We start from the raw sequence: 246,158 nt of genomic DNA, 5'->3' as shown, positions 1-246,158 counted from the left end.
ACATGGCTTTTTTTATTGTGAAAATACCGTACAGAGGGGTTACAATTACATGGGCAAGGTAATGAGTACATTTCTTATCAAGCATTGTTGCCTCCTCCTTTGTTTCCCCTTCCCATCCTTTTTACTAAAGCTTCCATGGCTAGATTTTTGCAATCAGCAACCTGCTGCAATGACAATGTATAAATATGCTGAATTAAATGCTGTGTTTCCAATTACCTAAGTCAGTAAATTTCCAGTATCATTTAAACCACTTTGAACTGAATTTCTATTACTTCCAACCAAGAGCACCCTAAGCTTACAGAGCCTCTTTTTCAATTAATGTCAGTCATGGGGCTTGAACTCTAGGCCTGAGATCCTAAGATGTCAGCCTCCTAATTAGCTAGGATTACAGGCATGAGACACCGGTGCTCGGCTTTAATACCAAAAATTTATTGGTCATAATCATTGTATATGTAAGGAATTTTAAAATTTTTTAAAGCAGTATTTCTACTTGATTTTCTAAAATTCGGATTAAATACCTTAAATGTTAGTTCTGAAATGCAAATTAGAGAAGAGAAATAATGCCATTGTTTTACTCATGTTTTAAAGCAAATTATAATCAATAATAAAATTAGACTTAGGAAGGATGTAAATTCTGCTCTGACCAAAAACAAATAAAGGAAGAAAACAACACTATCTTAAATACAAATTGTATTTCAGTACTACAAATTATAGTAACTTGTGATTTTGTACTTTCCCTAATTAAATAATACTATACTAAAGGATATGACTTTGCTATTGTTATGATAAAGTTTTTAACTTCCTCTAACTAAAAAAGTGAAAACTGTATATTTCGAAGAAGAGAATGGAGCCATCTTGTTACTTACTCTATGTACTTTATATACTTTATTACTTCAACATTTTTGGAAATTATTTTTTATCATTGCTCTGCTACTTATGCAGTAAATTAAGATTAGAAGCAGAAAAATATTAAAAATCCATAGTCTCATACTGTCCTCCATTTTCTCTACCTTAAGGGAGTATGGAATCATATCAGACTTTATATAATACAAGGATAAAAATTAAATGCCCATTTTATAACTACATAACCAGTGTCAAAGAAAACATTCCAGACTCTTAAAAGAAACTACAATGGTTCTGTGAGTCTTTACTTTTAGTTTGCTGTTATCAATAGGGTAAAACTTTGCCTTGACTATCAGAAGCTATGGATGTACTGCAAATCCAAGATATGTTCTCATCTTTCTGTTGTTTCTTTTTTTTTTGTATTACCAAACCTAACCAGGCATACTGTAGCTGTCCAATTCACAAAGTACTCATACTATATAATCTGAGACTTCTGCAACCATTTATTTTAAAGGACTCATTGAGCCCTGAAAGGCAAATGCTATCATTCAAGTTCTAATTACATGCTACCTGGGTTTTACACAACAGAAACAAAAATGAATACTGTACTTCCTAAATTCATTTTTTGACCACAAGCAACCTCCAAAATAAATGCTCAAAATATCTTCTGAATATGACTGTGTAATAGCACTATGTATTAAGATTATCCTATTCAAATTATGTTGTACTTTTTCCTTATACTACTTCTGTTTGATAAATGGGCCAATAAATGCCAAGTCAAATAGTCAAGTTAATATATTTTCATGGTTATTGACAGATATAATTAACTCTAAGAATAAAAGAAACAAAAAATCAATTTTTGATTACTTCTTTAGTTCTTCCCATTAGTCATTTACATTGTAATTGTAGTTCCACTTTTTAAAATCTTTATACACACACCATCTTGACTGTAATTATAAATCAAATAATTTCAATTACAAATTAGTGTTATATGAACTGTGCCCATTAATGTTAATTTTATTAGTATGATACAATTGCATTATTACCCATGTATATGAGCTGATTAAAAAGCAATGCACATTTATAAGCCTATATTAATTAGTAATTTCAACAAATGTTTCCAAGCAATGCTAGAGATGTGCTCTGTTTTCTCTTTAATGCAAACAATTGAGTCAACATTTTCTTTATGTGTGTGATAAATCAACAAATTAAATTTCCATTTTCAGGAAAAATAGGCTGCTATCAAAGAAAATATTACAAAGCAAACACTTTTTACAAAGAAATATTACAAAGAGTGCAAACCTTTATTTAAAAAAAAAAGTTACTGTCAGGTCAATGTCTTCACCAACCCAGAAAAAAATGCATCTTATTCAAAAACTTACATAAGTGACCTTTAAAAAATATTGCTCTAAATGCAAGCTTTGGATATATTATTATATGTCACAAAGAAAAATGTTTAAAATGAGCTCAAGAAATCAGTTTTAAAAAATATTATTTTCATTATAATAGTTTAATTGGTTTAAAACTATATATCATAGACAAGTCATTTAACCTCTCTTTTCCTCACCTATAAAAAGAGCTGATTATGGTAGGATCCTGTTAGAATTAAAGTTTATATAGGAGAAGCATCTGGAATGGTACTCAGCATGTAAGCATTCACTAAATATTCACTGAGTGTAGCCTACTTTTATATTTACATGCATATTGCTTATTGCTTCCATTAGCTTCCAATTACCAGTCATGACAGTATCATAATTATTTCTCAAGGAAAAGTTACATCATGACATTCTTTGTGCTTTGCCCAGGTCACCAGCATTTAGCTGGTGTATGAGATAGTTTCTCGGCTATTCATAGGCAAAATAGGAAGTAAGGTCATATGGAGTAATAGTTCCAGATTCTATTTTCGAAGACAGCACTCCGTCTCAGTAGGGAGAGAGGAATTGATAAATACTGACCAATGCTTATTTAGTTGAAGTTAGACAAAAAGAAAAAATCTGGTGTTCTACTGCACAAGATGATTATAAATAACAATCATGTACTATATATCTCCAAAGAGCTATAAGAAGAGGTTTATCATTTATCAAATGATAAATGATTGAAGAAATATGCTTATCATAAACCATAACTTCTAGAGAAACATAACACCCATCTATGTACAATTTTATGTATGTCAGTTACATTAAGAAAGACAGAAATTTCCTGAATATCTATCATACTATCTTAATTAATCAAATGCACTAATGTATATTACACTCTAAGCAATAACTATAACAAGAATAAGAGAAATAAATAAGGAAAAAATCATAAATACGCAACAGAAAATAATGGAGGCCACAAACACATGTAACATATTTTTGTTTAATAATTAACATCTAAAGAGGGTTTTATGCGTGATGTTTGACCAAGACATGGAAAGAAGAGCTGAAGCTAACCAGGTGAAGTCTTTACAATTATTCACAAAAAAAACTGAATTTCCTAACGATAAGTTGAAATAGAAGTATTTGATAAAAATAAAATTGTTTAAACAGGCTAACCACTCAATGCTGCTTGTTTAGTTAATTATTAGGTACTATATAAATATTTTAAAATAACTTTTCCCATCCATAGTGAATTCTTCACTGTGATCTACTACTTGTTCCCATACTCCAATTCAGAGTCAGAGAGATCTTCCTAAAACATTTATCACATGATCAAAAACCATTAATAATTTCACCTAATCCTAGACATCAACCCTCTGCTTTTGACTACATTTCACTTCAATGTGTCTGGACCACAAATGTTTTCTATTATTTCTCTGTTTATCCAACATTTTTCCCACTCTTCAAAATCTTCTCAGAGCCATCAGACTATCTTGTTCGTATTTTAGCTAACAGAACTTTGCAAATGCTACAAAAAAGAAAAAAATGAAAAATATTTAAAAGTATATTTTGGATAAAAGACATGTGCAAACGGTTAGCAAGCTGGAAAACTAAAAGCAGAAACTCATTTGAGAGTTACATTGAATCCATTACATCCACACAGCACACTTAAATTATTTATTATTCAAAATTTATATACCTCACTAACTACTTATTGAACAATTATTCTTTCAATGACATTATGCTCTTATAAAAACTTAACCATCCCACAAAATGGACAATGAATTCTCCATTACTTAAACTCGTTATTTAGGGTGAGTTCATGTTAGAACTGAAGGTATCTCTGACTGAACTTTAAATATCCCTGGACAGCATGCAACACCACCAAAGTCCTGTGCTTTCCAGTTGAAGAACAAGGAGTTAAATAGTGAAATATCCCCTCACACAGCCAAGGTAAAGCAGAGTTTTTCAAACAAATAATTTGCACGCTTTATGCAGCCATACCTTAGATTCCAATTTGATTTTTTCTTCACTCAGCTTCTCTGTTGCCTTCTTAACGTTTTCACGACATCTTGTTATTTCTGACCTTACTGTAATACAAATTAAATCTGTAATCACACTCATCTTTCTCAAGTCCCCACATAGGTAGCATTTGGTATGACATTTCTCCAATGTCTTTCCTTTAGCGTGTAAAGCAAACTTTCCTCAGTGGCTTCTGACCATTCCTTCTGGGCTTCTTCCCTTCTGCTCCAAGCACCCACCAAACGCCCCCAGGTGAAAGGCAGAAAGAAGCACCTGACCTTCTCGCATCACCCGGCGACTCTCCTCGGCCTTATGCTCGGTGAAGATAATGTGCTGGAACAAGGACTCTAAACTCATCTTGGGCCCGGGCTCCTGCGGATCCTTTATTTACCCTTAAATATTTTATAACCAAGTCTGAGGATCCTGGAAAGCACAATAAAGGAATGTTCTAGAGCAATGCCCGGCTGCCTCCAATTCCTGCCCCCACCCACCCAGCACAGGGAGCTGAGCGGGGCGCTGGGCCCTGGGGGTCCACACCCTGACTGGGACCCGGGCTTCGCGGCCAGGCCCTCCGACCTTTATCCCCGGCCTTTATCCCGGCCCAGGCCTCAGCCTCCCTCCGTGTTTGTGTGTTTTTGCTCTGGTGTCAAGTAAGAACAGAGGCCTTTGGCAGCCCTTTCTATGACCAACCTTGTACCCCCAGCCCTCGTCTTCTTAAAAATGAAACCTTCCAAGTTATTTTGTCTCAGCAAAACCGAGCCTGGTAGCCGTCAACGGGGGCCAAAGCGTCTCACGCCATCGCCTGGCCTCGATTGGCGGGAAGTCTCGCACGGTCTCGTGAGACCTTAAAACTACGGAGGCGCTTTGGGCCCACTCTGCGGCCAGGGTGATTTCATCTAGGCAAATCCTCAATGACTTTTGGTGTGCCTAGAGTTGGGGCTCTAAATCTCCAAGGCACAAACACTTCAAATCTTAAAATACCAAGTACCCATGATTCTAAATATAAACTTTTTCCTTTCAAAGTCTTATCCTTTGAGGATGGCAAAGACTACTATAAATGTGCAATGCCTGACATTCCGCCTTAATCATTCCTTTGTAATCAGGGCATATCTTTTTTGTCTCCTGTAAAATTAATCATTGCCTTTTGTAATCAAGCAGCAGTAATATTAACACTCAAATATCTGCACAATTGCGTCAGAGACCAAAGTGGTTGATAATTAAACCTTACACAGGAAAGGCACCTTTGGGGCCTTTGCAGGTTTTTTATTTTTAATTAAAAAAACATATTTTTACTTTTAGTAGGTCAAAATATTGACATTATAATAAACATTTGACTTTATGTCTAATGTGAAATTACATTGGATACTTTAAAATGTAATTTCAAAATTAGAATTTACTTAGAATTAAGGTGAATTAAATTATTGCCACATCACAATAAGCTTACTTAATAGTTCATTAATTCTATAGTATAATTGCTGAGAAATTTCAACATATTCTAAATTCCAATCTTAATTTCCATCAATTTGTATCTAAGATTTAATTTTTAGCTTTATTATAAAATAATACATGTTGAAAATTTTAATAAAATGGAAAAGAATTGCTCATAAGTATATTCAGAAGTAAATGTGAATTAAAGTTTGACTTGTTTTTCACTTGAAATTATTATGAATAAACAACAATGAAAAGTCATTATTTGCTTTTATATACTAATAATGATTAAGAAATAGTGTAATGGCTTGCATATTTGCTAATATTTTGAGCAGTTTACATACTTTTGAGATGAGTTTTATTATTTCTTAGGTAAACAGAGGCGCAAAACAATTTAATGAACAAATTGAATTTAATAAACAATTCTTCAATCACCATCTGAGAACTTGATGTATGTTCTTTTACTCAACCCAACAATTCTATGAGGTCAATGATTTTGTTACTTGGGGGACTGAGGTAGAAAAAACTAAATAGTCTGTCCAAAATCACTTTCAATACTTAGGAAGAACTATTGAATCAGGATTTGAACGCTGTAGCTGATCAAGGTTGTATACCTAATACATGGCAGAGAAGTGAAATCAAGAAATCTCAGATTAGCCAGGCATGGTGATTCACACCTGTAATCCTAGCTACTCAAGAGGCTGAGATTTGAGAATCATGGTTCTAAACCAGCCCAGCCATGAAAATCTATGAGACTTGTCTCCAAATAAGCACCAAAAAAGATGGAAATGAAATTGTAGCTCAAGTGGTAAAGCACTAACTTTGAGCAAAAGTGTTCAGGGACAGTACCTAAAGCACTAAATTCAAACCCCAGGACCAGCACACGCACTATAAAGAAATCTCAGATCACAAATCATGAATTTAGTTTTGGATTCTACTCTTTGCCCTTTCTTACTACATCACAAGCATTTTACCAATTCATTCAAAAATCCTTCAATAATATATTTTTGTAATATGTAATCCTATATACATGTATCTAATCTGGCTATATAGGAAAAAAATTCATCAACTATACCTATTCAAGGATGGAAAACAATGCTAAGATTTTCTTTCAGAACTCATTTTGAGGCTTCTAAGCTATACCACAGTGACCATCAAAAAAAGGGGGAGAGGCTTCCAGAAGATAAATTATATTACTAATTAATATGGCTCTCTTCAGAATTATTTCCCGTGGACTTGCATAGGAAGCATCCTCACAAGGAGGCTGATTTTCAAAAGCATGATGCTATTTAAAATTCCAGTTTTATTAGTTACACTCAAACTCCATTTATTATTTAACATGCTCTTTCAGTACTGAAACTTGGCAGCATGAAATCTGGGCAGCCTTTGGAAACTCAGTCCCCTCACTCACACAGGAGAATGGAAAAGAGAGCTGCTGAAAATTCAAGCAAGGAATAATGAGAGAAATGGCATCCTCATGTTCTCCAGTTATCCTCTACCCATCACAGAACATTCTGGTGCTTTTAAATCTTGTCAGAATCTTCTTAGAGGAACTTTAACTATAGCATACACATTAGCAGGGGTTTAAATTTTTATTTTGTTTATTGAAGCAAGCATAATTATGTAAACCCACAATCCAAGTTTTACATGTTTCATAAATGAATAGCTAACATATTAAGAAATTAAAGCATTGCTATCATATATTTATTTAGCTTAGAGTGGTAATATTTCCCCATATGTACCCATACGTATATATTTATATGCTGATTACAACCTATAATGAACATAGTATGAGTAGCATGACTTAAATTTATGCCAAATAAAAATGGTATATGACATGATAAAATTTTGTGGGCATACTATTTTCTGAAAATGTATCTTATACATCTAAAAAGAAGGAATGATTCATTCAACAACTGTTTAATGAGTTTCTGCTTTTTATTCAACACTCATTCAATGAAGACTATTGAACATTTCCTATGTGCCATGTTAGAGAAACTACAAGATTTAATAAAAACAAAACTACATAAAAATACTTTTCTTTCCCTGGATAATTCTAACCTCACTGGAGAATTATTATATTTTCCAGCATTTTGGCAGTCATATAAACAACTTCTTTCAGATGTTTCAACAGATGTTCTTCAAAAAGAAAACCAATTATTTGCATTATGATACCCACATATGATTCTTGGATCTATAAACTTTCCATCTGTGCATATTTCACTGAATTGCATACCTATACAATATGAAACTTAAGATCACCATTGTCTCTCAACCTCATACTTTTGTTCATAATAACAGAAGCACCTGGGTTATGGAGCCATCAATAATTGCTTTGCTAGGAGGCCTTATATAAGGCTATATTGTTCTTGTGATTTAAAATTCATTTCCTCTCTTTTCTTAGATTGATGACTTCCCTAAGTTCTAAACCAGGCTTGCAAATACTCACTAGCCCAGGGCATATATATTGCAATGGAAAGAAGAAAAGTAATTCATTTATTTTATGTTTTTCTTAGGGCATCTAAACACACAAAAAATATGTGGGTTCAACCAAGTTTGACAACCATTTATTGAGTGTCTACTAAGTGTAGAACTCTCTTCTGGGTACTGTGTGTGATACATAGTTCAAAAGACAAAGCCACGCTGTATGTATTAAATAGGGGCAGAGTACATACAATAACTCCTGGGCAGGCTGTGTGTAGGACTTCCACCTTTGTACTATAGAAATATGGTAGAAAAGGTGAGAATAAGTCTAATAGAGATGATCTAGGAAGACTTATCAATAAAGAAATAAAAGGGGGCTAAAATTCAAAAGATAGAAGGTAAATGAGAGAAAAAGCAGGAAGTTTTGGTAGGATCAATATTTGGAAGACATTTATCATTTTTATATATAGTAGGACTGTCCATTTTTTTTGATTCAAGGTAAAGGTGCCTGCAAATTCAGGTCTGGTGAGAGACCCTTTCTTGGTTCCTAGAATGTATATGTTCATTTCATCCTCACCAAGTGGGAGAGGCTAGCTAGTACTATGCAGTCTCTTGTATAGGGACACCATGTCAACTGTGGGGACCCTGTCCTTATCAATTATCTCTCAAACACCCTACTTCTGATAGCAACATTCTAGAGTTAAGGAGTTCAACATAGGAATAAAGTGGTAGGGAGATTCAAACATTCAGAAAATAGTTCTTACTGTGTGCCAATCACCATCTGAGAACTTAGCAGAAATGAGTTCTTTTAATCAGTCCAACAACAACCTATGAGAACAATGATTTTGGGAATTTGGGAGACTGAAGCAGAGAGCGCTCAGTAACTTGTTCATGATACACACAGTAGCTATTGTACTTTAACCACTTCACACTGCTTCAAAAATATAAACATATAAACATTGAAGGAAAGGAAACTATTTCTATGCCTGTCTCATTTCAAGATAGATATATGTTAAATATTCATTAAAAAGTAATCTTTTTTCTGAAAACCTTTTCAGGCTTCTAGAAAATAGACTAGTGATGCTTTCCATCTGCAATGTATTAAAATAAAATGTTACCTAGAGAAAAATAGTGGAAAATGGATCACGCATAGTAGTAAACACCTATTTATCTCATTATTACCAAATTACCAAGTACTTGTTATAATCCTTAATATACATTTTGCTTACCTAATAACTAAAAGATGACTTCTCCACTAAACCATCAGCTCTTAACAAACATTTAAACAAACATTTAACATATTCTACTCTACCCGATTTCTTATTAAAACTTCAAAGATTGAAGATTCCTGGACTAAAGCAGAGCCACCCAGTAGTGTATCTGCTTAGTATGCATGAGCCCTTGAGTTCAAGCCCCTGAACCACTAATAAGAAGGGAGAAGTGGGAATATTTCTATTAATTTGAGGGAATTAGTTATGGTGACTATTTGGAATATTAGATTACATTGTAATATTTCTATTCCTTCCATGAGTTATTCAGTTACTCTATAAGATTAAACATATTAAGTGTATATATTTACCTATATGTGTGTAAGCAGACCAAGTATAAATCCTTTTCCTTCTTAAAACACTTTGTTAAAATGCTCATTTATCAGCATAAAATTATATTATGCTTTCAATGTTTAAAATGACTTTAGTGGCCTTCGTCAAATGGTATTACCTTATAAAAACTAGACGCTACCATTATTTTCCCTCCACAATGCCATAGACAGCTCAGAATATTTTATCACAGTGTACATGGCTCATAAACCTTATCTTTTATTTGACATTGCTGGTGTTGATAATAGAATATAGACAACCCTGTAAGATGATGAAAGGAAATAATTAGTTAGTATTTGAATAAAAGAGCCCACTAAGAATCCATTATTAAATCCAAAATACTCTGAATAGCTCGTAGGGAATAATAAGTAGTTCTGAAATATTATGGAATAGATGGCTTAAAAAGAGCACAAAGAATTTAAATATTTAAAAGCCTATAAGGAAATATCACAAAATATTAGAATTTCTGAAGAAGTTGTATACCTGTCATCACTTAACACTCTTCCTGTTATGTACTTTCTTATCTCTTCATCCTACTTATAAAATACATACATATATAGATTTCTTGAACCATTCTCTAATCTACCCCTTACCATCTCTCTTTTCAAAACATTAACCTAGAGAAAACCAGGGAACAACTGAGATCCCATGTGGTATTATGGTTCAGCATCCAGTGAATAAATGCAAGGATTATGCACACATGATTCAAACACTCATAAAAAAGATTCACGGTGATATTCTTGGCAGAAATTAATAAAACCTAAGAGAACTTGTCAGAAAAATGTCCTACAGATGATTTTATTTCGGTAATTGTTGTATTTTAAATGCTTTCATTTTCTTTTGTGGTATCTTTTATCTTACTTACAGATGCTATTACTCATAAAATATGATAGTTCAGTCCAAAAGGCTGTAACTGTAAATGAAACATAATATTCTCATCTACGAGTAGATAAGGAGATTCAAATCTCCTATTTCACAGTATAAGCTGATTACCACAGAGGTCAGAAAGCTACTTTCTACTTCCTTTAAGTATAGCTGTGATATTTTTTGTAACTGACCAAACATTTTCTTTTACTCAATTGAACATTTAGTTAACAGTCCATCTGAGTGGTTTACAAGATGGACTAGTCATTCTATGCCTTGAGAGAGGTGTTTTGTGATGTTAGGGTGAGCCCATAAAAATTGACCATGGCCATCACTCAGTGTTTATTGAAAGCCTACTGTGTGCCAGACTCTGTGACTCGACAGGGGCAACAAGAAACAAAGAACACATATTCATTCATTCCATACAAACCCAGTAACTGTAGGGGTCAAACAGGAACCTCTGGGGGAGGGATCTGCTACAACATAGACGATCATTTGTTTTTCGAATATTCCCTTGACTAGACAGAACTTGACATCTGTAGAATAGAGAAAAAGCCAATATCATTGCTATACCAATGAGTTGTCTAAAGTGTCAGGGCTCTAAAGACAATTTAAAGAGTTTGGATTTTATTCAAAATACATTGGAAGACCCTAAAGAGTTGTGTGGAGGACTGATGGAATTTTGAGGATAAGATGACAATGAAATTCCTTTCCCTAGGGTGGAGTGATAACACAATTATGGACAAGATGAATTGTGTTGACACAGAGTTCAACTTGGCTGAATACTGGTTGTGTGGTCCTTAAAACGTCATTGACTCTTTTGTTTCCTAGCTTCACTTATTTTTCAAATGGTGACAGGAAAAAAAGTGGTTTTTGTTTTGTCAGTCATGGGGCTTGAACTCTGGGCTTGGGCACTGTCCCTGAGCTCTTCAGCTTAAGACTAGCACTTTACCACTTGAACCACAGCGCCACTTCCAGTTTTCAGGTGGTTTATTGGAGATAAGAGTCTCACAGGTTTTATTGCCCAGCTGGCTTTGAACTGTGATCCTTAGATCTCAGCCTTCTAAGTAGCTAGGGTTACAGGTGTGAGCCACCGGTGCCCAGCTAAGAAGCAGAACTTTTAAAAGGGGATGAAATAGGAGAAAGGAAAGGAAGTAAAGACTCCATCTTTGTAGATGGAAATTTCAATTTGTAAGACAGAAAAATCATTGCCTTGGCAACTTTGATTACAAGAACGTCCAGAGGAAAACAAAAGAAAGCAACAGGAGTCAGGACAGACTTTCCATCATACGCTTTAAGATTGTTGAATACATGGTGACTATATTGAAATAATACCACACTGGTTGTAAATAATCACTGCCCTTGCCTTTCAGAGCTGAGTCCCCACCAGAGACCCATTTCCACAACCATGCACACACACACACACACACACACACACACACACACACACATCAACAACCTGTCTTACCGACAGACCTATAGCCATCTAATCTTCGATAAAGGAGCTAAAAAAATAGAATGGAAGAAAGACAGCCTCTTCAGTTAATGGTGCTGGCAAAATTGGTTAACTACTTGTAGAAAATTAAAGCTAGATCTTTATGTATCACCTTACACCAGAATCAACTCCAAATGGATCAAAGACCTCGGAGTCAAAGCAGACACTCTGAAAACATTACAGGATGGAATAGGAGAAACCCTAGGTCTCCTTGGCACAGGCCGAAATTTTCTTAATAGAGACCCAGAAACACAACAAATCAAAGAAAGGTTGGACAAATGGGATTGCATGAAATTGCAGAGCTTCTACATGGCAAAGGACATAGCTAGCAAGATCAATAGAAAGCCCATGGATTGGGAGAAGATCTTGACTAGCCATACAACAGACAAGGGTCTCATATTTAAAATATACCTGGAACTCAAAAAATTAAATCCCCCTAAAACAAATCTTCAAAGAAACAACTGCCCAATAAATAAGTGGGCTAAAGACTTAAAGAGAAACTTCTCTGAAGAGGAAAGAAGGATGGCCAATAGACAAATGAAGAAATGCTCAACCTCCCTCGCCATAAAAGAAATTCAAATCAAAACAACATTAAGATACCACCTCACCCCAGTTAGAATGGCTATAATCAAGAACTCTAATAACAACAGATGCTGGAGGGAATGTGGACAAAAGGGAACCTTACTGCATTGTTGATGGGAGTGTAAACTTGTTCAACCACTTTAGAAAGTAGTATGGAGGTTCCTCAAAAGACTCCATATAGAGCTCCTCTAGGACCCAGCAATCCCACTTTTGGGCATTTACCCAAATGTTCACAAACAAAACCACACTAAAGCTACCAGCACGACTATGTTTATTGCAGCACTATTTACCATAGCTAAGATATGGAACCAACCCAGATGCCCCTCAGCAGATGAATGGATCAAGAAAATGTGGTATATATACACAATGGAATTCTATGCCTCCATCAGAAAGAATGACATTGCCCCATTTGTTAGGAAATGGAAAGACTTGAAAAAAATTATATTAAGTGAAGTAAGCCAGGCCCAAAGAAACATAGGTCCTATGGTTTCCCTTATTTTCAATAACTAGTATATGTCTGAGTCAAGCAGAAAAGGTCAGATAAGTTGGTGTTAGGGAAATGAACCCTAAAATATGTATTAAAATGTTTTTTTCTTTCATGCAATTGTTTCTAACACATTTATAAGATTATTTCTTTGTTGCTTTGTATGTCCCTCCCCCACAGTATAACCCCTGCTTTCACTGTATTTGATGTTGTTATAATTTGTGGAGGGAAAGGGAAAAAACAAATCATTTAAATAGGGATACAGGGACCCATTGCAACAATGAGACGTACAAGTCGTATGTCGAAAATGAACTTTACAACTTTGGTAGAGGGGGGAGGAGGGTTGGGTAGGGGGGCGAGGGGAGGATGGGGTGGGAAGGGGAAACAAAGGAGGAGCCTACAATGCTTGATAAGAAATGTAGTCATCATCTTGCCCATGTAATTGTAACCCCTCTGTAAAGTATTTTCACAATAAAAAAAAGCAAAAAAAGAAATCCGCAGACCAAAATGTGTCATAGCAAAAAGATAAATTATACAAACATCTGAGCCATATAGAAAAATATTAAAAGGCTCATGTTGTAAGAATGTTCTGTAACATAGTGGACTTTCAGTTTTCTCCTCTGAGATGCTAATTATCAGTATCAAATGGGTTGAATAGTCTAAAGAAAAGAATTGAGGCAAGGAGTGTAAAAAAAAATGTGAATTTCCTGGTAAGTCCAGATCTCATGTTTGAAAGACTAAGACAGGTGAGAGACCTTGAGACGGCTAGATCCTAGTAAAGACAAGAAGAAACACCAACGGCAAGGATGAACCAATAACCCCCACCCTTCCATAGCCAATTATCTCCTTTCCTGACCTGTGATGCAGAGGGAAAGTATCATGAAGAAATAGTCCACAGACGATATTGTACTCTGCAAAATGATGCCCATGGGATTGGCTGGTAAGGCTTGGAGAATTTTGAGGTAGATAAGAGATAGCATTTCTAGCTAGTTTATCTTCTCTCTGTATGCAGAAGCATATCTAATGGATCTTTGTATTTGAAACAATGGCTTGTATGGGAGTAAATTTCATGAAATAAAAATTCAAGAGCCACAAATGCATGGGTGGGGATGCTGTGTCTCTTTGGAAACATCAGATTCCCAGCTTCTGAAAGGGTCAGTCAAATACCAAATACCCAATAACTTTGTGTTGAATTAATAAATAAAAATAACTCTATAAAAAGGTTTACTATAAATAGCATTTTTGGTGTGAGCAATGACCATTTAAGTGTTTCTTTTGATAGCCAGAGAAAGCTAATAACCAACACTCTCTTCAGCATATTGGTATTTTGATATGTCATATCAAAGCCTAAGTGGTCAAATGCATTTAAAGACCTATATTCCTGTCCCTCCCCCACAGTATAACCCCTGCTTTCACTATATTTGATGTCGGTATAATTTGTGGAGGAGATGGGGAAAAACAAGTCGTTTAAGGATACAGGTGGACCCGTTGCAACAATGAGAAGTACAAGTTGTCATGTCGAAAATGAACTTTACAACTTTGGTGGGGGGGGTTGGAGAATTGGGTGGGGGGGGCTGGGAAGGGATGTGAAGGGTAAACAAAGGAGGAGGCTGCAATGTTGCCCATGTAATTGTAACCCCTCTCTACAGTATGTTCACACACACACAAAAGACCTATAATCCTGTTTATAAGTAGGCTGGCTATTTTTTGGCAAATAATAGTGCAGAATGTTCAGTTAATGTTGGATATCAGTTTAATAATAAATAATTTATATAATTATGTCCCAAATATTTCATTGAAATGTATTTTTGAAGTCATCTTGCATCATGTTTTAGGTAAACTGTATTTTCATAATGATATTATGTTTTTAATAATGGTAATTAGGAGGAAAAAGGAGATACTTTCGTTAAATAAGTATGCTCAAAATGAGAGTAGAGGATAGTGGAGACATGCTGTGTTATATCATGCTGTTTCTCTGTGTGTCCGGGCCCATGGAGGAAGACTGAAATTCTGCTCCTTATAAATTCTGTAGAGATACCGGGAACAGTAATCAGCAAGGATAAAATCTGAAGGGAAGGTCGGTGAGGCAGGTAAGCGTTACTGCATTTGTATTACCTTAGATACATACAATCCCACAAAGCAGGACTAGGTAAGCAAGCCGGGGGAAGGAAAGAACCACACTATGAGAGCACTGTTAAATTGCTATTTTATTTATGTTCATGTTACACTCAGTCCATTAAATGGAGTTGAGCATGTTCTGTGTACTCTATCTGTCTTCATAATGCCTTGTTGTCTATGAAGAAATACACTCATTTTGTTTTGTTTTGTTTTGTTTTTTGAAAGGGCATGGTGTTTCTGTGTTCACTTGTGCCTGATCCAAAGAATCTCTATTGATGCCTCCTTTTTAAAGAAAAAAATCAGGCATTTACATGCTACCTGGCTCTTAGGCCTGAAAATACCAGATGGAGCTTGGGAGCAGATACTGTTGTCATAGAAACGAGATGCTATCCTCACTCTATGCAGCTGCCATTTTTTTCCTTTCAATTTTTACTATGAAGAAGTGATGATAGAAACAAGTCCTGATAAAATATGGAGATCCATCTCCCAACACACACACACACACACACACACACACACACACACACTCACAAGTCTCTAACACACAACTCTTATCTATCTTGGAATAGACTCACTGCCAATAAATACATCCCTTAGCTTTCTGAGAACCTTTGGGGAAAAAGACTTGATTTCCAGATCTTCTAATAGGAGTATGACGGGTAACCATATGCTTTGATATCATCTTCCCTTAAACTATGATGATGCATTTGTCCCCAAATGAGAAAGTACTTTTTGTGGCCAAAGAAGCATTAACATTCTTGGAAATGTTAAGTGTTTGTAATGGCTATGCAATATCTCTACTCAGCAGGAGAGTGGGGAGTGACCTCTCCTGATTCTCTGAACTCCCCTCAGTAGCTACCAGAATGCTGAGCACACAGAAGGAGAAGGAATTCTTGGTTTGAGGTCCAACCTTGAGGGATATGATTGCTGGCCATGAGCCCACACTGCTGTCTTGCCTCTTCCCTCAAGGGAATAGGACTATGGGGGAGGTGTTCAATACAGACTGGAAGAGGAGGCAGAAACATTTTCTAGAAACTAGGTTGCTTTCCTGTCTGTCTAGAATTGGGATCAGGCTAAATGCAAAGACTTTGAAACTGGCTTAAACCCTTCTGTTTTATTAATAAAGGGCTAGTAAAATTGAAGTGGGTTGAGACAATGGTGCATGTAATAATTGTTTTTACAAGTCTGTGACATGCTAGATAGCTTAAAACAATGCACAATTATTCTGTATAGTTTGAAAGGTCAGAAGTCCAAAACCAGTTCACTGGGCTAAAGTCAAAATATCAGCTGGGCTGCTTCCTTCTGGAAGCTCTGGGGGACAATCTTTGTCCTTACCTTTTCATACTTCCATAGCCCACCAGCATTCATTGACGTTATTTTTAGAGTCAGCAGTCTAACATTTTGCTTCCAATATTAACTTTATGTTGTCTTGCATGGAAAGCCTGTCTGATTCATTTTGTTACAGGGACACTTTGGTTACATTTAGATCCTGCTCAGCTAATCCAAAATAATTTTCCTATCCCAACTCCTAATTCAATCATATCTGCATGCTGGATTATACCATAAAATATAGTTTGCTAATTATAGGTTCTGGGAATTAGAACATGATATTTTGGAAAACAATTATTCAAGTAACAAAACTTCTCAAATCAGGAGAAAAGTACTTATAAATCCTCTCAAGAAAATGAAGTTTACTGGGTCCTTCAGTGGATTTTCCTATTAGAATTTCTTAGTAGCTTTTAAGACAGATACCAATAGCTCATGACTATAATCCTAGCTTCTCAGGAGGCTGAGATATGAGGATTGTGGTTTAAAGCCAGCCCAGGGAAGAAAAATCTGTGAGACTCTTATCCCTGATTAATCACTATCCTTGAGCCAAAAAAAAAACCACTCAAAGACACACTGAGTTCAAGCCCCAAGACCCTTCTCTCTCTCTCTCTCTCTCTCTCTGTCTCTGTCTCTGTCTCTGTTTCTCTGTCTCTCTCTCTCTTTCTCCATCCCTCTCTTTTTGTGTCTTTCCTGAAAACATAGCAGTGAAGACTTAGTAGCTGTGATTGGATTCTCCCAATCATGTTTAAGGACCTCTAAGGACAGGGGATGTTTTCAAAGTGTCTCTGTTGAAAAATTTGAAATGGTATAGCCTTCTCTGAAGGTCACTATACTTCCACAGAAGAGCTTTGGGAAACCAATAGTCAGGTCTATCAACTCCTCAGTTCAATGGTAAGGATATAGAATTGTTTGATTCTACTTTCCAGATTTTTCCACTGGCTGCCTCGGAATATCACTTTCCTTCAGCTATGCTGTCTACATTGCCTCAGAGCTCTGAAATTTGCCTATTTTGTCTACTTCAAGAAAAATGGCCGTCAAAGAAGAAAAAACCCATGCAGTATCTTTAGAAAAATTGTAAATATTTTATTGTTTTTTTTACTAAACATACATTATTAACTCTGTAATGTAAATATTTTATGGCCTGCGACTAGCAATTTTGGAATATATTGGTATGTTTGGAGAACTGTGGTTCAGTTAAAAACTGTACACTGTGCACCCAGCTCATATTTAAGTTACACAACTCTTTAAAAAGCATTTAACTCTAAGTATTAAGGGAATAAAAGAATCTATTTTTTCAAAGGAGCCTTGAGAATCAAACTCAAAACCTGAGACAGCATATTTGTGGGGAAATAGAAACTTTTGTTGTAACAGCTCTGAATTTCCTCTTCTGAAGGGTGGCAGAATGATATGATATAATTTCTTGTGCCTGAGTAGATCTAATTTTATCTGGGGGGGGGTGCTCAGAGAATGGATAGACCCACAACCACCTGTTTAGAATGTCCAGAATCTGGTAGGGAGTAGAATCTAAGAAGAGCTTTATCACATATTAAAAAGGCCCAAAATCTTCCCCCGAAAGGTAAGTATTTGAATTGTGCACAGGACAAGAAAATCTTTTCACTAAAAACGTAGCTACATATCAGAACATTAAGAACACGTTTTCAAATAAAGACTCAATGTGTTTGGAGAATTTTTTTCTATTTTAATTCCAGGGACTTTCCAATACAGAGGTCATAGAAGCTGCCATCATTCTAAATTACAGCCCATTTCAGAAGTTGGCTCTAATCCAGGAGGTTGCATTACTCCAAATTGCCTGTCAAAAACTGTCAAAACACTGCCATTATCAAAAAGTAGTCCTTTTAAATAATTTTCTCACTCTTTCTCCTAAAACTTTACTGGCATTGAGCTTTAATACTGTATCTTATAGGCATAGTAAGTGAGAGGCTTTCAAATGAGAAGTGGCAAAAAATAAAATAAAACCCAGGCATACAGCAATATACCAATGTGTAGGTAGGAAATTGAGTCCAATTTGCTGATTCTGTCTCCTGCAAAGCAATAGCCACTGCTAATCTATGTACAGAATGGTAATGAAGGAATTCAGAATGGGTGAGAGAAAACAGTATGACTTTTCCACATCTAAAAGTGTGAGAATTCTATAGTTAGGGGTTAGTCTCCATGTTTTACTTTTCTTTTCTTCCCTTTTGTTTCATACCAAGTTGCTAATGAACAAGGTCACAGGTTACAGATTCTCTTCATCTCATAAATATGGAAATTGATACTTGGAGATCCTCTTTATTTCTCCGGTCTTCATGACAAATCTGAACCTGAATCCTGTATTCCCCATTCTCACTCAGCTTTACTAAAGATTATTCGACAATTATAAAATCATCTATAAGGGTACCAACTTGATGATTCTATATAATTATGTATGGTATGCTTATCATAATCAAGCTAATATATTGGCCACTTCATACAATACTTAGTTTTTCCTTTGTGGTAAGAATACCCTCTGAGCAAATCTCAAGCACAAAATACAGTATTAAGATATGGTTATAGTACTGTACATTGCATTTCCAAAACTTTTCTGAAACTTTGTGCCCTTTGACTAATATCTCCTTTTCCCACTCGAGTCCCTTGAAACCAACTTTTACTCTGTCTTAAAATAGTTTAACTATTTTAAATTCTACATTTAAATTCATGTACTATTTGTCTTATTTGTTGGACTCATTTCATTTAACATTTCATTCGAGTTCAAGTATGTTGGTATAAAAATGGTAAGATTTCTTTTCTTGGTGGTGATGGTAGTAGTTATGAGGTTTGAACTCATGGCCTAGGTGCTATTCTTGAGCTCTTTTTCCTCAAAGCTAACACTCTACCACTTTGAGCAACAGTTTCACCTTCGGTTTTTCTGATGGTTAATTGGAGATAAAAGTCTCATGGATTTCCTACCCTAGCTGGCTTTAAACCATGATCCTCAGGACTCAAACTCTTGAATAGCTAGGGTTACAGGTATGAGCTCCTGGAACCTGTCAGATTTCTTCCTTTTAAGCTAAAAAATATGCTACTGTATAAATATACTATATATTCTTTATTCATCCATCTGTGCAAGGAATCAGTTTTTTTCTATGTCTTGATCATTGTGAATAATGCTGTAATGAAAATGTTGTCAATGGATACAGCCATTACAAAAACAGGATGGAGGTTCTTCAAAAAATTAAAAATAGAACTACTTTAAAAGTCACACTAATCCTAGTTTTGGACACATATCCAAACAAAATGAAATCAGTATTTTGAAGAGATAACTATACTTCATGTATTCTTTCTTAATACACATCCCAGTTCTTTTGTTAACTTGGAAATTCACTTTCATTATCTCTTTTACTTTGGATTTAACTCCAGAATTCTACTATTTGAATTAGGGAAAAAAATTCCTCCAAAATAGTAATCTTGGCCACTAACATTCTCTTATAAACAGAACTTGATGTTCAAACTTCAGTTCTAGCAAAGGATTTCAGCAACTACCCTACTTAAGACCAATCATCTTTCAAGCAGTGTAAGACGACAAAATATTTTAAAGAATCTGCACTTATTCTGAAGCTTTGCAATTCAAGGAACGAATTAGGAAATCAACAAGGTAATTCAGTCTTACAATCATGGTGACAGTCTTATTTGTCAACAACTAGTTTTCAGAAAAAAGAAATGCAGCTCAAAGACAATGCATAGCTTCCAAATTCAGACAACGAGATACACAGAAATATTTCTTTATGCTATTAGTAGTATATTACAGAGAAAATTTAATGTGCAGGTGAATTCTTTCAAAAGGAAGACAACACTTTGAACAAATGTAGCATAAAGAGATTGCAAAAGTGAATCTTCAGCTTAAGAGGATGTCAGTAATATATGTAATGGTGACTTGATCTCATTAGCAAGCAACTCAAATTCTTCAGTTACCAGAAAATAAGAACCATAATCAGCATATTCTCAGGAGCAGTATATCTGCCTGACCCAACTTCTGCTCCGCAGTTAACAATTATGTTTTATGATATATAAAAAAACTCCCTTCATCTCAAAATTTGTGCAGAAAGAGCACACTTCTGCCTCGTTTCCATGTTGCATGTTATTCTATGTCCTTCAGCAATCTCTATAGGCTTAGGAAGTGTTGTTTTTTGAAGTCACTGACAAACCATAATTAACTTATTACCAAAAAGACATCCCTGGGGGCTGGGAAGGTGGCTCAGTGGTAGAGTGCTTGCCTTGCATGCCTGAAGCCCTGAGTTCAATTCCTCAGCACCACATAAGCAAAAAAAAAAAAAAGACATCCCTAAGACCTTCCAGTGGAGGAAGCCAAATTCCATGAAACCTCCCCCAAAGAGTATTTATTGAGTACTTTTGGGTTTTTTTGTCACCCTATTATTTAAAAATGTACCAGCTTAAAATATTCAAACTTGAGAAAAATATATTAAAAATTATTTTCAATCTGTACTTAAAGGATCCCTAATTTTCCTCAAGATTTTCATATCTTACTTAAAAAACGAAGTCCATAATTCTATATGAAAAGAAGGTAGAAAATTGCATTGTATTGATACTTTAGAGACGCAGAATGTACATTATGAAAAGTTCTGAGACATCTCACAAAAAGGAAACCTGATACATGTGGTTGAATATGCTCACGGTTTATTATTTTTTCCCCACAAAGCCCTTTATAAAGTGTATTCAGTTATGGTAGGGTCAATGATCTCCTGCAAAAATACAATTTGTAGTTCAAATTCTGGTATAAATTTTTGTTCAGGCAGCTATGGAAGCCTTGGCCACAGGCCATTCAACACCTCTCTAAACCAGCAGCTCCAAACGTTGTAATTCTCATCTAGGTTAGTAAACTGCTACCAGTGGGGCTAGAATATGTGTGTAGGACATTATTTTACTGAGGCTCTAGTTTGCAAAGTGACAGAATTGATTCTAGTCTCAAAATCTCCTACTTTTGATTGTCATTTTTCCAAGCTGAGAATACTTAAAGCATACCACATCTTCATTTAAAAAACTTCCTTCAATGTCACTTTTTAGAAGGAAGAAAAATACTCAGGGTAGACATAGCCAAAGACCATTAGAATGTCATGGATAAATCTAATCTAGGATATCAGTATTTAGTTATGAAATAGGAATCATTATTTTTACCCATTTTGCGAAGCCTCTGTTTCTCTGATTCTGCAAAACCTAACATATCTATTATAATTTTCTGATTAAATATTATTTCTTATGTGTGACTTAATCCTGTTATTCCAACCTCATGTTGCTCTTTCTCAAAATGGGCTATCCTTTTTGTACTAAATCATTATTCCAAAAGAGAGATGACCATAGGGCCTATATTTTGTAACTGTTCAGCTTCTTCAATAAATCATAGTCAACATATATATTTGTATGCATATCTTTCTATAAGTGAGCTTAAATATTCAGTCTCTGAACAAAATCATGGAGAATTCTGCCTGTGTACAGCCCACAGCACTTCCTTCCAAGTGCTTATTTTCATTTTATATACCTGTTAACCTATGTCATCCTACATTATTCTTTGTGTATGAAGTTAACAAATGTACTAACAGTTCAAAATAGTTAATTATAAAAATGGGTCACAAAAAGTCTATGTACTAAGTAAATGTCCAGAAATCCTGTCATAATTTGTTTCCACATAATTCTTCCATTGAAGAATGATTTGCGCCTTTGTAAGAAATCAGTTCCAAAGTCAAGAACCCAATAGGCAGATATATTTTGAAGGCATGCAGCACTAAATTATGTGTACTTCTTAAGTGTAATATAAAGGGAACATTATGCTCACTTCTGGAGCAATTGCGAATCCACTGATACCACTCTATGCTTTAGTAAGAAACTTCTCTTATAAAGAGAATGTGTAGCTCAAGGCAAATGTCGAGCATTAGCAAATTCGAAGATTTAATGCCTACAAAGTGGTGTGTTGTATCTGAAGTATATTTTCAGATAACAGAAGAAAGTCTGCCCTAGGGTAGAGGAATGGCTTATGTCATAGCCTTTGGGGCTCAATGGTAACATCATAGTAGGACTTCCTCTATTTTTCTTTACAATCAAACTCTTGTGATGCCAAATGGCCAGGGTTTCCAGAGAGTGGAATTCCATTTCCTTCTTTTTCCTTTCCACCAAAAAAATGGTCAAAATCACTAAAGGTCATCCCTTGACCATCTGGTGGCATCTAGCATGGATCAATGTCATAATAACAATCCCTAAATTATGTTAATGTCAACCCTTTGATGAAAGAACAAACAGATGAGGTAGATGGTATTGGTTTACAATCCTGATATAATGTCTGCATTGTGCTTAGTACCAACACTGGAACAATTTGTTCTACTTCCTTTCCTCTGCTGATTTCTAAATAATACCATGTGCTCATCACTGTGTTGACCTTTTTGTATGGAATATTCTTCTTAATCCTTAAAACTATTCTATGCCGTAGAGACTGTCACTATCACAATCTAGAAACTGAGGCTTAAAGGCATGAAGAAAGGCATGATTTTGTTTAAAATCAAATAGTGTACCATGTTGTTAAAATTCAAATGGAAGATTATCCAGTTTTTGTCATTTGTAGTGCATTTTGTGGACTTTAAGTCAGAGTTTATTTTCCTGTATGCATACCTACCCCTCTTGTTTTCACATAAATTCATAATCCCTCTTGTTGTAAGGCAAAAAATTTAATGCTATTTAATCTTCAAAGGAAGTATTGAATGTCAACAAACTACTGAGACATTTGGGGAGACAGGATAATGGAAAAGAGGGCATAGGAATCAATTTCTGGAGGTGCATTTGATTTTTATTTTGATATTGGTAAGTTCTTGAAAAAGTATCTGAATTAATTCCCATCATTTTACCACATGAATTTATTAAGCTCTCAGAAGGCAACAAAGGCATCTGTACTTATATGATTTTTTTCTGAATGGATTTTCTAAAGTAAAACATTTCCCTCCCTGCCTCAAAAAAAAAAATGATAATCAAAGGAAAGAGTGGACTGAATGCAAGAGAGGAAAAAGGAGAAAGCCTTCTGTTTCCTTTCTTATAAAAGATAGTTTTGTTTAGTTGAATTCAGGTGCTGTGGTTTTGCTCTGCTCTGCCTAAATAATAATGTTTCCATCACTTAACATTGTGTGGTCTCTGGAATTAAGACTCTTTCTCTTACAAAAGTGCAGCAGTGGCCAGATTTCCATAGCCAGGAGAAAAGGAAAGATTGAGACAATTTTCTCAATAATTGCTTCAATCCTCCCTCTCATGTGGGCCTTGGAAACTTGGCCAGTTACTTCTATTAAGGAGCAATGCATTGATTTCTCCTTTCCCTCCTATTACTGCTTACTCTGCCTGAAATGCTAGTCTCCCTCTAAGTTATACTCTTTCTCAGCTTTAGGTCAGATGTTGTTACCCACCCCCCATAAAAACCTATACTGACTTCCCCTCTATGCTTCTTTCCTATCACTGCTCATTCTATTTATAGCAATTAATCCTCCCTCCTCTTTGTCCTTTTAACACTGTCATATCATTGTTGATACTTACCACAAGGTACTACACATAGTTGGCTATTTGTTTTCTTTGGATCCCCTAAGAATTGTGAACATGCTAAAGGCAAAATATTAATTAATTAATTAAATTCTATATGACCCTATAATGCCTGACCCTCAAAAGACGCTCAGTTCAGATTTTTATTTGACCAGGTTTGTACCAGAAAGGGCACCTTCATCTCCTTAGCCAAACTGAGAGACAAAAGTACATTTGCTCTCCTCATTTCTTGAAATAATTGCCAGTTCACTGCTCCACAGCTCAGTGGCTCAGGGGTCCTTCCTGTGTGGAAACCTAGACAGGCTGGAGCAACACATTTGGGATGAGAAGGGAACCCATGGCACCGCAGCAGTCAGAAACAAGCCTTCCTTTTCTGCTAGAGCCTAGGGAGGGGATCCAGATTTGACTTGTTTCAATTGGCTTTCTGGCTCTCAGCTAAATCAGAAAGCTGGATTCCAAGGGAAAAAAATGGCATGGAACAGCCAACCCTGACTCTGCTCAGAACTTTCAGTAGTTGAGTACAATCTGTTTCTTGTTTGCATGTGGTAAAACAATGCTTTCCGGGGACTGCTTTCCAAACCCCATTGTTCATGTAATTGATGAAGCTGTCCATCAAGAGATGCTCCAAATCCCATGGGAGTCGGCTATGTCCTTGGCGCATCAGTACTTTCCATCTACTGAGCATTGTTAGTGGTCAGGGTGGGGAGTTACCCAAATAGAATCAGAAGGTATACAGCTTTGAAATTTGGTATGGATTAAGAGTCACATGGGAAGAAAGAGAATGAGAGAAACATAGGCTGCTGCTTTTTGAAATTCTAAATGTACAATCATGGAGCACTATAACCTGAGCCATTGAGGTTTGGGGGCACATATCAGTTTATTGTAACAAAAGAGGTGCCAAGCAATATCCTGGGCCCTAGTGCACAGTTCAATACAATGATAACTGTAAGGATGTTTTCACCAGCTAACTTTGGTTGTGAATGCTTGGCTAAGTTTCCTCCAAGCCTGCCCCAGTTCCCAGCAGTCCAGGGCCGTTCCATGTTGGTAACAGCCAGTTTGGGAATGAATCCATCATTAAGGAAATACAGCTGGGAGACAAAGAAACAGATACATTCCTGATGACATCATCTAAACTCCTGGATCCAGCCTGACTTGAACTTTCTAATAACAGACAACAATAAATTACCTTTTTGGCTTAAGCTGGTTTGAATTTGGGTTCTATCACTTGCAACTGAAAGAATTCCAACTCATAGATTTTGCTAATCCATAAATCTGCTTCCCATTTTCAGGCTAGGGAAAGAGCATTTCAAGTGCAATGGTGCAGGACCATTGACTTAATTTTGATGCTATACTTGACCATTACTTTGGGGAAAATATTACCTAACGATGATTTTAAAGGACTTGGCAGGTTGAGAGAGCTCAGATTCACACTTTCATGTCTCACCCATAAATCAGAAGTTACTCCCCGACATACATAAATACATTCTGAGTCCCTTAAGAGTGATTGCTTTGTCCTGCTAGGATTTCCATTAAAGGATGTCACTGTGTATGGATTCTACCCAAATGTGCACTTTTGCTAACATTAAAGTGAGTTTATATTCTGAGTAAACATCTTGCTACTTTTCAAGCTACAATAAAGGTGCTAGGTAAGAAAAGTATGAAGTTAATGAGATTTCATTTATTTTGCATTGGTGTTTTTTATATAACCTTAAGAGAAAGAACTCAAAGCTTAATAATTTAAAATGATGATTGGCCAGTCAAATCATCCCTACATTTTCAATTTTCCTGTAATTTATCACATCTCCATTGAAGTGGACTATTATAGCTGCCTGAAAAAGTATTGTTTGATGTCTGTAAGCACAGTCAGCAATCAATATCTTGAAATTTGTACCATTTGTACCTTTAAGTCCTGGCACATCATTTTTTATTTCATTCAATCTGCTTACTGTTGAAGAAAAAGGATCTTGAACCACTGCCACAAAGCACATTTATGTGTGAAACAGGGTTCGTTTATATGGTGGGAAGTATATCATTTTGACGTTTATTTGCAATATTAATTGTATTTATTGATTCAATTTTTTTCAGAAATTGTAAATTTATTATAAATACTCCTAATGATGACCTTACTTTTTGTGAGACCATTCTGCTGAACTCAAAAAGGTTTTGGAGTTGTCATGAATTTTTAAATTCAGAAAGGCAACATATGCTGTAATATTAAATTAAAATTCCATGATCAGTTTGTTAGTCCAAGGACAAATGAGCAGAAATCTGTCTTTCAAAAAATGTTGCCTCTTTACTGTGAGATTAAGAATGAGTGATCCCTGCTGACCCTGCTCTTTATTTGTCTTTATAACTCGTTCTGATGTTTGGTCTTAGCCCAGACCCAAATACAGCATGGAAACTTAGCCCAACCATTAGTGAGTCTTACTAGTATTTTAAGTTTTTCATCTTAAGAGCAGCCTGTAGTTACTTGCAAAGCATTTCTCTGCCTTGTCTAAATGTACTAGCTCATGCATAAGCACTAGAAATAGTATTTGTAACATCTTTTTCCCCTACAAGTTTGAAATAGCTGTTTACTATAAAGAGCCTTTATAAAGAAAGTCTGAATTCAGCATACCCAAAGGAATAAAAAAGATCAAAGAGTTACTTCCTAAGAGTTCTGGAAGCTTCTTTGAAAGAGGAAGCATAGAGAATGAGGAATTTTGCGATTATTGAAAGGAAGAAAAGGTTTAGGGTGTTTGGGCAAGCTTATCCCTACAAGACTGCTGCCTGCAAGAAGCACCCTTCAGAGTGATTCATCACAGTCCACGAGAGAGAATGGTACTCTAGACCTTGTTCTTTTATTTGCTTAAATGGACAAGTCTGTTATTTTGTAGGGTGTGGCAGTTTAACAAGTTGCCATCAAACCATTTTGTGTCTGTCCTTTTATCAAGCTCACATATGATGATGTGCTAGAACTGCGGGGGACAGAGGGTTGGAAAGATGAAAGATGTGGCCCTTGAAGCTCTGAGCTTCTACCATGGAAGGATTATAAAGCAAGTGTATGCCTCATCAAGATAATGTGGAAGGAACAGAGTTCTGAAGAGATGTGTAAAGTGCAATACATTTTTATAAGACAGAAAGTTGGTATCTGCCCAGGAAATTCTAGACTTCATAAAGAAATGGAGATTTGGGTTGGATCTTGAAATATGGGCAAAGATAAAACATTAAAGGAAAGAGAAGATGCCAAAAGTAAGAATAGATAGAATAGGTATGTGTATATATATATATATATATATATATATATATATATATATACATTCATGAAGAAGTAGAAGATATGACTGGAAAATGCAAGTTGGAGCCAAACAGGACTTGGCCTTTCCTCTGCAGACCCTGGGAAACCACTGAATGTTCTTGGGAGGAGAGAAAGGATCCTGGGTAGAATTCAGTAAGTTTATCACAGCAGTGAGGTCTCTGGCAGACTGAAGGAGGACAGAGAAAGAAGGCAGTGGGAGGGAGGGTGGTAGGGATAGGGCAGTGAGAACAGAAGGAAAGAAAGAAATCAGGCAGACCTGGAAGAGAAATTTGTTAAATCCCAACAATTATCTCACTAGGAATACAAGAGACAGGGATAGAGGCTAAGCCTGGGTGATGAAGGATAGTGGGAAGTGACCTGTTGACTCACAACTTCCGGTGTAAGATTTAGGAGAGTCCAGCTGACAGCTGGAAATGTGTGTCTGGACCTTGGGAGAGAGGACGGAGCTAAGACAGAGACTTGGGAGTCAGCCACAGAGAGGGGAGTCAGTCACAGAGAGGGAAAGCAGAAGTCATGAGAACAGATGAGATCACCAAGGAAATGCCATATGGAGAGGAAGACAAGTACAGACGAGCTGGGGTGGGGTGGAGAGAAAAAGAGAGAGGTAAGAGGGAGACAGAGACAGAGACTTTGGAAGACTAAGCAAGTGGACTCAGAGAATAGGAGATGGTTATTTGGAGCTAAAAGAGACCTCAGAGATCAGCAGGTCCAATCTGTTCATTTGACAGGAAGCAGAGACAAAAAATGACAGCTGGCAAACAGCTCTATTCTGGCTGTAGCTTAGTAAAAATTGAGAAGTAGGTGAAGCCATTCCTAGCTGCCTACCATCCTTTCCCAGACCTGTCTTCTGTCTTTTTTTTATTTATAATAACACCAATAGGGTCTGGGAAGGTGGCTCAGGGGTATAATGCTTGCCTTACATACATGAGGCCCTGAGTTCAATTCCTCAGCACCATATAAACAGAAAAGAAGCTGAGTAATTAACCACAGTTACGCTGGGCAATCACTTCACATGAACAATGGCTTGATTTATGGATTAGAAGTATCTTCTAATTCTATACAATGTGATGTTCTGTAGAGTATCATTACCTCCCATCCCACGCATTCCTAGTGAACCAAGTGCTGAGACCAGATGCTGGCCATGGTGTGGAGTTTCTCCAGAGCGCAGTGTTCTGATGATGAAGATGGTTCCTCAAGTCGTGTCCTTACAAAAACTAGGTATCATAGTGAGGAGATTGCTGCCTATGAGCATTCTGCTTTGTTGACTATTTCCAAACTTAAAAAATAAGGCAGTAGGAGCCAATCATCTATCAGGACTGTATATGAGATGACATCACATGGTGGCCAGAAGTTGTAATTCCGGCTTTGTTCCTGGTTCCATAAGACACAGTTCAGAACAAGCTGAAATGAATGTTATACACTGGATTTGGATTTGTTGACATATACTGTGAACCCCTGTCAGGTTTCCCAAGCCATCCTTAGGACAAGATGGGACTTAAAAATTTGTAAGCATACTCTCCAGAAACAACATGCTTTAAGTTATAGTATGTCAGCCAAGAGGATTTTACAGTGTTTTTTTTTATTTTTGTTTTTGCAGAGTAACAGAAGGACTTGAAAATTTCTCCCCCCTGCCTTCTCAAGGTGTTTTTCTTGACTTCTTTTTTTTGGGGGGGGGTCTGGTCGTGGGGCCTGAACTCTGGGCCTGGGTGCTGTCCCTCAGCTCTTCAGCTCAAGGCTAGCGCTCTACCACTTGAGCCACAGCTCCACTTCTAGCCTTTTTCTTTTTGCTTATGTGGTGCTGAGGAATCGAACCTAGGGCCTCATGCATGCAAGGCAAGTGCTCTACCACTGAGCCACCTTCCCAGCCCCTCTTGACTTCTTATATTCTTCCTTTATCTTGTTAATACAACAACCCATAAATTACAAAAAATTTGACCTGGATGGAAGTTTCTCAAAATGTGTTAGAGTTAAATCTGGGTCAAAAAACAGAATCACTGGACAGTAGGGAAAAGAGGCCTGGGATATCAGCTGCTAACAATCTGTAAAAATAAACAGCTTCAAACATTTTCTTGAACTCCTTATTAAGACCAGTGGAGCAGTGACATGTCATGGGACATGATTTTTGCTCTCAGAAATAGTAGATTGCAGATAAGCACGTATGTGTGAACTTCAATATAAACAGCTTTGGAATTTTTCTCCCTAAAATAATCACCTATAAAAATAAAAATTATTTTTTAGAGCTGCATCTGGTGGTATGTGCTTGCAACTCTACCACTGAGGAGGCAAGCATCATTATCTTCTTCTGGAATAGCCTTTAAATATACATATACATACATATATAGTGTGTACATATATTTCAGATACATATATATATATAGTGTGAACATATATTTCTGATATATATAAACATATAGTGTATATATGTATGTATAAATGTATAGTATTTGTACATGTATAAATATGTAGTATACATATATATTTAAAGGCTATTCCAGAAGATTTTTCAAAGACATTAAAATAATTTTTAAACCATGATCTCTACTGATTACTGTTTAATTCACCCTCTCTCTGGAATAGACAAAAATAGATCTCTAAAACTTGAGCTATACTCCCCTTTCTATTTTCCTCTTCACCCTTATTTTCTATGCTTTTCCTTACCTTATTTAAAGACCTGGTAAGCTATCAATCTGATTTATTGGAACACAGAGATGACAAAATACGTATGTTTGCTCTCAGCTGTGCTGCTTCTCTTTTTTCTACTTTTGATGATCCTGCAATTTGAACTCAGGGTGGTGTGCTTGCTTGCCTTGCTTCAACTGTCTGTCATCTTTGTGAGCTCAGCCTCCTAAGTCGTTAGGACTACAGACATGAGCCCCTGGCTCCAACAACCCTCTTATTCCAAGCAGTGCAAGGCACTCAACAAGTCTTAGCCTGGCCTGATACATGTGTGGGTTGCGTTTCTGGACAGAAAAAACCCCATGTCTAAGAAAGGCTCTTTCTGAAGGTCTATTTTGTAATATTTTGTTTTCATATTAAAAATCATTCTCTTTGTTGCCTTTTCTAGCACAAAAATGTGCCCACTTTAAATAAATGTTAATTCACTTTTGTGTCTTTCCAAATTACTCTTTTAGAAATAATATTTATTTCCTAGCATTGTGTTTTCATGAGGTTTCTAGTTTATTGTGTCAGTGTCCAGAACAAAATGTGATTAGTTATTTAGTAATCATCAAAGATGGCTCAAGTATGATTCCTACCTTCAAGAAACTTGCAATCTGGCAGGGTGAAATACTAACATAATACAAAATAGACTGGTAAGTATTGTTGAAGTTCAGTCATGTCAGTATTCAGAAAAGTGTTCTTTTCCATTTCATTCAGCTACTTGGGACTTGAAACTTTGATTTCTGACTCACAACATTTCAAATTATAAACCAACACACATGTTATCTATAATCAGGACTGTGTGCGCACATATGCCCACATGTATTCGTGTGTGTATGTGTGTGTGTGTGCATGCGTGCACACACGAACACCTGTACTGGAGCTTGAACTCTGGATCTAGTCTCTTAGCTTTTTTTCCCCTTAGATTTTTGGTTCAAGGTTATCACTTTATTATTTGAGCCACAGTTTCATTTCTGGCATTCTGCTGGTTAACTGGAGATAAAAGTCTCATGAGCTTTTCTTCTTGGATTGACTTCAAACTATACTCCTCAAATCTCAGCCTCCTGAGTAGCTATGATTAAAGGCATGAGCCACCAGTGCCTGACTAAATCAGGCCTTGTAAAAATGATTTAGTCATGAAAGACTTCCTGTATTTTGCCTCTCAGAGAACACAGCTTTCTCTTCGATGTATTACTGTAGCCTTTATAGCAATGGGGAAGTCTGGTAAATGGGGGAATCATTTGTTAATATAGAAACTAAGAAATCAATGCCAATATATCATGAGTAGAAAAAGGACTGATTAATATAGAATAAAGAATTCCTCAAAAACTTAGAAATCATCATTGGTAACAATTCCCTCATTTAAAGACAAGAAAAAATTAATGCCATCAGCTCAGGTGCTTCAGATAGGTTTGTTGAGTGTTCCTTGGTTCTTTAGCATTTTCAGCATCAGCATAGAGGGAAAATGTTAATTATAACTGGCCAATGTGGATTTTGTGAAGTATTTAAATTTATCTAGTGTAACAATTTCTATCATTTTCTCCTACCTGGAACAATACCTGACTCATTGTAAGTAAATGGATAAATGGACCTATGCTGCTTCTTGTACCTAGCAAGGCACCTAGAAGGCACTCAATGCCAGAGGAATGATCAGAGAATAACTCTGTTTTTTTTAATTATGAAAATACTGTACAGAGGGGTTACAATTACATGGGAAAGATAACGAGTACATTTCTTATCAAGCGTTGTAGCCTCCTCCTTTGTTTCCCCTTCCCATCCCTTCCCATCCTCCCCCCCCTTCCACACCCAATCCTCCCCCCCCCCGCACCAAAGTTGTAAAGTTTGTTTTTGACATAATGACTTGTACATCTCATTGTTGCAATGGGTCCACCTGTATCCCTATTTAAACAATTTGTTTTTCCCCTTCCCCTCCATAAATTATACCAACATCAAATACAGTGAAAGCAGGGGTTACACTGTGGGGGATAACTCTGGTTCTATGCACTCAACTAAGCAATAATACTCATTTATAAATCCTAGCATTGATGACTGTCCACAATCTCAGTGGACAATTCCACAATCTCAGTATTTCAGGTCAAAGTCCAAGTCTACTTTGCTAGTCTGCAGTGGTCACTGGTATAAATGCCCTTCATCTGGTCAACTCCTACCCAGTCTTAAAAACACAGATTGAATGTCAATTTTACCGAGATCCTTGACCGGTAAGGCTACCATTTACGAAAATATATCACCCATGGCCCACACAGTCACTTGGATAATTGTTAAAAATTTAGATTCCTACTTGAACTGATATTGTTACATTTTTATTCATAGCAGCATTGTTCACAGTAGGCAAAGGTGGAAGCAACCCAAATGTCTATCAACAGACAAATAAATAAAGATGGTACACACACACACACACACACACACACACACACAATGGAATACCATTCAGGCTTCAAAAACAAAGAAAATTCAGATACTTTGCTACAATTTGGGTGAACTTTGAAGATTCAATGCTTCTGGGAGAGGAGATTGGGAAGTCAACTGAACAAGTCGGAAGATGACACAGTTCCTGGAGCTGGATGGTGTGGAAGGCCACACCACAATGTGAAAATGTCTAATAATGCTGAACCCTACATTAAAAGGGCAAAAGTGGTCCACTTTTTACCTACCACTGTTGTTTAATTTTTTTTAAGTGTGTAAGTCTGGTTCCCACCTAGACTTACGAAATCACACCATAGAGAGGGGAAGGGTAACGGACCAGGTAGGAGCAGAGGGAGAAACTACATGTTCTCCAGAATTACTACAAATTCTCCAGAATTTGAACACATTTTGATACAGCTTGCATTAAATTCCTGCCACTTGACAACTCCACAGTAATGAATGCTTTCACTTTGTAACTACTGAAATTTGACTGAAGCCCCATATTTTTTCCAGCACTGCATTTCCAGTATTTAGTAAAATACCTGCCTCAGAGTGGTGTTCATCAATATATATACTGAGTTACTAAATCTGAATATAAACCTCATCTTCCTTATTTGAAATAAGTATAATAATGGTTCTGACTATTTGGGATGAAGATTTGAGATAAAGTATATAAAGCCCTTGGTCCATGCCTGACTCATATTATGTACTCAATCCCAAGATGTTATTTTTATTATACTATTATGCCAAGGAGGAGGGGAGGGAAAGAGATAAGAGGTGGAGAAGGAGCCAGAGGAAGAAGAAGAAGAAAAGGAGGAGTAGAAGGAGGAAAAGTAGGAGGAGGAAGAGTATAATTACTCAGGGTTTAGATTGGGAATTGTAAACTCAGATCCTATAAACTCTAATCAGGTAATACGATTATATTCAGAGTGCTAGGATGCATCATACAATATGAAGTGATGAAAGACCATAGTGGGCGAAATTGCAAACATCTCATGGATGAACTGACTATGACCTAGCGCTTGCCTATTAGTGCTGTAAAAGCACTTAAACCCAGACCTTGGGAATTTTCAGATGCAATATAGATTTTCATCTGGAATCTTCTAGTTTATATAAGTTGCACAACGAGCTGAATGGTTTTCAACCTCTGCACAAACCAAGTAAAACACATTTGTCTGTATCCTCTAACTCATCCTCATATTCTGGATATTGCAGGTCCCTGAGATAGATCTAGTTACTGAAAACTGAACTAGAATCCTTTACCCTAAATGAACTCACTGAATTTGAGAGACAGTCTAATTCAGATCAATCAAAACAGCAGAGGAAGGAGAAATAATGTTAGCCTAATAATTAACCTATCAAGGAGTTCAAGGTGGGAAGGTCCAGATAGCTGTCCATAAATGCTCACTGCTGTGTTGACTGTACTACCAACCCAAATGGTAGGACAATAGGGAAGAAGGATCATACTGTTTGCTTTCATGTTTTCTAGTAGGTTTTCATGGTGAGCTATTTACCCACCACAATTATTTCCCACAGCTAGGGGGCTCTAGCAGTCCATCTTTCAGACACAAATGGATATGTGTCATTTGCAAATATAAAAATGAATGACTTCTTGTAATCTCTAAATATTAATAGATTAACCTACTCTAAACATTTTTTAAATCCACATGCAAATTTACTAATATGGTCAAAATGGTTTTACCCTTTTTCATTATTTTTTTCTACTTATATGCCTCTGGGTATTATGTTCAAAGTATTCTTCTATTAAATGTTTAAACTAGAAAGTAAATACCTACTGATGTTGGCTATTACTGTCAGATGTTAAATGCCCAGTTTCCCTTTCGTTCAGATTTGTGTGTTTTAACCCAATTCTTATATAGCATATCTATAGGAAAACTCTGCATTTATAGTGATAGATAGCCAGATAAATAAATTCTCACTCCACAAAAACTTAAACTCCACTTAAAAACCCAAACAACTTTTCAACTCTTAGGGCTGCTCAATAAAAGATTTAAGTTCAGCATCTGAAGTTCTATCTGCCTGCTAGTCCTACTATTTTTCTGACATTTCCACCAGCAAGGCAGTAAAGTGTATTAATTTACCCCTAATTCCCTGTTTCTCCTTCTTGTGCCCTCCATTCTGCTCTAGGACATGTTTTAAAGGCACTTAGAGTCACTTAATGGACAGATTTAGCAAAATCTTCATCCTGTTTTCACAGCCCAGTCGCATACAAAAGACTGAATAAACTCTTTCCTCCTCGTGCCTTCATCACCTAAAAAATATTGATTGTGGTCAAAGAGGGAAGCAGAGGGCGATTTCTCTTGTGTGCAGAAAAAAAATGATTTTTTTTGAATTGGTTCTTTTCAGATGCTAAATGCCCACTTCCTCTTTCTTATCAGCCACTTTAATGTAGTACTGGAAATAACAGTACTTAAACAAGTATCCACACATATATTCAGTTTCCTGAGTATCTCAAACATCACTGTTCCCCAAATACACTCACTTCAACAAAATAGAAAATGCATTTTACCCCAGAACCTTCTTTCTAATTTGCAAACCCAAGAGAATTTAAGGGAAATGCAATCCACGTGTTTCTGGGCATTTCCACTCAAATGCATTTTTTTCTTTTCCTTTATGAAGGTAATTTGACATCTGTGAAGCTTTTAAAATAAATCTTGCTGTTTCTTTTTTTTTCCTAAGGAAAAGGAGGTTTCTTTGGACAAGATTAAATTAATATAAACCTTTTAATATTTGTCTTTGGCTTTAAACTTAAGAATCACTTTGGTAAGGAGGGGTCTTGAATTAGTAACTATCACATTACATTGCTCCTCATCTTGTTTTACAAATTTCTGCACATGTTGTTTCAAGTCCTTTTATACAGTACATTATTATTCATTCATTCAACTTAATGTTACAGTACCTACTTGTATTTTTGGTTTGTTTACAGGTATAACATCTTGCTATATAGCTCAAACTGGCTTCAGATGTGTGATTCTCCTGTCTCAGCCTCTAAAATGTGTGCTGCTGGTTTAATAATGTCACTTCCCTGGGGAGAATTCCTTGAGAAGCCCAAGATCAACCTCTGGTCATCTGGGAACAAGATTCCTGGACATCAGACTGGGAGCTGACTTAGGACTCTGAGTTCTGCTAAGGGATGAGAAGGAGACAATACTTACACAAATGAGTACACAGTTCATTCTAAGTTGTGAGTAAATTAACAACCCCTTAGCATTATTGGAACATTCTTCTCCATAAAGTGAACCTAAAACAGGGAGAAGTTCTGCCCTATGCAATTGCCCTAAGCATTTGGTGTTACCAGATATTTCACCCAAAGTGTCACCTTGACCCAAGATCCAATGTGCAAAACAATACAAAGTTAAAGCAGCATTACGAATTTCAAAGAGCCAACAGAAAAGCATTAAACTAAGTTCAGGACATTTTTAGACAGAGGAGCCTCATGCGGCTGCACAGATCTCATGGTCATAAAGTTAGTCTTGCTTTGGCTGATTCAACATAGTCCTGTACAATGTTACACGACTACCTATCTTTTTCAAGATCTACAGCTAAAGTATTTTTGTGTGGAGGGGTCTCCAAGACCACATCTATATTTAATTGACTTTCTAAGAGGGTTTACAAGATTCAGCATATAGTTGCATTTGTGGCTGTGATTTATCAAAGGGAAAGAAGGTACGGTAAGCTCGATGAAGTAAAAGGTACATGGAGCAAGGTGCAACCAGCGGCACACTTCCCTGGGTCTTTCTACAGGAACCACACAGAATCACCTAAGGAAGCTCATTAAGATTTCAGCACCCAAAGTTTCTATTAGGAGCTGGTACACAATCACGTTCTGCCTAACATGCATCAAAATTTTAGTTTTGCTAAGAAGTGTTTATGCTCCAGGAAATAGTGAGTTCCGGCAGAAATGGGCTCCGCGGGTACTTTCTCCTACTTGGGCTGAGGGGATTCAGTTGTCAATGAATTTAGATCCCTTCTGTTCAACAGAGTCTAGAAAGCTTATAAAATATAAACACAAGTGAGTGGTCCAAGATGAACCTCTGATAAATCTTTTCTGCTTCAAGAGATGTCTCTGGCCCAGACTTACCTCAGCATTTTGTCCTCATTGCATTCACTCTCCATTTTTAATCTTTACAGTAATTATAGTGTGAATAACTCGGGTTAAGACAAATACTCCCTTGCCAAATATTTTGGCAAGACAGATAGGGAAAGGGTCTTGGGTAAGTCTCCAAAGAATTAAGATTTGTATTTATCCAGATTTACTTTTGTTACTACATTATTTCATGAATGGATTGATTAGATGATTCACCGATAATTTCTAATGTTAACTTATTATTTACCACTTGCCAATCCAGTGTGCTAAGGAAAATCAGGAATCTTGGATAAGCAATGAAATACATGGGAAAGGACACTGAACTTGGAATTTGGCTCTTTGACTCAGAAACCACCTGGCTTTGGACAACTCCATAGACTACTCTGAGCTTCACTTCCTCATTTGTTTTTAAAGGAGACAGGAACTTCTGTCCTTATCACACAGTAAGTCTAAAGGTCAAATCACGTGAAAATGTTTGGCAAGCCATACATTGTATATACGTGTGCACATACACGTGATTGAAATACACAGGGAGATGATGGCATTTAAGAAAACCAGCATGTTTAATAGATGAAGGCAATAAGCCACCCCATTATGAGGAGCAGTTACTGTCATCCCCTGCATCACTGATGGCACAATTAACTTAATTAACACATACCTCTGTGTCTGGTGAGTCTGCTGAAATAACACTTTTCCTTTTAAGATACCCATGCTTTGCCAGCCAGGCATCTCTAAGTCATGTATCTTCTATGTAGGGAGGCTCAAGTGTTAAATGGCTTCTAGTTGGTATGCAGAATGCAGTAGTCCACAATATACATCTCATTAGCAGCAGTCCAAAAATCACCTCGAAAAATACTAGAAGCCTCATTGAAACATGCAGCAAAGAGCAATGGTCAAAGCATTCTAAAGCAGAGATGTGTCAGTGTGGGATGGGTAGGAGCCCATCAGAAGCTGTTGTCATCTAAGCCACAAGGACAGCAACCAAAGAATTATAAGCATAGGCTTCTACATCCAGCTCAGAGTACTATAGTGACTATGAATTCCTTGTTTCCAAGGATTGTGGGTCATGGGGCTTGAACTCTGGGTTTGGGCGCTGTCCCTCAGCTCTTCAGTTCAAGGCTAGCGCTCTATCACTTGAGCCACAGCACCACTTCCCATTTTCTGAATGGTTTACTGGAGATACAGTCTCACAGTCTTTCTTGCCCAGTCCAGCTTTGAACTGCGATCATCAGATCTCAGCCTCCTGAGTGGCTAGGATTACAGGAGTGAGCCACTGGCACCCAGCCAATACTAGGGATTTTCAACCTAGGGCCTGCACCAAATCCTTTGTTGTTTATGTGTTGGATGTGTTCAGATAGATTATCACTAACTTTGCCTTGAACTAAGTCTGACTCATTTTCAAATCACTGTTCACAATAAGATATACTTTTTGCATGGCAACCCAATACATAGGAATGAAAACAAAAGTTTTGTGAGACAATACTTACCCTTGTTTTGTGTAGCATATCTCCACATCTTAAAAAAGCAAGTGTTGTTTGTGACTGGTGAATGAGACATAGTCTGCAATTTGAAAGCTCTGCTATAGGAGAACAAGAAAAGAATCCCCCAGAGTATCTCCAGGGAACCCCACCAAGGGGGAAGGAAGCTCTCAGCCTGAGCTTAGGTGAGATAATTGACCTGCCTTGCAGCGAGCATCATAAGAGAGATACAGGAAAATAAATAAATCAACCAAGCAATCAATGAAATAGTATACTATACATGTCTCTGCTGACGGACAAAATATTGAAGTCCAGAGGGTTCTTTCCTAAGAGATCCTATGGGGATAGGAAGAGAAATTCTCTTTGTCTCTTAATATATGTAGCAAGTAGAAAAGATTTTTTAAAAAATCCACCTATCTTATTGATGCTTCTGTATTTTAAGATTGCCAGATAATTCAGATCAAACCCAAATAGATCTAATTTCAAATCTCTGTCATTTATGAACCATGTCAGGAACAACATCCTATCCTCACTGAGATAGTGAATCTCTGAGGCTTACCGAATTCACTTTTGTGTTAGAGTCATCTATAGAGCAGATTTGTCATTTCTTCTGTAGACTTCAAATTTGCGGCAAACCTCATATTGTGTGATTTTTTTTTCTTTGACAGTTTCAACTGACTTTTGTCAGATTTTTGACAGCAAAATATAAAACCAGCAACTCTAAGAACATTGCCTGTGTTTGTTTACAGAGCAACAGTTTTGGAAGACTTTAAAATGATTTATAAACGATGTCACAATAGACATTTTAGAATAAGACCCTAACTTTTTGTGCTACTAGCATGCTTGGCTTAATTAGCTCTGGTGGAAAAGGCCTGGTCATTAACTGCAAGATAATTGTGTTAGTAAGTTCCTACTACTATGGTTCTAGAGGTTTTGTTTGTAGTAAACAGTGCATTCCCCTGGCACTTATTGAAAGATGCCTGGATAAAAAGTACCATGAGAGTAGTACCGGGCTACAGAGCTTTTACTGTTGTACATGGCTTGCAACCAGGATGCTCACCTCCCAGTGCTGAGTCACACTGTTGCTGCTATATCCCCGTTGGGAGAGGCCCCCTCTCATCACTTCAGATCTGATGAACATCAATGGAAATGAGAACTTTTAACTGCTTTAAAGGCTGCTAAAAGGCTTCTGAAGAAGTGAGTCAATGTTTTTAGTCTTGTTTTCATTCCATGTCCCAGAGCTCATCTGTGTTTGCTGCCTGGGGGCAGGGGGAGAGACAGAAAGAGAGACAGAGAGAGACAGACACAGACACAGAGACACAGAGACTAATTACTGGACAAAGCAGACAAAGCTGGAGACTGAGCTTCCCTTTTGCTCTCCCAAAGCAACAGTCTACTGGATCAGGATTTAGGGCTTATTGGGAGAGTGAAGTGTTTCTTCTATGCTGGCATCCCCATTCTACCTGGATGTGAAATGCACTGAGCTTTTAATCCAACACCTTGGTGACGATGAGAAAACCCTTGCAAGTCTCCCCCAAAGATGGGTATCTTTCGCCATATATTCAAGCAATAAGACATGACAGGTACTTTATTTCATCAGGGCCAGACACCTTATGCATTTTGTGGCAGAAGGCCAAAGTACAAATGACTTCAATTCTCACCAATATTCTTCCACAAATGCATTAAAATCCTCACACTGAGTTATTAGCACTACGAAATGAAAATTACCTGAAAACTAAGGAGGAAGAAGATTTTTTTTAAGATAGATTCCTAAGGGTCAGGAGTCCAGAGAGCCAATAAGAAACTTCCATTTGTAAATAATGTCTAAAATCCATTTCTTAATATAGGCAGCCTAGAAAAGGATTCTGAAACCTGAGAACTGGCTCATTCTGTATGACCAAAGTGTTAAGTGTCAAAGTTTAGCATTAGAAGGGGGGATCTATGTCAGCATATAGGTCCTTATGCCAGCTTTTGGGTTTGGATGATTATTTTCTCTATGATGACTGCAAGAGGACTTTTGTATTTGTAGGAGAATTTTTAACAATTTTGGCCAATTTGGCTTTTAAAAATTCACCTTTGAAGATGAAGGTTCCAGGGTAGTTACAGTCTGGCCCTTCTCCCAGAGAGAGGTACATTTCTAGATGATTAGAGAAACTTCAGGTGGGAACAGTACTCTGCTGCTGGCTTTATGCCTTAAAATATGACCTAAGGCAAGCTATCATTTCCCAGAAATGAAATATGTCATATGTTACTATTAAAGTGAACCAGAAAAGGAGCATTCTATTACAATAATGGATTTTGTTTTTTTTTAAAACATAAATGTCAAATCCCCAAAGGAATAATACATACTTGATACTATTATTGGAACCGAAATACCAGTAATTGTATGAAGTACTTATATTTAGTATTGTTCATAAAGTAAAGGGATTTCATGTAAAATTTTCAGTAAAATTATGGTGTCAGAGAAAATGTAAAAGAGCACCACTCATTATCCACATAATCAATACGTACTTACGGTGGGTAAGTGTGCGTCTGCCACAAGTCTAAATGCAGCAGCAGCAACAATAACAAAATGACTACAATGTCTTCCTGGCTTCAAGGAGCTCTTATTCCAACTGAAGAGACAAACGGAGCAACTAACTACAAAACAATGTCACCACAGATATGACTCAGGTTCCAGTGGGGCCTGAGCTACACTGCAGGCAACTATTGGTTCTCACACAAGAGGTCTTTGTTATATTACTGCCCTATTCAACCAAGCTGGACCTAATGTACCAGGCTGAAGCTCATAGTAGGCAGATGGAATGAATGGGCAAGAGCGAAGCGGCAAAAACTGAAACAAATAAAAGCATGGTGCATTTGATGAGGGCTTTTGTGTAGTTACAGCGATAAGCTTGTTAATCGTCTAATGCCAAATGATGAACTCTGATGAGCTAGCTTCTGTTACAGAAACTTGAATGATATTGTGCAGTATAATTTTAACAGCATGATTATTTTTTTACATCATATTCTATAGTGCCAAGACAACAACAATAAGTGATCAAATGATTCATGGCATGGCACTGCCATCCTCATGAACTCATCCGTTAACTTCTGAAAACATATTTACATTAAAAAAAATGTAAGAAGACTACTCACTTCACATGGCTTCCGGATAGATGGAGCCTAATTTTCTAGCATTAAAATCAACTCTTTTTTTTTTTTTGCTGAGGAAACATGTCACCAAGGATTACATGAACTTTTGTAATGATTAATATTTGATATTTTGATATCACCTTTCATCCTAAGATCGGTCCTGTACTGTACCTGTGGGAATAGCTGACTGTGAGGAAATCTAGACAGTGTTAATATAATAGGTTACAGGGCTTTTCTACCTCCCACATTCCCAGGGTTTTCTGACCATGTGTTTCTTGTAAAGCACTGGTATTTTTATTGACTAGAACAAGTCAATAAAAGTACAGTATGGGACACATATTATTTGCAGTTCTCCTTGGGAGAGGATCTTTTGACAGATTCATTCCTCTACTTCTTGGTTCTTTTGCTTCCTGATCTCATCCTATGTGGTGAACATGACATGAGTGAGCTTTGTCCTCACAGATTTTTTCCCACTTCCTCAAAAGTATTATTATCTTCTACTTCTTTACCACTTCCATAAATTTTTTACACTTCCTCAAAAGTACTACTATCTTCTACTTCTTTACTTCCTCCCCCCCTCTTCCTCCTACTTCATAACAATAACTCCCATTGCTGGGAAAGTACTCTCTATGCCTTTGCTAATCTAATGTTCTGAAAATTAATTAACTCTAAATATTAACAAATTTCACACCAACATTAGAATAGTGCTATCCACTAGAACTTTCTATGATGGTGGAAATATTCTACATCTATGCTATGCAATATGGTAACCACTAGTCACAGGTGGTTATTGACTAGTGCTACTGATAAGCTACATTTTTTTCTTGTATTGAACTTTAACTAAAATCATTGAAATTGTTCCATGGCTTAGTGTCTCTTGTATTGGACAACACACAGCTAGTGGCTTACCCATTATTTTTAAATAGCAGTAAACATCAGTAAGAATGAGTAGAGTGAGCAATGGGTCTGAAATATTCTTGAAACTATAAGTAGTTTTTAAGAGAAGCCTTGTTTGTATTCTACAATTGGAGAAAACATAATCCACCTTCCTTCCACCCTATTAAAATTTAATTGAAAAGATTTATGTGGAGCATATAGTAGAACATAGAGTCTTTTCCAAACAAAGAATACTTACAAAAGATGTCGACGATATCTTAAATGAAACTCATTGCCATCCAACCATCCTTAAAGGCCAGCAATAATATACACTGGTCCATCTATTTAAAAGGAAGGGGAAGGGAACACAGAATGATGAGACAAAGGACAAGGGGGAGCCAATGCAACAGTGATATTCACAATTGTCTATGTTGGAAATGATCTGTACAACTTGGGGATAGGGGACTGGGGGGAGGAAAAGTAGGAGAAAAATGAGGGAAGAGGTAACAAGTTTGACAAGAAGTGTGCTTAATACCTCACTTATGTAACTGTAACCCTTCTGTACATCACCTTGACAATAAAAAAATGTGGAAAAAAAGAAAATTCGAATTCTGATTATTGCCTTTCCAAAGAAATTTGCTTCCACTCATGAAATGGAACAACAAAAGAGAGATTTACATTTGAGTGCTACAGATAAACTCTTTATTTCCCTTTCAGCCTATCACCAAACCCGTCTCCCCAGGATTTTTGTGGTTTGTGTGTCTAAAGATGAGAATAAACGTAGTTAAGACACAGAAACTGATTGGAAGATTTAATTACATGTCTGCTTAGTCCCGCCTGTAACAGAGAAAGAGGGAACTTAAGTAGCCCTTGGTTTTGAACCATCTGTCGCCAGAACGTGGCATATGTTTGCTTTGTTTACTCAACCACCAAGTAAACTGATACCCAGCACTAGAAATCTGTGTACAGTGTCTGCTGGGGAGGGGTTCCCAGAGAGACCACTCTCTCCCTACCTCTCCCGGAGGACACATGCACAGCAAAGAAGGAACCTGGATTGGTGGGATGTCCCCAGGGTTTGGGGACGCGCTGGGAGGCGACCTGCTCCTGGCACTGGGAACAATGCACAGCGCACAGGCTGGCAGCCAGCAGACCAAGGGCGCGTCTGGCTGATGTGTGGTTGAATGGGGAGCTACCCATCCCTCTCCCTCTTCTCCCCGCCCTCACACCCGGGCCCCCAACTTCTACCAAAGCCCGGTGCCCTTTTGCATTAACCCCCTCTTGTCTAAAGAAACAGCGTCTCTTCTCGGTCCGTGGCGGGCCAGCCGCTCATTGTCTGGCGTGATGGGTTTGCGGAGTTGACAGCTGGGGCTCGCGGAGCCTTGATTCAAATGCGGTTTCCCAGAGAAATGAACTTGGTCGTCCACAAAGATCTCCCGCACAAGTCTTGAGCGGCCGCACGGCCACCCACCCGAGGCGGACTGTCCTCCAGACGGGAGGTTAGACTTCGGGGCGTCCCCCCCCGGCTTGCTTGCGGGAAGGGGAACGCGTCCTCACACGGGGAACAGGAGCAAAGCCGCACGGCGGGCAAGGCCGACTCTGGAGGATCCGAAGGGCTTTGTATGCGTTCGCCCCCTTTTTTATTCTGTTTGTAAATTTACTTTTGAAACAGCCACGATGAAGGTCACCTTATATTTTTTTCCCCAAAGCTAGATCTGACTGGACTTAAATGCGGGGGGCGGGGAGGGGCTGGAGGCTACGCTTTTGTGTCATTGTCCAAGTTGGAGGAAGGACAGAGGCAGAGATGAGGTGTGCGCGCGTGTCCGTGCGAATGTGTGAGCGCTGGGGGAGACGAACGCGTGCGGCGGCGTGCCATCCCACGACGATCGCCGCGTCAGGGGCTCGGGTCTGAGTGTGTCTCTAACGGGCCAAGTCTTGAGTCGCCCTCGCAAGAGACTGGGGGAGGGGGCGGGGAGAAACTTTGTGTTCAGAAGAAGGGTTTGGTTGGATTGCAGTGAGAAGAACCCTTGTGCATTGTGCCTTGTGTGTGCGTGCGTGCGTGTGTGTGTGCGAGAGAGAGAGAGAGAGAGAGAGAGAGAGAGAGAGAGAGAGAGAGAGAGAGAGAGAGACTGTCTGGCAGCGCCCACAGCTGGCTGCATAGCGCTGCGTGTCCTGTGCGCGCTCCTGTGTGCGAATCAGCCCGGGTCCCTGCGCGACCAGCGAGTGTGATCTGCGGCTGCCGGGTGTGTGCTCAGGAGCTGGCGGGCAGTGCCCTGCGGGGCAAGATCAGGCCGAGGGTCCTCTGGCCAGGCTGTCCTCTGCCGCTTGCAATAACCACTCAACTCTGCTCTCTAAAGATTACCGCATCCTTTTTCTCCCCCCCCCACCGCCCCCTAGCTCAGAGCAAGTGAGCCCGTTAAGGAAAGAGGGGGCGGAGACAACGTCCCCAAAGAATGAATAAATAAACAAATAAATAGTCTCCTCACCGCAGCTGGACGTGGTGGTCAGTTGAGACCAGGTTGGTAGCAATGTGAGTTTTGCGTTTTGTTTTTGAATTTCTTTTCCTGTTTCTATTCGGGAACCCATCGATCATCGCTCTCCCCCCTCAAACGCTCCACCCCCCCTTTCCATCTTGCCGACGCCAGCCAACTTTGGGGTCGTGGAGGGGCGGCACTGTGGCGCGGAGGTGGCCCCTGGCCGGGCAGCGCGGGCGTTGCTGCGCAGCACGCTGGCTCCCGGGGCCGGCGGCGGTGTGGCCGCGCCCGGGTCCGGGGCGCTCGCCCGGCGAGTGGCAGCGGCGCTGACGCCCTGGAGGGGATCGAAGCGCGCGCGGCGGGTAGGGCTGGGGTGGAGGGCAGAATCTGGGATTCTGCTTCAGCCCGGGGGATGTTGGCTTCCTCTTGCCCGGCTGCCTGGGGCAAGCCCGGGAGTGGGGAGGGGGGGAGAGGTAGGAAAGGGTGCGGCGGCGAGGGCTAGCGATTGGTGCTTTGGATGCAGAGGGCTGGCGGCCGAGCGCGCGTGCGAGCGGCGGGGCGCGAGGAGGGGGCGGCCAACTTCCCGGGAGAAAGGGGCGGGGGGGGGTGGGCGACGGTCTTTCCGCGCAGGGGCTGGCTCCGGGGCTGGTGCAGCCGCCACCGAGGGCTCGGACCCTGGGCATCCGCCGGCTCTGCGCCCCGCGCTCGCAAAGTAACGTTTATTCATTTATTTGCTTGCGTTCAGCCTCTTGGATTGCACCGATGGACGCCCCTTTGGACTTTTTTTTTGGGGGGGGTGTTCCGCGTCCGACCTCTCCAGCCTCAAACCTCCAGTTCCCCGCGCCTCCCTAGCCCTGGGAATCTAAGCACACGCACCGCCCCCCCACACGAGGCCCGACCCGAGGGGGGTGGGACCCGGGTGTGGGGGGGTGGGTCCCTGGGTCCCTCCCCGGCTCTCCCAAGTCCCCCCCCCTGCCGGGGGCGGGGGAGGGGAGAAGGCCGGGAGGGGCGGCTTCAGCACTCGGGGCTCTCATTTCAAAGTGCGCTCTGCCTTCCAGGTTGGGTCGGACCTGAACCCCTCAAAGCGGGACCGCCCCCCCCTCCGCACCCCCCTCCCGCACCCCGCACGCCCGCCGGGAGCTGAGTCGCCGGCGGTGGCGGCGGCGCCTGACAGATCGGAGTTTCCTCTCGCGCTGGATGGAGCTGAACTTTGGGCGACCAGAGGAGCGCAGCCGTCCGGGGACCGCTGCATGCTGAGCCCCCCCTCGGCGAGACCCGGGATTTTATTTTTTTGGGGGGAGGCGCGGGACCAGCTGCGCGCCGGCACCATGTTTCTGGCGACCCTGTACTTCGCGCTCCCGCTCTTGGGTAAGTCGAGGCCGCTGGGAGCGTTCCTAGCCAAGAAGGCTTTCTTTCTGTGGGCCACTTGGGGCCCTCTCCCTCCCCCCACCCCGAAATCGCTGCGGTGGAGGTGGAGGAAGTTTCGGGGTGGTGTTTTTTGGGGGAAAGGGGATCAGGAATCTGTGGATTTCAGAAGTGGTGGCCCCGCAGAGCGGGCAAGCCTTTTCGACCAGCTTTTCATTTGGCTGTGGTTTTCAACCAGCCCAGCCCGGCTAGGCGGGAAGTGGGGGGCGCGGGGCGCGGACCGAGCCCTGAGCCAGTCCCAAGGCGTTCGTGGAAAGCGCCCCGGGGCCAGGGATCGTGTGCGCGAACGCCGGGCAAGGGAGATCCAACTTGGAACCCCAAACTTTTCCTCCCAGTATGATCTTGGAGCTTCCCGCCGGGCACCCCTCGCCCGCCTCTCGCCCACCGGTCCAGTGGTCGCCCAGGGGCTTCGCCGTCCAGAGCCCCGCCGCCGCCAGGCCCGGCCAGGCCGGGCAAGTGGATGGTTGCCGTTGGGGGGGGGGGAATGGGCGTCCGGGGAGGCGGGGCAGCCGCCTGAGAACCGAGGCTGGGGGCGATGCACGGAGCCGCGGAGGCTCCTGGGCAAATCCCTCGCCACCTTCCTTCGCGGGACAGGGAGGCGGGGCGGGAGGGGGGAGCGCTAGGGCGGGAAAATGGATTTCCCTAGCTTGCAACCTGCCCAGGGCACCCCAGAAGGCAACTCCAATCACCATTCCCGGGGCACCCGCCCGGCGCCCCGCTCCGCTCCGCAGAACCCGGAGTCCGGTACCGGTAGGATCTAGGACCGTACTCAGGTTGGCTCTTTCCCACCCGGCAGATCTGCTCCTGTCGGCCGAGGTGAGCGGCGGGGACCGCCTGGACTGCGTGAAAGCCAGCGATCAGTGCCTGAAGGAGCAGAGCTGCAGCACCAAGTACCGCACGCTGAGGCAGTGCGTGGCGGGCAAGGAGACCAACTTCAGCCTGGCGTCCGGCCTCGAAGCCAAGGATGAGTGCCGCAGCGCCATGGAGGCCCTGAAGCAGAAGTCGCTCTACAACTGTCGGTGCAAGCGAGGCATGAAGAAGGAGAAGAACTGTCTGCGCATCTACTGGAGCATGTACCAGAGCCTGCAGGGTACGCCTCCCACTCGTACCCCCCCAGCCGGACGCTGGCGGGGCCCCTCGGGGCCCTGGCAGGCGGGGTTGAGCTCATCTTCCACTCCCTTCTCCCCCAGCTGCAGGAGGGCCTTTCATTGGCCCCTGGGGACAGCAGCAGCTGGCGTTGGCTGCTGCAGCTGAGCCGCATCGGTGGGGCTGGTTGTTGGAAAACCCATGAGGGGGTGTACGCAGCCCCTCTCCTGCCCCCAGGACCCCGCTGGACCCTTCTGAAACACAGTCAGAACATCAGAGTGAGAATCCACTAAGAGCCACCCAAGGAACCCTCCGCCTTTCCCCAAGGAGATCCAGCCAGAGATTTCCCTTGTCTAGCATCTTCCCTAGAGTTTTTCCTCTTCTCCTCCCTGGTCATCTATCTGACCTGAGATTAAGAAGTATAAAAGGTCTAGTAAAATCCATTTTCTTTTTTACACCCTCTCAAACTTGATCAGAGGCACATGCGTGACAAACTATTTGTCATCTGAGATTAGCTGTGTCTTGAATCAGCTGTTGTGGTTCAACCTTGGTTAACACAGAAGTAGCTCAGGGAAAGAAAGATCCACTTGTCACAACCCTCTAGTCCAATGGGAGATGCATACCTATTTGTGTGTGTATGTGTGTAGATATATGGATGTGAACTTACCTGTCAGACGTGGCAGGAGTTTGTAAACCTTGCACAAACATCCCATGCTACTCATTTTCCACTGAGGCTCACGCTGAAACTTCGCAATATGCAGCTTTGACATGTCAGCTGCCACCTCCTCCAGAAATCTATAAATGAAAACCTGTTTCTGAGATGGACTCTTGAATAGCCAGAGTACCTCATTTGTGACCACATGCCATGGTTTGGGAGCAAACAGTCAAGGGTGCCTCCTCCGGGTCACCTTTCTTCCATTGGCTCCTGGAGGCCAGCAAGGTTTTTGACGTCACTGGCTCATTCTTCTCAGATTTCATTCCTTTGCAGAGTGGGGGAGTTTTCTGGCCAAGACCAGGCTGGATTGTGCTCCAATATTTTCATGGCACTCTGGGGAGAACGGGACAACAAAGGCAGAGGAATAAAAAGAAATAACCATAGCCAAACACATGCATTGGAAATCTTTGAAAGTTTTAGCATCTTTTTGTTACACAATCATAACATACTTAGAATTCAGACTGAGCAGTGAAACACTGCTGGAAATATATGTTTTTCAGGTCTGAGCCCCATCTTTCTGTTTCTAGGAAATGATTTGCTTGAAGATTCCCCATATGAGCCAGTTAACAGCAGATTGTCCGATATATTCCGGGTGGTCCCATTCATATCAGGTAAGCAGATTTATACTTCCATTCTGATGCCTTTGTCGGCTTGAAATCTGTTGGCTTGCATTCTCTTTCAAATAGTGTATAATAAGTAGATACCTGAATGGCACATTGTTTCCAGGAAAATCGAAATAGGATGAGGATAATGAAGAAGAAGAATGCCTAGCAATGATTGTCTGACTTAAAGTAATGCTAAATGAAGTAATGTGGTGTGATGGCTTGAAAGAGGTTGGAGGGAGATGGCTTGGCTGCGTTCTTTTTCCACATTAAAATATGATTGGTCGACTTCTGGCAAAGGGAATGCCACTTCTGTCTGTAGGTGGCAATGCTATTCTTGTTGCTGCATACCTTACACAGTGGCTCACCACTGAATGGCATTTGTTCCATTGATGCCACTTTCTTTAGAAGATGCTGAACAGAAGCCTAAGTTGCTGAAGAATTTTGGATAGACGCATCTGTCTGCCTTTGATTTTTTAAACAACTTAAGCTGTACCATTTGTTAGTCAGTCTCCTGTTTCTAATTGTTCCTGAGCAACTGTGCATTTCAGAGAGGATATGATACTGCCCCACTGACCCCTTTAAAATGCCGCCTTGCTTCCTATGTCTGAGGTTGTCTTTCTGTGCAATTCTCCATTTGGTTTGGCAGTTTAGAATTAAGTTTTTCATAATATCTGCATTCACTCAGCCTGTAAATAATGAGAAAAGTAGTAATTCCTCTTAATGACATACAGATTCCAGACTGATGTCTTTGCTTATTTACAGTTAAGATGCTTTCTCAAGTGTATATAGTCTCTACGAATGACATGTTTCTTAGTGGTAAAACAGGGCGGTTAGCATTGAATTGGAATCTCTGAGATTATGGTCTGTTACCAATGAGAAAGTCCTAGTATTCCAACAGCTTTTCCTGGTGAAAATCATAAAACCTAGTATGCAAATATTGATGTTAGGTGTGAATGTATTACACATACATCTATTCATTGGCCAAATACATAGTAGGCCAAGTGCTTACTGTGGTTCAGCTATTGCAGTTTTGGCAGTAAGCCAGGTATCATCTCTGCCCTTGTGAGTGAGAGGTTGCCAGCCACTGACATTTATTAAGCCTTCATTATATTCTAGGCCTTGTACTAAGAGCTTCACATTATTAACTTGTGTAATTCATCATCAAGTACTTCTTAGGTGTTATCATTTCCATTTTAGAGATGAGGAGACTGAGGCATAGTGAAGATGGGAAACTAGCCCAAAGCTCCTAAGTAGTACAACCAGTCTTGAATCCAAGATTTGTTAGATTCCAAGATTTTCCTTTTAACATCTACCCCTCGCTACCTGAAAGAATATATTCCTCAAACTGACAGCACTAACAGTTCAGACCACTTGAGACCCTCTATTCTACATGATTTTGATCTTTGGTTTAGAGGAAAATGTGTGTGTGTGTGTGTGTGTGTTTGTGTTGGGGATAAGACATAAGGCTACATGTTTAGTGTTATTTTATACTGAATAAGTTCTACTTCATTGCCCTACTGATACTTCCTGTCTTGTCTTGATGGTTCAGCTAGGACAGTGGCTCAAGCAGTGGAAATGATGCACAGACAAGTGTATGTACCATCTGAGCTCTTGTATGAATAGATATGGTAGAAGTAGGGTGGTGTGTGGATGGTGTAGCACCAGGATGAACCTGGCTGTCCTATGCTTTTGAGAGACAGAGCCTCTTGCCTACTGCCCCTCTTAGGAATGCTGCTTCTAGCCAGTATTGACGACTGGACAGGTAGGAACCTGTCCAGAAAAGAAAGAAGGTCATTTGGGTTTTAATTTCAGATCTGGGGCCTTTTACAGACTCATTTTTTCCCTCTGTGAATCTCTCATTTCTCCTTGGTATAATGAGGCAATTGGAGTAAATATTCACCAGTCCTAACAGACCATGCTTCTGACAGAAGGATTGAGGTCACCTCTAAACTCTCTCTTTTTGCTCTTGAGTCACTTTTCCAATCCTTGCATTCATTTCTACACTTGAAGTGGCAGGGTCAGTGGGTATCATTTGCTTACCTGAATATTTTTATAAGTGTTGGAAAAATTTTTCTGTTGTACCAAGTTTCACTCATTCATTTATTGGATCTCTCTTTTAGCCAGGTATCTTTTTACAGCAAATATGAGCGTGAGTTTGTAAGATCTGTCTTATTGAGAACCCGAAAATTCATCATGAATTAAGCAGAGCCAGGAAGGCTTTGTCTGGAGCTTTATTTTATATCTCAAGGGTATTGACTTTAGGTTTCAGCACTAATAAGCTTTGACCTCTGACAGCGACTGTTCCTTAAGTGGGTATAGGGAAGCCAAATGGAGTCTTGAGAGATTTTTAAGTCATTGAATAATGTGTATTAGTCAGTTTGGTCTTTGTAGAATTGAGAAACAGGATGATAAATCTTTTTCTAGAACATCTCTTCTGTCTTGGAAATCTGAGGAAACCAGGACAACAGGGACTTTGCCTTTTACAGATGTGGTAGTTCTCAGAGTTTCCATATTAGGATGTCTCTGCCTAATGTGAAGAGTGTGTTTATCCATATGCATTATAGTATGAGCAGAATCACCCCACTGAAGGAGACATGTTTGACTTTCTTGTATTTCCTCTTTCTTTGTATTCATCAAACCCACAGTCATGTTAGACATTATTTACTTGCTAACCTGATTAAAGACATGTGAAGTATTATCAGTGACCTGGTGGAAACAAAGAAAGGAATAAAAATAGCAAAAAGTCATGTAGAATCTAAAAACTCCTCTGAAGCAAGAGAACAAAACTCCTGCAGGCTTGTCAGGTAAGACTTTTAGGTGGTTGTTGGGGCCTATTTCTGGTGGAAACTTAGTAAGCAAATCCTTCACCACTAAAGGCATGCTAAAGGACTTGTATGTTTACTGCAAGTGGTTGCCAGTTTGGTTATCTGGGCTCTGGAACATGAAATTCACAAAGGAAAAGGAGAGCCAGGAGGAGAGGATGTTGGGGTGGAGGGAGAAATGCTTCAAAGTCCCTTGGGAGCCAACAGGGCAGAACTTGTGTGGGTGCTGGAGGCGACCTTCAGTTTAACATCTGCCTCTCTCCTGGCCACAACCCTCTGCCCTTTAACCTCTGCCTTGCCTCCCTTTTTCTTCTTCACAAAAGTTCAAACAACAGCAGGAAGTAAATAGTGATTTGAAAGGGTGATGAGCCTGTGGGCAATTTTGTTTTGATTCTCCAGAAGGGGAAAAGAACAAAGCAGCAAGAAAGTTTGAAAGTCCAATGGACACCAAGAAAAATCCGAGGGTGGAGGATCTGAGGGAGGAGATAAGCTCTTCTTGAGCAGCAAGAGAAAAAGAACTTCCAAGGTTTCAAAACATTGACTGGGATATTGTATTTTATAAAGAGTCAAGGGATGCCAATTGTATCACATACAGGAGTCAAGTATAGAGAAAGAAGGGAAAGAACCTTAGGATTGGAATAGTCTGGGCTGGATGGGAAGGACAGATGTCGTGGCTGCTTCGGCAGAAGTGTGAGGTCTTACCTAAAAGACAAACTCATGAAGCAAAAGCACTAGTGGTTGAGGCTTAAGTGGCAAGCACTTGCCTAGTAAGTACACAATGCTGAGTTCAATCCCCAGTTCCCTTACCCAAAAGAAGGAATTGAAATACCTTCAGTGTGATTTGGTGAAAGGCAACCTCTCACCTTTTTGAATGTATCATCATACCCCTACCAAGTCCTAAAAAGGTCTGAGACTGACTCCTGTCTCCAGAGCTGTAGGATCTTGAAATTGATGTTGTAGTGATTGGAAGTGATTTACTCTGAGAATAAGATGTACCGAAACTCCTTTGTGTCTGAATAAGGCTGTGCATCATCAGCCATGCTTAGCATTTTTATGTCACTATTTAAAAACAAAACAAAAAAATGAGGTCCTCAAAATCAGAAAGAAAAAGTAGGACAAAACACCCGATGGACATGTGAAAGGCCTTCCCTTCTCACCTAGCTCTTGAAAACAGCTTTCTAAATGTGTTTGCTCTATGTTCAAGAACCATACTAACATCCTGTTTATCAGCTTTAGCCTAGGCCACTCCTTAGCAGGCTGAGAAAGGCTTGGCTAGCTTCATTCTTCTAGCCTTCTTTTAAGCTTTCCTGGAGCTCTGGGGTCAATACCATTTCCCAGGTATTCAAAGTGAAATCACTTTCTCAGACCTTTGTGCTTGGCCTTGTCTTTGCTTGGAAAGTTTCTCTTCTTCAAGACCAAGATAAGATTTCATCTCTGAGGGGCTTGCTGGAATTCCCCCAGCCCACCACTTCCTCTCAGAACTCCCTCCTGCTGCCTTGTACTCTTTGCTTTTATGGTAGCTATTAATCACTCCACACAGGGAATGCTTATTTATGGGTCTGTCTTTCCTATTGGAAAGTCAGGGACTGGCTTGTCATGCTGCATACTGCTCAGTCACAAGCATTCTTCCTGGTTATCCAGAGCTGATAACCCATCAGCCAAGGGTGACTGAATGTTAGAGAGCTGGTCCATCTCTCTGTGTTTCCAGATTCTAAAATCAGAGAGGGAAGTGGTTTGGCTAGTGTCACATTCCTTGAGGGTAGCCACAGGGCCACTTCCACACTGGAGGCCATTGGGGTCTTACTGAGACTTATTGTCTGGACACACCTCTCCCATTCCTGAAACCTTCCAGAAGTGGTAGATTCTACCACTTCCCAGAGTCTCCCTTCCTACTCTAGCCCTCTACTTAGGTACAACCACCCCAGCAAGTCTAAAACAGATCTCACCCTCTCACCACTTTTTCTCCTTACAGTTTCTCTTCCTGTTTTTCTTGGCTTATATAATAGCTTTATCAGCTGTATGATTACCTGTGCAATCAACTCTGGAGTTATCTCCTGTCTGGCTGCCTCACTCCCTGAACAGGCTCATCCCCAAGTCTTGTAGAGATTGCCTGCACTCTGAAATTGTACTTCTCTCTATTACCTGAATGTACCCACCTTGTCTCTTACTTCAATTTTGTCTTGGCCTTTGCTCCCTTGTGTCTGGTTTTTCCCAGAGCAACCAACCTCCTCAATTGTGAGATCTTACCTGGGTACCTCCACGATGCTCCAGTCCTCCACACAGACACAGTGACTTCTATCTTGCTACTATTCATGCTGTGTTGTCTGCAACAGGTCAGATTAGCTAGACGGTGCTGTGGGAAGCTTTGCACTACCACCCTGTGCACATTCTTTGGAGGAAGAACATACGCTCTGCCTTTCACCCAACCCAACCTCTCCCAGCTAGGTCACCCTCTTTTCTTAGCAAGTCATTTGAGCCCAGGGTGCCTCAGCTTCCTCGTATGTAAAATGGGGTGATGAGAATGCTCACTTAATAGGTCTTTGTAGACTACTGATGCTTTATGAAAAATTCATACCAAGTGCCTGACATGTGCTTGGTCCTCAGAACACCTTGGTCACTTGAGTACTGAGGGCCTATTAGTGGCCGGCTCACTTCTGACTTCATTAGGCCTTGCAGCAGAACACAGCCCTCAATCACGGATTGAAGAAGGTTGCAGTCTTAAACCTTTAGGAGCCCTGCTTGTAAAAAAAAAAGAAAAGCTAAGAAGAATCTGTCCAGTATTTATAAGGCCCTGGAGGAAGTTCTACCTCTAAATAACCCGGCTTGAGGCTTACCTACCCTTTGGAGAAAGGGCTCCCTTTCCAGCTGCTCCTTTGGACGCCTCTGTCCTCATGCTCTTTGGGCTGAGGTAAGCTGTTGCAGCAGATGCCCACGTGGGGCAGGAGCTCTTCCTGAGTTTGAGGATTCTTCTGATAAGCCTTCCCTTCTCAGCTTCACTGATTCCTATTCCCCAACCTCACACCATAAATCTTCCCAGCACCCCTCACGGCAGCAGAATTACTGCTCCCTGAGAAGGGCAGGCCTTAAACCTGGGAGAGGCTTCCGTTTCTGAAGCTCTGCTAAGTACGCTCACATTTCACTTTCACAGGCGGCTACTTTCGGGGCTTGATTCTCTCCCTCTCCTGCTCTCGGCGGCCCATTTCATTGCACAACAATAGGAAATGACAAACAAGCCAAAAAGGAAAAGGAGCACAACCACATTGATGGAAGGCTGGTCGGGGTTTTTCCCTGTATACGTGAATATGTATATCTGTGAGCACACATAGATAGGTACACACAGGCACACACGTACATCTTCTTTGACAAAAACAGGCTCTTGCTCTGCGCATACTCTGGCATTCCCTGCGTGATGACATGAGGACACTTAGTCTTTCTATGTTACTCCCAGCTTCCTGAAGGCAACCTTTGCTATCTCAGTAAATGTCAACTGAAAAATTTCCTGTCTAAAGCAATAGGAACAGTTCGAGTATCTAACTACTTGAAGGCTGTGAAGGTGCAGACAAATATTTTGTACAGAGTTACTGTGCATCCTGTTATAGAGAAAGGGAGATAAAACATTATTGAGTGACAGGTAATTGCCTGAACTGAAGATTGTTACAAGGTGCAAAATTATTTATAGCCAATATGCTTGTCCCTATTCCATCTCCGTAGTCCTCTGAAGTATCTCTCTGCCATCTCTTAATTTTTCTGTTGTTGAAGTTTATTGTTTCTTTTTATTTCTGGGACTGAAATTCTCAAGAGAAGAGAGCAAATCAAATCGAAGAGTACTGGTTAGTGTAGGCATTCAGAGTCCTGTGTTCTGTTTCTAGCTTAGTCCCTAACTGGAAGGGTGACCTTGGGCTGGTGTTGGTCCTTCCTACAAATTATGTGCTAGTTTTACAATGTGGGAACAGTGGGCAAAGATAATCTCTTAGCCAATGTCTCCTCTTTTTGTTGGAGGGGGTCTGTATATTCACTTTTGCTATTCTGGGTCATCCTGCTTTTAATTTTTTTAAAAATCTTTTTCTTCAGACCAGGGATACCTTGGCATATATATATTTCTTATTAATAACATTTATGATTTGTCTAGTGTATGGCTTACTTTGAGTGTAAGTGTATTCAAGACATGTTATTTGAGTACATGGTAGAAGATAAAATAACAATAATCAGTAAATGGAGAAAAGAAGGAAAGAGGAATGAGTAAGAAAGAGAAGGAATCAGGAGTCAGTTTGATACACAAAAATGCATGCCAAAAGATTATACTTGAGTGAATTAAATTATTAGAAGTGCTGTTTGTTTAATAGAGATAAATAAAATCACCAGATTATATGTGCAGTAGGACTTTTAGAGGTCATTCTGGTCCAGTCCTCATATTGTCCTGATAAGAAAATGGAGAGTTCCATAAATTTGTAGTACAGGGGAACATAAATTGTCTAGGACGGTGATGACAAGTAAAATTAGGTGTGTGTTTGTTTTTAAATTGCTACGTGGAACTCTCCATATCTGGGCATTTCCCTCACCTCCTTTCAGTTGCCCTTGATCTGCTCAGATCTGTGCCCCCTTCCAGACAAGACAGCATCTGTCTTGCACTGAGTGAAGGGAGAGCCACCGCACTGAGAGTTCAGGTAAAGGTGTGACTGCTCACTGTATCTGATCAAGGGTTAATTAGGAATACTTCTCAGCAGGAACTAATGGCTGAATGATACTTTTCCTATTTTTTGTCCCCTTCAGAGTTGTCTGCAAGAAAAAAAAGAGAAATTATTTGTTGCTCTAAGTTCTCCCAGCCCCCAGACTTAAAAAAAAAAAAAACCATAAAAAAACTTTCATCTGGATTTTTGTTGTTGTTGTTAAAGAAGCTAACCACTTCCGTAATTTAGAGACTCAACTCAGTGATGAAAACGAATGGGTAATTTGCATAAAGGGCTAATTTATTATGTCCTGTGGGTATTTCTTTCATCTCTCCTTCCATTCTAATTAAGGTTCTAAGAGGGTCTATCACCATAACAGAAATTAGGGGTGAAAGCAGCCATTGTTAACCTTTAGTATGATGATTCCTTATCTCGGGGATCTTTTAACCATTTCCCTCATTCCCAGGCTTTGCACAGTAGGGCTATAGAGCCTGGGGAGAAATTTTAGGGGTATGCTTCTTTATGATCTTTCTTCAAACTGTAAAAATCAGAGCGATTAGGATCACTTTCCAGCCACCGGGGATTTGTAAAACACACAGAAGGATCTAGCCCTCCTGGCAGAATTGTTTCTAAATGTGAGCCTTTTAAAACATCTATAGAAACGTGTGTGTGTGTGTGTGTGCGTGTGTGTGCGCGCGCGTGCGCACACACACACATCCTTCCTTGTGGGAGGGAGTGTATTTATACTGCTTTAGCTGTCAGTGTTATCAAGCATTTTGCCTTGCAAAGATCTTCGTTGACATGTGTTCAGTTGGTCTGGCTGTGACAAAGGCAGCTGTACGAGAGAGTGACACAGCTGAGGAAAGAGAAGTAGCAATTTCTTCCAAAATCAATTGCAATTTACTCCTACTAAATTGGCCAAAGGTCCACTGTGTCCATGCATTAGCATAGGCCAGTCTTTTAATCACTTACTCAAATGGCCGATTTTTTGGTCAGACCACAGTTCCCTCTGGAATTCTGCCCATCCTCAATTGGTGGTCCCCCAACCTACAGACTCTTTAAAGGCCTCATGAGTGATATGTGAGGGGTCTCTTTGGTAACTACACAGAAGTCCTGCTGTGTGTCTGCCCCTCAGCTGCCCATGCACAGGAATGACTTCTTTTTGGTGACCCTTGTCTCCTGCTGGAAGGTCAGTATTATGTCTTCTGAATTTTGAAGAGGAAACTCGAGCTCAGAGAGGTTGAACAACTTCTTTAGGGTCAATCAACCAATGATATCTAGAAGAGCTCAGATCCACATTTCCACTCCAAACACAGTGCTCTTTCTACTGTTCAGTATGGCATTTTGCACATATGCAGGATCGTGTGTGTGTGTGTGTGTGTGTGTGTGTGTGTGTGTGTGTGTGGTCTCTAACTCTGAGGCTCAATTTCTCTTCTTTGGTCTTCCATTAAAAAAAAAATCACTACTTGACAAATGGCCTCTAAAGTGGAAATGAAGTCAGTATCTATTATTTTAATACTAAGCCCTTCATTCTGATAGGTCCTTAATTGACAACCAAAATCCAGAACAAGCACACCATCAAAACTATACAGAAATGCACATTTTAGCCAAAGAAGCAATTTGTAAGTTCTATCTTTTTTCATTTCAGTGTGAGACAGAAAACTTCTAAAGTGGAGCGGAATGCCTAGGGCCATTTTTTTTGGTCATGTTGTCATATAAATAGCATTACACAGTGGTAAAGAAAGAAATACATAGTTGAGTCCCACTTTAAGGTGACCTAATATGCTATTCATTTGTCTTCCGCCATCACAGCTACTACTTTTCCTTCACATCTCTGTGACTGGCCTAAGAAATACCAGGCCAGCTGTTAATTTCTGTTGCCCCTTGCACATTATCATTTTGTGTATACTTAATAATGTATGAAAATAGGGATCTATTGCATGCTTTGTAGGACTAGGCCAGCAGGTTTCCTAAAGCTGATGTTTATGAAATATTTCATTGATCCACATTTCTCTGAGCTTCAGAGAAACTCTTGATCATCTCTGAATTCTGAGGAGTCCTCAATAGAGCCATTGTTTTTTGTTTTCATGAGCTTAAGCAGGGCAAGTGACATTTGAATGGGAGAAAGGAGTGACCTGATTGGAAATGAAAGGCACGTCATCAGGTGTTTTACATGTATAGCATAATGTGTTTAGACGTGTTTAATCCTTGCTCAGTAGCACATACTCTAAGTGCCACTTGGTGGATAAGGAACCAGCGGCTCAAGTAAGAAACTGATCTAAAGACACAAGCCCAGGGAATGGCAGAGCCAACATTCTTATCTAGAAAGTCTGACTCTAGAATTCATGTGGTATCATCAATTAGCATATGCATATGTATCCATCTATTTGCATATGCATGGAAGGGTGAATAGATGGGGAAGGTTAAGTGCAAGAATTGTGAAGGATTATCAGATTTTTTTTTACTGAACAATATATATTTAAATAACATCAATTATATATGTAACCTATGGTATGTCATATTTATATATGTTACTTATGTCCCATATATAAATATATGTGATAATGTATATGTTAGATATATATATATAATCTATCTATCTATCTATCTATAAAATGCATATTTATTTTGAAGAGAGACATTGGTCAATTTCTGGCCTCTCAACTTTCAGATTTTTAGTGTGATAGAATTCTACTCCTGCCGATTCATTCATAAGATGCTATAAGAACTCACTATGGGCACAGTGGGAGGCCTCAGTGTCTGGGAGGTAAATAGGATCCCTGGATGCCTTCTAAGGATCCCCTAAGGACAGAAATGAACAAAGTTATCATGAATGAGTAGAACTCTGCTCATAGTATATGGCCCTAAAGAAGGAGTAACAGACTGAGAGTGCAGCCCATAGGCTGGTTTCTAGGGAGCTCTGAAACTCTCTCAGTCCTTCCTGGGGCTTAGGGTGTGTTGATGACATTGCTTCAGTGACTGCCTGGAGAGTTGGGGGTGGGTGCTCTCTAGGAGAAAGACACCCAGAGCTGGGTAGAGACTCCTCACATGGGCACATGGGCATGACACTTACTACCTGTAGTCCTCCTAGAGACTGGCATGAAAGGAGACAGGAAGGGGCAGGAGAAGATATCCTGATGGTCCCAGGAAACCATTTAATACACAACTGCCTAGTGATAAAGAACAGAAGCCTTGGAGTAAAGCACGGTAGGGTTTGAATTCCTCATTCCAGCACTCACTAGCTGTGGGAACATGGGTAAATAGTTACTTACAACCTTCTTGGTCTGCTATCTGTAAATGGGATAATAATACGATACAGTTCCAGGGTTGTTGGAGGTAACACTTAGAGCCTATTTAGTGTGCTTGGCACCGCTTAACTGCTCAGGAAGCCGGAAGCCACTCCTTGCCAGTATGTTTTTTTCACATGCCTTCTAACTTCTGTCCTCCTCCCTCAACCCACTTGCATGAAACAGGAATAGTAGATTGAGTGGACTTAGATGCCTTCTGCTCTGAAAAATTATTAAAAAAGAGGAAGAAGAAACATTAGTATCTATCATATCTGAAACGACAATCATCAATTCAGTTCCCTCCCAAATATAGACATCTGCTGGGAAAGTAGCAGCAGCTCTTTCTTCGAGAACTCACTGTGTGCCAGGCACTGTGCTTGTTGCTGGGAATGTGATGGTGAGCCAGAAAATGCAAGCAGGGTGAAGTGTCATACAGGTGGGAGGATGTGTGTAAGAAAGTTCTAGAAGACTTGGGAACAGGATTTGGGGTGAGCTCAGGCATGGTACTGGGAGAAGAGAGAGTATTCACCCAGCACAGAAGACTAACATTGGAAGACATGAGCCCTGTGTGTGGTGGTTTTTTTCCCCCCCTGATTATCCTCAAGAATGTTTTTTTAAAAAAATGTAATGTTTGCAAACAAAGTAGAAACAGTCGAAGCATTGTTTTCTATTAGTGGTATAAGGTTCACTGGCTCTGGGTATTTTTTCATTCTTGTCTTCCAAATTGTAATTTTAAAAGATGAGGCATTTCATATTCAAGAGTTTCCTTTGTCTGAAATAAATTATTCATTTCTCCCCTGTTTCAGAAACAATGAACATAATCCTTAATGCATCACAATTAAGCTGGTGTAGCTTCATAGAAAATTATGTTCTGTGCATTTTGGTGGCAAATAGAGCAGTGCACCCTATATCTTGCTGACATTTGTTCCTTAGCAGCGAAAGCATGAAGTGTCAGAGATCCAGAATGTGTTTTCTTCCTCCCATGGTGGGGGAGGGGGGACATTAGCCCCTGGCAGTCTTGTTTTTTGACATTCCCCAGCTGTTGAAGGCTCTGCCCCTATGCAGAGAAAGTGAGTTTTCTGGGACTATATTGTGCACGGGGTCAGGTAGGGGTCAGAATTCTTGAGCATCACCCATTTATCTTAGTTCTCTTTGTCTGGGCCTGAGATCCCTCTAAATTCCTTTCTTAGAAGGCCATTGCCTGGATGCAGCTTTTTTAAGGATTTGGTGGCCACTAGTTCCTGCACGGTGGCCTGTTGGTCAAATGGAGATGACCAACGTCATCAGGTCTCTGGCATCTGTCTCCAGTGAGTGACCTGGTTTCTTGCTGTGCAATGCCCAGCAAGGATCTAGATTTCCATAGAAATCTTCTCTACACTGGAAAGAAAATCCATGGTGGTTCTCCAGAACATTTTTGGGATGCCTCCCACTCAAATCCCAGCCCTGAGGTCAAAGTCAAAACCAGCTGTGGTTGCCAAAGAGCAACCGCAAAGATGACTTAATTGTGAAATGTCTGCTGGGTGCCCATAAATAGGATAAGAGATGCTTTCATAGGTGGTTTCCTTGAATTCTCACAGAAGCTCTGAGTGCTGGGCTAGAGAGGGGCTTTCACTATACTTTGCATTACAGGAAACCCAAACTCAGAAAAGCTGAGCGACCTGCGTAATACCACACAGCTTGTTGCAGGGCAGATCTTGAAATCCAGCCAATTTTGCCCAGCCCTAGAGGCTTAACTCCTGGCATGCCATCCTGCTTACCATCGTTTTCTGATTGGTCAAAAACAATCAAAAGCAGCTGAAGGCAAGATGAACCCATCAGCTACCTCTCAAAGTACCATTTAGTATTTGAGTGCAAATAGTTGTCTCTTATTGCAGGATATAGGTTAGGAAGGAGGCTCTGGATATAGCTAGCAGTTGCCCTGAAAACTTCCTTGTCCTTGACTTTGATTCAGTGTCTCATACCAGCACTGGCTAAACTGCAGGACCCTCTGTGGGTGTCTGAGCTCTTGAAATGTTTGCTTGCTGCTGGATGCCTGTGACTTATACCTCTGGTGACTATTAGAGTCTCCCACTTCGAATTGTGGAGTTTATAGAACTCCTAGGAACCAGTGGCTGCTCAGATTTGAGCTCCCAAATTTAAGAAGTCTTTCTTTGTAAATATCCATCTGCCTGCTGGCTACTTCCACTGAGGTATCCTGGCCAAAGCTCAAAACAAGTTCCATCTTGAACTTTGTCTTCTCTCTTAAGCCTAGGGCACAAGGAAGAGACAGACTGTTACTGAGAGGTTTTTAATTTGGTGAGGAGTAGGGCTGTGGTGGAAAGAATGTGGACTTGGAGCCATACTTTGTTTGAATCCTGGTATCGCATATTGTAGACAAGTTGCTTAATTGCTGTTAACCTCACTTTCAGGATTTGTGGGATGTGGATAACACACAAGTACTGGGAAGTCATTGTGAAGGCTGGATCTGTGTTGTAAGATCACATGCTGGTGTGTATCACTGCATGGAGGGGACTCACAACAACCTAAGTTCGTACTAAAAAGCAAGACTTAGGTAGACACAGCGGTACATGCTTATAATCCTAGCTAAGAGGGAGGCAGAGCTCATGATTCAAAGCCAGGCCTTGGCTAAAAGTTTGTGATACTCCATCTCAAACAGCGAAAAAACTAGATGTGCAGTGATATATGCCTGTCATACCAACTACATGGAAGACATAAGTGGAAAGATTGTGGGTCAGGCAGGCCTAGATAAAACACAGAGCCTTCTTTTGAGAAATAGAGCCACACCCCAGGGTTAGGGATATGGCTCAAATGGTAGAGTGTTTGCCTAGCAAGAACAAGGTGCTAAGCTCAAACCCTAATAACCAGCAAAACAAACAGAAACAAAACATAGTCTGTCATCAGCCTCAAGACACCCTGCCCTAGGGCCTGCTTTCAGGGTGGATCTCAGACTTCCTGACTGTTTTCTGGATGCTTCTTTGCTCTTGGACTTGCCATCCTGAGGAAACACCACTGCTGATCACCAGGATTACCTCTAACACAAAGTGACCCCACTCTCAACCTCACTTGTTTTTATCTGCACCCTGGTCCTTGCCCTGTGCCTCCACACCCTTACCTTTCATTATGAGACGTGAATTGAGGCAGATAGAAATAGTCTGTCAGAAATGGCTCAGACATACCCTTGGCCTTGCCACTCAAATTTCAGGCGAGGCTCGGAGAATGAAGGAAGACAAGGACTTCTGGGTTCACAGGCAGGTGAGTAGCTGTGTTGCGTGTGTAGAAATTTCCTATTAAGAGCAGAGCCAAACAGCTTTCTTAGATAAATACTTGATTTGGGCCTCAAATGCCTGGCAAATATTTACCCTCCATGGAAAATATTCACCAAGTTAAATGTTTAGAACACACTAAAATAGAAAAATTTACACTCAGCATTTTATATTTCATAACTGTGGGAAGCAAAAGCGCAACAAAGCAAAAGGCCAGCATTCTCCATGTTCTGTGAGCGCCTCTTACAATACAGCCATGAGGTTATTGTGTCTTCCACACCTGCTTGTCCCCTTAACCTTGTTTTTCTTTTTGAACTAATGCATGTTAATTGTACAAAGTCAGGGGTTTCATTGGGATAGCTGTGTAGGTGCAGGTTTGCAAATTTTTAATTTTATGACATTTTCATACATACATAAATTACTTCATCGATTTTGACACTCGATTACCATTGTCCCCCCAAAAAAACACCTTCTCCTGGTTCTCCTTTTATATAGTCCCCCTTCTACATTTGTGTCTTTTTTTTATCTAAAATTTGCATATGTGAAAAAATGTGATTTTTGTATTGAGTCTGTCTTAGATTTTTCCATTTATTTTTCTGCAAATGATAGAAGTTGGTTCTTCTTTATGACTATAACCTCCATTGTATGTATTTTTCATAGTTTATCCATTCATTTGTTGATTGGAACCTATGTAATTGGTCTCATTTTTGATTCCACACCTGCTTCTCAGACTTGAATGAAGTCGCTTTGGTATTTTTGCTCTGTAACTCTTTGACAGTCTGTTAGGTGCAGCTCTTCAGGAGTCTCGTGTGTAGAGGTTGAGATCTGGTCTTTGGAGATTGGGCTTTCCCAGAAGCTTCCAGGAGTAAATGAGCTCTAGTGACTGAAGGGTTGAAATTTCTGGGTGACAGCTAGATGATTTCCTCAGGAACTTTCTGGTTAAGACACACCATGTGTTTTCTGCTTTGTTGAGGGTCTTTGAGTGATTTCTTCCTTCCATTAGCCAACAGATACTCTCAAAGTTAATTTCCTGTTGTCTAGACATTGTGGTCCTGGGGCCATAATGAACTCATGGCACTTACATTCTGTTAGGGGTAACTACAGCATGGTTCAAGGAAGTTCTTTTCTACGGTTCTCTGTACCTGGGAGACCAGCACGATAGGGAATAGAAAAGAGAGGGAACCTTGCTACCTGAGAAAGTCACAAAAGGAGGAAGTGACTTTGAAGTGAGACCTAATTGACAAAGAACTGGCTGGCTATTGTGAGTGCCAAGCAAAGTGTGTTGTTGGCAGAGCTCCAAGACTCAAGGTAAATCAGACCGTGTGGTTGATGTGTGCCAGCAATGATGTCCTTCTGCCATCATGGGCAGAGGGCCAGGTCACCACTGAGCATCAAGAGAATGCTAAGACACAGGGGTCACGGTGGTACTAGGCCACTTCAGGGTCATGATGCTTGGTTTGAGGGGAGAGGGTTCATATCCCTTAGCAGAGAATCCATCTTTGGTTGTGCAGATTTCTTTACCCTAACTTCTGAGATAGGAGCAAATCTGCTGTCCAAATTGGAAACTTGGAATATGACTCAGCGTGAACCAAGTTGCTCTGTTGCACTTCAAGTTTATGCGCTAGCTCACTACTAGTGGCTCACGCCTGTAATCCTAGCTACTCAGGAGGCTGAGATATGGTAATTGAGGGTCAAAGCTAGCCCAAGCAGGAAAACTATGAGATTCGTACCTCCAATTAACAGCTTAAACAAAAAGCCAGAAGTGGAGCTGTGGCTCAAGTAGTAGTATGGTAGCCTTGAGCTTTTTTTTTTTTTTTTTAAAAAACCCATGCTTTCTAGCCATCTCTTATTCCTATTCTTTTCCAGCCTCTCAAATATATCAGACATGTTCTGCCATGTCTCATTTGCTCTTGTTTTTCCCAATTATCTAGAATATTCTCTGTCATTTTCATTTGAATGATTGCTTATCATTTTTGACTCCAGGTTCTCCATAACTGCCAGTTAAATGCATTTCCTCCTCTTTCATTGTTTACTACATTTCCCTATTGGTGACCACCATACAACCAACTCCATTCATATTCTACCCCTGCCCCCCCAGCCCTGCCAGGGGATATGTTGGCACTTCACTTCTCAGGCTTACTTTGAATTCAAGGGCTCAAGTGTTCCCTCTTCATCCCAGCCTTCCAAGTAGCTGGGACTATAGGCACATGTCACCATATCTGGCTGATAACTTGTTTGGATTTTAGAATTTATAAGAAGTCTAGAGGTAGGGGAGCTTTCTGGCCAATGCTGTCACCAAAAGCATGACTTTTGGACCTCTAGCTCTTGGATAATTTATTTGCTTGTTTGTTTTTGCTTGTCCTGAAGTTTGAACTCTGGGCCTGGGCACTGTCCTTGAGTGTCTCTCTTGCTTAAGGCTAGTGCCACTTCTGGTGTTTTCTCAGTAGTTTATTGGAGATAAGAGTCTTATGGACTTTTTTGCCTGGGCTGGCTTCAAACTTCAATCCTCAGGTCTCAGCCTCCTGAGTAGCTGGGATTAAAGGCATGAGTCAGTGCCTGGTTCTACCTTTTATGTTGGAGATGTTTCTTCCAAAGTCAAAAAAGTCCTGGCTGTTCCACAAACTCCCTTGTTGGTCACAAATGAGCCTAACAACCACTGTGGGACCCATAGCTTCACAGATGGACTCTGTGATAGAATAGGGACCAAAGGCAGACATAGACCCCTGCTTATGGAGCTCATAGTTCAGCAGGGACAGGGACATCATGCAGAAGACTCCCAAGTGCTAAGAATGCTCGTGGGGAGAGGCAGGTGGTATGAAGAGAGCCTGCAACAGGGATCAGACTTGTCCAGAAGGGCAAAGAATGAATCCTACGAAGGAGCAAGTGAGAGAGGCCAGCAAGATGAGCCTGGAGAAGTCATCTCGGGCTGGTGGCAGCTGGCAGGAAAGAGTAAGGGCCCGTGGCAGCCAGGAACAGGCCTACAGATGCAGCCGAAGCCTGGGAATGCATGCTGGCAGGATTTGTCCAGCCTGCATGGGTTCCTCAGCCTGCTGTCGTCATTGTCACATTTGTGAGGACCAACCACACCCATCTAAGCAGAGCACAAGGGCTGGGGTAATAAGGATTTAACTCATTTACTTTGCAAACCCCTTAACCCTTCAGCCTCAGTCCCCTTAGCTGACATTATTTTCCTATCTGGGCAGACATGTGGACAGTTTGTTGCAGACAAATCAGGACAAAGCGCTTGGCACATGCCAATGTCCTAAAGCAAGTCACTTCCAGTTTTGGCTTTCCCTCAGCTGTGGGTGGAGCGCGCATCCACTAGAAATAGTGAGTTCAGGGGCTTTTGAACTAGAAGGAGCCTGAGGGAATTTTGGTTCAACTCAGGAAGGTGAGACACGAAGTGTTGCTGTCTACCTGATGGAGGTCATCCCAAGGTCAGCCCCCTCCTCCCTGGAGCCTCCCCTTTGTGTCTCCAGAGGGAAAGGGATAGCTGTTCCTCTTCTAGCTTGATGGGGTGCATCTGCGTGTTTCATGGAGAACTCAGGTATAGGACTTAGGGGACTTGCCCAGCCTCATAGCAAGTGGAAGGCAAAGCTGAGGAGACTTCTTGTCTCTAGCTACATTGCTGCCTCTTTGTCTCCCATTCCCTCTGCCCCACTAGCCTACCTTCTAGAAGATAAGCAGGGCCACTGATCTGCCAGGAACTAGGATCTTACGTCAACCATAAAAATAGTTGAGAGGATTCCAGCAAATGCTTGAGTACCCACCATCCAAAATGAGGTAATGCGACCATTGCCTTACATCTTCCTTCCTTCCTCCCTCCCTCCCTCCCTCTCTTCCCTTCCCTTCCCCCCCATCTTTCTTTTTGTGCTGTTTCTAGGGCTTGAACTCAGGGTCTGGGTTTATTTCAGAGCTCTTTTTTTTTTTTTTTTGGCACAAGGCTAGCACTCTATCACTTGAGCCAGAGCTCTACTTCCTGTTTTTAGTGGTTCCTTGGTGATAAGAATCTCACAGACTTTCCTGCTCAAGTTGAATTTGAACAAGGATCCTCAGATCTCAGCCTCATGAATAGCTAGGATTACAAGCAAGAGCCCACAGTGCTCTTTTTAAAAGAATGACTATAGTAGTTGATAGTTGAGGTCGTCTTCCCAAAATGTCTCTGGATAATTAATCCTGTAAGTATCTTCTGAGTGGTGCCGCTGGGCCAGGTATGTTGGGGATATCGAGCTGGGAAATGTCCTTGCCATCACCATCCAGTCTAGAATAATACATGAATATATCATGAAGATAGAGTGGAGGGTGGGCCCTAGAGAGTAATGGGATGGATCAGTTTTAGGTGAGACATTAATGAGTGTTACGTGCCTTGTGAGGTCTGACAAGTCTCTAAGACTGAGGAACCAGCCAGAGCTCAGAAGCGAAAAGGGCTTGGTGCCCAAGGAATGAGATAACCAGGGCAAATGAACTGACAGAGAGGACAGGGAGAGCAAGCCAGAAAAATGATCACATGGCTGCGGGACTCTGGAAACCACCATAAGGTCTTCAAGTTTTGGCTGCAGTATGATGAAAAGCTCTAGTTAAAAAGCAGGATTTTGAAGAGGAGAATATGGTGATTTGAATTTATGACTTGGAATAATCACGTATCTGTAGATGAGGAAGAAGAGAAAGACAGCAGTTATAGCCTCAGCTCCAGTGGTGATGGGGTTCGCCCTTGGGATAGTGAGGAGAAGAGGTTAGATTCAAGGAATCGGCAGGACACACTGACGGACTGGCCAGGGAGGAGAGGCAAGGAAGCCAGGATGACTTCCAGGCGTTTTGCAGTCCTTTCACCGGAATGAATGATGGTGCCAGTGCTTAGGTGGAGAAGAGAAGAGGGGCAGGACTTGAGTGGTATGTTTCCTGTGGGAGGTGCATACTTAGTATATGCATGTTATCTCTAATATACCTTTGCCCACCTGACCAGCTGTGCCTCTCCATAATTCTGTGTTCACAGAGCTGAAGTTCATCCTGTTTCCCACTATCTGGTTTGCCAAATATATTTCCCATAAATAATATCCTCCTCTCTGTGAGCATTTATGTTATTTCCTTGTTTTTGAAATTGCAAATAGTGCTGCAATGATGTTATTTTCTGGGCCCTTTGTGAATATAGGGAGACATATTTTAAAAATGAAATTACTGGGTTATGAAGCATGCGTAGTTTTTGGTAAACAACCACATTGACATATGATTCATATACCTACAAAGGGATATACATTTTCACTTTTAAAAAATAGCCTTCAAAATTAGTTTTTTGTTTGCAAGAAGACACCATATCTTTTACTGTCCTACCATATTGACTGGTTTCTTTGCTTACCACTCAGGCCAAGAATTTTTCTGTTGATGGAATAGTTATTTTATCCCATCCATGTGATTATGACTTTTCCTTTTTTTTTTTCTAATGACTAAACTCCATAGTTTTTAGAAAAGCTTTAAATCTACAGAGAAATTGACTGGACAGGACTGAGATCAAACAACCATTAGAGAATTGGCTTTAGTGTGATACATTTTTCACAAATAATGAGTTCATATTAATACATTGTTACTAAATAGAGTCTACAATTGTCGTCTGTTTCCTGCTTATGTTATACACTTCCATGGGCTCCCACAAATGTATAATGGTATAATATCTATCATGATCATACAGAATAATATTATGGTCCTAAAAATCCTTCCTCTTTCCCTGAGTTTCTGGCAACCACAGACCCTTTTAAAATCATCATGGTTTTGCGATTTTGTGGTAGAGATGGAATCACATATTCTTGCAGACTGGGTTTTACTTAGCAACATGCCTTAAGGTCCCTCTGTGTCTTTTCGTTGCTTGATAATGCACTTCTTTCCACAACAGTAATTGTGTTGCTCTTTTTGAATGCTTTCAGTGCTAGAGGATTTTGAAAAAAGTTTTGTTGGACAGACTTATATTTGTAATTCAGTTGGGCCAAAGATCTAGGTGTATGATTGCTGGATTGAATAAGTATATGTTTAGCATATTAAAAAATCTGTTAATGCCAGGTGCTGGTGACTCATGCCTATAATCCTAGTCAGGTAGGAGGCTGAGATCTGACCATTGCAGTTCAAAGCTAGCCTGGGCAGGAAAGTCTGTGAGACTCTTCTCTCCAATTAACCACTAGAAAACTGGAAATGGTGCGGTGGCTCAAGTAGTAGAGTGCTAGCCTTGAGCTGAAATGCTCAGGGACAGTGCCCAGGCCCAGAGTTCAAGACCTACAGTTCTCTATCCCCTTCCCCCCCCAAAAAAATCTGTCAATTTCTTTCAAATTGGCTGTAGCATCTTGCATTCTCACCAACCATGAAAGAGGATCCCTGGCCCTAATCACCTCATCGCCTGCTGGTATTGTCAAGTTTGTGTATTTCAGCCATGTTCACAGAAAGATCGGTCATGTTGGTTTCATTCTACCTTGCAATTCTCTAGTGGAATATGATATTAAACATCCGGGGATGGGAAGGTGGCTCAGTGGTAGAGCACTAGCCTTGAGTTGAAGAGTTGAGGGACAGCACCCAGGCCCAGAGTTCAGGCCCCACGACTGGACCCCCCCCCAAAAAAGAAAGATATTAAACATCCTTGCATATGTTTGTTTACCATCTTTGGCTCTTCTTTGGGGAGATACCATTTCATACCTTCACCCATTTTGAAAACTGAATTGTGTGTTCTTATTGTTAAGTTTTAAGGGTCCTTTTCGTATTTTGAATATGAATTCTATTCCAGATGGGTGTTTCACTGTCTTCCCTTGGGCTTGAAATGTCTTTATTGACTCTATATTTTGAATAATAGTTTGGCACTTATTTGTTTTCAGCATTTTATTATTCTCCTGGAATCTGTTGCAGGTGTAAAGTCTGTTGCAAGACTAACAGTTATTTCTTTGAACTATCCTCTTATTTTCCTTTTTACTGATCCTTGGCCTATTGTTTTTGTTTACTGGTTTTAGCAATGTTAAGGCATAGTCTTTTGTTAATTTCTTCTATTTGGTATTAGGTATTAATTGTTTCTTTGAATATTTCTTTGTTTACTTCTAAAAAAATTCTGTCATTTCTCCTCTAATACCTCTCCATTTGTTCAGTTTTCTTCCTTTCAAACTTTCATTAGACAGAGCTCATTATTATTTCTGTACTTCTCATGGATTTAGATTCACATTTTTGTTAACTTAATTCTTGGTGTACATTTTGGGTCAGGTGCTCATGTCTGTCTTCCTGCCCATTAAATCTCTTCTTCTGTGCCCCATTAAATCCCTGTGTTGAGTTTTAATTTTAATGCCTATGAGTTTTAGTTTTAAGATTTCTCTGTCTTTACTTTTAAAAAAATCTTGTTGTTTTTGGTGAGATGTGCTTTAATCCTTTTCTCCCAGATCATAGTTATTATGAAATCTCTTTTCAGATTGACCTGTTGCTAGCTTCAATCTTCAGCACTACCATAAAACAAAACAAAACACATAAAAACATTCATAGTTTTTTTTAAGGCCAGTGAGCAGAGATACGGGCCTATTTTCAAGAGTGGTGGGTGGCTTTCATGCAGGGAGATTGGGCCTAGATGAGGGTCTGGCACTATGTGCTACCTTTCCATTTATGTCTCTGTCACAGTTATTATCAAGATGGGATGGTTAAGTATCCTGCAGCTTCCAGTATCCAGACCCCTGAATTTTCCCACAGAAATGAAAAAAAAATGTACAGATGACTAAACCTGTGATCCAGCTTGAAAATTGTGGCCTTATAAGCACATGTTCAATTCCCAAGACTTTTTTCTCTGGCTTTCAAAAACATTTTTGTTGTTTTTGGTTATTTAGTATTTTTTCAGTTTGTTTTCTAATATTATTTTTTGAGTGGGAGGGGGGAGAAGTATCTGTATACTCACATCATTCAGTGCTGTATTTTAACCAGCATGTGTGTAGATAAAAGGATTTAGACAGAAGGTTCCAAAAGCCTCCCTGGGTTATTGAATTCTTCATGCGATTTTTAATTTCTCCACAAAAGATAACTCTTTTTCTTCCCGTGCCCTCCCCCCACTCCATTCTTTCAGCATGGGTGCTTATCAAATATCTTTAATTAAAATGAATTTATAGTTTGGGGCTGGATTTGAGTTAATGGCATTCTATACTTCCTTGTGATACAAATATTGAATCTATTCTGTTGCTGGAGACTATATTTCAAAATAAGTGAAATTTGAGGGGCATACATGTAGTGAGATTTTTAAATGTCACAAAAGAAAATGATGAAAATAAATGTTTTAAGGGTGACAGGTGGATTATTCAAAAATCAAGGTAAAAAAGTATTATTTAGAAGGGAGGTAGTTTTTCTAGTTGATTTATAAGAACATTAAATGAGTATGACAGTTTCCCTAAGTTAGTGTGTATCCATACATCATATTGTACATCTTAAATATATGCATTAAGAAGGAAAATATATTTATTGTAGATGTGGTTTCTGAAGCAAATAAGGGCAGTCTTTTAAGGGAATTCGTTGCTATTAAAAAACCCCGTGTTTTCATGGCTCTTTCTCCCACAGTGATAGGGCAGTTTTAAGGAAATGCTTTATATGGTTTAGCTTTTTGGAGAAAAATGGAAATAACCTGCCTAAGTGACTTTTTATAGGGGATTGAGTTTTAAAGGAATTATCTCTGTTTATAGTCACATTTTCAAAATAGGCTTCCAAAACTTTAGAGCCAGCTCTGGTCTATGTTAGATTGCATCTGCATATAATTGCAAACCACAGACACTGGCGTCCCTAAATATAAGCATCTGTAAATAATTGTACTTTCAATTGCCAATGCTCAGGATGGTTTTGACGGGGTGCCCAAACAAGAAGAGTGGGGAGCTGAAGCAATTATCTGGATAATTCAGGTCACCAAAAAAGAAGAGCCCCCCTACTGTATCTTTAATTTTCTGGATGTTTCAGTTTCAGGGGTGTTTTGATTAAGGTCATCTGGGAAATTGCCTGAGCTTTCCACTTTGCTTTGTATGTGTAAACACAGCTGTTCTATGATTGACAACTTAAAAAAATCCCCTTTTTGGAAATAGCCATTATTTTCTCAAGATCACAACTCATGCTCAGAGATTGTGTACTTCAGCAAACTCTTTGGACCCTTAGCTGTTAGGTACTCTTCCCAGTGGGAATGGCTGGGTCCAGTTGTTTCTTGTATTTTTAGCATGAAAGAAACTTCTTAGTGACCTAGTGGTGTTTCTAGCTTGTCTGTAGACAAGTAGAGCACTAGTCCAGCCAGTGCTTCCCAATCCTGCACAAAACAGCAATGACAGTCTCCACCTGTGCCCCAAATCACAAGTAGCATAGCAAACACTTCCAAGTCAAGAACACCATCCAATTTGACCATCCCATCAGTTCCAGATGGTACCTGTATCTGTTGAACTTCTGTTGAGTTGCCAGAGTGGAACCTCGGCCAACGTTTGCTAATTCCAATCCCAAACTCATCTGCATCATCTAGCAATAAGGCCTGATACCCATGGAGCTGCTGCTTGGATCAGCTGGGGATACTAATAAGGTTTCAGAGGGGAAGACTGTACCGAGACACTTAGCTGGAGGCCTGAGGGACCCCATGTTTTGCCAGAATGTGAAATTATGTGGCTGAGATATGTCTTGACAGATTTGTTTCTCCAAGGCCCCTCTGTTTTCTCAGTCTCTTCCAGGCAATTTGATATGCTTTGCAAGACAGTTAGAGGAAAGCATGGGGACCATGAACGTCTTAGTGACAGGTTTTTGGAAAGGTTTGGCTTTGTTTTCCTCCCTCTGGTTGTTGATCATAAAGGTTCTTTGGTTTCTTCTGGCAAAAAGCACCGTCACTTTCACTATCTGATTGTATTGTTTTGCAAAAACCACATGTGTTAGAAATCCTATGTGTTATGAAATTCCAGATTATACACTGTGTGGAAAGTAGGTGCATCTTAAGGAAGAGCTTGTTTGTGAGTACTGGGAGCCATTTTGTCAATCTCTTAAGCTCTTTAGCACATGGCTGGAAGTGTAAGTCTGGAACAGATGGTTTGGCTTCAGATCCCACCTCCACAGTGGTAGATGGATCACCTTAACCCCTTGAAGCCTCCATTTATTATCTGTCAAGTGGGAAGGACATGATTAGGCCTATCCCATAGGACTGTATTGAAAGACTAAAATGCTTAGCATCACGCCTGACTCAGTCATCACTCTGGAGGCTAGCTAGTATTCAACTGTATGTTCCCTTCAGTCTGCAGACATTAGGAGAGTGCTTACTGGATATCAGGTACCATGGAGGTTGCCCGTTACAGAGATACCCAAGGCTTAGCCTCCTTCCTTCAATATTCCTTCTTCCTCCCCACTGAGGACTAAAGGCTCACAAAGCAGGTGAACATTCACTGTGATGCTTTGTGGGCAGAGAGAGTAGAGAGTGCAGGCTGTTGTGGAAGTAACCCCTTTCCTGTTTCCCAGGTAATTAATAGAGGGCTTTTCTCCAGCTCTGCCCATGAGTTTTATTCAGATGGCACGTAGGGACAAAAGCTCTGACTCATTTACTCTTTGGGTTTTGAGAAATGGTGGGATTGAGTTCTTGAAGCTATTCCATCTCTAGAAAAAAAACAACAACCTCTGTAAATTTTATGTGGTGCATGAAAAAAAAATTACTGGGTATCAAGAATTCCGTCTTGGTTTTTACTACACTGTAGGAGGAACTCTAAAGATATTCAGCTACCCATGGGTGAAATGACCAACTAAACGTGGTGTTGGAGGGCTTCTCCCCAGACAAGAACAGGAACAGCAGATACTTCAATCACCATGAGGAAATCAGAGGCGGGTGCATTAGGTCAGCTAGGGGGGAAACACTGGGGGCTTTGTTCTGAAGACTTGAAGATTCTACCAGCTGCTTCCTAAAATTCAAGAGTCACTAGGATTTTCTTGGTGGCCTGATAAACCAGATACAGAAATTTAAGATGCAGAGGATTCCTGAGTTTTGTATTACACCACAGGGAAATAGAATGAACACCTGCTTGTTGACATTGTTTTTTCCCCTCTGTGAAGTTCTGTGATGTCTTGGATCTAGTTAAGCTCTGAGAGTCATATTGGGACCTCTTAATCCAATGACCCTTCAGTTCTGTAATGAGGAGCCATTTAACAGGGCTCTATTGTGCAACACGTTCAAAATTGCTTTGATGATTTCACTCAAATTTAACTCTTCAAAAATTTTACTAAATTCTCAGAGACTTGGCTCTCAGCTAAAGAGCCAGAGGCTTTTGTTGATATATATATATATATATATATAAATTGAAATATAAATTATCTTTTAATCAAGAACAGCAACCTCCTTTTGTTGAAGATGATAACTTGTCTATCACCAGATAAGTAATGACTTCAATTATTATGGTGGTGAGGGAAACTACTTTTTAGAAAGAATTTCATTCTAAATGTGTGACAAGCTAAATTAGTATTTAAGAAGTACTGAAAGGAATTCATTGTTAAGTTATGTTTTTTATCTTCCACCCTATCAGTTTTTCTTTCTTTAATTGAATGTTATTATTTTGGACCTCGTAATATTTGCTGTGGGTAAAGTAACAATAACTCATTAGATTCACTGCCTCTGCATGAGATCAATAACAAAATTTCCATTATTTATTTTCCCCAAAGACCTTTAGACTCCACACTACCGGCATGGTATGAAGGAAAGGGATTTTATAATGATTTATTTTAAAAAGATTTTCACTTCTGATATATATCTGGCAAAACCCCACTAGAATTTCACTGTGATAATAATAATTATAAAACAAAAATGTCAAGCAATTGTTGCATCGTGATCTGCATTTTGACTATGTCTGAAGCTTCAGAAATACAAGGTTTGTGATACCTCACCACGTTTAGATACAAGTTTACTTCAGCAAAATTTATCTACAGGATGTGATAGAAAGGAAGAACCACATATATAAATATTTGAATGGAAACCCACAAATGATGATGAACATGTGTGGTTATCGATTGGCTGGCTGATGCCTGTCCCTTTGCCCCCAATCTTGATAAAAATCCCTTTTTCTAGTTGTTTCTAATATCGGGAGACATGAATCTAATATCTAATTTTCTAATATAGGTATACTTACTTTGAGATTTCTGTATATTTCAGTGCAAACTGAAAAGACAAACACAGAAGCTTTGGAAGTTTCTCCCTTTAGGGCAATTGTAAATACTAATTTGCATTCAGCATGAGCCAAAAAAAATCGAGATTCGTTTTGTATCATAGCCTTTAAAAAGAATAGTCATTTGTTTTGTATGTCAATAGTTGAAACTTAAATGTGGCAGAAGGGATTTAACTACTCTGTCTCAGGAAAATCTGTAATGTCTCATAGATTTTTAGATTAAATGGACCAGATTAGAATAATTGCCGAAGACATTATTTCTTCATTGAGCAGATTACAACCAATTAAATTGTAATTCTCAGCCCTTGTTAAATAAATATCTCTTGTTATCAATCATGATGGCAAAGTGTCAGAGGGATGACAGGTGTGTGTTTTCTGATCAGCCACTAGCTCTCCAGAATTTCCACGTGTGTACCTAACATGCACAGGCAATGGGTACAACGCATTGCCTGCGTGATGCGTGTCCATATACATGGCATGCTCCAAAGTAGTTGAAGTCTGGCACTTGGGAAGACAGGCGTTTTGTGTCTTTTGAGGGTTGTGAAGGCTAAAAGCAGATGGACAAAGTCATTGTGTCCTAACACAAGCCAGATGAAGTAAACTTTTCTGATACCTTGCAAGGTCACTGGGAGGTTACCTCGCAGGCGCCTTCCCCAGGCTCCGCACGCTCGCTGAAAGCTGTAGCTTTCCTGTTGTCAAGCGCCATCTCGTTCCAGCAGCTGCTCAGGAAGAGCCTTGCAAAGACGTCAGCTGGGTTGGTGTGCACTTCATGTTGTATATAATTCCGGTGTGAAATTTATTGGAAGGCTGAGCCTAATGTAAAACACAGTGTAAAAATGAAGCTTCGTGTGTCAGCTTTCTGGCACATTTGGAAGGAGTTGAAGGCTTTCAGGATGTCGGCCTCATGGAGGAAAACCGATGCTGCGAGCCCTGGAGTGGGGAGTGGAGCTTGGCTTCCTCACCTGCACTGGTGCTCAGATGTGGCCCTGTGGTGCCTGGGGAGGGAGCATAAGCAACCATTACCAGCAGGAGCCTCTTCTACCCATTTGGGACCTGGCTTTGCAGGGCTTTGGGGGAAGGGAGTTGATGCTTCCATCCATCCTAGGATGTTCTTCAGGACTTGCTTAGGATTAGCTAAGTGTACAAGGTTCCAGCAGATCTTTCTGGGATGTTGACTGGCTGGAACTACTTGTGTGTGTGTGTGTGTGTGTACTGAATCTTGTGTGTACTGAATCTTGACTTTAAGCCTGGGCACTATCTCTTGGCTTTTGGGCTCTCTACCACTGGGACCACACACAGTGGACTTTCTTGCCTTGGTCCTAAGATCTCAGCCTCCTGAGTAGCTAGGATTACAAGCAGGAGCCTCACCAGCGCTTGGCTGAAGTGTCTTTGCTCTACACGTCGATAGGACACACAGGATAGGTATGGGTAGGTGCAGTTTTCTAGATAGGAATGATGAAAAACAACAGAGAAAGAAAGAGCAGAGGAAGCAGCATGCTTGTTTTATCTTTATTTTGCCATTCAGTTTGCTCATTCATTACTCTATTCAAGTATTTATTGAGTGTCTAACAGGTGTTGTGCCAAGCAGTCAGTGTAGCAAGTTTGCTAGACTGGAAGCTAACCAACTTCAATTCTGCCACGTTTTAGCTGTGTGACAATGGACAGGTCATGGAACATCTCTGAGCTCTATGTTTCTTATCCATAAAACAAAGTAACAGGGAAATCCATATGTCCATCCACAGACATATAGTTAAATATGATTAAACCATGGGGTAGAATACTATATAGCTGTAAAAAAAAAAAAAGCCCAGGAGATAGCTGTGTATGTAAAAATCTCCATGTTGAATAAGTACTTCAGAGGACCCAGGGCAGTTGTGTCGAGGCTTAACTGCACATAAACTACAGATATATAATGTTAATATTAATGATAGAGGTGAAGAAGGGTGTGTGGGAACTTGGCTTGTGGAAGATAGAAATGTACAGGAGACTTTTTACTGGGTCTTTGTAATGCTTTTGAACCATATGTTACCTCTTATATAATAGCAATAACAGCTTTATAAGTTTTCTGTGGGGATTCAATAAGCTTAGGCTCTTGAAGCTGTTATCCCAAGGCCTGGCTCAAACCCAGCACTCAGGTATAACTTCACTTGCATTATTGTTGTGGTGATGTTGAAACATAGTTACATAGAAGAAGTGAACAGATCCTGTTAAGCAGTGAAGATGGAAACTATCAGGATAAAACCTTTGCATGAGGGGAAGGAGAGAGCAAATTCCCTAGGAACAAGATGGTGTTGTGCTTCAGTTACTTCTTTTTTTTTGGCGGTGAGGAGGGAGGTAGACCACCATCTTCTGCTGGTGGTGACCAGATTTTCTCCTCTGACTTCCATCTTTCTACTTCAGCTTCTTTCTTGATGAAATAAATGCATTCTTTCATTCAAACAGTTGCTCTGTTAATTCTAACTTGTCCTTCTCCTCATATAGATAGGAGTCATATAGAATAGCTCAATTTGTATATGCAATAGAGTCCATAAGTTTTTATCAATTGCCTGCTTTTTTTTCTTTCTGGGTCTGTGTTGGTTTCCCCCCTCCCCCTTCTCTCAAATTACTTGCCTCCTAGAAGGCCAGGATGATACTAATTCTGTTTTCCTTCACAGCGATTTGTTCTGACTTGGTGATTTTTATAATTATGAGATAGGAGATACTTCTCTATCTGAAAAAGTGCTGGTAATTTTTTTTTGGGGGTCATATAGGGGAAATTTCCACCCCAGGGACCTTCCTGTACTGAAAGAGACTTCTTGTTTCTCCTTCTTTGATTCCTGGCAAAGGTTTTGACCTCAGGGCCTTTCGGAAATGGGGAAGTGATTTGGGCAGAGCAGAGTTGGCCAAATCAGTGATGCAGGCAGGTCCCCCTGGGCAACACAGGTTGAGGTTGTTATCCCCAGCAAGCACTAGGGGGCGCCCATACTCACAACCAGCTGATTGAGGTCGTAAAGCAAACATTAAATGCAGAGAAAAAATTATATTAAGCAAAGTAAGCCAGACCCAAAGACACATAGGCTGCATGTTTTCCTTCATTTGTAATTACTAGAATGTGTCTGTGAATCTACAAAGTAAAGCCTATGAATAGTAAAAGACAAATAATTACACTTGGACATGCTTAATTAAACAGTACTCTAAAACGTTCACACAGTGAGAACAAAGGAGGATGTTATTAGGAGAGGATCACAAGGGCTCAATAGTTATGTGCATATGATTATATAAAATGTTGCTTATCAGAATGAACTCCAGGAAATGGAAACAAATGGCTCCTTATTGTACTGTTTGCACTTACTTCTTTTTTCCATCAGCTAATTCCCTTTTGTCACTGTTTTTTATTTCTGTACTTTTTGTCTTGTATATAAGTTTATCTGATTTGGTGAGGGGAAGGGGAAGCATAGGGGCAAAGGGTGAACAAATTCAGTAATGATACTCACTAGACAACTGTGTTAGAAATGAACTATACAACTGGGTGGGGGCGGGGGAAGTTGGGTGGAGAAAAACAGAGGGAAGATGAGGGAGAGAGTGACACTTCAAAAATGAATATACTCCTGACTTGTGTAACTGTATCCCCTCTGTGTATCACCTTTATGATGAAATTTAAATAAAGAAGAAAAGAAGCAACAAAAAAGTAAATTAGGGCTGGGAATGTGGCTCAGTGGTAGAGTGCTTGGCCAGCATGCCTGAAGCCCTGGGTTCGATTCCTCAGTACCACATAAACAGAAAAAGCCAAAAGTGGTGCTGTGGCTCAAGTGGTAGAGTGCTGGCCTTGAGCAAAAGAAGCTCAGGGACAGAGCCCAGGCCTTGAGTTCAAGCCCCAGGGCTGGCAAAAAAAAAAAAAAAAGTAAATTAAAAAAAAATCAAAGAGAGATTCTGGTCACTTCCTGCTACCATGGTTCCTGGCCTTTTGAGCACAGACAAAGCACACTGAAATTGACTGTGTCTAACCCCAGTGAGGTATCATAGATAGGTTGGTGACTTAAATAACGGGACTTTATTTCGCTCAGTTCTGGAGGCTGGGAAGCTGCTAAGAAGGCTGTCAGTTTAAGCCTCTTCCCTTGACTTGTAGATGGCCACCTTTATGGGGTGTTCACATGACCTCATCTTTGTGCATCTGTGAGGCTGAGAGAAAAGAGAAGTTCTCTGCCATCTCCTCCCATGAAGATACAAATCCCACCAGAAACCTGAATAAACACCCAACACACTAGAGGTTAGGACTTCAATGGATGACTTTGGTAGTAAGATGCTTATATCCCATCCAGGAGAGGAGGATTTGGGGAGCACACCATGTGGAACACACAGCTGGGGACTTCCAGGAGAGGAGGAGGATGGTGATGGTGTGTCTCAATATGCAGAGGAACAATGGCTTTAGGGGCAAGACTTCCACAAGGCGTCTGGATAGCCAATCAGATGCTGCCAATACCATTTTACTCACTGAAGAGTGAATATGCCATCTAAGACTTACTTCTTATGAAAAGAAACTTTCAGATATATAAAAAAGAAACTTGAACAGAAAGAGTCCTGTAACTAAGTTTTCAGGCAAGATGTAGTGGCCTTTAGTGTCTCTTATCATCCCTTTGACTGACCATGGCAAACCAGCTCCAGGGCTTTGGTGCCTGCTTGTTGTAAGGGACTGGTGACCCTGACCCAGTGGTGCTCCAACGTTGACTTCCTAGTTCTGCCCAGGTTGGAACTGTAGACCTTTGTTATTTCCACTCCATGCACTGTCTAGGTAGGGCTTAGGTTTGTGTATGTGTAGAGCCTCTACTACATAAAACACCACTTCATTCTGTAGACCAGAATCTATCTCTGCTTTTTAAACACAGCGGTTACAGTTTAGAAACCTAGTCCCTACTTCCTCACACTTGCAGGAGCCATTTCTTCTCATCTCTCCCTTCACTTCTTAAGGTCTCTGAGATGCCATCCAGTTCAGGTAAGGTTTGATTCAGAGTAGCTGGGAATTGAAGGGTTTCCCATAGCCAGAAGCTCTTCCAGAGACCTGAAATGTTTCACTGGAGGGAACTAAAAGACCAGCTGGTTGTGGACATTTTCCTTGAAAGCAATGAGTGAAACAATTCCGCCAGCTGAACTCCGGTTTAAAAGGAAAATCTGCATTCATTGGGGCTGTAACTAAAGATAAATTCCACCTTCTCTCAAAGAGCAGGGAGATTTAAATGCTCATTCAAGCCAAGGGCTGAGGAAAGGGAAAAGGAGTCCTATCCAAACATGAATCAATTTGAAACTCCCCGTTTCCAACAACTATGGTAAGGAATATCGATTATAGTAAACAGCAGATTCTTCCCTAGAGCCATATTCAGTGGAATTTAGGGAACATGATTCTATTTTTACCCCCTTTTTTTTCTGTGCGTTAGTGTTTATACATAATTTGTGTTGGGGAGAAATGGAAAACCCAGTGTGTTTGTGGAAAGAAACTGAGGAATGTACTTAGAGTATTCTGCTTTGAGAGAGTTAGGCTGTTAGTTCAGAACCCACTGGAAGAGGAAGAGACTGATAGACCAGACACAACAACTGATAGGTGACCGCTCTTGGTGAGGTGGTGAATGTAGGCAGGGGACATGGAAAGCAGGTAGGCTCTGTGTATCTGGAGTGACTGGTCTTAAAGGGGGAGAAGGCCCAGAAGAGGGTATTGAGCTGTAGGTACTTATAGCACACATGGGGTAGGAACTCAGCATCTGCAATGGTCTAGGCCAGGCTGAAGCAGTATCTGCCTAGATGTCTGTGTGGGGGAAACATTAGCTTGATAGCCCCCAACCCATGCTGGGAATCCATCCTAGGATTTCTCTCTCATGTAGGGGATTCTTATATGTTCATGTATTAATATGTTAACATACTCTCAAGCATATATAGGTAGAAAGCTGATTAGCTTAAAAAATTATACTTTTTAAATAACAAGAAAGACTTACAGATGGCTTGTTAGAATCCTGATGTAGGCCTAAATTTAAAATAACCTTTCTTTTGGCCTGAATTAGCAGACCTCATTTAATTAAAGGTCAGAGATATGGCCAGCTCCCACAAAGAGTTCCCCAAGCTGAAAAGCATCTGAAAGGGGCTCTCCAGCAGGTGTCTCTGAAGGGATTCACACAGGGGGACCTGGTTACACACTTAGGTGGAAACCCTGGGAAGATCTGAAGCTTTGGAGCCCTGTGATTGGAGGCCGTCCCATAGCCCTCGCGATTACTTCTTAACACCTTTGAGGAATTTAATGATTAAAACGTGTTCCACTTCAGGAAACTTCAGAGCAAGCTGTAAAAAAAAGTAATTTGCAGTTCTCCTTTTCTCTATATCTATGTTGAGTGTGGTGTTTAATTACTCTATAATAGCTTTTTGTTCTGGTGATTCATTACACAAACAGATGAGTCCTTTATCATCATGAAACACCAGGATTAGTAATATATATGTTTAAAAATTAGGAATACTTAAATACTGTAAAAGGTTTGAAGAAAGATGCTAGAGAAGTTTTGCGTGCTTTTTTTTTCAGATGGGAAATGCTCAGCACAATGCTTTGATATTTACAATAAATGGATTCATTCCCATGGTGTATGTTTAAAGAAGAAGGCTAGGCACTAAAATACTCTCCTTTTTAAATCACCCAACTGTTATTTTAGACAAGACTCTGGAGAGCTGCCAGATTTTACTCTGCAATGTATATTCCCTGGGTGAATGAATTTTGCTCACCTAATTCTGGAAAGTATAGAACATGCTTAATGTTTAATCTGTTTCTTTCGGCCCATGAGAGTCCATTTACCCTGACTTTGATGGTTTAACCTGAAGGGGCATGCCCTCTTGCCTGACCCACTCACAGGATGGCTCGGTCAGCTCTTCCTCCTAGGAGGATGGAGTGAAGAAGTTGAAGATCCTTTCTCTTTCTCCTCCCACCCTGGGTTCCCAAGTCAATCCCAGTAATAATGCGTACTTATCGAGAAGGCCAAATGATAAGAAAATTTTTCTAGAAGATTCCTCTTTTCAAAGAAGGAAGTGCTCTTGATTCACAACGTGGTTGAATTCATTTAAGTAAGCTTGTGTGCAGAGGTCTTGATTTAGGTATTGGGGAAATGTGAAGTAATGCCTGTCACAGGACATTAGCTTTTATATGGTAGTTAGAATTTAAATTTATGGGTGTATTACAACAGATTATTTTTCTTCACTAAGCAGGTGAGGTAGGAAAAGGTTGGCAGCTGTTTTTACTTAAGAAAAAAGAAAAAGGTCTAGAATTTGGGAAAGGGAAAAGGGGAATACAGACAAGGGAAGCTTTACTTAATCAGTGCACTAGTTGGAACAAGAAGCTTTATCTTGGATTTACTTAACACACTTCAAATAGTTTTGTATCACTTATATAATCAAAATCCACAATGAGTTCCAAGTCATCTGAGAAGGATTTATCTCCATGCCTTTAAGTGATACAAGGGCACAGCTTCCATGTATAAAGGTCTGTTCATTGTTGGGCACATTTTGTTTTTCTGCTAGAAGTCATCATGATCATTCATTAAGTAAATTTAAAATATGCATAAAATACTTTAAAAACAGAAAATAAATCCCAAACTCTCCTGAATGTTATCCTCAAAATCTTAGCCCGTTTGTTATCTAGCCTTTTCCTTCACAGCCTCCTCTATCTTTTTCTTTTTCCTAAAGAACAAAGATGCTCTCCTCACCCAGAGGTGTTCAATAAGTGTCTATCCTGATTCTACGGAGAGTTGCTCCACTCTAAGTCTGCATTAATTGCTGTGGCTTCTGCTTATTTTGATAACACTTTACTACCTGAAGCTTTGATAAAGCATTTATCCTCTTTCATAGGTTAGACTATGTGTGTGTACATGTGGGTTGTGTGTGTAAGGATGCATCTATGTGACGTGTGTGTGTGTGTGTGTGTGTGTGTGTATCCAAGCTACTGAATAGAGTCTTGGTCTGTTTATGTTCATGGTCTCTGTCTAAGGATTCTTCAGTAAACATTGCTAAGGTCTAAATAGTCTTGTTTTATCTCAAGAACTTTTCCCTTCCTTAGCTAGAGAAGGTAGACTGTAACTGAGAGGTGACGCAGGGCAGACTTTATATATGTGTGTCTTGACTGTAACCCTTTCAGGAACTTCTGGGCGATGGGAGTCTCCATGTAAGAAGGATACTCAGCAGATGCAGATGAGCTTGTATTTTGGCCTGATCTAGACTTGATTTTGAATTGAGCTCTTTGAACAGTTCGCCCAGCTCTAAAATGAATTCCTGATAGTCATCCTTCAGAAATGCCTTGAGATTGACATCAGAAAGCTTTGACAGGTGCTTTGAGGAGAGTGGTTGCTCACCTAGGACATAGTGGTTGCAAGAGTTGCTGCAAGGTGTCAGGGATCCCCTGGGTAGGAATTACACCCTAGGAAGGTTTGCTAGTCCTCAACTATACCTTATAATTCAGTGATGTGTATGAGTTGATGAGATGACACTCAGACACACTGAAATGTTCAGAAAGTTATCAAATCAGTGGGTGATTATTCTCTTGGCCAAACCAAGCTCCTTGAGAATGCAGAGTTAAAGATGCACCTAGGGACTGGCTCAGGGAATAACCCAGGGAAACCTAAAGAAACTGGTAGTCTTCTAGAAGGTGCTGGCACGGATTTATGACTGGTGGGACAGTCTCCAGGCCAAAACAGTTCTTTGTATCAGAGAAGATGTACTATATTGTCTTATCTAAGCAAGGGATCTAAGTATGTCCACCTATTCTTCCAAATGCCCAGCCCACTTGAGTCTCAGCACTGTAATTTTTGTTTGAGGCATGTGCTAGTCAGACCTTAATTGCTGTGACATAGCTGAGAGGACAATTTAAGGGAGAGCAGGCTTACTACTTTGGCTCTGGTTCAGAGGTTTCAGTTCATGGTTGGCCGACTCTATTGCTTTGGGCCTGAGGTGAGGCAGAACATCATGGTGGCAGGGGTATGTGGCAGAGGAAGCAGCTTACCTCATGGAGGCCACGAAGCAGAGAGAAGAGATGAGGACTCTGTAGTAGAGTGCATCCTCCTTCTTCCCTGTTTGTTCTATCTGGGTTCCTCACCTGTTAGATTATGGATGACATCAGTCAGGGCAAGTCTTACCCCTTAGCCCTGCCTGGAAATGCTCTCACAAATAGGCAGAGGTTGGCGACAAAGAGTAATCAACCGAGTGTAGGTATCGGAGAAGAGATGGCCCCTGGAAGTACAGATCTATATTTCAACTAGGAGGAAAGCTACTTCCAAATCTTCATGTGTCACTCAAAGTAGTTTGTTTCCATTCATGATTTTTATTGAACTTTATCATCTCACTATTTCACTGTGTATGATAAGTATGTTTTCGATTGCCTCTGTAGCAAATGATGCCAAATTTAGTGCCTTAACTAATATAAATATATTAGCTGCCAGGTGTGTAGATTAGAGGTCCAGTCTGGAGCTTACCATGCTGAAGTTGAGGTAATCAACAGCCCTGTGTCCTACTGGAGACCAGAAGGCAGAATTCCTGCAGTTTTTGGCTTGTGGCCTCCTTTCCTCTCTTCAAAGTCAGAAGCAGCATCTCTCTGGCCCTTTTCCTGTCATCACAACTCTCTAGAGGAAGATTCTTTGCATTCTGATATTGATGGTTAGGGGGAACAACGGGGATAATCCAGAATAATCCTTCATCTCATTATCCTTAATTGAGTCACACCTGCAATGAGACTATATAGTCCCATTTGCTATATAAGACCTACTGTTTTCCATATCTATCTATCTATCTGTCTATCTATCTATCTATCTATCTATCTATCTATAGTAAAAATATTGTACAGACAGGTTACAGTTACATGAGTAAAGAAATGAGTACATTTCCTATCCAGCATTGTTATCCCCTCCTTTGTTTTTCCCCTACCATCCCTTCCACCCCCACCTATTCAACTACTCCCTCCCCCCTCCAAAGTTGTACAGTTCCTTTTCAACATAGTGTCTTGTACATCTCATTGTTACAATGGATCAACCTGGATCCTTATTTCAGCTTTTTATTATTTCCTTTCCCCTCCTCAAATTAGAAAAATGTATATACAAGATGCAGGGCACCAGAATCAAATATAGTGAAAACAGGGGTTATACCGTGGGGGAAGAACATACAAGAGAAGCAAAAAAAAATCATGTAGTACATTATAAGTACATTAAAAACAACAACAACAAAGATAAAACTTCTTGTGTACCTGTCTTGGGGTTCATTTCACTTAGCATTATCTTATATGGTCATATGTATATAGCTTTTGACCTTTTCTGCTTGTCCTAGGCATATACTAGTTATATTCCTTTATTTTGTATATTCAGAAGTTCCAGGGATTACACGTTTGTGTAGCTGGGGTTGAACCTAGAACCTTAACTATGTGATACAAGCACTATCATTGTGCTCATTGATCCACATCCTCAGCCCAATATGTACTCCTCTCTCTCTCTCTCTCCTCCCATCTCTCTCTCTCCCTTCCTTTTTTCCTTCCTCCCATCTCTCTCTCTCTCTCTCTCTCTCTCTCTCTCTCTCTCTTCTCAGCACTGGGGACCCAGTACTTGCCCATGGTAGTTACCACATGAGCCATACATCTCACCCTTTTTGCATTAGTCATCCTTCAGATATCAACTGCTTTTTCCTGAGACTGGCTTCAGACAGTGATCCTCCCATCTATGCCTTCCAGTAGCTGAGATTACAGGCACATGCCCACCTGTCCACCTAAGCTAGTCTCATACCCCAGTTCTCCCAACCTTCGCCTCCCAATTAGTGGTGATTACAGGTATGAATTATGAACTATCATACCTGGTTCCCTAACATGGGCTTTTTCCTTTTTGTTTTTTGAGGTTATGGGATTTGAACTCAGGGAGTTGCACTTACTAGGTAAGTACAGTACAACTGAGTCATCTCTACAGCCTCCCCCCACATTTTTTTTTACCCTGGTTATTTTTGAAATAGGGTTTTGCTTCCTGCCTGGGTATGTATCTGAGCTGCAATGAGCTCCCTTCATTTCCCACACCCAGAGTTTTTCATTGAGATGGACTTTTGTGGACTTTGCTGCCTGGTCTGGCTTAGAACCAGGATTTTCCCAGTCTCTCCTTCCGTATAGCTAGGATTATAGCTGAATCCTTGGTGCCCAACTAACATGAGTATTTTTGATTAGTGATTGATTTGCTCATGATAGCCAGAGACAGAGAAGGGGCTGTAGCCCCTGTGAATCGTTTGTAGCCATTCTGGCTATCAACTTAGCTGGAGTGCCTAGTGGGGACATGATGAGACCTCTTTAAACTTCTTTCATCAAAAAGCCTCTAGACATCTGGTTCTATCATCCCAAACCATACCACCCAGGATGTTCTAAACCAGCCTAGTGCTTACTATCAAGCCTGGGAGAAAATGGGAGTGGTAGGAGGAGGAGATTGGAAAAATGAGACCTTTGATTATCCAAGCCTGAAAAGGCCCATCTAGAAATAGCCACTTTACAGCCAGTTTTTTTTTGCAACTCTAAGTCAGGTACATTTTGTAACAACTGCTATAATTTGAAGACCTCTCAAACCACAAACTGACTTCAGAAATGAGCTTGTTCTTTATAGCACCACATAACACAGGCCCCTTAAAATAACTTGATGGGCTCTAACTAAGGAACAGTCTAGAGGGCAGAGATGGTGGTGCATTTTGCCTTTGTTCAGCTGTGAGCATGGCGTGTGGCCTGCCCTGGGTGCTACAACAGGTGTAGTGCTTGGTGTACTCTTTGTTTCTGAGCACGTAGAGGAAGTGGTTCTAATGGAACAGGAGATGGGATTAAGTACTGTATTTCCCACCTGGACCCATAGCGTGCTCAGAAGACATTAAGGACCTGGGATCTTTGGTCTCTGCTTTCATAATGCACAGAAGTGGAGACAATTAAGCCAATGAAACCGTCTGGAGATTCAGACCACACAGAGTGTCAACATGATTCTGGTTCATATCTTCACCAAAAAATAGAAGATAAAAAGATCACAGTAACTCAATGTACACTGCAGTGAGTTGCATCATGCAGCATGAGAGGGGAAAACAGAGTAGGTCTGTGCTTGTGAAGGGCATTAACTTTGGAACTGGCCGCATTTAAGGTGGAATAGTAAGTCTATCATCTACTTTAACTGTCATTCTTGCCACACTGGGGCACATCCATATCTTAACTCCTAACTCAGGGTACTTGATGAACTACTTTGGCTGAATAAGAAAGCACCAGACAGCCTTGTAGATCTCCCAGCTCTACTGCTCCATGCTAATGTCTGCACCATGAGGATCTACCACTTCTGAGATCCATTTCTCTTTACTCTCAGGAATATAGATATACTTCTGGATTTTTTTTTGATAAGTATTCCAAGAGTTAGAGTTCATAGCCTGCCTCACAGCTTGACCATGTTCTCATTGTCCTGGATATGTGTATCAAAGAGGATCCTGAGGAAAGAGAATCAAAAAGCCTCCTAAATGTGGCCTAAATGTGGCCTAAGGCAAATGATTCCAGATTGATGTGCAAAAGGCTCTTTACTTGGAGAAGAATTATCCTTTCTGTGAGTAATAGTCTATTATCTTGTCTTTGATCATTAAGCATTTTCAAAAACAACCCTTTGATCGTGAGTGTTGAAGAGTCCAGGCAAAGTTTTCCGAGCCTGCCTTATTTGGGAAACATTTGTGCTTCATACAGATTTGGACATGCCGATATTTGAAAGGCCATGCCAAGCTCCTTCCACCCCTGTCCAGGGAACCAGTTGGCAGAGGGCAGCAAACAAGGAACCATTTGTGCCTCTGTAATTGCAGAGCAGCAGGCATTTTATAACTGCTGAGTGGACTTCAAAGTTAATTACCATTTAGAAGTCTGAATAAAATAATCTTCCAAAACACCAGGGATAAGGACAATTCCAATGTTTTATGTATTTTTAGAGATCAGTATTAGATCTTAAAAGTACATGAGAGATCAATAGTAGGGGGGATAGGACATTCTAGGCCACATATGTAATTTAAAATCTCCTAGTAACACATTAAGAAACTTTAAAAAGCACAGGTGAAATTAACTTTAATAACCTTTAATTCACCCAAAATATTTCTGCAAATAATTCAATATTTCACTATTTTTTGGGGGTGGGAGAGGTCTGACCAGTGTTTGAAATCTGGTGTCTCTTTGTACTGAAAGCATGTTATAATTTGGTTCCTCTCATTTCACATGGCTGGGTCTACCTTATTGGATAACCTAAGAGGAGATGGAGGTAGCAAGCTGTAACCCCTGGAGGAGAGGTGATGTGGAATTTCGTCTGGATGTAACCTTGTCTGCACAGAGTATGGCATCTCACATGGTGTGTAGCATCTGCATGTGATTCTTCCAATGTGTGGATTATAGGATGGAGAGCTAGGATGCAGTTGTAGGAGATTGATGTGCCCAGCTGTGGCTCAGAGAGACAAAGTCTATCACCACTAGACATTAATAATGCATCCAGTTTTTGAAACTGTCCCATAGAGATATAATTCACATACATTATAAGTCACATTTTAAGCACACAGTTCAGTGCTCAGTAGATTCATAAGTTGTATACACATCCTATAACCAATTTTAGAATGTTTTCATTATCCCCCCAAAGAAGCTCATCACCCCTAACTTGTACCCTTCCTCCCTCATAACCTCACGTCCTCCATCCCTAGAACCAACTGGCCTGTCTTCTATTTGCCTCTATTCTAGTCTATTTGCCTGTTTCTGTTGCTTGATATAAACAGGATCATTTAATATGTGCTCCTGTGTGACTGACATATTTTACTTAGCCTAACATTCCCAAGGTTTATCCCTGTTGTGGAGGAACTTCATGTATTTTTCATGTACTCATACTTGCTAAAACTTTGTGTATTTTATAGTTAATAATATTTATAAATGAAATGGACTTTTGTCTGTCTATCAGTTGATGAACATTTAGATTATTTACACTTTCTGGCTACCATAAATACTGTTGCTGTAAATATTTGTGCACAAGATTTGGTGTGGCCTATATCCAGGAGTGCAGTTGTTGGATGATATGGTGAATTCCACTGTTTTCCAAAGTGTCACAAACATTTTGCATTCTCATCAGCGGGATATGAAGGATCAAATTTCTCCATATAGTTACTAACACTTGTTATTACCTTAACTCTTTAATTATATTGATTACTATTAATCTGTGCTATCTGAGTAGTTCAGAAGGACAAAAACTTTATTTTCTCATACGAGAACTTCAAGGTCGGAGCACCAGCAGACTTGATTTTCTAATCTTACTGCTTCTTGCTCTGAAGAGCAGACCTGTGTGTCAACCATGGTGTTGAACTCTATGTATAAATGAAGCAAGATTTAAAATTTTGTTAGGTTCAATAATATTCTGGAATTTCTTTTTTTCTGGAAGCTCCTAGCAAGCCAGCAGCATAAATACATCATGAAAGTGACATGTGTGTTTCATGATTTGTGTAGAGCCAGTGAGTAATACATGTATCACACAAGTTTAGAATAATCTTAAACTGTCAAGTGCACTGTCTCTATTTTTTTTTAAAGAGGACACTTAAATGGAATGTGGTCTGTAGTAAATACATGACTTGCTGACTTTTACAGAGACGGAGAGATTACAGATTAGGGTCTGCTCACAGCTGCAGAGGTGGTTGGTGAGGTGTCTTCTTTGGTTACTTTCCTCTCTAAATGCCTTGCTACAGAGGAGCCCAGCCATGTACAGCCATGATGAGAAATGATAGAGTTGGGTGGCTGAGAAGGAAGATTCCTGAATACCGATAGTTTATATTGATAACTTACTTCCAACCACTTCTGAGAAATACTAAGGCTTGGGTTAGTTTGGATTGTGAGGTAAGGCTTCTAGGTTTCAGGGCTTGTTTATATGGTAAATGTGATCATACTTTTCAAGGAGCCCCTATGACTAGAAAAAGGTGGATGGTCTGTAGCTAGTGATGATTTGTCATCGGTTCCCTGGGCCGCATCAGCCCATGCTGGAGGTGGGTGAGAATTTTGCTGGATGCCTTGGATATTTGAGTCTTGAGAGCCACACAAGTGCACTTTATCCATCGTAATGAGCACAGTTTACAGGGTGCCAACTGATGTTATTGATCTTAGTGTGCTATCCTAAAACTTAATTTCTTATAATGCCTGTCGTAGATCTGTTGAGGATGTGCCCCATCGATGTTCAGAGCTCTGCATGTCTTCCCACAGGAGCCTGATCTCTTGTGATCACCACACTAACACCACATCTCTGTTGTCCCAGTGTGGATTTGAAGATGCGGGGCCTGCTTAATGAGATCTGACCTTCCCTGTGGCAGATTCAGATCCAAACACAAGCCTTCTGACTCTAAAGTCCACCCCCTCGTGGCCTGCACTCATTAATTTCCTGGTACTTCCTCCACAACCTCCCGCTTGAATGTTTTTCATGAACTTTGGTAGGACTGCAGCTGGCAGGGCAGCTTCCCAGATCTCTGTGGTTCAGCCATCTCTCCTATCTTGTCTTGGTTTCCCTTGTCTAGACTCTTCTTGAACTGTTCTTTCTTCCATCTCCATATCCTTTCCTACATCGTTACATTACCTTTGCCCAACAACAGACATTGACCTACTGAAATGGTTCCACTTTCTAAACAAGAATTTGTAAAGTTAAGGGACAAATAGAAAAATGTATACATCCGGGTAGTTTCTGAAGTGGGACCCCCAAATCCAGAGATGATAAATTACAGGAAAAAAATGTGATCGAGGGAGCTAGCAACATTGGGATCTTGATTCTAAAAGTTTAATGGATTTGGCTTCTCTGTCTCAGATGTTTTAGAAGGGATGACGCATATTTATTTGTTCAACTTACTCTATGTATCTATTGGTTGGACATTCACTAAAGACAAGATAGTGTAAGATGGTCTCTGAGATCAAGCTGCTTCATTAGAATTCTAGCTTTTAAACAACTTTTAAATTCTCTGGACCTCTACTTCCATATCTTCAAAATCAGCATAGCAGTGATAGCTCTCTTTTAGGGTGATTGAGCCTATTAAGGCACCGACTATGGTGGCTTATGCCTATAATTCTGGTACTTAGGAAACTGAGGCACAATGGTTGTGAGTTCAAAGTCAGCCTGATCTGCTACAATATCTTAATGCAAAAATGAAAAATCCAGAGGGAGAGAGAATTAAAATAGTCTGTGTAAAGTACATAAATTAGCACCAAATACATGAGTAGGTTTGAAAATGTATCCGTTAATATTAATAGGCATCTACTGTACTGTCATGTTTTACCCTGGGCTTTAGAACAACAATGAACATAACATCCCTGGGCATTTTGGTACCTTCAGCTTAGTTGGAGAAAACGGAGACCAAGACAATGATAAGTGTATATTCGTGCACCCAGGAGATGTGCAGGAAATTGGGGAGCAATGGAGCAGAGGCTCCTAATGATAATTATTTTCAATGGTAGATCTTAGGAACGGGGTAGTTTGCCAATATTTTCTTGTAGAATCTCCCACTGAAATCTAAAGAACTTAAATGATTGGGTTTTTCAAGTTTATTCCAGTGATTTAGAGTAGAGCCACACTGAAACCTGTACATCCTGAAACTGAAGGCAGCCTGGAGTGTGTCATGTGGCCAGACTCGAGCCCATTTCATGATGATCAACAGTGCATAGTCATTGGGGATAGCTTCTCAGAACCCAGACTTTAATTGTCTCTGGCTCCTGGGAGCTCTCCTGATAGTAATTTATGCCAAGCCATCAGAATAATGATGATGGCCATTGTCTTACAGTTGCTTTCAAGTTGTTCATCTTGATAATGATCACCTGGCAAAGAAGAAGATATGTTCTGCTGGACATTTGTAAACACCCAGTTTGAATTTAGGAGACTGGCTAACCAAGCTGTTTAAAATCTGGACCTCACAGACCTGGCAACAAGATATATTTATAATCAAACTAATCAGTTGACTTGAAAATGGGAGATGAAAGAACATGTTCTACAAGCGTTCATTGGACATGTGGGCGGAGATTAGAAATTGATGCAAGAAGCCACTCTGCCCTTGAAGATTTCACCTGGCTTATAATTTATCTGTAATGGGAAAAATACTTTTACCACTGAGATAATATCTTGGGATAAATTTGAAATCACAGGCTGCATTATGAATGTGTTTGTGGATGGATATGGATTGCTGGGAATACTTTTTTTTTCTTCAGTGAACATAATTTAGTAAGGATAAGATGACGAATATGCCACATTCGGTGAGAACCCATTTGATATAATGTGTGTAATTTTATACTAAAAACCACCACTTTTAGGACTATAAGGGACCTGAGAGATCATCTAATACAGAATTATTTTGCACATGGAGAAACTGAATTCCACAGGCTGTGGTGGCTTTGTGCTCAGTGGGTAGTGGAAGTCAGATATTCAGACTCCTATGTTTGGAGACATTTTAGAAGATAAGGTTTGCTATCTGTGGGCTCACTTTTAGTATTTTCTCAATAGCAGTTTAATGTCATTGATAATCAGAGCTATAATGGCATTTTTTTCCCTAGAAGATGAGCCCCCTCTACAGTCTTTTGTGTAGATGGATAGTTGCTAAAAATATTCCGTGACTTCTAATTAATACTCAATTATGTAAGTTTAGGAAAATTAGAATGGTGTTATTTGTCAGTGTATTCTTTTGTTTGCTCTGTTAATGTGGCTTCTCATGGTTTTTCAGCACACATTCAAAAGAATTCAGAGAAAGTCATGTGTGCTGTTCTTTTCAAAGAAAAACACTGGCTGCTAGAGAGATCGAGTTTAATATAGTTTCATATCATAGCGATTTTAATAATGCAGTCTAAAGTATTTGTACATGAATTCATTAAGCCAAGATTAGTCTTATTATAATTACTCAAAAAGTAATTCAATTTAAGGGAAAACATTTTAAATGGATATAAAATACACTGTTAGCTGGGAAGCCATGCTGTTCTACTTTCTCAGCTTCATAAAGTACTAGCAGACTCGAACATAACTTTCATAGTATACAGAATGCAATCATAAAAAGTATTATTCCTAAATCTATTTTTTTATGTGCTTTCCATAGTTAAGAGTTTTATCCCTCAGTGCTAAGAGTGAGATATACTAGGGATAGAAAGTCATAAAATGCTAGGGACTTTTACCAGCTCTTGTCTCTCTCCTGCCTCACCAAATCAGTGTCGGGTGATGGTTACAATCACAGGGCCTCAGATTGATGTTGCGAGCACACTCCCTAGAAAACGTAAAGGGAAGAGTCTTCAGGGCTTTTATATTTTTTTCTCATCCACAAATAAAAGACATTTACTGAGCACTGAGTGCCTTCAGAGGTACAACAATGACAGGCAAAGTATTGGTCTTTATTTCTAACATGATAAAAGGTGAAGGGAGGCCAGGAGGAAAGCAAATGATAGAACTTTCTCTGCCTACATCTATAACACAACTGGGGAGAAAAAGAAGAAGGAGGTAAAACATCCTGCAGCCTCAGAGAATGGACGGGTCTGGGACATCAAGGCTTTCCTCAAAGCTTTAGCTGTTCAGTTTGTGATGCCTGCTGGTGCCAGGAAGAGGCAGGAAGGTCATGGGTATGAGCTGGGTGGCCACATGGCTGTCTGGCTTTGGAGACATAGAAAACTAATCATAGTCCGTGTGGTGCCACTGAGGCCTACCAAAACCTCCGGAGGAGTGCGTGACTGGCCACGCTCCAGCAGGAACAGACCTGCACCTGCAGCAGACAGGAAGGGGCTCTGCCTAAGTGGTGTGGTGTGCTCAGACTCTGACATATTTGATAAAACAGTGGAACCCTTTTCTCAGGCAAATTCTCCCTAGCACCCCGCTGTAGGGAGCAGCATGGTTCTCTTGGAAGTACTGACAATTCAGTTGTCTGCAGACCATTCTTATTTCTGTTGATCCTTCATCAAGAAGGACAGTGGCTGAAGGGGAATATCCTTAACCCCTGGGGGATCTCGAGAAACAAAAACAGGGCCAGAGGAGGTAGATAAGAACAAAGGGATGAATGGTACCAAAAGGAAAGGCCAAGCTCTGGGTTTCCGTTTCTGGAGCCACTAAGTGCTAAAATGGATGTTTACCTGATAGCTTCCTTCATTGGTATTTGAGAGCCCAGTGTCATCAGATCTTTGACCACAAGGCTGAAGAATGATTCTTTTAGGCTGGGCATGGTGGCACACACCTCTCATTCCAGCTACTTGCTAGGTAAAGGTAAGAGAATCATAGGCAAGGCAAGGCCACTCTCTCTAAAAAAAAATGAACTCAGTATTATCAAAAAAAGAAAGAAAAAGAAGAATTCAGTCATTCATAAAATAATATATGAGAATTGCTTTGAGGTTTCATCATTGCATGTAGCTAAAGAATGACAAGAAGGATTTAAAATGACCATTTAAATGAATTTTTCATAGACTCCTCCCTATATAGTACTGTGTAAGTCACAGTTATTTCAAAGAGTAGCTAATCAATAAATTACACAAAAGATTAGAATACTGGCAAGTATTACCATTTGTAGAAACACTCCATCTACCAGTTATTTCACACTCTGGTATGCATTACTTCATTTAGTCTCCATGGTAGTTTATGAAGTTGCACACAAATTAGCTATGGTTACTTGCAGTTTGCTGATCAGAGAAAACCAAAGCTTGGGGAGATGGAGAGTTTGTTCAAGATCACACCCACAGATGACTTTGGCACCTGAGTTTTCTGTTGCCCTCTTCGATTGCTTATAGTAACATTGACTTCCATTTATGAGGTTTGTAGCATCCACTAACCGTGGACAGAGAGATTTATGCATAGGATCTGAGTGATGGTCGTGAGAATTCTAAAGGATAATTTCATTGCATTCAAAGGAGGAAACTGAGATTCAAAGGGTTTAACGGGTAGCAAAAGATGGCCAGAGATGTGCTGCAGCCAGGTTTTCATCAACTACCATTTGACTATTAAGTGCATGTGCTGATTAAATTCTCCAGCTTGATGTTCATGAGGTCACTATGGTAGAGCTTGTCCGGCCTCTTCACTTTACAGGTGAGAGACAGAATCTAAGAGGTTGAGGGAATACCCTGGGTTCTACCTAGGAGGGAGCTGGGGGTCCCATCTCAGGTTTTTGGAATACAGTGGCCATGATCATGTGCTAACTTACATTGGGTCATATTTTGGAGAGAAGGAATTCACCCAGTCCTTTTGGGGAAGTCTTATTTGTATATTTGTCCATTTAAAACAGCTACTCCAGAGTGTTGATACTCAATATGGCGAGGAAGGCAATGGTGGTCCCCACTTTTCAACATAAGATAGAGAGAACCCATTTCATAGACAGAGGTTGGCAGAACTAGACAGACTGAGTTCTGGTTACTTTTTGTATCTATGGGCAGAGATGGTTGGGTTTTGAAATTTGGTAAAGAAGCCACTAGGTTCCCCTTGAACTCGAATAGCCAACCTGACTCCTTTCAACAAAGTGGCCTTCATTCCTGATGTTCCCTGGATCCTTAGCCCTGGTTATTTGGGTCCCAGTAAAATTTACAGTGCTTTACTGTAAAAGCACTTGTACTTGGAGGGAAAAAAAAAGAATTTTCTTTTTGCAGCTCAAACCACAGGAGGACTCGTAAGACAGCTGTCTCCCCAGGTGAGACTTCTTAAATGGGAGTTAAGTGCATGCATTTTCAAGAAACTAAACTCTCCTCATATATAATTTAACCTAGAAAAGAAAGCAAAATTGAGAGAGTAGTGTGATTACATTGTTTGAGAACTAGTAACTTTACCTCCCCCAGTCTTTGGGAAGCCAAGCACACTTTCTGTGTTTGGCATATCTTGAATGCTATGGGGTGTGTGCTAAGTGTGCTATTGTAATAACAATGAAGGGTTCTCTCACCATAGTTATGGACTGTGGATTGGAATAGTAAATTACTCCTAGCAGACTGAATAGGCAGTAAGACTGCCATCCACTTCTCCTCATAAAACAAAGCAATAGATAAATAAAGGAGAGCCAACTCACTTAACCCGAGTGGCTCTGTGCACTGCTAATTATTAACCCAGGCACAAGGCAGGGGTTCACCCTGAGTGTAGTTAAATCATTTTTAATCGAGGTAAACACTAGCCATGTGGATAAGCAGCACTCAAGAAAGTTTTTAATCAGCAACGTTTAGGAATCACCCAGCCTAATTGCCATAACTTATTAATAATAATAAATAATCTAGTCTTTTTATGGCCCATTCTCTGGAGGACTCGGTGCATTAAAGATCTCTAGGGTGTGAATCTCTCAGTAGCCGTGGGGGAGGGGCACATTGCCTCCATGCTCATTTCTAATGGAATAAATGGGACATGGTGACTGAGAAAGGCAAATCTGAGCTCTTCGTTCCTTGTTTTCGTCTTCCCACATTGAATGACCATCTTACACATGGCCTTTCATCTCTCTCTAGGACCAGAAGGGCTCCAGGGGCTCGGGGTCAGGGCTGGGAAACAGGCTTTCTTTGTTCACTTGAACGATAGAGATTGAGGTTTCCTCCCTTGGGAAGTGAGTCTGAGCACAGCTTTGTCTCAAGGAGTTCATTTCCTCTGCACAAGTGCCCTTGCTGGTCCTTTGGGCTCAACCTGATTGTGGCTTGCAGTAGTAGTCATTCACTGCTCTCAGCTCTGGACTTTGGTTGCTGGCCCTTGTAAGGGTGGAAAGATGACACTGGTTTATCCTTAGCATGAATCACCATAGCAAGAGGGAAAAATGTTCATGTAAAGTACTTAACTTTCCCAACAGGAAGGCTAAAGGTTTCAACTAGGCCTAAGTTGGCAATAAAGGAAATGCCAGTTCAGAAGGATTGTGATTCGTTATGCTGAAAGAACAATATCACATTCGGATTTGGATTTTACAAATGGTGACTTCTGATGGATTGGGAGGTGGTGATGGACATGAGGACCAGAGTGGAGGTGGCTTCTAATCCTTCTGGAGCATATGGTTCTGAGGGTGGGAATGTCTACACTACACAGAAACTACCTTATCAACTATGTTCCATTCTTCGGCCCATAAATCATTTGGTCCTGAGCCTGAGTAGCTCATTTCACGGGAAAAGTGAAATGTTAAAGAAGGTACCCCAAGCCATTATTATACAGAGTGAAAAGCTAAAAGATGCTAAGAATGGAATAATTTATACCACAGAGGACAAAAGCCACAAATCTAGAGTGTAAATTACAAGACACCTCATGTGCAAAATTGTTGCAATATTTATACTTACGTTTATGTAGCTTTACATTTGAGTAAAAAGGTGTAAAATGTAAATAAGGCTGAGAGAGGTTTTTTTTTTAAAAATTCTAAAATAGCTTCCATGAACATCAAGAGAGTTTTTAGAGTAGAAATTCTGAACAGTACTCTCTGCAAATTTTTCTGCTAATATGAAATGTACTATAGGACTGGAAGGAATAAAGTCATTGAATCCCTGCCTCCGTTTCCTTCCTCCTTACCCACTGATGCTTTCCAATGATTCAAACCAGTACTGAATTTCCAAGGAAGTGTTCCTTGTCAAGATCATGCAGGGGAGGTTGCAGATTCTAGATGGATGTCTAGACTGGATCTGTATTTGAAAGACTAATCTTATTTCCCTGATGTTTTCAAGGTTGGACGTTTCTGTCTCTCTTCATTAGAGGCGAATGATAAATCTTTAATTTGTTCTTTGCTAATAAGGGTGATGAGCTTTTGTGCTTCATTAAGGTTAATGAATGTAGTCCTGACTCAGTCTTGAACTCCATGTGTGACCTTAGGAAATACTTCCAATTTATCTGCAACTCAGTTTCCTTATCTATATAATGAAGGGGTTGGGCCTGAGGAGGCCCGAGGCAGACTGGTCCTCTTTCTCTCCCTCCTTAGAGGTAGTGAACCATGCCAAGCGTGTGAGGATCCAAGGATGTGATCAAGACACATTGTTCTTGTTCCAAGGCTCTATATAAATAACTAATTGATATAAATAACTCACAATTCATATAGATAACTAATGATCAATTTCAACCTACACAAATTACTCTAGGAGCACAGAGGTGGGAATAGTAAATTCCCTCTCTCTGGAGACAGACTTCACGGTGACCAATATTTGAAGATATGTAGGCTGGTCAGACAATGGGCAATTCAGACTACAGAGTCCAGGAAGCAAACACTGGTGAAACTATTCTATTTAGAAAGCTGACCACATTCCTTCTCTTGATCTCAGGAGTGTTATCGTACTACTGGGTCAGAATTTGTACAAATGATGAATTACCAAAGCTATATTGTATAGCATGTACTATTGGTCTTTGGTATCTATGAGTGATTGGTTCCAAACTCTGCTGATTTATCAAATGGCATAGTATTGGTATATAATGTATGCATATCTTTCTGTATGTCTTAAATAACATCTACATAGTTTGTAATACATAATGCAATGTAAGTGCTATGTGAATAAGTTATTCTATATTGCTTAGAGAAAAATGACAAGAGAAGAAATCTTCACATATTCAGTGCTGATGCAATTTTTTGAGGGAGGTAGTGGTCCTGAGGATTAATCTCAAGGTCTTGATCTTGATAAACAGATGGTCTACTACTTGGGCCATGCCTCTGGCCCCATTTTTTTTATACCTGGGCCATAGATTTTATACCTGTGCCAGCCTAGGTTCTGACCCTCCTATTTGTGCTTTTCACTTAGCTGGAGATAATAGGTGTACCACACCACCACACTTGGACACTGGTAGAGATGGAGTCTTGTGAACAACAACCAAGTTGTTGTTGTTGTTCTTCTTCTTCCTTCTGCTGCTGCTTCTGCTGCTTCTGCTGCTTCTGCTTTTTTCTTCTCTGTCTCCTCTCCTCCCCCTCTTTCTTCTGTCTTCATCTTCATCTTTTTCATCTTCTTTGCCTAGAATGTTCTTAAACTGTGATTCCCCCTAATCTCCACCTTCCAACAATTAGAATTATTGACTTGAGTCACTGTGCCAGGTTCATATGTAATTTTCAAAATATTTCCAATCTGTAGCTGAATCTGTGGATGTAGAACTCGTGGAAGGCTGCATGAATTAAAGCAGGGTCATGGTTGTCCTGTAGTGGTATTACTGTGTCCCATTTACATAGCCACTGTCTTACTTGGGTGTGGGAGAAGAGGTGGTATGAAATCTGCGTTCATAGATTTCCTCTTGCAATGTGGCAAACTGGTGTCTATTTCCTCTGCACCATTCATGGACCCTTGGCTCATTGTTTTCCTTGGGAGTTGGGGTTCAGGGGACCACTAACAACAAAATCAGATGTTGATAATAGAATACTTAAGTTTGTAAAATGGGAATAACTTTGGTGTATGTGTGTGTGTGCATACTAGAGCTTGAACTCGGAGCCCATTTGCTATCCTTTAGCTTTTTCTCTCCAAGCTGGCACACTACCACTTGAGCCACACCTCCACTTCCAGCTTTTTAGTGGTTAATTGGAGGTAAGAGTTTCACATACTTTCCTGCCCAGGATGGCTTCAAGCCATGATTTTAATTAGTAATTAAAATAATACATAAATCTTACAAAATATTTTTAAAAACCCCAATTCCACCTCCTGTAGATAGATAATTGTGTTATCACAAGTCTCCCTTTATATAGTCATGTACACACACATAGGTAGATAAATAGATTTGACAGTTCCATTTTGGTGTCTGTTCTATTAGTCAATGTGTGCAAAATCCAAATACAGGCAACATGTTTTTTTACGGTGTCAATGAAAGGTCATGCGAGTGGTTACTCTTAGGGGCATGTAACTGACTGCTTATCTATGGTTTTTGCGCTATTTATTTGTTAATAGTGAAAAACAGAACTATTGGCATCTACTAACCTCTCAAATATTTCTTGAAAAAAGGCAATCATATTTTCTACCTTTCTAACAGACTTTGATCTAGGATTTACTACGAGGACACACTTAATAATTAATCATGAGTTGAAATGTAAAGAACGCATGCACATTTTGTTTCTATTATTTAAATACAGAGCTATATTTAGAGGTCCTTTTTCTGTTCTCTTATATGCCATTGTTATTTGTGGTTATTTATAAATCCATCAGGCAGTGGGTATGAAAATAGGTTTTGGAACCAGACAGACCTGATATCAATCCTGAGCTCCTTTTTTCTTCTCTGTGCCCTTGGATGATTTATTTAGCTTTCTAGTGACTCAGTTTCCCAGTCTGTAGAATAAGAATGATTATACAACCTATTTTATAAGGTCTCAATGTGCACGTAGAAATATTAAGGCTACTCACCAGTTTTTCTGTTTACTATGTGCCAGGCCCAGCCTGAGCCCTAAAAAGTGTGATAAAATGCTCAATCTCTCTAGGACTCCCACTTAGCCTGTGGTTTAGAAAACCACACGTCACAGAGTTTGCAAATGTGGAGGCAGGATTCAGACCCAGCTGGTATCCTTCCACAGCCTGAGTGTTCAACCATGCCTCCCAAGTTCAAGGGCACTATGTGTAGAGAGTGCACTGCAAAGACCATGTATGTTGGCTGGTTATCATGTTGTCTTTTCATCCTCACTAATGATGTGTTTCCCTTTTTCTCCCCCTTCTCTCCTCTGCTGTTCCACACTCCTGGCAGATGTTTTCCAACAAGGTAAGTCTTACTGATTCCTGCTGCTCTTCTATTGGCTGTGCTCTTTGACTTGTGGGGCTTTGCCCTCTTTGGGAATGTTGCATAGACTTTAGGGGGATACTGTGATGACAATGGCCTTAAATGCGGTCAGACTTCCTGGGCCTCTGCTTCTTCCTCTGAACCCTGGCTAGAGGTTACATGTGGGGGAAATAGATGGAACAGGGACAGAAGGCGTCAGGCGTTTGGCTGTGCTAGGTAGCGGGCAGGGATGCTGGACCTGGGAGACCTGGGAGACCAGGGAGGCTGGCGAGAAGCAGGTATCTCTGGAGAGCTCAGGTACAAGCCCTCTGTTCATCCCAGACACCATATCAAGGTGAGCTGCTGCTCAGTTACGGCTGTGACAGTACCAGGGGACATGTCTTTGGTGAGAAAAAAAATATATATCTCTGTCACGGAGATGTGGTGAGGCCATGGCTGGCTGCTCTGTACCTTTTAACGCAAGTGTGTCTCACAACATGTCCAGTGGAATCTGTGAGTGAATCAGGGCCACGGGACGGAGAGGCAGTGGCATTTGTTTTCCCATCCAAGGGCATGTGTTTTGGAGTACTGGAAATCAAATCTGATTCCACATGGTGTCTTCCAGTCCAGGTTTTAGATCCCACTGAGGATGTGTTCCCCTGCCCTTCACCCCCCTCATCTGAATTTGGGGTCACAGCTTCATCGAACCTTCTTGACACATATGATGGGGAGACTGCTTTTTCATCCTAGCTTAAAACTGGTGGATAGACATGTCAGGTCTTCACTGTTTGTATTCAAGCTGGGAGATACGTTTAGAGCATACATTGGCTGCATCTTCCTGGAAACCTAAAGTTGGCTTAGAATAAAAGAGACCAGTTTAAAAATATACCCAGGCATTCCATAAATAACTCCCAAATCCTCTTACAGGCTTGATATTTTCATAACTGCGATTTCACCCGACACATGGATCGCGCCTGTTACAGAGACTATCTGCTCTCTGATAGAAATGCAGTTGTGGGTAACAATGAGGGCTCTGTTGTGTGGTCTTTTTAAAAGTCTGGAGTCATAGACCTAGTTTTATAAATAATTCATACATCCCAACAAGCTATAAGTAATAAGTTCCATTTGGCTAGAGACTAAGAGACGAGCAAAATGGAAAAGGTGCCGGGGACTGTTGGTGTAGTAAGCGTGCCGCTGTCAGGCCCTGCTGCCCCAGCGAGTTTTGTCTCAACAAATTGGGGGTTCAGTGAGCCACTCTGAGAGGAGACTGTTTTTCCCCCCATGAACTGAAATACAAGCCACACCTGATGGCGAATTGCATTTGTTTCCTCAAAACACAACATACTTGAACTGGGAAAGTCTTTCTAGAATATGCGTTCTGATGCTTCTGGTGAAGGGTTAAAAAGAGAAGCATTATTGTATCAGGCCTGACTTTTCTAGACAACCTAGCGAACATCCTAGGGGCCATAATTAGTATTAAAAAATGCCTGTGGCTGCCTGTGTCAAGCCTGCCTTGTTCTTTCATCGGTCTTGCCATCTGATTGATGGGATTTGCCTGTCAGTAGCAATGATATTCAGAGCAAAAGTTATAATCATCTACAAATCACCGGCTATTGAGACTTAATAGCATCTGCCAGAGATGGAAGCCAATAGCTACCCATGGCTCTGTGCAAAGGTGGGTGGCAGCTCCCTAAAAGATACTGCTAGGGGTATGAATAGAGAGAACTGAACTTGCTTTGGTGAATTACTTTCATATCCTGACCTTAGAGAGGACCATTTTGTATGGAGACCCATTTCAGAAATGATGGCCAATGGTTCCCCATTTGGTACCTTCTCCTTGCCTTCATTTCTGGCCATTCTGCCTGGGAAAACAACGCTCTGTGTAATGTTCTGTCAAGTGACGGTCGTGCGAGACAAAGACACAGTGTCCTGTGTCTTATAGACAGAATCTGATAACACAATCTCTACAAGACCTTCTGTGGTCCAAATCACCAGAATTCTTCTACCATTGACCTGAAACTAGGGGCATGGTGAATGAGGTTAGAAATAAACAAGCTGAAAACTAGGGGGCTTCAGATGATTCAGTGCTACCTGGGTCATTTTCTGGGTTTCAGATGATTCAGTGCTACCTGGGTCATTTTCTGTATCCCAAGTCCATCATGGCAGCTCACCGTGCACTGCCCTCCTGAAAACACCCTGGCATTCAGGTTCTACTTGCTCTGGCATGGCCAAGGAGTTGGCAGGCAGAGGGGAGATGCTGCTCATCCAGGTGTGCTGCTGGCGGTGAGTGGGAGAGACCTGTCTGCCCACAGCAGTGCCTGCAGGTTTGTGCTGCCTTGCATCGTGGCAGGCAGGCGAGAGAAGCGGGCTAACAGCTGACAACATCAGACATTCTCCGAGGAAACAGAAGTTATTTCCTCTAGATTGCATTATCTTTTATTTCACTACAGATCAATCTTGTTACAGTGGGTGACAGCGCAGCAGAGACTGCTGTGTATTTCGCCGCTGTCTCTGTGGTACATACACGTGGGAGTGTGTTGCTACTTTGTGGCAGTCTAAGCTTGCTTTGTTGTTGTTGTTGTTTTCATGTATAAATGCCACTTGCTCTGGTGCTTAGACCACAGGATCTGAGGATGGTCAAGCACCAGTGGGCCTGCAGCTGGGGCTTTTTTGAAGAGGAGTTCTAGAGCCACAGGGCTCCATTTTCAAGTAGCTTTAATTGACCCACATTCCCTGTTACTCTCAGAGCTCACGAGCCATTGGGTAGCTCTCAGAAGTTCCGAAGTGTCATACAATCACTCTTCCCAGCATCACATGGATTGGAGAAGCTCTATTTGCAGCTTCTTGAGTTTTGGAGCGCTTTTATACCAATGTTTTACTAATGAAGTTCAGGACTCCATGCCCACGTGCACCCAGCCCTGTTCATACACCTCGTTGAAGCACTTTTCTTGAATGCCTCTCTGTAGATTCAGCCTTGATTCTGAAAATGAACAGAAACCGAGTGAGTGGCTTGGAAATGAAAGCGGTATCACTCAGTGGAGCATTTTGAAGCTTAAGTGGGTGTAGTATAAAGATTTCACCATTGAGTTAATTCTCTCTGCACTGTCAACTATAGTCCCTGAAAGACTTGGAGACCAAAGAGGTGTAGACTTCCCTCTTTCCAGTTCTTACCAGGGGCTGAAATCTTGCTAATGGAGAGATTTCTCCTCCCATTCCAGTGATTTACAGTACCTCTCAGACAGGAGGCACACGTTTTATTTTCTAGCTGCTAAACAGGTGCTAGGTACTTTTTGGACCTGGTTTTCTTATGTGGATAGGAGCTGTGAACAAGACAGCGAAGCCCCATTCTCATGGAACTTACAACATTTGGTAGCTAAGCACGCAATATTAATTAAACAAGGAAAATTGAGAGAGGATTAAATGATAGCAACAGTCACAGGGCGATGGGCTAGCAGCTAAGAAGGCCACTTTAGATGGTGCGGCCAGAACATAAAAGATGGATGGCTCAGTTATTTGTAGCTCTAGAAGAATGGGGAGGAGCTCACTAGGGAAATGCTCATTGGGCAGGAGAGCACAGAATTCCAGACTTGGAAGCAGACAGATGTGGCTGCAGTTGGGGAGTGGAGAGCCCTGTGTGGAATGAGTGACAGAGCAGACAGGCACTGGAGATCAGGGGAAGGAAACAGGAGATGGCTTTTCCAAGAACAGTGGAGAAAATGACCCTTCTGGCTGCTGGGTAAATGCTTTGGAGCAGGGTGTGAACTTTGAAACCAGAACCAGGTCTGTGTGTCCAGTGGGTTCACTACCCTTCGTAAATCTCTTTGCGCTGGGGAACCAGCAAACCTTCCCAGCCAGCTTACTTGTGCTGAGTGCTGGCTTGCTGCTTACTTTGCTCATGGAAGGTCTCTTGCTAGCTCACACTCCCTTTCCTGAAGGCTGTCAAGTCTTGGTCTTTAAGGACATTATTAAAATATTCTTTAGGTTTTAAAATACACCTTCAGATCTTAAAAACCAACTTTTCTGCAACACATGAACGTGCACACACACACACATACCTGCATGTATCATTTGTATTACATGTCACATGCATGTTTTTTCTCCAACAAATACAGACATTACATGTGGACCTCTGTATCTGTGGCTCCATATTCGTGGATTCAACCAACCACAGATGGGAGATGTTGCATCTGCTCCTGAACATTGGCAGACTCATTGTCTTGTCATTTCCCTCTGAAACAATTCATTGTAACAAATATTTATATACCACTTAGATATTGTATTGTTGTAAACCAACTAAAGATGATTTAAAGGATGCAGAAGGATGTGCATAGATTATACGCAAAGATTGTGCCATTTTATATAAGGTGTATGGAAGTCCAGAGATTCTGTATTCTAAAGCTATCCTAGAGACCACTCCCAAAGAAGCAAAAGGATGACTGTATATGAGATCTAATAATACCTTATATATGGTTTTTTTTATCCTTAGCTGAGTATGATGAAGAGAAAGAATAACAAATTTCTAGGTCTTGAGGGCCTGTAGCAACAGGTTGTCCATAGAACTGTGGTCCCTAAGTACCTTGTTCCCATTTATTTTTCTCAGCTCTAAACAATGAACAAAAATTTGTGTCCATAGTTGACAGATACCCAAGATTTTGCAAAGACGCCAGTCAACAAATTATGTGTAAACCTTTCAGTTTGAGTTTTTAACTAAAGCTTAAACAAATGAGCGAAAATGTATCTGTAACCAGAAAGGTCTCAAATCCATGGCCCTGGCTTAGGTCACCTCAGTTTGGCAACCAGTAGATTTTTCTGTCTTTAGTGTCTTGGAGAAGCTGATTTGTTCTCTGGCCTTAGTTTTCTCATCTGAAGATTGGGAGATTTGGAGAGAGCCACATTCTTGGCTTCCTGCCCTGCTTTATCTTGAGAAGTTGCTAGTGGATTTGAGTTATAGCTTCTGTACCTTCAAGCTATTCTTTAGAGGATCTGGGTGAACGCAGAGGCTTCCTCTAGTGCCCGAGTAGGGTTAAAGAATGTGGTTTCAGAAGTATAGCCTACTCACAGAATCCTCTAGAAACACTGGCTCTTTCTCCCTTGAATGCATACTGGAATTTACAGTGGTTGGTGGGTGGCACTGCTTTTATTAATTTGAAGAGAATAATAAATCATAGTGTGGTTTCTGGCAGCTGAACCAAGCTTGTTAATTGTTGAGGTGCACTGGTGGCAACTGGGGACCACTACCATTTATAATGAGCTTGACTTGACCTCTTTTGCATATTTCAAACTTACTGGTCAAACTGCTGGGATTGGATCTTAGGTTTTCCCAGCCACTTCAGAAAGCCCATCTATTATAAAGGAAGCTCTGACCCCTTAGCCATAAATTATGGTCCTCCTGGTAGTGTTTTACATTATGAAATATTGTTTTCTTTATGAGTGTGGGATTTGGGTGAATGAATTAAGTCTATTGTTACCATTTCCAGGCAAACATCGCAAGTTGTTATATATGATGGTTAACTGGCAATTGAATGTGGGGTGCTTTATATGAAAGTGGTGGGAAGTGGTGGGCTGTATTCTAATGTGTACTGTGCCTGTGCCTCAGCTCCTTAATCTGTCTGGACACAGTAGAATATTCTGCACCACATAGGCAATGCATTCATCTTTCCAGCACAAAATGAAACAACATTGCTATTTACATAGATTCACTGTGTGTGTGTGTGTGTGTGTGTGTGTGTGTGTATGTGCACACGCATGCTTGAGCATGCGCGTGTGCGTGTACAGGCTGGAGAAAGAAGGAGAAAGAGAGGTAAAGAGGTAGGAGATGAAGAAGGAAAAGGAGAGGAGAGGGGAGGAGAGAGAAAGGAGAGGGAAAGAGAAAAAAAAGAGGTGAAGAGGAGAGAGAGAGAGGAAGAGAGAGAGAAAGTAGCAGGGAGAGGCAGCCAGTGAGACAGACAGGCAGAAACCCTCAGTTGAAATAGTATTCTCCAATCTCCCCTCCACAAAGTTACTTCTACTCATACTTCACACTTTGGAAGGTAGTCTACTCCCAGCTGACCTTTAAGGAGTGGGGAGTTGTATCCATTTCATTGAAGGGTAGAATATATGTCAAAAATATTCTTCTGTATTGATGTTTGCCTTTTCTTTAATTATTGATTCATTAATTTTGTATACTTATAATCATTTTTATGTGTTATGACATATTTATGAAAATATTCATAGTGGCAACCAATATGGATTTGTGGATTTATTTATTTTGTACTTTAGATGATAACCCAGTAATACTTATTCATTTTCTTTTTTAATGAAATAATTTTAAATTTAAATTTTATTGTAAAGGTGATGTACAGAGGGGTTACAGTTATGTAAGTAAGGTAATGAGTATATTTCTTTTTGAACAGTATATTTCTCATTTTCTCCCACTTTCACCACCCCCAGTTGTAAAGTTTTAATTTCCAACGTAGTGTCTAGTATTACTGTTAAATTGGTTCACCCTTTGTCCTACTGTTTGCCTTGATGATTGGGAGCTCTTTCACAAACTATACATCAGAACTATACTTTGAGCACTTAAATAATATATTATGGTACTAGGAGATGCTTTCTGGACTCCAATAGAGCATTCCGAACAATGATGGTTGGTTCATACACATGTTTTGTCTGTAGATGACTAACATTTTTGAGAAACAATTTTCAAGTTGATTATATGTCCTTTATACTCGACAGTGAATGTGATGCACACGCTCCCCTGCGGAGGCAGCTTGCAGTTGACAGGTGTCATTCATTTCTTCTCAGGGGCACTGGGCAGACCTCTTAGAGTTGTGGACATACCTTTATTTCTAGCACCCCTTCTTTATCTCACCTTGCCAACCTCATACAATTGCCTTGGAATGATCCTATTTTTCCTGCATGCTCCTGTAGCTCTTGCCCTGTTCTGAAGCATCAAATAAATAGGCTGTGCCTACATGATCAAGCCATGGGTGCTTGTCTTCTAGTGTGTATGGGAAAATCTGCTCTCATTTATACAGTCCTCTATTTTCCTCTCACTACCATACTCTCAGCCATTGTTATATTTTACCTAGAAATTATTGAGAAAGTGGCTCCTGCTTCCGTTCCAGATACACTGCTGCTCCTACTTTCTCTTCAAAACATCCTCTCTGCTAGGTAGGTTGCCCATGAGTTTCTGAGGCGAGGCCTGGAGCTCTGCCTTCAACTCTGTTCCTGCCTGTTACCTTCCCTTGCTCCATCAGCACCTCTTTCATACGCTTATCCTGGTCTGTTTGAACAGCCACCTATTCAGGGCATATTGAACTCCTCTACAGAAGGGGGTCGCACCTTTTATTTTGAATACCTAGCACTAAAGCAGTGCCCTGTAGATGTTTAATGAATACAAGTGGAAAAGCCAACAAAGCTCGTGGGAATCAGGGTTTTGTGTGCAGTCGTGGTGGTTGTGTTCATGCATGTGCTCATGCACATGTGTATTTCTAGTTTACATTCTAGGTCCTCTCATGAAGTTGAAGCACAAATCTGACAGTGCAGTGGATAGTCATATTGGCAATCCTTATATCCCCTCCTTGAGGTCAAAACACAACTTCCTTCATTTTGTTTTCTCAGTGCTTTTTCTGTGTGTGGTGGTAGTGGTGAGTTATGTTTGGATCTACAGTGAGTCTGCAGGCATTCACCTGCTCGTATTTGTGCAAAGTATAAACAGAGGTCCAGGAGGCTGAGAGTACACTGCCTCTGCCTTCCAAGAACTGATCACTTTTGCCAGAGACCCAAGATGAGTTAGTGCTATTCACCTCCAGTTCTGCCCGAGGTCATGCAGGCTGGACCTTCCATGGATGGGAAAGGCCTGCCGAAGCAGTGATGTTTGGAGATGGTTTAAAGGATGCAGCAGGTCTGAGTGGGTAGAACAAGGGCAGATTTGACCTGGGAATGAGTAGGACAGGGGTGGAGAGTCTGAATGCAGATGGAGAGAAAAGACAAGCAGTGATTTTTAGACTGTTCCTAGGGCAGTGAAGTGGACTGTGAGTTGGGCCGATTAAACAACTTGTTCATTGCTGAAAATCCTCCTTGTTTTCTTATGTCCCTAAACACTCCCAGTACGACTAAAAGCATTTTGTATACTAAATGATTAATATTGGCTATTGAGTTTCCCTACTATTTCCTACTCATTTTATTACTTCTGTTGTTATTGAAGGGCTGCAAATAAACTGTTACCATTGCTAATCAGTGAAGTGAGTGTTATGTTCCTGAACTAATGAAATTGCAGCCCATATCTATATAGTTAATATTTTAGATCATTTGAGCAATGATTTTCTTGTTTATTTTGAAATCCAGGCAGTAGAGTTCAGACTTGTTTTCGGAACCCTCAACATGGCATTGTAGGTTTTTGAACTGAGAAACAGCATGCATACATACCACATGTATACATACCACAAAAGAGTCCACATTGAATGGTGAGTGGCTGTTGACAATGATCATCTCTACTTAATTACTTAGAAAGATTCTGGTTCAAGACCAGTTTTCAAGAAGTTAGTGATAACATCTCAACCAATAATTGGGTGTGGTGGCATATACCTGTCACCCCTACTGTGAGGGAGGTTAAGATTGGGGAGAATCATAGTTCTAGCCCCGCCCAGGCATAAAACGTGTCTGAGACTCCCATATCCACATAGACATGGGAGCATATGCCTGCCATCCCAACTACAACAAGAAGTGAAAATAGGAGGATCATGGTTCAGGCTGGGCATGGCTCAGGCAGGAGGTAAGACCCTACTAAAGAAATAACCAGAATAGAAAGGTGTGAAGGCATGGCTCAAGTAGTATAGTACCTGCCTTAGCAAATATGAAACCTTGAATTCAAACCCTTGTACCACAGAACAAATAAGTTAGGAATTAAGTAATTAATTGAACAAATGAATGCTAATCTATGATGTAAAAACTACCAGCCACATTGGTTGCTTTTGGGGAAATGGGACCAGAGATTGACTTGGTAGAGGCAAGTAGGAACCTTCTGGGCTGATGATCATAATCTCCAGCTTATAGAGTTTGGTCTATACAGTTAGAAGCATAGTTCAAAACTCAGAAAATACACTTAAGATATGTGCATATCACGTTTTGTAACATTCACCTTAACAAAGAAAGGAAAAAAACGGTAAATAAAAACAGACCCTAGTGAATGATGTGTCCACTAAAGCATTTAGGGGCAAGTGCACTCACACATACAATTTATTTCAAAGGAAATAAGATGCGTTGATGGATGGATGGATAGAGGTGTGTATAGATGGAGAAATATGTGATAAAGCAAGTATGCTACCATTTAAGTTATAGTAGAATCTAGGCAGTAGGTATATGAATGTTAATTGTAAAATTCATTGAACTATACTTCATGTCTGAAAAATCTCTTAAAATATTGAGAAAAGAAAAATTGTTGTTGGGGTCCTTCATGTAAATAGAGAGCATGTGGACCCTATAGTCATAAACACAGGCCACCCAGAGGTGAAACACTCCGGAGAAAGAGGGCAGGCCTGGGGTTCTGTGAGAGATTTAGGGACCAACATGTGTGAGAGATGGCTGCAGAGCAGGTGGTAGAGGCTCATTTAATACAATCAAAGAATTATTTTTAGTTCTAAAGATTATAAATTTGAAATGGAAGTATCATCAGGAACATACTCTTAAAGGCTCTAGAGCAGGAATTTTCCTTGCTTCCTTGCTCTTTGCTAGCTTGTGGTGATTGCCAGCAGTTCTTGGCTTGTAGCTTCATCCTTCCAATGGCTCCATAATCACATGGCCTTTCCTTCTGCATATCTTTGTGTGGTTGTTTTGGATTTAGAGCATACTGTATTATGACCCTTTAATTTTATCTCCAGAGACTGTATTTATTCTCCTGGGTTCTCAGTCAACATAGTTTGGGGGGAACACTTCAACCACTGTAGATGGATAACTAACCAGTATGGGCAGAGATGGAGAACTAAGCAGAACAGAGAGAAGTCTGGGTCTAGAAGATAGAAAGGAAATCCTTAGGAGCTTGGAGAAAGAAATCAGATGGAATTCGACTGGAGAAAGGAACAAAAAAAAAGCAAGTAGGTTTGCAGGAAAGGACTTCTCTATTTATCTCCTGAATATCTTAAAGAATTAAAATGTAAATCTTGCAAATTACATTCATGGGTGAGTAGTATAAACAAGGAGGCTTTTAGAGAACACACAAAGCTGTTCTCCTTCCTCATTAAACCGCCATGCTGGGGATTGGAGGACCTCATCTGTATACTGCTTGGGTTTTATTTGAGATGGGTTAAAGTCCATGATGAGCGGATCTCTGATGGACTGCAGGTACACTTTTCACAGACCTGCAGAAGTTCAGCTCCTTATCTGAGGCTTATCCAAACCCAAGGAAACAGTTTAGGCCAGCCTGGAGACTAGGGACCTCCAGCAGCTGAAAGTTAATATCCTGCGTCAGGAAACAGGCACCTGTAAGGTATGGGAGGAAGCCTATAAATTAATGCACTCTCTGATCAGAGGCCTGCTGTGGTTTGGGGCTTCCTGGGTTTAGACCACCCACTGTCTTCAGTGGATGGATATCAAGGGCAGTCCTTTTGGCCCTTGTGGAGACAAAGTTAATGCAGCCTAGTTCCTAGGATCTACCACATTCACATGTCACATCAGATTACGGGATCAGGCCGTAGCCACTTGTCACTCATGTCTTCCCCTTTCTTCTAGTTCCTACCCCCTGTCCCGCACTTGGTCCTATCACAGGCCTCTATGTGGCCTGTGTCATCTGTTTATTGATACCTCAGGGGTCCAGAATATTCTCCTAGTAGTTGGCTGCTGTTCATTAGACAGTCACCTCCTCGCTGCTACTGTTCCTGGGTAGACAGATGGATGAATAGCTGATAGCCTGACAGGTGGCGCAGCTGTAAATTAAAAAAAAAAAAACTTACTGTAGAATTTAGAAAGCACTTTGAAAGCACGTGTCAGTGTTCTGTTAGGCTCTCTGGTCACAACTTCTGTGTTTGTGAGGTTCAGCAATATCTCAGATTTTTTTTTTACTTTAAGAAGTTTATTGTTATTACTGTCCTTTTTTCAAACTCAGTTTTTTTTAAATTTTATTTTTTAATTGAAAAAGTGATGTGCTGGGGGTTACAGTTACATAGGTAAGACAGTAAGTACATTTATTTTTAATCATCATTACCATCCCTCTTTATCTCTCACTTGCCCCTCCTTATCCCCCCCCAAGTTAATGTTCATATCCCACATAGTGTCAAGTGAGTATCAGTGTTGCTATGGTTCATCCATTGTTTCTGTGATTCCCTTTCCCATATTGCATTATGATGCAAAACTCGAGGTACAGAATGCGAAGAGAAATGAAGAAAGTAAAAAAAATAACAATAGAGAAAAAAGAACAAAGTATATACAGGGTCTGATGAGAGCCTCTTGTTTCCATAGCATTTGGGTTCTTGAGATCATCTGTTAAGAGTATCTTCTACATATTCTAATTCTTTTTTGGGGGGTGCGGTCTGGTTGTGGGGCCTGAACTCTGGGCCAGGGCGTTTTCCCTCAGCTCTTCAGCTCAAGGCTAGCTAGCACTCTACCATTGAGCCACAGCGCCGCTTCCGGCTTTTTTCTTTTTGCTTATGGTGCTGAAGAATCGAACCCAGGGCCTCATGCATGCAAGGCAAGCGGTCTACCACTGAGCCACCTTCCTAGCCCCATATTCTAATTCTTACAAATGAGGGAGATCATACAACCTGCTTTTCTTTGGATCTGGCTTACTTCACTTATTATTTTGTCCATCTTTCCATTTCCTTATGAATGGAACAATGTTATTCTTTCTGATGGAAGCATAGAATTCCATTGTGTATATGTACCACCTTTTCTTGATCCATGCATCTACCGAGGGGTATTGGAAGCTAATATCTCAAATCTTGATACCTGAGCCTGGATTCTTCTGTTTCCTCTAGCACCAAAGTATGGTCTAGTTCTAAGATCAAGGAAAAGTATAGATGCATAGTAGAAAATTCACACCACATCGGTTGGCATTCAGAATATGTAGCTTACCACTGTGACTTTAAGAACGGCTCTTTTGATGCCTGCGGAAGATGAATGTGAAGACTCACTCTATACAGTCGAATTCTGTAAGATGATGACTTCCCTTCACCTCTCTGCCAGCATGTTAAATCGTTTTACCTTGTGTCTCTCACTACCGTTTTGTATTTTGCCTCAACTAGTCTTTAACTCTCCTCAACCACTGTAACCCCCGCCCCTGCTGTTTTACACTTAAGCTGTTAGTTTGTTTTTCTGATAATCATGAGCTAACTTTGCCCAGGCTGGCCTCAAACCACAATCCTTTTACTTCTACCTCCTAAGTAGCTGGGTCCATGGATGTGCAGTCACTCCTGTCTTGTAGATACATTGAATGCATGGCTTAGCTTTCACTAGATAGAGTTGGCAAGTTTGGGCCTGAACTGAATTGTTGCGAATTGCACAGGAGATCCCTACTATAGATTCCTCTAGCTGTTCCCCAACACAGCACTTAATCTTTCCTCTACAAGTCTGTTAAGCAAATATTTAGAAGCTGTTGGTTTGAAGGGTTCAAAATTAGCAATCTGTCTTATTTGTTACGTGACTAAAGTCTGGCCATGAAATCATGACAAAAGAGACTGAACTAAATCAATTGGGCAATTTAAAGTAGAGAAGAGTTCATCAGACAGGCGGTGAACAAGACTTCATCGAGGAAGGTGTTGTCTGAACTTGGACATGAAGGAAAAAGAAAGCATTGCTTTAGTGCAGGGGGTAGAACACAGTGGCCTACAGGCTGCCTGCTCTTTTGTAAAAGTAAACTTTTATTGGAATACAGTCATACCTATTCATTTACATATTATTTATGGCTGGTTTAGCATGATAAAGGCAAAGTTGAACGGTTTCCTCGGAACTGAAAACTTTTAGTATCTGATCGTTTGAAAAAGAGCAAGAGAAAACATTTCCTATTCTTTGTATGACCTCTACTTTCCTTAGTCTATACAGTAAGAGTTTGGTCATCAGCCATAATCAATGAGAAATTTCAGAAATGGTCCTCAATCTATGTAGTGAGTGAAGATGAGGCTCTTAATAGGGAGATGAAGAGAGTTTACCAGGGGCTCAGTGGTATCCCTAAATGCTGAGGTATCTAAGTCAGGCGTGTAACAATTTTTGAAGCTCTGCTCTGTGTAAATCAGTAGACTAAGGTTTGAATTTGCAAAAAATTGTTTGATTTACATACTAATTCTTAAGTATTCATGATCCATGAATGAAGCATAAATATATATATATATATATATATATATATTAATCAGAACAGTTTTTTCATCAATTCAACTCATTTTTTTCGTGCTGTGTTGCCGATTGAACTGAGGACTTGCATGCCATCTCTTAGCTTTTTGATCAAGGCTGGTGCTCTTCCACTTGAGCTACAGCTCCACTTCCATATTTATGATAGTTAATTGGAGCTAAGAGACTTACGTATTTTTCTGCCCAGGCTGTCTTCAAACTGCGATCCTCAGATCTCAGCCTCCTGAGTAGCTAGGATTACAGGCATGAACCACCAGTACCCAGCTTGTGCCAAACATTTTAATAAACCATTCAAAACTACCCTTTTAAGTTTTTTTTCTATGTAAGTCAGAGAACACAGTGTTTACTGGGTTCGTTTGTAGTGAGGGGTATATTACAGACCCAGCAAGGTAATCTGGGTCAAGACTGAGTGACTGGAAATGGTTTTGTTTGCTTCACTGTCTTGTGGGAAAGTATTCATGGAGTTATTTTTAGATGGTCTATTCTCATTTATCAGTCAACTTTGGCAACACTGATTTACCTAACAGACCTAATTCGTAAATAGTAAAACAAATCCACTGGAATATTTAGAAACTACTTTGGGCACATGTATCAGGTTGAAAGACAGCAGATTAATTGTAACTGGCCAGTCATCTTGCAACTTCTCATTTAAGGCTTTAGAATGAGCCTTCTTCTTCTTCTTTTTTTTTTTTTTTATAGAATGTTGACTCTCAACTTGGCCTTGGAACAAGGCTGGCCCAGGGAAGGGAGAGGCACAGGATCTGAAAAGTGGGTCCAGATGCTGAGAACCAACACTAAGCTTGGCTTAGAAATTGTCTGTATGCCTTCCTAGGTCACAGGACAGAGAATTTTCCCATTCTGGCATGATTTGTGTCTCTTAGGACATCAACCCTTCTCTGCTAGCTACAACAGAAAGTATAAAACAGATGTGACTGATGGCAAGGCATGTTGACATTTCTGTGAACTCAATGAGACCCTTCGTTCTTTATGCCCAATATACAATGTTTTTTCCATTTCATCTCCTCAGAGTGTGTTTGGTTTTGTTTTCCTTTGAATGGTAAAGAATATGTTAATAGATATTTTTAAGAATCAACCAAAAAAAAACCACCCCAAAGTTTAGGAAAAAAATCTTTTCTATTTCTTTTCCTTCCCCAAACTTTAATAGCTCCTGGAGTGGGTGTGGAGGTGGTGGGGGCCTTTTGTACTTCTTCAACCCGCTGTTTGTACAAGTGCCTGTTATGACTGCAGCAGTATAATTGCTCTTACAATGCCTCAAAGATAAAAAAAAATCTATTTTTATTTTGTAATCCTGAATCTCCTTGGCTTCCATTTTTTCCAAGCTGTGTTAGTAACTTCTGAAAATTAGCCTCACAAATAAGGCTCCCCACTTTGACCCATGAAGAGCTCTTTGTCAGGGGGGTTGGCGTGAGTGGAGGGGCGTGTGGAGCCGTGGAAGTGGGGGGGGCCTGCAGAGCAAGTGGGGTTTTGATTCCTGGACGGCAGCTGCTCCTGCCTTCTCTTGACCATGCCAAAGGCAGCATAAACATAGAAAATACACTCCTTGGAGACTGCCTCCGCTTGCCCATGCTTTGTTGACAGAGAGGAAGAAGCATTGGCTATTTCTTGTTTCTTCCTGGCCCCTCTAGCTCCTGTGTGGTCTGGCCAGTTTTGATCTTTTGTGCTGTGCTGGGGACTAGTCTCATGTTGGCACAGACCTGTCTTTTTTTTTTTTTTTTTGAACTGTGCTTCTGAGAAGCTGTGCACAGTGTGGCCAGATAGATGAACAGGACCTGGTCTACTTTGAAAGAGAAGGTTCTCAGTGAGAAGCTGTGCACAGTGTGGCCAGATAGATGAACAGGACCTGGTCCACTTTGAAAGAGAAGGTTCTCAGTGAGGCAAAGGTGCACAGGGGCCACCTTCCCTATTCCCTGCTGTGGCTTCTGTCTCTAAACCAAGCCAGCTCTGTGTTTGCATTGGATGATTTGTTATTCCGTCCCTCACCAGAGCACAAAGCATCCTGTTATGATTTGGCATGAATGTGGTCCTGTTGGGGAGCATTATCTCAGCTAGGTGTTCAGGAGTTGGTAGTAACTCTCTGTTCCATGTAGCATCTCTATAGAATGCCCTTGACACTTGGAGGCCCCGGGTATCACTCTAGGAAGCCTACCCAATCCCTTTCTGCAGGCCAAGGGCCTCACCTGGACACCTGTAGTCACAACCTGCAAACCTAAGTGGCAATAAGGATTTGTTTACCTTAAGTATAGATACTCCTAGCCTATGGGGAAAAGGGCTGGGTGCCTATCAAAGCAAGGGCATCTATATCAAGGCAGGTAAAAGGCCTCAGACCATTGAGAAAGTCAGTTGTTCCTTAGATCTTGGTGAAAAACAAAAGAAAGGCTTTATTTGGACTCTGTATCTCCCAACCATCCTATTTAACTGGAAACTGTTAGGTTAGTTCACATTGCTCTGATCACTGAAAATGCCAGGCCTCGATTTTTCTTTTCCATGCTTTAGCTCACTTCAAAATGTTTTCAGTATTTGGAGATTCAAAGAGACAGTCTAGTTAAAACCTTGTAATTTTTCCACGTGGCAGTGCATAAGCTGCCTCTTTGTGGAGACTGAAAAGGTATAGTTAAAATTCAGTCGGTTTGTGTGGAGCTGTTCCATTTAGCACATTGGTTTCTGACAATATAGCTGCCGAAAAGTTTATTGTCTGGTGCCAAAAAAAGTCATCGTGATTTCATTTTCAGAAGTCGAATTTCAAGCGCAGAACATACTTCCTTGGTAATTATGCTTCTTATTTGGCAACATATGGTGAAAATTTATACGACCTATCAATGTAAAAGAACAGGACTGAGGCTCTAGGCTTTTACCGTGATTACATCTACCTGTATGGGGGCTTTATATGCTTCCAATTTGAATCATTTATAGATGCACACTCAACAGAGTGCGAGCATAACTAGTACTGTGGGCTTTTTTTTGCTGACTAAATGATAGGCAAAGCAATTTCCAACAAATGTCTCCCAGTAGGCTGTCATCATAGAAGCTTTGTAATATTGCTTTTTAACCTTAGCATTGGCAGCCATCCAGAAGTTACTGCATTGATACCAAACTGCCTTGCACCAGGCAGTTGCCCTTTTCTCCACGGGAATCTGGTGAACTCTCAAGTAGATGCCTGTTCCCCCACCTGCACCCTTCCCTTGTTTTTATTTGAGGGAGATCGTTCACCTGTTCGCCCTCAGCTGTAGGTAGTTGAGCACAGCGAATGTTTAAAAATGTGCCAACCCAGTTCTCTGCATTGTGTTATTGTGCCTCTTGTGCATTCAATTAGCATTTGGAGCTTTGTCACCAAATACGTGATGCACACGTAGATGCACACGTATTTGGTTTATTTGCTTCTCTCCTCCGGCAAAGCCAGACCCAGCTTTCTTCTCTCTTTCTCCTCTTCCCTCCCATTTCTTTCACTATTAGAGTAACTTAGAACGGGCTTTGGTGATTGGTAGATTATGAGATCATGAGTCTGTGGTTTGGGGAAGGATTTGTTGAAACTTCTGGGGAAAGACTGAATGAAGCAAGATGGGCAAGAGAGATCTGGTTGTATGCTTCGAGTGTCTGCAAGCACTGCACCTGATGGGAGCTCCAGAGAACAGTGAGAATCCTGTCTTCCTCCCACCTCCTGTTGGCCGGCACGGGCTGGGGAGGAAGCTGCCTTTCTGGGACCCCACTGCTGTAGCAAGAGGGACACAGGGCTTTTGATCTATGGACAGGGAGGGAGAGCATCCGCCCTGTGACTCACTAAACATGACCAGGTTTTGAGTACATCTATCCTGCGTCACGTGGGACACTGTGTGTTGGAAAGATTTCTTTGTAACTGCAGGGGAACTGGTAGCTATTAACACAGGGTTCAGCAAAGAAGCCAAGAAGTCAGTGTGTTGAATGAAGGGTTGTTTTTTTTTTTCCCCATCTGATGACACAATATTGTTGCCTCTGTGTGCCTCTGGAGCTCTGGGCTCCTTCTTTGCCTTGCCTGGGCCTCTGTAAGACTTCAAATGCTTCCCCGGGGGGCCTTTGTCTTCTCATAAGAGCTCTATGCCCATCTTCACCTTCATCAGGAAAAGAGACCTTAGAAAAACCTCTGGCCTAATGCATTTGCCTTGACCTTCTGAAATGATGAGTGCTATAAATGGAGAAATAGATAACTATTATACATCCATGGTTCATAGAAAATTTTGTCTTTTGGCTTAGAAAAAAAAAACATTGTACCGGATAAAATTGGAAATGTAAACTGTAATAGAAAATCAAACTCAAAAGTGATGAATAAAATCGTGGAAGTCAATGACTTTCAACCTATTTTGTTTCTATTGCATAAGAGATGTTTTATTCAATAAGAATACATGAATGAATGGTAGGTGCATGAATGATTGAATGAGTTCAGATTTCATATAATATTTCCTTTATGAAAGCTAACTGGAAGACATTGTCCAAAAGAAAATATACTCATTGCCTGACTTAGGTCACTATAACCCCTCTGTACATTACCTTTATAATAACAATTTAAACAGAAAAGAAAAATAAAATCACAAAGCAATTCCTAACAGAAAACAAAAAGAAAATGACAGTTAAGATAGTTCATTCTTCCAGTTACGAGAGTAAATATTGCATAAAAGCGTAATCATGTTTGGAGTTGGAGGGGGGCGGGGGTGAAGGGTAGGGGAGCTAGTGTCTACAGGGAAAGGATAAAAGGACAAGTTAAAGCAAACGCCTGAGGGTAGGCTGGGGCTAAAGTGACAGTATTTCTTTGGCATAAGAGGTGCTAATGTAGGAAACTCCTCATAGGCAGGATTGCTTGAGCTATAGACAAACAGAATACTGTGGTGTCAGGTGCCTCTTGATCAAAGCCATCTGCTATGTTGGGGCAGGATGTATATTCCATCTTGAAGTCTGGAAAGAGGAAGAGTCACTTCTTAACTCAAGGTAGATTCATTAACTCACACAGGGAGCAAGCTCCAGTATATTTAAAATGTCCAACTAAAATATTTGAACTACTATATGGAGAACACAGAATTTGCCATCTGTGGTAACCATTTGTGACATCTGTGGGGATACAGTTTGGTGGCACTGAGCATGTTCATATTGTTGTCACCACAACTATCATCCATCTCTAGAAGGTGTTCATTTTTCCAGACTGAAACTCTAGGCCCATTGGATAGACAGTAATTTCTCTTTTACCCCTACCCCACCCCCAACCCCTGACAACTGTTCTATCTCTACTCTTCTCCTCCTATCTTATGGATTTCAGAGTACCTCACGGAAGTAGAATCAGGCACTGTTTGCCCATGTGTGCCTGTATTCCAATGTATTCCATTGCTGTTTGCCTCATGGAAGGCAAGCGAGCACATTTAGAAGTCTGTGCAGCAGAGATACAGATCCTTCCACTGCACCTCAGCTCCCATATGCACCCTTGCTGAATTCCACATCTTGAAATCCTCAGATTATATGGCATGTTGCTACAGAGAGCCGCCCTCAACCATCCTTTTAAAGAGGAATTCTGTCCCCTTGCCCTTACAGCCTGTTTATTTCTGTTCATCAGTTCTGTTACTGTGTGTATTACATACCGGTTTGAGGCTTTCTGCTCCCTGGCTGACTGTCCATCAGATTATATCTGCTGTTTATAAAGTTGGTTCTGAGTAATCCACCCTCCTACTACACACAATGAATGTTCAGTGAACACTTGTTGGTGGTTAGGAGGTGTTCAGAGTGGCTGCATTTTGGATGCCTCAGAGATTAAATGCAACTTAACACTGCCATTCTCATTAGGGTCTTCATTGTCTTCACATAGAATTTTCCCTAGAATATTTGGGTGCATAATAACAAAAATACATAAGGAATCTCACTAAAAGCTGTTGTACAGTAGGGTCTGAGGTGATGGGCTAAGAGGGGGATTAATCTGATTAAGATGTAATATATGCACGTTTGAAATACCATGGTGAGAACTGTTGGTATAATTAATATACACTAACAAAAAAGAGTGACAGGGAAGTAAAATAAGCTTTGTTGGGAGAGGTACCAGCAGGAAAGGGGAGGGGTGAGCAGAAAGGGTGAGTGTTAGCAAATATGATCGACGTACTTCACCAGCATAATATGAAAACAGAACAATGAAACCTGTGGAAATTGTTCTAAGAAGCAGGAGGGGAGGAGGGAGCGAGATGACAGAGGTGCGTTTGATGGATTGCATTGTATCTGCATGTGTGGAAATGTCACCGTGAAGCCCGCCTGGTACAACTAATGTATGCTAATAAAGATTTTTAATTAAAAAAGTTTGGGTTTAAAATCGCTCCCCCTCATAGCTAGGACAAGGTTCTGAACGGCTTTATTCTTGTTCCTGTGTGCATGTGTGCTCAGAGAGGGTAAACAGATTTTAATATTAACTGAAATAAAACACAGTTAAAAGCTAAAATTTGCCAAAGAAAAGTCAATCTCTCTGTTATCGTATGTTAGATCAAATGGCTTTTGGATGAGCTCCTTCATAAGATTATCCACACCACTAACTCCTGGATTATTATGTTAATTAGACTTTATTAATATTAAAAATTCCACTGCAGTTTTCAGGTGTGGAGAATTAGAACATCATTCCTTGAAATAAGGCTGCAGTCATAGCCAGTTGGCTCACTGAACACCTCCTCCGACTCTCTTACAGGGTGAAGGGCATTTGGCATCAAGGCCACCCAGGGTCCCCGAGAGACTGGCAGAGCAGAGAGCGGAGCTCAGGGCTATGTCTCAGGCCTCCTGTAGACATTTTTTTTTGAATAGAGCAATAATGCACAAATGCTAAATATTCACAGAATATTTGCATTCAGGGGGAGGTGAGTCATTTTCTAGAACCCACAGTGCCTTTATTAACAAACACAGGTATTACAGACACCATTCTTTATATCTCGTTGACTTTAAAGCCCCATCTTCCATTCACACCCAGTGCTTTAAATGACATAATCATTTAAATAGCCCCATTATCTGAGTCCACCTCTGAAAACATTGCCGTTACTCCTTCTTGTCTGTAACCTTAAAGTTCTCAGGCACAGAAGTGGTTCCTGGACAAAGGACCTGGATGTCTTTGGGTGACATAGATCACCTCCCAGCGTTCAGTGAAACAACTTGGAGGGACATTGCTCAAGCTGAGGGAGGAAAAGTGCTTCCAGTTGGTTTAAAGCTTACAGGGGGCTGAAATATGAATAGCAGTGAGAATGATTCCATTTCCTTGGAAGGAATATTATATTTCTTAGAAATACAGTACTCTTAATTTGCCAGGAAAAAAAATCTCATTTCTTTTATGCTCTGTTCACCTGAAATGCAAATAGGAATCTGCTTGCGATTAATTAAGCAGATAGATGACACTTAAAATCCCCTCCCCTTTTTTGTATGCAGAATATGGAGATAATTGGAAGGGAAACAATAAGGCATTTAAATGTGGAATTTTTTGTTGTTGAGCCATTCCCCTTTGCCTTCTACAGATAAGAGATTGGCCTTTCCAAATTGTGCAATGTCACAGGCATGTGTACACAACAATCAGTTGTGCCACATGCCCTCATTTTGTAAGTGTGCATGCTCATTTGGCTGTTGGCAAAACCCTGCTTAGTGGTGCATCAGTAATTAGGAGCTGCCATCACCTTGGCGTGCAGTCATGTGGCTTTTTTCTCTTGGCACTTAGTTCCTCCAGGGCCTGCAGGGGAGTCACATTTCATCACTGGTTGTCTGGGATTGTGTTAACTACATTTTAACCTCCAGAAGTCCTCTTTCCCAGGACTCTCACTGGTACCTAACACCTGCTGCCATCTCTCCTGGGCACTGGGCCCTCTCTTGCCTGGCTTGCCATTTTTGGGGTCCTGCTCCGGGGGCCTGGTCAATGTACAGAATAGCTACTGATCCTGTGCTCCTAGCCCTGGAAAGAAATTTCCCTTTGAGACCCTCTCTACCCAAAAGTATATGAGTAAATAAAATAAAATAAGAGGAAGATCCACAGCTTGTCAGGAAGTCCATCAGAGTCTCTGCCTAGGACCCAACTCGGAATCCAGGCCTGTGCGACACTGTGAGGATCATAATAATAACTAAAATGGCAATCAGAACAATGACACCTCGCCTGGATGACCTTGCTAGTGTTAAGCAAATTGAAGTGTGAACTCAAAAGCAAAAGATTACTATGGAATGCCCTGCACTGGTGACTTAGGCCTGTAATCTTAGCTACTCAGGAAGGTGAAACCTGAGGATCACAGTTTGAAGCCAGCCCAGGCAGACATATCTAAGAGACTCTTTATTTCCAATTGACTAGCAGAAAAGACAGAAGTGGGGGCATGGCTCAAATGGTAGAGTGCTCGCCTTTAGTGAAAAAGCCAAGTGAGAGCTAGAGTCCCTGAGTTCAAGCCCTAGTACCAGGCCATGCGTGCATGCGTGTACACACACACACACACACACACACACACACACAGATTATTAAGGAAGTCTCCTAGAAGAAACTACCAAGGTGCTAGCTAGAGGAGCAGCACTGACACAGAACTTAGGAGCGGCACATAGAGCTGACGAAAGAGAATAAAAAGAGACGTTCTTCTCCATATTGTCACGATTCATAGACATGCTGTTATTATCCTGTCTTAACGATAGAGAAACGGAGGCCATGAGTGGTTAGATCAGGTGCCCAAGATCACAGGCTAGGCAGGTGACTGACATGGGATTCGCACCCTGACCCTCTTTCTCTCCTTCCCTTCCTTACTCATTCTCAGACCGCCATGCTGTGTGCAGTTGTAATCATTGTAGCCTGTCTCTAGATCAAGGTTCTTTCCTTACAATCAGAGTAGCCCAGCTCTAAGGACATTAAAAGCCTCAAGAAAAAACAATTACTTCCATGAGGAAACAGCGTATATGCGATCCCCAAAGGTGCTGGGTGGGGGGACCTGACGTCGGAGGTTCCATGACGGCCTGGGAAGGGCTGGCTCACAGAGGTCTGCAGATGGACAGTCCTGAGAACATGTGTTCCTGGTGAAAGAGGCGTCCCATGAGGAGACTCCACAGTGTACTCTTCCTGGCCCAAGGGCAGGGCATTCTGGTGTCCTGCTGTGCCAGAGCCTTAGTTAAACAGCCGGGCATTCAGATGACTGATAGGCCAGACGTTCCTGGACCTCTTGCTTTGAGCACTTGGAACAGCCTCATGTCTGGGCAGGACACATGCACTGAGGGGACCTCGGGTCTCCGCTGTGACCCTCTGAGGACACATTTCAATTAGAACGACAGCAGCTGCCCAGGAAGTCCAGCTGCAGTGCTTGCCTCCTCTGAGACCAGGGCCTGGCAAGGGAGGTAGCGTTCTCTGAGGCCAGATGCCACCCCTGGCCTGTTGGGGGTTGGCTTAGAGCTTTACCCAGGAGAGAGTCGCTGCCAGACTCAGTGACAGGAAACATATTGCTCCCTTGGGACAATAGGGTCATTCCTCCTCCGCCCATTGAGTGAGGGTATCACTGAGAACCGTGGAAGCGGCTGGCATGGGAGCCCAGAGGGAAGGCTGCCATCCATCCTCCTCCATTTTGTGTGGAGGCCTCTTGCCAGGGCAAGATGTGACTAGCCCTGGTAACTCTTGATTTTTGAGGCTCCCTCAAGCCATCTGGGGGCCTTGGAGAACTCCTCTGTATGCCCAGAGACTCCTCAAGGCTGGTTAGCTAACGGGTTGGGAACGCTGCCCATGCTGGCCAGTCTTTACAGAGTAGAGAGAATTAACGGGCTTGGAAACGGCATGTCACGCCACACAAGCAAATGGCTTCGTGGGATTCCCAGGTGGGGCGGCCATTGTGGGCTGGGCATTGTGTGGTGTGAAAATGCTCCATGCCATTTCAGGAAGCCCACTCAGTAGCCAGCACTCTGAAGTGTGCCCAGGCTTGGCTGGGGTGGAGGCTCTGGCAGCCTCAGTGCCAGTCCATTTCCCAGAGGAGGCAGCTGGACTAGGAGAGGAGCATCCATCTTGGGAGCTGGGGGACCTGTCCCAGGTCCTGAGCGTGAGCTTATGGGTCTGAGAGAGGCTGAGGGAACAGACATGCTTCTGATGGTTCTGCTTACGCAGAAACTGGGCCTGATGAGTGGGTGGTGATGTGAAGATTGGTGGCACAGAGGATCCTGAAGGGAGCACACTGCTGGGCAAGCGGAGGTGGCCCCCTGGCCTGCTCTGGGTAAGAGACTCGGTGGACATAGAGCAGTAGTAAGTGAGGAGCAGGAGCCAGGGCGAGGGAATAGGAAGTGAGAGGAGGGAGACCCAAACACTGGACAATCTCACTCCAGCCTGCCAGAGCCCCTGAGCCTCTCTCAGGAGAGGAGGGGCTAGAAAAGGGAGAATGCTTGCTCTCCACCTTCTTCTCCCGCCCCAATTGCTCACTGCGCTCCATCAGGGCTATAAATAAGGCAGGGTGGAAGTAGGCCCAGACAGCCTGACTTCACACTGTCCTGTGTTCACTGCCTTGAGGTTGAGCAGATTACCTTCTCTGAGACTGAGATTCCTCCACAGAATGAGACTAACAAAGGGCAGTTTGGGGGGGCGGGTGGCTGTTGATATGGTTACCTGATATAATACAGCTAAGCGGTCAGAGGATTACATTTCCCAGTATTGGGTTTGGGAAAGCTGAAACTCTAGTGAAATGTGCTGCTACATCACTCAGCTGTAGGCGAGACTTTAAGGTAATGCCTGGTAGTTTGTTTATTACTTCCTGCTGCCCATCAAGCACCTTTCTGAGCAACGATGAAGACTGAAAGAAAGAGTAATGGGTCCATTGCATGTCTTTCCTTGTGTGATACTTGGGAGTGAGATGAACTGGGTTTCTAGAAATTCCAGAAATCATATGCTGCACATTACCATGTGAGCTCCATAGCTCTTCCATCATGGAGCTGCTTCCGGTCATCTGATTGAGGAGATGGAGAGCAGCTTGTCCGGGAGCTGGCCTTAGCTTCTAGGGGTTTTCTGAGTACAGACCATTGAATGTTCCCAGCCACAGGATCAAGAGCTCTTCAGATCTCCAAATCTCAGCAACTTTCCAAGGAATTTGTTTACTTAGCTTGGGACTTCCGAGGTTTGGGGAAAATGGCCTAGAGTGGTTACAGACAGAGGAATATTCAAGCCAAACTGACACTTAAAACATGTTTGCTTTTCAACCAATATTTAAGATATGCTCCTTTGTTTGGTTTCTAAATAAAAATATAGCAACAGCTGCATGAGGATTTGTAGGGTGTTTCACTCACTGCTTTGGGCAAGATATAGCTCCTCTCTGGCTCATCGAGGATTTCTCCCTATAGTCTCCTCTACCTTTCCCAGGACTGCCCGGCTCATTCATATGTATTTCTTCTGTGTTTTTTGGAAGAGGGAGGTACTAGAGTTTAAACTCAGTTTGTATTTGCTGAGCAGTTATGCCTCAGTCTTTTAAGCTTTATTTATCTGTCAGGTAGGGTTTCATATTCTTTGCCATGGCTGACTCCAATTGTAATCCTCCTATTTACACCACTGGATAGCTGGAATGACAGGTGCATACTACCATGCACAGGATTTTGTTAAGATGGGGTCTTGCTAACTTCCTGTCTAGACTGCTAGTCCTCTCAATCTTCACTTCTGAGAGGTTGGGATTATAGAATCGAGCCTCTGTGCCTGGTTGACTTGTGTACATAGTTATATGCTTATCTTTGAGCACGATCATCTTTAAACACTCATCTAAAAATGCGCGTATAATTGGTATGGTACTACAGAGCATGTTGGATTTCTTACCATTTTTAGAGATCAACCCATGTTTCTGTAAGCATTTAACTAGCTCATGGCCTCCGTTTCAAGAGTGAGTTGATGAAGTGTTGTTGGGATCATTTCCCAGACCTCAGACAGGACTTCTAGCATCACTGGACCTTCCTCCTGATCCCTGGCCTGATGCCCTGCCTGCTACTACATAGTAACCTTGCATTTCTTAAGCTGCACTGTGGCTTGCAAAGAGTTTGAGCTCCACCATCTTAGGTGGATTCATTGGAACAAGAGAATGAGCACCGGAGCCCAGGCTGCTCCTATCCCAGTCCACGCATCTCCACGCATACCTGCTCACAATCCATTGCTACTTATATTTCCTACTCTTCACTACTTAAGGAGAGATAAGAGTTCCTTCCAATTGAGAACAAAATATTACAACCATGTTATTATTCTTGTAGACATAAGAATAAATTCTTATAGACATAAGAATAATAATGCCTTTGTTCCAGGGTTCTCACAAATGGAGTCCAATAGGCTTATTTCACATTATTATCATCCACCTCAAGAGCTTCCTCAAAATTGACTATCAGGGAACACATTATTTATGGACAAGTGTAATTTGGTAGGATGATTGAGAAGGAGAAAGATTGGGCTTCTGAACACATGCCTTTCCTTACGAATATTGTGTTCCATAAAAACTAGTCAGAAGTGAAACAAAGCTCACAGAAAAAAGGATGTTTTCTACAAAAGGAAACCTTAATGTGCCACAGAGAAACCGTCCAGAAAGAACATTCTAAGAGAGGGTGATGATGGTGCTGTGGAAGGAACTTTCAACCAGGAAAGAAAAAAGGAAGCTTCAGCCCCAAAATTCAAAGCCCACATGGAAGACCTAGAAAGAAACCACGAGGAAAGAAGTAGATAGAAGGCAATTAGAAACAGGGAAAGTGGAGACAGTGATTGGCCACTGGTGGGAGGAGGGGTCAGATCATAAAGATGAGCTCATTAGCTTCATTGGCAAAAAAGAAATATGAAAAAGTTGGTGACAAATCAGTCAGTGGAGTTTTGAATGAAGGTTGATACACAACTTCCATCTTATCATTCTGTTATTTGTTACTCTATTATTACCACCCTTTTTATTTAGTAACTGAATAATGAGAAAAAGAACTGATATTGATGAGGACCTTCAAGTCACAATATTTATCACGAGACCCAACTTTCTTGGAATATGTGTCAAACAGCATAGATTCACAAAAGCAAATTTCATATTTGTGAGGACAGTATAAGTATTTGGCTTTTATTTATGTCCCCACACGCTACACAAATAGGTTTTCTGTCCAGTGTGCTGGAATTTATGCTGCGGAGTCTTATTACAGTATTGTAAATTGAGCTATGCATGAATTTTCCTTTGGAAATGCCATTATTTTTCCTGAATGTTCACCCAGTCAGGCACTTTAAAACCTTGGAGTCAAAAAGGTGTTGTCTGAATTAATTATGTTTTTGTTTGGAAAGAAGTATTTGCTGACTGGCACAGATTGGAGTAATGATTATTAAGGAATCTAATTCACTCGACAAATTGTTGACTTCCAGAATTACAAGACTCTCCGTGTAGGAAACTAAATGTCTCCTTTCTTCTGGCAGCTTGGTGCGTGGTTCCCAGCAGTCTTGTTGCATCTCTAAGGGGCAGTGCACAGGACAGACTCTCTGAGCTGAGGACCCCAGAGGCTCTAGTATCCGTACCTCCAGGATTGGGATAAGTGGTCTGGGGCCTCTACTGGAATGCTTACCCTGTTCTTCTGACATTTCTCCTCCATGGGATGACTTCTTTCCTTGTCCAAATCCCATTCATCGTTCCTTGGCCTCAGCCCAGTCATTCCAAATGGCTACCCTATCTTCTAATCCTTAGTACCAGCTCAGGCGTGTGATTGAATACAGTACAGTTTATTGTGATTATGAGGAGCATGAGTTACAAACCCTGCCAGCTCATGTTCAAATCCTGACTCTACCCCTAGCCATCTGTGGGACTTCAGGCTAGCCGCTTCATCTCCATGCTTCGGCTTCATCATTGGCACAGTAGAGATGAAAGGACTCACCTCGGAGGGCCTCCCTGAGGAGTTTAATATGAGCTGGGCTGCCAGACAATGGGCTTGATGTAGCGAATCAAATTTGGAGGGTGGGGCCATCTGGTACTGAGGCTGCGATTGGTTAGATCTCAGGTTGCTTTTGGTCTTCTCATTGGACTATGTACTGCTTGGAGGCTGATCAGTCTGTACTTCATTGTAACTCCCTTCTGCATGGAACAGAATACTCTGTGGCCCAGTGGGCAGGCAATAAGGGAGTGGGCAGACGGAGCAGATGCCAGCTCTGAGGAGTTCTGGCTTCCATGTGCGGACACATTCTACCACAGGGCAGATACATAGGAGCGCTCAGAGGAGGTGGGGGAAGCGGGGGACTCTCCTTTCAACAACGGAATAGGATGAGCTGTCAGGAAAGGTCCCTAGGGAGAATGTGAGAGAAAGCCCTCTGTGGGCAGGTTTTCTGTGTTCACATTGCTCTGCGGTGTGCAGTGTGTTTCTCCCGTCCAATTCAGGGCACCCCTGATCCACTTTTAATCATTGACAAAGACATGTATCGTGAGTGATGGACCCGGTTAGACCAGACATGGAGCTTCATTTGCTCTGGTGTCCAATCTATACCAAGTATAACTCCTTTTAGAACTCACTGCAGTTACTTATTGTATGTAAGTCTTCTGTACCCTCTATATTTTTGAAGCAGAATCTTGTTATGTATCCCAGGCTGATGTTGAACTCATTCTCTTCCTCTCTTAGCCTTTTAAGTACTGAGATTATAGGCATACATCACCATGCCCAGCTTCCTGTACCCAATTTTGAAATCTTGGATGGTTTCTCTAAACTGCTGAATTAGGGTCCTGAACTGGTGTGCTAAGTACCACTTTGGTAACACACCAAAAAGTGTCATTCTGCCTTGACATCTGGCCAAATGATAATTAACTAGTAATAAAGATGTAGTTAATTAACGGTACAAGACAATACTTACTGAAGGCATTAGGAGGAGGTGTGGCTAGCAGGCTGCAGTGCTTTAGGGAAAAGCTCTGGGAACAGCTAAGAATCCCATGTTCAGGGGATTTGAAACAAACAATTCACAATTCACCTTTATGCAGACTTCACAGTTTCCCAGCTGTGAAGAAGCAACGCCCAAATAAGGCTTGCATATAATTCAGCAGGAATATTGTTGTTAGAATTGTCACTGCGTCGAAGAGTGTATTAGTATCAAAGTATAAATGACTAACGTATGCACTTGTATATTCTAAGGTCACATTTTGAAAATACAATCATGGCAGTAACTGCTGGACATCATCGTTGGTGGAAATGACAGAATGGGCTCGGGGTCTGATGGTTTATCGGGCCCCTGGCTTCTGTCTTCAGCATGTGTCATGAGTCTGATCTCAAGGATGAACATGTTTCTTGGCACCTTGCTTTCCTAGCTCAGAAGTTGGAACATTTTGCCAGAAACCAGTGGTTCATGCCTGTAATCCTAGCTACTGAGGAGATTGAGATTCATGGTTTAAAACCAGCCCAGTTGTGAAAGTCCATGAAACTCTTATCTCCAGTTAACCATCAAAACACCAAAAGTGGAGCTGTGGCTCAAGTGGTAGAGCATTAGCCTTCAGCAAACAAACAAACTTAAAATACAGTGTCCAGGCTCTGAGTTCAACCCCATGACTAAGAGGGAGCTGGGACCTTTGGCTTTGTCCTCAGTATCTAGATATCCATACAAGTAGGAAGAAATAGCCAAGGAGTGCTCTTAATTGCTTCTGGATGCATTCTGATAGGTCATTTCTTCTGCATGAGATTCACTTTTCCAGTTTCTTACTATCTCCCTAGCAGTACCCTTGGACTTTTGGAGCATCAGATGCTTAGTACCCATTTCTCTTTCCTGTGTACTTAGATCTGGCTGTGTGGTTTCCGTTACCTGCTTGTACTCTGCCAGTGCCACCATGACCCAGATCCTCTTCCCAAGCTCCGAGCAGCTTCTCTCTGAGCTTCTCTGGGCTCACCATTGCTACCAACTCACAAGCAGGTCTCTTGTGATCTCCTGTTTCGGATGGCAATGCCTCTTTGGCATTAAGCTCATTCAAACTAAGACTCAAGGGGCTGGGAAGGTGGCTCAGTGGTAGAATGCTTTCCTTGTATGCATGAGGCCCTGGGTTCGATTCCTCAGCACCACATAAGCAGAAAAAGCCAGAAGTGGCGCTGTGGCTCAAGTGGTAGAGCGCTAGTCTTGAGCTGAAGAGCTGAGGGACAGCGCTCAGGCCCAGAGTTTAGGTCCCCCATGACCAGCCAAACAAACAAACAAACAAAGCCCAATATATAAAATAAGACCCAAGTCTAACTTAATTGGTGCCCTTTTTCTTAGCCCAAGAGCTTATTTTGTTTAGATATTATACACATCTAATGGATCTCTCCCTCCCTCCCTCCCTTCCTCCCTCTCTCTCTCTTTCTTTCTCTTTCTTCCTTCCTTCCTTCCTTCCTTCCTTCCTTCCTTTCTTTCTTTCTTTCTTTCTTTCTTTCTTTCTTTCTTTCTTTCTTTCTTTCTTTCTCTCTCTCTCTCTCACTCTCTCTCTTTCTCCTGCCTCCTGTTCTCTGTCTTGTCACTAGACTCATCTTCCTAACTCCTAGATGCTCCTATAATTTCTAGCAAGAACCCTCATTGCTTGAATTTCCTGTTAGAACCTGTGATCTTCCTCGTGGGTAATTCTCCTAGACACACCTGCCTTCTTACCTGGTTTCAAATGAGTCAGATTCATTCTGTTACAGCACTGCAGACCAGCAAAGATCAAGATCAATTTTTAGAGAGTTAGATAAAGAAGTTTATTGCCGGTGACCCAACCCAGGCGAGTGCCAGAAAGAAGTTCAGATCCAGTGGGAGGGGAGACCCTGGGTTTTGTTCAGGCTGGTTGCACACAAAAATTCAGGTCACTAATCAGAAAGGCGAAGGTCAGCTGGGGGTGGCATCAACTCCAGGCCAGGTGTACAGTTTCAGAATTTCCTTGTGGGCTTTCTGTTATCCATCCAGATAGCCCCACCTGGTCTGCCCAAAGCCCACATTCTGACAGTCAGCCTTACCTAGCCATTCCAGCAAAATGGCCTTTGCTGGGTACATAGTTACTAGGGAGGGGTAACTCTGTCCACTTCAGTTCCAGGCTCTGAACCTATCTGTTCCTGCTCTCTAATGGTCTCTGCCTCCTGTGTTCCTGGGAAGCCCAGTTCACCCCTCAAAACTAGCCCAAAAGTCATTTCTTTGTGAAGCCACATGCTGTGGCCACCACCCCACCACTCTGCCTGCGCCAGCTGCATCATGTGGCATCATGTTGTGCTTGCCTGTTCCTAGAAATGAACTGAGGACTCACTGAGTCTTTTGATAACTCCAGAGCCCAGCCCTGATAGGCTTAACACTACTGGGCATGAAGAGAGTTCAAAGAGTGGGTGGATGGATAGATGGACAGATGGATGTGTGGAGGGATGGATGGAAACTGGAATGAAAAAAAAGAGGGAATGAGGGAGTAAGAGAGGGGAGAAACAAATTCATTTTAGAGTCCTAGAGTATTAACCATATGGACACTTTATCTTTCCAGTTTCTAAAGGTATCACTTTGAGAACACTGGCAAATAGTAGATTTTTAGTAAATATTTGTATCTGTGAAAGTGATCTTAAGAATTCTCTGGCCTTAAGACATAAGTTAATATTCTTTCTGCTTTATAAACGAAAGATTCTGTAAGCCTTACTTAAAACAGAAACCATTGTGCTTGGTGTGTTATTTGTGGTACAAACAGTTTTCCTACACCAGACATTAGTTGTTCCTGCTTAAAAAAAAAAAAAAAAACTAAAAGCAAGACAAAAGGAAACAACATCCACTTAGAAAAAGCTCACAGAAGGCCATTTGGTAACCAGCTGGGAATTCCATGTCCCAGGCAGTCCTATTTTGTGTCTTCATGCGCAGGCCCTGGAAAGTTGGAATGGGCACATTCTTTTGGAAAATAAAGTAGTGCGCATGAAAAGAAATTCAAAAAGACTTTCCTCCTGAATTTGAAAAGGCGTATCACAGTGGCTGATTCCTTTCCATTATGATATTGGCGTTTATATTTTGTAACTGTGGTATTATTTTAGCCTTCTAGGGTAAGACAGTGGTAGGACAATGTCAGACAAAGCCAGCTACTCCCCCCCCCCTTTTTGTAGTTTTGAATTTAACTCACAAAACAAAGCTAGCAAGGAAATTCTGGATGAGATTCCCAGGTGAAGATTGTACTGAGCATAAGATCAACTGACATTAATCCCACCCTTTAATGATCTATGCATGGTAATCTAACATTGAGATTTTTTTTCTCTCTCTCTCTCTCCCTTCTGTCCTTGAAGGGAGCCTGCTGAGCTCTTGATTGTTCAGGCTTCTTGATAAATGTCAAACCATCTTTTGCAACTGGCATGTAGTTAGACAACTCAGAAGTCACACATTTCCTCCCAAGTCATCCTCTTTTCTGAGGATATGGCTCCATGTTGAGGATAAAGCTCAGGATTCATGTTGCACCAGGTACAGAACAAACACTATTAACCTGGGGAAAGCTGACATTTCTGCAGGCTGCTGCAGTGTTGGTATTTTATTTGCATCCCTTGGGGCCTGACTGTATCCAGCTCTTCTCCATGATGTACTCAGGTGAAGCCCGAATGCTGCGAACAGGTTTTCTAACAGGCTGTGGAAGGAGGGACACCCCCCCTCAGGCTCCCCCCCCCCCGCCCCGCGGCTGCCCGGGGTGTGCCTGAGTGAGATTTCATTTCAACTCCTGGGATAGGGCTGTGCACCTGCCAACCTTAAATTGATTAGGACCGAGTATTTGCAGGCAGGATCCATGGCTGAGTCTTTCTCATCAGTTATGGGGGAAGGCCGTGCAAATCTTTTGGAAAAAAAATACAATAAATCCATAGCTCACTTAGAACCATTACATATTATGTTTTGCTTTCAGTGTTGAGAGAAGAAAATCGTGTTTTAAAGCTTATTAAAATGTTACCCATCTAGATAGTTTTTTAAAGATAATTTATATTAGCACTGGTGCATAACCTTTTAAATTAATAATTCAGACCTGTGACTTGAGGCTTCAGTAATCTCTAGTAGTATATTATCTGACTGTTCCACTGAGAAATTAGCACTTATGGACTAAGGTATAAAATTGAAAAATCTAAGCCATTTGGTAGTCTGTGCTCAGCTAGGAGAGCCTTCTTCAATGAAAACCTATTAGTGGGAGAATTCTGATTTCTAGACTCAAATCTGTTTTAGGTCATTATGGGTTTTTATAAAGAAAACCTCTATGCCTAACAACACAGTGGAGTCTTAAAAGTAGGCAGACTATTGATTTTCAGCAAGAGTTTTACTGCCCCAGACACCAAAGAACGGTTCTCATGACGAAAATTTATAGGTTATTAAGGAGAAGAATGCAGGGAAAAGACTAGTTGGAAGATTCACAGAATTAGCTCATTTTATTTGTTAGAATTCACTTAGCACTCTTTTCTGAAATAGAGAAATAGCTGAGTCTATACAGTGTTTCTCAGTTACACAGTAAAGGTATACAGATCAAAAATATACTGGAAATGTATTTTAGCCCACAAGAACACAATTCACATTTTGGAGATTTGCAAACAAAGGGTGCAGTGAGTGTTTTGAAAAAGTCTAATTTGTCGAAAAGATCAGAATTGGCAGGTCTGGCTACTGACTGGCTTTTTTTTTTCAACCTAGGAAAAAAATTCAACCCAAACTAAACAGACACATTGGAGAAAAGCTTTTAGGTCTCATTCCTCTAGTTCTGGTTGGTGTTGAATGCAGTGTTTTGTTCTGTGACTTAAATCTGGATCCATGCCTCAGTGTGGGAACAGGAGACCCTTTCTGAATCTCTTGGGGGTTGCAGTCTATCCTGAACCCCTCAGTGGGAGACACAGAATTATCGGAAAGGCATTTCTGTACAAGGAGTAGGCGCATTCTTCATCGTATATGGGTTGACCAATCACTGCGCCTTATGCCAGAGGCTGAAGAGTATAGGTAAACCACTAGGCTGGGGAGGTCAGAAAGGGGGCACGTGTCTCATCTCCAGCATTTGGAGAGAGTTACAGTGAATACCACAGTCTCCCTGTCCTCATCTGTAAAATGGAGCTTTAATAAGGACCAGTCCTACATCTGTCTTCTGGATAGTATTCTGGCCTTTCCTACCCAGTGACTGCAGACAGGATTTGCTCAGCAGCCAGGACAAAGCACCTTCCCCTTAGGTGTCTAAGGGTGGAGGTGGGTTTGGGTATTCAATGATCCTCAGATGAAGACAAGATAGGATTGCCTCTAAGTACATATTGTTGTAAGAAATCAAACATTTCTCAGTTTCAAATATAAATATTTCTATATGATGCCAGACACACACGTTGTGTTATGCAAGTGTTTGTTGTGTGAGGTGAAAATCCATACACCCAAACGAAAAACATCTTTTTCCAAAGCCAACCTCTGTCAGCTGCTTCGGGCAGCGCAGCTCACCGAGGACATTTCGTGACAGTTTTACAGCCTCACAATCCCAGTGTCCACAACCAACTTCTGCCCAAGGGCCTCTGGGTCTCTGAGGGAGCCTTTCTTAGCCACAGCTCCTGCCAGAGAGACTTTGAAAGTGCAAGTCTGGGGGAATGGGTATTTAAACCCTCAGGTTCTGACTGCCCAATCCTGTCAGAACCCCCCTCTCCTTGCCTGGGCACATGATCTGTATTTCCCACATTTTTACTGATTACCCAGCTTTCTCCTCAAACATGCCCTTCTTTCCAGGCCGACTGGAGAGACTTCTCCCCAGGAGCCAGTCCTACTCCACCTCTTGTGTTCACACCTGCCTGCTCTTCTGCATGGTATGCCCACCTTCTAAAACTCTCCACATCCCAGCTCATTTTTCCTCCAAGAAGGGATGCAGGTGCTGTGTCTCTAGGAAGCCTTCTTCTGCTCTTCCTGCAGAATGAGAGTCAATCCTCAGCTTCCCTCAGCAGCTCATCATTTTGTACTCTTGGATATTTGGTCTCTCTCCTCAGTGGAGTCTGAACGTGTTGACACTAAATTACTAGATCTTCTGTTCCCCAATCCCTGTCCCCCCCACCCCACCCACCATACCACTTAGTAGGAACAGAGTACAGGCTGCTGCTGGTGTACACATGTTGGGCACGTGGGCACATAGATGTGTGGACACGGGTAAACTTTTTACTTCTGGTGCATTAGTTGTCATGAGCAAATAGTATGTAGTAGGACTAGAAGATGTGTATTCTTTAGAGCTTTAGCACTAGTCTTCTTCCTCCTTTTTTTCTTCCTCTTTCTCTTCCTCCTCCCTTCTTCTCTAGAGTGCCAAAGCCTTTGTTTGCAAAGGTGATGGAATCTGATTCAGGAAGTTGAACTTGAGTTTCTAAGGAGTTCTCAGATCACAGACAAGGCTAGGGGGCTTAGAGTGTATCCACAGAAAACGGGCAGCATTCAGAACAGAGCTGTTGGGGATCCTATTGGATGAGGGGATCCAGAAGAGAAGAGGAGAAGCTTGCAAGATGAGGACTGCAGTACTCATCTCTGGCTAAGCAAACCTCTTTCTTTGCTGTGTTTCCATCTGCTGAGTCTACACTGACTCCTGAAAACTAACCCATCCTGAGGACTGCCCTCTGAGCAGGAGTGAGGCAGTCGATAGAGACCGTCAGTACCTCAGGGACTGTGGGCAGAGCTGATGGATGCTTGGTCTGAGCAGCAGGGAAAGTCAAGGAAAGTCACCACCAAGACGTGCTTATGGTCTTGCATCTGCTCGCAGACAGCATCATTCCAGCTGTGTGTGTGCTGCTCCAGGAAGCCTAATAAATCTGGTGATTTAATTATACTAAATTACTTAATCAGAAAAAAAATTATGCTACAAATTATTACTTTAATAAACTAGAGAGAATAAAGAAAAATTTCTTGAATATCTTACCCAAATCAGTCTAGGCATCCATTTTCAATTTAATAACTAATAGCAGAGGAGATTGAAATAGATGTTATTACAGATTTTTACAAGGCAAAATATATTTAAGCAGGATCAGAAGGTTAATTAAAATTATAGTTGGGGCTTGTCATTACCCAGCCACTCTCTTTCTTCTGCACAGTTGCTCTGAGTTTAGCATCTGTTTGATAAAAATGCTTAAAATGGAATCCTCATTTAGAAGAGAATTATACTTGTATTATTTCGGGGCCTGATCTCATGTACCTGCGTCGGAAATAAATGCATAATTAACCCTTTTTCATGATAAATTAACACTCATTTTTCTAGGATTAGTAGGAAATAGCATAATACAGGGCAGGTTTTGCTTTCATTCTGATAGTCCCAGGGGACCTCTGACACTCTTAAAGGATTAGTGAAGCCTGTGATTCATTGTTTGTCTCTGTACATGAAAATAGAATGTGGTTCCTGCCTGTCAAGAGAAGTGAGAGTTCCCTAATTGACAGCTTTTGCAAGTAAACATAGAAAGATTTGCCTGTAGATGCTACAAAGATGACTTTGGAGACCTGGTCCGAGTATGTTCGCTAGGACAAATGTCCTGTGAATATTGAAAAGTTCCAGTGTGACTTCTTTTAGGATTTCTAGACATTAGGCACCAGCAGCTGCTGAAATTGAAGCCCCCAGAGCACAGATAAGCTTTCAGTGGAAGCTCTTTGTCTGGTGTCTGATTAGCCACACTTATGGGGGTTTCTTGCTTACAGGAGCCCACTTTCATGAATCACTAGGTTTACATTTACAAAAACAATATGGTTTGTTTCACTCACTTTATTCAGATCAGACTGAGCACAAGCAGAAGCCTATTGGGGAACGGGATTTTGAGCCTCTTTAAATCTTCAACTCAAAAATTCCCAAAGTTTTGATGAGCAGAATGACATTGCCATTAAATATGTATTGTGTGACCAAAGATTTCAGGGGAAGAAGCTGCCATTTTAAATTCTTGAAAGAGGAGGTAGGTACTAAGTAACTTCTGCTACTTTACTCGGTCATCAGTAGAGTATAGCCTTCCTTTGATTTCATTTAAAAGACAGAAATTTAGAAGAGTGAATGGGGCCACCATTTGTCATATAGGTACAAGACCCAGGTAGTATGCCAGGCATTTGACATGAAATACTCAATAGAGAGCTTGAGGGCCAAGAGTGAAACATGTGAGCAGTGTGACCCAGAAAGATGAGTTTGCCTTGCTCCCCCTCCCCCCCCCCCGTTTTTTCACATACTTAGTAGATTCCAGAAAACAAAGAAAATAAATACCCTTTTTGGATTTGTCCTTTTAGAGGAATCCATACAAAGAGTAAGGCTCAGGGTCCTACAATGGATAACCTTGGTAACTTTCTTCCTGTTCTTATCTTACAATGAGCTCATTGGAGGCCTTTGAAACTTTAGGGTTTGCTGAATTTAGGGTTGCCTTTGACTTTAGTCAAGGAGAAAGAACCCTGGTCATCTCAGGGACATGGGATGAGTGTGTTAAGTAGTTGTTCCATTGGGACAATGATCTCCCTTGGAAAGTGGCCCTGAAGTAACTCTTGTTTCCTGGCAGTAGAGGCAGGACACAGCTGTAGTAAGGAAAGCTAGTGAGGGGTGCCAGGAAGCCCAGCCAGAGACGGTGACCTGGCCCATCACTCCTGCTGCAGTGAGGCTATACTCACTGAGACTGGGGCACAGTGAACTTCCCCATCTGGATCTTGTGTCTAAATATCACTGGGGCATTTTGTTTCTAAAGGGATGCTATTGAAAGCACTTTGAAGTCCTGAGAGGTTGTTTACATAGCAGAGACATTATGGGTTTTCTACTTGAAGGAAAATCGGGTATGCATGTAATCTGCATGCTGGCTGTGGATGGCATCAAGAAACAGTTGGATCAAATAAAAGTAATAATGAATAAAACAACCCCAGCAGCAGCCAATACCCATGAAAGATTCAGCACTAACTTCATAGCCTGGGCCTGACAGACAGCGGGAAGGGGAAGTTCCCTGAGGACTTTAAAAGACTCCCTTGCCCAGCCCCCTCAGACCAGACAAGGCCATCACTGACTTGAAGGGGACTTGAACATTTGCATCAGCAGGCCATCTTGGATACCCTGCGTTTTGAGGTCTGGAGAACAAGTGCAGGAGGCTATGACTGCGGGGTGGTGGTGGTGGTGGTGGTGGTGGTGGTGGTAACTGCAGCAGGTAGACGTTTGCAGAGGGAAATAGCTGACTCATAAGAACACTGGGCCAGACGCTCCCCCCCCCCCCCCCCCCCCCCGCCTTCTCCAGGTGGAAAAGTTACATATGCTCTGGAAACACTTGCATTTGGGCTAGTTTGAAACCTCCAGGATGTGATTTTTCTCTCTCTTAACCTTAGTCCTTTCTTACAACCAGTGAAAATGGTATCATGGTGGAAGCAAAGAACTGGCCAGGTTCTTTAGGATCAGCCACAGCTACTCTGCCTGATTAACTCACATTCAGCTCTACTCCAAGTACTTAGAGGAGTGCTTTGCATTAATAGTACACGTATTAATGCGCCTTTGTTGACTAATGACCATAATTTCCTGCCTTATCTTTTTAAGAAATAATACTTGCAGTTTTGGATCACTGACTGGTAGTTTTGTTTTACTTTGCCTTTTGAGACGAGGCCTCCTGTGTCTTGAACTTACACATTCAAGGGATGCTTCCTTCTGTCTTAGCCTACCTGCATTGCTAGGTAGGAACTCCATTGACTTTTTTTTTTTTTTGTCAGTCGTGGGGTTTGAACTCTGGGCTGGGCGCTGTCTCTCACTTCTTCAGCTCAAGGCTAACTCTCTACCACTTGAGCCACGGCACCACTTCCAGTTTTCTGCTGGTTTATTGGAGATAAAAGTCTCATGGATTTTGCTGCTCAGGCTGGCTTTGAACCGAGATCCTCAGATCTCAGCCTCCTGAATAGCTAGGATTACAGGTGTGAGCCACCAGTGCCCAGTGGACCATTGACTTTTAGTGTAAGAATTTGTGAATCAGGAATGAATTTTTCACTTGACATGAAGGTGGACTGTCCTGGGAGTTAGGTAACAACAGCTTTGCAGAGTTCACCTGTATAAAGCAGCATTCCTCAGAACATGTGTGGTCACTTGGATCACTGAATAAAAAATAAGAGGTTTGGGGTAGTCCCTAGACCCATTGCTTTCTGCTCTATAAAGGTGGAACCTAGAAATTTCTAATTACTGTTCTATACAGTAAGGACAGATCTTTGGTCTTATACTTGTGCCGAAGGAGAGTCTAAGGAAGAAGCTATGGATGAAAAATGACTTTGGTTACAACTATGAACATTATGCAAAAAAACACATACCTGACATTGGGCTGATTTCAAAGAGCTTTCAAGAGGCTAGAGAGAGTCTCTGCCAACATTAGCCTAGAATGTGATCAGGGAGAGAAGATGGGAATACACATAGCCAGCAAGGAGAAGGTGTGATGGTCATGGTAGACCATGTGTTAGAGTTATTCTGAGATGGAAAATTAGAGACAACAATGGGAAACCCTAATAGAACTGGACCTGCAATGATGAGTAGGACTAAAGAGTCAGTGGCAGTGGGAAGGTCAAGTTCAAGTCAAATTATTGCTATGGAAAGGCTTGAGAAGCTGTTGAAAAATTAACATGACCTTGAGAGTCTTATGTTAGTAAGAAACATCTATGAAAATGCTTAAAGCAGAGCATCTTCTGCTACTTAAAGGTTAAAATAATATGGTTTGAAGGGACACTGCTGGGTTTGAGGTTCAGGAGAGTGTTAGGATCCATCAGAAATGGAAAATCCATGACAGATTTTAGCTGAAATTAGACTTGAAGGAAGGAGAGGAGCTGGTGGCAGAAGAGAAGAGACTGAGGGTAAGCTCCTCTCTGCCTTTAGACTGTGGTCCTGAATTCTAAAGCATATTGGTGTTTGGAGATGTTGAAGGAAGATATTTTTAAGGAAAAGAGACCTAAAGCCTTTATTCTCAGAAGAGGGTAAGGGAAGGAGGTGGGGGGAGAAAGGAAGAAGAAGGGAAAAGAGGGGAATGGAGTGGGGGGGGGTAAGGATGGGGAAGGGAGAGATGAGAAGGCAAGAGGAGGAGAAGACAGGAGAGGAAAGGAGAGGAGAGGTGAGGAGAGGCCCAGGTAGTAATTAGGAACCTCATAAACACAGTGAGTTCCAGCGTTTCATGCATCAAAAGAATAACAAAAGAATCCCCCAGATTTATCCCAGTTGGTAGTGACTTTACGGACCAGTAAAAATGTTATTCACAGCCATTATTAAATAGTGGCTCAGAGTTTACCATTTAAGAGATCTGGCTCTGTCACTATGGTTTTGTTGTTGTTGTTTTGTTTTGTTTTTGTAGGTCATGGGGCTTGAACTCTGAGTCTGGGTGCTGTCCCTGTGCTCTTCAGCTCAAGGCAACACTCTACCACTTGAGCCACAGCACCATTTCCGGTTTTCTGGTGGTTTATTGGAGATAAGAGTCTCATGGACTTTCCTGCTTTGAACTGTGATCCTCAGATCTCAGCCTCCTGAGAAGCTAGGATTACAGGCGTGAGCCACCGGCACCCGGCTTGTATCACTATGTTTTTCTCTTGCAATATTGTGTGTTACAGGAGGGCATAGCTAGACATTTCAAACATAGCAGAGTGTCTTCTTATCCACAATAAGGGAAAGTTAGTTGGAGAGACAAAGACAAAGTATTGCAACCCAGAGTCTCCTTATGTGTACGATTTTGAGCACTCTTGAGGAATAGGTGTGTTGAAGGCAGAATAAGATACATAAAGTTGAGTCATTGAGGGAATTAAGGCTGTGGTTTGTTCAAAACTTACCCATTACCTTGCCCATGTAACTGTAACCCCTCTGTACCGTATTTTCACAATAAAAAAACTTACTTAAAAATAACAATAACAAAAACTCACCCTAGACTCAGAGATTTCAGAACCTCAGGTTCTTAGAAGCTTGCTGTTTCCAGAGAGTTCAGTCTGAGAGATAGTACTAAAACTCAATAACATGTTATTAAGAACTGTCTGTCTCTTACAAGGTGAAACAGGAAAGCAAATATTGAAAAAGAGTGCTGGTTACATACTTAAAAAGAAAATGGTTTTTATGAGAAACTTAAAAAAATTGTTTAGATGGTATGATGAGCAGTGCTTTTAAATGACCTTTCCCAACAGTGATTATGGAAAGAAAATGAGGACTGATTTCTAAGGGCAACAGTGTGTGCTAGGGCTTACGGTCCACTATCAGAAGCACTGGAGTTGCTGCTGCACAAAAGCCAAGTTAAAAACCTTCTATTACAAGTAAAAATCACATGTGATGTTTATAGTAGGAAGTCTGTCAAGTACTTCATAGAATAAATTTGCACACAGTTTAATATAACAAGGGTACATTAAGTAGAATCTGGCATGATAAGACCCAACACCAAATGGGAATCTGAAAATAAATACTCACTTTCTCCCCAGAAACCCATTCACCCTGAGGCCTTGGGCATTAATTTAACCATATGAGGAAGCCACAGGGGCAGCTGTCGGGAGCTTATTTGATTTGTGAATAAACAATGCCTTCATTTTAAATGCTATTCACTCTTACCCAAGCCAAAACAGGACTAAGAGTACAAAAGAGACTAATTGGTTGTACAAAAACTACTGAAAAACAAAGCAATCTGTGATTTAGGGAGAGGGAGGTGTCAGTGTTCATTTTTTTTAAAGGCAAATGCAGAACTCAAGAAGCTAATTTTTAAAAAGCCTAGCAAGTAGGATGGAGCCCCAGGTTGCATCCTGCCGTTAATTGATACAGTTCAGCCAGGCAGCCAGTAAATGAGGATTGGGGTACGAAGGTTGTCCAGTGAGACCTAATCTTTGGACTTGTCAGCCTGCATTAGCTAACCTTCTGTCTGTGGTAAACAGAGCTCGTGTGACATGGGAAAGGACTAAGAAGAGTGGCCGTCCTGTGTGGTTCCCTCAGGGCCCTCCTGACCTAGCCGTGGCTGCCGACCTCTTCGGGAATAGGAATGGTGACAATTCAAACGAAGCCACAGGGGATTAGTAGCAGCATCTACAGAGGTTCCACAGGAAAACCCGCGTGGCATTGTACAAGGTCTGATGGCATTCCATATCTGCCATCACCCCAGTGCTAGTGTGGACAGGAAAGGCTGGGGGCAGAGAGCCAGGGGAAGTTCCTTTGAGTTAAAATCCCTGAGTGAATGGGGCAGTGGAGAGGCTATCTTGGACAAAGTCAGAAAAGCCTGTGATCTTAGGGCTTTTCCAGACAAACCCTCCCCTCCCTCACCCCCATGAACTAGAAATTACCATGTGTATTTTACCCTGGAGATGGTGCCGAAGGAAGCGGGCCCCTGCTTGGGGCCATGTGCTTTGTCCCCTGGACTTGCACTAGACCACGCCAGGCTGAATGAGGCAGCACAGCCCAAGGTGGAGAGAAGAAGACCTTATGGGAAAGGCAAAGGCAGGTTTCTGACCAGCAAATTGTATTTATTCATGAATCCACGTGAAGTTCGGGATGCCACTTGGCTTTTGAGTTTGCACTTAGCAACTGACAACCCAAGATGAAATGGGCCTGGAAGGCACCAGGAGGACACCGGAAATCTGGGTCTGTGGATAAATTGCTTTCCAACAACGTCTTCAAGTTGTTGAGCACAAATAGCCATGTTGACAATGTTGGGCTGTGCTTTGGCCTCTGGTGTTTCTCCAACAAGTGCCTGATGTGTGGGCACTCAGCTAGTACTCGATGGATCCAAGCAGCGCTGTTGGTACGGACAGAAAAAGAGGAAAGCATTGGCATGAGTACCCATGAGTAATTTTCCTTCCCAGATCAAATGTGTTAGAGGAGCCTTGGATGATGCTTTCCTCGTAGATTTTTCGTGGCATTTTCTTTTCTGAAGAGCTGGAGAACAACTAGAGATGTTTAGTGACCTTCTTTATGAGCAAGTTTCTCTTATGGGTCATTACAATTGATTTTTCGTATCCAGGCCTGGGGATATTAAGAGTGGGGCACGTGGCCTCTCCCATGCTTGTAGATCAGAGGTCACCTGCCAGCAGCAGCATGTGACATTAAAATGATCCACAACTGGGTGACCATTGTAATTGGTAAGTTGACCATCTTCCCAACAGCGCCTACTTGCAGGTACATGTTAAGATGGGTGATAGAGACCCCAGATCTGTCTTTGCCAATCTAGTCGTGTTGTACATCCACCAAAGGCATTCCCAGCCTGTGCGAGGAAATCTTTTCTAAGTCAGAATCCTCTTTTGAGATATCATTGACTTAGCATGGAAGCCAAGCTTTAACAAAAGGAACACTTTCAGTTGGTGCCATTACCACAACACAGTCTCCTTTGGGATAATGTGTCATTTGCCTTAAAAAAAAAAGTGTTTAGCTAGTTGAAGTTTCCAACGTAGATTATTTGCTGTGAGTTTAGTTATTAGGTGAAGTGCCCAGATGTGTGCGAGAATGTGCACATACATGTGTGCATTCCATTCGCTAAGCCTCTACTGATGAGCTCCATTGGCATGGGCTGTGAGGCCTGCCCACAAAAGCTTGGCCACAAAAGCCAGTCGATGGGGAGACATCCTATCCAGGATGCTGCTGTTCCTGGGTGGCTGCCTGGCTACGACACTCTGGCCCTCCCAGCACTGAGCTCCTGACCACCGTTAATGCCATGCTCAAACTAGTGAGAAGCACACCCCTGCATGCCGAGACTAGAGCTAACGCTGCTTTCACATCTTCTCTCTGGTCTCGAGTCCCTTTCTACCTAGATTTTAGGTGCTATTTCTTCTCTGGCTTGCTCAGCTCTTGCTTGGATCCACGATACAAGCCAAGCAGACCTGGACAGATGGACTCTGGGTTCAACACCTTCTGTTCAAGCCAGTCTTTGGGAGTTTTTACCTTTTGGAAGAGCTGATCGAACATGCCATAGTCAGCATTTGTGATCATCCCAGAAGAAAAAGGTCAGGAAAGAGAATCCTGTTCAGAAACCTTATGCTTGAGAGAAAATGCTGGTAAAAATAAAACCAGTCTGGAAGAGGCAGGTATTATCTGGGATTAGGGCTTGAAATGAGTCTGTGTTTTAAATGATCCTAAGTGCAGCTTCTTATTGGAACAGGGCCAAGTGGCCCATTTGCAGATTGACCCACGTGTGTTTCTGCACAAATAGCAGTCAAGTTCAACAGTAGGTGTCCATTCAATGGCATAGTTATCATCCACTTCCTTCTTGATGTGAGGAGCTTTGCTACAGAACTGCTACTGTTCCCAAACTGGTTCCAGTAGAACATGTCATGGAGTTCATGAAATGAGAATCTGCAGGTTTTAGAGTCAGAAAGGGTCATGGGAACACCTCCCACATCAAATACCAGATGCAGAAGCAGAACTGTGGGGCACAGAAGGGTCTTCCATGATCAACCTCAAAAAAGCTAGAGTTCCAGAAGACCATAGATAGTTTGGTTGTGGTTTGACACTTTTCTAGACTGTACAGATATTACAGCACCGTCCTCTTCTGTGCAGCCACCTCAAGGATGAAACATGGGGCACAAGGGCTCGCCCTCCATCTCCTGGTTAACATGACAGTATCTGTTCTTACCCAGGTGTGCTCTCCAAGCAGAAAACCATCACAGCTCCTTAGCCACTCCAGCGGCCTTGCACAGAATTCTCCTGAAAAGGAGTAGTAAATCCTGATGTGTCTTGGTTTCCACTCATGCATGGATTTCCTATGAGCAGTTGAGTAGTAAATTAAGATCCTATAACCAAATTATTAATAATTCATAGCTGTTATTGACAGGTGTCCTCCTTTCTGAGTGTTTCAGGAGCCCACTCTGGCATGTGTTGTAGAATTGAATGTGGCATGTGAGTGGATTTCCAGATCTATTCATGGCTGTGTGCCTGGTGGTCCCTGCCACTTGGGGGTTGTCTAAACGCATGATTTGTTAAAGGCAATACATCCTTTTGTGAAACTTATATTGCCCATTAATTGGTCATTGATCTCCAACCCATTTAGGACAGTTATTCTTACGGATAATTGTATGCCTTTGTCATGTTGTATAACACTGAATCATAGTTTATTGCTTGTGGATTATGGTTTCATCTCAGGCACTTGAATGATGTCTAATGATTTCTTACTGACATCCATCCAGCAAATATTCCATGAGCATCTATGGACTGTGAGAGAGATGAAACTCTAAGGACATGAATACCCAGAGATAGATAAGTGATGTTTGCTGCCTTCGAGGCATTTTCTATCTGGTTGTGGAAATCAGACATATACCCAAATAACTGTCGTGGAAATGTGCTATACAGCTGTCTTCAGTATTGTTGGAGGGACTATAAAATGGTTACAGCGGTTTTGTGGGAGTGATAGAACAATATATTTTAAAATTTAAAAAAAATCCTCATCTTTGACTCTTCAGTCTTCTTTTTTGGCACTTAGGGTTCAGAAATACGATGCAAGAAGACATAAATTCCAATTCCAGAATGTTCATTTGTAACAACTAATAATAAAACCCCAAAGCCTTTTCTAACTAACAATTAGAGATTGAGGAATAAGTAGAGGAAGTTGATTATACAGATATGGGTCGTTCTCTATGTTGGCCAGGGTCAGATGTTCCTGAAAGGTTGGTGAGTTGCAAAGAAAATTCAGCTGATTCTGCCTTAGTTCTGTATTACAGTCTTTACAATCCCATTTTCAGTGGGAGGCAGGATTAATTTTGTTCTTGGGGTTTATAAACTGTGAAAATGTATGTGGGGTTCACTTTTGGCTTTCTGACTTGATCTGAGTCAGCTCCAGTTGGTGGGGAAGGAGGGAGGATGCGATGGCCCTGTGTACCTGCTGGAGTGTCACCTGTGATCCTCACACTTGGAGAGCAAGTATGTGAGGATCGGCAGAGCTGGCTATAGCTCCGTGCTGGTGAAGGAGCATGAACCAAGGAGCATGCACCACATGCAGGGCACTAAGTGCAGTGCTTGTTCCTGGGCAGCTCTGTGTGGCCTGACCCAGCCATATCCAGGGCCCTCTGTAGGTGGGGTCAGAATAATATTTCTGTTCTGCCATGTTCTCCAAGGTCAAAGTGAGGAGCTCAGCACAGTATACTGTCTTCCTTACATGCCCTCCACCCCACATACTGGAATATGAAGGTTCTGGCAAGTTCCTTGGTGATAACAATTGCTTGACGCCATTTAAGTCAGGATGTCCCATTTATCTGATGGAGGTAACTTCATGTGATCCTCCAGTATCTCAGGAGCACACCAGAGGACTGCTGGGTTAGGCTTTAGGAGGGACTGGAATGGAGTGGGCCAGAGCGGGGATCCTGACTTCTTTCCCCTCTGTAGAAAGGCAGAGTCACAGGCAACCGGGGAACCTGATGGTTGTGACTCTGAAGTCCTGTTAGAAACTGGTTTCTTTCTCCTCTGTCCTTTTGGCCCGTACTGATTGACCTATGCACATTGATTTTGTTTCATGGTTGGATTGCCTGTCATTGAATATAGCCAGGGTATGTGTTAGCAGTTTTTTAGTACTGAGGAGCCAGCACTCTCAACCCTTGTGAAGGAGGCAAAAGATCCTTCCAACCGGGGGCTGGGAAGGTGGCTCAGTGGTAGAACGCTTGCCTTGCATGCGTGAGGCCCTGGGTTCAAGTCCTCAGCACCACATAAGCAAAAAGAAAAAAGCCGGAAGTGGTGCTGTGACTCAAGTGGTACGCTAGCCTTGAGCTGAAGAGCTGAGGGACAGAGCCCAGGCCCAGAGTTCAGGCCCCACGACCAGACCCAAAAAACAAAAAAAAAAAAAAAAGAGAAAGATCCTTCCAACCATGGCATATGTGTGGGCACACAGATGGGAGCACACATGTACACATGCACATATAACACGGGACTTTGGGCTACTAAAAGAGAGGATGGTCCTTCTTGGCAGCAGAGGCATTGCACTTAAAGGAAGCAGTGCATCGTATGGCTACACTAAACAAGTGTCAACATAGTCAATGACAGGCGATCCAGCTATGCACAGTCTGTCCGGCAGGACCCAGAGGAAGCAGGACATTGAGGGTTGACAAGTAGAGCTCAAGACATAGGGACAGCATGTTCAGAAGCAAAAGCACGAGTGAGCAGAACTCTGAGCCCTTCTGAGGGAAAAGAGCACGTAGGTTCCTAATACAGCAAATGGATGAGCAGCAAGCGGCCTCCTGCCAATGATCATAGGAATGTGAGCCATTCTCATCATGGCCAGGCCATAGTTCAGAAAGACAATTAACCATGTGTCTACTCCGTTCCTACATTTGATACCCAGCTGTAGCAGCCTATGAATATTGGACCTTAGGACAAAAAATCATGAAAATCCTAATTTTGGAATCTCCACCAAGGACAATTTGAGTGGAAGTTAACCAGCAGCATTTCTTTAATATACCACTTCCATATGTTCTCCTTCCAGAATTTTCTATCCAGTCACACCCAATGCCCATAGAGCTATTGCCAGAGGAAGTGTTTGGATAGGCCTTTCCTTCACATCTTGAATGTGTGAATTCCTGCCTTCTTCATACTACTTGAGAGAGCAAGGCTGGTTGTAACTGAGTCCATTGTCATCTGATTGTGTGAAGATAGCGTAAGCTGCTCAATTCTGAAAAAAAAAAAAAAAAGAGAGTTGCAGGCAAGTGAAAGAGGCTGGTTATAATTAGCTGGTATTGACAATGTTCACTTTATCAATGAAGGGACCTCTTGCAAAGCAAAGGAGGGAGGAGATAATGAACCCTCCTCCTAGTTTGGAAACACAATAGGTACAGCTCAAATTAAAGAACAAAAGGGAAACAGTGTAGAGCCTGCAATGAAATATCATCTCTAATTGGGTTTTACTTCCACAATAGCATAGATTAAATGCAGAACATCAACTTAACCTTTCCATTTGCTGCCTTTGTCAGACAAAAACAGATGGTTAACATGATTTATACTTTTGTTCTTATTGTAGTTCTTCACCATTTAATTGGAAATAGATTATCAAACTGTTTTGTAAACAACCCTGGAGTTGAGGTGTTTGTTTTTATCATGGGATAAAATAAATAAGGGATAAATGAAGTACATGTTCAGTTGAACATAAAGCATACCACATGGGAGATGGCGATGTGAGCCAAGATAGATTTTTGAAACAGTTCTAGTTGTAGCTGACATTCAGGCTTCCACATGCTTCTTTGCACATGAAAGCTTTGTAAAAATAAAACAAAAAAAGCATGTAAATATTATTTGTGCTCCGATTGAGATGTGCAAAATAAAATTCTGGGTAAATTCTTAAAAAAAACAACAACAAAGAAAATCATTTAAAACCCATAACTTCATTTGAAATTACTCCTAATGACCTGTAATTTCCTCCTTTTGAAATGGTCCCATTACATTAATCAGATTGATGTAGTGGTGATAGATTATTCTCATTAAAAAGAGTATTCTTTTGTTGTCTTTCCCAATCCACCCTCCAGAATCACTCACTGGGAACAGGGAAGAAAGTGATGCTGTGTTCCCCGATGTTAGTGGCAGGCTATGTTCTTCTTGGTTTGACCTGAGGACTCTGTGTGGGGCTGGCTTCCTTCAGGGTTGAGGGAGCCCCATTGTGGATGGAAATGGCGTCCCCTTTGGTACCTGCTCCAGGTGAAGCTGAGTCATCTGGGTCACTAAAGTCTTCATTGGGGGTGGTGGCCACTTTGTTTCCTAGTACTTTAATTCAGCGGGTGCACTGGAGAGCCTGCTGCAACAGAGGGTTTCTTCGTTCCAATTGGCCAGATTCATCAGCCAGAGCTGGTCTGTACAGCCATCCATTGTGCAAACCAAATCCATAAACCTCTGTGACTTTGGCTCTGTCTGCATCTCCAGCAGACGTCCAGTGCAATGATTGGCTGTCTTAGAAGCAGAGCCATTTACTCCCTGACAGCCAAACCTTCAATTTTTCATGAAGTGCTGGTTTAGCTTTGCATTTGTTCATGTTCTGCTGGACCTGACTGTGCTGGAAGGGTAAATGTTGCTCACTGACATGCAAAATTGTATTTCATAAATGTTTTATTCCATTCATGTTTACCAGTGTCTGTGCTCTGAGAGGCAGGTCCCTTGAGCCTTAGCTACATGTCTGTAGGTGAACATCTCTCTCATCCTGGGATTGCTCATAGCATCCCAGGTGGATTGGTGACATTCGTTGCTTGTGTCTTCCTTCTTCCACTAGGGGCTGAAGGATTTAGCAGGACACATACCCCTTTGTTTGAATAGTACTGCCAGTTGATAAAAGCATGTAAAAACCTAAGGGATTTGATCTACCAGCTACCAGCTTTGTGACCTTGGACAAGTGATGTTTCCATTATATCTATGTCATTATTTTTAATATGGGAAGAAACAATACATATTTCTTATTGCTGTGAGGATGAAATGAGATAAAGTTCTTGACATATAAGAGTTCTGAGACATTATTAAGATAGCACTATTTTTCCAGGCGCTGGTGACTCATGCCTGTAGCCCTAGCTACTCAGGAGGCTAAGATCTGAGGATCACGGTTCAAAGCCATCCCAGACAGAAAAGTTTATTTGACACTTATCTCACTAACCAGCAAAAAGTCAGAAGTGAAGGTGTGGCTCAAGTAGTAGAGCACTAATCTTGAGCAACAACAACAACAAAACAAAACAGGCAAGAGTCCAAGTTAAGCCTCAGTGCCAGCAACAAACAACACCAAAAAAGTGCTATTTTTAAAAGGGGCTAAAAATAAAAGTTGTTTTAACTGTACTATATCTGATATATATATATATATATGTATATATATATATATATATATATACATATATATATATATGTATATACTCCAAAAGCCAAGCAAGATCATCTATTTTTCTGAAGAACTCCCAGCAGGGCTACATTGAATCAGCCTCTCTCATGCATGAAATTGTCCTCACTGATTAGTTCAGTGGCCTGGGGCACATAAAATAAAGACAACAAAGCTTGGAGGTCCACTTAGATGAGGAACTGGTCTCATGTGCAAGTATATCTGGGTTTTGCCTGTGATCTGCATGGTGCAGTTGTGCAGTTAGTGCTGTGGTGAAGGTATTTGGGATCCCGAATCTTGAAGTTTATTGCACAGCAAACAAATCAAAACAACACAGTTACATGCAGTTTTACAAAGTGAGCCCAGCTGTGTAACAAAGAAAGGCAGACATTACTGGGATCTAGAAGCCCCTTGCTTCTTATTCTTTCTAGCCACTGTGCCCTTAAAGCTAGCTTCTATTCTGCCTTCTATCAGCACACATTAGGCTTGTCTTTTTGAACATCATGTAAATGGAGTGAGAGAATATGTACTTTTTGAGGTTGGCTCCTTTTCTTTAACTTTATGATTTGTTCATGGGACTTATCCATATAATTGCAAGTAGCAATAGTTTTTTTTTTTTTTTGGGTCCGGTCGTGGGGCCCAAACTCTGGGCCTGGGCACTGTCCCTCAGCTCTTCAGCTCAAGGCTAGCGCTCTACCACTTGAGCCACAGTGCCACTTCCGGCTTTTTTCTTTTTGCTTATGTGGTGCTGAGGAATCGAACTCAGGGCCTCAAGCATGCAAGGCAAGCACTCTACCACTGAGCCACCTTCCCAGCCCAGTAGCAATAGTTTTAACTTTCATTGCTGTATGCTTTTCTATCATATGTCAGCATCATATGTTATCTACTCTATAGGTTTTGGACCTTTGGTCATACTGAGTTTGTTGATGCAGTGAAAACCTTTGTGTCCATAGATGAACATCCATCCATATTTAAGTTGAGAAAAAACTGTTGGGTCATATGCTTACATTCAGTTTTAGTATTGCTTGAGATTCTAGTTTTTGGAAGTGGTTGTGCCAATGAAGCACCTCCAGGATCTGTGAGTACACAGGTATTCTTTATTCTCAATCATGTTTGTCTTCATTTCATTGTAATTGTGTTGGTGGGGTATGGTGGTACCTTGGCATAATTTGTGTTGTCCTGATAACTAATGATGTTAAGTATCTTTTTATGTCTTTTCTGTCTCTCCACTTGAATGTTCCCTTTTATGAAGTGCATATTGGAGTGTTTTGCCTCTTGTTCTACTGGATGCTTGTCTTTTTCTGTCTGATTCACAGAGAGCTTAGAAAAATCTTTGTCAGATAAATGTTTTACAAATATTTGCTCCTACACATAGCTTGTTGTTCACTTTTTACGTGAACAGAAGTTTGTGTATATAATGTAGTCCAATTGGTGAGTTTTCGTTGTGCATGCACTCTTTTGTGTGTATATACTGGTACTGGGGCTTGATCGCAGGACCGAGGCACTCACCATTAGCTTTTCTGCTTAAGATGGGTATTCTATCACTTGCGCTTTTTGTTGGTTGATTGGAGATAAGAGTCACAGACTTTCCCTCCTGGGCTGGCTTCAAACCTCAATTCTCAGTTCTCAGCCTACCAAGTTGCTAAGATTTTAAGCATGAGTCAATGCACCGCATTCTTTGTATTTTATTTAAGAGATCTTTACCCATTCTAGATCATTAGTACAAATCACCTGGGTTTCAGTGTGAGACCCCTCCAAAATACCAAAAACAAACATTTTTCTGTCCCTTATATAAATGGACATAATATTTGCAGTTCATGAACAACTTCCTGTGGGTTTTAAACCATCTCTAGATTATTTATTTATCTATTTATTTATTTATTTTGTCGGTCATTGGGCTTGAACTCTGGGCCTGGGCGCTGTCCCTCAGCTCTTCAGCTCAAGGCTAGCACTCTACCACTTGAGCCACAGCACCACTTCTGGTTTTCAGAGCGGTTTATTGGAGATAAGAGTCTCATGAGACTTGGAAAAAATTATATTAAGTGAAGTAAGCCAGGACCAAAGAAACACAGGGCCCATGGTTTCCCTTACTTGCAATATCTAGTATATGTCTGAGTCAAGCAGAAAAGGTCAGATAAGTTGATGTTAGGTGTAATGAACCCCAAGATAAGTATTCAAATGTTTTTTTCTTTTGTACAATTGTTTCTAACGTATTTATAAGATGATTTCTTTGTTGTGTTGTATGTCCCTCCCCCACGGTATAACCCCTGCTTTCACTGTATTTGATGTTGGTATAATTTGGGGAGAGGAAGGGAAAAAACAAATCATTTAACTAGGGATACAGGTGGACCCATTGCAACAATGAGATGTACAAGTTGTTATGTTGAAAAAATAACTTTACAACTTTGGCAGGGTGGGGGGGAGAGGAGAAGGAGAGGGGAGAGATGGGAAGGGATGGGAAGGGGAACAAAGGAGGAGGCAACAATGCTTGATAAGAAATGTACTCATTGCCTTGCCCATGTAATTGTAACCCCTCTGTACGGTATTTTCACAATAAAAAAAATAATAAAAAATAAAATGTCTCACAGACTTTCCTACAGACAGGCTGGCTTTGAACCATGATCCTCATATCTCAGCTTCCTGAGTAGCTAGGATTACAGGTGTGAGCCACTGGTGCCTGGCTTTCTCTAGATGATTCATAATAATTACAATGTTATTGTTATGCAAATGCCTGTTTGTACTATATTTACTGGGGAAAATCACAAGATAAAAGTCTGTATATATGTAGTACAAATGTCATTATTTTCTAATATTTCCTCCCCCCATACTTGGTTGAATTCACAGATCTGGAACTGGAGGATTTAGGTTTCTATTTCCTAGAAACACTATTGCTTATTTTCTAAGTTGAGAGAACCATTATTTTTAAACAACCCTCTAGCAAATGGGAATTAGCTAAAATGACATCGTAAGGGAATGAACATCCAATTTCTAAAGGAGCGGATATGTCAACCTATTCGGAACTCCAGGGTTGTGTAAGTTGGAATACACTTAACAAAACCTGTTGATGAGAGGCAAAAGCCTGACCCTCACCTTCCCTTTGACTTTGAACCAGACTAGTACACATAGAAAGTTGCTTACTTTTCACAGCTCTCTAGCCCACTATTATGCAAGTTTGCTCCTGCTCTAGTAGCTCCAAGATGATATCTAAGGGAGGCAGGACCATGAAATGGGAGTACAGGAGCTGCTGGAAAGATTTGCTTTTCACCAGGTGCTTAGCAGGCCTCTGCTCACCTTTGTATCTGCATGCTCTGAGAACCTTGGGGTCCACAAAAGGTGGACCTCTCTGGCCTCTCAAACTCCACAGATGACTGGCTTTGAAGTGTTAAATGCATCATTTAACTGTCCTAGCCTGTTTCTTGGTCTGAAAAATTGGCACAGCGAGGAGTAAGAGAATTTAGAATATTTTCTTTTTGGATGGATGGATGGATGGATGGTTGATTGGTTGTACTGACCATTAAAGAAGATTGAATTTATAACACATTCCAGGGCAAATACATGTTTCAGTACTCAATCAATTTCTTGCTGTTTTCTTCCTGAAAATAATTAGTTGCAATGTCACCAGTTTGGCAAATCTAGTACAGCAGATAGTAACATAAATTAAACTTTGGTTAAGAAGTCCACCGTGCAGTTTTGCCTTGTGGTTTTGGTAGCCGAAATTCGTGATTTTGAAAATGGCCCCAAACCACAAAACAAAAAGCTACCACCTTGCAATGAATAGGATGAAGCCTAGCAGACTGCTGCTGAGTGAATGAACACAGGGGAGCCTAGGGGAGGATTTTTAACTGTGATGATGAAGTTGATGCTGTGATTACACAGTGAGAGGCACTGATCCCCACCTTGCTATTCCTGCTTCCTTTCTGCCCTCACCTGGTCTGCCACACCCATCCGTTCTTCCCGCCACAGGCAAAATGTCCACTGTAAAATTTGTATTGGATTGTGTCACTTTTCGACTCGGAACTGAAGCGATTTCCTGTTGCACTTAGAAAAATATCCCAATGCCTTCCTTGGCTGATGAATCTGTTCCTGATCTAGCCCTTGGCACCTCTTTTCCTACGCCTGTCCCTCACACCTCCAGACACAATAGTCTCCTTCCTCATTTCTCCAAACCACCAAGCTTTTCCCTGGCCTATGCTTAGCTGACTTATCTCTGACATGTGTCATTGTAACATTACTTTTCCCAAGTCTTGTTTCTGTGCTTATTTATTTGTCTTGTTCTCCGCCTCCTTTGGACTAAACTGTATGTTTCATTTCTGGACCACAGTGCATGCAAAACAATCAAATAAATCAGTGACCATTCATTCTTAGCCTCAGTCTACTCTGGCTTTTTAAATCCAACCATCTGCCAGGTCTTCATTGTCTGGTGCCTGTCCTCCTGCTCCTACCTTCATTAATGGCCCTTCTCTGGGCTCTGCCCTATTCAATGTCATTTGCAAACTCCAGATGTGCAGCTTTCTCTCCATCTTGGTTAGGAATTTGCAGCCTCCTGGCACATCCATTGTTTCCATTCAAGCCTGTCTTAAAGCGCATTTTTATCCAGTGACAGAAGTTGCTACTCCAGCCTCATATTAATGAGATCTATGACCATCGGGGGGAAGAGCTTTGTGGTTTTAATACAGAGGAGAGGTTCCCCTCCACATTTGGCTTTCTAGAAGGTACCAGTGTTCCCCATCCCAGGGCTTCCTTAGGCCATCCATTTGACAGCAAAAATTGCAAGGGCTTCTCTTCATAGTCAGTGCCTTTTCTCATTGTAACAGAAGCGGACTCAATTTGCCTAATTCGCAGAGGGGAATAAGAACCCATGCGTGTCCATGGAAACAAGAGTGCAGAAAGCACATTGAGGATTTGTAAGGGGCCTTCCCTTGATATCTGCTCTGGGACTAAGCCGTCTGCAGAAACCCCAGAGCCAGATTTCTGGAAGAGGACGTTGAGTTGGTGCAGGTGGTGATCCCTGCCTAGTCAGATGTAACTGGGGGGAGGGCTCCCCTGGGGAGCGGTTCCCAGGAAGCTGTGTGCTGCACAGACACCCAGAGGAGCACGCACGGTGCAGTCCCTCAGAAGCATTTCCATCACCCTCACCTAACAGCTTGCAAACCAGGTAAGAACAAAAACAGGAAAGGAATGGCCAGCCTGGATCCGGAAAGTTCCTAAAGGAAATGCATTATTGTGGGTTTTTTAATGAAGAGCCCTGGGACAGCGAAGGAGGCATAAGGAAGCTGATTTATCAGGGCCAAAAGAAGAAGAGTTATTTAAACTTCATGCCACTACAGAGAGAGTTTTTTCTTTTTGTAAGTTGTAGGGTTTTTGGCAATACTAAAATTCGAATTTAGACCCGTGTACTCTACCACTTGCACCATGCCTTCAGACTTACTTCTTCTTTATTTATTGTGTAGATAGGGTATTGGAATTTTTGCTGAAGAGCCAGCCATTCATAGATCTTTACCCTCCTGCCTATGTCCTACGTCCTAAGATGAGTAGATACTACGGTAACAGACTCATTCGTTGAGATGGAGTCTCACTAACTTTTTATTCTACTATTCTGCCCAAGCTGACCTCCAATGCAGTGTTTCTGATCCCCACCTCCCAAGCAGCTGAAATTACAGATATGTACTATTGCATCTAGCTCAAGATGGTTTAGATATGGTGGCCTGAGTTAGGGGAGCACACATGGACAAAGGATTACCAACGAGCCCTTCAGGAGTACAATTGACCCAGATGTTCTGCTCTGGGGACTGTCTGCTAGAATTCAAGTCCAGGCCCTATCACAGATCTTTTCAGGGATTTAGCTTCCTCATTCTTAAGGTGGGGAGAAGAGAGTGAGATAATGAGGATGGGGTATTTTACTTAGCTGATACCATAGTGGACATGTATTAGCTATTGGAGTAATATCTGGAAGGCTGTGCCTGCAGGTTCAGTCATTCTTGGAGTGCTTAAAGTGCGATGAGAAAGGGTGCTTTGCCCTGAGTCCCACTCGGTTCTTGGCTCTTGACAGTAGACTGATTGGTTTGATAAATAATCAAGCACACTCATGTACCTGAGAAAAATTATAAATTGATGCTTGATTTTATATAACTAGAAATATACTGGAGATGAGAAACATCTTCGAAATCGTTGCTTACCATGAATCTGATTATTTGGAGAGACTGAGTCCATTAGCAGTGGACATCTGCCCGGACCGATTTGAAAGCCCTAGAAGTCGTTAAACAGTAAGGATGGATCAAGGGAAGAAAACGTTTCATAGGTGTCTTCTTGTGAGGAAGATGAGTCTTCTTTCTCCAGTGTGCAGTGAGTGGTTTGTGTGTGCACAGCTCAGCAACCCCTCAGCTATGCATTCCCTTTGATCCTTAGCTTATTAAAATATGCAAATCTAAATTGTATCTTATTAATGTTATCCTTTGTGTTAAAGCTGGGGGGGGGAGGAGCTGAAAAATCCCGTTTTCTCTAACATATTTGGATTTTTAATGTACGAAGTGTGATGAGAGCTTGATCTCCTGCAGGCTATATTTTCTAATCAACTGTTATGAAATTTTTTTTTATTGTGCTGCTATTTTTTGCTTTCTGGAAATTCAAGGAGATAAAGAGTAATGACTTCATCACGATACCCCTGATATTCTCAAGCACATCAAGGTCTTTATTAATCTGCTATGACTTCTCCAACATGATGGTGACAGTCTTTGAAGAGGACCCTGGAAGCAAGTTTAAAGATGCTAATGTCAGGGTAGTTGAATTTGCTGGTGATTCCTAGGCTAGTAGGACCATGATCGGTGATCATGCCCAGTCACTCCCTTGTTTTTGGTTAATTTGTGCAGGCACTGGGGCTTGATTGAACTCAGAGCCTTGTGCTTTTGTTTGGCTTTTCCCCTCTCAAGGCTGGTATTCTACCACTTGAAGCACAGCTCCACTTCTCGATTTTTGCTGGTTAGTTGGACCTAAGAGGTTCATGAACTTTTCTCTATGAACTGGGTTCAAACCTTGATCCTCAGATCTTGGCCTTCTGAGGTAGCTAGGATTACAGGTGTGAACTACAAACACCAGACCAGTGCCTTGTTTTGATGTCAGCAGCAGTCCATAAAGCCTGTGGGCTCTTGTGATTAGAACAGTTTCGTTAAGAAAAAAAAAGGCATTTGAAATTCAATTTGAATCAAGTTAAAAATTGATCGCATTGGAATACAGATTTTTTTCTCCTTTGTCCCATTTCTAGCTCTCTCAGCTCCTCCTCCTCCCATCTTTCTCTCAAATAAGCTTCCTCATCCTGTTTAATGATTCTTTTTCTTAAGATCAAAGTTAATTATTGTATAAAAGCCATTGTTTTGAAATGATCATTTTATATTTACAAGGCTGTCAATATGTACCCCCCCCCACCCTAGTACAACTCTTTCTGGATCAGTCTTGTGATAGGAGGAGCCCTGATGAGGATCTAGTAGTAAGTGCTTGGTTAATGAGCAAACTACCATCAGCCCTCGCTCTGTGCTAAGCTATATTATCTCACTAATGCTGAAAGCAACCCACTGAGGAGGTTTGTACTTTTATGACCAGATGCCCATTGAACAGATGGTGAAATAGCAAGATTAAAGGCAAAGATGCACTGGGGTCACATGGTTTTTGTAAGTCGGGGTTGAGGTGCAGTCCTAAAGCTCTGGTTAAAAAGCTGTGCCTGAGCCCCACACCAGTGAGCGTTCTATAGTCCTTGCTACTCAGGAGGCTGAGATCTAAGAGTTACCATTAGAAGTCAGCCTAGGCAGACAAATCCTGGAGACTCTCCAGTTAGTCTGCAACAAAAGCCAGGAGTGGAGATGTGGGTCAAGTGGTACAACAGCAGCTGTGATCAAAAAAGCTGAACACACACATACACACACTTGCACATACACATGTGCACACCCACCCACAAGCACACATGCGCAATATAACCATCACATACCTCTTATGTTTGCTGGCTGTAGGAAAATTTGAGTTTTCTTGCCTCTATCCTTTGCTACCATATTGCTCTTTTCCCTGATCTTTAAATCAGGATGTTGGACCAGCTTATTTCTGAGGACATATTCTGCCCTGGAATTTCATAATTCTTAGTAATTATTTTAAAGTGTTCTGAAGTGGCACCAGAAGACTAAAGCCCCTCCCTGCCCACATACAAATAAATCAAGTTCTTTGTTATCATATTAGATTAAAGCTCAATGAGAAGAACTTCAGCTGTCAAATCTTATCTTACCCTTCATTTTAGGCAGAGATTGTACAACTCATGTTCTAATAAAGGCTACCTGTGGTTTTTTGACACCTCCCGTAGAGTCCCCAGGAACTGGGTATCTGGTGGGGAGCTCTTGTAGATAGAAACAGAGGAAGCTGTATTTTTAGCTGCCGATCTTTGCAGCTACCCTCCCTCCTCCGAGGTCTACAGTTCTAGGGAGATTTCAGTTCACTTTCCTTTTCAGACGTGGCATCAGGCTCATAAAGGAAACCGTCTCCTGGCTGCTGTTGAAGTGTTTTACAAAAAGAAGTTTGTTGTGCTGTATGAGAGGGCGGCAGGTGGCAGCTTTTCGTGTCATTCTTTGACATGTGCCAGCCGATGTGAAGTGACACATGATGACAGCGTCACGCTTCATACCAGTGACTCTTTTTGTCCTGATCAAATAGGTAGCACTTTCTATCCAGAGTTGGAGCCTGAAGCTGGTCTCTTTTGGGGAAAAACAAGTGAGCAAACAAACACATGAAGAATGCATCACCCCCTGTGTGTGGATGCGATGGTGTGGTGCATGCCACCAGCTCCAACTAGGAGTGCAGATGAGCGTGGCCTTGGCCTTTGGGGACCGACAACTGCCACAGAATCTGCCACCTCTCCCCACCCGCAGCTTTCTTCATGCCATTTCTATGGATCTCACCACAGGCCTCCCCGCGTCCCTGCCTGAGACTTCAGGATATAAAAACACTAAACGTCTCTTAATGAAAATATTCATATATATAAACAAATGTAAGCAGTATAAATGTGTATACAAATATCCCCAAACTCAGCTTTATCTAATCTTTGTATTTTGCCACATTTGCAATTTGGGTTGGAACTCTCTCTCTCTCTCTCTCTTATGCACACACACACACACACACACACACACACAACACACACACACACACACACATACACACAGATAGATAAATAAATCATTACAGATTCCCTTTCTCATCTCCTGATCCCCAGGGTGGATTTACTGTGAAGCTAATGAAGTTTGAGATTCTGACCCCTTCCTTTCCACAATCTATAAAGGAGAGGCGTTAGCAAGGTGTTTACATGGTTATGTTTTTGTAAACTTTGAAGAAGTAGGAGATTTTACTTGCCATTGGTGAAGCACTGTTGTCTCATTCCATTCTGACCTTCCGTCTCTCAATCCCCTCCTATCCAGCAGGATTAGACAGGTTTAAATATTTAATCATCTAAAGAAAAGTTGAGGCTAGGGATACACTGAGTTTGGGTATAGAAAAGTTATTTTTAGAGGTTTTCCAGTGAATTCTATATACTGTGAAGTCACTGCTAGAAGTACCAGCAGGGCTGTGGTAGAATGACTTTCTTAGGTGCTCATCAGCAACATGAACTAAAGGTACAGGGTCCGAGATCACATAGGGACACAGATGTATTTTAGCTCATGCAGACCTGATGTTTGAGAGTATTAGAGGAGATGCATGATTTGAAGTTTATTGAGCCAGAAGCTAGTCTGTGGGAAAATTTCAAGGATAGCAAATTGTAAGTAAGTGAGTCTCTTCTTGATAACTTCTCAAATACAAAGTGATTTTCTTTCAAGAATGTAATTGACAGTCCACAATTTGGAGGGATGAACACATCACACTGCTCTGGTTGAAACTTTGCATTCTCCTCATATTACAGGTGTTTTGGGCTCCAGGAAAAACTGGGGTTTGCTCAATTATCTAGTACTGTTGACGATTCTCTTGTAGGTTTTTATGTATGTTTGTGTGTGTGTGTGCACGTGTGCATATATGCATATATATACTCACACGTACATATATTTTCCACATCTGTCTCTATATATGAATATACACATGTGAGCATTGTATGTGTATAATCACCTTTCCTGGGTTTTTATTATTCATAGAAATATTACTATTTCTGCATGTACTTCTACAACTTCCCTGTCTTTCAAGCACTGTTTGAACAACTATCCATCTTGGTACATTACAGCTCATTCATTTATTTCTCTGCTGTTTATAGGATTTCGTTGTGTAACTGTCCTCTCATTTATTTGTCCTGTCTTCTGTCAATGGATAGTTGGGTCAGAGTATCGACTACTTGGAAGTGAATAATGTACAATGAAAATCAGTGTTTTTTCAGTTGTATACAAGGTCTTCTCTGGCTAGTGTTTTCAAACTCTTATATGTATAGGTTAATCTCTTAAAAAAAAAGTTGGGAAAATTTGTACCTCCTCCTCCATTTTAAAATTGACAACTAAAACATTTGAGCATAAGTTGGAGTCATTTGAAAGGATAGAATTTGCATAATATTGTAATATAGATATTTAAAGGTAAGCATAAAGATGGCTTTTCAGTGAAATGAAAATTGGGTAACAAAATTGTTCTCTATCAAGCATATGTTTAAATAATATACCATTACGATTTTTCTTACTCATTAAAAAGTTGATCTTACTGCCTTTGCTGTTACATTTGAAATTACTTTCTTTTCCATCCTCAGAATTTGACCTTAAGGCAGTCCATGCTTATGTGTGATGGTATTTTATATTGATTACCTGATCATCTCTCTCCCTGTCATACTAATCTTTAGGAGTGCTATGTGATTACTGAAAATGATTCTCATTTGTAACTTTATATGTTCATTTATTTCTCCTCTGTGGCTTATCTTTTTGTTTTGAGATTATTTGGATTACAGTTTTTTCATCTTAATGCGATACATTTGTCAATCTGTTCCTTATGGTCTAGAAGTATGGTGTATCACCACCCAGTACTTGGTAGGTTGAGGCAGGAGAATCACAGATTTGAGCTGAGTGTGGGCGATTGAGTGCAACCTTCACTCAAAAAAAAAAAAAACAAAGAAAATAAAACACAAACTCAAGGTTTCTTTCTTATCTTAAAATCATAAATATAATAATGTCCTATGTCTTCTAAAAGTCTTCAAGTTTCAGCTTTCACATTTTAATTTTCCCCATTTAGAATTTATTCTTATCTACAGATGTTTTAGAAATCTAGTTTCTTAAAGGCGCTGCATAGATGTTACAAGGCTGTTTTTAAATAGTTCATTTTTGACAACTCATAGTTTTTATTAACCTCATATATAATTATGAATATATAGTGACATACATTACATATAACAATTTCTTGAGTATTTTTTTCTTTGAGACTTTAATAAGAAAGGACTGTATTTGTCCTTATCTGAAATTGCCTTGAAGTTTTCATAAATATCAAACTTACAGACTTACATCATCTCATTTATGTAGTTAATTTTTACTCACTTAAACTTCATTTGAATGTTTTTGTTTTTCTTAGGATAATAAGGCCAAAATGTATATGGCTGGTACGGACAGTACGCAGTGTAAATAATAGCAAATACACCATGAATAAATGAATGAATGATATGGTAGAATCATTAAAGTATAGTTACCATAGCTTAGATTACTGGCTTGCCTGTATTTTTTGTTGGCAGGAAGTTTATCTTGATGAATTCAGATGTCTGGGAAGCCATTTCCTTTTAGCACAGTGTATCAGATATGATCTATTGGAATCACCCGGGAAAGGCGTGTGAAAATGACGATTCTGGGTCTTTCCTCAGATCTATTCAGACAGTATGCAAGTGAAATTGGAAGGTTCCACGCGTCAGCATTTAGCCACACCTACAGCCCTATTTGCTTTGGTTTATTTTCAGTTAGGATCTTAAGCTTTTGCCTGGTGATCCTTGGTCCTCAATCTTCCTACCATCCCCTCTGGAGTAGCTGACAATACAGGCGTGTGGCACCATGTCTGCCCCCTCTTCTGAAGACTGTTATGTTCAAAGAAATTTAGGCCCCACAGGTTTGTTAGTATATCATTCAGATGTTCCACAAAGAGAGCAGTGACAAGGGACATTTAGGTCAGCATACCTCTTTTGGGACAGCCATGAGCACTAGCAAGTCATATACATTGAAGTAGAGACAATATTGGCCTAGGATTAAGATACTTGAGTTTATATTCCAGTCCTCTTCTGAGGGTACTGGTAAGTTCACCAAGTGACTTGTGTGCAAGTTTCTAACTTCTCTGTCTTTTAACTTCCAGTTTGGTAGAGAGTAAAGAGTTAAACTCACTACATCTATTATAGGGGAAAAAGAGAGAGAATTAAGATCAAGAACAAGAGATTTGGGGAGCTCCATAAATCTAAATCTTCAAGTAGTAGTTACAACTTAGGGGTATTTTGTCATTAGCCCAGAAGCAAAATGACCTTTTCACAAATTTGGCTCGGAGTTCTAGCCAGGCTCCTGTCATGGCTGCTATGTGTAGGTTGTCTTGGCTACTCAATCAAATTGTTCCTGCACTCTGCCTGAGGGTTAATGCACCCATCATGGAGCTAAAGGCAACCCAGAAATTTATTCAAGCTCACCTGTCAGTAGAGTCATTAGGCCTTCTAGGTATTTTTTTTTAAAGAACTGACAGTTCTAGTTTATTTGTGAAGTGCTCTGCCCAATGTTGTAAAAACTCAGCCTGAGGGGCTGGTTCATCACCAGTCTCCAAAAAGCTCCAGCTCTCCCGCCTTGCAGTAATTCAATGGAGATGAGCACACACTCAGAGGATATGAAGCGTACAACTGGTTTTAAGCAGGGATAAAGCTGGGTTCATTCGCACCCCATCCTATCATGCAATCATTTTTTATTTCACTCTGCTCAGCACTGCCAGCAATTAAAGCTCCCATAGAATGAAATGTTTTCATCAAGGAAGGCATTAAAAGATACCAGCCTGTCAGAGCAGGAAGTGGACCTGTACTTTACTGAAACTATTCTTCAGCTCCACTAGGGCATGACATGGCGAATAGCATTCATTTCATGCCGGGGCGGGGGGGGGGGAGTAAGGCTAACTTCGCCTTTAATCTTTATTATGAGGAGTCTGGTCCCTGTTGGAATGTAATGAGTAGATGCACCCCATTTAGCTTAAAGTAACAGATCTATATAGAGTTGTTAATTTGTAGATAAATATGGGTTTTCTACTGCTGATGTTTCTTGATCCCCACAAAGTGGTTATATTAATACTGAAACATTATTAATCAATAGTTTGCTCTTTAAAAATACATCAGTAAGACTACCCAATTACCTTTAAGTACATATCAAAGGCCACAACGCAATCTGACACACACACACACACACACACACACACACACACACACTCAAAGTCCATTAGAAGCCACCAGACACATTAATTAAACTTTTTAGTTACAATGAACCTTACACTGTAGATAGAAATTTCTGCTTTTGGTAACAGTTCTGGGCTCATGTGAAAAACAGAAATTTGAAAATACATTTGGGAGCATAGAATGGCCTTTTGGGGAGGATCTGGGTGTTAATGAGACCTGGGATGACTTCATGTAACTTGAGTCCAACCAAAAAAATTTCATTCAGGACTAGGAGCTGAAAGATGTGGACCACTTTCTCTCTTTCTCTCTCTGTCTCTGTCTGTGTCTCTGTCTGTCTGTCTCTCTCTCTCATGTGTTGAAGGGAGGGTGAGACTTCTCCAGTGTGAAAGGAGTGAAATTTAAGTAGTGCAGGTAAAAAATTCTTAGTTCAGATTAGAATACAATACAGGAAAAACATCAGTGTGCATGCAGTCCAGTCCTTTGTCTTTCCTGTTGCACAGCTAGACATGGGTGAACTTGATCACGTGGCTTTTTGCAAATACCCACCATGAATAATCCCACACTTCCTGATCATCGAACAGTGGCAGGAGGTGATACTCTCAGACATCAGTTCTCATTGCTAACAATCCAGTCACACATACATCTCTTGTCAATGAAGATCACCTGAACAGACTATTCACTATCTTAGTCCAACAGCTTGACTCTGTGTGTGTGTGTGTGTGTGTGTGAGTGAGAGAGAGACAGACAGACAGAGACAGAGGAGACAGAGACATTGTGCTGATGGCTCACACCTGTAATCCAGCTACTTAAGATGTTGAGATCTGAGGACTGTAGTTCCAAGACAGTCCAGGCAGGAAAGACTGTAAAATTCTCATTTCCAACTAACCAGCAAACAAGCTAGAAGTGGAGTTTTGGCTTAAATGGTAGAGTGTGATCCTTGAGTGAAAAAACAACTAAAGGATGGTGCCTAGACCCTGAGTTCAAGCTCCAGTACAGGCATGCTTGTGCACACGTGCACACACTTGCCCCCCCCAAAAGGACAGAGAGGCAAAATGGACGGATGCTGTGTGCCACATCCCAAAGAGACAGAGCAGTGTTGGGATTCCAGTACTGGGTTCCTTCACAAACCTCGACAACCAAGAACTGGATGCTCTAAGAAAGTAGCCACAACCAAAGTACATACTCCATAGACTCTGACATTTCTAACTGGGCTGCTTTGTCAGCAGGTGACACCTAAGGGAGGTGGCCCAGAGGAGCCCACAGTTAAGCATCATGTATTTGCACCTCTCATCTTGGAATATAGTGTCTCTCTACCTTCTTGGTGTCTATACCTGAGCCACCATCCAGCACTGGCCATCCACTGAGAATTGTACGAGGTATAAATGATTATCATTCAATGCAAGTGAAATCTTCAGGTGAGCATTAGTCACTGTTTGAGACATGTTAGCTTCAAGTGGAAGCAGTCAATTATAGACTAGAGGTTTTATGGCTACATTATTACCATCATACTATTAGGTTTTCAGCAGTAGCATTCTGTTTGATCGATCTGTGCCAGGACATTGATGGATGGCTTTGTTCTTCAAATGTCAACGGTGTGGGACTTCTGTACTTTATGTGTTTACTGACACTCTAATCTGTTACATACCTTCCCCCTTCTGCAGTGTTGAGCTCTAGCAGATAACCGGGCTTCCTCTCCTTGCCAGACTGTGCAGGACTTGTAATCACATTTATAATTTCCATTCTATTCTCTCTCCAATGCAGAAGTACTCCTGAGTTATTGGTGCTTTGAAGAAGCCTTCACCACATGGAAAGGACCTCTCACTGGTGTGGAGAAATAGATTTAGACATTCCCTCTTTTTCTCCCTTCTTTCTCACATGCAGGCACCACACTAGAAATAAATGACCAATTTCAGGATATATGTTAGATCTCTGAAACGCTGGCTTTGTGTTATCGTGCAATTTGACCTATCTTTCCTAAAGTCACATTTAATTTTCAGTGGTGGTTGTTGTTCTTTTTACAAATGCTTCCCTAAGCCAAATCTCTGAACAGCATAGACCTCAGCCTCTATTACTTCAACCCCCAAACATCACTAAATGTGGTCCTACTTATAATATTGAACAGAACTTTTCTTGTGAAATCTTACAAGGACAGCAGAGGACTCTAAGGGATGGATTTCCCTTCAGTGAAAACTAATAGCCCTTGCTAGGTATCGTGGTACATACTTGTAACCCCACCTATTCAGAAGGCAGAGACTCCAAGAAGGAAAGTCAGAATGGTCTAACAAAACTCGGACTCAAAAATTTAAAAAAAGGCTAGGAGGGTAGCATAAGTGATAGAGCACTCGGTAGTATTTATGAGGCCTTGGCTTTGATTCTTAGTACTAGAGAAAAAGAACCCAAAAAACTAAGAGCTCAAAGGCCAGGCATTGGTAGCTCATGCCTATAATCCTAGCTACTTAGGAAGCTGAGATTTGAGGATCTTAGTTTGAAGCTGCCAGGACAGGAAAGTCCTTGAGACTCTTATCTCCAATTAATTACAGAAAAAGCCAGAAATGGTGCTGTGGCTCAACTGATAAAGTGCTAGTCTTGAGCAAAAGAAGCTCAAAACAAAAGCAAAGGTAAAAATCATAAACAAAAACAAAGCTAATATTTCTAAAATGTGCTGTTGAGATAATCTGTCCCAATCAACAAATCAGCTAGAAACTTTTCCCAAACCCTTAGTCCCCATCAAAAAATCCAACTGGATTCCTAGTTTTCTTTTTACTCAAGAACTTCTTGAAAGGCCCATTGTGGTCCCTGGAGGTGTCTGCTTCCTTCCCAAGCCACGCTGAAGTCGACCTCACCTCTGTCCAGTGACAACAACACCGTTTTCCACATCGACCTTCACGTTCCTACCATAGGAGCCACGGTCTGCCATCTTCCCCCTCAGGAGCCTCCTCAGTTCTCCTGGGTCGGTTCATTAGCCACTACCCCAGGGAGGAGACTGTCTGATCTTTCCTGGTAATGGAGGCAGCTCTAGATGCATTAGGGGACATTGTCGGGATCATTCATTATTCATTTTTTAAAGGCTAAAGGGTAAAAGGCTAATGAGTACCTGTGTTTGACAATATCATGGCAGGAATGGGGAATCACAGAGATCTGACTTGCTGTGATTCTTCCTGTGTCTTTTTCCCCCTTTTTATGGCTCTGATACTGGGGCTTGAACTTAAGGCCTGAGTGCTGTCCTTTAGCCTTGTTTCTCACTTCTGGCTTTAGGCCAGCTAATTGGAGATGAGAGTCTCACAGACTTTTCTATCCAGGCTGACTTTGAACCTCAATCCTCAGAGTTTAGCCTCTTGAATAGCTAGGATTGCAGGCGTGAGCCACGAGTACCCAGCATCTTCCGAGGTCTTAAAATAAGATCTCTGCATTGGTGAAGGGGCAGGAACACTGTAGTGTTTCATCTGTCTGTCAGTTCCCAGTGGATTGGCAGCATAGCTGGCCACCATTCTTCTGTCATGGCTGAGTGACCTAGACAAAGGGTGACCCAGTTCCTCTGGGGTGTTCCAGGGTTCTTCATTCAGTATTCACAGCTGGCCTGAACCTGGACACTTGCTGAATGTCACTCTGATCTCTCCTAACATAAAGCGTGATGGAATTATCTTGACCTCAACACTTGCATTCAGCTTCAGCCATGCCCAGGGTTAAATGTGACTATTCAAGTAGGCATTTTTCCCTCCAAAAAGCTAGCTGGCATGCCAGCCCTGAGCTCTATTAGGAAAGGCACACACTGTGAATCTTTGGAGGAGCGTGAAGCTGAATACATACATTTTGCCCAAATGACACCTGCTTTCAGCTAAGCAAATCGCTAGGTGGAACTGTCAGCTTCTCCGTGCTGGGATTGTTCTTAATTTTTGTGAGATCCATGTGTCAGGGACACAGCAACTGTTGGACATACGTGAAAAGCTGGGGAAAGCTACATCTTAGATGCAGTCCATGAATGGTTGGGCTACTTCCTTTCCTCCACCCTTCTCCACACTCTCACAACACCTAGGTGACAGTGCAGCACCCCCCAAGGAGAAGTGGCTTACTGCCCAGGACCATGAGGCTGTATTTATTCTGCAATTCTTGCAGGAGACAGAACCACAGGTTAAGTTAAAGACATACAGTAGAGGTCCTGGCTAAGGAATTTTAGAAGAAAAAGTCTGGGGTATAACTATGATCCTTAGGCTAACTGGTGTAGTTCATCAAATGGGGATCTAACAGGAGTTACATTGCGTCTCTCGGAGGGTCAGTGTGTGAATGCATTTGGAACCAATTGAAAGACTGAAACAAAGTGAGCAGGAAGACTTGCCAGTAGCTCATTAAAGCACCTAGGCTCCCCATGGCATGGGGATGGTGGTACGTGCTGGGGTTCATTCTGCCCTCTGCTTCTCAGCTGGGGAGGCTGGGGTGGGCAGCTGGGTGGACGGTGGGTGGTGCTGGGTGTGCGGGGGTCGGGGGGTCTGCTATGTTTGTTTGGGTGGAGGACTTGAACTCACTGTCCCTGAGGCTGGCACCCCCCCCCAGGTGAGCTATAGCTTTTCTTTTGGCTTTTTGCTGGTTAATTGAGGGGGGAGGAAGTCTTTCCTATCTGGGTTGGCTTCCAGCTGTGATCCTCAAATCTCTATTGTGCCATGTGGTAAATCTGCATTAATATGACCTTAGACCTGAAACACAACAGAGACAGTCATCTGTTCAACAAGATCTGCACAGAATGAGGACTAAATCAATAAAAGCCTCTTAAGGACCACATTTCTAGGTGACCCAAACTAACTGGGACCTTAGAATTTACTAGGAAAATACCTAAGTGTGTAGATGGAAAGAAAAAAAGAAAAGGTTTAACTATGAAGACCAGTCGATTCCAAGTCTGATCACCAACAGGGCTGGGAGCTGGGTAAAAATACAGATTTTGAGGGTGATCACATTTGGCCACCAATGGCCACACATACAACTTTCACAAAAAGAAAAATAATAACCTGCATTACACGGACATAAGAGCCTACAGTGAAATAAAATCCCGTTAATTCTACTGGACATCAAATGCCTGAAAGCAAGAAAACGTGTTTAAATGTGTACATACCACCCACCCAGAATTCACATATCTGACTAAGGATCAGTCTTTTTCTCCTCACTTTCTGGAACACAGCTATGTTACTCTAGAATTTCTGCCCAACTAGTGGCTCTTTCTCTCTTTGCCATAGCTTCTGGCTACTGTCTTTTATATGCCCAGTACCTGCAAAGCACTGCCATCATTATTCACGCAGTTTTTGTTTATCTTTCCCAAAGAAACAATTGAGCTGTAGCAGAAGAGCGATGGCTTTAGGCTGTGGTGAAGGTAAAAGCCACTGCAGGTGGAGTGGCTTAATGGGGTATTAATTGGGAAGCAGGTGAAGGCAAATAGGTAGCACAGCAGGTATGTAAATAGGCTCGTGGGAGGAAAGGCATTGAATTTTATGCTCTTTAACTAAAAATAAAGACCTGATATTTAGCTTATCTTTGCTGAAATCCACACTGTGAGGGCCCTGACAACCAGGACATCATCAGTGATTCATTATTATCTCAGCATCATCCCAGCTCCTTAATAGGATCTTCAGCCTCTTCACTCTTCCTTGTTTCAGCGGATTCTTTAGTCTTAGAAGGCAGATTAAAAAAAATTCTCTATGTATAGGAGGCCAGAACATTTATTGGAAGTTGTATAGAATCCTTAGGCTTCGGCCAGTCTGAGGACTGTAGCAGGTATGCCATGAACTATGGACAAGGAGCCTAGCAAAACACACACACACACACACGTACACACACACACACACACACACACACACACACGTCCTGATCAAAGTTCTCTTCTACCTAGAGAAGCCAGTTGTTCTAGGACTGTCTTTGGGTAATACCTTTTTTAAGAGAGCCTCTTCAGGTGATTGTTTTCAAAAGTGATTTATTGATCATTTAAAAAAAATCCTTTCACATATTCAGCCATTCTTTTCTTTATTCCCCTCTTAAGTTTCTGCTGTGTTTTTTTTCTGGTTTTGTTATGTTTACGTAGTGTACAAAGGAGTCGCCACTCGACAAGGCAGTTTCTGTATGGTGGGTATAAGACGCATCTTGATCAGTGTCGTCCCTTCCAGCTTTCTAACCCATCCCTCCCAACTCACTCTTGTCTTCACTTTTCTTAACTTTGTAAGCTATACATTGATGTTTTGACTGCATTCTCCTCTGCCTTCTCTTCATTCATCATCCCTTCTTTTCTATCCTTAGGCAGTGCCCAGCCTCGTCACTTGCATATTCAGCAATCCTATTGTTAAATGACACTTGGCTTTTTAGCCCCCATCCCCAGTGCTCAGACTCAGAGTTGCTCAAGGTATTTTAGAGAATATGCCTCAGACATCTAGGAAAGAGTTCTGCAAAGGTGGGCTCTGGTGGCCCATACCTGCTGTAATCCTAGCTGTTTAGGAGGCTGAGATCCATTGATCAAGGTTTGAAGCTAGCTTGGCAGAAATATCCAGTAGACTCTTAGTTCCAGCTAAGCAGCAAGATGCCAGAAGTGGAGATAGGGCTCAAGGGGTTGAGCCACCAGACTTGGGTAAAAAAGTCAAGAGAGCAAGCATCTGAGTCCACTACCAGAACACACATACAGAAGACTTCTGTAAGATGTTCAGAATGTTGACAGCCTCCTGGGATGGGTCCACTGTCTCAGTATGGTCCATATGTAAACATTCTGAAACTTGAGTATGGAACTGGTAAGGCTCAGCAAATCACTGTGAACCAGAGGTGGAAATAGTTGCTTAGAACTTGGAGAAAGATTATGAGTGTTAATGCTGAAGGCACATTGTTCTAAAGGATGCATTTTATTTAGGGTAGCCTTAGAAAATTATTAAAATGAAGCCCTCCATATCCCGTATTGCTCTCCCAATTAATCCTCTTTATCGCAGTGTGTTGATGGAAAGTCAGAGAGGGCTTGGAGTCTTTGTGATTTGGCTGGCCTACATTTGTTGCCCCCCACCTCCACCACCTGAGGAGAAGTAGCACCTGCTTTGAAAATGTGTTTAGTCTTTTGCCACCGAAATGGCTCATATCAGTAGAGCTTACGCAGGCTAAATATTGGCGGAGCTACACTTGGTGCCCCATAAAATGAATCAGATTTATATTATCATGTGGATCTTTTCCTGTAGTTGAAGTGCTCATTAATTTTACTGCTAATGAGATGTTAGCAATTAAATACCTTTAATTAATAGAAATCAGACAAAAGCAAGGGCTTCTCTGTGTGTCTTCATAAAAATAGGGAAAATATTTGCAGATTTCATTCGCTGTGCAGTTCATCTGCAGAAGCATCACAAATCTTAGCTACGTTTCTGGCCCAGAGAAAGCTATTAAAAGATTTCAGTGTTAGGAAGCAAAAAAGGGGGTGGGGACATGGTGGATGCTACAAAAATTACCCGAGATTGGAAAAAAAATTCATAACTGAAAGCCAGTCCTACACGTAATAGCAAATTTCATGGTTGAAGATACAACAGGATTGAGTACAATTAATAGTTCTGTAGCCGTCGTCGAGTTCTAGGGTAGGCCTCAAGCACATAATTAGATTATTAAAAATGGCCTGTCTTAGGCACACTATTACTAAATTGAAATCCAATTATGCTTTTATGATTTGGCTGAAAAATATTTAGCCGTTTTGCTCGAGTCCTCCTAGATCATTTCCTCTTTGCATCAGCCTGTGCACATGTCACAATACATTTTCCCAAACAAATCTGACCTCAATTATCTCCGAATCAATCTTACATTAGATAAAATATATTTTAATGAGTGTTTCATGTCTAATATCATAATTGTGCCTCTCCGTACTTGAAGAATTAAAAGATAGCAATCGAAATCTTTGCAGAAAATCTTTTGCATGGGAGGCATGCATATTTTACAAATAACTAAGTGGCATCACTTTAATACTTGGAAAGGCATTATGCGCAAATACGTGCCTGAGTGGGTGCTGTAGGACGCACTCCTTCTAGTGCTCTGTAATTGGCGCTGGGACTGTAATAAAGCAGTTGTTTGCAAAGAGATGGGCTCAGAAATTTCATGCACTCCTGCAGTGTGGATTTAAATGCTAAGTTAAATATTTATGAGCCCGAGATTTTTATAATTGATCATTGTATGATTTATACACTGTAATTATAATTAGGTTGAAAGAGATCTTAAAAAGCCAGTTTCCTGGTAGCCAAGGCCATTAAATAAGGCTAAGCTGCCAAAACAAAAATTAGGTGGGAACTCAGCCACCAAGTTCTAAGCGCCTGTCCCCATAACCTACTCAGGGTGAGGTGCCACACCTTACCTAGCAGGTTACCTGGCACTCTGGTGACTGCCTCCCCTTGATCATTTTTTCCTTGCCTTTGTTTCAAACCCAGTTCAACATAAACAAATAGAGAACTTCAGTGATCCAATGTATAACACAAAGAAAAGGTGGAGGAGGTGGGAAAGGTTAATTAAAAATGTAATGATCCCATTTGCTGAGACAGCACTATTAATCATTGTGCACGAGCAACCATGTGACTTGCCCACCACTCATAGGAGATGTGTAATTTTTTAAGGTATGGAAAGGGGTAGGGAGTACAGGCTGGCTGGTGACAGTATGTTTATTAGGCAAATGGAAATCTACCACATGAGACTACCCCCTTGACTTGTGGTTTATGTTGGAAACTATCTTCACCGGACAGAAGAATTATTTCTAAATTCATAGATATTTGCAATAATTCTGTGGCTGTCAGCCTCAGGGAAAACTTGGGTATGGCTTCAGGCTTAATGTAATTCTGTGAGGTATGAAAAAAACAAAAACAAAAACCACCCAGGACTGGGAGGAAATTCATCACTGTGTAATACAATAGGTCTGAAACAGTGGCTGAGTGACAGATAGGGCTCCAAACAGCCAACACGTGTGTTTTCAATGTGATTTTTAGCACCCCATCTGGAAAAGGCTAAGCGCTTGAAGGATCTATTACAAGGGTCACAACCTGTATGATCAGATTTGCCATCTGATCCACATGGCTATCAGATTGGACTGTCAACATGAGCTACCAGAAAAGCTTGTCTACCCCTGGGAAGATCTTGGTGCCTTTTGCCCACTTCCCCCTCTTTTTTTTTCTATTCACTAGGATAACACATGAGAGGGAGACTATTGGAAGAAGAGCAGTAGCTAGATCAACATGGTAATTAATCAAGTCCAAAAGGAAGAGAGAACAAGTTGTGAATTCAATTCTGCAGCCCTAAAGGGAAAAGCAGAAAGGGACCCAGAAATTTGCAAACTTTTATAAACAACATTCTCTTCAAATGTCTTGAGAACTTGCTGCTTCATTCATCACCTTGCATGTAGATTTTTAATAATATTTACTGCTTGATCCCACCTCTACTCTAGAGAAGAGGATTTCTACTTTGTTTTCATCTCTGTTTCATCCTGAATCCTGTTTTCATCTCTGTTTCATCCTGAATCCCTTCAGTGGGTTAGCTGGCACTGGCCTTGGCCAATAATGGTGGCATTTTCTGAGTGTAAATAATGAGAGATTGCCAGCCACAGTGATAGCCTCTTTGATTTGGACACTGTGAGGATTGTATTAGGGCTGAAGGAAGTCCCTTGCTTCAGAGGATTTTAGAATACGAAAGCTTCTCTCAGCACATAATTCACCCCTGACATCTGCATATCTTATCTTGTGTTGCACAGACCTTTTGCTGTGCTTGCAGGTTAGGTTGGTCCCTGTATTCACTAAGCAGCAAACAGCTGAGAGACCTCTGAACAGGACCTCTGGCGGGAATTTTGTTCTGTCCCTAGTCATTGTTTTTGTTTGTATTTTGCTTTGTTTTATATGTTTTAGCAAGGATTTATTTCCTTTAATGTTTTGGTTCTGATACTGGGGCTTGAACTCAGGGTCTGGGGCACTGTCCCTGAGCTTTTTTTTTTTTTTTTGTTTAGGGTTAGTGCTCTATCACTTGAGCCACAGCTCCAGTTCTAGCTTTTTTGGTGTGATCAATTGGAGATGTTTCATGGATTTTTCCTGCCCAGGCTGGCTTCAAACTCTGATCTTCAAATCTCAGCCTCCTGAGAAGCTAGGATTATAGGCATGAACCACCAATGCCTGGCAAGGATTTATTTTAATATAACAAGGTTAAAGTAGGAAGAAATAGAAAAAGAGAGCAAAACGTTTCCTGCCTCCTTCCCCATGCCACAAATGGATATTAAAGAAGCCCCCCGCCATTGTTTCATCAGCTACATGAATTGTAATCAGAAAAGGCAAATTATATGGTAACATCAAACCAAAGAATTTTAAGGGTTGAAAGCACCTTACACATCTGATCTCCAAATGGGAAATTGAGCCCCACAATAGACAAATCTGACTTATACAAAGACTTTCAGATGATTGGACCCAAATTCCTGACTCCTGATCTATTAGGGCTCTCTGGAAACACTTGACCCTTTAGCTCGAAGGTGTGGGATGTGGTCCTCCAGTTTTGGTGAATGTGATCCCTCTCATGCCCATGCCCAAGAACTCAAGGAAGATGTAATGCCAGCTGGCTGGAGAGGGCTGCTAGGATGGTAAGGGAAGTAATCTGTAACCTGCAAAGTAATGACAATGACATGGCTGTGTCGAACTTTGGAAGGAAAAGCTGGTTAAATGGCATTCTCCATAATACTGCGTGAGCTCGTGCTGGAGAGGAACATTAGCCAAACACAGCCCACTCCCATATGCACCGCTCCCCCCGGAGGATTTCTAGTAAACAGCCTTCATTCTGAGAACATTTCCATTCAGACAGCGTCCCAGACACTCTACCAAGTTAGAGAATGAATAACAGCAGATGGAGGCAGAGATTAGAGGTGGAGAGGAGGGGAGGGGGGAACCACATTTAATGCTGAGCTCTAAAATGAGCGGTGCAGAGAACTTGGGCGCTGAAAGTTATGTTTAAGCTGTTCTGAAGCCTTCCCCAGCAAGCAGCAAGACCCTGTGCCCAGATCATAAAACACAGGCACGCTCCAGTTCTCACCCCTCAGGGTGCAAGCTGGCTGGGGGAGAGCTGGGTGTGACTGTGTGCGAGTAAATCCAGCCATCCTCCCTCTCCTCCCTCCTCTGCCCTCCAGCCATCGAAGCAGCATTTTTGTGCAGTAGGGGATCCATTTCATAGGTATAGGGGATCAATCTTCTTACCAGGCAGACACTCCACTCTCATTTATGTGCCCTGTGATTTAAGTGTTTATGTTAAATGTCTTTGCAGCAGGATATGTGGCACTAGGGCCCAGGGGAGAGTTAGAAGTGGGTTTATGAGCAACTAGGTAGGGTGGTGAAAGGGAGAGAAAAGCTGAGAGTTATTTTCCATATGCTGTACAAAACTGTCCAGGTGAGACCTATTTTAAAGGAGTAACAATAAGGTATACATGAGTTTATTTTCTTCCAATATTTTACTAGGAACATTTACAGACATCTAGGAGAATGAAAACATTTTCTAGTTAACACATCCCCAGCAGCTAGATTCTACCATTAACATTTGATGTGTCCAGTCCATGTATCCATATTTCTTAGTTTTTAAACTGGAAACATAATCACACCTCCTTTAAATGTTTCAGCATTTAAGTGTTTGATACTTGCCTCTGTGTGTGTGTGTGTGTGTGTGTGTGTGTGTATGCGTGTGTGTGTGTTTGTGTGTTGGCACTGTCCCTGAGCTTTTCTTTTTTCTTTTTTTAACCCTCAAGGCTAGAGCTCTACCACTGGAACCATAACTCCGTTTTTTGTTTTTTGTTTTTGGTGGTTAGTTGGAGATAAGAGTCTCATGAACTTTCCTGCCTGGGCAGGCTTTGAACTGCGATCTTTAGATATCAGCTTCTTGTGTAGCTAGCTAAGATTACAGGCATGAGCCACCAAGTACTCGGCAAATTTTGGCTTTTATTTTTAAAACAAAAAATGTGATGCACGTGACGGATCTTATATTAAATTTTATACTTAATGTGATGCATCTTGTATTAATTTTATATTTAATGTGAAGTAGGGGTAACACTTTTTCTGTTTTGTTTTTCACTGATGACAAATTAACCTAGTACCATTTGTGGCAAAGACTTTTTCTCTTTCATTGGATTTCTTTGGTGCCATTGTCAAAAATCAAATGGTTCTACCTATTTGCTGTGTTTCTGTATCTTGGTTCTCTGTTATTTATGCTTGTGTTATGTCACACTCATGATAACTATAACTTCATGAGTAAATCTTGAAGTCTTATTTGTGTAATTCTTACAAGTTTATTATTCTTGCTCAAATTGCTTTGTCTGGTCTATGTCCTTTACATTTCCATATAAATGTAAAAATCTGTATGCTAATCCCAAAACGTCAGGATTTGCAGGTAATTAATGTACTAATAATGTTGGGTTTTCTGATCCATGAACATTGTATATATTCCCATTTTTTAGGTCTCTAATTTTTATCAGCAGTGCTTTTAAATGCTCACTCCAGAGATCTTGTACATGTTGTGTTAAAATTCATTTCTAAGTGCTTTATATGTTTATTATTTGGTATTGTTACAAATAAAATTACATTTTGAATTGTTATATTTTGCAGCTAGAATATAAAAGTGAAGAATATGTTAATTAGCTTGGTTTAATCATTTCACAAGGTCAAGTATATACCAGAACAACACTTTGTACTCTATAAATATATGCAATTATTATTTTGCTTAGTGAAAAATAGGCTTGTAAACTCAAAAGAGTACAAGTGAGTATTGCATATTAACTTTGCATCCTTCAACAGCTAAATTCACTTATTCATTCTAGTGGTTGCTTGGCAATTGCTTTTGAATATTCCAAGTCATCTGCCAATAGAGATGTCTTATTTTCCAGTTTCTATATCTCTTATTTCTCTTTGCTGCTTTATCTCAAAGGATAAGACCCCTTATCCAGTATTGAGTCTAAGAGGTTCTTGATGTTAGAGGAAATGGTATTTTACAATGAGATGTGATTTTTAGCTCTAGGTCTTTATAGCTTCCCTTAGTCAGATTGTGGAGATTCTTTTCTATTCTTAGTTTGCTGATCTGAGCACTTATTTTATTTTTCTGTTCCAGTCTTAAGGCTTGAACTTGAGGCCTGGCTACTATCCCTGAACATTTTTGCTACCACTTGAGCTCTTTTGGTGCTTATTTGGAGAGAAAAGTCTCACGGACTCTCCTGTGGAGGCTGGCATTTAACTCCAGTCATCAGATCTCAGGCTGAGTAGCTAGGATTACAGGTGTGAGCCCCTGGTACCTGGTATACCGAGCACTTTTTATGATGAATGTTGAAATTTATTGACTGCTTTGTCTTTGTTGACAAATAATTCTATGGGGGTTTTTTCTGTACTCTGTTTATATGGTGAATTACATTGATTTTTAGAGTATTAAATGAATCTTGGAGTCTTGTCATAAGCCCCAGTTGGTCTCAAAACATTATCCTCTTATCTATTGCTAAATACCATTCACTAAGATTTGGGGGAGAATTTTGCACCTGTATTTGTAAAGAGGATTATTCTATTGCTTTCTTTTTTGTGTTTTTGTTGGGTTCTTCTATTTGGGGTCATGCTGGTCTTATATCAAGTTGGAAGGATCACGAAAATGGTTTATATGAATGAGATTCATATAGAAGGGGGGAGTCAGTTGTTGATCTGTGAGTTGGGAGTAAGTACACTAGGTTTGTCCCACTAAATGTGCCAGGCAGTATGTTCTGGAATCTGTCAAAGGCCCTGAAATAATGGAACAAAGATAGTGCTCTGGTGAGGCTTATATATCGATGAAAACAGAATCAGCAGAAAGTGAAGCTAAATCATACCCTCTGCTAAATGAAGTTAACTTAGAGCAATTGGTTTAGACATAAAAGGGTTTGGTGGTTCTATTTCATACACAGCTTTTCCTTTAAAATATTGCTTTTCTTTTTGTGATAACATCAAGAAGAAAAACTTAATTAATAGTTTGTATACTTTAAACAACTTTAAAAAAGTAACAACATTATGATAACAGAAAGGTACACTCACTCAAACTGAGACCCAGGAGAGAAAAGAAGAAAGCTACACTCTAGGCCAATGTTTTAAGGCTTGCATTTTATTATTAACTACTTTCAGAGGAAGTAGCTGTCCTATGTTAACTTGTTAATTTTATTATGTTATTTAAAACTTATGAACACAAAATCCTCATTTTTCTACAAAAGTAACACATACAAATTCAACAATAAGCAAATGAAAGTCTGAAACTCAAACTAATGATACTAGTTTGAGGTCAAGGATGATTTGTTCTGCAAAACTACTTTGACGCTAACCGTATTGGTGTAGCCCTCTCCTCTCTCACCAGTTTTCTAGCCTCTGGTAATTTTTCAACTGTCCTTGTCAACTGGGGTTGCATGTAAAAGAGTCCTTGAATCCTCAGAGGGGCTTTAGGCCTGAGTGGACCTTGCTGGGCTGTCTGATTCTGCAGCTGTGTTTGCTCCACAATGGTCTGCTGTCCCTCTGCCTCTTTGACCCTCTCTGGAGGACCACTGAACACCTACTTGCCATCTTCAGTGAGCCATCTTTGTGGATGACTCTGGAAGGTTTCCGTTCACATCACTCTCTCTGTAAGAAAACCTTTCTCTATAGGTCTGGAGCTTAATTCTTTGTCCATTCACTTGTAACTTTGCCATTTTGTTGTGGTCCTGACCAGCACATCGAGCCATCCAGTAGACCCAGCTCCTCCATGCTCTTCTCTAGACTGGACTGCCCAAGACCAGTCCCACGGTGGTGGGGCGCTGGTCTTCAGGCAGTGTAGGCACAGAAGGTTTGAGCAGAAGACAGCATATGCTTTAGCCCTTAAAATTCGATCCCCAAATTCTAACTAAATTTTCCTCATTGGAAACTTCAATACTCAAAGAACCGACGTTTTGTATGTGGTGTGTTAAGTGGTAATTGAGGTTTGCGAATTTTTTATTTGGTTTATTCTGATTTTCTTCCAATGGCCTGTGAGCAGAAACTTAAATACAGCTTCGTTGTAGTTGCTTCTTCCTGTTTAGAGAGGCTGGCATAATATTTTGTCTTCTGGGCTCAAATAACCATGTAATTACTCTGTAATCATATAGTAATTAGTATGTACTATATGCATTTATTACATAATTATATTCCTGGAGGATTGCATGGCAATTATACTTTCATTCAGCATATCATTTTATATACTGTATCACGAACAAGTATATAATTGGTTGCTGTTTTCTTTGATCCTAATTTCAGTTTGCTGGGCAGGAGCTGGGGCTGTTTTCCTGTCGCCTTGTTTGCTTGTAGCTGGGCAGGTGCCTGAGTCCCTCTGTCCTCACTCCATGGCTCCTACTTAGACACTGAAGCAGTACCCGGGGGGGCTTGTGTGCTGTAGCAGATTCCTAGCATCTCCCGCTCTTAACACACTTCCTCCTTGCCATGAATCATTCAAGTATTAGCTTCAAGATGCCTTGGAGTTCTAGAGCTGCCAGCGTGGCCCAGTGGATGCTCAGCTCTCAGTGAACGCAGAGCAGGTGTGGAGCCAGCGCCATGTTCACCCCTGTCTTTCTCTGCTTTGCAGTGGAGCATATTCCCAAAGGGAACAACTGCCTGGATGCGGCCAAGGCCTGCAACCTGGATGACACCTGCAAGAAGTACAGATCTGCATACATCACCCCCTGCACCACCAGCATGTCCAACGAAGTCTGCAACCGCCGCAAATGTCACAAGGCCCTGCGGCAGTTCTTTGACAAGGTCCCGGCTAAGCACAGCTATGGAATGCTCTTCTGCTCATGCCGGGACATAGCCTGCACTGAGCGGCGACGCCAGACCATCGTGCCCGTGTGCTCCTATGAAGAGCGGGAGAAGCCCAACTGCTTGAATTTGCAGGACTCCTGCAAGACAAATTACATCTGCAGGTAAGCACGCCGGCAAGGCCATGATTAATGACGCTCGGCCCTGGTGGCGGCTGAAGCTGCCAGGCTTCAGCTCCCTGGGTGTCTCCCAGGCCAGAGGCAGTCCAGGGCCGTTTCTCTGAATGCATTAGGAGATCTGACTTCCACCTCACCAACATGGCTCTTATTTGTGGTTTCTTGGTTGGTTGGCATTACTCAATTTAAAGTTGTGACCCACCACTTGAGCCTTTTGTTTAAAGTAATTGTTTCATTTTTAGATAAGTCTTGACACTTTCTGTCCTGGACACTATTCCTGGAGACAAGGCCATGCTAACTTCTTTATTTTTTGAAGGGGGGTGGGAAGTCCTGGGCTAGCTTCATATCAAAATCTTATCTCCACCTCCCATGTAGCTGGGATTACAGGGATGCATTGCCATACCTGCTTTAAAATACATACTTCAGAATGAGTACTTCTCAGGTCATGGAGCCACCTGGGTGAAGAGAACTGCAGGCATGCGCCCATTCTTCAAGACCTAAGTGGCTTCCAGGGGTCAAGCAACTCAAGAGAGGAGTTATAGCCAGAGACATGGAGTCTCTCAAATGTTCAGTGATAGAAAACTGGAAATAAGGAGCCAATGGGAGTGAGGGCTGTCCAGCCTTGGGGAGGGAACCATTGAAAACAGCCAGATCTGTTCCATTTTGTGGCTAGAGAGATCACACCTTCCAGCTCAGCCCCTCTTCCAATCCACAGACTCCATCAGAGGCTGAGCATTACTGAAAACATACACTTATTTTTCCTTCTTGGCCATTTACTGTTATATTTCAATGTGTGAAGAAGTCTGTGGACACATTCTTCATGTGGAATAAAAGAACGTAGGGTTGGGGTGAGTGAGAAGTCCCCTTCGGCTCAGCACACAGGGGACCAGTGTTGTGTGGATCATTTGATACATGCCCTTCCAGAACTTTGGGGTTGAGTTCAGTTGTTGATCAAAGCAAGTAGATTTTGATAAAAGATACGGAGCCTTTGCAGACAGGCTGCATTGGTGCCTTGTTCGGAAAAGCAGGCCCAATCCGGGGCTGGGGATTCAGGCAAAGCCTCACATTCGCTAACACCTATTCCTCAGGGCAGGATCCAAGAGGCTTCCATGCCAGCCTGACTTAATCCTATATGCTCAATAATTGTTAGGCAGGTGAGCAAGGAGATGAGAGTGTAACTAGGCACCTGTTTTCTTATACGATCCTCATTGTGAAAGCCCAAAGAACATGTGGGCACTGGTGGCTCATGCTTGTAATCCTGACTACTCAGAAGACTGAGCTCTGAGGATCATGGTTCGAAGCCAGTCTGGGCAGCCAAGTCTATGAGACTCTTTTATCACCAATTAAGCACCCCCAAAAAACCTGGAAGTAGAGCTATAGCTCAAGTGGTAGAACACCAGCCTTGAGCGAAAAGCTAAGGAACACCACCCAGGCCTTGAATTCAAAACCCCATATTGGCACACACAGAAAAAGAAAAGACAGCAAGATATATATATATATATATACAGATAGATAGATAGATAGATAGATAGATAGATAGATTATATGTATATATATATATATATATATACATACACATACATATATGTGTGTGTGTTAAGGAATCTGGTTTTATGAGTTTCTGTTCAGTTTGCTTTATTCTGGTATAATGAGGTTCTGTTCCTTAAACCAGCTCTAATAGTAACCAAAGAAATGTAAAATCCTCACTATCAACCCTCATTTGAGTGTGATGTTCCTTCATCTGGTTTAAGAAGCTTGAGGCAGTGCATCTGCTGTATAAAGAGGGGCTCAGGTGGCCAAGCATCACATGGACAATTCACATAGTAGGAGTCAGGTGTTCCTGAAGTGCAACTCCTCCAAATCCTCTTCCCTCTTCTTCTTTTTGTCCAATTCCTGGGGCTTGAACTCAAGGCTTGGGTCTATCCCTGAGCTCCCTATTGCTCAAAGCTAGTGCTCTACCACTGAGCCATAGCACCACTTCAGGCCTTTTCTGAGTAGTTTATTATAAATAAAAGCCTCACAGATTTCCTGCTCTGGCTGGTTTTGAACCATGATCCTTGGATCTCAGCCTCCAGAGTAGCTAGGATTACATGGGGGAGTCACCAGGCCCAGCTTCCTCCTTACTCTCTTAGCCACTAGTCCATTCTGCTGTAGTGACTGCGGGCTAGGAGCATAGATGGGTGTTTTGGAAGTAATCATGGTAAGAGGCAGGACCTCAGCAGGCCTGAAATCCAGGAAACCAGTCAGCCAGGAAGTCTTAAGGAGCTCCCACCACAGGTGAAACCAATAAAGAGCAAAGGGAGAGAAATTGGGAGCCTGGCTCAAGATGCACACATGGGAAGAAGCAGGGATTCTGAAAATCCTAGGACTCACACCACCAAACACTAGACCAATGAACCTTTATGTGTACATGTGTGCCAATACTGGGTGAACTCAAGGCTTTCATTGGGCTTTTTCTCCTTAAAACTATACTCTACCACTTGAAACACAACCCTACTTCCAGCTTTTTTTGGTAGTAATTGAAGATAAGATTCTTACATATGGAGGGAAGGGATGGTAAGGGAAAAACTAAGGAGGGGGTAACAATGCTTGATATGAAATGTACTCATTACCTTACTCACGTAACTGTAACTCCCTTGTAGAGTATCTACAAAAAAAAAAGGTATTTAAAAAGATTTTTACAAACTTTTCTGCCCAGGAAGGCTTCAAACTGAGATCCTTACTGAAAGATTAAAGTTTGAGGCAGTGACCACTTGTTGCTTTTTTCTGTCTAGCAAAGCAACACGTGGTGGTAATCCAAATACCTGGTTGATTGTGTGCCTTTATAAGACCTGCTGCCTTTATAAGACCTGCAAATCCTTAGCTCGGGGCTCTCCTCCTAGGCTCCGCTGTGTCCAAGTGTAGGATGAGGCCCGAGCTGCAGCCCATTGAAATAAAACAGCTGTAGAGTCTGACTCTTGGTGGTCTTCTTGCAGGGAGGGGGGAATTGGGGGATCCTGCGACCTTGACATAACACTTATATTTCAGCCTCTTGAGTAGCTAGGATTACAGTTATGAGCCCCTGTGCCTGACTCTGTTAACCTTTGAGCAGAAGGAAATTCTCTTTCTGTAAGTAGGATTTAATTTCTAGAATCTTATTGGCTTAAAGTCGGACAGTTTCTCCCTAAGATGCTCTCCTGCTTACTGTTATATCAGAGGTCTAGCCTAGACTTTTGGTCCTACCAGGAGAAGGAAGGCTATAGGAGGCAAACTGGAGCAGTAGATCAATTTCTGCCCATCCAGAAATGGTCAGGAAGTAGGAGAGATGGTAGAGCCTTGTCTTCTCACAAATGTATCATATAGTGACTCCAGGAGAAGATCTGTGACCCTCCTACATGGGTCCAAAGCTGATTCTGAGCAGTTAAATTGCATTCCCTGCCTTGCTCTTCTAAAAAGAGACTCCTCAGAGGGTTGATATGAATTCCTTAAATCAGATTGCTTTCTTGCTAAGCCAGGAAGAATAGCTGAGAGTTTGGGGACTTGGAGGGTGCTGGTAGAGGAAGAAACAGGAACCTTCAGATAATAGGATGGTTTAGCTATTCTTCTGGGGGCTCATACTATCTTGGTGGAAGATCATTTTCCATGAATTAATAGAGATGCCCCTAAGAGCAGGAATAGACCCACTGATGGGAAAGAAATGTGAAATGGGCATAAGACAGCCCTTGCGTAGTAGCTGAGCATCTCAATCAAGTATCTTGGCATAGAGCAGACGGCAGCTTCGGGCAATGGGGTGAAGGCTTCCTGGACTGAGTTGTACCTCAAGACAGTGTTTGTAGTATGGTCACGTTTCTAGCTTTGGGTGTGACTGAGAGACTATTTGAGATCCAGAGCTAGGGTGCCCAGGGGCCTTACCAAGGGAAAGCTGTCTCCATGTGATTGATGGGCTTTGTGTCCTGTCTTGAGTCTTTTCTGGGGAGGTGAATCAGGGACTTCCTTTGGTGTTACCCGTTGTTATGTTATTTAGTTGGTAATTTCTTTCCAGAGCCTAGACTTATTACTCATGATTACCCCCTCCCTGCCAAAGTGGTAAATGTAATTTGAGCTGCTAGGTTGGCAAGTGATGTTTTCTTCCATGAGATTTTTAGTAATCTTGTCTTTAATTTTATGCTTTTTATACCCTCCCTTCATCCATCTCAAGGAGGCAGCTGGGTGGCTACCCAGGGCAGCGGCTGGTACTGGCGAAAGCCAGGGTTCTTCCAGTTCTCTGCTAAAGACCTTCTCCCCTCCTTCCTACCGCTATGATGCTTAAGGCCTCATCTGAATATTCCCCACAGGAAGAGATGGCAAGAGAGAAAATCGCATCCTAAACACCACGCTCTTTGAAAGCTCGCACTTTCCTTTTTAGCATCACTGCCTATCAAAGAACAGCTCAAGCTCATTAAAACTTCCCCGAAAGTAAGATTTTCCTGTTCGCGGGCCTTCAGGTTTCTTTCCCCAAGGTCCCACGGTGCCTCGGCACAAAACCCAGCTCTCCTCTGCCTTCTGCCTTCAAACAGATGAGAAACAACTTGAGCTTTTCCTTTTGACTTTGTTTTCTTTTTTCCTTTTTCTCTTTTAGGAAAGCTGACAGGTTCTTTGCCTCTTGGGGTGCTAGGGGAAGGCTTGAGCTTGACTGTTCAGGCCTCCAAGCTTGTCTCCAGCAAAGCACGCACTGAGGTGTTATTAGAAGGCTGTGATGAAACTTAAAAGCCTCACACCTCTCCCCAGGAGCACACTGTCTCCCCTGCCAGTTTTGCTCTGCTTGCTTTCCTTACTGCCTGGAAGGATGAATTTGGCCAGAAGGAAGTATGCGTCTTTGTTCCTGATGCAAATTGTTTCATACACATAGACATATGCCTTGCCTTGCTTTCTCCCAAACTCTGACATTCAGGAAAACCTTTGCACTTATGCACTGACTTAGGATGCCACAGATTTGTTTCTGTCCCTTTTATTTTCCTAATTAATCACTCAGATGCCATAGTTATTCAGAGCCAGAAGCCCTAGCACCTACCCCTAGAGCTCACCCCTTCTGCTTCTGTCTAAAAATCGGAAGTAGAGTACAACCCATTCTGCTTCCAATACCAAACAAGGCAAGAGCCTGAGGTTCACGCCGCCTGGAGACATTAACTGCTACCAAACACACTTCTGGTGGGGAACCGCCCAGTGCATGCTTAGTGGCTACTGTGGCTGTCCTGGTCATTCTACACACACTCTGCACATCCTTGGTGGTTCCTTATACATGTAGCCATTGTTGCCCAAACCATGTGATGATATGACCCGGGGGCTAGGTCCTGAGGAGCTCCAGCCTGAGGCAGCTGTCTAATTGGGGCATTAGCCCAGGCTCTGTCTTTCCTGGCAGCCTACTCCTAGGGGAAACCCAGTGTTGTATTTGCATCTAGCAGTGCTATGTCAAGGATATCATTCCTCTAGAAAGATACCGATAATGATGAAGGTTAGAATGGAATGAGTCAGGAGCATGATGCCATCTGTCCCCAGGGCTTTGGTGGCCTGCTTGAAATCCCTCCTCTGCCAGCCTTTCTAGCTGTTTGTCCCTAGAGGCTTTGAACATTGTGACTTGATTAAGTCACCAAGGGTATTTTTTTCCTTTCTTTCTCTTGGGACCCAGGATCCTGTAATTGCATCCTAGAAACCTGGAGTGGTTTTAGCAGAATCAGGAAGGTGTTCCTTGATACAATTCCAGAAGAGTAGCACCTGAGATTTCTCAGCCTCTGCCCAGACCAACACCTCATTTGCCATTGTGGGCTGCATTCCTGTTATATGTAAAGGAAATGTATTACTGTTCATTTGTCAGCTGCATCAATTAGGGAAACATATCACACAATAAAGCAGTAAATTTGTGTTCCAATGGCTTATTTCGTCTGACAATAGGAGTGCACCTCTATGAGGTGAGAAATGTATTTTATATCCCTGGAATTAGACATCTTTTGCACAGCAAACTGGGGGTGCTCCGAAATCAAGAACATCTCCCACTTCTCCAGCTTAAATTTCGGCGTCAAAACTAGATTCTACACACTGCATCTGGTCTCATCTTGACTTGTAGCAAGAGCAAGAGAAAATAGCCAAAGGATAATTAACATCTAAAACAAAATGGCTAGATTAATTTGCCACTTCATTTTCTTTTACATTGATTCATTCACAAATGGAGAGCAGCAATTAGACACTGCAAACTTTTGAACCATGGAAAGCAAAGGTTTGGGAGTATGAGAAAATACAGGCAGAACACTTTCTATTTCCAGTTCATTTGAGGAGTTTTCATGGCCAGTGATGACCTGAGTTGTCTTTTAGCAATGCAGTCAGCATGCCCAGTGGCCTGTTTTGAATGTCCATCACTGGTGAGCACTGCTTACCACCTAGTCTGCACTGCAGGGGAAGAAGAGTCCTGCATACGTGACTGCCTGAGACTCATCAGGACCAGGAGAGGAGGGCAAAGATGTCCTCTTGACATCTGCTGCCACCCATGTCTTCCCCGGTTTTATCAGGTACACAAAGCATTCTTCTCGCTGAATCTTCTGGGCCTCCGCCCCCAGCCTGGGTCCCAGCACATGTGTGGCATTTAGCACCTCTCAGCACTATCGGAGCTCTATTGCTGTGCTCTGCAGTGATCTGAGCTGTGAATCAAGTGTGAACCAGTAGCCTGCCCACCTCCTGGCCTTGTATCTCTCCTTATCTTTTCTTTGACAGAAGCTGGGGTGAAACCATTTGTCGGCTCCTGTCACTAAAACCCACCTGACTTAGATTCACTGTATTTCACCCTCTCTATAGCTGGCCTCTCCTTGTGTCTGCCCAAGCTCTGAGCCTCTCTGTCCTTCCCTGCCCTCCTCTTCCAACTGTCCAAATCCCCTGAGTCACTCTGTTACTCTCAACTTGGAGATAGGTTTTTCTTTTTAAATTAAATTTTTATTGTAAAGGTGATATACAGAGGGGTTCCATTTACGTAAGTCGGGGAATGAGTAATTTCTTTTTGAGCAGGGTCATCCCTCCCTCATTTGCATATTTGCTGATTTGGGGGATCCAGGTGGGTAGATGGGCACCATAAGTTTCTTTTTCTCTATTCAGATACAAAGGCAAGTGGGGAAAAAAGGATGTCACCGAATTGGCTCTGTCAAGCAAGTCTAGAAGCCTCTGTTTCTTTGGGGGAAACATCTCAGGAGCTATGTTCAGTTCATATCTCTGGGGCTGAGAGCCTAGAGGGCTTTCCAGGAAAAAAAAGTGAATTCAAGTGTAGCAGGAACAAGGCATTGAGGGCCTCTGGTGTCATGCTGAGATGTTAGCTTTTCTCCATCAAAGGTCTAGAGAGTGTCTGAGGAACCCATGTGGGAAAAGAGTCTGGGGAGGTCTGGAGGCCAGACTGGGGTGGCCTAGAGGAGAAATACAGAGGGAACATATGAACATATGAAATGAGAGAGGGGGTAATAGGTGCCCTGAAACAAGTTCTCAGTGAGTGAATGAATACCTTTGAACATAAATGGATCTCAGAGAAGAGCCAGAAATCCTGGTATAGATTTTGGAATCTGCCATACATAAGTTTGGTTTTGAAGATGCATGGTAGGTTTTTTCCTTCGGGAAAGTGGGTGAGAAGAGAAATAAGCCAAAGTTTGAGCCAGGGGAATCTTGGGTTTATGGTGTAAATGTCTGAAAAGATTTTAGAGTGGTCAGGGTTTGAACAACCAAGCAAAGACCTTGGCAAAACTGAATAAGGAATGGATTCTTAAGACAAAAAGGGAAGTGGTCATCTGTCAGTTATTCAGGGAAGAAGTTAGAGAGACATTGGATTTAACAAGTAACCTATCCCTCCATCTATACTTCTTCCCAGTTATGACTCCCTCTGTATCCATCTGTGAGTCTACCTGTGCATTCTATCTACTTGTCTATATATCCATCTGGTCATCTGTTTATCTGTCCCTCCATCCCACCATCTCTCCATCTTTCCATCTTTCCATCCATCCATCCATCCATCCATCCTGTACTTATTGTATCAAAAATAATGGCCTGGTATCTCATTCATAGTACAGAGAAAAAGGCAAGCACACTCAAGCCAGCTGTGGTAGTCTGTGGTCAGGATCGTGCAAGGTGCTTTGTGAGAACAGTTAACTCAGCCAGGCTTCCTGGAGAGGTCACCGTGTGAACTGGGTCAGCGGATGAGAGGTGTGGAAGAGAGCAGAGTGGTGGTCACAGGACAGAAGCTCAGGGCTGTGCTGACAAAAGCAGAAAAGTAAAATGAGCAGCCCTGGGCTACACACTGAACCAACACCATCCACAATCAACCCAGCTACTCTGTAAGAGGAGTCAAGAGAATAGGCTAGCCCAGCACACACAGCTTCCTGTGAAGGAGTTGAGAATCAAGCCCAGGCTTGCTAAGTCGGAGACATGGTTTCTATCACTAGTTCCAAATGACTGCCTTTCATGACAAGAATACAATGTTCTTATACTGCTCAGTCTTCCTACCTTTATTTCCAGACAGCCAGAATGATGATCCTCCGCAGCCGCTGAGCCCAGACATTCTTTATGGCTCAGTAACTAAGACAGCATCGGTTGTAAAGACCATTTTCACAGAGCTAGGACATAATGTCCATCACAGCCTCTTAGCATCATTTAAAAAAAAATAAAAGAGCTACTCAGGTAATACATGTTCATTAAGTTCCTACTTTATCTAATTTCCTCTTGAGCACTCGTTGCTTATTACGGAGTGGGTGCTTTGTGACAGCTTACTGGATTTGAAAGAGTTGTTTCTACAAATAGGAAAAAAATCCTCCCAGATCATACTGACTTTTTGATTATTATTATTATTAACTCACTATTTACTCCAGGCACAAACTATGTGACAGCCAGAGCCCTAGACAGGCAAGTCCCATGCCTGCATTGCCAGCTCTCAGGTTCACCCAGCTTGATCTTTAGCTCCTTGCTGCATTGCCATTTGAGTTGTAGAGTCCTCGACTCTCACCTTCCCAAAGGCGGTGGGCATGAGGGACCTGGGCATGCATCTCACTCTCAGATGAATTCTTTCCTGTCTCAGAGTGACACCAGCTTTAAATAATCCGTGGTTATGTCCCTTGCTGGGATCATCCGGGTAGTTGCCTTTCTGCCTTCCCCCCTGCCCTGTGGTCATTTCATTCATCATAGGGAAACTGTCTTCTATTTTGTGGATTACTTCTCAATGGAGCACTGGGAAGGGATGTAGAAGATGCCTGGGGGGGAGACATCAGGGTCTTTCCCAGAAGTGTGGAGAAGAGTGGGGGTGGGGGAAATCTTTCATTCTTTGGTCTTCATATGGTATTTTGATAAAACTGGTCAGCTGAGAGATACCCTGATCAATCTCTTCAGCTGCTCTGTGTCTTTCATTCCTCTTCAAAGAAGCCCCTCTGCCCTGCCCACCAGCCATTTTCCCTACTAGCAGCAGTGGAGTTTACATGCATAGAAAACCAGCCTCCTACCTCCTCCAGCTCAGATGTAAGTCAGCCAGACAGGTTTCATGCCTTGCCTCTCCCCAGTTCCAAGAGCAAGGGGGGCTTCTATTTCCTGCAGTCATTTTTTTCCCCAAGCAGTTTCAACCACTGTGCAAGAGATCGGATTGGCTAAAGAGCAGGGAGAAGGGAAAGCCCAGTATTCCACAGGGATTAGCCCTTATCTGGGCCTGCAGGCCCTGATAGGGTTCCGCGCAGGCAGCACACTGACCCCTAAGCTGAGGTTGTGCTGGCCACAACACAGGCAAGTGTTTCTTTTCTTTTCTCTTTCTCACTCTTTTTTGGTTATGCACATTTGTGTGGGGGGGGAGGGGGGGTTGTGGGGCTTGACCTCTGGGTGTGGGCGCTGTTCCTGAGCTCTTCAGCTCAAGGTAAGCACTCTACCGTTGAGTCACAGCACCACTTCTGGTTTTCTAGTGGTTTATTGGAGATAAGAGTCTCACAGACTTTCCTGCCCAGGCTGGCTTTGAACTGGGATCCTTAGATCTTAGCCTCCTGAGTAGCTAGGATGACAGGCGTGAGCCACCGGCACCCAGCATGGCCATGCACATTTTGTAATTCATATAAATATTCACACACACACAGTCCCTGACCCAGAGTAGTCTCCACTTCTTATCTAGAAGTTTGTCCTCTCTGGTTTGGGAGACTGTCATGTCCGGTATTTAATTAGCATCTGTTGACTTGAGGAGGACCCATTGATAGCAAGACTTGGCCAGCAAGGGCTCTTCTCGTGCCAGGGTCCTGGCCCTGGGGGCCTGCCTCAGCCCTTCTCCACAACCTCAACCCCACTCAGGGTAGGGTGGGCCCAGGTCTCACAGACAGACCTGCAGTCCTGTTTCCCCACCCCCACCCCCTGCATGACCTCAAACGAGGTATCCTGCAGGCGTGCTGGCAGGTGTATTTCCAGTTCAGTGAACGGGAAATGGCTCTGTAATTTCCAAAGGCAATTAATTATGCAGAAAATTTTGCATCCAAGGAAAACAAGAAATTTAAAAGAACCATTAATGTGGAAAGTCCCAAACCAGGACTGGAGGAGACATCTGGGGATTTCTCTCCCCTTCTGCAGGTGCAATCCATGGATGTGTCCATGAATGAGGTGGACCTAACTTTTTGCATCACACTTAATGATGGGAGCAATTTGAGCCTCAATTTCCCTTCTGTGAATGGAGCTAATGGCTGGCTCCATTTCCCCAGGGCTAGGTAAGCATTAAATGAGGCAAGTGCATCATCAGGTAGCTGAAACTGGATGCAGAAAACACTCCCCAATATGCTTCAATATCCTTCTCCAGAATGGAGAAAGATATGATTCCAAGTATAACATTTCCCCCTAACAGTCAACCTTTAAAATAGGATTTGTGTGGTGGGGGGTGGGAGGCTGGGGGGGGGAGGACACAGATTCTTCTTGCTTCACACTTACGCACCCACACCACGGATGTGGAAATGCCAGTGCTGTTTCATGTGGCGTATTACTAAGCTTTATATATCACTCTCTTTGTACTGTTTGTGCCACGAGGAAAAAAATTGGCGGCTGGAGGCAGAGACAGACAAAGTCCAAAGGTATTTGGACCACATATCAGCAGAAGAATCTGTTCTGTGTACAATATACAATTATTGCTGTACCAAGCTACTCAGTACAATGTGAGTGGAGCTGGGCCAAGAGATTGCTGGCCGTGGTGTGGTAAGATGCTATTATTGAGCATGAATAGGGAAGGGAAGGACCCGTGGCAGCCTCATGGGCACGTGCTGCCTCAGTGACCCCCAAGTAGCCTTAAATAAGGGGCTGTTTGAGAGCTGGGTGTGAGTCAGTGATATGAGGGATCCGGCAAAGGGCAGCGACTGACTCAGGGAGGCTGACTGTGAACCTACCTCCTCCTTGGATGTGAGTCATCCCATCATCCTTTGGGAAGCAGGCCATACATGGGGGTGGAAGGGGTGGGGGGGGTGGAGATGACAATGACAGAAGGGCTGGTCCTATAGGACTCAGACACTGAGCATGTGCAGAAGCCGGGGCATCATGGTAGGAATGTACGGGTGATAGTGGTGGGGAGGGTGGTCATGAGCAACATTTATTTGACATTTACTCTGTGCCAGGCATTGTGCTGAGCATTTTACAGCAGCCCGGGAGTGGGTGTTGTCTGATCCTCCCAAGTGCGTGAGGGTTGAGGAGGTGAGATCTTGAGATCCCACCACCTCACCCAAATGGTTTGGTGGGAATTTGAGCCCAGAAGGGCTGGTGGGCTGCAGAGGCCCTGTTCTTCAACACTGTCTGCCCACTTCTGTGGGAAATGTGTTTGTCTTGTAAACCACCTACAGGACTTGCAGACCCTCTGGGTGATGGGATTCAATGCGGAAGGTGACTCTCTTTGGCTTTTCAGGCAAAGATGTTTAAGTGAGCTGCCTTGCATCTTGTCAAGACAAGACTTAAGTACTCAGCAGATACATCCCATTGCTCATTAAAGCAGCAATTTTCTAACTTTTTGGTTTCTGGTCTTATTTATACGCTTGAAAATCACTGAAGATCCCAAAGGACATTTGTTCATATGGGTTAAATCTATTGATTTTGGGCTCTATTAGATCAAAGCCAGAGGAATGTTTACATATCCATTACTTCATTAAAAAATAACATCAAGAAGCCCATTACGTGTTACTGTAAATAACAGAACCTATTTTTATTAGAAAAAAAATGTTCCAAAACAGAACAATTTAGGGAAATGCACTGCATAGTTTTATACTTTCTCAAATCTAGTGTCTGGCTGGAACATGACTAGCTTCTTTTGATCCATTTCTGTGTGCAAGCCGCTGCCTTTTCCAAGTCGTGTAGTCTCTGGGAAAAACTGCTGGTGTTCTCCTGAGACAGTGAGTGAGCAGGGTTAATGAAGTCTCTGAATGACTAGAAAAGGAGCCCACATTGGACCCCTCCCCCCCCAGTATGGCTGTACCAGGATGCCTGGAGATCTGAGAACTATCACATTCAATGACTGAGATAATCTGGGGCTAAAAGACTTGCATGCGTGTGTACCTTTGTTTCTGAGCTCTCTGAGTGGAGACAATGTGAATGTATGTCTACTTTGTGCCCAGCCAGTTCAGCTGCTGGCCAGGACCATGAGGTTGTCTGCAGAAGTTGGGACACTTCCAGGGGGAAATAAATTGGGTGATAGGAGACGCACCAAGTTTCTGCCACCAGCCAGACTAATCACCGTGGCACTGCCTGGCAGGCACCTGGCTCTGCTTAGTGTCTTACTGGGAGAGATGCTTTCCAAACCAACACATTGAAAGATAGCCTTTCTCTTCTCTAGAATGCCAAAGGGTGTCACCATAGCACTCAGCTCTGTCCAACTGTTGGTTATGAATTTGTTGTCAAGAAAGACTCAATGTAGCTTCTTTGTGGTAGGAGCCTGAGGGTCTTCCATAGGTAAACCATAGGATGCTGGCTGAGTAGTGCACCTTGCTGTGAGCCATCTTAGATTCCAAGACCCCTTGTCCTTTTTTTTTTCTCTACTTCTCATCATTTGCCATGGTGAGAACATAGGGTTACAACAGGATTATGTCCTGGGTCAACCCTTAGTGTTGAAACTCTTTGTTGTTGGTGGTGGTGGTTGTGGGGCCTGAACTCTGGGCCTGGGCGCTGTCCCTCAGCTCTTCAGCTCAAGGCTATCGCTCTACCACTTGAGCCACAGCCACTTCCAGCTCTTTCTGCTTATGTGGTGCTGAGGAATCGAACCCAGGGCCTCATACATGCAAGACAGACACTCTACCACTGAGCCACTTTCCCAGCCCTTAGAGTTGAAACTTGATTATCCAGAATTCCACTGAGGACCAAACAGGTGGACTCCCTATTAAAGAGTGAAATGGATCCATTCAGTAGGTGGGGTTTAGTTTAGAAAGCTGTGAGCACTTATGGAAAAGATTTCTAATGTCTAGGTAACAGCTTCATACACGCAAAAGAATTGAAATTCTGTATACTATGGCTTCAACCACTTATAGATGGATCCAATCATAGATACCTTGCTATAATAGGTGTGATAAGCTAACAGACATAAGAAAACAGTCACCTAAGCTGAATGGGTTCAGATGCTGTAATTAAGTCAACTATATTGATGTTGAATCTGCAACTGTGTCTTTTGCTACACAAGCTCTATTCATTTAACACACAATAACCTTCTGAGACAGCCTAATCTTAGTTCAGAGATGTGTGTTAGCTTTCCATAGCTATGACCAACATGCCTGAGAGAACAAGTCAAAGGAAAGAACTACTTATTTCAGCTCATGGTTTCAGAGGGCTGATTCTGTGGTTGTATGGCTCTGTCTACATTTGTGATGAGACAGCACTTTATGGTTGTGGGAACATAGAGCAGAGATTGTTCACCTGATGGAGGCCTGGTCTCAGAGAGGTAGACAGAGAGAAAGGGGGCCCAGGGCAAGCAACAGCCCCCAGTGACCCATAATCCCAGCCTCTAAAGACATCCAGAACCTCTCAAGTAGCGCCTCTGGGGCAGTTCAGATCCAAGCCATGCCAATGTGGTAACTGTGATTCTTCTTGGCTGCTGCCTGGGCTGGCTTCATGATCCACTGGCATCTTCCCTTAGCGTACGTGAGGACAAAGTCAGTCGGTTGTCCATAAGTTGCCCTTGACCTGAGATTAGAATCCATTTGTTATACTTGCAAATGCAAAGCTAAATGGGCAGTTGGGAAAGAAAATTCTCTTTCCGAAATCATGTTTAGAACATTTTCAACATAGTTTACTCAGTTCTTCTTGTTACTTTTGCCTTAGGGAAGCATCTTTGGTTGTCAGGAGGGAATGGAGGTAGGCGGAGCTAAAGACTCCCTCTAGGCCACTCCCACTATTCCTTGGGCTGAGGAAGCAGGAAGGGGTGTGTTCTGAGAGCTCCAGGAGTGCCTACAAATTGCCTGTGACATTCTGTTACCAGCCCAGATAGGAGAGTAGCTCCCTGAGAGAGCGAGGCTGTGTTCCTGTGCATGTGCGGCAAGTGACACTGCCCCTTGCACAGTCTGGCTGGAATCTTGTTACCTTGCCAGGTGTGTCCTCCCTGGCTGAGTGTCCTGAGGCGCTCATTGGGCTCCCCCATACTGTCCCCTCCTGTGAAGAAGCAACATCCACCCTGTACTGGCTCCCAGGGCTATGATTATTAGTAGGACACAACTGGTTCAGAAAGCACTAGTAATGGCAGACACAGCAATGATTACATTGGTACTTCACAGAGCACTAAGCCCAGTACCTGAACTAGGTGATGAATTTAATCCTGGGCTCTGCCTTGTGGAGGAGGTACCTCCAGTGAGTGCCTGTGTTTTGTTTGTGGGGACATGGAGATGCAGGTAGAAGGTGCCCAGCTCAGGGCAGTTGGGAACTGGTCTGACTGCATGGCTCCTGCCCTTCCTCACAATGGCGCCTGTACTCTCTCCTGCCTGACTGCTCCTCCAGGGAAAACAGACCCCCAAAGTGATATCTTGGCTAGGTCAACCCTAGCCGGGTCCCTTCGTGTTCCCAGCCTTGGAAATGGGCCTCTCAGTAAGAAAAGGCCGGTGAGAGGCTGCCAGAGCCTCTCTGTAGGTATGGGGTGCCCATTGCCTTACATGGGGTTGAACTTTGGCATTCCTCACTTCTGTACACGACCAGATGACGTTTTGGCTCAGCTCTCACTGGTTTGCATTTGAGCTCTACTGAACAACAGTAACAGATGTTGTATTTTTATGTTTTTAAACTGTAAGCACTGCTAAATATAAAAGAATGCCCCCTAATTCCGTCATTACATTTTATTGGGCCTAATAAAGATCACTTCTAGCTGCCTAAATCAGATTTAGGCTTCACAGGTGCATGGTTCATATCGAAATGGCTGCCCAAGTCCAAGAGCTGACGTGAAGAGATTGAGCATTCATCGTTTTCGGTGCTGTGGGTTGAGTAGGGGCTTGAGAGTCAGTGGACTTATTTTCCAAAAGTGACTCTTACCTTTACCAGCTCTGTGACTGGTTAGTGAGCTGGTTAGTGAGCCTTACTGGGCTCCCAGGTCCTCATCTGTGGACTAAGATTGGCCTTTCTAAGAAGGTTATTGTGTATTAAATGAGTAGAGCCTGTGTAGCCTCAGACACAGTTGCAGGTTCAACCTCAACTGTTTGACTTAAGGACAGCATCTGGAGCCATTCAGCTTAGGTGAGTGTTTTCTTAATCTCTGCCTATGAGCTTGTCAAACCTAGAATACCAAGGTTATCTATGATTGGAATCCGTTTATAAATGGTTGAAGCCAAATCTACAGAATTCCAAATCATTCATTTACTCTTTCTCATTCATTTATTCATTCAGTTCAGAATTTATTGAACATCTACTTTATATTGGTCCTAATTGTTGAAGCTTGCCTCTAAGGTGTTATTAAGACTACTGACAAAGTGAAGGTGTAAAACAGGGCATGATACACCGTGGCTGTAAGGCCGAAGCTGGCGCCCTGCTGCAGGCTCAGAGCCAGGGAGGAGACTTGCTAGGAAGGCTCAGAGATCAATTGAGATCCCTGTGAAGAGTCACAGTAAGCCTTCTGATCAGGGGCTGGGAAGACAGAAGTTGAGAAACTAGTTTTTAGAAAATGGATTATAGAAATCAGCTCTATTGTGCTCCAAGGGGGAAAGGAATTTTGGTAAAGTATAGAAAGTGAGCTAAAGGATGGGGTGCTGTTCCCAAGTGGATGTTGAAAATGAGAATGGATTACTGAGAAGAGCTAGAGATTGTTTTTTTTTTTTTGAAAAAGAGAGCATTAGCATCTGATAGCAATGGAGTAATTTATTCTTTTGACATACAACACCACGATTCCCTGCCTCCTGAGCAATAGTGATATTTTCTGTACCCTATCTCAGAAGGAAGATATTAGGGACTAGTTGTTTGCTAAGCTCAAAGTCTCTGTTGACTTTAAAACAACTTGCCTAGAAGAAATGTAGCCTAGTGTATATTTACTGTTGAATATAATTTTCTTTAGGAAGTCTGCAAGCCCATTAAAGATTAATAGGGGATCTTATTTTCATATGTTTCTGTTTAAGGTTTATTTGTGGAAGTGTAGATCATTAGCTTCTCAGACATCCATTTGCTCTCTTGGTTCCCCACACTTTCCCAGAACTCTCAGAAATGAGGTCCCTTCCACATGCATGGGACAGGCGAATTAACATTCTTCTGTGCTGGGGCTCCACAGGGGTAGTTAGTGCTTGCCTTTTGGGGTCAGGCACAAGAGGAAGCAATTTGCAAATTATTAAAGTCAAGAGAGTCTGTGCAATTTTAATTTTTCATTTTCTGGGAACCCCAGTGGATCCAGGACTGGCTGAAGGGAGCAGCTTTTGGGGAGAATTTCTAAAATGTGCTTGATTTCTCCCTAAGCTGTTTAGAATTCAGCCCCTCTAACTGTAAACATCAGAAAGCTAAACTATCTCCCCTCATCTTTCTGAGAATAGTCAGCACCCTTTTCAAGACAGCATACCTGTCCAGTGGAGGGCAACCTATGTGGACCACATGTGGTGACCTGTGAACTTGCCTGGAGCCATTACTGGGCTGTGGTTTTATAAAATAAAGCACTGTTTTATGTGAAGATCCTGAGGAGTCAGTGGAGAAATCTTGTTGGTCTTATAATGGTAGGGATGAGCTCAGTGTTAATCCTAACATTATTAGGCGCATGAAGACCTTGAACTCAAGGATCTGTGACCTCAGGACAAAGCATTCCATGTGCCAAGTGATTGGCAGATAAATTCTAGAAAAAAAAAGTATCACAAAAAAAGGGGGGAAAATGCCAGTATGTTTATCTGTAACCTAGGACTTACTAGAAGTCCCTGGGTTAAGGCAGAGCATCTGGGCTGGTGTAGAACAGAACAGAAGTGACCCAGCCCTTGTGAGGTAGCAGACAGGTATAGGGTGCTGGGTGTGTCCAGCCCTCCCCTTAACACTGGAAGACTTGCTGTCATTCAGCCTGAGTACATGAAATGTCCAAGGAATTTATAATACTTGCCCCAATACTTGGTTAGTAAGCAGTTGAATTGAAAGTTCTAGTCCATCGTCAAATTTGACATTCAGAACCCTTATTGTGTAGACACACTGTCCAAGTGTTTTTGTATTCTATCCCTACTCTTAATAAATTACCACTTTAAACCACATGGGTGGTCTTCTTACAGGTCTGTAAGTCAGAAGTCTTCCATAGTCTCACTGAACTGAAATCAAGGTCTACAGGGCTATATGCCGTCTGCCAGGCCCACCGAAGGATCTCTTTCTTTTCCTTTTGCCTTCCCATATTTCTTGGCTCTTGCCTGGTCCTCCTACCACCTCTTTCTTTCTTCTCCTTTCTCTCCTTCATTGTCTTTCGTGGAAGGAAAGGTCTCTCACCATGTAGACCAGGCAGGCCTTGACTTTTCTGTGTTACCCAGGCTGGCCTAGAACTCACAATTCCCCAGCCTCAGCTTCCCAAGTGCTGGGATTACAGGTGTATGCTACCTTAGCTGGAATCTCTGAAAAGACTATTTGATCTTTGCTCATATTACAACACATTGACTATTTTTTTCCTTGGTTGGTCATGGAGCTTGAACTCTGGGCTTGGGCTCTGTCCCTGTGCTCTTCAGCTCAAGGCAAGTACTCTACCACTTCAGCCACAGCGACACTTCCGGTTTTCTAGTGGTTTATTGGAGATGAGAGTCTCACAGACTTTCCTGCCCGGGCTGGTTTTGAATCGTGATCCTCAGATCTTAGCCTCCTGAATAGCTAAGATTACAATGTGGCCCCCAGAGCCTGGCCACATTGACTTTTTTTAAACTGCTACTGACTTTCTCTTCTAAAGAACCCAATAATTGTGCCCACTAGCGTAATCTCGAACAATCTCATTATTTCAAGATCCATATACTCAATCCCATTTGCATAGTTCCTTTAGCCATGGAAGGTAACAAATTTTCAGGCTCCAAGGACTCTAAGCAGTCCACATGGGTTTTTTGTTGTTTTTTCTTGAATTGTTGTAGGAAGAATGGGAGGCAACTTCTGAAATTCCCTCGTGACTCTGGATGGGCCTGTGGAACCTGTGTGGCGTACATTTGCACCATGTTCATCACTGAGCATTGTAAAGCATAGCACGACTGGTGAAAATAAGGTTGAACATCTCCATTTCTATTTCCGCTGTGGCCACATGTCACAAAACTGATTTATTTGAAGGGGTTTTTTTTTTGTCCTGAAAAAATATCCAAGGCTTATTGGATAAGATTTATTCTAAAGAGTTCTAATATATTTGTCACCTGCAGCCATTCCTGCAGACAACTACTGAGAGCTTGATGTTTGCCTTATCACCCACAAAAATCTTCAATTTCTTTTTTTTCCATTTTTTTATTGTCAAGGTATACAGTTGTTACACCTTCCCTCATTTTTCTCCTACTTTCCCACCTGACCCCTACCCCCAAAGTTGTACAGATCATGTCCACCATATTGTCTTGTGTATATTGCTGTTGCATTGGTTCCCCCTTGTCCTTTGTCTCACCATTCTGTTGTTCCCCTTCCCTTCCCTAATTCAGATAAACATATATATATATATATATATATATATATAAAATACCAGAGTACCAGAATCAAATACAACAGGGGGTATACCATAGGGGGAAGAACATATGAAAGAAATAAGAAATCACATAGTACATTAAAAACAACAAAGAAAAACCTCTTGTGTCTATGTCTTGGAATTCATTTCGCTTAGCATCATCTTGTATGATCATATGTACACAGCTGTTGAGCTATTCTGCTCATCTGATAAGATTATCCTAGACATATACTAATTATTGCAAATAAGGGAATCCATGGGACCTATGTATGTTTCTTTGGGTCTGGTTACTTCATTTAATAGGAATTTTTCCAAGTCTTTCCATGTCCTTACAAATTTTCTCCTTCAATGTCTTCCCTTAGAAACAAGTACCATCAAAGCTAGATTTTCTGCAGTAATGGACATAGTTGGCCTGAGCAATGCAAAGAACTTTATTTGTTTGGGGGTTTGGGGCATATGGTTCTTGATTTTCCTGTGTCCCCCTTTGCCATCTAGAGATTGCTTCTAGGGAACCATCAGTGTGTGTGTCGGGGGAACTGGCTGAGGCTGGTGGAGGGGCGTGTCCCAGCTGTCCCAGCTCTGGGACATCTGATCAGAGGCTGCCAAAAGGCTCGCTAATGTTGGGAAGGATTTCCTTGCCAATGCCCATGACTTGCATTTCAAATTTGCTAGTGTGCAAGGCGCTGTCAAGCCCTCCATCCACCTGGTAGACCGCCTGGCAGAGGTTGAGTGATGGCTGCCAGTCTTCATACAAGTTAGCTTCAGCAGAGATATTGAAACGGATCTGATTCTGACCAGACTTCACTCAGGGGCTTGCCGCACTGTGGTGGGATCGGAAAGGCTAAGGAGATAGCGCCTCTCGGCCCTGTAGCTGCTTTCACCAAAGTCAACCTAGAGAGAAAGCCCAAGCAGACTGAATGCTAGTCTCTTCTGGGATACTTGACCTCCTTCCCTAGTAGGCGAAGCTTTAGAACAACCCTGGGGTCCCAGATCAGAGTTCAGGGGTGGCCGATTTCTGTGCCCCATATGCAAGACTGACTGCAGGGAGAACATGCAGCCAGGAACAGCTCCAGAGCCAGCCAAGGAGGGAGAGGAGTAACAGTGATCATCAAGGCATCCCCGGGGTTTCATTAACGGTCTTAGAGTCTCACAAATACCAGGATGAGGCTGAGCCGGAGTGGGGGGGGGGATCTGGGGAGAACAGGTGTTGATCTCTATTTGGCCACGGGGCCTTTCCTGTCTCAGGAAGCAAAGGCATCGGGGAAGTCTCTAAGGCTTCTTGGACTTTGTTGTGCTCTTTCCTAACAACATGTGGCCACCGTCTGGCTGCATGGCCTTGAGTGCTTCAGTTGGCCTGGGTTTAATAATTCCACCACGAGGGGAAAGCAAGGTAAGGGGCTGATGAGCACAAGATGTGAAGAGCTTTGTACATGTGCCCTGGAATGTGTGGATCTGCCCCAGGGCCTTTGCTCGATGGTCTTCCATACTCCATCTTAGGTATTGGGGCCTAGGCTGAGACTCCCAGGCCGACACTAGGCCTTTGCTCTAAGAAGCCAGAGGGCACCACACAAAGTGACTCAAAATAGCACCCCCTGCAATATGTATTTAATATGGGCTCTGATTTCCTGTAAAATGCTTTCCAGATGTGCGCTCCAGTAGGCTCTTGTAGAATCTGGGCTAAGGTAATTTTCTAAAAACAGAAAAGGGAAAAAATCTGTTTTGTGTCACTATCACCGACAATTACCATTCCAGTGCACTCGCGTTGTCGTCCCTGGTCTAATATTAGAAGCATGTTTTTCAAGTTTTGTTTTTTCTTTTATTTTTTTACTCTGTGGAAGATGTTAGAAGTAGTAATGAACTTATGGATAAGTAGTCATTTAAAAATGTACCTTTGTTTCTCTATAACCCTGGGGAGGGGTAGCTTTTCTTAAAATGTTTATTTTGTGAGTTTGTATGGCAGAGAGACTTTCAGCAGCACTGTAAGATGCCTGGATTGGGAATTCTCCAAGTATATAAATGTCATATAGGAAGAAGACAGGCTCTAGGTTCAACTTGCTAAATACTAGCATGCACTTAGGAACTGGGGGAAAAGATGAAGGAATGAAACAAAAGTGTATCGGGCAGCTAGTGTTGAGTAACTATATAATCACCACCCTCTTCCACCAATGATAAAGATGCTCCTCGGAAAAAGAAATCCAGGCAGACATTGGAAGCAACTGTCTGAAGCACTAGCCCCATTTTCCAGGAGTAGAAATTGAGGCTTGGAGAAGCTTAATAGCCTGCTAAGAAACATGAGAATAAAAGCATGAGCTAATCTATAGCAAGGGGGGCTCTAGGCCTATACACCTTCTTACCTTTCACTCTTGGCTTCCTTGAACAGACCCTTTGGAAGGGTTTTTTTTGGAAACCAAATGATGTGAACTGAAATTTGAAGCTTTAAAAGTCCTGGCATTTACATCAAATTCAGAGGGAAAACTCCAGTGATTCCTTCCAGAAACAGATCAATGGAGGCATCTGGGTTTCTGCTGGGAAGTCAAGCCCTACAATCCTGTGCATTCCTAAAGACCTGCTCAGAAAGGAGAGCCGAAGGAGGAGGAGAAATTTGAAGCCAACCTGGCCTGTGTAGTGAGACCCTGTCTCACAAGCAAGCATATAAACAAAGCAAAAATAGAATTGTGACGAGAGGTTAATTTACAGATATAGTCACCAACTTCTCTGTACCTGTGGGGCCTATCTCTGACGTGGTCCTGTGTGGTATCCTGAGGATCTGCAGGATCTCCAAATGCAGAGGAAGAAGTGTCTATGAGCAGCCCATGCTGTAGGAAGGGAGAGAAGTCTGTACTTGATGACTTCAGGGAAGTGAAAAATGGAATGGCTTCCACCCTTCTTCCCTTCCCGGCTCTTACAAGCAGATAACAATTCCTCCTTTAGCTAATGCCACCTCTGTTCATTGCCGGGGGCCACTGAGCAGGCTCTCAATCTCTTTGGCCAGCAGTTGGTGATGGTCTTGAATATGGTTTGTGAGGATCCACTGGAAAAAAGTAGTTCTACTTTCTAGATTCAAGAAAAAACAAACATCTTGACACTAAAACCATAATTCATGGAAGAATGGAATGTGAGCCTTGGTGCCACTGGCTCACACCTATAATCCCAGCTGCTCGGGGAACTGAGATCTGAGGATCATGGTTTGACAGGCCAGACAACTCTGACTCTCATCTCCAATGAACCAGCAAAAAGCTGGGAGTAGAGCTGGGCCTTTATCTGTAGAATGCCAGCGTTGGGTAGAAAAGGCTCAGGGACTGCATCCAGGCCCTGAGTTCAAGATGGAATGTGGATAATAATAATAATAGTTTGAAAACAAAAGTAGTTTTTGTTTTTCTAGCCAGCTTTAAGTATCCCATAGGCTGCATCACTGAGATTTCCAGAGGGAAATCCCAGAGCTAAGAAGTTAAGCAATACTCAGGAACTCTGGTTAATTAGTGTCAGAGCCTGGATCCCTTTCAAAATCTCACAATTCTAGTCCAGGCTCAATTCCACCAACCACAGGGCCTGTGTCCAAGTATGAAATTTGTCCTAGCAAAAAAACATTTATAGGATTATGATAATCTAGAAGGAACTAAACTAGGCATTACTGATATATGTTTTACTTGTTCTCCATAACATTATTTTCCCAAAACAGTTACAGAAAAGTAGGGAGATCTCTCTCTCTCTCTCTCTCTCTCTCTCTCTCTCTCTCTCTCTCTCTCTTTCCCTTTCCCTCTCTCTGCACTGTCAAAAGACCATCTGCTATTTGAGAAGACACTTCTAGGCTTTATCATTATAATCATCTTTCTATTTCCAGTTAGCAGTGTGCTTTCTTTAATATGATTTTTTTGTACAAACCACTCTTTTTGCAGAGTTCCTAAGGCCATCACAGCATTTGCCAGTCTTCTCTTTCTCTTTAAGGCAGGGAGATTTTCTCTTACTGAAGGCAATACGTTTCTACATTAGTGCCTATTCATTTCCTTTTCATTTTCTCGGGAAGAAAAACAATCAGAGCTCATCACTGCTGTAGTCATGGAGATTTCATGTCTCCAGAAGAAATCCAATTGCGGAATTTCTTTGTTAATCCCATACTGAACATTTAAGCTTCCTTGTTTGGGTCACAGCAGCCTAGGCAGGGAGGCTATTGAAAGCTATTACAGCATGATTCATAACGCAGGGTGTGCATACGAGGGGACCTGGGCTGCTGAGGCTTTCATACAGCAGGAGATCCCGCAGATACAGAGCCAGAGCTCTAGCTACCTGCTGGACTTGGCTCCTCAGGATACCATGCCCTCAGCCAGCCCCAACCAGCCACTGTCTGCCTTGCAAATCCATCCTCCACTGTCTTTCCTACCACCCTGATTCTTTGGGCAGTCTACCACTTCCTTTCTGCATCTCAACTTCTATTCCAGAGAAGTCCACTCGTCAGACATGTTTGTTTTTCCCTCTCCTTCTGTCCTTGAGTGCTTTTATTGCTATCTTATAGGAAACCACCCTTCCACCACTGGCCATTTCCTCTGTTCCCGACGGCTGCCCAATCAGGTGGATAGAGAGTAGGTCTTGAGCAAATCATTGCTGATTAACTGAGAAATCTGCCATTTGCATCTAAGAATCTAACTTAGCTGCAAATGTGGTCATGTCACTGCTTAGTTTAATGTCTTCAGTGGCTCTTCTAAGTTCTCTGGAGGGTTTTTTGCATTCCGTGGCCTGTTCATCCAGGCTGAATGGCCATCAGTGTTCCTGATAAGGAGTGTGTGGAGGGTCATAACTCTTGAGTCTGGTGGAATATTGCCATATTCCAGCTTCCTCACAGAGTTTGACAACCTGGAGGGAGTCATTTATTATCACTGGACCTGTCTCCTCATCTGTATAATGGGGCTGATAGTATCACTGCCTGTAGGTTGTTTTGTGGACTGAATACATGAATGCCTGTGGAGCTCTTAAATCTATACCTAGCATATACATTCCTTCTACAACTGGGGTCTCTAAAGTCTCCAAATCATGGTCTTTTAAAAGCCAGCTTCTGTGGGCTGTGGGATATGGAAGGCATATACGCTACACTCAGAATGAAAGGTTTAAAATCCTAGTTCTATTACTCCATGTTCCAAGACTTGGTTTCCTAGATTGTAAAATTAGGATACAATTATTGTATCTACCTCACTAGAGCTTTTAGGAAAAAAGAATATTTAGTTTGTAAAGCATATCTACCAAATTCTCCATTCATCTTTGGTGTTTTTCTAAGTAGTAGCTTTTCTTACCTCTTACAAAGAACTAGGCCTCATAATATTAGAATCTTTTTACATATTCTCTTAGTATCTGAACTACAGATTATGTAAACCCAAGGACAGGTTTTTTTCATCATTATATCACAAGCACTGGACACATCATTGAGTCTCTGGGACGGAAGACAACCAGCTAGTTTGTTAGTATGTGTAGCCCTTTGCACATAGTGTGGTGGGAAGAGGAGAGTTTGTGATGGAAGACTCCTTTGAGCATGTCTCTTCTCTCTCTTTGGAACAATCTAAAGCCTGGAAGTTAATGCACACCATACCATCTCATTTGGCACTGTGTGAATGGCAGAAGACACATGTCCCAGAAGGGATGAGACTGAATCCCAAGACAAAATACATGCTTTCTCAGTGGGCCTGACTGTATCAGGTTCTTCAGCAGTGTTAATAGCTTTCAGCCAGTTAATAGCTAACAACTTGTTCCCTGAGAGCAGTATGAAGCCCTGCTTTGTATCCTATGCTGATTGCCGTGGTGTAAATGTTCCCAACATGATTCTTTCAGGCTACTATGGCAAAGTCATCCTAACAAAAGAAAATCCTTCATACTTAATCCACTCACCGGTAATGAGTTGGCTCCAGCACAACACTGTATATGCTTTTGATTTCAGTTTGTCCTTCTGCAAAATGGGAATTCTAGACTGCGACCACCCCGTCTCCACATTAACTATCAGGGAGAGGTGGGCCAAGTATATCAAAGCTAAGCAAAGCCTGAGTGTGGTGACCGTGCCATGGCTCGGTCTCATTTTGCAAGTCCCTTCCCATGCACTGGCTGGGCTTAGGCTTGGGCTGGGATCCGTGCCCACCATCTCAGCACACTGCCGTCCAGGGTTCTGCTCAAGCAGTGCATTTTGTTTTATCCTCTCAGTCGGGACGATGCTTTCTGCCACAGACTGACTCAATTAGCCTTTCATTCCGGGGTCCAATTGTGAGTCAATTGGACTGAGGTTGTTAAGCAAAATGAGGCTGGTGGCATTAGCCTCGCACTGAAGGACAGTAATCCACCTCACAGTGGGGTTCGGTTAATAGTCTGCTTGACAGTCTGAGAAGCAGAAGACAGGTCTCTGAGGGATAAACAGGGACTGTGGGGACGGGCTGCCAGGGCACAGAGCTGTTCAGCAGCCAGGTTGTGTGTAGAGCTGGGGCCCCAGCTGCCTGGGCTGGCTTTGCAAAGTTAGAAGGCCAGCACCACTAGATCATTAACTTTCATGACCGGGAAAATTCTTCTGAAATTAACACTCAATCCAAGCTGGATGCCATCAGAGCCAGTTGAGTAAACCCAAGCCACCTTCCAGGATTTCCTCAGAAGAAATAAATCCTTTAACTAGACTATAGAAAATAGCTATGTTTTATATCCTTCAGTGTGTTTGGTGAAAAGCAAAAAAAACACCAGCAAGACCCAGGCTGAGGTTGAGAACCAGTGTACACACAAGCAGCCACTGCCTCATCATTTTTGTTGTTGGTGGTGGTGATGGTGGCAGTGGTGGGGTTTGAACTCAAGCCTGGGAGCTGTCCCTGAGCTTTTCATTAGACTTTCATCCCACAGGCTGGCTTTGAACCACAATCCTCAGATCTTAGACTTCTGAATAGATAGGATTTAAAGGCGTGAGCCACCAACACTCAGCTGCGTCTCATAGATTTTTACTAGGTCTTTCAGCTTCAGCACATGGCCCTGAGTAGGAGGTATAAAGGCCTTTCTGAGGAGTGCCAGATACTGTGCAAAATAACATTAAACAGTAGACAAATAAATGAATGAATAAATCAATAAAGCATATCTCTAGCATATGCCCTAGAGCTCCACCATGATGGACCAGGTACCCCCAAGTCAATAGAGATAGTTATTCAGCTTCAAGGAGAAAACCACACAAATTCCTATGCAGCTTGTGCAGTTTACTTAGACATCTACCATTTGTCAGGCCTTTTAGCACCCCTTCTAGTTAAAATTGCAGGGAGAGGATGTATCGTGTGCTTCCTCTGGGCCTTTACAGGCTTTCTATCATCCTCACCCCACTCCACCCCCTCGCTACCATGTCCAGCTCCATCAGCCCAGGCTTGTTGGTATTAAAAGTATGCTTAGCAAATGCAATCTCTTGGGATGGAGGAATTAGAAACAGCACTGGAAGTATCAGCAGCCAGCTCAAGTAAGTGTAAGATAGAAAACTGAGACAAAACCTCTCCATGTCTCGTAATTGCCAGATAATTTTAATTCCCCCCAAGGCCATTGTGTTCTCCCTTGGAACCAGAGCTGCCCTCTGCTGACATGACCTCAGAAGTGGCTCAGTTCTCCTTCAGGATTTCTCCAACATCTTTTTCGGATTGAGAAACAGCCAGCTGGCCACAGAATGAAAGCCTGTGGTTTCTCATTCACTTCTGGGTCTCTACAACGTCAGTACCTCCCAGGTCTTCTAGGCTGATCGTGCTGGCCACTGTAGAGATGCCAAAGTAGAGTCAGAGCTATACTTGGGCCTGTAGACTCTCCAGACACTACCATATGCTCATGGCACTCACTGGGAATTGCACCCATCCCTCTTGCCTCTCACTTCTGGTCCCCAAAGGCCAGCACTTCAAGTGACACCAGGTTAGAAGAAATCACTGCCTCCTGAGCAGAGGAGAGATGCCTTAGGAGACAGAGACATGCATTCTTTAAGCTAGGAGGAATTACGGGAGCAGATGGGCTTTAAGATCCTATTTGGATGCCAGGAACACATTTCTGTATAAAGTAAATATTTTCCCACTGTGGATCTCTGGTGAGTGTGTAGAAAAGCATCTTTCCTAAAGATGCAAATAAGTCTAGTCAGAAATAAATATTGAAAGGGAACTTCAAAGCCTCGTGGTTTCTCCAGTTATAGACCCTGAAGACTTCTCTCTAAATAAACAGGCACAGACAGGTGGACCAGGGCTTTGGTGGGGAAAAAGGGGGTAGACATTTGGGAGGGTATAAAGAAGGATGACAACATTCAAAGAGTTTGTGCAAAAAAAAATATGCATGTGTGCATGTGTGTGTGTGTGTGTGTGTGTGTGTGTGTGTAAAGAGGCATACCAGCAAAGGAATAAAATTTATGTATGTCTGGAGACTTAGGATAGTTTTCCTCTTAATATATGTTTTATATTTGTCACTGAAACAATGTTATACATATTTATGGCTGCAATGTGATATTTTAATATATATGCAATGTATAATAATTAGATCAGATTAGCTGGCTCAGCTATTTCTTCAAACATGAATATTATTTTCATGTTGATAATATCCCAAATCCTCCCTACCAGTTATTTTAAAACAGACAATTAATTGTTGTTGACCATTGTTTACCCCACTATACACCAGAAGTTACTACACCCCTGCGCCCATTAACCAACACCTCACTTCCCAGCTCAGAAGTTTAGGACATTTTAAAACATTTCCCCCTTTCTTCCTATTGTAGATCTCGCCTAGCAGATTTTTTTACCAACTGTCAGCCGGAGTCAAGGTCTGTCAGCAGCTGTCTAAAGGAGAATTATGCAGACTGCCTCCTTGCCTACTCGGGGCTGATTGGTAAGATTGGGGGGTGTAGGATGGGAGGAGAGTCTGTTTTACCTTCACCCCTCACACTTCACTTTGCAGCCTGATGATGTGTGCACAAGGGAAAATTACCCAGAAGCCTCTGGGTTGGGGTTTTAACAATAACCCCTTTGGTACACATCTGTAGAAAAAAAAATAAAGGAGGAGGGAAAGGATGTGGAGAGGAATAAGAGGAAGGAAGGAAGGAAGGAAAGGAGGAAGGGAGGGAGGGAAGGAATGAAGGAAGAAAAAAAAGCAGAAGAGAAGAAAGATGAAGAAGAGAAGGAGAAGGAAAAAGAGGAGGTAGAGGTGGAAGAAGAAAACAAGCAAGAGTAATGGATACAGGAGGACGCAGGAAAAGCAAAGGCAGGAAATGGGGATTATTAAGGCACAGAAAGATTGCAAGTCGGATGAGGAGTAGAGCTTCTCTGTTGGGGAATTGACCATGCAGAACAAAAACAGGAAAACAAGCCTGCCTACTTATGGAAGAAGAAAGCAAGTCAAACCAAGTTAATTGAATTTGGGAACTTTGGAAAGAAAGAACTTGGAAGTCATTCTGTCTGGTGCAATCAGAGAAGCTGTTTCCCAGAAATAGCCCTTTGGAAATAAAATGCCTGAATATGGGATCCTTCTTGTCATTAGCTGTCTTGGTGTCCAACTCCCCATGTGCAAGGGATCACTTAGGCTAGGGTTTGATGGATTATTCCTTCCCCCCAGAAAAAATATTGTTTCATAACAGAAACAATATTTTTTCTGTCTTTTGAGACATCAAACACTGGGCAAACCCTGTTCTCAGTAATCAAGAGTATGGTGCCATTAAACAAGGTACCAATGGGTTAAAGAAAAGAATGAGAAAGAGGCAAATGTGCACCCAGTGATCAACAGGGCTGTCAGGAGAAAGGCAGGTGTCCCAGGTATGTTGACAGCAGAAGGCTTGGTGTCAATGCTCCATGAAGTTGGCATTTAGGAAGGAACATGCTGTCAAAAGTGAGAGAAATCACAAATTGTCAGAGTGTAATGACCCAGGCAGGGTATGTGCTCCTGCAAGGTGTTTGTGTTAGGGTCACACACATCCCCAACAGGAAAAACTTCACACCTAGAATGACAGCACAGAATAAGCTCCTTGTCACTAGAGTGTCCTCTTCCACAAGAGTCTTTGAGAAAATCAGTCATGGAATTGAATACAAGGGTGTTATTTCTGATTCTTGCACGTTTGTTACTCTTAACTTTTGGAAATGACACCTCTGCTCCCATGGGTGGTAATTTAATAATACCTTAACCATTGTGGAGTTATAGACCATTTTTATTGATCTAACCGATGAGTGTATCTTCCTGTGTCAGTACTCTGCTTTCACACAGTCCTTTTCCTTAGCCATGTTAGTCTCTCCTGGGGACTATTTATTCCAATGTGGAATTACAGAAATAACAAAAATGATCATCTCATGCTCACTGTTTAAAAGAAAATAAAAGGAAAATTAAACCAGAGAAGCTCTCAGAAGACAAGGTCAAGCTACACGCCCCCATGTAATTGCTGTTAGCACATAAGCCGGTGTCTTTCCAGGAGCGCATGCTCATTAACTCCTGCGTGAGTGGCCAAGGCAAGGTGCAGCCAACACTTCTGTGCGCTTGTTCTAGGCTTGGCAAAGCGAAATAGAGCAGATGAGTGGTGGAAGCAATGTGCTATGGAACCAAAATTTCATTCTCTCTTGGGTGGATATCTCCTTCAGCAATGATTTCTGGGTCATCTTTTTTATTTAAGACAAATCTTGGATTCTAATTCTTGGTGCCAGGGATACATTAGCGTTATGGTTTTCACTCCATATTTGAGATGCCCATTTCTTCCCCAGCTGAGTGAGAGGTCCTTCTATGCTGCAGGTGGGAATTTTCATGCCAAGGTAAAACGGATATTATTCAGTCAGGGCAAAACAATAAGGAATGGAGGATGAAGATAACATGGCCATGACTCAGAAAAAATCTTCTTTCTGGCTGGGAACCAAGCATGCCCTGTGGATGATGGACTCATGACTGCTTCATCCCACAAGAATATCTTAACAGCAGAAAGCTTTGGGATACCAGTGGACACTGCTTACTGCTTAGTGTGCACTACCCCAGAGAAGACATTTGGGTTGTATAAGTATGAATTCATTGTGTATTTGTGCGGGTCCAGAACTCACTATAAAAACCAGGAATGCCACATGATATAAGCAGAAGAGATCACCCAACACCTCTCTGAGGAGATGTTTTAGGAGCTTCTATCTCAGAGAGTTTCCACTGTTTACATCCAGTTCTTTCGCAACGTGGAGGAGTTTATTTAAATCAGCTGAGAATCTGAGGATCATAGACATTAATCTATAGGATACAGGATATATGGTGTGGGGTAGGGGGTAGGGAGGAGACACACTGGAAACCTCGAAACTTCCTTTAGTTTCCTTTGAAGAAGAAGTCATTTGCTTCAGAGGACAATGGATTTCAATCACTAAAATTATCTTTTTGAGATATGTAGACCCATTGCTACCTATTTATGAAGATGGATGACATTTTCAAGTTAATGCAAGAGATTTGGCGACTCATGCATTCTTAGTTAATTTGCTCCTACTCCATAGCATCCGTACCATTTATGCAAGAAGAAAATACTCTAAATAAAGCTCCAGGAGTTTTGTTATAATTTTTAAAGTAAATGTGTGAGTTATTTTATGTGCTCAAGATTAATTGCCAAGAAAATGCACCGCTTAACAAAATTTCCCACTCGGCAAGCCCAGAGTTTGTAATTATCCACAGCGCATCCGCTGTCAGCGCAATGTGTGCTCCTTTTCAGGCTATGGAGAAATCCTCCACCCCTACCCCCGAGAATGAAATGCCTTGTTTTCTACTTTCAGGCACAGTGATGACCCCCAACTACATAGACTCCAGCAGCCTGAGTGTGGCCCCGTGGTGTGACTGCAGCAACAGTGGGAATGAGCTGGAAGAGTGTTTGAAATTCCTGAACTTCTTCAAGGACAACACATGTCTTAGTGAGTTTTAATAAAAAAATAAATAAGTAAGAAGCAGGCAGATACATACATGTTTTCCTCCCTGAGTGGCAGCAGGTATCTCTTTGTCTCATGTCTGTTGCCTCTGTCCATCTCTCTGTCTTTCTCCTTCTTGCTTCCTGTCTTCCTTTTTCCAATAGCGGATGGTGACTCTAGATCCTTTTGGATATACTCATGTAGCAGGGACTCGAACAAGTGATGGAGTAATGTTGCCAAGACCCAATCCAAAAGCCTGAAAGAGGAAGAAATTCAAATACTGGAGGGTACATTTTGTGGGAAAGAATCTTTCTACCCGCAGATGAAATTTTGATCTTGGCAAGCCCGTGGAAAGTACATCCCTAAGGTTCTAAAAACCTGGGCAGAATACACAATGTGAGAAGCACAGACAGATTAGATGGAGGGAGGACTCCAAGGACTCTCCGGGAGAAATTAGAATGTTAACATCAATAGCCCCTTGGATGTTCATTGTTGGCTGAGAGCAGAAGCAACAAATCTTGAGTGAGGGAAGCTGATGATGCAGCCAGGAGACCAAGGATATGGGTTATCTTGGGAGATGAGATAAGCACTCCGGGGTGGAGGGGGAATGGGAGGGGGTCCTGCTTGGAAACAGAGCTGGTTATTGCTGCAGTGTTCTTTTGGCAATTTGGAAACAAAGAGGTGGAGCTAGAGAGGAATGTACAGATGTGAAGAATGGACGTTCATGTGACAAACTCCAAAAGCAGGCTGCCAGGGCTCTGTCACAGGCAGCCCCACTATGGCCATAGTTGGGACAGTAGAAACTATCATTCTCTCATGTGGAAGCTACCATTTATGGAAGGCTGTAGCGTGTGTTCAAGCTCACTGTAGAGTAATAATGCGAAATCTCATTTGTACTATGCACCCGAACAGTATGAAACACAGGTTTCATTATATCTGTCCTGCAGCTGAACAAAAACTGTCTTCACATAAACCATACATGACAGAGTTAGCATCCAAAACCAGGTTCCTTGTGCCAGCCCCAAGCTCCCATGGAGGTCAGAACCATCCCAGGGAGAAAAAAATCTGTGGAACTCTTAATCTGCAATTAACCAGCAAAATGCTGGAAGTTGAACTGTGGTTCAAGTAGTAAAGAGCCAATCTTTCATGTATAACACACACACACGCACAAACACACACACACACACACACACACACACACACACACACACACACTCCTATTAGACCACAGTGTAACCCTGAACATTATGGATCAGGTTTGAGTTCTAGGTGACAGGGACCATTTTCTTGGAATAAAGGTTCAGCTGTCCCCTACTGAGAGCCTTGTCCTCAATATAACAATTTCTCCATAACATTCTGCAGTATGTTGACTGGTATTTTTGAAGCATTAGCTGACAATTTGCCACATACACACAAAGCAGCTTTTGAGTATCACTCTAAAATCTCTCCATCATTTCTTTTGTTGCAAAGTAAAACCTAAGTCCTCAGGCGCTTCAAATAATGTGGCCAAAGTCCCTTGCTTTGATCCTCTTAAAAATAACACAAGCTTTTGGATTCTTAAGTGAAATTCAAACGCAGAAAATTAGTCTGAGGATGGAGGCATTTGCCTAGACATTGGGTGTGTCGAGGAATTGCAACTGGGACCTCGTCTTTCCTCTTGTCTTCTTTTTCACATCTTGCATTCTCCTGATAGATTGGAAGTTTTAAGAAGATAAAGCAATAACAATACAGTCAGCATGAGAAAATACACTGTCTGGAAAATGTACTTTTCCTCCCCACAGAGAAATTAAAGTTGTCCCTGCTTAATAACATTTTGGCATAGGGAAGAGTAGTCTGGTATCTTATTGCTAATGACTTTCCAATCAAAATAAATGCATTTGGTTGACAAGAAGGGCCAAAGTCAGCCAGCATTATTTTAGTTATGTGTTACGTGTCCTTGGGCTGGATGGGACACAAAGCATCAAAAACATGGGGCTGCATATTCAGTCTCTCATAAAGGCTCTAAATGAGAAGCAATTGGACTTTTTCAATTTGAATCCATATGGAGAAACTCAGTTTTACCAATTTCAAATTAAACCAAACCTCTCTTCAGTTGCTCTACCATGAACACAAATGTAACCCATTGTTTACTTCTAGTTTTGGGCTGGTAAATTGTATTGTTTAAGCCAAGTATGTGGCAGATAGATGTTTGGAGGAAGAGAGAAGAATGGGTGGTGATGGAAGTGAGGGCTGAGTTGCATCACTCAAGTCTTTTTCCAGAAGTTGTCTCCTCTGAGAGGGCTCCCTCCCACTTTACCCATCCACTTCCTCCTCTTTATTCCACCCCACGTATCAACTTCCTCTTTGCATCCCAGTGATCCTAGGTGTTCCTCGTTGCTTCCTTTTTCTCCAAGCATTTCTCATCCTCTAGTCTATTGTAGATTTTGCTTATCTGCCTCTGCAGATGGAAGTTGTGGTTGGGGAGAGACTGTTGTCTTTTGATGCTGTTGTTTACAATTATGTACCTAGCATGTGCAGCAGTCCGTGCCTGGTGCATAATTTCTATTAATGTTTGAATAAATGAATGAATGAATGAACATCTGAGCAACTGAACTCACAGGGACAAGGTAAACACTTAGGGAAAGCATAGATAAGACTGGTCTGGAACTCAGTATATATAGCTCAGGCTGGCTTCAAATGAGTGATTTCTCCCATCTCTGCTTCCCAAGTGCTGGGATTACAGGTGTGGTCCACTATGCCCAAGCTCTACATTTCTAAACAGGAAAAAGGAAGAGTTTTATTGTTCTTGTTTTGAGATCATTTAGGAAAACGGGTCCCTAGGTCCTCCATTCTCAGCATTCCATCCGCTGGTTAAGCCATGCAGTGCAGCTAAGAGCATAAAAAGGCATTTGTATTAATTGGAAGTTGTTTCTTCTATCCCCCCAAAAGTGAAGTTGTCGAAAACGAGCTTCCAATTTGTGAAACTAAAAGAATAACAATTTTAGACAAAAATATCTGTTCTCAGGGCAAGATTAGGCCTGAATTATTTTGTCTTGTATACAGTGGGGAAACAATGCCAACTGAGAGTCGTATATTAACAATTTGCACATTCAGGCCCCAAATGGAGGAGTTTGATTTCTTATACAATGAGTATGAAATAAAAAATTCCTAAATCCTTGCCAAATCCCTGAAGACCTGATTAAAAACGGTTTTTTATTCATTTTGAGGAGGGAACAACACACAACCAATTTAGTTCTGCCATAAAAAACAATCTAATCCCACGAAATTGTAATAAGCTTTTAAAGTTTTACATTTTAAACTTTTCATTTAAACAGGGCTGCTTCTATCTAATTATGCAGATTTTGTTTGGAAGACTTGGGAGCAGAAAAGGAAAAAAAAATTTTTTTACTTGAATGTTCTCTAGCTATTGATGAGGTTTGAGGTAGATTTTTCTTTGAAAGAAACTGGCTGCATTTTGCCTGCCTTAGTCTCACGATGAGGGATATACTTAAAAGAAGCATTCACCAATTTACTTTTAGCATAGAATTTTGACAAAGCATAAGATTTTTCTATGAGTCCAAGTTAAACGTCTGAGGCTAGTTTCCTAAGGGTTGACCTCTGAGCAGTTCAGAGCCAGGGCCTCGCTCAGCACCTGTCACATAAATAGAAACACAAGAAATATTTGTTGGAGGATATCCCAGTGTCCACCTCAGTATTTAATGAGTTTTATTTTATTTTTCTGGCCCTGGGGATTGAACTCTGGGCCTGGGTGCTGTGCCTGAGCTCCTTTCAGCTCCAGGTGAGCATTCTACCATTTGAGCCACAGCACTACTTCCCGCTTTTTCTATGATTAATTAGAGATAAAAGTCTCACAGACTTTCCTACCTGGGCTGGTTTCAAACCACAGTTCTTAGGTCTTAGCTTCCTGTATAGCTAGGATTACAGGTGTGAGCCACTGGTGCCCACTGGATTGAATTGATTGTCGAGCACCCAACCCAAAAGCCTAGCTCTGAACATAAGTGGGGTGGCTAGATGGCTGCTTTAATCAGAATTTCTAGTGTGCCTCTCTGGCCGTGTGTATGTATCCTGCCTGTTACATTTGCTGCTTGACTTTGAAATTGGATTTCCTTCTGTTTTACTGCAGAAAATGCAATTCAAGCCTTTGGCAATGGCTCTGATGTGACTGTGTGGCGGCCAGCCTTCCCGGTGCAGACCACCACTGCCACCACCACTACAGCCTTCCGGGTCAAGAACAAGCCCCAGGCACCTGCAGGGTCTGAGAATGAAATTCCCACACATGTTTTGCCACCTTGTGCAAATTTACAGGTGAGAGCTGGGGTGTAGCCTTCCTGTCGGAGCTCACTTCTAGAGGACCCAAGGGTTTATTTTCTGAAATGCACTCTGTGACAACGGCAAATGTTATTCAGATTTGAATGTGGAAGCTGCTTTATAAATGCAATAAATGGAGAGTGTGATATGTCATAGAGTGGAGAGACACATGAACAAGGAACTGACGCTGCCAATTACAAAGAATGGAGCTGTGGTCTAGGGCCCCTACATCCAGCTCTATAAGAGGAGGATTCTAGGACAGTGTACCCTTATAAGTCTTATTAGTGAGACCATAGAGTTGGGTTGACTGTTCATATGTGCTGCTGATTGCATGTTCTCTACAAAGCAATAGCTTCTTGAAAAGGAAGGAGTTGTCAGTGTGTCACATGCCAGTCACTGCGACAGCATCTGGGATGTTCGACTGTCTCTGATGTAAACCAGAGTCGGCTGTGGTTGGGTCCTCTGTGGAGTCTCGGAGGAGTTAGTTCTTCAGCAAGCAAAGGTGTCTGTTTCTAGCAGCCAGAGGTGAGACGCTGGGTGCTGCCGTACAAAACCCCACAGCCTAGAAATGTCTTTGGGGTTCATTCAGATCTGCAACGGCAGAACCACAGTGTGCGCATGATTTCCCACCTTTAGTTAAAAGCAGAATGTTGGTTTAATCTGCCTCGTATTGATTTTTTCATAGTAGTGAGTGCTCAACTATTTGGTGAGACATGATTGGTATGCTCACAAAGGATTCTCACTGACTTCACTTGAGTGGATGTTACCGTTTTAACAGTGGCGGGGACAGTGCTGTTACTATGATTTAGTCTCGTTCTTTCCATGGTCTGTCCTGTATTTAGGGCAAAGTGGACACTTCTCTCTCCAGATATGCTGGGGGAAAAAGGATGTTTACTTTGCCTATGTGTCAAGCCCTGTGCTTTGACCTCATACTTATCTCTTCTGTCTCCTGGCCAAGGGTAAGGCTGGAATTCTCACCAGAAGCCTTCTTTGGCCACATTCCATCTTGATCTACAACTCACTTTACTCCCAAGAATGTGGAAGGAATGTTTTCCTACTTCTAATTTACTCGAGATTATCTCACTCCACGGGGCTCCCCTCTTCTTGATGTCTTATATGCCCTTCATCGACCTTTTCGTCTCTGTCCTCAGTCCCCCCACATCTCCATCCCAATACATAGACCCAGAGATACTCACACAAAACACTGAAGAGAAGGCAGACAGGAAACCACACAACCAGATGCAACCTTATGTTCTTCAGACTTGTAAAGCCTTCCAGAAGCCTTCACCATTGCCAAAGCACTGTGCAGAGAATGTCTGAGCTAGAGGGTAGCTTGAGGAATGATCTTGTGATGTCTAACTGTCTTATCTTAAAGCAGACCCGGAGTTTCAGAGAAGGAAAGTGACTTAACCATGGTCTCCCAGCCTTGTGGAGGTGAATGTTGAGTCAGGCAGGGACTTTAGTTTGTCTCTGGTTAGGGTTCTGACCCTGCTTCTTCTTCCTGGGGCTTTGATCGTTCCTCTTGGGTCACTTCTCTGTGGCCTCTTCAGATGATGGATAAGGCCTTGAAATTACAAGGTAATGATGGGCCAGATGTGGTCACTGGACAGTAAGAAAGGCAGTATCTCCCCAGTCCAACCAGTGTCTCTCTGCATACATCTAAGTACATACAAGATGGCAATTGAAGCTCTCTTCAGCTGGTTTATTAAATCCCTCCTTTCTGTCTTGGAAAGTAACTGGAGATGAGCACTCCAAAACTACAGTGTGCACTTTACTCCTCCGTGAACTCCAAGTATAGTCAGCAAGCTGTAGCTTGGCCATAGCGCTGAATGGTCAGACTATGGTTAATAGTCTGATTATCATCATAGAAAAACCATGAAATTCCAAGTTTCTGCCCATAAGTGGAGAGGAATCTGCCAACACCAGGACTTGTCCCCTGCCTCCCAGCCGTGTCACCTTCCTCACAGATCCTGACTTGGGCCCTGTGGAACAAGGCTTGGCTTGGCAGTCCATTGCTGCCAACATGAATCTGCTCTGTGTACAGTAGCATGGTTGTCCTGGCAACGCCGGGGAACACAACACATGGGCTCCATTCCCTAAGAAACCAAGCTTTTTGCCAGCCATTGTTAGTGATAGGCACTCTGCTTCATAAAGAGGGGGGCATGAGGTTCATCTCGGGGCTGACTTCTCAGCCATGGGATGTAGAGAAATGAGGCTGGCCAGGAAGAAGGGCAGCCATACCTTTCCTCTCTCTGGTGTACTTTGGAGCTAACTGAATGGCATATGGCACCTCAGAAGATTCCAGACTTTGACAAGTCCTTACCTTGACTCCTAAGGCCTCTACCTGCTTAAGTCTGTATCTGTCTTGAGCTTTGCAGCCACACCTACATCAAACCCTGCTCTTGTCTTCATTACTGTGGTAGCTCTGGCTAGGGTGCTCACAAAGTGTGAGTATGGCCTAGCTGTTAAGAGCAGAGAGGCTTAGACGAGGCACTGAATGCTCCAGAATAACAATTTTTAAACATCCCCTGCGATGATTATCCACATGGCCCCTATGTCGTGCTGGATAGTGATGCTGGGCCTTGCTTAGGAGTGGGAACTGGGGTGTACTGGGAGCTCTGCCGGTGTGATCACTAGCAGGTGGACAGTGTGTCTGAATCTTGAAACGGCATGCATTGCCCCTTTTCTCTTCACAACAGCTCTATGAGTCAGGTGTGATAGACATCCTTCCCTTTTACAAATGAGGAAACTGAGGCAGAGATAGACTACTGATCTCACCAGAACCATCCAGTATGTACTTGACAGCATGGTCCCATGGCCAGTGTGCTTTGGCTTTGTTTTATAACCCTTGGACAGCTAAGGTTCACTCTTTGTGTTAGCAGTGGACGGCAACGAGGAAGTAAAGAATAAAAAAGGAGGAAGGAAGAAGCTAGATTTGAGATAACCTACTGCTCTTATTCTTCCCAGTGGTCATGGGAAGGACAAACAGAATTTACGTTTTAGCCTGGGCTTCAGTCCCTGGATCCAGGAGACAGTATAGGAGGAAGACTGAAAGGTTAGCAGTAAAATATTTTGCAGCTTGATGACCTTTGAAGGTGACCTAGATGAAGAATGGTTGGAAGGATCATTTGAGGGCAGAGGACCAGAGGTGACAGGGATGATGAAGGGTCTTACCCTGTGAACGTGGTCTCTGGCTGATTTAGGACCCTCACTTGACTCAGGGCTCCCAGGAGGCTCATTCTTTGCATCTGCCCTTCCTTTGCCAGCCTGCTTGCCTGTCTCCAGATGAATTACCATTTGCCCGGGGTCCCAGAAATATCTTAGCATGACGTTTGTCCCTACCACCTGTGTCATGACTCAGAATAGAACTAACTAAACCAACCTGGGATCCATTGGTAAGAGATCTGGAGAGTCAAGGTCTTTGGCAACCTTAAAGTTCACTTCCCATCACAAGCACCCTCTTGTAATATTTTAAGGATTGAATAATAGGAGAAAGCTCTGGGGACTGAAGTCTCTTGTCTTAACATTTGGTATAGATCTCCCCGCCCCTCCTCCCCCCCTTGGAAGGGAAGAAATAGAAGAAACTTTGTCACAAGCTGCTTCAAAGTGGCATTATCAGCAAAGCCACGGCCAATCTGCTCAGGGAATGGGTGGTTCTGGGTCTCTAGCCATCATGGGGTTCCTTGTGGCTCCTGTGAAACACTCTGCTTTTAAAAAAGAAAGATGATTGATTAGCATAAAATGTCATGGAAATGTCCAAATGCTAACCCCCTGAGGTGATAAAATGCAGGGTTTGGGGTAACCCGCCAAGGTCCCATGTCAGAATTAATTGGCAGTCATTTAGTAACAAGCGTGACGAGAGCTGTGCTATTGTTGGCATACTCCTTTGACTTGTACAAAGTAGTCTCTCTCTCTCTCTCTTCCTCTCTCACACACACACACACACACACAAAGAAACCTTAATAATTCTACCAATTACTTCATCATCTATACACTTGAGTGGCCTCGTAACTGGAAAAGCTCAGGATATTGAAACCAAATGCACTGTACTTGTGACTTATTTAAAATAAATATCTCCAGAGATGTAAGCCAGTGTTGAGAACGTCTATTTTGCATGCCTGAACACTGCTTTGCTTTGGTGGCTTAAGATGGAGACCTCTTAATGTGGTATTTGAGCACCTCTGCCTTCCATGTTTACAGTATACATTTGTCTGTCCCAGGATGTCTGCAGCAATTGGTTCCAGGAACTCCCAAGAATACTGAAATCCGTGGATTTCAGGTTCTTTGTATAAGATGGCACAATATTTGCATACAAACCATGCACATCCTCCTGTAGTCCTTAAATCATTTATAAATGACTTAAAATACCAAAAGCAATGTAAATGTTCTATAGCCAGCTATTATACTGGATTGTCCAAGGAATAATGACAAGAAAGAATCTGTCTGTGTTCAGTACAGATGTGGGCTTTTTTCTTTTTGTAAATATTAACCATCAAGCATGGATTGTATCCTCAGGACCTAGAGTTCCAGAAAGCTAACTGTAGAGTGAACTGTAACTGCAAGCTGGGCTCTGGAGTCTTGGAACTAGGCTTCAAAGCCCTGAGAGGCCTCCACCTCTTTTCCCTTGAAGGTTATGTACAGGTCCCACAGGGCATCCATGCAGGACCAGGGCTCATAGGATGGCTATAGAATGTCAAGAGGCACTTGATAGAGTACTAGTGAACCGCTTAAGCCAGGCTTGTGTGTGTGTGTGTGTGTGTGTGTGTGTGTGTGTGTAGAGCTTGTGGGGGAAAGACATGGAGGGACAGCAGGCGACAATACCAGATTTAGATCTCTTCCTCGAGGGACCTTGGAAGCAGCATCCTAGAACGGAACCAGCAGAGCCTCCTGCTCAGTTGTAACAGAGATATGCACAGGGTCTGCATGGAGGAATGCTTTCTGCCCACATTAGCAATGTGGAAGTCAACTCTCCTGCCCTCACCTGTGGGCAAACACATCATTGTCTCTGTTGGTCAGACCACCTGGGCCCTAAAGAGCTCATAGCAGGGACCCTGTGGGTTGGGAGAGGTGGGTGTAGAGAACCTGAAGCATTCATCAGAGGTGACCCTAGGTCCATACCTCCTGGCCTCCCAGCAAAACCTCCACTCTTTCCTCCTCATAGCAGAAGAGAGTCAAGCTTACACTAGAGGCAAGGCCATTGACAGATGCAAACCAGAGTTTGCCAGTGGACAGGAGGAGTGGCAGGAAGACACAGTCCCTCAAAACACCTCTATACTTTGTTTTAGAATATTGAAAATGGCCTAGATTTAGATGGCCTCACTCCCAACCACACACTACCTCATGGCACCCAAATAATGTCTGTGTCTTCCACATAGGACTGACCACTCCAGAGATGATTTTAAAACTCTTCTTGGGATCCCAATCCCCAGAGTCTAAAGGTAGCGAGAAGGTGATTATCCAGACTCGCTAACTACTCAAGACTTTGTAGGCTGTGGCCAAGGGAAAATTCTAAGTGTTGCATTTTCAAAGGAAAGCTGCCAATGGGTGTTCTGTAAATCATTTGTGCCGGCAGACTGACCCCATTATGTCAGCTAATCCTGGAAATACAGGAGGTAAATTTAAATCTTCGAGCATGAAGCACTTAATCAATATTCTAAATGTTTTTCTTGCAATTTATGCTTGCAGAGCAATGGGGTGCTTTGGCGTCCCGTTAATCTTCCATTGGAGAAGAGGCACTTGTGTGAGGGAGGCCAGGGTGTGGGTGTGTGGGGTGGGGGTGGAGGGAGGGTTGCACTAGTGCCTTATGGGAGAGCTACCTTGGGGATGTGAGGGGAAGGAGTTTATTTCCATCCCTGGCAAGAGGTGGAAGTTCAAACCCTGAGGTGTTTCCTCTACTCCTCCTAGAAAAGTAGAACTGGCCTTGTTTTTAGCCTGTGCTGGGCAGCATAGACATTCATTTGTTGGGAAGAGGCAGAGCTATGGACTGAGTTGGGCCTGAGTGAGTATCCTGGTTCACTCCCTGTCATTCTGTAACTTGGAGCATATTTTAATCCTCGCTCTGCTGTAAACCACCACTCATAGTTTGAGTTCCTATGTGGATTAAAGAACAGGACAAGTACACAAAGGGTCCGACCCCTGGCCCTTGGAGAGGGGCTGCAGTCTCATCTTGCACAGATGCCACTACAAAGGAGCCTGGAACAGCCGTTCCCAAGACAACAGAGGAGGAAAGACGCTCCCTGAGTTTTGTTTTCTTAATTTTAAAGAAGGCTATGAACCGAATGTTAGTTTGCCAGCTGTTAGATGTCATTGTAGGAAGTCCTGCAGAAGGAGGGGTGCATAGTTTTTGGACACAGATCTGGAAGGAAGGGAAAAGAAAGGCAGTGAAGAAAGGGCTAGGTCCTGAGGGATTAGAACTGCTTCACATTCCATCTCTCTGTTCCCAGAAGGCATCTCTTGGGAGCCTCTTCCTGACAGTCAGCTTTTTGGAGCTGCTACACAAGTCTAATCCCATCTAGTTTGGGTACCAGTGTGGGCCTGTCTGCCAGGGGCCTTGCTGCTTCTCAAAGCAGTGCTGACATTAGAAGCAGGTGACATACTTGTTCATAGGAAATGCTCTTATTGAAGAAAAGATGGTGTTTGGGAACCAACTCTGCCTCTTAGGTATAAAGCCCAGGTATTTCTTGTCTTCCTAGGACCAACCTTCCACTGATCCTAGTATATACTTGATACTCATCTTCAAAATCTTACTTATAAAAACTCATCTGAAGTTGTGAACAGCGTGGAAGTCATTGGCTCAAAGTGCTATACTCTATAAAAGTCAAGCTCATGCCTGTAATCCTAGCTACTCAGGAGGCTGAGATCTAAAGATTACAGTACAAAGCCAGCCAGGAAGGAAAGTCCCTCACACTCTTATCTCTAATTAATCACCAAAGAGCCAGAAGTAGAGCTGTGGCTCAAGGGATAGAGCACCAGCCTTGAGAAAAAGAAAGTTAGGCACTGGTGGCTCACACCTGTAATCCTAGGTACTCAGGAAGCTGAGATCTGAGGATCATGGTTTGAAGCCAGTGCAAGCAGAAGAGTCCATGAGATTCTTGTCTCCAATAAACTACTCAGAAAAAAGCTGGAAGTGGTGCTGTGGCTCAAGTGGTAGAACACTAGCCTTGAACACAAAGAGGCTCAGGAACAGAGCCCAGGCCCTTAGTTCAAGCCCTAGTACCAGCACAAAAATAAAATAAAATTTACACAATAAAATGTTGTGTTTATATGCCACCTAAAATCTAGTAGTCCCCAAGCCCCACTTTGAGAAATACTATGAACAACCTAATCCTAAAAGAGATCCCAGAACAGTTTGCTTCAATAACTTTCATCACTTCTGCCTTCTATGGTTTTGTATTAATAAAGTAATGTGGAAACAGCATTTTCTGTGAGTAAGACTATAATAGCCCCAGGAGTTCAATACTCTTATTCTTGTATTTTTAAGACAAGAGACCTGAGACCTGAGATGTTTGATTCAGACAGGAAAAAGCAAAACAACATTCCTTCTCCATATGCTTTAAATGCCTGTACTGTATTACCTAAATCAGAGAGCACTTTTAAACACTTTGTTTCTGGATAACATTATACATCGCTATAGATGAAATCAGTCCCCTGAATTCTTGTTGAACATCTGGCAGACTGAAGTGTCAGATTGGTTCATAAACTAGCATAAAGAAAAGTAATGATGTCTATTCTGGCTCCAACTGCTTGCAACTGCAGTACAACTCAATTCCAATGCTAACTGCTCCGTGCTAGTGTCAGACCACAGGTTACGAACATGATTCCCCAGCCAGGCTGCCTTCATCTCACATGCCTGCTAAGTCCTGAGGCCTCTCAGGCCACCTGCAGTTCTGATCACTTGGTTACAGATCTCAAGTATTTTCAGGAGCCCTTCTGGTCAGTTCACTAGAATGACTCCCAGAACTCAAGAAATTGATGTAATGACAACTTGCTTATAAAGGATAAAAGCAGAACCAACTAAATGCACATAACAAAGACTGGAAGGTCCTTCATTAGAACCCTTCTATATCTTCCTTCCACAAGATCTGTGCTTTTCATTGTTTTGTCACATGTTTACCACCTTAGAAGCTCCACCAGTCTCCATTCCCAAGGTTTTATTGAGGCTGCTTTATTGCCAACATAATAACTAAATCAGCAATCATGTGACTATACACCATTCTCAGGGCTCCCCCTCAATTGGGGGTCCAAGTCCAATCTCTGTGACCACCCCCATCCTGAGTCCTTCCAGTACCTTCCATTCCACTGGACAGATATGAGCCAATAGGCTCATCATGAACAAAAGCACTGTCACTCAAGATATTCCAGGATATTCTCAGGAACAGGAACAAAGCCAGTAATATTCTTTTATTATACCATAATACTTTTATCAGAGTTGATTGGGGGTTTTTGTTTGTCTTTGTGCCAGTACTGGAGTTTGAGTTCAGGGTCTGGTCACTGTCCCTAAGCTATTTTTGCTCAAAGATAGAGCTTCACCACTTGAGCCACAGTTCCACGTCTAGCTTTTTCTGATTGTTAGTTGGAGCTAAAGACTCTGATGGACTTTCCTACCTGGGCTTGCTTCAAACTGCAATGTTCATATCTCAGCCGCCTGAGAAACTAGGATTATAGGCATAAGCTACCAACATCTAACAGAGTTGATTGTTTTAAAACATAATTTTGATCCTGGAGAAACATGTGAAAGTTCTCGTAAGGAAGCTGGAGCTGGCATTTTGAGCATGGGCTCACATCACTTATTAAGCATGAAACTGAGCAAATTACTCTCTGTATCTCAGTTTCCTCATCTGTATGGTAAGGATAGTAATAGATGATGGCCAAAGAGCCTTCTGGAGTGTTATGAGGCTCAATTATATTCTTGCAAGCAAGGCATGCAAGGACTGGGCAAGTCTCTATAGTTCATAAATGAGTTCAGGGGGTGCTAGCACTGAAGATCCCTGGCCACTTTGCCCCACCTTTGGTAACAGATTAGTCATTATGGGGGCCAGCTAAAGTCACACATCATTTATGCGTCCTGTTGCCCAGAGGAATTCATGATATTGGTGTGTACCAGCTAAGAAAAAATGAGAAACCAAGGGCTGGCAGCTCATGCCTGTAATCCTTAGCTATTCAGGGGATGAGAACTGAGGATCACAGCTTGAAGCCAGGTTGGACAGAAAAGACCATGAGACTCTAGTTTCCAGTTAACCAGCAAAAAGCCAGAAGTGGAGTTGTGGCTTAAGTATTAGTAGTGCCAGCCTTGAACAAAAAAAGCAAAGCCAGAGTGTGAGTTCTCGAGTTCAAGCAAACGATAAAATCTTGTGTGGTAGAGCGCTTGCCTTGCATGCATGAGGCCCTGGGTTCCATTCCTCAGCACCACATAAGCAAAAAGAAAAAAGCCAGAAGTGGCGCTGTGGCTCAAGTGGTAGAGTGTTAGCCTTGAGCTGAAGGGCTGAGGGACAGCGCCCAGGCCCAGAGTTCAGGCCCCATGACGGGACCCCCCCCAAAAAAAAACAACAAAAAACAACAAAACAAAAAAACCTTGTGACAAAAACTTCTCTATTCAAAACCACTTGCTTCTCCTGACACTCTTTGCTGAAGGATGTGCTTGGCAATTTCAATGAGATTGTTTAGTGACCGCGTGCTATGAGTTAAGTCAGTTCCTCTGGGTTGGGCTTAGGTAGTGCTGGCACTGTTGGAATTTTAGTCAGGATAATTGTTTGCTATGACAGGGGTGAGAGTGGCGGCCCTGAGGACTGTGGGCTCTTTAACAATATCTGTGGTCTCTAGTCTCTAGATGCTAGTAGCCCTTTTCCCCCTTTGTGACAGTTTAAAATGTCTGCAAACATTGCCAGATCCCTAATGGGAGACACAATTGCCCTGGCTCAGAATCAGCACATAAAGGGAAGATGCCTCCAAGACCCTTTTCCGTGTCCTTTCCCTCAGCTTCTCTTTGTGTGGATAGGAGCACTGGGAGAGGTCAGAACTGACTGGTACATTGGACTAAATCTTCCCTGAGTATTGCAGGCAAAAACAATGCAAGGGCACTGTAGTTCCAAGAACCATCTCAGTTCATAATAAAATGTGAGTCTCAAATCACCAAAATGTATTCTTGGTTCTAGAGGCTGGGAAACCTAAGATCAAGACATGGGATTCTTTTTTTTTTTTTTTGGTCGGTCTTGGGGCTTGAACTCTGGGCCTGGGCGCTGTCCCTCAGCTCTTCAGCTCAAGGTGAGTGCTCTACCACTTGAGCTACAGCGCCACTTCCAAGACATGGGTAGAGAGAGTTTCTGGTGTTAGGAGGCTGACTTCTTGCGATAGCTCCCATGGAGGAAGGGAAGAACTCAGCAGCAGGGAACAGACCCATCTGGAGGCCCTCAGGATGTCCTCAATCTAATCACCTCCCAGAAACCCTCCCTCCTAATGTTTCCACAGTGGGCAATACGGTGTCAACAGAGGAACTGGGGAAGACATACAAACACTCAGACCCTGACACTAAAGACCTGCCCTAGGACATTATCCCTTTTCCCAAGGCAGCACTCTCCTGTCTGAGCGGTATCTGTGGATGACACTGTAGGTGATATCAGGTATAAGAAGTCCATGGGCTTCTGGGGTTCACACTGTCACCTCCTTCTGGGGGATGTTTGTATCCCTCTAGCACTCCAGGAAGTGCCCTGCAAGAATCCTTAGTATCCAAGGATACCCTACAAGGAACACAGGGTGGAGAAAGCCGGTAGCAGACAGCAGTGGGATTCCTCACATCTGGACTGAGGGGTAGGGGAGCTCCAAGTGGGACGGGACTACGGGGGCTCCTACGGCCAGCCCCACACACGTCAGCGGTGAGCCCTTAACATCTGCGTTCAGTGCAGGTGACCGTGGCTACATGAATACTTTGTGGAGCCATTGGTTAAGACAGTAGTCTGGGGGAGGGCTTTGTGGTATTGATGGCAGTATTGCTTCGTTAGGGTCTTTGTGAGATTCCCAGCATTTCTGTGTAATTTCAGCAGAAATGGTGTCTTCCAGCCCTCGCTATTGTTTTTGTATCATTAAGAAAATTTGCAGGGGGCTGAGAAGGTGGATCAGTGGTAGAGTGCTTGCCTTGCATGTGTTCGATTCCTCAGCACCACATAAGCAGAAAAAGCTGGAAGTGGCACTGTGGCTCAAGTGGTAGAGTGCTAGCCTTGAGCTGAAGAGCTGAGGGACAGTGCCGATCAACAACAACAAAAAGAGCTGGGCTGATGGCTCATGCCTGTAATCCTAGCTACTCAGGAGGCTGAGATCTGAGGATTGTGGTTCAAAGCCAGCCCAGGCAGGAAAGTCCATGAAACTCTTATCTCCAATAAATCACCAGAAATCAGGAAGTAGTGTTGTGGCTCACGTGGTAAAATGCTAGCCTTGAGCAAAAGAGCTCAGAGACAGTGCCCAGGCCCAGAGTTCAAGCCCTACAGCCAACAAAAAGGAGGAGGAGGAGGAAGAGGAGGGGGAAAATTTGCAGCTGGGTGCTGGTGGCTCACACCTGTAATCCTAGCTACTCAGCAGACTGAGATATGAGCACTGCAGTTAAAAGCCAGCCTGGGCAGGAAAGCCTGTGAGACTGTTATCTCCAATTAACTACCAGAAAACCAGAAGTGAAGTGGTGTTGTGGTTCAAGTGGTAGAGTGCTAGCCTTGAGCTGAAGAGCTGAGGGACCGCACCCAGAGTTCAAGCCCCAAAACCGACAAGAAAGAAAGATGGGGGGAGGGAGAAGGAGGGAGGGAGGGAAAGCAAGGGAGGAAGGAAGGAAGGAAGGAAGGAAGGAAGGAAGGAAGGAAGGAAGGAAGGAAGGAAGGAAAGGAAGGAAGGAAGGAAGAAAGGAAATTTGCAATCTTGGCCACCACTTCCTTTGCATAATGTTCTGCTCACAGGGAATTTATTTCTCCACCTTGTGAGAAATGAGCCATGAGGGTTCTTTTCCGGGTGGCCTGTGGGCCTGTGCTGTGACCACAGCTATGCCCAGCATGGAGGCCGCCAGTGGCCTCCTTGGATTCAATCTTCCCAGTTGCAGTTGCCAGCAGATGATCTCAGAGGAAAAGCTGAATCCCAGAATCCTCCCACTCAGGCCCTGGGAGGAAAGAGTCGTAATGTTGATGGGGTTTTGGTTTGTTTTGATTTTTTTTTGAAATAACTGCTTATGAAGCATTTTCAAGCCCTTCAGCCAAGAGACTGCTTGAATTCAGAGCTTAAAACGGGGTATTAGTCTATTAAGACTCCCATACCAAAATGCATTTTCAATCGTATGCTTACACTCAAAGAGTGTAACTGATACCAAAAGAATAAGAAAAAAGGAGGAGGAGGAGGAGGAAAATAGAAAATGAATCTTGGAGACCAAGCTTTGTCATGGGTATATATGCAGGTTGCATATATACTTATGGGAAGACAAGAGGAAGAATTGCTGTTATCATCATCCTTCCCTTAATCCTTGCAGTCCTACCAAGCAGCACTTGTGCTGTCTTTATAAACTAGAAGGCCCTGACTCCTGGTTAGTTCTGTGGGGGAAAGGGACATGAGAAAAGACACCTGCCGTGGAAGACAAGCTGCCTCAGCCAGGCTGCCACTGTCAGGTGCTAGGCTGCCTCTCTAAAGCAGCTGTTACTAGATTGTGGGGCTTATCCAAACTTAATTCAAGTAATGATTTCTTTGTGATTGGCATGTTTGCCTTGTAACAAACTTCGGCTCAACATATTGTGAGGATGCATAATACTATAATTTAGGATTATTTTATCAGCAGTAAGGGCTTTATAATTCATTTAAAAAGTTGTAATGTGCTCGAGCATCCTTGGTATAGTTAATAATACAGCATTTTATAGCTGCCTGTAAAAATTTCAGATTACAGTTTTAGCAATTGTGTGATTCTGTGTTATAGTTTAATAATTGTCCAAATGAAGGAGAATAGAAAGTTAAAAAAACCAATTTAATGACTTAGAAAAATAGCTTTTTATCAAAATCTATTGCACTCCTTTAATGAACCCAGATGTCCCCTTTTTAACTGAGGCAGGTTCTGGGATCTATTCTTCTCAGCTACAATATAGCCAGATAGCTCTCCAAATTAAGTCCACACAGTAGAGTAGCTCTTGAGTTACAATTTTCTCTTTTTTTTGACTCTTTTATATAATGCCCTACAAATAGAATAAACCTGTTTGCTGAGTGCAGGGTGAGGACCAGCTAGGCTAGAAGAGCATCAAGGGAACAGGCAGAGAATCGGTCCTCTCAAGAGTGGGTTTCTTTTCACAGAGAGACCCTTGATCATACCACGTCAATTCTAGCTCCCAACTCTAATACAGTCTTATTAATGCCTCCAAATAGCTCATTCTCTGCCATTTTCTGAAATGAGTAACAAACTGGAGAATATTACATTGTAATTTGGTCATGTGCTCTCATTATGAGTAATAAAAATGTTAGCATACCGTATGGAAGATAAGACACAATCTTGTGTTGTCAATTGGGATGACAGTTTTTGTTCTTATGTTTGTGAATTTTGTGAAGGGTATATTATCTGACAAGTGAGGTCAATAAGAGAGCTGGTCCTGGTTAGGCGTGTCTCATGGGGCACCCATGAGAATTCAGACCCGCGGCCAGACTAGCTGTAGCTCAGAACTTGGTCTGGTTCATGGAAATGGTACCCACTAGAGGAAGTCCTCTGTGGTAAGGCTTTTTTTCTTTCTAGGGTTCAGTTCAAGTATGTAACCCATTACTCTACATTGTTGTAAACAGGGGTAAAGAGTTGTGTTTACAGATTCTGTGTTCCTGTGGAGAATGGAGGCAATACTACCATTCATTTACCCTTAACAAATGTGCTAATTTAGCTCAAGCAAAATACAACCATGAAGTGTGCCAGTGATGGACAAAGAGATGCTGGAGACAGCAGGCCAGCAGTGAGATGAGCACTCCTCAAAGTTGTATTTTTAAGGAAGTTAAGCCATGGTGCATAACAGCTATCTTAGGAGAAGAAGATACTGAAAGACCAAGCATCTTGCTACAGGGAAATTCAGATCTTCCTGAAAACTAAGAAGGAAAAGCCTTTCATCTCTTTGATCCTTGGATTGTCATCTGTCTTATGGGGATGATAAACATTACTTCCTAGGAGGCTTGTTATAATTAAGTAAATTAAAGTTCTGTAGCACAGTAAGTATTTTCTATCACTGTTTCATCTTCCTGGTAGTTTTTGTTGAGCATGAGATAGGTCCATAGTCTTTGCTGTGGGGGTACATTTGGTAACCTATACCCCAAGATTGCTCTGGGAAATGAGTTTGGTTTTTCATACAGATGTGTTCTCTTTCAGAAGCTGGAGTTAGGTTGAACTGTTTATTAATGATAACCTATTTATTCAGTCTTCTGCTTAGCAGCATTTTATTTATCATTTTTCCAAAAAAAAACACAACAAAACTAAGAATAACTTCCTTCAGGGTTGGCAATGGGAAAACTGGCCTTTCCAGTGTATTCTAGAAGGAATTATTAGACCACCTGCACCTGTGGCCCAGAGGACAGTGAGGCTAGCCCATCAAAAAGTCCAGTAATTCAGCGGTTAGATGATTGCTTAACCCAATTGCTGGTAATAAACATGCTTAATAAAAAAGGAATAGAATGCCTGTCCCATCTTGGCTATAAATATGCTCTCTTGTTCTGGGTAACCTATGAGAATACCTCTGAGCACACTTAGATCACATACTATAAATAAATCCAATTTCTCGTAGTCCCTATTGACCTTTTATCCTTAGGACTTCTAACCAACTGTGCCTTCCCTGAATAATCAGCTCTGCCTTGTGCTGGGACCCTGGGACTCACATGTGTGAAGGAAAATGGCCCTGGTTCTCTTGTAGGGTAAAATTCAAGCAAGAGCTTCATTAGTCTTTGCTTGTCATATGTCAGACCCTAGCAGGGCCACAACACAGATAAAAATACCTAGAAAAGAAACCAAGATGGTAGACACTGCAGATCACTGGGGAGTCTATGGTGCAAAGTGCTCACCTTCCCTGCTCTCAGGACAGCAGACACCAGCTGACCAGACCTTTGGCTCCTGACAAGAGTGGCTTTCGAAGGAATTGCTCCTCGTGTCTAGAGTCAGGCTCCAGAGGTTCTCTTGTGCATTGGGCCCCATTGTCAATGGCCACTCATTGGTTCTGGTCTGCCTGAGTGAGCTTTGTCATGCTTAGCCATCAGCAGGATACAGGACAGCAAGAGCAGCTTCTGAGGCTGGGGTGAGGACTGTGTGGGTTAACGGGTGTAAGTCTGCTGTGTGGCAGTCGTTCATGGGGTTGAAGGCAAGGAGGTTAAACATGTCTCATCTCAGCATGGCCACTCCACTTGGCCTGAGACCTGGCCAGTCAGTCTCTCTGGACCCCTATTCCTGATGTGTATAAAGGTGAGAGTCATTCAGAAGGAACTATTTGGTTAAAAAAAAAAGACAGATGAACCCCTTATCAGTGCAAGGTATCAGTAATAGTAATGACCATACCGTCATCTCTGTTAGTCTACTTAATTTTGCTATGTTTTCTAGAATATCTTTCTTTGGGTACACTAAAAGCACATTCTACAAATGAAAAACAAATGCCTTTGCCTTGCTTTATACACACGGAGAGTGTTCCTTCCTTAAACCAAAGGGGGAACAAAAGCTCCTGCCTGTTTTGTCTGCAGGCAGTGGAGATTTTTTTTCTTTTTATCAAATCTTAGTTACCACCATAAGTCACACAGCCATTACGAGGCCGCACTCAGCTGCACATAAATGCACGGGAGAATGAGAGGCTTAATAAATATTATCTGATGGTGAGGAGGATGAGTGTCTGATGATATGGCTTCCTGCACTTTTCATCGGGGACAACAATGAATCTTTTCTGTTGCTCTGGCACATTTGCATTTCCAACTGCACATTTTGGGAAAACAAATGTCTCATTTGGGGACCCCTCCTCCCTTTCCCTTTAGACCATTGTGGCTGAATGTTTGCAGAACAACTATACACATGCATGCATGTGCATGCACACACACACACACACACACACACACATACCCCGAAACCAAAACATCTCATTTTGGGAAAACAAATGTCTCATTTGGGAACCCCCTCCTCCCTTTCCCTTTAGACCATTGTGGCTGAATGTTTACAGAACAACTATACACATGCATGCATGTGCATGCACACACACACACACACAAACTCACATACACATACCCCGAAACCAAAACATCTTTCACACATTGTTTGGCATCAGCTTATTGTTAATTGGGCATAATTTTCTAAACTACAGCTCATAATTGCTTCTTGTCTGAATATTTTACTCATCAAGCAAGTTAGCTATAAATGAAAACCCACACAGTTTTGTGGGTTTGCTCAAACATGGGGAAAGGAAGAAAAAGAAGAAAAAAAAAGACTGAAGATGGCCCTGCGAAGTTAGGGAAGGAAAAGCGATTGCAGCTGGAGCACCTTCTTGAGCTCCACACTGCACAGACTCAGACTACACCCCCCACACACATACACACCATCCTGCCATTAGTGTTAAATTACAAGTTAAGGCTTTGGCATCCATTTACGGTGTAGGGAGACTGAGTGGCAGGGAGGCCCAAGGGATGGGTTAGCTAATGGAGGAGTGTTGATATATCTTGCTGGACTGTCTCTTTCCCTACATCCATTTCTAAACCCAAGGATATCATGAACTGCTTCTCTTTGATGTAATGTTCATCACCCCATTTAAACCTGAGAGTTTGCATTTTTTCCTACTTGGCCCCAACAAAAGACTGCCCAGAGACTAGGCTAAGACATTGTCAACGGCAACTTTGAATTAAAAAAAAATTACTGTAAAGATACTGTGCAGAGGGATTACAGTTACATGAGTAAGGTAATGAGAACATTTCCTATCAAGCATTGTTACCCTCTCCTTTGTGTTTCCCCTACTGACCCTTCCCTCCCGACTCCTCCCTATGTTGAAAACTAACTTTACAACTTTGAATTTCAAAAAGACTTCCTTCTAGAGGATCACACTTGATTCTCACAACCACACAATTGTTTACACATTGGGATAGGGATCATTACTATCATAGCAATGGTTAGAAAGCCATGGCTAAAACCTTCCTAACCTATGTTCGTTTTACCTTACTGTATCAACCAAATCAATACCAAGAGGAAATCCTAAATGATAGCAGAAGCTGTCCATTCTGCAAACCCACTGCTTGGGAACCTGTGACTCCCCAACCTGGGGATATCCCTGGTTCTTCCTACTTGTTCTCTAATGGTAACACAAACTTACCAAGCTGTGAATGTTGGTTCTAAAACCTACTACTTCTCTTTGTCTCGTCTATCCTCTAGTCCCTCTTCCTCCTTGGCCTCCTCCTCCTGCTCCTCCTCCTTCTCTTCCTGCTCCTGCTCCTCCTCCTTCTCTTCCTGCTCCTGCTCCTCCTCCTTCTCTTCCTGCTCCTGCTCCTCCTCCTTCTCTTCCTGCTCCTGCTCCTCCTCTTCCTTCTTTTGTGCTAGTACTAGGGCTTGTACTCTGGGCCTGAGCACTTTTCCATAGTGTTTTCACTCAAGGCTGTAGCATTGAACCACAGCTCTACTTCTGACTTTTGATGATTCATTGGAGATAAAAATCTCATGGGCCGGCTGGGAAGGTGACTCAGTGGTAGAGCGCTTGCCTTGCATGCCCAAGGCCCTGGGTTCGATTCCTCAGCACCACATAAGCAAAAAGAAAAAAGCCGGAAGTGGCACTGTGGCTCAGGTGGTAGAGCACTAGCCTTGAGTTGAAGAGCTGAGGGACAGTGCCCAGGCCCAGAGTTCAGGCCCCATGGCCAGACTCCAAAAAAAAAAAAAAAAAAATCTCATGGGCTTTTTTTTCCTGGGCTTGTTTCAAACCATGATCCTCAGATCTCAGCTCTTGTGTATCTAGGATTGTAGACATGAGCCACCAGCACCTGACATTTCTGTGATGATTGTGTTAGTATTGTGATGACATCACAGTATGTGCATGACAGGAAAGCACAAAAAAAGCATAATTATTTCAATTAAAACTAAGTTGAAGACTTCAAAAAAAAAGCACATTCACTTAAACAATATCTTTGCATTCCTTGGAGGCAAGATAACTGTAAAAGGCTGAGAAAATTTATTTATTTTTATTTTGCCAGTCACAGGGCTTGAACTCTGGGCCTGGATGCTTCCCTCAGCTCTTCAGCTCAAGGCAAGCGCTCTACCACTTGAGCAACAGAGCCACTGTCAGTTTTCTGGTGGTTATTTGGAGATAAGAGTCTCATAGACTTTCCTGCCTGGGCTGGCTTTGAATGGCGACCCTCAGATCTCAGCCTCTTGAGTAGCTGAGATTACAGGAGTGAGCCACTGGCACCCGGCTAGAAAATTTATTCTTCAAGGAGATGCAAAAAGAATTCCCTGAGATTCCTCTCTGGGCATCAGATAAATGCCACTCCTATTTTTTTTAATTTTATTTGTGAACATATTGTACAGAGGGGTTACAATTACATGGGCAGGATAATGCATACATTTCTTACCCTTCACATCCCTTCCCAGCCTCCCCCCTCCCCCCCAACCCCCCCCGCCCCGCACCGACGTTGTAAAGCTCGTTTTGGACATGACAACTTGTACTTCTCATTGTTGCAACAGGTCCACCTGTATCATTAAACAACTGTTTTTCCCCATCTCCTCCACAAGTTATACTGACATCAAATATAGTGAAAGCAGGGGTTATACTGTGGGGGAGGGACATACAAAGCAACAAAGAAATAATCTTATAAATGCATTAGAAACACATGCATGAAAGAAAAAAACATTAAAATACATATCTAAGGGTTCATTTTCCTGACATCACATTATCTGACCTTTTCCGCTTGACTCATACATATACTAGATATTGCAAATAAGGGAAACCATGGGACCTATGTTTCTTTGGGCCTGGCTTACTTCACTTAATATAATTTTTTCCAAGTTTTTCCATTTCCTAACAAATGGGGCAATGTCATTCTTTCTGATGGAGGCATAGAATTCCATTGTGTATATATACCACATTTTCTTGATCCATTCATCTACTGAGGGGCATCTGGGTTGGTTCCATATCTTAGCTATGGTAAATAATGCTGCAATAAACATAGTTGTGCTGGTAGCTTTAGTGTGGTCTTGTTTGTAAACATTTGGGTAAATGCCCAAAAGTGGGATTTCTGGGTCATAGGGGAGTTCTATGTGAAGTCTTTTGAGGAACCTCCGTACTGCTTTCCAAAGTGGCTGAACAAGTTAACATTCCCACCAACAATGAAGTAAGGTTCCTTTCTGTCCACATCCCCTCCAGCATCTGTTGTTGTTAGAGTCCTTGATTTTTGCCATTCTAACTGGAGTGAGGTGATATCTCAATGTTGTTTTGATTTGCATTTCTTTTATGGCTAGGGATGTTGAACATTTCTTCATGTGTCTATTGGCCTTCCTTCTTTCTTCTTCAGAGAAGTTTCTCTTTAAGTCTTTCACCCACTTATTTATTGGGCAGTTGCACTCCTATTTTTTAAGGAAATCCAAAGTGGCACATCGATAATTCCTACTTTATACAAAACAAAAGCCTGAGAACTCTAATCAGTAGTTTCTTTCTTTTACAAAAAGGCGACTTTGGTCATGTATCAAGAAATCAGTCAATGAAAGAAATTTAGATTTTTAAATTAGAATTTCATTTGTATGTAGCCTTTTGCAAATGTTTTTTTAAATTTTCCTTACACTTAATTTCTCTGTCCACTACCTAGGGACAAAGGATTCCATCTGCAAAGACCTTATGGGTTTCTGCTTTAGGCTTAGCAATGAGCTCAAGGCAAATAACACAATTAAACTCTGACTGCTCTGGGGGTGCCCCGACCCATGACCTTCTATGCTTCAGAGCGTGTTTCTCTGTCTCCTTCAAGGTGATGACCCCCCACAACCCAGTCTGGCCTTGAATCAGTTTACTATGCATGCACTGATGGAGGCCTCTTCTAAACAGCCAGACCACGCTTGCTGCTGGTGAGAAAACTCCATCCCAGGCCTCAGCAGCCTTACCCAGCCCATCCAATGACCAGGCTTGGCTTGCTCAACCTGACTAAACTTGTTTTCCCCAGGGCTTTCTGAACCCTGTAATAAGTGGAGATTCTTTATAACACCCTGAGTGAAGAAACTTTACAAGGCCTTCTTAGAGCTTAAAGGAATGAGAACCTTTGCCCGAGATTCAGTCAGCGTGTTTTGAGGAGGAGGAAGTAGAGGAGACCTGCCAGTCCTTGGCTCATTGGTAGAAAAGCTACCTCAGGATCCTTCTTGGAAAGATGCTACCAGATTATCCTGTCTCCCCTCATAGCCACTTATTTCCTCCTGGAAGAATTCAGCTTGAAAGAACATAGCTTGCTGACGGAACACAGGTTACAAAAGACAAACACAGAGGCCCAGGGGCTCTGAGCAGGTCTTATTTATGTGTTCACTTGTTTTACACAGTTGACTTTACGGCACATTATTCAGACCAGTGACTGCAAACAGTTGTTACCAAGTTTGTAGGAAAAGCAAATCACCAGGAAGGTGAGTTTCAAAATAGACAGAGGCAGGGGTTTTAGGGTAGGCTGGCCAATTGCTTGTAACCAGATCAGCAATAAAACCTCTCTGGTTCTCCCAAAAGTCAATAGCAAAATCCAAAAATGTGCAAAGTATAGAAGGCTCCAGAACATTGTGCAGCTCACCGTGACTTAGTGTCTATTGCAGGCAGCTCCTTTCTGTCTGCCTCCTTTTAATGTGCAGAAACTAATTTGGAGACATGGCCTATCAAGTACCTAATAGATTTGTCATGCAATACTTACAAACTAGAAAGGCAGATTTGATTCACATGGATTATGAAAAATGCAAATTGTACTTTGGAAAGCAGTATGGAGGTTCCTCAAAAGACTCCACATAGAGCTCCCCTATGACCCAGCGATCCCACTTTTGGACATTTACCCAAATGCTCACAAAAAAGGCCACACTAAAGCTACCAGCACAACTATGTTCATTGCAGCATTATTTACCATAGCTAAGATATGGTACCAACCTAGATGCCCCTCGGTAGATGAATGGATTAAGAAAATGTGGTATATTTATACAATGGAATTCTATGCCTCCATCAGAAAGAATGACATTGCCCCATTTGTTAGGAAATGGAAAGACTTGGGAAAAATTATATTAAGTGAAGTAAGCCACACCCAAAGAAACATAGGTCCCATGGTTTCCCATATTTGCAATAACTAGTATAAGTCAAGGACAAGCAGAAAAGGTCAAAAGCTGTGTACATATGACCATATAAGACAATGTTAAATGAAATGAACCCCAAGATAGGGACACAAGTGTTTTTTTTCTTTCTTGCTATTGTTTTTAACGTATTTAAAATGTACTATGTGATTTTTTTTCTCTTGTATGTTCTTCCCCCATGGTATAACCCCTGTTTTCACTGTATTTGATTCTGGTGCCCTGCAGCTTGTATAAACATTTTTCTAATTTGGGGAAGGGAAGGGAAATAACAAAATGCTGAAATAAGGATACAGGTTGACCCACTGTAACAATGAGATGTACAAGATAGTATATTGAAAACAAACTTTACAACTTGAGGGGAGAGAGGAGTTGGGGAGATGGGGAGAGATGGGATGGTAGGGGAAAAACAAAGGAGGAGGTAACAATGCTCGATAGGAAATGTACTCATTACCTTACTCATGTAACTGTAACCCCTCTATACAGTATGTTTACAATAAAAATCATATATATATATGATTTTTATTATATACTTATATATTATATATATATATATAAAAGAAAAATGCAAGTTGTGAACAAGTTGTTTTACTAAGTTACCCTTTAGATTAAGGGCACATACTTCTTCCTGTGTTTTGTCTTACAGGAGAACATCAGATTCATGTACCTTTTTGTATGTGACTGCTGGTACTAGAGCTTGATCTCAGAGCCTATGTGCTGTTTCTTACTTGTTTCACTCTAGGCTGTCACCCTACCACTTGAGCCATGGCTTCTCTTCCAGGTTTTGGTGGTTAATTAGAGATAAGTGTCTCTTAGGCTTTTCAGCTTGAAAATCTGCAATCCTTAGATCTCAGCCTCTTGACTAGCTAGGATAACAGGTGTGAGCCACAGGTGCTTGCTTACATCAATGTACATCTATATTGAGAAATGGCTTCTTCAAGTTTTGGGTGCTTTCATCTGGATTCTTTTGGAAAGAATTCATGCAGTGGTTTTCCCTAGCAAAAGTCCTCAATTTCTGTAACAGAAGTTTCATATGCTAACAAACTGGTATTGACAGGCATGATAGATGCAGCCTAGTAGTTAGTGGGTGCTGGAGAGCAGAGTTGATTGCATTTTACAGTCTCTGTATTTCTCTGTTTATTGCTTGTATTCTGTCATTAAGCAAACAGGTTCCTAATATAGCAAATCTCTCTAATCAGTAAAGCAAGGGAGAAAAGAACCAGAGCATCATTAATTATGACGATTTGGCCTCAGCCTGGACAGTCTGTTGCTATTGGATTGGGCAGCTTCCTCTGATTTTATTTTCTGGGGGTAGAGCAGAGAACAGCTTTGTTGCTGCATGGAGGAAAGCATGAAAGCATGGAAAGGTTGAGCACCTTGCTCCTGCTAGCCGACAGCTGCCTAAAATCCCCAGATTAAACACCAGCTTCTACAGAAATGGAGTCCTCAGGCCAAGCTCTGCACAGGTGTGCTTTTAAGTCTCCAGTTCCATAAGCAGAGCAAACATGCTGCTTCCAAATCTGACTGGTCCCCAAGGCCCTAGAGAGCCTACTGTGGGAAAAATCCTGTGGGGATCGGACTGTGGCCATAAATTATGTGTGTGCCTGTGTGTTCTGCACAGGAAAGCCATTGGCACCAAGACTGGTTTTCCAAATGCTAATTGCTGGGGTAAAAGGCAGCAAGGCCCCACTGACTCCAGGTAGTAGAGGTTAACAGCGTCTAATGCATTTATTAACCCTCTGGTGCAGGGACTGGTGAGGTCTGGCCTCACAATTACAGTGCCCTGGAAATTCTATTATGTGACGTGCCTAGACTTGCAGATTTCCACCAGTGACAACTTCATAACAGGAAAGCAACAGCTAGCTGGATGGAAAAGGCATTATGAAGAGCCCAAAGAAGATTTTGCTAGTTTTTCAGAATGTAGGAAGACAGACATGAGCATAAGCTCCTCAAGCATGCTTTCTTTGCCTTTTCCCATTCTCAAGAAACAAATCTCAAAGTCCTATGTGGGAGGTGATGTTTCTCCAACACAGATTCAGGCAACTTCTCCTGAACTACACAACTGTAAGAAAGACTCTTTCATAAAAGAAATTAAACACGCTATTTTTATGTATTTGTGTTGGCTGCTTAAATCACCTAATTCATGTTGACTTAGATCAGTGAATGTAGTTTTTTTTAATCTCTTTAATAAAACATATATCACATTTTGAGAAAACCAACTGTAAGGTTTGAGGTCCAGGTAGAGACAGCCTGCTAATCTCTGTATCAGAAGCCTGCATGTCCTGTCATCAGCAGGACCGAGTGTTCATGGAAAAGGCTTCACACCCAATGCTCACAGGTCTGTGACACAGGGTTGGCTTTCCTGGTTTGTAACTCAGCAATGAAAGCTCCTCCTCCAATCGCTAATTTTCCTTACTCCCCATAGAGTCTCAGATGTTGTTGAAGTGTTTTTTTTTTTCCTTTTAATTTTCCTGGAACCATCCTAGTTTTCAGCAAATGAGACAACATTTAAAGTAGGTAAGTACTCTGCAGTCATTGAAGGGGTTGGGAGTGGGGGTGTTACACCCTGTAATTTTATCTATTTCTACTTATCACACCTGACTAGCAAGACAGTGATTGCTTGATAGTATTTTCAAAAATACTGGGGATAAATGCCTTTAAAATGTGGAAATAACAGGTTTCTCCAGCTTCTAGAGTTAGCTTTAAGACCCAGATTCTCTTTCTTAAATACTCTTCATCTGCAGAAGTAGGTTTCTGACCTTCAGTAGTCTCTGGGGTTCACATGGCACACAAACTACTAAACATGTAACTAGCCATCACAGCTCAGAAACCCAGTTCTGCCCCTCCACCTGCACATTTTTAGGATGCTATTTCCTGGAGTTGATGCCCTCCAGTTTAGGCACAGACCCACTATGGTGTGCATCTCACCAGGTGAAGGTTTTAGTAAGATCTTATACCTGTGTGCAATCCTTTGCTCCCTTTATTATGTGTCATGTGCCATTCCTATAGCTGATAATATCACCTTCTCCTCTTCTAGTTAGCATCACAGACAATACAGTGACTTTTGATAGGTTAGGGAGAACCCGGGCGCTATTCTGATCCCTCTACTCAGCACTCATGGTGAGTGGCTTCTGGGGACCCTGAGCTCTCTGGAGGAAGCTTCTTTAATTCTTTCTAGAAGCAGTGTTTAGAGGCTTGCGTGTGCACTGTCTACCTTGTCTGGGTGCTAGGTCGGGAAGGTGGTGAGCAGGAAGAGAGCTTTTACTCAGTATCAGAGGGGTCTGGCTGCACACTGTCACTGGACTGAGCAGCTTATTCAGTAATATCCACCAGGATAGTCCTCAGGCCACATGAGCTCTGGTAACACCAGTGACTGACAGGCCTGTCATATACTTGGAGCTGGTCTAAATACATTTTTCTTGTATGACTGGTTGACTTCGGCCATTCCCAGCAGGAGGGTACATGCCACATGTTCACAGCTTACATCTGGGTGTGTCAACCTGCTGGGAGACTTAGAAATGCTGAATGAAGCCTGAGACAGATGCTCAATGGTTCACAAGGGCCAGAGATCTAGAGCTACAGCCCGAGGCTATGTAAGAATGTTTGGGAGGACAGGGGCCTTTTCAAGTGCAGCTGTTGCAATCACTCCTTTATGACCAGGTTCTTGTAGTGCTGTCTCAGGTTCCTGTGGTAGAGGGAAGTATAACTGGTAATGAACAATGAGCAATGAGCAAAGCCTTCTGGGTTGAATATATAAAATATGCAGGGAGAGATCTGCCTACTTCAATAACCCTTCAATAACAGAGACTACCATGGTCCAGGACACCAAGGTCCAGCTTAGCTGTGTCCATAGGCGTATGAACCACTTGAGGGCTGAAGGCATGTTGTCCTCAGTCCAGAGGGCCTGCTGCCTTCTGTGTGCAATTTGGTGAACATACCAGTTATACAAAGACCCTCAGCAGGAGGTTTGGTCTTTTGTACATTATGGCTTAGGAAAAGAGTAAGCTGAGTAAGATATTTAGGCACTATTTGAATGTCTGGGCTCAATTCCAACCTCCAATAGGAGCAAAACATGTGAATTTCTACATGTTATTCTCTATAGGTAACAATGCAATGGGCCAGATTTGTACTTAATGTAGATTGAAAGTCAAGTGAATTCGATTCTTCTCCCAATTTCCCCTCTGATCTTCTTATATGTAACATTTAGTGACCTTTGAACAACCCAGAATGCTTCTCAGTACCTTATTCTCAAAGCCTGCTTAAAGGTTTCTATTTTATATTCACAGTTGGCATATGCAAATATAGGTAAAGATTATGATGCCTTCCAAGTGGCATTATGGTCAATAAATTACTCTTCTGGGTGAGCATGCCATCATTTCAACCTAGCATGTCTTCAGCGAGTTGCAGAGCACCACAGCAGGCAGGCACCCTGCCAGCACCAGGCACTCTGAGCCAGCCAGTCACTCCGATAGTCCTTGATTCAGGGGTGATGCCTGCCGGGCTCACTTTATGGGCAGGGGAGCTCTCTCTCTCTATTGGAAACATAAGGCTGCCGTGACTAGCGGCGTGATGGGAGTATTGAGTTCTTTGTGTGGATTTGCAGGCGAGACAGGGAGAAACACTGTGATGCCAGAAAGAGTTCATCTACCAGAGGTTTTTGTTACATCCTGGCTCTGCGAGCCAGTTGCCATGCGACTCTGGACCAGTCACTTCTCTGCTGTACATTGTGCAACACAAGAGTGTTGTACTGGGCAGGTCGTTTGCACAGAGAAGCCCCAGAGAGTTGGTCCGCTCAGGAAGCATATAGCTCAACTCCCTCACAACCACCCAGAAGCAGTTTTTAAATTAGCTAGACTGACTCCTCGAGGGTGCTAATCTGAGTCTTGCTCTGCGTCTTACCCCCTTCCCCCTCCCCCACCCGCTCACCATCCAAGAATGGTTTTCTCATTAGCAGGGAGCTCTCAGAGCCAAAGGACCACTCCTTTCTTTCCCCACCGTGTGCCCACATTTGGGAAACAGTAGGAGCTCCATCGGGTACTATGTGTTGCCTGGAGCAATGAATACACACATGAACAAACAAACAAGCTTCCCGGAGACTCTGTCTATATTACCAAGCTGTGGGGATTTGTACTGCCACGTTTGTAAGCAGAAGGAGGTGCTTCCTCAAAATTAGCATTCTGACATAGAAATGGGGTCCCCTCTTTTTGAACTGTTTCTTTCATAACCTCGCCCTGCCCTCTGTGTCTCCACTGGAGCCTGAGTGACAGGTAGCTGCTACTGAACCTTAAGATGCAGCAGGTCTGAATGGAGACATGCCATGGCAAACACCAGATTCTGAAGACTTTGTATGGGGGTGGGGGAGGAGGGAGGAAGAAAAGAATATGAAAGTATCTCATTAATTTTTTATATTGATTACCTGTTGAGATGGCACTATGGTAGGTTAAATAAAATATATTATTAAAATTGACTTCACCTGTTATCTCTCTATTAGGTGGCTACTAGAATACTGTAAATTACAGAGGAGCTCAGTCACAGCTCCCATATTTATTGGCTGGCAGAGCCTCGCACCGCTGATTAATGACCATCAGTAATCACTCTTCACTGTTGTGTATGAGCTTTTTTTCCCCCTTGTCTCTCTGCAGGCACAGAAGCTGAAATCCAACATGTCTGGCAGTACACACCTCTGTCTTTCTGACGTAAGTGATGTTTTAATTTTTTTGGGGGGGGAGGAAGTTTCCTGTCTTTATAGAGACATAGCTTTGAGGCCCTGAGGGAAGGTAAGATGTCATTCAAGGCTCAAAGGCAATAAGTTTCAAGAGCAGAAGAAAGCAAAACACCCTCTCTATCTATTTGGTTTTGGAGAAAGGTGCAATTTGAATTCAGTGCACAGATGTTAGAAATGTGAAACTGGGGAATTCCGTCAAGGAGCCAAGCAGGCCCTAAGCCCACTTGGGCTCTGTGAGCACAGTCATGTAAAAATCACCCAGCACTGAGAGCATGCGCAGCAGAAGTCTCTGCTGACTGCCAGTGCCCTCTCTGTAGCAGCTCTGACGCCCCCCGCGAACCACAGGTGGATGAGGTGGGTGCAGCCCGCTCCCCAGTTCACAGCTGGTGAGATGGTGAGTTGTGCCATGCACTGTCCCTCTCGGCACTTCCAGGAGTAGAGATTCAGCCAGTGTGGTGAAGGAGTAGAGAAGTCCATCATGGGGCAGGCCAGTCATGCAGCTGGGGAGCCTTCAGCCTGGTTTCTGGGTGAGACTGCCCCTTGAAGAGCTGGACAGAGCCCCCTTTCTCTTTCTGGGTCTTTATTCACACAGTCAGCTGTGGATCTGGTGACACATACAGGGAACAATGACTGACTGACAGACTCATTGCCACATGAGCTCTGTGTCCTTTGTCTGGACAAGCTTTCTGAGGTAGTTGCTCCTGACCTCCTCCCCTGGTGGGACGAGAACAGGAGAACACCCTCTCGGCCAGTGAGAGGTCTTCCATGGTGCACATCTGTGGAAAGAGAAAGAAGAGCAGGGGATACCCAAGCTCTACTAATCCCCCCCAAAAAAGGTGGGTTTTAATCATCTATGATGAAGGAGTAAGCAGCAAGTAATGGCCAGACAATATAACCAAAAGACTGGGTCTCGCTTAAGTTCATTGTTCCTTCTCGTAAGACTGTGAGTCGGTGAGTTCAAGTCTCGGTGGTAATCTTGAGCCAGCTTTGGGGAGGGGGTCTTTGAGATGGGAGTGGGGTGGGCAGGTTGAATACACTGCGATGGAGAGGCTATGTGCAGGAGATGACGATGGAAACATTTTCCCCCCCTTCCAGCGCGATTATGAAAAGGATGGCCTCGCTGGTGCTTCCAGCCACATAACCACAAAATCGATGGCTGCTGCTCCTGGCTGTGGTCTGAGCTCACTGCTGGTTCTGGTGGTAACCGCTCTGTCCACCCTGTTATCTTTATCCTGGGCGGAAACATCGTAGCTGCATTGGAAACACAGTATGGACATGTAAAAAAAAAAAAAGACAAAAACCAAGTAATCTGTTTCCTGTCCTCTTGTATATCTGAAAATCCAGTTTTAGGAGCTCAGTTGAGAAACAGTTTCATCTAACTGGAACTTTTGTTTTGTTTTGTTTTGAAAGAAAGCTTCTTGTGATCTTAGGGGCTGCTGTGGAAAGGCTGACGTGGGGCTACATTCCAGACTCAACGAGGCTGTGGGGCATGCTGTGTTGTAAGGAAATAATTTGTAAATCAGAGTGTAAAGCAGACCAGGGCCGTGTTTTTGTTTTTTAAATAATGTTGATGGTGGTGAAGATGATGATCATGGGACGATGATGATGATTTTAACAGTTTTAACTCTGGCCTTTATTAGTTAAAGAGTTAGTATTTCTAAAGATTCTTCCATAACTTGTATAATGGGCTTTGATTTGTAATTATGTAAACTGTAACCTAATGTGAATTACAAGCTTTGTTGTTGTTGTTGTTTTTTTAACCACGAAGTGAAGAAGGTTCTCCTGGACTTTGTGGAAAAAGCTTGTACTAATGTTCACCTTTCTACGTGTATTTTCCACATTAATGTTTATGTACTATAAACAGCTCTGCGTGCCCTCCTCAAAACAGAACAGAAGCACCACCTGCCATATCCAAGCATAATCTATCTTAGTCAAATAGAGACCTGTTCATCGGTTGACAGTTTTCCTGAGCCTTACCTGAGCGAGAAGCCCTTCTCTAACCAACAGGAGTCGTGCGTAGCTGAAGTCTAATTGTCATGCTCTTTACACTTACGAAGTTATATGTAGGGGAAACAATTTTTACTACATTTCAACTATTGGCTTTCTATACTTTGAAAGCAATGATGGTATCTTCATTTTTTTTTACTGGTTTCATACAAAATATGTAGAGCTTGTTTTCCTCTCATAAGTAGCTCTGGCTCCAATATTAACTTCACAAATACAGCTCTTCAAGCATAGCCCCTGAGGAGCCTCTGTGTGCCAGCAGAAAGCTCTGCATCGCTTTGTGTGGACAGACAGGGAGGAAACAGAGCAACCAGGCACTGTCTTTTATCATGTCTTGAAATGCAACTGTGTGTAGGTGTGGAACTGCCGGCCGCTTGTGAAGGCTCTGCAGTCTAAAGACACCCTGGCCAGTTGACAACTCAGTACCTTCGTTCCTGTGTTACCTGCCACAGGCAGCTTTGGTTGAGACAAGGGGCAGGGGAGAGGGGGTGGGGCGGGCATGTGCTACCTAGTCATTCACAGTTGATCCCTGCTACATGTAGTACACGGTTGCTTTCCTAAGGGGTGCCTGGCTTGTGGCCACTCTTTAGAGCAGTTTGGTCTACAGATCGACAAGAATCCGCCTGCTTCTTGTTCTGGGCCTTCCATGACGGACAGGCTGTGACTGCAGAAGGCAACGAAGAAAGTTTCTGGATGGAGAAGGTTGGCATGAGGTCTGGGGATGCAAGTGGATTGACCCAGATACACAGAATGGGGTATTCAGGACTTGGATAAGCCATCTGGCTTTATTAGCTGCATACCATCTCCCTTTGCTCTCATTCTTAACTGCACGGACCCTAGAGTGCACTTTGAGGTCTGGTTTTAGATTGTGAGATTCAGGATTGTCACCAATGGCCTATGCAATGGTGGAGTGGGCACTGGGTTTGTCCCACACTGAACAAAGAAGAGGAGAGGGTCTCCCTCTGTAGGGTTTTGGAAACACGAGCCTTCTTCCCACGTGCTCAGGGCTGGAGTGAAGATCTCCGTGCACGTGCTGGACAAACCCCCTTTGCCTGTTGAGGTTTATCTTGGAAGATCTCTGGGGAGGGGAAAAGAAGGAATCTATGAACTCTTAGAGAAAGACCCAGGCTTTTAGTTCCTTCAGTATTTGAAGTACATTTATACCCAAATGTTAATAAACACAAATGTGAAATACTCACTACCAATGTTTTCCACTTTAAAAATGTTTTCATGAGAAACGCGTCAAACACACGACTGTATTTGATTAGTGAAAAGCTCCATAAAGGCTCTTTCTTTGAATAAACACATTAAATGTGTCAAAACATTTGGAATGCCAGTCATCTCTGAGAAGATATCTCTTACAGAGCATATTTTGTTTTAATTAAGGTATCTCGGAGTATCTCCAGCGGACTAATTGCACAGTGGTCTGATTTGAGGTGATCCACCGTAGAAAGCTATTGATTACTTCTGCAGTGCACAGCAGCTTTAATTAGCTTCAGATGACCAGAGAGGAAGATGAGTTGCCGAGGCTAACAAGGGCAGCCTTCAGCGAACAGCGCGTGGATATAGAGCACACAGATTAAACTTTGAAAAGTTCCATCACTAACAAAGATTCTCGGTTGTTTTGGGGTGTTTTTAAGTTGATAAAACTATATTTAAGTTACCACATCCTCAATTCATCAATAAGTTATTAAGTAAACACGGGGATGGATTTGTGTTTCAGGGACAATATGTTAGAGAAAGTCTTATGAAACCAAGTCAGGCAAGTGGTCCTGTCATTTGGTGTGATCTTAGTTGTTCATAGTGACCCCCCCAAACAAAGTCACTGGTCCCAGGGCTGAGGCAAGTGAGTGAGTGCAATCTTTCACCTAGGTAACTTCTTCTTGGAGTATTAACAAGCAAAAGTGACTCATTACCTACTGTCATTCACTCCCTGTATTTTGGTGTCTCAAACACAGGGACCGTCCACTGAGAAGGGAATCTCTTGAAGGAAGGATCTAATAGTAGTTGACTTAGCTAAAAGTATGTCCATGGCTCTCAGATCAAATCTCACCCTACACTACTTTGAAAGGGAGAAAAGGCAATAATGCCACATTGATGAGAAGCACATTCATTTTGGTCTCAAATACTTTTTGACCAATGTGTGTTTATCTTTTTAATAGAGCACATGAGGTATGAGGTGCACAATAGGGAAAGCAGATTCAGAATGCCCACTGAGTATTTATTTTTCACATATCAGATTTCTCCCGGCCTCTAGGAGAAAAAGTAATGTTGAGAATGACACAAATTATTTTTCATTAAGTATCGCAGAGAGTGTGATTGAGTTCTGGTTTCCATTGTTTAGTGGTTTGTTGTTGTTTTTTAATGTCTTAGGTCATTGAGTAAAGGGAAGGAAGGGCTCATCCACAGCTGTGGTGGCTTTGATTGGTCTGTGCGGAGACTGTCCCAATCATGCATACACTCCAAGGATGGATCACCCCTAGCTGCACCCCACTTGGGGGTTGCCTCTTTGTCCCTTGGATACTCCTAAACACTCCATCTGAGGAAGGAGGAAAGTGGGAAAGCAAAGCATGGCTGTATCAAATGTTTGAGACAAGACATTGAAGACAAAGAGAGTGTATATAATTAGCAAATCTTTTCCTCAGAATCTGGCATAAATGTACTTCGGTTATTATTTACAGAACAGTGGCCACAGAGGAGCTGTCTTTTGGAAAATAAGTTTTCATTCATGTAGTTAGACATGCACGACTTGTTTGAGTCCATAAACCATGAGCCAGAAAAGAGCTGCTTAAATGGATGCACATTTTCTAATACTCTTTCAGTGCTGCTCTGAGTCTCCTGGATTCAAACCGCCATGATCTCTGTGGCTTTTGCGTCTGCTCTCTGCTGAAGCAGAGGAGACCATGAGAGCGCCATCTTTGTGAGGGAAACTATAAGCCACGGCAACAGATGGGAGTGAATGGCCCCTGGCCCAGGCCTCATAGCAGAAGGCCCATCTGCACTGAGCTTGGAGAGTTTGCAGAGATGAAGCAAAATCAAGGTGCAACCAGAGGCCATGTGCTGTAACTAGTGGGGCATGCGCAGTCCTCAATTCCCTACCGGTAAAGTACAACAGTTCTACCAAAACATCCAGCATTCCTTGAACTAGGGGGTCTTTCCTTTATACAAAGGAAGCCAGAGCTAATATCTGGATGACCAAAGAAGGGCATTTTGGGGGAGGTAGAAATTCTTAGATAAAACAGCTGGGGATTCGGTTGAAAACCCTTACAAGCTGCACTTTTCTCCAGAGACAAAAATCTCATGTATACATCTGGCTGAAAACCATCACTCAGTGCAGAGGCCTTCCATCTGAGGGCTTTGCCACCACGTCCTTCCCAGCAGGTATTCTGTGGGGTATTTCAGGTCCCTAGGACAGATATTGTGAGGTACTGGCTCATTGAGATCTCTGGTGCACTGATTATTTTTTTGGGGGGGTCCGGTGTTGGCACCTGAACTCTGGGCCTGGGCACTGTCCCTCAGCTCTTCAGCTCAAGGCTAGCGCTCTACCACTTGAGCCACAGTGCCACTTCCGGCTTTTTTCTTTTTG

The 246,158-nt window shown here is 42.1% G+C and overlaps 2 protein-coding genes across 2 annotated transcripts in view; one reads left to right on the top strand and one right to left on the bottom strand.

Moving 5' to 3' along the window:
• Ccdc172 (coiled-coil domain containing 172) overlaps positions 1-4,648 on the bottom strand; it is a 49,802-nt gene extending 45,154 nt beyond the window's left edge. The window contains exons 1-2 of the mRNA XM_013017708.1: positions 4,502-4,648; positions 4,206-4,291 (exon numbers count right to left, since the gene is read on the bottom strand). Of these exons, the coding sequence (XP_012873162.1) occupies positions 4,206-4,291; positions 4,502-4,580 (165 nt within the window). The 5' untranslated portion in view covers positions 4,581-4,648. The remainder of the gene's footprint in view (positions 1-4,205; positions 4,292-4,501) is intronic.
• A 40,533-nt stretch (positions 4,649-45,181) lies between these two features.
• On the top strand, positions 45,182-241,860 carry Gfra1 (GDNF family receptor alpha 1). Its single transcript, XM_013017873.1, has 11 exons — positions 45,182-45,265; positions 45,612-45,921; positions 46,775-47,068; positions 48,307-48,390; positions 100,156-100,170; positions 178,013-178,349; positions 206,144-206,253; positions 209,136-209,270; positions 213,388-213,569; positions 240,486-240,539; positions 241,664-241,860. Exons 2-11 carry the CDS (start codon positions 45,804-45,806, stop codon positions 241,817-241,819), a joined length of 1,485 nt encoding a protein of 494 aa, XP_012873327.1. The 5' UTR covers positions 45,182-45,265; positions 45,612-45,803; the 3' UTR covers positions 241,820-241,860.
• The last annotated feature ends 4,298 nt before the right edge of the window (positions 241,861-246,158 follow it).

Source organism: Dipodomys ordii, unplaced genomic scaffold (genome assembly GCF_000151885.1).
Source record: "Dipodomys ordii isolate 6190 unplaced genomic scaffold, Dord_2.0 Scaffold36, whole genome shotgun sequence".
Taxonomy (NCBI): Eukaryota; Metazoa; Chordata; class Mammalia; order Rodentia; family Heteromyidae; genus Dipodomys; species Dipodomys ordii.
The sequence above is the reverse complement of the archived record's forward strand: the minus strand, read 5'-3'. Positions and strand labels throughout refer to the sequence as shown.

Coding starts and splice junctions, on each gene's coding strand:
- Gfra1 (XM_013017873.1), top strand. CDS start 45,804: ATGCTGAGCCCCCCCTCGGCGAGACCCGGGATTTTATTTTTTTGGGGG. Junction 178,350..206,143: donor AAGACAAATTACATCTGCAG/GTAAGCACGCCG, acceptor TTCCTATTGTAG/ATCTCGCCTAGCAGATTTTT. Junction 206,254..209,135: donor TGCCTACTCGGGGCTGATTG/GTAAGATTGGGG, acceptor TTCTACTTTCAG/GCACAGTGATGACCCCCAAC.